This window comes from Epinephelus moara, chromosome 4 (assembly GCF_006386435.1).
Source record: "Epinephelus moara isolate mb chromosome 4, YSFRI_EMoa_1.0, whole genome shotgun sequence".
Lineage (NCBI taxonomy): Eukaryota > Metazoa > Chordata > Actinopteri > Perciformes > Serranidae > Epinephelus > Epinephelus moara.
The window spans coordinates 26,499,011-26,720,765 of NC_065509.1; the positions used below are offsets into that span (position 1 = coordinate 26,499,011).

The window sequence follows — 221,755 nt, forward strand, 5'->3', positions numbered from 1 at the left end:
TACATTATTACTATCTAAAAATAAAGGCATGCATTACTCCCCAGTGAAACTGATAATGTCTTTACTGATTGCAACAAGCTGAAAAGCATGCATTGCATAATTTTGTTCAATTAAAATTTACTTTAATTAAGTAAATAGGGGGTGCTGTAATGGATCCTCTACGTAGGAATGTCCCTACGTAATGAGATACTTTATGTAAAAATCCTTTATTATTACATCATCATGGCACAAAGGACTTTTATACCCCGATGAAGATTGTTCAAGTCGAAACATGTTTAAGGCTCTTATGCCCGAAAGTGTTTGTAGGGTATAAATGGCTTTTACTGTGTACCCTGATAAAAGCTGTTTAAGTTGAAATGGAGGGACAACTACGCAGGTTGATTTTAGCGCTGCTCTTCGTGGACTATATTGCTGTCATTGTTCATTTTAGTCAAACCATACAGTTTGAAAACGAGGCGCGGCTCCAACTAGAAAACAATGTTTTGATGCATTGGATGTGCTGAATGTGCATATTAAGGCAGTACAGGAGGAGGTGCACATTAATAATCCTCCAGGACTGTAACATGCTCATGTTTAACCCAAACAATGTGTCATGTGACTGCAGTTGGTTCAGATCGAGGTCGGAACATGTTCTCATCACAAACGAACCGCACCAGAGTTCGTTTGTAACCAGACCGAGACCACCTCTTCAAGAAGGTCTTGGTCCGGTTGTTTTGGTGTGGACCTGAATGCGATGGCTGTGTTCACACCTGTCCAAAAGAACCGCACTTTACAAATGACATAGTCCGCTCCTTCACTAAGAGAGTGACCGCTTATGCTGTTGGAGCACCAATATACACATCTTTCACAGAGAGAGGGAAATTTGGGCTTCAAAAAAGAAAAGGAAGAGAAAAATGAAAGGGAAAGAAGCAAACTGACATTGTCAATAAAAATTCAAAAAGTGGGTGAGAGAGACGTGGATCAAGAGAGGAGTGGCAGGGGGCCCACAGAGACCGCTTATGCATAAGGCCCAGAATTTGGTGCTATGCTGCTGTTTATACCCGAGAGTATAAATGTCTTTTGTAGGGTATAAAAGGCTTTAATTCCCCATTGAGGACTGTTTAAGTCAAATGTGTTTAAGGCTTTTGTCCCCAAGAGTATAAAAGGCTTTTATACCATGATAAAGACTGTTTAAGTCGAAAAGTGTTTAGCCCTTCGACCCAAGGGTATAAAAGGCTTATATAGGGTACAAACAGGATGAATACTGTTTAAGCTGAAACATGTTGGTCATAAAAAAGGAGTTTTACCTACAATCAAAGTCACTGGGATGGATTTCAGACTGTCAACCAACAGCATGGACTTCTACGTTAAGGAAGCTGGACAGTCACTGTTTTTCACTCTTACAGGATCTACTTTACTCCTATTTGAGCATCCTCCACTACAAGTGAAGTAGGAGCATGTTGGAGGCTGGAACACACATCAGAGTCACAGAGGAGAGAGGAACAGTGCGCAGGAATACTGCATGCTTTTAAACCTAAATTATTAACAGAGGAACACAGGAGTGCACTTTAGAATCATAAAAGGAACAAAAAGATCAATTGGTGAACCTGGACCGACGCCTGCTGCAAGCAAAACGAGATGTGTCATTAGTGATGTTACGCCCATGTAGGAGAAGTGAACCTTCGAGTTACTGGGAGCAAAGGAGGAATGAGCAGACAGGCAGAGGATGTGATTGGCTGCTGCCTCAGGTGATTCGACCTGCAGGTATGGTATGGACTGAGCGATAACATCCAGTAGGCTCTCTGATCTCCTCTCACTCCTACTGGTACCCGCATCCTCCGGCTGACAGGAACCAGCACGCTCAGACCACAAGTATGCCCCCATCTATTTACTTGCTAGACCCTCAACCACAAAAAAGCCCTCCACACTCCCCCTATGCCCTGCACCACCCCTCATCCACCTCATCTACGCTCCCATTCTCCTTTTATACCTCACTATAATCCACTGAACTTATCTCTGCCTCTGAAACATTTCCCTTTATGCTTTCACACATTATTTTATGTCCATCTGTTTTGCTGAACATCAGTACAGAAGATAGATTCTCCCTCAAAATCGTCCTTTTCTTCTTGATTTGATCTCCTCTCTTCTACACATTACATTCAGTTGTTAAACCACACCTCATTTTGTCATATATATTCTTATAATGTTTGTATTTTAAGTCAGGCTGGCAGCATGGGTTTGTGAATGACAGTGACAGTGCTGATGGTTGGACGGTCCACCACATGGATTACCGTGAATTTTGTTCAGACGTTCATGTTCCCTACAGGATGAATCATACTTATTTTTGTGATCCCCTGACCCTTTCTCTCGCGTCACCATGAGGTTGACATTTGCATTGTTGAGTGATATGTCTCAACAACTCTTGGATGGCCTGCCATGAAATCTGGTACACACCAGAGACAGAGCAGGAGGGGTAGCTTCTGGGGCTCCGGCCATAAATGTTTCTGTTGGCCTATCATATTAATCCAGAGTACCGAAGACCACACTTACTTGGTTCTGCTGGGGATCCTTGACTTTTTCTTGATCCATCCATCCATCCATCCATCCATCCATTTTCATCCACTTATCCGGGGTGCAGGTGGCAGCAGGCCAAGTAAAGCACCCCAGACATCCTTCTCCTTTTTCTGGGGGACCCCAAGACCTTCCCAGGCCAGATAAGATATGTAATCCATCCAGCATGTTCTGGGTCTGCCCTGGGGCCTCCTACCTGTGGGACGTGCCAGAAACACCTCCAGCAGGAGGTGCCCAGGAGGCATCCTGATCAGATGCCCGAACCACCTCAAATGACCCCTTTTGACGCGAAGCAGCAGCGGCTCTACTCCGAGCTCCCTCTGGATGTCCGAGCTCCCTCTGGATGTCCGAGCTCCTCACCCTATCTCTAAGGCTGATCCCAGCCACCCCACGGAAGAAACTCATTTTGGCCACGTGTATCCGTGATCTCATTGTTGTGGTCAACACCCAGAGCTCATGACCATAGGTGAGGATTGGGACGTAGATGGACCAGTAAATCGAAAGCTTAACCTTCTGGCTCAGCTCCCTCTTCACCAGGACAGTCTGGTGCATTGCCCACATCATCGCGGACGCCGCACCGAACTGCCGATCGATCTCATGCTCCATTTAACCCTCACTTGTGAACAAGACCCCGAGATGCTTGAGCTCCCTTGAGGCAGCAACTCTCTCCCAACCTGGAGGGGGCATCCACTGGTAGTTGTTGATGTTCATGACTATATAAGCTACCTGCAAAACTAAAAACATTCCCATCAGTCTCAGCTGTACCTTGTGTTTAGTGCCAATGAATTTAATACCAAATGTTAGCATGCTAACATGCTAATCTACTTGTATGTTTGTGAACATGGTGAACATTTTACCTGCTAAATTTCTGCGTTATGGCACTGTCATTACCCCCTTTCAAACTGCACAAAACCTACCAACACCCACTAAAATTAGTTTTTTTTATGCAATGGAAAGGTTTTAATTGGCCTTCACACCTGGGTCAAATGACTGTGCAGCATTACAGGGTATTTATTGCCTCTGGCTCCCAATGGCATTGATGGGAACAGAACACCGAGGTGAATGATCTTATTTTAGCTCCTTTACTGGCGAGATGCAATGATGAGTCACAACAAAATACCGTCCATCTCTTTTCAAGCAGCGCTAAAACATTGATCCAAATTAGTCAATAAAGTTTTCACAGGCCGCCACGCTCCTCTCTACTGTTTACCTGTTCTCCAGCCTGTCCGCATTGTTGAACGTGACACAATGACAAAACCCTCGAGCTAGAGAGTGAATGAAGAGGGGAAGCAAGGGGGGAGTTAAAGATAACAAAGCAGTGATTCAAAGAATAAAATGTTATTTTCTGATTGTTTTACAGCAGTTATGTTCTATATCAATGGTTCCCAACTGGTCCAGCCACAGGGTCCAGATTTCTCCTCAGTCATTAGTTTAAGGTCCACACAGTTTAATGCATTCAGTGTCACTGCGTTTGGCCATGTCGTTGAGCTAGTTTGCTGTCTCTGTCAAGTGGCTCACTCTACAGCAAGAGACAGCACTTCAAAATAAAAACTCTGTGCCAGAAGTTCACTGTACTCTAAAATAAAGTGTGTTATTTGCAAACTTGACACGTTTGAGTCACCTGTGGTCCATTTAGAATGAATCCTAGACCCACTTTTGGACCGTGGCCCACCAGTTGAGAACCACCGTTCTAAAGCACAAATAAACACACCAACACCTCTGCACAGCCCTTCAGGAGGTGCTGCATCGTTCAGTTTTGTGGGGATTCAACTGAAGCACACGCTTCATCCTGTCCGCTTAGCTCCTCTGCTCTGCGTGTGTTTGTGGTTTAACCTCGTTGTCGATCAAACAGACACACAGACCTGCAGCTCACATCCACAGACCGGAGGAGAGAGACGGAAACAGCGGTGTAACCTGGTCGCTATGTTTTGATAGCATCCTGACCTCACGCTGCTATACACCACTACCTGAAGGCTGACATCCAGAAACATCTTGAAAACCAAAGCAAAAAGAAAATAAAAAAATACAGGCAGAGGGATTTTTAGGAAAATCCTCCATCGTGTGCCTTTAATGATTAGCTTTATACAATGTAGTATAGTGTGTGTTTGTGTATCCATGTAAAAGCATTTGTTATCTCAATTTTCACAGTCTGAATGATTACATTTATATTGTGAACACTGTAAAACAAGCAAAACTTTGGTCATGCCAATAGAGCAAAACATTTAAATTTGGATAGTTATTTTATTTAGTTATTTATTTTACAAATGAGGGACATTAAACGTCCTCATGAAGGCAGCTGTGTTCACACTAAATTCTCAACCTGTTGACTTTACAGATATTGTTTCCCATGTAGTAACAAGAACAGTAAATCTTTTATCAAGGTTGATGTCCTTCAGTGGACTGAGACAGACGAGGCCTGTGGATCCATGTTTCTGGTACAGATAACACTGTTTGTTTGCTCTGTGAAATAAAATAAAAAGTTCTTTGTATTCACAAGAGATGTTAAAAAACACTCACTTTCCTGTGAGTTTAACAGAAACCAGCACAACACATGATTCTTCTGTATGCTGCACATATTGAACTCAATCTCTCCCAGTCTTTTATCTCTCTCTCTCTCTCTCTCTCTCTCTCTCTCTCAAACACACACACATACACACACACATACACACATACAGGAGTGCTGATACCATCAAACAAAACACACTTGCAGGCCAGATAGCGTCCAGTACCTGCTTCAACACAGCTGCTGCTACAAAAGCAGGGAGGACACCGTGGCTGGAGTTATTAGAAAAACACGACTCTGAACGCAGAGAGAGCAAGGTGGAAAAATACAGGAAGTCCTGATACAAGTGCAAAGACTGAGAGGTGCAGAGGGAGATGATGGAGTGAGGGGGTGCTGAGGGACCGAGGGAGGCAGACGTGTGAGCTACTGGTTGAACATAGGGAGTCAAATTAATGTACAAAATGTATAGGAGCATACAGAGAAATGATCAATGAGCCACATGAATGCCTGAACAGTGTTTCTGCCTCTCCATTGATATTCACCAGTATGATGACATGTTTCTGGGGTTTCTGACGTGCGCAGAGCTGTAAAAAGCAGATTTTGGAGTAAAGGCATCTTTTCTGTTTCGTGATGGATGACTCACTGTGTCCTTTTCTCTTTCTCTCCCGCTCTGTCTCCCTAATCTTGCAGCTATATTTAGTACTGGCATAATGCCCTTCCAGACAGATAGGTTGGCAGCAGCATTTAGCTCATCTTTCCTCTCCTCTCCTCTTTCATCCTCTCCTCTCTTCTTCACGCTCTGCAAGGAGTAATGAGGGCCAAATTAAACTGCTGCTAATACACACGCCATCAATCATTATAATACCATAATACTGTCATGCAAGCTTATCAATTTATAGCCTGTATCTGTGACACAAATGGGCGCAAGTCATTAACTAATCACTCCTACTTTGGTCTAAAGTCTGTCCCGTAATGTGTGAGATGTAATTAGGGAACACATGAGGGCTGAGCATCATGTTACCAGCAACCTTCGTCATCATCATCGTCATATTCATCATAATCCATAGCAAATGGATAAAAGGCACAGTGTTCAGCAATAAACAGACACTATCTTCCTTTCCATACTCCTGTCACTCAAAAACACAGACTACACTGTCACTTTTGTTAAGAAGCAGCCGCAATTGACAATTTGGGGCAATTGCTGAAAAGTGCAACAGTAGCACGAGATGAGACTGAATGACCTCACAGTAAGTGTGTATTTAAAGTTTGGTAACAGTACTGCCATGGGCTTGTCACACCAGCCTGAACAGGCTGCAGCAGCAAAACCTCTGAGAGTAATGAACGGAGCAAGAGTGTGTTTCGTGTCTGATGAGTCGACTCTTCATTTGTAAAAGAAAAAATTGGTTATTTTGTCCTTTTTAAATGAAGATAACCTCGCTTTAATTAAAAGAAGTAACACCATCCATCCATCCATTTTCTAACCGCTTATCCTCTTGGGGGTCGCGGGTGGGTTGGAGCCTATCCCAGCTGACATTGGGCGAGAGGCAGGGTACACCCTGGACAGGTCGTCAGACTATTACCAGGCTGACACATAGAGACAGACAACCATTCACACTCACATTCACACCTACGGACAATTTGGAGTCACCAATTAACCTGCATGTCTTTGGACTGTGGGAGGAAGCCGGAGTACCCTGAGAAAACCCACGCTGACACGGGGAGAACATGCAAACTCCACACAGAAGGGCCCCAGCCAGCTGGCATGTTCGAACCCTAAACCCTCTTGCTGTGAGGTGACAGTGTTAAGGCATTATTTACTATATCACTATGACTGGTGCGTTCATTTTCTATTTAATGTTGCAGCTGGTTGAGGTTGAATCTATTTATCTATAGAAAGGCATTATTGCCAACCCTGAAAATGTTGCGATGGCTGGCAATGTTTTCAGCTTGTGAGTCTGTGTGTGTGTGTGTGTCATTATGGCAAAACATGGTCCAGGTGACACAAATTGTAGTAGCCGCTACCAAAAGAAGCAGTTTTGAGTATTTTGCCAGGTGTTTTTATGTCTGTCCGACTATGGAAAGATTCTGTCAACGTGATAGCATCACAATCATGCAAGATAGAGTCACAAAACCTTACAGCTGTGTACAATCAACGCTCTGTGCGCCTGTAAAATTATCACTTTGATCAGGTCCAGTACACACTTGTGTCAGTTACAGGCTTGCAGGACCTTGGCACTGCCATCCCTGAACACAAAAAACAGTTACGGTATTTTGTTCTCATCAACCGCAGGGCAAATGTCGACATCTGTGACCTGTAGATGTAATCAGTGTCTACAATGACACACAGCTAAAGCTACTAATCAAACAGGATGACGACCTTGGTGTGACCTCATACGATGATATCTTTTGAGATGAGATAAATTAAAGAGATGAATTAAAAACAAAACATCTACAAGCCAAATTTAAATTAAAATGATCACTCAGAGGTTCGTTATAAAGAGCAAAGATTAACATGCAGTATAATGTGTAGTTAAGATCAAAATGAAGGTCAAGTTCAAAGATGGGTGTGATCCAATCAGGGGCTGGAGGTGAGGGAGTTGGAAGTAGGGAAGGAGCCATTGCCCCCCCCCACACACACACATACATTTTATGCCCCTGGCCCAAATTTATTTTAAGTTGCAGATCACTGTATTTCGTCTGGAGTGACGCCATCAAGAGATGGTCTCCAGTATTTTATTTATGAGTGATGATGGCTGGATGTTTTATCCATTGTTGTTATACGATGTATTTTTGATGTGAGCTGGGTTTTAGCATTTGTTTTACAGAGATTTATTATATCTTTTTTATGTATTTTCTTTTAAGTATTGTATATTCAAGCCTGTGTGTGCCTTCATTTCACCTGGCTGCAGGATAAATTTAAAGTTAAAGCTGATTTAGTCACATGTTTTGTATGTAAAATCTCAGTTTGCAAAGTAAAAATGCAGCTGTTAAATTTATAAAAAGTACAATATTTGTCTCTGAATTTTTTTGGAGTAGAAGAATAACGTAACATAAAGGGAACTGCTGGTGCCTCATCACTGTACTTGCGTAAATGAGCTTAGTAATTTTCCTCCACACGTGTGGGGCTGCACACTTTTGTACCAGACCAGCTTCTGACTCAGCAGAACCAACGAGAGGAGGAGAGGGAACAATATTATGTCTCATAACAGCACGTCACATCACATCACATCACATCACACACACACCTTCTCTGTACCCAACTCCCAGGGTGTGACTGTAATCAAAAGCGTCTGTTTACCTTTCATTACCATCAAATGACACATTAAAACAAAGAGATCGGGGGGGAGATGAGGTCATAGCAGAGGGACGTTACAGTGGATAAACAGCGACAGGAAGAAGACGAGAGGTTTATATGAAAAATAAGACATTTCCTTTAATAACATCTGTAACATCACGATAGTATCCTGGTATCATTTTCGATATATTTGACGATGCAGTATACACTTTTATGTGGACATTGAATCGATTAATTGGTATTTATATACTAATACAACATAAAACTGCATTGTTTTCTACAAAGACATCATAATAGGGCACAAATGGTGTAGCAGCAAAAAAAGAGTGTTTTCTTTATACATAGGCTACAGTAGTACAATGTATTTGCAGAGAAGAGGTTCATTGCAAAGTATAGATAAAATGAACATGTTACATACATCTCTAAAGTATGCACTACATCATACACAAGGTCATGGCATATTAGAGATTATAAAATGTTATATAGTTTAGTAAGGGGTCTCTACAGGCTAAGACACTGGAGGCTAGAGCAGGGCTACCTTTACAGTACAATGTGGACTGTGCAGATACAAAGCACACTGATGTTGATACTGACACATGATCAGAGTATTTGAGTAGGATATTAATATGTCATAGCTGTATATCATGAAGAGTTGTGATTTTAAAATGATGGAAGGCAACAGCAGATTCTAATGCTATCTGACGGAGTTCACTATTGGTGATTTTGTTGCTCAGAATTTGTACTTAGAAAATAAGATTTGGTCACAAGAAGTACAAACTGAAGGCCTTTATAAGCTGATGTCAGTTCTCAATCTAAATCTGTGTGCTCCATCAGTTTTTTTTTTGCCCCTCAGGGGACTACTGTACAGTATGTGCTTTGCAATCTCCAACACAAGTGCAATCTGTACTCAGGTTCAGGGACTTTTAGGTTTCCCAAAACATTTGTCCACAAAAAGCAACATTATCAAGAAAGGAAGGCGGAAAAATTGGAAAAAATAAATAAATAAAATGTGCAGAAAAAAGCCAAAAGTGAGTGAGAAATATTTAAAGGAACAGTTAAAATTTTAGGGAATATGCGGAGAAGATGGAAACCACTCTCTGTGCAGTAAACATATGGTTGGACCAGCAGTCGATAACTGAGCTTAGCATGTAGACTGGGGACATGGGGAAACACCTCACCTGGTTCCGTCCAAAACTAACAAAATATGCCTACAAGCACCTCTAATGATCACTAATATGTTATATTTGTTGTTAAATCCCTATAAAATTTTTAAAAACTACAATTTGCTTTTTCACAGCTTGACTATACTTTGCCAGGAGTTGTGATTTGCTGGAGTCTCTGCTGGTTTCAAAAGTTCAAAGCCGTCAAACAGTTTGGCTCATAACTCCTCTTAAAACCATTATTTGTATCTGTAGGTGACAGGACAAGATTTTGGTATCAGAAGCAGTCTGGTTTCCATTTGTAGTCCGAGTAGTATTGACCAATCATGATTCAACAGCTGGTAAACAGTCTGTGTGGACAGATGGAGACCATTGGCTAAAATGCAATCATGGAACCCATTGCCTATCATATAACAACAAGTTAGCTTTATATTAGCTCTTTTGAAATTTATCTGCGTTCACATACAGATATCTGGTAATATAGATTAACTGAAATGACCAGCACAAAGAAGAATAAGCCCTTGGCTTGGATATCAGCTGGCTGCAACGAATCAACCGGAAATATTGGCTCTCGCCCCCTGAGGCTTACAGCAGTCAGACCAATAGTTGATGGGTTCAGAGGTTGGTAAAACCATAAGTTTTGGTTTTTATACAGGTTAAACAAAAGAGATTAGCGTGTTAACTGGTCAGTTTTAGAGCTGCTGTGACATGGACAAAGCTAGACCAGCTGTTTTCCTCTGTTTCCAGTTTTTATGCTACGCTAAGCTAACTGACCACTGGCTCCATCTTCATATTTACTATACAGACATTACAGTGGTATCGATCTTCTCATCTAATGCTGTGTCTCAAATTTGTGTTCTTGCATACTTAAACTTGCTATTTTGAGTGCACCCTAACACGTGTGGCAAAATGCAGTGCACTATGGGTACCTGGAAGGTTTGTTCATAACCAGGGTCTGACATTAGCACCTGCCACCCACCAAATGTGAGTCAATTGTTGGCAGTGGGAGTACCTGGCAAACATGAAAAATTCACAATAAAAGACACTTTTAGTAAGGTTAGCGTACGATTGCATAAAACTATACACCCATCCGTTACTGTATTAACTTCACTAGCTCATGCATCAATTTCATCTGAGGGAGTAGCTCAGCACAGTGTGTGGCAGTCGAGAAAGAAAGAGTGACGTTGGAAGCACTCAGAGCAGACAGGTGCTTCCCAACCATGACGAGTGATTAAAAAAACATTACAGTGGTGGAAGTTTCTGTTTCCCACGCTGAATATTCTCTGTATGAATTGAAATGTAATATACTTTTGCACATAGGTGGGCGCATGCACGAAGACAGTACATTCCCACTCTCCATTCCCCAAAAACAAGGCTTCTCCGAAAGCCACGGTGTAATTTAAACACTGGAATGTGATGTTTTTTGTGTAAATATATATCGAACATTTAACAAGCTCATTCTTTACATTAAATTATGCACTAAAAGATATCAAATTCTTTCATTCTTTTAGCGCATAAATTGCAAAAGTAGCAGATAAAAAATTTTGAGAGGCAGACATAAAAAATACCACAGTGGCAGGCAGTGAAAAATGTTAACGTCAGACCCTGTTCATAACGGTCAAAAGGGTGGAATGCTGGACACTTTTCACCCTAATGGTCGCCATCTTGGCCACATAGTGGAAGGGGAGGGACTACTGCAGAAGAAGAAGAAGCAGAAGAAGAAGAAGAAGGAGAAGAAGAAGAAGCAGAAGAAGAAGCAGCAGCAGAAGAAGAAGAAGAAAATGTCAGATGTTGACATTTCCGGTAAGCGCATAACAGGCGTGTTTGATTTGACACAATACTACACTGTTAAAATTCACGCACTCCACAAGTAAGTACAGTGATCACAGTAGACTACATTGAAGTTTACTGACGGAAGTATCCAAATTGAGACACAGCATAACCCACAGCAAAAAAGGGAAGTTAGTGTATTTCCAAAATGTCAAATTATTCCTTTAAAGCCAAAGATCACGAATAGTTTGAGGCTACAAACGCTTTGGGAAACCATGTCCTGTTCCACTTTATCACACAGTGTCTGGTCTGTACTTAGAGGACCAGTTCAGTTCTCCTCATTTGAAAAACGCCTCCCCTCAGAGACCCTCACAAAAAAACTTCTTAAGGTTCCTCTAAACCAGTGATAATCACTAAAGGATCTGCTGCAGCTCCACATCTCTACACTGCTTATTGCTAAATGTAAATAAAAATATTACCTTAGGAGGTCTGAAATAACACAGAGAAAGTAACAACAACGCTCTAATACTTGGTCATTAATATTTTGCGATATAGAGGTAGTGATTGAAGCATTGATTGACAATATTAGCAAACACTGAACAATGGACTCGAGCATGGAAAAAAATAATCTCATCTCAGGAGAGTATAAATACAGAGCTTATCACACAAGCCACTGAAACAAAGTTCTTGAGCTCAAGGCTGAGACACAAATAATTCAGACTCTGGACTGTTTCAATCAGCAGGATCATATGAATCCTGGGGAGAGTACGGACATGAATCATGGAGTTTCAAAGCTACTGTTTGTCATCTAGACGGGACGTCACTGGCAAAATGTTCTTAGTAAAATTTAGCGCAGGAGAGAAGCTCTGAATGAGTGTCAAAAATAGGTTTAAACTCCATGACCCGCCATTATGGGTCCTCTGAGCTCTGGCTTTCGCCCGTCATGCTGACTGACAAGCTGCTCAAGACCTCGTCCTTTCTGAAACAGTCACAGTTCAAATCTCTGTTCCCACCCAGCGGCCAGGCAGTCATGAACTAACATGGAGCTAAACCGTGAGATTCGGTCAGAATATAAACAAGTTATGTTCCAAATGAATAATACGCTTTCCATCACGGCTCCAACATGCAACAAAAACAGCCATGTTTTCCTTTCACTGCACTGGGAACAGCTATTTGCTTGGTTTCTGTGTGCTGCGGACAACACTGCCCTGCTGATTGTTTGAATAACACATTATAATGTATATAGTCTCCCATTTGTGGCCAGTGTGAGCTGCGTCTGTTTAAATTCAATACATTTGCGTATCGGTTTAGATGCTCAGTGTATACACAGCCGGCCACCCAGCGTGACTCTTTATGCAGACGGATTAAAGATGAACAAACAAAACAAAGACACATTCTGCAATATAGAATATCTTTTCAATCAATGTGACAGAATTATAATAAAATATAAAACAGAGGCATATAATACAATATTAAATGAAGACTTTGCAGTAAATTGCAAATATAAACAACTGTCATATATCTGCACACTTGGTGTGGCACAAACAAATGCTTCTGGCTACCTGCATTCATTTCACATTGCGTGTAAATGTGTGTATGTGTGTGTGTGTGTGTGTGTGTGTGTGTGTGTGTGTAAATATGAATGTGTGCCTGCTATAGCACAGAGTGAGTGAGACTGTGTGTGTCTACATTTGCAGTGTTGTCTGTGTTCCTGGTATTATAAGTGTGAATGTTCGTGTGTGAAGCAGTGGAGAGCCGCCAGGCCTCATTATTGTCATTCTCCTCACTGCCTAAAAGAGAGGCAAAGAGAGGCAAAGAGAGGCAAAGCGGCTGCTTTCAATCGAGGAGCCGAGGAAAGATGGAGACAAAAGGCCCAAATTAAACAAATGCCGGAAAGCGGCTTGGAGAGCCAGCCCGTGGTCATGCGCTTTGAATGAGAGGGAACGGCTGCAGGGATATCCCATCTGGGGCTTTCAGTTGGGAGACCACACAGATACTCTCCATCCCAGCATTCAGCTCAACTATAGGTCCACGCACACTGGGGTGCCAGTTTATGTGCATGTCCTATGTCCTTCTGGTATGTCTAAGTGTGGATGTGTCCATCTATAATCTGTCGCCGTTGTTTTTCAAAACCTCTGCACAAAAACTGGCCTTGGCTTCAGCCTGGAATTTGTCTCCATGTGCAGTTTTCCTGCGAACAACAAATCACAGCTTCCACTGAAGCGTCAACAAATAGGACAACTGTGTCAGTCCACTTCATATTTATAATGTTCTTGTGTTCATGTGTTCGCACTATTCTCTTGTTTTTATAACGTCAACTGCAGATTTAAAGCACCTCTAAACCACAGCAGAGCAGGAGCATGTGTGACTGTGTCCACCATGGAATGTTTTGTCTAAAATCCACCACTCTCTCAAAGTCGCCTTAAGCTGCCACGTCATCCCTCCACTCATGGGATGTGTTTTGTGACTCTACATGTCTGTACATGTGGACTGACAGAGGACTTGCCACAGAAGCAGAGGAGAGCAGATGTACACACGCACACACGTAGATCTATATTCAGGCTGTAATGCTGCACTTGTTGCTTAACTAAGAGCCCCACTACAGGATCTTGTGTATGCTTCGGCTAGTATTTCCTTCAGTCAGAGGGATGTCCAAGCGCCTGTATGCTCCATGGCACTGATGCTGAGAGTGGTAGATGAATCGACAAGGGTTGGTGGAAAGAAGGAGGTGAAAAGGAAGTGAGGAGACACATCAAGTCCTCATGGCCTCACACCTGGAACATTAAACAACAAAGAGAGAAAGGAAATCAATTATGGATTCTACAATTGTGCACAATGTGAGTCTGGTGATAAAGTGAGCGTGTACGTTTACTTTGTCTTGACATTCTCGTTCAAAACGACTTACATTTAAATCCAGCAAATGTGCCTACTCTGGAAGCAATTTGGGGTCCAGTGTCTTGTTCAAGGACACTTCGACATGTGGAATCGACCCTGTAACTAATAAGTCAACCTACTCTACCACTTGAGTTACAGTCCCTGCCAAAAAAGCTTTCTCATGCATCCAAAACTCAAGCAACTGAGTAACTGTCCAACTTGCAGAACCTCTGAAGAGATACAGTATATTTAAATCTGTATAGGAGATAGCTCGTGGATCGGCTCTAACAAGAAGCAATATGAAGATGCTCTAGAGTGAGACAACATACAGTTTCATTTTGTACTAGAAACACTCTGATGCAGCTCAAGCTTCTTCACTGATGCATTTTGCTATTCATTTTTGATAGGTTACTTTTTGGAACTCTGTTTTCAATACTCTAGACCACAATCTATGTGTTATTGTTTTTTAGTTATATATTGTTCGAAAATAAATAAACTGATTTGTGTTTTGGTTGCGTGTGGACTGACTTGCAGCGGCGAGGGTTGAGCCTCCGATCTTTCCGGCTGCAGTTCTCAGGTTTAATGGTGCAGTGGCACTGACAAGACGTCGCATCCAGTGCCCACTTCCTCCCTCTGCAGGGGCGGCAACGTGGCCTCAGAGATGGCGACGGAGAGGGAGAGAGGCTGGTGGGTGGAGGTGTTGGAGGAGGTGATGGAGGAGGAGGAGGAGAGGATGGGGGAGGAAGAGATGGGGGTGCATGGGTCCTGGATGGAAGAGGGGAGCAAGAACAGCATTCAGAATTTATTAATTCATTGATTATGAGTCACAACAATGATTTGAGCTAAATGCTAATGTCAACATGCTAACATGCTCGCAATGACAATTGCTAACATGTTTAGCAGGTGTAATGTTTCACATGGTCACCATATTAGTTTAGCATGCTAACATTTGCTGATTAGCTTAGATGTCAGTAGTTTACCAAATAGAGATAGATGAAAAGTTAAGGGGTAGGTTAAGGGTTTTTAATTCATCCTGAGGGAATCATGAATATCTGCACCAGGTCCACAGCAAGTGTGCAGGGCTTTGAAGCCAATTTTCGTAGTAGCCAAACAGTGTAATTACAGCTTTGGAGCCAGTTATATGATGCCATTGGGCCCAAGAAGACTTTTCTCATAGACTTATATTGTAAAAGAGACGTCTGTAAATCAGTGGATACATTTTTTGAGCATCACAGCCCCTGTAAAATGACTCATTTCACTATCAGGATTTGATCCATTTGGCCTGGTAATATTTGGAAAGTCTGGAAGAGCTGCAAAATTAAATCAATTCATTCCCATTCAAGCTAGCGGAGCACCAAACCGGAAGCAGCCAGCTTGACTGGCAGAGGTCTCCAGTGTGCCTGCTCTGTCTGGCCACAGAGCAACTTCCATAGGAATGAACAGGGTCCTCCACCAACACTGTATCCCATCTCTTTATACATCAGTGGTCTGAACCAAATTTCATGACAGTCCATCCAGTAATTATTGAGACAGTTGTTACGACCACGGTCAACTTTCGTATTGCTGTTGTGTCTTTGAGGGAATGTGAATGTGTATAAGGTGTCTGAGTATGTAAGCCAAAAAAGTTTGACTTCCCAAGTATAAAATTACACAGATCTTCCACATCCATGAGCCCATAGAACATGTGCAACAGGCTTTCCTTTATCCCTGCCTCTCAGGCTTGTTCACATGAATGACAGAATGAAAAGAACTCCAGATTTTAATGAATCTCACAGCTTCAAGACATGATGATTTGATTAAGGACTGTTTGAGTGTTTGTACTAGGAAGTTGATATACCTCAAAAATTATCTGCTGATTTACAGATGTCTCTTTCACAAAGTAAGTCTATGAGGAAGTCTTTTTGGGCCCTTTACCATCATGTGACAGACCTGGAAGTTGTGATTACATGGTTTGGCCACCATGTCAAATTAGCTTTAAAACCTTGCTTCATTCCTGAGGTCTTGCGAGGAGAAAGCACATCTTCCTCATCTTCCAGCCAGCCATAATAGCATTCACACAAGTTGAATGTAGCATCTGCCATACTGATAGTTTTGTTCTGCTGGAGGTAGAAGGGGTGAACCACCTATTATGTAAACCTTATTTTCTCTTGTGTTCTTAATTTAGGGAGGTTAGTGATTGTATTGTGGTTTCTTTGGGTTAGACTGATTGCTTCTTCATTTAAGAGGTATTTAAGTTTGTTTGACTTCTCAAGTCTGTGTGGCTGCTTGGGACTTTAGGAAGATGGGGGCTTGTTTCATGGTGTATCTCCTTCTCCTCTAGATGAGGCATAACATACATATTTTAAAAACTACAAGCTGCAGGAATGGGATCATCTAAGTCTGTAGGCTTCTTCCGAAGGGGATCACAAATGTCTGTAAAACACTTCATGACAATCCATCCAATAGTTGTTGAGATGTTTGGGGTCTGAATCAAAGCCGAAGCTAGAGCCACACTATGGGACCAATACACGGTCTACTTTTCTACTGATCCCACATCACGCTGCTGTCACGACTAAAAATGATATGCAAGGCTTGTTAAAATCAATCCCAGTCTGACACAAACCCACACAATACAGTGTGTGGGGGAGATGTGTGACTAATGTGGGATACTGTTTTCTTAGCTGCTGACAAACTTTCTGCTCTTCCTGCTGGTCTGTGTTTCTGTCTGTTACCATGGCTATAGTCACTTAGTTGCCTCTGAGACTTTCAGTTTCTCCTCTAGACGCTCAGTACTTTCTGTGAGTCTGAGAAATTTGCCTGCGTCAGTTGGTCCATTAACTGGAGCTGGTTCTGCCTCCGTCTTCCCAGGAGGCTAGCGGCTTTAATGAAGTTACTTAATGAGGCAGAGAGGGGCCATCTTTGTTCAGACCCCGATAACCACGCCTGCCGCTGGCATGGATAGAGGGGGTGGCATTTGGGAGCAAATTACACAGATTTCACCCCTGCCAGAGTCTGAATAAAGCCTGTTCTGAGTGATGGATGGGTGCTGAGGCACATCACACCCAAACCAAGTCACCTCTGCCCACCCCCGGAGCCCGGAAATGACTGACAGCAAAGGGAAGGGGAAGCAGATGGGGAAAAAAGAGTTAACTCTTATCCTTCACTGCTCGGGACTGAATCATGGGAATCATGTGGCAGAAAAACACACACATACACACACCTGTCCCTCTCAGATCACAGTGTAACAGGTTAATAATTTCAAAATGTCGTTATTGTCCTTGGATGTTTCTAACTGACCTTTGGAACAGCCTGAGTGTGGAATACATAACATGCCACATACCTCATCACAGTTAATATTAAATATGAATGAACAGTTGTAATATACAGTGTTGGTGTTGTTACGCTTGCTAGTCTTATGTGTTTAGTGCACAGAGGTCAGTCCCAGGCCTGTGTGTGTGTGTGTTTGTGTGCACATGTGTGTGTGTGTGTGTGTGTGTGTATGCGTGTGTGTGTGAGACCTTGACTGCCGTGGCTGTAAAACAAATTGTCCTTCAGTAATAATGTAGACCAGATAACCTACTTTTTGTTCTAATCCAAACATTCATACTGAGGCCGACAGTATCTGCAGAGCACAGACTAACAGAAGTGAAAACATCAACTTAAGGCTTGTAAGATAAGCCAAAAAAAAAGGAAAAAATTCAGTGTGTGTGCTGAATATTCAACGTACGCAGCTCTTATGGCTCCAATTGTTTTCTGTCTGGACTTTCCTCTCTCCTTTTTCTTGTCTGTTGTTGGCGGCTTCAGATAGGGCCTGAGAATATCAGACAAACACAATGTTTCACACATTAAACAGTCAGAGGTTGTATGTTTAACTTCTGTCATTATGTAAGCAACAACAAGATGAAATTAGTCTCCCTGCACCTGCCGGATGAATATATTGAATATAATAGATGAATAAATTGTACTGCATGTCCCAGTTAAAGGGACAGTTCACCCCCAAATCAAAACTTGTTCCATTATATCTCTACGGCTGATATCTCCAACACTCGGCAACTCAAACTAAAACAATCTAGACTGGTAAATAACCCGGGTAAGAAAAAAAATATGTATTTTGATTTTGGGTAAACTGTCCCTTTAAGTTGTTAATTAACATTTGAGAAGTTTGGGTTCTTTTTGTCTGACAACAAAACAAGTTTATATTTCTTGGTATCAAACGACGGTATTATTCTATCACTGTTACCAAAAGTCAGGTTCCTTATCTGCACTAAGTTATCAGGAAATGTCAAATAACATCCAGCCCCCATATATTTCATCTCCAAATGTTATTTTCACAAAACGGATAGCTTCTAAGTTATACCCTAATATAAATATTTAGGCCTTAAAAAAACACAATAAATCTCCTTTTCAAAACAGGAAGCTCACAGTAGAGACTTTTCAAATGAGGTTCACATACTGTACATTCTCTTGTGTATAATTTATATCACCAATATATTTATTGAAATATTCCTAAAATATCGTTTGTTATCTGTATATTATTCTCTGTCCAACTTTGTATTACTTTTCATTTGTCATATCATACAGTAACAAAGGTCCTGCTGCAGCTACTCAACAGTGAGTTTTTAATATTTTTCTCATGTATACTTATTGAAATTACTTACAATCAGGGCATAAAATTAGCACCCGCCAAGCACCAGTGGCGGGTATAAAATGAGTTTGGCATGTAAAATAAAAACACACACCCACCAGTGGCCGATGAAAAATTTTGAATTGCATGTGGGTTTTTTATATGCTTTGACCATTATTGCCAGCTGTGTCAGACTATTTTGACTCTCGCGGCTTATTGTACGTGTGCCGGGAATGCATGACGTCAGCTACTGGAACCCTGGGCATTCTATGGTAACTTCTGAGCAAGATGTGGCGAAACAATCCTGCCGTGAAGCCACCGCCAGAAAAGAGGAAAAAACGAAGATGAACATGTTGGACTCGGACGAGAAGAACAGACAGTTCAACAGAGTACAAATGTCGCACAGCGTTTTATTGAAAAACGGAAACTAGACGAGGCTGGCCAGCCGCAATCATGGCTGACCTACGACCCCCACACCAACACGATGAGCTGCAGCCTTTGCCACAAGCACGCCAAAGAAACACAGAGGACAGGGTTGGATTTTCCTTAAGTTGGATTTTCATACTAAAAATGGAAGGTAATTATTTTTAGTCAAACAAGGCATGATTTTTTTATTTGACTGGTGAAAAATATGTTTGGCCGGTAAATTTTTGGAGATCACTAGACAATGGCAGATGAGGTAAAAAGTTAATTTTACGCCCTGCTTACAATAATTTAAAAGTGCATTATGCAGGGGTTTCTTAGATTCATACAAAAATAATCCCTCTCAATCATCACAATGACTCACTAAAAATGTGTGGCTGTGTATTTATCTGCAAAGACTCTGCAATGGTGTCTGCTTTCACTTTCACTTTAACTGGTGATTCTGTTAACAAGCAGTAACAGACAATTACTGCATAGTATACCTTTACATAGGCTACATATATCCTTTAATTAACCAGGTGAAAGCCTCATTGAGGTTAAAAATCTCTTTTTCAAGAGTGGCCTGGCCAAGAGGGCAGCATAAAACACTGTTACACATAATAGCATAATTTCTAAAATGATTCAGGAACAGTCACATTGACTAAAAGAGCTAATTTCTCGATCCTTTAATATCGACTTGAAATTCCCCCACAGTGATCAACTCTGCCAGTTTCAGATCCTTCTGTAGATTATTCCAGGATGAAGGAGGAGCATACTTAAAAGCCTTTTTTGCCGAGTTCTGTTCTCAACCTTGGAGCCTGCATTTGTAGAATATTTTAAGAGTGAAGGCATTATTGATTTTGGTTTCTACACATGTATGTAGACAGATAAGAGGGAGCCAGGCCAGGAATAGCTTTATATATAAAAACCAACCGATGAGAGAGCCTACGGACATACAAAGATGGCCGTTTAGCAGTGTCAAACAGAGGACAGTGGTGTATGCGATTTCCACAACCAGTAATAAGTACATTTAAAGGATCACAGACGGAGAAGATTTTTTTTTTAAAAAAGGATAACTGAACGCTTCTCATAGCAGTATGTATATTTTAAAGGTTTTAGGAAAAGTGGTAGAAAGTACATTTACTCAAGTACAGACTTTAGTACCATTCTAAGGTACTGATTATTTTCATTTCATGCTGCTTTACTTCAACTCCACAACATTTAAGAGGGAAATATTGCACTTTTCACTTCACTACAACTATTTGTCAGCTTGAGTTGCAAGTAATTTTGCAGGAAAAGGTTTTCAAAACCTGCAATGAACACATAAAATGCGACTTATTTTTCAAAATCAAGTCAAATCAAACCACCTAGCACTTTCTAAAATAGCTAGAAACAGCTCCACTCTGACCACCGAGAAACATTACAATGCTGCTTTCATGTTAATGGACCAGCACAAATTATCCAGTGCTATAATACATAATATATGACAATATAAGTCAAACAGGAGCCAAATGAGAGTCAACCATTTATTATACAGTCTATGGACTCAACAATCCCAATATCTTTTTCAGAGTTACATGCAGCACGTTAAAGTATATTTTGTTGATATTGCTTGTACTTTTATTTAAGCATAGTTTTGAAAGCCGACCTTTTACTTGTATTAGTATTTTCACAGACTGGCATTGCTACTTTTATTCATGTACAAGATGGGAATACTCGATACAGAGCACTGACCAGGAGGCTTCAATAAACTTTTTACTATTACTATGTATCACATTCCCTGACATTAACATAAATCAATGACGAAGACAAAACAATGACGTAAACATAGGTTGTCAGGAGGAGAGGAGAGACACTCCCCAACAGACATGGAGAAAATGTTTTGAAGACTTAAAATCATTACTGTAGCTTTGTATTTTTGGGCCATGTCCTCATTGCCTGTAGTTCATCTCCCTATCCTCCTTTTATTTTGAGTGTCCAGCCTTTATTGAGCACAATCTGTTTTACTTTTATGTGTGCTGGTGCCCTAAATAGCAAACTGCATCTGCTCACAACTTTGGTTTTTGGCTTTTTGGTTTAACTTCCCTGCCTCAGCTGTAAATTATATTAAACATTATTTATGGGGACAGTGTTTTTTAGCTCTGGCAGTATTGACTGATTGTGCTGCTGCTGCTGCTGCTGCTGCTGCTGCTGCTGCTGCTGTTGTCTTTGGAGCTCTAAATTACTATCATGGATGCGTGACTCTGCTTCGTCAGTCTGTGAGAGAGCACATGGCAGGGGAGATAAAATCATCGCTATGGTGACAACAGGATGCGGGCTGTCCCAGGGGATGCTGGGAGAGAGTCACACAGATGCTAACTCACCGTGGGGCACACACAAACACACAGAAACACAGAGAAACACACAGAAACAAATATTCTCACACACTCACACACGGAAACTTTCACACACATTTAGACTAACCTATACAGAACATACACTTGTGCCAATGTATTCAGCAAACAGTCACACAGACACATGAAACCTAAACAGGGTAACAAAAATCATATACACACATACACACACATACATTGGAATCCTTTATTTATGTCCACATCCTAACAGGAAGCAGGAGCACATAAACATTAAAGATGCAATCATATGATTGTGTGGTTGGACCTGCCAGTGCGAGGTGCACAAACAAACATCAGGGATGCAACAGAAATGTTCCTTTCACTGTGTACAGCTGTCAGCCCCATCTGAACCTGAACAGTGTGTACCCCCTGAACAGAAGGGTTTCTTTACTTTCAGTATTATATCAGCCTAAAGCTATCAAACTTTAATGAACCATGTCAGTTTTCTATCATGTTTTAGTCCACTGACAACAATTCTGAAGCTCTAAATTCAACCTGCAGAAATACATATCTGCTTGCCTTCAGACACGTGAACCATCAGTCAACAGTTTGTCACCTTGAATCTCTTTGACAAAGTCTCATTATGATTAGTTATCCAAGTAGTTCAGCTCTTTAAAGCCCATATTATGTAAATAAATGTGCCTGGATCAATTTCACCTTCACATTATCTCTTCATGTTGCATGCCATTTTCTTGCCACCATGTTATAAAAGCAAAAAAGTTCACAGAAGTTCAAAAGTTTGTTGTGGATGACAAGTGACTGTTTAGAAACTCTGGTCATGCTTCATTAAAGTGGAGACAGATTACTTTTCAAGTTTTCACCCCCTCAGCATTTCCAAGTGGTAGTATTGTTGGCGCCGCTGTCGCAAATAAAAGCGGACTGCTTTCCGTTTTCCCCAGAGCCTATCAACTACCACATTTTCCACAGTTACTTTGGCTGCTCCACTGTCTGCCTTTTCCTCTACTGGGCATAATAACAGCAAAGAACTACATTGATTCATTTTAATAATTGGGTATAGCTACTCATAGCTACTGGGAAAAACAAAGAATATTCTTCTACCTGCTTTGTTTGCGCAATGGTTGATGCACTTCCTTTGTACCCTAAATTGAGCCTTCATTTTCCTGGGTGATCGTACCCGCAGACAGACACTGATGATGTTAATTTGGTTATGTCTTGCTTTTGTGAGGTGAAATATCACCCTGAGATGTTTGACTTTTGCAGCAGGGAATCACAAAATGTTTGAAATAGACTGAAGCCTTCTAATTTTGGATAATGAATTAGGAGTATTTGGTGGCGGTGATTGCAACCAACTCAAACTTGTGTGTGCCAAGCGTATAGAAGAACTACGGTGGTTTAAAGGAATAGGCGAAAAAAGACATGTCCCTACTCTAATTAAGAATCAGTGTTTGGTTTGTCCGTTCTGGGCTACTGTAGAAACAATGTTGTGGACTCCGTGGAAGAGGACCCGCTCCCTGTATAGATATAAATGGCTCATTCTAAAGTAACGGAAACGTAATGATTCTTATTTTCAGGTGTTTATACACTAATGACAACATAATTAGATTCTATCTCTGCTAATAAATGCCCCTTAATCCTACACAGTAGACCTTTAAGCCCCTTATGGCTACCAGTGCTTTATCAGAACAGTTTTTGACTGACACACTGGCTGCCTCCTCCTCATTATTAACATCAGCAGCAGCACTATTAGAGCATCATTAGTGGACATGTCAGGGTTAAGTCATTAGAGATGATAGAACATGACATTTAATAACAACAGCCCAGTCACACACAATTAAACAGGTAGGACAGAAGAAGGATAAAAAACTATGAAGAACAAAGAGTGTTACCTTATTGTCGGTGTTGGCTGGAATTGTTCTTTTAATCTGCACACAGATAAAACAGACAACATCAGTATAAAGGTACAGTGAGGTCGAACAACAATGCACCTCTGAGCACACTGTGGTTTCTTACCTGCACTCACACTGGCTGTGCTCGACGAACGGCAGCTCAATGAGCTCGTGTTTCATGAAGGAGGTTCTCATCAGCTGCACACAGATCAGAAAATATTCAAACCTCATCTCACTGTTACCTACATTAATCATTTACACCGAGGGGTTTTAGTGTGTGTCTGTGTGTTTACCTCCATGGTGAGTGTGTGCGTGAGCGAGGGAACACACTCCAGGGCCTCGTCAGCACAGCAGCCACCACATCGCCTCACTGACACGCAGGATGGGACGAAGAGATGGTGCGTCTCCCCTGGCAACTCCCGCCAAACCTCCACCAGAGTGTCCCGAGGCTCACAGCCGCTCCGGGAATAAACCTCCAACCACCTCCGCACTGGTGGAAATAAATCATCAAAGTCACAATTTTATTTCTCTCTATCAGCTCCATGAATAAGTGCAGGATTCTAGTAGAAATAGGGAGCATACCTTCTCGACCTTCCCTTGATTTTGGGGAGTCTGCTGGCCGCCAGTGAGCAAGCTGGAGGGAGAAATAAAATTAATGAGCTCATGTGAAAAGCACTGTTACAATAGGTTTAGGGTTTCCTGGTCAGGTTGACCTGTTAGATAGCATTCAGCATTGCACTTTGGAGTCATGACAAGTGCTTTGAGTTTAGTCCAGAAAAAAAGATGTATAGTAGTCAGTCCAAAGTCATCGTCAAAGAAAAATAACATTTTTCTATACTTAAAATACATGGAATACATATAATACATTAAATATAATATATCTGCTGCTACTGATAATCAGACTTTGTATTTATGAACTAACCATCATATATGGTTAATCTAACAACTGAGCTATTGTCTGCAACTTCTTGTTTTTGTTGTAGAAAGGCTGCTGATGCATATCAACCGATCAAAGTATTTCCTGTCAATGAACACCACAGTATTTCACACCTGGCATCTGTATATGACAGGCTCAATAATGCAGGGAGAAAGTGAAAACTCTGAACTTTGATACACAAAAGTAGGAGGGTAAGTGCAGGCTGACAGTAGTACGACAACTCAAACATGCCTCATTTTGGACTCTGTTATCAAATATTTCCTACAGGAATGGAGTCCATTGGTGCACTTGAGCACGTAATTGAAAGTGTCTACATGCAAGACTAAAATCCAACCATATTTCCAACAATATAAATGTCTGAGCCAGGGAGCTGGTGGATTTAGTTTTGAATGAACTGTACCTGCTACCTTTGCCCTGCTCAAGTCTATCACCTGATAATGGTGTTTGAAACACTTTCAGTAGCCCTGCAGTGGTAGATAGTGAAAGTTCCTGCCACTGGATTTCTCAGAAATGAACTGTTACAGTTGGTGTGTAGGGAGTTGACAAGCAAGACTCCTAATGCTATCTTATAAAATGAGCCAAAGGGAGACAACCTACTGCAGCTTGTATAGAACAGATGATTTGTTCTGACAGTAATATCAATACTAATATATACTTCTATTGACCATATCGTACTTTCATATTGCCAACATGTAGTTCACTCACATACAGTTTCCTCTAGTCACTTCTTGGAGGCAACATAACCATTCTTATTCTTCTACTCCACTACATTTCTGTGGCAAATGTTGTACTTTTTACTGCACAATGTTTACTTTACAGCTACTCATTACTTAGCAGACTAAGATTTTACATTCAAAAACAAATAATAACCTTAAAATACCTGGTGTAATGAATCATTAAACCAGTGGTTCCCAACTTATTTGGCTTGTGTCCCTTTACAAAAACAAAAGCAGTTGGTAGGGCTGAGTATCATTTTAAAAAATGATGATACCAGCACCAACATTTGTACCCTTCAAGCGGTAACCATACCAATAGAGTACCTCATTTGATATCCATAATGTGAATGGAGTGGTGTGTAGTATAGCCATACTTTCAAACATTTTGTTGGCATCTCTGCATGCTGAGCTGCCAACTCTGTCACATACACTGTGCTTGACTTCACCACGTCACAGAATGTGTGGGTTGTAGCTGCATCTACTGGATTGTGAGCTCCAGGCTGGGAACAGATGTGAGAGTCCACTCGGCAGCACACACACAGTGAGTGACAGGGCTAACTGTTAGCATCACAGCTAACGCTACCTAACTCTTAACAGGTTGAACAACAGAGTCAAGCCATTCTGGTGTAAGTTCGAGTTTGTTGAGACTGTGTTGGATGTTAGCCGCTGCTGCTGTGTTAGCATGTGCTAACCGGGCAGACGTTGAACTGACTGTTCATTGGGAAGTTTGCTATTCCAGGGGGAGTTGGGATGGTCCAGGATCAGACTCCTGGCGCAAAAAGGATTGAATGCAGGTATCATTTGACTGGAGACATTTTAATACTTCCTTGTACTAGGTTATTAGTGGTACCGATATCCAGCCCTTATAGTTGGGGCCTCTTGTCATGTTTCAGCTGTCTATGAGTTGTTAGCAGCTCCACTAAATAGGGATTTGGGATCTAAACTTCTCAGATGGTTTCTTTAAATAACTTTGAGGCCCAAATTTCACAAATAACAACATCAATTTGAGAAAAATCCAAAAATGATAACAGATTATTGTAGCAGAATGTATTTTTCCTTCTGTCCTCTTCCAACCATCATCTCATGACTCCTCAGATTATCTTGTGATTCCTTGTAGTGCTTTTCCATTGGTACTTTTGGCTGCGCCCAGCCAAACCATGCCTTATTGATTTCCGTTTCCATTACCAGTGTAAGTCGCACCGAGAAATACCATCTCAGGAGTCATTTCAAAGCATGCCGGACCACCTCTGAGCAGGATGTGGTGAATTCAAATGGGCTTCATCATCATTCAGGGAAGATTCTTGCAGTGTTGTCATCAAGACCTACTAAATCAAGACCAAGTAATTACCAAGGCCAAGTCAGGGCGGGACAGAGTCAAGATCATACCAGTGCGAGTCCACCATTGCATGACACACTTACAATGAAATGTGGAACATGCAAACCATAGACATTCCTCAAGTTGATCTGAAAGATTCAAATTCTCATAAAAACACCCACAGAAAACAAATGCAGATTCCTTTTCATTCACATGTTTTTAATTGCCATATACTGTATGTGTGAATGAATAAGTGTATCATGAAAATTGTCTTGAAAAAATTATCAAAAGGCACTCAAAGGTGAATGCTATATGTTGGAAGTTTACTTTGTTATCTATGAGCAAACAAATTCAAACACTAAGGATCTGAAATCAACTTCATTCAGCACTTCGTTATTGCATAGGTAATTTAGTGATATCCCCACAGTGATGATCTCACCCAGTCTTGAAAAAAATACAAAGTCCTCTTTGTCCAGGACCAAGACAAGACAGAGTAAAAATGTGGTCGAGTCTGAGATGAGACCTTCAAAAAGTGGTCTTGAGACCAGTCTAGAGACCAAGCCATAGTACTACAATACTGGAATGTTCGTTTTCCAGATCCATTTCATCATCCTGTCTCTGATTGTCAAGCAATAAATGGCGGATGCCGAGCAAAACTGTGACAAAAGCCTGAAAATCCATGATGCTAGGTAGCTGGCTATCAACAACCGTTGCAAAGTGCAATAGTAAACAACACTGAAGAGGGCACTGCTTTTAAACGTCATGACTTATGACAAGTGTGTCATCAGTTAAAGAGACACCTTCAAGAGGGTAACCCTTGGTGATGTAATCTCTGCCACACTGAAATGATGCACTAGGTAAAGCCAAGTCAAGCTGAGTCAAGCCAAACCAGCAAAAGTGTATTGAAAAGGGCTATTGCATTGGCCCAACTCCTAGCTAAGGAACGACTGAACTACATAACTTTGTATAAAGTTCTTAAATTAAGCTCCATCTTGACCTACAATGACAGTTAAAACTGCTTAAACATTGATCAGTATGAACAGTCTAACAATGTAATACAGTAATTAATAATATACCAGACAGAGTTGACATTTAACTGCAGAACAACTACTTTTACTTTGAAATTTTGGGTACTGATAGTACTTATGTACTTTTACGTCGGATTATAATACAGGGCATTTTCTTGTAATAGAGTATTTTTGCATTGTTAAATTGTTAATTTTAGCTAACTAAATGATCTGAATCCTTCTTACACTACTGAAAAAACATAGAAAGAGAATTTGAATTTTACAGCTCTCTAAAACACAAACATAGCCAATAGTGGACCGATGTGTGTGTTAAGACCAAGGCCACTTCTAAGGGAATGTAGACTTTGTCCAGTTGCCCCTCTTTAACTGCTCCACCCCCTTCTACCCACCCACTTGCACACACACACACACACACACACACACACTTGTTTGGCCCACATTGATCCTGTGTTAAGCTGGGACTGAGGCCATTTTGTGACTGGTAGGATGTGAGCTTAAGTAAGTGTGTCTTTTCTGTATCAGTCTTTGAGACGGGGATAAGATTACCTCCTTTTGGCAGCCAAACATACACACACACACTCCCAAGTGCCAGCCCCGTGCCATCTGCACTGGTATTGTTGCCTGTCTATTGTCTAACAGGTCCAACTCCCAGCCACTCCCATAACAGTGTCCTACAGCTGTACACCATCTCCCCCACACTGAGCTTCATCACCACAGGAGGAAAATAATATGTCAGAAAAGCAGACAGTATGACAGTACAGAATCTCAGCTGAGAGACAGCGGCTGTGAGCAGGTGAAGAGTCATGCTGCTGTGTGTCATGTAGCGTCTAGGATGATGCATCGTTAAAACATACAGCAGCACATAGTCAGGGCTGGATCCCACACTGCTGCAGAGCACTGTCTGTTCCTGATACAAGTCCTCCAGACATAAATAAAGAAACAGCACATGCAGGTCTCCCCATGTATGTGCACGCTGCTGTGCGAGCAAAATGTCAGCATGAACAGTTATTATCAATGATAACTATCAGTAATAATAATAACTTTTTTTAAAATTGCACAAAGCTAATTTTCGACTCCATGAAGAACTATTTGTACCACTGTCTGATGAGGCACCCATTATATTTATAAGAGCTGATTCATGGCTTTAGAGCTAAAATAATTAGTTGATTAAGCAATCAGTCAACTGCCAGAACATAAATTGCCAACATATTTGATTTTGGAATAATCACCAAAGTAATTTATCAAGCAAAAATATCAATCACTCTCTGATTCCAGCTTTTCTAATGTGAGGATTTGCTTTTCTCTGTTTTATTTCACTGCTAACTGAATATCTTTGGATTTAAGACTGTTGGTCAGATACAAGTGCAATCTAAAGACTTCCTACTACTTTCCAGTTGTGGAAGAACTACTCAGATCTTTTACAAAGCAAAGGTAGCAATACTACGGTGTAAAAATACTCTATCACAAGTAAAAATCCTGTATTCAAAATCTTACTTAAGTACAAAAGTATCCGCATCCAAATGTACATTTTTGTACCTAAAGTTAAAGTGCTTACTATGCAGAATAATCTATATTATTTTATGGAATTATGATTGTTGATCCATTAATGTTGCTTCACTTTAATGTTGCAGCTGGTAAACATAGGGGTAATTTTCATTATTTACCTATAGTAATATATCATAACTTCTTGGTTTGTTTATATTTCATAGGCCTATTAATAATCTAAGTCTGCAAAGTAAGTATTGTTAAGTACTGGAGTAAAAAGTACAATATTTCCCTTTGAAATGTAGTGGAATAATAGTATAAAGTGTCATAAAATGGCTTTAAGTACCTAAAAATTTTACTTCAGCACAGTACTTGAGTAAAGGTACTTTCCACCACCATTTTCGGATATTTTCCAGATGAATAAACAAATCTATTCATTGAAAGAATAATCCACAAATGAATCAATAATGAAAATAATGGTTAGTTAGAGCCCTAAATAGTTCTACTAGCGTACGTTATAGGTTCACAGTTACTTTGTCTTTTTAGCTAACAAACGGTAGCTCTTTATTTCACCAGGAGACCTATCAAATATACTGGTCATCAGTGTTAATAACTCATAATAATAGTTGACATATTGATAAATACACTTTTTGGCTTTCTTACCCAGAGTTAGATGAAAAGATCGACACCTCTCTCTTGATGCCAGTTCAGTGAATATGACGCATTAGCTAGCAGCTAGTTAGCTTAGCTTATCTTAGCACAAAGACTAGAAACTACTAGCCTTCCTCCGTCCCGCTGCTAAAAAGTCTAACTACAAACGCCGCTACAGACCACTTATTAACATATTATATTATATTTTTTTTAATACATACCAAAAAAACGTTGTGTAAACAAAAATTCGCCGTTTTATGAACGTTATGTTACCTGCCAGACAATTTCCTGTCCTGAACAGTTGCTAGGAAACCACCATGGATTCCAGGAAGTTACCGGTCCCAAGCAAACAAAAACCGTTTTAACACTTTGCCTATTTCTTGTACATATTTAAACAAGATAAAATATGTTAATAAGTGAGTTTAAGGGGAGCTGCTAGGCAGATTTTGTTACTTTAGGACGGAGCAGGCTAGCTGTTTCCTCATGTTTCCAGTCTGGAGGCTCAACTATGCTATCCGGAGTGGTATCTGCTCATTAAACTCCCGGTAAGAATGGCAATACGCAGATTATATATCTATTAATTTATTTCTATTTCATTTCCATTCATTAACAGCATTACGTAAATTAACAGATTTAAGTCCAGGCCCTGCCTTCCTGATGCATTAAGATAGCTAAAAATGACAAAGTGCCATACTGGAGTGGGATTTTCCGCAATCTGATAACTCAGATGTTGTTCTTAACTGATCTACAAGGCTTCGTTAATTTTTTTATTGCAGTGTATAAATCCTCTGTATAAAGTTGCTGAACTAGAAGGTGGTACTGAATTTATGATAGTGAGACAATAAATACCACAGTGTCACTAAATAAATCACAGCGTCCCACAGTAACACTACAGTGAATTTTCCTGTCATTGGGCCGGAGGTGACAGGTGTCATTGACCTGGGGGATAACTTCCACAAGGCTAAAAATTCCACATGCTCTCCACCAAACCAAATTACAAACAGGGTCTTACTTTTATACCAATCAAGTGATGATCAATAAATAACCTGGGAATAAGCCGCACAAGCTGACCACATCATCACACATGCACTAAGGGTCAAATATATACATACCTTGGCATGGGAAGTCGGTATTCTGGTGAGCAGCAGGAATTGAAACATTCCTAGAATAACTTGAAGCATAATCCCCATTGTGTAGGAGTCCAAGGGGCACGCAAAAAATATTTTGGACCAATCCAAAAAAAGATGGCTTGTCCTCTGTCCTCTGTGTCCGATTAGAGACGCAGAAATATGTCTTTCATTCTCCAGTCTCCCTTCCCTGAAAGGACACCCAGGGTGGCATCCTCATTGCTGGAGGAATATTTTCAGCCTGGTCTGAAGTATAGCAGGAGTCAGTTCCCAACCTACACTCTGACAGTGACAGTTCGTAGGCTACTATTACTTTAATTAGTCAGACACTGGAGTAGGCTGATGTCTAAAATAACCATCCCACCACTAATTTTAACAGGCACTCTCAAGTAATTATTCAATATCTGATTGTGGCACCACTAACTTAAAATCCAGATTTATTCCAATGAGACTTGTTTAAAGTTTCACAGATGCCTGCCTATATTTATTTTAGGTCAGGTCCTGAGCTCATTAAACCGGTGTGGGGGTCCGGTGTGACGTGACTGGAGGATCATCCAGATTCCCGCTGAAACGTGGTGCGATCATAAAATCCTCAATGTGGCTGTAAACAAATACCCATCACGTTTATCCACGTTTATCCGGTAAAGATCCGACGATTCAGCCCGACGTGCAGAGCTGGACAGTGCCGCATATTCCGCTCCCTGGCTCGGTCACAGTCTCTCCACAGTGTCGCTCCCTCTGAAAATGTGACGTTTCCCCCTCTAGGCGCATCTTCCCATTTTTTATCCTCTTGTGAATATGACTAGAATAACACCATCCACTGACACGGCAGCACAGCTAGAACAGAACCGGTGGAGAAGCAGGGTAGTCCGTGGACAGACACTGAGAGAGGAGAGGCAGGAGTCTTCATTAGTTTCCTCATTTCCTCTGCCCTTGAGACGCACGCAGCGTAACCATTGCGCTGCCAACTTTTTCCAAACGGGACAGGCGCACTGGATACAGGTGCAGCGTCTCTACTGGTCCCAGAGTGGGCGGTCAGGGGGCCTCCAGGGGCCCCCTGCAAGTGGGGAGCAGGGCTGTAGCTGAGGACGCTGAGGTCATGTCCTCTGGAGTAAATCTGGAAATTCTGGGGGTGTTACTTGAGCTATCTCTGAGGACTTACGTTCTATTATTCTGTAAACCTGAGATGCCTAGTTGATTAATCAATAAGTGCATTCACAGAAAATTTTGACTTGATCTGATTTGTAATCTTTAAAAAAAACAGGTTCCTGCTGCTCAAATGTAAATATTCACCATCCATCCATCCATTTCCATTATCCGCTTATCTGGAGCTGGGTCGCGGGGAGGCAGCAGGCCAAGCAAAGCACCCCAGACGTCCCTCTCCCAAGCAACACTTTCCAGCTCCTCCTGAGGGACCCCAAGGCGTTCCAAATCCAGATGAGAAATGTAATCCCTCCATTCACTGTTTTTGTTATTCATCTATGACAGTAATCCAATAAATTTGGACATAATAATCAACCCGAAGATGTCACCTTGAAAACCGTGGTAGGGATTTTCCCCTATATGGACATTTTATACACCAAGACGATTAATCTGGAAAATGTTTAGCAGGTTAATCAATAATGAAAAGAACTGCCCTGACACACTGTGGCAACACTTGGCTGTCGGTCAATGTCCGGCTGTCAGTGAGTGTCTGTCCCCCTAGTTTTTGCCGTGTGTCCCACACTGTTGGCACTGGTCAGCCCTTGTAGGCTTTTTTTTTTTAGCTGATTCAACATGTTGAATTGGCGTCAGAGACGGCGGAGCCTGTTGAAGAATGACATCACAGTGATTGGCAGTTTAGCTCAGTCGCAAGAAGAGAAACGGAAGTGAGGAAAGTAAACATATGGCTTCAGACAAGAAGAAGAAGAAAAAAACTTCTTGTATTGGGTAAATTAATCTTTTAACCATTGATCTCCTCAACAGAAATGGTTTGTAACTGTCAAATATTAATCCTTTCAACATTGTGTTGTGTTCTTAATGTGCTAACAGGCTAACAAGGGTCTTGAATCCATCCTGTCATTCTTCTAGTTTCCCTTTTTGAATGACAATTACAGACTATTAATTATTTAATCTTCCGCTCCATATCACTGTCTATTATTCTCCAAATAATACATCAGAGGGGATGTCAGATACACAGCATTATTTCAGAGCATGATCTGACACACTTTTCCTCTGCAGCTCATTAAACTGAAGATAAGCTGCATTCATAGCTGGTTTTCTTTTGTGTGTGTGTGTGTGTGTGTGTGTGTGTGGAGGCATGCCAACACCAGAATCTCAGTCATTATAGTGTGTTTGGGTTATGACAGGGCACTCACACGCCACATGAGGGTGAGGGTGTCTGTAAGCTATGCAGGGAAACCTTATCTCCAGCTGAAGTCTCCACACAGGGGCCACTGGTGACAAGAACACAAGAGAATGTAAAGAGCGATATCGCTTCTCTTCAGTTCACACAGTAGTTTTGGGATTTCATAAGTTCAGTAGTGCAAATATTCTTTAAGAAACAACCAGAAACAAAGCCTCTTTTCCATGATGTCACAAGTAAACAGATGTCGCATACCCAGGATGTGCAGATGAACTGTTTTATAACCAAAATGAAATAGAGCTTTCATGTGAGTATAAATATGCAAATAAACATGCCGTGTACTGTATCTGTACAGTCAGTTCTCAGTTAATCACATTACATCTGCAGCTCTGAATGTGAGGTTAGAGGGTTAGGAGAGCAGTTAAAATTCACTTTCATTGAGATAATGGAAAATGAACTTGTAAATTCTCAGCCAGGGCAGATCAATAATTATCTAATTATCCAACAGTGCTGACTCTTCTGTGTGGTTGCTCATTAAAAGGCATCTGGACGTCTCAGCCAATGAGTAGAATTAAATTTAACTTTTGAAAGATTTCTCTGATGTGGTTCAATAACTTTTACTAGACCGCCTGTGGCTCAGGAGGTAGTGCAGGTCATCCTGTGATCGGTAGATCGGCAACTCGATCCCTGGCTCCTCCACCCTACATGTTGTTGAGCAAAATGCTGAATTGCAAATTGCACCCAATGGCTAAGTGTGAATGTTCAACTGAGCAGCAGGTGACACATTGTATGGTAGCGTCGGCCACCAGTGTGTGAATGGATGAATGTGATATGTAGTGTTAAAGTGCTTTGAGTGTTCGCAAGTCTAGAGGGTGCTATACAAGTGCAAGTCCATCTACCATTGTCCAAAGTAATCTTAAATTCATTGGTTGGAAGTAAGAAAAATCATGCAGTGTCTGTAGTCTGTTCTGTATTACAAATCCAGGACCAACACATACATGAATGAGAGACAAACAAAAAGGAAAAGTAATGATTGATGAGAAAACGTTGATCTTTTAATCATTTCCCTCTGACATCCCCTCAGGGAATAGGTAAGGCAGTCAAAAACAGAATGACATCAAAAATCTCTAAAATCTAAAAAATGAGAGGCAAAGTGGTAAATGTTGAAATAACCAGTGAACTTCTTTCCATTCATTCAATGTGAACATTTTCATAGTCTCATAGTCTAAATAAATTACTCAGTGTCACTTTTTTCAAGCCATAATATTGATCTTCTTCTTCTCTGACTCTATTTCTAACAAATGGAGGTCCATTTATTATGCATGATGTTGCATTTTTACAGTAACACAGAAGGTCAACAGAGGGAACAATGAGGAGTTTGACAGTGATGTCCCAAGATCCATACCTGTGATTACTGAAGAGGCATAGTCGCATTTTTCAATCACTTTGTTTCAACCACTTATTGCCGAAACTTTCGACTTTGCACAGTCATACTTCAATTTCAATTCAATTTTATTTACTTCACCCTCCTCAATCATCCCCCAACAGTCTCATCAAACCTAAGAGAACATTAGTGTTCAGCCCAAGATATGATTTTAATCAATCAGTTAGTCAGTCCTGTCTTGACCTGACTCAACTCATCTGGCATTGATTTGCTTTTATTTGTGAGCCCTGTATGCTGTGTACCACTAACAGCAATGAGTCAGGGGACAATAAATAACAGGTTCCTGTGAGTTCATCTGGATCAGGGCTGGGTATTGGTACCCTGAAACAAGCCGTTGCCAAGTAGTATCAAAACTTCTCTGATCAAACAATACCTGAATTTGATCCTTTATGTACATAGATCTAAAAAAAAGTGACTACTCGTATGGATTTCCTTGCAGCCAAACACCTGGAGCGTTCTTCATTTTAAGTACAGTTCAGTATGAAGTTGAGTGTGGTGTGTTTGACAGAGTTGGCAGTTCAGTGTGCTGAGGTGCCACCACAACATTCAAAAGTAGGGCTATACTACATGTCTGTCGCCTGATATCGGACAGAATTGTCAACTTGTAACAGTCTGTTTCCATCTTTAGTGTGACATTGCCACCTCTCTAATTAATTTCTGTGAGGGAGGAGAATTCAATTTTCCCTAACCAATCACTAGAGAGCAATGTGGCTGCCTGAATCTAACGTCACTTTAAGTCCACACACTGTTTTGCCGGGCTTTTAAGATTGGAGCTAAGCAAAGTAACACAAACTACGACACTGGGCAATGTTGAGAAGTTATGACGACTAAAAGCATCCTCAATAGCAGCATCTATCTTGTCTATAGCACTCACCATTGTTATTATTACTCCTCTTTGGTTCTGGCACATCGCTTGATAACACTTGACAATGGCGTTCGTACCACCCGTGGTGCTGACTGGCTAATTGATTCCCTCTGTGATACTCACTAGTAGGTTTTCATTTTAACAGAGAAGCTGCTCTTTCATGTCGCAATGCCAGATGACCAGTCTGGACCCAGGCACACACACCTATGGCATCTGGTGACAATTTTTTAAATAATACCCAGCCCTAATTAGAAGCAGCTTATACAGTTTTCTTTGTGGCTCAGAGAGGTTTGAGCTGAAGCTGGATCCTTTTGACCATCACATCACTTCAAATAATCCACACTAAGTACAAATGGTTCAACAGATCAGTCCAGTCTGATGTGCAGTTTAGCACGGTAATGAAGACACACATGTATGACCAGATGAAACCCAACATCACACCCGCGTTCTGTGTCTTCAAGTCCTCAGGATCACAGCTGAGAACAAACACGGGTGCATCAATCTGTTTCGTTTAAATAAAAAAAACTTTAAAATCCTAAAACAGGTACCACAATCAGTCTTGCGTCCACCTTCGACCTGCTGGCAGCTCAAACTCCATCATTACTGAGCACAGTTGGAGACTCTCCTACTTGTCCTCTCCATCGTTGCGGATTTTGAACTTCTCTACAAACTCAGCATGTTTCTGCCGCAGGATTTCTGTCTGCTTCTTAAAACCGTTGACCCTGAAAAACAGCAGAGAAGAAAAATTCACACTCAGCTCTTTATTCAAGCATCACAGAACCCAAACAAAATAACTGCTACCACTCAAATGTGTCATCAAAAAGAAGTTTGTGCACTCACCTGGCTCTCTCTTTGGATTCATTGTAAATTTCTGTGATGATTCGATCTTTCTCATCCATGAAGTTATTGTGAACTTGTTCAAGTTTCCTAAAAGAGTCAAGAAACACTCGAGTTAAGCCGTTTGCAGAAAAACTTTGCTTAACCTAGAAAACGTGTCACTCAGCGGGCTCTCTGTATGCTCAGTTGCCTTTATGAGTTTGTACAGCTGTTATACAGCTCTACAGACCACAGAGAGGTGAATCTCCACAAATAGAAGTGACACACAATCAGTTTGTGAAAACAAATCCTGCAACAAGGTTGTGTCGACACCACATGGCACGGTTGTGTCCACAAACAGTCCCATTCATCTGGATGTGAGTGGGCAGCAAAGAAAACTCAGCGCAGTGAGGGAAGTTATTTCTACTTTTGTAATATTCAACTTTTCAAAGTGTCTTCATCGTGTGCCTGTTTTGTACCTAAAGAAGACTAAGTGGGCTCCGATGCTGAGCACCATCGTGACGACGCAGTAGCAAACCAGGCGGAAGTTCCTCTTCCGTCTCTTCTGCCACTCCTCTGCCGGCATCTCCTGTGCTCGATGAAACTGCTCCCAATAACGAAAGTTGTTCTGGGCCTCCGTACTGGTGGTAAAGAAGTTGAAGAAGAAATATGATTGGTGACTTAAAAAACGGGAGGTTGGACATCTGGTACAAATGTTTGATACAGTCTTAACTAACGCGTTAATGGGGCGAGTCTAAGGGACTATTAAGTAGTACATTTTCAATCAGTTTGTGAAGGACAAGACAGTAAACTCAGTGATTGTCTGTCTTTTCTTGGACTGTACCAAATAGTTTAAAAAGATTTAAAGCTTTATTCATAACATTGACATTTGCATTCTAAATCAATATTTGAATGCTGAGCTTTTTTTGTATGTCTATTCATTCTGTTTAAACCTGATATTTCTGCACAGTTGCAGAGAGAGCGAGACTTACTCGCAAGGACTCCATAATGTGAGCCCATAGCAGAAAGAAGACAGCCCTAGTCTTTTCTCAAAAAATAGGACAACACAATTTGCTTGAAGACTGGCCTCTGGCAGAAACAATGTCAAAAGAACAGTTTCTAGACTTGTGCAAAACTTGAACAAACCTTGAAATATCAAACTATGCAGCACCTCCATCAAATAAATGAACATTTCTGATAAATAAATGCAGGGTTAGTGTTCCTTCTATGGCAAAGTACAGAGCACCTGAGCTTTTAGTTGTTTAGTCTTTACAAGAACAGCATGACTAATGAGAGTGCTATAGCAAAACACTAACCCACAAGTCCATTGTTAAAGCTACATGTCTTCTTGCCGCAGAAGAACATAAGCCAATGTCTGCCTATCCCACATTAGTAGGGTTAAAGAGTGAGGAGGAAGGTCAAGTTATGTAACACTTAAACAAGTACAAACTTGACAGATTGTCTGTATCTTCACCTGGCTCTGTAGGTGGTGTGACTGGAGGTAGATCTGAAGGCCTGGCCCCCGCTGTATGGAGGTCGGATTTTGAAGTCATATTCCTTCCTGCTCAGCTCTTTGCTCAGCACTCGGTAGGCCTCGTTCAGCTCCACAAATTGGCTGTGCAGCGCTGGGTTGGATGGGTCACTGTCTGGGTGTAACTGTAGGATGAGTGAGTCAGTTTCAGTAATGAGGTCTACTGACCAAACCAGCCTATGAATCAAGACATATTCTGGTGCAGGCATGTGCTAATCTGAGCATGTATACTAATGTGTGGACATGTGTGCTAATATAAACATGCATTATCACACAAAAATGTTCTTACTTTATCTGTTTAACAAATGCACGAACATGTGCGGTTTGCACTTGTGACTGTGCTTTTTCCTCTAAAAGGGGGGAGTTTTCTCATCCCTCAGTTATGCCAAAACCATAAGGTAAATACACATGCACATCCTTATTTATACTAGGAGCCACAACATGAAAACAAACAGTCAGGACGCTCACTGTGGGAACAGTTGAAAAGTGGAAACCATGCTGTGAAAGGCTGCCCTCCTGTGGCCGGACATTTTGTCTAAATGCACAACTTGTTAAAAAAATTAGGACTCTACCTTCTTAGATTTGTTGAAAAATGCATTTTTAATTTCGTCCAAGGATGCATCAGATTTGACTCCAAGGAGGTCGTAGTAGTTCACAGCTTTTCTGTGGTGAGAAAGCAAAGAAGTCAAAACTAAACACACATTAAGACCTGTATAAAGTATAAAGCATAATACCGAAACACAATCACCAAGTTGTTTTTAATCATTCTAAAACACACACACACACACACACACATATATATGCAGAGTCTACCTGTGTGCATAGCTCTGTGAGAGCAGACGCAGACCGCTCTTGCAGCACCAAAGACAACTCTGACATAAACGTAGCTGAGCCTCCAGTTGCATGATGGAAAGTTTTTGAGGTTCCACACAGACGACCTGTGCGATTAAAGCAGATGGTGACATTAACAGTGAGACAAAGAGTCTTACTGGGGAAGCAGGAAGATATTTAAAACCAAAATATAAACTATTAAGTAAACAGACCCCAGCCTGACAGCATTTTAAATATATTTATGTTGCACTTTGCATAAATACATCTTATTAATGTTCTGTAGGAGGAACATAATCTGGTGTTTTATACCGCTGAAGTTTACATTCATACAAAGGAGTTGGAAGCAGTGTGCTTTAAACATGGCAGATGATTTTTTTTTTTTTAATTTTCTGTACTTGTTTAATTACATTGTACTGATAGGAGATTGGCAACAACTTATAAGGAATATCAGTTGATTGTTCTTTTGTTACATTATGGAAGGCTCATATCACATCATGAATGTCTGTTGTAACAATTTTGACAGCTAAAAACAAAATCATAACTTGAACAACTATGGAACACGATGTCCCCAACCATGGACAACTGGATTTCAGTTGTCAGTGATTTATTTTCCTAATTTCATAGACTATCTGACTTTAAATTTTAGGATAACCATTTGAGCAATGTGTGACATACTTGAAAGAAATGACCCTGACATGTAACGTACTGCATTAGTCATTGAAAGATCATAGTCCTGAGTAAGTGTTGTATCCCATGTCAATGCAAGCATTAAGCTTGAAAACATATTGATTAAATAGAGTGTAAAATAAAGATATTATAATACTCTGCTGGTAGAAATAGTTATTAACTTGCTGTTAGACAGTTTTCCTGTCTTTACCTTTCAGTGTGTTTCCATTGAAAATAATGCTGACAGCAACTTTTCTCTTGTCTGTTTACACGTGATGTGACTAAGAACAACAACATGAGACAAGGTGAGGGATTTATCTTTAATTTAGGACTTTACCACTGAACAAACAACAGTTGCAGCGGTCTTATTATCAGCTGAAACAATAAACACAACGTGTCATTTACTTTGTCACCGTGCAGCTTTGTGCTTGGGGGTGTGTTGATCCAATAATGTTACAATAGAAGTTAGTTTTATACTTTGAATTACAAATATCTACTTTGATTACTTTCATCAGCTGCAGACAGCAGCTGTGTGCACGTTTATCATTGTGAAATGAACTGTCAAATAACTAACATACAGTAACAATTAGTTTCCAGTGGGTACACTTTGTTCTGCTACCTGAACAGCAGAGCTAACGCTAGCCGGGAGTTAGCTTCAAGTGCCTGGCAGCTATTCTGTGCTACTGTTAGCATGCTAATGATGAGCTAACTTAGCTAGCTGTGTTGTGTAATAAAAGAAGCACAAAAGTTAAACAGTGTTACAAAACTGGAGCGAGTGGAAAGGCAGACTTTAAACAAAGAAAAGTGACATACCAGCGGGAATCCGTTTCATAACAGTACCAGTACTGTGGGCCCGTTGCATAAACTCAACTGCATCATGCTAGCTACAATAAAACCGGAAGACTGGAGATTGGCCCTTCAAAATAAAGGCCCCGTTTTCTCTTTCTTTTCTTTTTTTGTTTGTTTTTTGTTGTTTTTTCCCCCTACCACTTCAAAGGGTTTTTGGGCGACCATGTGTCATATAAAGAGTAAGGACATATTGTACTGTTTTTTTTGTTTTTGTTTGTTTTTTTAAATATAATATTCATTAGACCAGACAACAAAACAAATAATGAATGTTATTCTTCTACTTAATATTACTACTACTATTTATTTATTGCTATGGCCTATAGAGTGTGCCAGGGCTGACGTCAAAACCCGGAAGTTTAGCATCGCGCTGGTTCCCGGAAGAGAAAGTGAATGTGATTTTTGCATTGCGTTTTGGATTATGTCAGAAAATAAGCTCTGTGGCTAACACAAGTTTATGATACTTACAGGTTTTGTTCAGCGAGATAATCTTCACATATGAACACCTTTCATACCGCATTTGAAGCTTAAATGCGATCGCCAGAAGTAAAAAGCTAACGTTAGGCTTTAACGGACTACATGACTACTCCACGGTCGCATGACTCTTGACGTCACCGCCACTAAGCTTTCAACTGATTTCGGCCGCTTTATTTTAAAAACATTGTATAATGGGGAAATCGGACTGTTTAAGCTAAATAAGAAGCTGTAATGGCGGACTGCCAGCACTCTCACCTATTCGGGGGTGATGACGTTTACTGTCCCCGACAGGGTTTGTAGTCGTATTGAGCAACTTGTTAGCAACCGCCTTTTTACGACACGTAAAAGCTTCAAAATTCACAAGTAGGGTATTTACTGACGTGTTTTATGTCGTAGAACAAAACCTGAAAACCGCTTTTGTTAACCACAGACCTTATTTGAGGCATTTCACCAAAATCCCATTCAAAAAACGTATTGACTTTTAGACGAGAGAACCGGAAGTGCTAAAAGATTAACATAAATTCTATTCTAGTATTTATCTATGCGCATAAACAATAGCTGCACTTGTACTTTATTTGTATTACAGTCACCGTTGGGAAGGTTGCTTTTGAGAGGTAATGCATTACAGATTACTAGTTACCCTGTTACAATGTAATACGTTGTACAACTATTGTAATTACTTCATCAAAGTGTGTAACCTATGACATTTGATTACTTTTCGATTACTTCTCTGATAGATGTTTTAAACTGGGCAGTGAAACTAAAAATGTCAGATTTAGGCTATGCCAAAAGAACAGTGAAAAAGATGCAAAGCAAAAGAAGGAATGTCGTATTCTACATATAACATTTTACTACAAAGAATATATTTAGATATAACCCCTTTGTACACACCAACATTCTGATTATTAACTGTAATTCAATTAACTTTTTTTTCAGTAACTGTATCTGATGACTTTTACATTTATTTTGCAATTTAATTACTGTAACTAGTTACTACCCAACACTGATTACTGTTTGTAACTTGTAACAAAGTGCCCAGTATTTTAAGTTTGATTATGACCGGAAGTTACTGTTGATTCCCGGGATCTTGACACAACACAACCCCGCCCCCTGCACGTGTTTGTTTTGCCAGGATTTTAACCCTTCTGTTGCCGTGTTCACCTGCAGAGGTGAAATAAAGGATTTATCTATATTATCTATACATTTTTAATGCTACACAACGTATAATATCACATGTTTTATATTAAAAAAACAACTACCAGCAGTCAGTAAAATATTTCTGATGATGTCACACATACATGTAGTTCCAACGCTTGGCCACTGGGTGGTGATAATGAACAAATTTCGCCGTCTGTTCAAAAACGAGGAAGAACCTACTCTACAGAAGCTTCCACCTCGGAAGGTAAGACTAATCAACTACAATGTTTTACTCAGATTTAACACATGTTCAGGCCTCTGCAGTAACCTTTACACGGTACTAAATACTGGCGGCGTTATGGTTTAACATGTGAGACTGACTGGCACTCAGTCTGTGGTCTCTCTGTGTGTTCTCAGCTGCAGGATGAAATAAAAGTAAGTTAGTTCATCTCTGAAGTTGTCAGGTTTCAGTCGGAACAGTTCACAACATCGAGTAAATCCAACGAAGAATAACATTAATGTAGCCACATATGTGATCCATAACAAACTGTACAATGCTGTGCAGACGGAAAAATATGATTTTTGTCTCATTTTTGGCTCCTTTCACATCTCCAGCTCGCAGTTATCAGCTGTTTATCAATGCCTGGGCTAGTGTCCTGACACCTACACAGACACAGTTACTTTTAAAGGTGTTTCCAATCACTCAGTTATTTCAGGAGCTATCCTGGGAGTTACATGCATATACAAATCACACTGATAAAGGTGTGAGTTGATGCATCATTACAGATGATATGGTGACCTGCACAGATGATGACTTTATGATGATGATTTCATACCTAATATTTATTTATGATCTATGGATAGGCCTACATTGCTGCTTTTTTTTTACTGTGGCTTGTAAAGTGTCCTTGAGTGCTTTGAAAGGCGTTATTAACATTATTATTTATTATTATAACAAGCAGGAGAGTGGAGGAGATGTCAGTAAAGTACAGCTAGTTCTGACAAGAGTCTAACAGATGACGTGGAAACACTTGTGTGGGTGGACTGTGAGTTTGTGGGGGAGTACTTTGTTATACACAAGAAGGCTCAAAATGTGACTGCACTTTAACTTCTTCATATTTGCTTTCCTTAATCACTTGAGAAGAAAATATATTTATTCAACAAATGTTACACTGTTAAACATTTCAGGAGTTATTTGATTTCACTGATAAAACTTACACTTGTAATTAAATTCAACGCTTAAATAACTGCAGGCTTGTTAGAAATGAACCAAATGATCTGTGCTGCCCCTGACTGTGTGTTCATGGCGTGTCTGTTTGTGTATAAGGAGTGGACATACTTCCTGACCAGGACACAGTTATTTACTGCATTTAGATGGTTTGCCAGATTCAGCTCTTTACAACATGTTTACAGCCTCTTTTTTCTTTCATTTTGTTTCCTCAGTAGAAATATTAACAGTTAAAAACCCTCACAGAGCTGCAGCCGTGTGAGTGAAGAGACGTCAATGAGAATCCACAGTGAGAGATGATGGACTCTGAGGTGTCTCTGCTGCTGCACTGTGCAGCCTGGAGGGGGCTGCTGGAGTCTCAAGTACAAGTGGAGCTCTCTGAAAGGTAGGATCATTAATCAGGCCTCTGGAATGTGTAAATATCACATAAGACCTTTCTACTTAACAAAACAATGGCACAAAACTTACATAGATATTGGGCTTTATTTTTAAAAACCCCTCAAGTGAAAATCAAGTTATTACCTTGTTAGCATGTCCATGTGGTGTTATATACGCTACACGTAGGGCTGGGCAATATATCCATATCATATCAATACCGTGATATGTCTTAGATTTTGGCATCTGAGTGTTGTCTTTTCCCGTTTTAAAGGCTGCATTACAGTAAAGTGATGTTATTTTCTAAACTTACTTTATGCAACGACAGTGACATGTATGCCTACCTCCACCACGTGGCCCATACAGACGCAACAGTTATTCAATATTACAATTACAGTCGAAACCCTAAATACGGAGTACAATACATTTTGCTATAACAACTGAATGAGAGCAGCCAGCAGGTGATTGCTGGTATTTTTCTTTCCTCTGTGGCATTGGTATCTCATCAAAGATTAGTGCCACAATAAACTTTGATCGCTCTAATGTATTCCAAAGTCTGCTCCCACCAGCAAACTTTTCCCCTACATTTAAGGGATATGCTCCTCCCTCGCAGCTCAGCAGAGTATGACATGAGAAGGAGGTGTGGCTATGTGTCAGCATTTTGCAGGTTGACTAACTTTCACTTCAGCTTGTCAGAGCTGGCGATCAGGGTTAAGGTTCATTTAACATTAACAACACACAATCAGCTGTTTGATCACGTTGGCAAGCTGAAGGCTCATTCACAAGCAGATGTTTGTGTGTTTGATAAGCAGAGGTAAAGGTGAGCAGGTAGATGCACGCATACAAAATGGGGCAAAGGTGTAGAGTTAGATCTCAGCCATGTTAAGGCATGACGGGAACAGAGATGAGTTTTTAGGGGTGAATGCCCACAGAGGAACTTTAAAGAATGACATGACATGGTAGGAAGGGATTTTTATGAGATTTGATGATAAGAAAATATAGAATAACACCAGCCTTATCCTTTAATGCAGTAGTTTGACACTGTGCAAACTGTAACCGTAGTAATCTGAAGAGTTTGTTTGCTTCCTGTCCCTCCTCAGATTCAACAGGCAGACAGATCCGGCTCTAGAGCGTCTGATAGATGAGGTGTGGACAGAGCGGGTGTCCAAGGAGCCGTGGCTTTTCAATGGGTCCAAATTCAGACTGCACTCTTTCTGCTTGGCCTCGTCACCCTCTGTTCCTCCTAAACACCCTTCATGCTCTCAGCCAACCCTCATCTCCTTCTCAGACTGTGCAGAGGAGCAGGAGGGAGAGTTACAACACAGCAGACAAACAGTGAAGGAGGATCTGTGTATCACTGATGGTCTGCATGACGCTGCTCAGAGCAGTTTGGACAGAAACGGACCTGTGAAGACAGAAAGTGTAGACCGTGTCAGTGAGAGCATCACAGCTGAACCCTCTTCCAAAAACACAGATGATCAAAACACCACTCCGCTCCTCACTCTGAGACTAGGCCTCACATGCTATAAGGACTACCTGGGAACAAACTGGTCATGTCAAGTGGCAGAGCTTCGTCAGCGAGGGGAGGAGGAGTTCAGTGATCCTCTGGTGCTGCTGGCTCAGCCTCTGGGTGTAGGTGGCATCCTGTGTACGGACGACAGTCAGGTGGTGTTCATCAGGAGGAGCCAGAGGGTGGCGGAGGCAGGGGGGCTCCTGGACATCCCCGGAGGTCACCCAGAGCCAAAGGTGAGGTCAATAAAGAAAATGAAGTGTCATTCAAATATGCGTCATGTTTTATTGAACTGTCGCTGCACCTCCTCAGGTGGTGTGTGAGCGTCTGGGCCACGCAGTGTGTGAGGAGCAGATCAGTGTGGACATGATGCAGCAGAGGCTCGTCGTCTCGGAGCTGTTTTCGTCTGTGTGCGCCGAGATCAGAGACGAGGTGAGAGAAGTGTCCACTGTAGACTTGTTATTTCATGTTGAGGTGACGTTGAATTACACAGTTACGTCATAGGTATGATTTAAGATTACTTACACTTGTGCCCAAAGGATCTATTTAGTATGAGGAGTCACTGCCTTGCATGTGCAGTGGCTGGTTGTATGCAGCTGTTTCCAGTCACTACTCAGGGCCTGCAGGATACGAGTCTTGGACAGGTCGACCAGGTTCATCCTGCTGATGATCCTGTGGTCATGTCCCTTGTCCTCCACAAACTCAGTGGGTCATAACGAGAGTAAAGATGGATTGAGATCTGGAGCTCCTGTCATTCACTCCTAATGCTGCTGCGGCTCTGCTTGTTGCCCAGCTTCAACCAATCCTGAATGTCACTGTGACATCACACCGTCTTCCCTCTGTTCGTCTGCAGGTGAATATTCCCCTGAGCTCCCTCGGAGAGCCGGTCCTGATGGGTGTCGCTCTGAATCACACCAGCGCCGGGAGACCAAGTGCTGAGTTCTACGTCAGGTACTCATTCAGTTTTGGTTTGATATGAAGGGAGTTTGTCTTGAATCACTTTTTATAAAGATATAGTGTAGAGTAGAGCTGCAACAATTAGTCAGTTAATCAACTGGCACAAAATGAATTGGCACCTATTTTGATGATTTTTTTTGCAATTAACAGTTTAATTTAACAATTAAAATGAAGTGGAGCAGAAGTAAAGAGTAGCATAAATGGAAATACTCAAGTAATACTCAATTATACAGTACTATAGTACCCCCACTGGGAATGGGGAAAAAAAGGTTGTATAAGACTTAAATAAAATCTAAAACAACACTATACATACTGTATACATGGTGAGATACACACTTCAATCATACATAAGCCAAAATGTAAACATAAGTACACACACGCAATCATACAAATATATTTATACATCAGTCACAGTTGTCTACAGCCAGCCTACATTGTCGTTTGCTCTAAGGAAGAATCAATTTTGAAAAATCTCAGTTTAGTGTTTTCATATCTGTCAGAAATGGTTGCCATGTCCTGTAAAATGTACGTGTAGAGCCACCCAGCATGCACCCTTTTTCTCCAAGTGTAGAAAACACATAAGATCACCAGCCCACTGGACATGTGTGGGAGACACCTTCTGCTTCCACTTAGTAAGTATAAGGCATCGAGCAATTAAGGAGGCAAAGGCAACAGCATTTATGTAGCGTCTAGGAAGAGGTATGTTCTCTGCAACTACTCTGAAATTGCAATTAGTGGGGAAGGGGTACATTTGACTCCAAAAACTACAGAAAATGAGAATGAATGAGGGATCATGTTACTGTTCTACACCTGTTGCATAAGGAATGTGACCCTGGATAAATCTTGGCTAACTTTTCTTTGGATAGATGAAGGCGGTGCAAGACCTTGAACTGTAGGAGGCCGTGTCTGGCACAAATTGAGGAGTGAATTCTTTGAAGACTGCCAATTGAGATCTGTGATTTTAGGAGCCACATCATCCTCCCACTGGAATCTAATAGTGGAGAGAGAGGCAGAGTGTAGAGTTTATAATGTAGTATATATCACCTTTTAGTAATTTTTTAAGCAAAAAAAGCCAAACCTTAACTGGTTTCATGCTTCTTAAATGTGAGAATTTGGTGCTTTTCTGTGTCACACATAAACGTTTCCCAAACTTCTCCTGGAGTATTTCTTGTCCTGCATCAAATGATCAACTTGTTATGCACTCCTAAAGCTGCTTGATAATTAGCTGATAATTTAAATCATCTCTTTTGGAGCAGGGAGAGATCTAAGACATGCAGGACAAGAGTTACTACAGGAGAGGTTTGAGGAACACTGCTACACATGATAATAAACCAAATACCTTTTGATTTCTGGACTGTTGGTCGGAGGAAATGTACCATTTGAAGATGTAACCCTGAGCTCTCAGAAACTACACAGGGCATTTTTCACTATGTTGTGAAATCTAATTGAAAAATGATTTGGGAAAATAGTGGACAGCCCTAATGAAGAGTCTGTTTTCGGTGTGTCCTTAGTTGCTCGTTGACATCTGATGAGGTCAGAAAGTTGTACTGGAAAGGAGGAGCAGAGGCCCATGAGTCCACAGATATCGTGTTCCTCAGCAGAACAGTGAGTAATCTAAAGTTACAGAAGGGCTGCACCAATATGGAGAAAATAATAAATAATAATAATTATCAGTAATGTGGATATACTGACTAAATGGGTAAAGGGAATTAATACAAAAGCTACAACAGTCTGTTAAGTTTAGAAATTTACATCACCTTACTGTAATGCAGCCTTTAAAACCAGGAAAAAACAACACTTACAGTATCAATTTATTGCCCAGCCCTAAGCTACATATTGTCTGAACAGCAACTCATGAATGAGCTTCCTTGTTTTGACAGTTGCATTAGAAAGAAAGCACAGTGATCATAACACGATGTTGATACACAAGTCTGCATTTTGTTGTCCCTGACATTTGTAGGAGGTGTTGCAGCTGGACAGGAACAGCCCTCTGTGGTCGGAGCTGTGTCCTTCAGCTAAAGGAGCCGTGCTGCTGTATCAGACAGTGAAGCCTGACGGAGAGCGAGGACACGACACTCAGCTGGTCGCATCAGGAGATGTGTCCAGATGATCAAAAATACACAAAGAAACCTTTTCATTTACTGTAATCACTCCCTGACCAATACTGGTGTTAACACTGTGCAAAACACTGTATTTTTCATTATTTGTACACTGTGCAGTAAAAACATGTTTAAAATTTAAAAATATTTTTTAGAATAAAAACCCTCAAAGTGACCTGGTTAAAATTATTAAATACTACAACTCTGATTTTCTTTGATTCGTCAAAGCAGCAAGTGCAACACATCCTGTGGTCTGTAATTCTCTGTCTCTAGTAGGGCTGGACGATTATGGCAAAAATAGTAATCACGATTATTTTTGATTGATATTGAAATCGCGATTAATAAACACGATTATAAGTTGGTGGTGTTGCCTTGGGGGGCGGACACCACAGCGTGACAAACATTGCAAACAATTTCTTTTTCCTCGACGTCCGTCAACTTGAAGCCAAAATGTTTCCAGATGACTGAAGTTGTCCTACCTTTCTCCTCAACCAAAGGCTGCCTTTCTGCCATGTTCTTAATCGCTCGCTCCACATAGTATTGATCCACACACGTCACACGCTTGCTGCTGCTGCACGTAACACAGGCGCATTCACGGTGCTTTTCCAGCACAGGAACTTACATACACGCCGTGCGGCGCATTAATCGCTTTTCTTCGATTATGTTTTTACGATCATGAGAAGCCAAAATTGAAATCATGATTAAAATTCGATTAATCGTCCAGCCCTAGTCTCTAGTCTATTATATCACTTGCTGATGTAATTATCTTTTTTTTTTAAGACATCATTAGAATGATTGTCCTTGTAAACAAACACAGTGCAGCGGCATCTCTTTCTTCTTCCTCCATGTTTCTTCAGCAGTAACCTTCGTATCCGCTGTAACCGACGTCTCTGTAGTAGTAGCCCTGGTCCTGATAAGGCACACTCCACTGAAATGTAAATGACACAAAAGGACAATGAGGTTTGGCTTACTCTGGCTACGTGGCTGTAGCTGTGTTAGTTATGATCTGTGAGCGGTTTAAAAAGCAGACAAGTGCTGAATGTGGATGTGACAGCTCTGTCGAAACAAGCTCAGGTTCATCCCAAACACAGTTGGTGTATAATGAAGAGGAAATGGTAATTAAGATTATTAGTGTGTTAGATTGAGACAGCAGTGAGAATTGGTCCGACAATACATCTATAATTTATTTTTCTTCTGACCTAATTATAGCCTCAGATGAGTGAGCAGTTTCTCTGCCAACATCACAAACTGATCTCATGTCCTCCCCACTGGTATATTGATTAAACCAGTGGTTCTCAAATGGTGCGCTGTAGCACACTGGTGTGCTGTGATGCCAATTCAGGTGTGCCGTGGGATTTTGTGATAATAAGCACACATTATTATTGCAGTATTCAACTGGGCCTGATAAAGAGGCAAACTAGCTAAAAAAAAAAGTAATTTTAATTAATTAACATTTACGGGGAACCTATTTGTCGCCATTCAAGCGTGGGAATTGTGTGTGACACATCAAAAGCCCTGACTGGCATACTTGTTCACTGTCACTCTCACTGGAGCACCTGAATAGAACAGTCATCATTAGCATTATTAGTAACACCTGTGCCTTCTCTGTGAGAGAGGCCTGTATGAGACTGAATGTGCTGTAATTGTTAGTGCAATCACTCTGCTGATGGAAGGTTGAGACAGACTCAAGTCATCACTGCTGCACTGTTGCATTTTTTCTAGTTACCAAATATCTTAGTGTTGTGATCGCTGTCATTTCCTGTGTCACAGTGTTAGTGTGATTGCATCTCTAATAAGATCGACCACAAACATCATCCCTGCACCATCGAATCTGAAGCATTTTATTTACTCACTGTCATCCAGCGTTTGGAGAATACTTGTCTTACCATCATTATTTCTCTGCTTAAGAACCTCTTCAGCCTCTTGAGAGTCCTCCTTCCCACTCCTAACAGTTTTTCACCTTGAGAGCTCTCTTCAGGGCTGAGATGCTTTGTGAATAACTTATATCAACTTTACCAGGATCTAGTCTTAAAGGGATAGTCTGGTCTTTTTGAAATAGGGTTGCAGGGTGTCTACAGGTGTCAAATACCTAAATTCCATGCTTTTTAAGACCTTTTCATAGTCTTTTTTAAAAATCAAATTTAAGACTGATTTTTGGACAAATCATCCTTTTCTTTTTCAAGCATTGAAGGTAAGTATAAAAATAAGAAAATATATTTGGTCCGGTGCAGAGATAGCTTTAAGGTATATGGTTATTAGACGAGAGTTGCTAACAGGTAAATGCAAGTATAAAGTGCAAGTTTTTATACCATCAGTGATGTGTACTTTCAGAGAGGAGCTTGACTCATTTTGACCAAAAAAAAAAAAAATATATATATATAAAATAATATAAAAATATAATATAAAAATCCTTGAAATTAGATATTTATTAGAATTTTTTTGTGGCAATTAAGACCTAACAAATTCAAATTTAAGTCTATTTAATGACATTTAAGACATTTATAAAATTGAATTTAAGACATTTTAAGACCTTTTAGGGACCTGCAGACACCCTGGGTTGTATAGCGTACTCATCCATAGTCAGTCTTTTACATACAGTAGATGTCAGTCAGCACAGCCCAGTTCGGAGAAGCAGGCTGAAGTACGACATGAGAGCTAGTCAATTTATTGCTGTGGAGGGGTCAGCAACAAAACATATTTTAGCCTCCTAAAAATACCTACCAGAGTTATATTTTTAGGAACTTTATAGAGAGTTGTCATTAAGAGCAACTCTTCATACTAGGAGGCTTTATGAATACAGCCCCAGGCGATTTTGTTGAACACAAACCTTTTAACCTTAAAGTGCATTTAAGATAAGGACAAAGCTAAAGCCCTAATAATGTCACAATGAGGTTTGTTGTGTGAGACTTAACAGCCGCATAACACTCACATATCTTGGCTGCTGCCTCCATGGCTGCACGTTGAATCTTGTGTCGCTCCATCCTACAAAGACCAAAAAGAAATCAACTAACATCTTAAAACATCAAGTCTTCCGACATGCTGCCCATCAGTTCTCTTTCTGACCGTTATGTCCACTCCACTGGATCCTATGTGAGGGTGGAGGGCCGTAAGGGTAGGGTCTTTTCTTGTGTAGTCTGGGTTTCTTCTTCTCCTGTTTGGGGACCGGGGGCAGCAGTCTGCGAGCCTCATCTTTAAACTCCTGTAGGAGCATCTGTGCCTGTTCCTGAGGCAGCTCGACATACTGCAGCTCCTCCAGCACGTCGCTCTGCTGCTCTGGAAGAGTGTAGCTCACTGGAGACAAGAAGGGAAGTTTAAGTTGTAGAGGCATGACAGAATTTATGTGCAAGTGCCTCAGAGCACTAAGGTTTCCTCTTATCAATCATTACATGTTATACTTCCTGTAAAATGTGCACATGTCTGACCTTGGAGTTTGAGCAGGGCAGTCTCAGGGATCTGCTCCCCGTCACTGGTTTGGTGCTGGGACAATCGTCTTTTCCACACGTCCGCTGAGGGGAAGACCACCACCACCTGGCGCCTGAAGCCTGTGAACAGCTGCAGCTTGTAACGCCGTGCAGAGAAGAGGATGTTGCACTGGAAACAGAGAAATGACAAAGAGGACATGGCAGAGAGGAGGTGGAATAAAACATCCAAGTGCTGTAACACCCCAGCATGTTTCAGCCTAAAGCCTAAAGCCTTTTGAGATGACACGCTATGATTCAAGCCTCTAGCTAATGTTAGCTACATAAACATAAACTTGAAGTAAGCTGTGAGCCTTAGGCTTTGCTAAACAGAAGGCTTAAATATTAGCTAAAAATTGATGTGTTACCTGGTCGAGGATATAGTTGCCAGGACTCTGAGCAGCAATCTTAATCAAATCAGTGAGACACTGAGAGGCCTGCTGCAGCCGGCTGTCCCTCTGTCCACCACTCTGCGCACACACACACACAGGTTGAACATTTTGGATCAGTTGGTCAGAAAACTGAACATCATCTTTGAATGTGAAAATAAAACATGAGAGTGGAGACTGGAGGTTTGACTGACAATCATACATGCGAGCAGCTCCTCTGTGCCCAGCAGCCTGTACTGTTTCTCAGGATGCTTCTTCATCTGAGTCCTGGCCCAGTGACTCTTCCCAGAACCAGGAAGACCAACCATCAACAACACCTGGAGGGAAAAACATACAGATTAAAATGTAACAGCTACTTTTATATTCAGTCTGAAAATAACCAAATTAGCATATTACCATTACCAGGCAAATTCAGCTTTTCCATCACACACATTCCAATACTCTGGAAGGAAACCCAGCTGCTGACTCTCACCTCACACTGTGCTCTGGAGGTAGGAGGCGATGTTGTGCGCACCCTCTGCCCCGCAGGAAGAGCTGCCAGCGGTGTAAACCCTGGAGGGCCGGGGTACCAGGGAGAATTGTGAGCTGTGGGGTCCAGGAGGATTCTGACTGAGCAGCTCTTACAGAGGACGTGAGGGAACAAAGCACAACCGGAGGAGCTCAGTGAAAAAGCTTCACCCATGAAACGACCATTCTTATAGAAAGAGAGCTGAACAGCACCGTCTGTGGAGAAAGACTGTAGATGTGCAAACACAAGCACACAGTTGGGATTATAAAAAGAAATGAAAAAGTTAAGATTCAACAGTTTCAATGACTGTGATAAGAGGAAGAATTGAAGATAACATATCACTCACAGCATAACAGCCAATGATATCCCCCTCTGAGAACGGTTCTCCAAACTCTTCCTCCTTCCCACCTGAGACTTTTTTACCGCGTCCATCATATGCAAAAGAAAATTCATCTTCACCTGGTATGAGACAGACAGAGAGCCAGAGGGAGAAAGACGACAATGATCGTAACAGGACTGAACACATCTCCAGAGAAGGTGCTTCTGTTCTGATCACTTCTCCTAAAATGAATCTAATCCTCACCCAGCAGCAGAGAGGCATCGGCCAAAGACCAGCCGACTCTCAGACCATGATGATCATCTTGTCCCTCCAGCTGTGTAGTCAACAACGTCCTCTCCAGCCTCACTTCAAAGCCCACCCTGCCCTGCAGCACCCCGTGGGTGAGCCTGCAGCCTGACCACAGCAAGGGGAACCGAGCCCAGAACCGTGGCTGGCCACATGCACCATCAGGACCCACCTCAAAGTGGAGGTGACTGTCATCTGTGCAACAACAAGGAACAACAGGGATACAAAAATGCTTCTGCACTGCTCTCATGACTTGTGACAGAATTAACCAATCATAGTTTAAAACACTGTAACTACATGAGGTTTGTTTCTACAGAGAGGTGATGCGTGTTGTCCAAAGACTTACATGGATTGAGTCTGACTTTATCTTCATCTTCCTCTTCTGCCTCCACTCTGTCCACTGGAGGTTCTGGTGATTTGGCTCTGGTTCAGAAGAGATAGAGACGCATGCTGCTTAATAAAACCCTCTCCATTAAAGAGCTTCCTCTTGTAGCCTCAGTCACCTGTTTTTCTTTTGTTCTAGACTATGTAAATTCTGTGATTATGTGATTTATGATCTTGACAAAAGGTCTGAGAACTGATATAAACATTTGCCATAGCAATATTTAGGGTCTCTTGATTTTTCATAATTTCATTCTTCACAGTCAGACATATTGGTTTTTATCTCTCTTTTAGCAAGCACTTTACTTCTATTGAAGTTTCCTGAGGCTTCATCTATTTTCCTGCGGCTTAGAGATGTTACATCTTTTGTGAAGTTAGAAATGATAAGACTATGCTTAAAGGATTCTTATTTTTCTCTCTTTAACTTTTTACACTTTCAATTTTCATACACGTTACAATAACAACTAGTACAAATGATATTTTCTATACAGAGACAATGTTTTGTTGTACTTGTCTGGTGGGTAGGGTCCCCCTGTGAGGCCATCTCAACATAAAAATGAGAGACTTACAATTTTATACTTATGCTTTTATTTAGTATTAATTTATTTAGTATTTCCAACAAAAACGTTTATAAAATAGTACAGTACAAGTACCGCAACATTAGGGCTGCAATTGGGGATTATTTTCATTGTTGAATAATCTGTATATTATTTTCTCGATAAATCAATAAATTTTTTGGTCTCTCAAATGTCAGAAAATGGTGAAAAACTTCAATCCGTGCTTATGCCAAAGTCTCAGATGACGTCCTAAAATGACTTGTTTTGTCCACATCCAAAGATAATCAATTTACTTGCATAGAGGAGTCGAGAAACCAGAAAATATGCACATTTAAGAAGCTGGCATCAAAGAATTTTGACTACCGATTTATCAATTATCAATTTAGTTGGTGATTAATTTAATGGTTGAAAATTAATCAATTAATCATTGCAGCTCTACTCCAAATTGTACTTTCTACTTCTGCCCCACATAAAACTGATGAAAACACTTGACTAACAGTCTACCACCTGTTATAAATGTTTATTCCTAACATATAGGCCTACTTTAGGTTTATTAGTACTCTTAAAGTGTACTTTAAAGGGGAACACCACTTAAAGTTAGAATTCCAATATGTTATCCTAATGGTCTAGGAAAGTTCAATCATATTTATGAACATGAGCGAACCTCTGTCTCAAAGCCAGAAACCAGAGAATTAAGTCTCAAATTTGTGACGTCACTGGGCACTGGACCTGAGGGCCAGGGCCAGCTCCTTCTCACATCATATGGTTTTTTTTAAAAGAAAGTCATAAAAATGAGACAAACAACTGTTTCAACTTTCAGTGAAACGTTTTCAACTCTCTACTGTTCTTCAGTTCAAGTTGGGGCCCATGCTGTTGAGTTTACACGTCTTTGCTGTGGCCATTTTTTCTCACTGGCAGGAAATGTGCGCTGTAAGGTAACTGTTTGTGGTTTGCTTGTTAACCATCTGTTTATGATAACACATTAGTTCCCCCTGTGTAGTTCCTACTAAGCGAAATAATGTCTACAAAGTTTGTAGACATTCGCTTAGTAGGACCTCTGCAGGAGGAACTAAGTGGCAGCATTATCATACAGTCTGTAGTGCAAACTGTATGATAATGCTGCCACTGTAAGGTGAACAGAAATAAATTAAAAGTGATCTTGATTGACTGACCAATACTGCATGGCAGGCCACATAAACATAGTATATTTTGAAATTATTATTATTATTTTTGGCATTTAAAATGAAAATGCACAGGCCACAATTGGCCCTCGAGCCAGACTTTGACATGCCTGTCATAGGGTATAAAGTCTGGAGCTGCTCCATAGACAATTAATGGGAGACTGACTTTGTTTGTTTTCATTTTATACCCAAATGAGCTTTACTATATTATACTTATCATACTGTTACACTTAAGAAAATCTCTATGGATGCTATCAGTAATTTATAACATCTTTTTCAATTAACTGTCCCTGGAGCAGCTCCAGATTTTATTGTTTACTACACTTTTTGACTGTCTTAGACCACAGGAATAACATGTATGAGTTTTGAAAATGGGCGTTATTCCTCCTTTAAGTGTGAATGAATCTGAAGCTAAATGTCTCTTTGCAACACCACTAACTAAACTACTACCTCTTGTATCGTATCTCCTCTTTGAACTCGTAGAAAGCTCTTCCTCTGCCCATCTCCTCTGATGACACAGCCCTCCTGTCCTCTCCAGGATCCTCTGCACCTCCCTGCTGCACTATACCCTCTCCCTCCTCCTCTTGGTACACTGGTACAGTCTCTGAAACACACTCAGAAACCTGTTGTAGTGTTGAAACAAACTCAGAGCTGTGTTGTAGTGTTGTCAGACCGGGGTCAGTCTGTGTGGAGGTGTCTGTGTACTCTCGGGTACAGTCCGGTTTACATTGCTCAGTAACACCGTCTCGTGTTGGAGGTGAAGAGGGTGGAGCACAGACCTCCACTGTCTCCGTCGCTATTGAAGGTGTCAGTGAGCTGTCACTTTGTAGTTTCACCTCTTCATCATCACCGTCTTTCCCGTTTTGCTCAGCCTCTAACGCGGACCACAGCCTGCCCAGCAGCTCAGCCTTCAGACCCTTACTGTCCAACCCCAGTTCTTTCAGTCTGGACCGCAGCTCCGCTACTTTGAGCTTTTTAATGTCCGTTAGCTTCATTGTTACCGTGTGAGGACAGATTTAAGTGTCTTATTACTCGAGTTGTGACAAAAAGCAAACTTAAAGTAAACTGTTGAAAAAGAGCAGCGGTTGGGATCAAAACATCGGTTCAATATGGAGCCCTGGTTTCTGATTGGCTGTTTTCTTCTTCGTCCTTCAAATATTCGGCAGATGCGACACTCAAATTTACTCTCTGCTGCCACCACATGCTTAGAAACGGCACTACACTTGGTGGTCTAACATGGGTGATCCACATTGTTTATGCTTTATCCATCTTTTCTCTGCTATCCACAACAACCAATTACACTGTTCAACAGTGGTGGAAATATTTAGATCCCTTACTTAAGTAAAATTACTAATACCACTCCACTACAAGTAAAACACCACTTCAAAACCCTACTTAAGTAAGTAAGTACTGCTGCAGATGCTTTATGTTGTTCTCATGTTGACTCCTTTACATACTGTCGGGTAATTTAATCTATAGCAATGCATCATATTCTTTTATATCATCGTATGTTTGTAGCATCACTGTCCTGTGAGAACCATGTATCTCTGAAACGTCAACTTTTCATCGAGTTGCCCTGTTTTCTGCTTCATGATGATGCATTTTCCAGCTAATTCAAGAAGAGTTTTAAATACTTTATTTAGCTTAAGAAGGAAGTAGGAGAATGTTCTCAACACATAAGGGGACACTTCATCCTTCAGTGAATCACAAAGACTCAAAATCAACACATCTGGAGATAGATGGCTCTCACTGGACAGGAAAACTTACACTCTGAAGAGTAACTAAAGATGTCAGACAAATGTGGTGCAGTAGACAATAGTTACCTCTGAGATGTAGTTGAGCAGAAGTATAAAGTTGCATAAAATGGAAATACTCAAGTAAAGTATAAGTACCCTGACTCTGTACTTAAGTACAAAACTTGAGTAATGTACTCATTTACATCCCACCAATGCTGTTCATCTTGCAGTGTTAAAGCCACTGTAATATGCTGTGAATAGATCAAGACTGATCATGTAATAAAGCAATTGTTTTTGTCAGTCAGTGACAGCAGTGGGAGGAATAATTTAAGTCCTTTACTAAATAACCATACATTTACAAAAGTACCCTTCCTGCAGAAGAATTGCACCATGTCTATCTGTGTAGTAAGAAAATTAAACTTCTGTGTTTCTATGAGGAGGTGGAGGTCTTATTAATGACATGTTAAGAAATTCTGTGAGCATTAACAAAGTAAACCTGCTCTTATTATGTATGAACTTTCATATCCCCCTGGTTGACCAAATCTGCTCCATTTATTTGATCCCTTTTGTATGTTCTAGTCATGTTCCTTTTTTAAAAAAAAGATGAGAGAAATAAAGTATGACACAGCCCACCTTTAGTGGGATGAAATTCTCAACTTCAAAACAAACAAACGCATCAGTCAGTACTGGTGTACATATGGATGTACCTTGTTAGGATTTATCAGTTGACACAACAGTCTTTCAGAATGGGAAACTTTTTATTTGACAAACAAGACAAATGCAAAAAACATGAATGCCAATGAGCACAAACAGATATAAGAGGTAAAAAGGAAGAACATTGTCAGTTATAGTACAAAAACATTTTATATGTTACAATTCATTTTAAGTGACATCACTGACTCATCGCTCTTTACTTCAGATTTCCTGCTCCGCTGCCTGTGTGTCATTACAACCACTTGGGTTTGTGATAACAGGAGAGAAGTTTAAACACAACTTTGAATCATTTGTTTTAGAAACTCAGCAAAGTTAACTTCTTTCCTCTTCACTGACCCCTCTGGGCTCTGCATGAAATCTCTCTCAATATAAAAAATATCACAGATCCTGTGTCTCTTCATTACACTCTAAAGACTCTGTAAGTATCACTTGAGGAGATCTGACTGCTTCATTAACGCCCCGAGAGCGGCTGCGTCCAGACAGACAGCATCATGATAAAAATCGTCACAAGAAGAGAGACGGCCAGCAGTGATTTTTTTCTCCGTTACACAACAGAACATTTGGGTCATGCTCACACAGTGAGCCTGTTATTCAGTGGCTCGGTCACACTCTCACCACATGCTTCACAATAAAAGCGCCTCAGTGCTACATCTGAATATCTGAATATTATACTCAGAACAGTCCACAAAGTGTATTCTCCCTGACGAGGACACGACTGTGCAAAATGTCAGACTCCAGCAGAAATGTAAACAACCATGCATATTAAATATATATTCAAACAGACTGTAAGAAAAACACCATCAGTGATGAGCATAAATTATAATGCATTAATTCATAAAGTCACAGTCAAATGAGGAGGATCATTATTAGCTTCTAAATGACACAGTGGTCATTAGATCACTGAACACATCTGTTTTCAACTATTCTGATGAGTGTGTCTTTTTATTCTGTAAGATCCCTTTTTGTCCCAAGACAGTGGAGGTTAGTCCCAGTTTGTAGCTCTCGTGTATCACCATTACACTGGAGCTAAAAATCAACTAATTCCAGCACAGCTTTAAAAAACGCAGAAGCTTGCTTAACAACACTTTGTGCTGTTGGAGGCGTTTCCAGAATAATTTAACCATATAGATGAAAACATATTCAGTCTGCTGCTTGATAAAAAGATGATGTTAAAAGTTAAAAAGACGACTGTTTGATTTGTTCTGTACATCTATAAAAAGTGTCATATGTGTAACTGTATGTTGAACCTGTGTGCAGCTGCCTGAGGATGCAAAATAAATTCCAGTGTAAGTTGTATCGTATCTTTAAGTATTTGGAGCAGCTTGTTAACAAGTAAGATACAAACACACTGTTGTCTGAAGTGAGCAGTTTTATCAATTTGGTTACGCATCATTGTGCTTTAAACGATAAGATCTTTTTTATCGTGCAGTGGACTGAATATGTTTTCACCCACATGGTTAGAAAAGACTTTGGGGATTTTAAATCAACTGGTATTTATCATCTAGAAAAACAGATGCCTAGTTCTGTGGCTCAAATGTAATTAATACATAAGAGGCAACAAACTGGAGCTAAGTTCTGGTATCAGGGCCGACTGAACCGCCAGCGTCCTGTAATGTAAGTGATGCTATCCCTGCTCAAACATCATATCATTATATAATACAGCCTGACTGATACTGGAAAGTATAAATAAACTTGTCAGTGCTCTCTGGAGGACAAACTCTATAATAGAAACACTGTTTCTTAATGAACTGAAACAAATCTGTCATTTCTATATGTATCAGCTGACATGTACACCCATATGATTCATCAGTCAGTCTCTATTCTACAAGATGATGAATTATGAATTATATTTCAATACAAACGTACACTTTCATGCCCATATTCTACATGCAGTAGCGAGAACTAAAGTGGACATTACTATTAGAGATAAGGAGAAAAAAAGATGAAGTGTATTATCTTTTGTCACTACCTCATACACTCTCAGTTAGACAAAGATGGTGGGTGTTGCTGGAGGATGTGGAGGTGTGGGCGAGCCGCTGTCAGACGGACTGTAACCCAGCAGCAGCTCCTTCTCTCGGGGACGACACGGCCCGCTGATGTGCTGGCTGTGAGAGTGGTAGAGCCGCAGGAAAGCCAGGATGGACTGGGCCAGCCACAGAGCCGTCACACCCCACAGAGACGCCTGAGGACACGGGGTGTGATTCATTAAGCTCACGGCCACACTTATATAATGAAAGCATCAAGGCTGTGGATGCTGGTGTGTTAGCTGTGTTTCTGTGTGGTTTGGAAAAACTACAGAGCTGAGCATTGCTTTGTAAAAGGGAGTAAAATAGGCACATTATCTTTGTTCGCAATATTCAAGGTTCAAGAAAATCCACTATTATAGAGACAAGTTTTTTAGTAAAATAATTGCATGATGTTACCACTGAGTAATCGTACTGAACAACTGCCATAACTGAGCAGCACCAGGTTATATGTTAAAACAAGAGCCGTTCATAACAGGAGATTTTTGTTCGACAAACAAGACAAATGCAAAATCAGTCACATAAATAAGCATAAATTCTGTTGATAGTTGCTGTGCTGAATCATATTCACTATTTGCTGTATTTTACAGTCATTGAAAGCTTTCACAGTTTCACAAAAGCTTCCAGTAAAAACTTAAAAAGGTCACTGCTGTCTTCAGCCTTTACTGGAAATGTGTTTAGTATAAATAGCATCTGCTGTTTCACACACAGTGAAGGCAGAACATCTGTTGAATGCTAACAAAATAACAATACTGCAGTGCAGCAGTCGACTCCTGTGCAGCTCAGAATATTCCAGAAACATGTCTCAGCAGTTTGGATCTAAATATAAAAGAAATCCTCTGTGGAAAAATACAAAGAGGCTATGCTGAAAACTGGGCTTGACTTTAGCTATCTATTGTACACTCTGTGTGTGTGTGTGTGTGTGTGTGTGTGTGTGTGTCCTACCTGTGCCAGACTGAGCTCTGTGTAGAAGGAAGAAGTGTTCACATCCAGGTACAGCGGCACAGACTGGGACTCTGCACAGCTAAACACAAACATGAAGGGATGAGAAATGATCCTCAACAACATTCACAGTCCACAACTATCAGCCCCCCACTGCTGACGTAGTTACATAAAAGACCACCACTCTGCTGTAATATTTTATCAACACTGCATTAAAAGTTGTGAATATGTATGAAGATACAAACCATGAGATGTCACATATTTAATGTTCCACCACCAGACAGCGTACCTGTATGGCCGTTTGTTGTGATCAGTCACAGTGTCACACCAGGAGGAGAATCCCAGAGACAGGATAACACTGGCCCCTCCAGACAGGAAGAGAACGCACACACTCAGCAGCACCGTCAGGAAGGACGAGAACAGGGTGCTGAACAGAAACACACACACACAGCCATCAGACATTTGGTACTATTGATATAGATTAAAGTGAATTAACATGGATATATAGGCAGACACATCCACTAGAGCTGAAATGATTAGTCAGGTAATCAATTAATAACTCGCCATGAAATCAACTGAATTTAATAATAATATATGCAAATTTTCTCTGGTTTCTGTTTCTCAGATGTGAGGATGTGTTGCTTTTCTTCACATATCTGACAGCTCGGTTGTTGGTTTTAGACTATTGGTCAGATAAAACAAGGAAGCTAAAGACAGTGAGGTTTGAGAAATACTGACATGCACTTTATCACAATTTATTCTCATTTCATAGAAAAAACAATTAATCACACCCACTAAAGCTGTGATGAAGAAATGGCTAATGCGTATTGTCAGCTTCTTTGTTTGCATGTCTACATACCGTTTTAAACTACTTTACATACTTAAGACTACTTTAGGCATGTCCACAAACATAATAATGGAAATGTTGCATATATAAATAGATAGATAAAAATATGTACATGCTTACAAGTATTGTTATGACAGTAAAGAGAGAGAAGTTATTTCCTGTCTGCAAATATATATTTAAAATAGCACTTTATACCTAAACAATTACACTACTACTACTGCAATGATATTACTGCTGTATTACCAGTGGTGGAAGAAGTACTCAGATTGACCTCTTACAGAGGTAACAGTTGCAATAATACAGTGTAAAAAATACTCTGTTACAAGCAAAAGTCTTGCATTCAAAATCCTACTCAAGTAACCGTACATGAGTATTAGCATTTAAATACTTAGAGTACCAAAAGTAAAAGTACTCATTATTGCAGAATCGTCCATTCCATCGTAATATATATTACTGGATTATAATTAGTGATGCAGCGGGTGGGGGTGGTGCTGTCTTATTTATACTGCTGGGTAGATTAACCTATATTAATATAACATTAATGCATCAACCGATTAATATCTAGTGTTAATAATTTAAATGTGCAAAGTAACTAAGCTGTAAAATAAATATTATTGGAGTAGTACAATATCTGCTTCCAACATGTGGTGAAGAAATATATGATTGTACTTGAGTAACTGTACTTAGTTACATTCCACCACTGTGCACTCCTATAAGTATTACTGCTGCAGTAGTGTAACCAGGTCAGCCCTGCGGTTATCTGTCAGACTCACTCATCATGTCGTCCGTGCAGATAGAAGAGGCACCTCCAGCCCTGCGCTGCACCGTACAGCACCGTGAAGATACCCACAAATGTGGCGCACTGGCAGGCAGCCGGTGGGCCCCACTGCTGCACCACCAGGTGGGAGACGTCTCCGGGCTGCCCCGTCAGCTCCTCCCGGTCCTCTGTCCTCCAGTAGCCGGTGGAGAAGAGTGCGCAGCGGCCTTTGAACGCGGAGCCGTTGAGAGCCATGGGGACGACCACCAGCAGACCCGCCACGATGGACAGGGCGTGAGCCGTGCAGTGAGCCAGCAGCAGCCGCCGGTCCAGCTCCATGTTACCGCTCAGACAAAGACTAGACGGTGAAGGTGTTCACGTTGTTAAAGTATATCTCGATTAATGTCAGCACATCCCTGGTTATTTCCCATGTAACGGTGCACCGTGGTGGAGGGTATTTAAAGAAACCAGGGCGGGGACCGACTCGTCCCGGAGCAGCACAGCCGTTACACAACGCCCCTCACAGAGAGGAGGAGGTCACACAGAGGTCTCACTCCGCCACGACTTCCTGAAACCAGAGGAAAAACACCCATCGTTATAATCACTGACAAAATAGTAACAACTAATAGTTATAGCATACCTTATAAAAAGAACTAATATCTAGAAACATTAGCCTATTTAACATTTATTGCTGAAGATAAATTTAGTACCACCAGGGATTTTGGAGAGTTTTGAATTGACAACTCCCCTTTTTGTAGACTGAGGTCGCCTAAATATTGAGTGGAGTGATACATCTTTAACACTAACGATCTTTGATGCTTGAAATGCCTCCAGCTGTGACGTAGTTGAGGCGGTTTGACGTATGTTTTGACCAACTGGCCCCTTTTTACGAGCTCTAGCAAAAAAGATTTAATCACTCTGCAGACAGACTTATTGATCATATACCAATGATCTTATTGATGAAGGGCCTGATCAATGAATCAATGACACTAATCAGCTGACATCTCATGCTCTGTTCAGTGAGGGCTGGGGACTTGTTATTTTTCTCCTGATTATGAACTAAGTTATGAACTAATCATTTAGATTTATCTTTCCTTTAGCTCATATCAATGTTATGTTTTATAATCCATATTACAAATAGATGATCAGCTGTTATAAGAGCAGTGTTTCCCCACAGAGTCATGCTGCTTTCATTACAAACACCGGGGCCATCGTATGAGTCAAATGTCCTGCAGTTAAAGCTGTTATAGAAAAGCAGATTAAGAGGACCAGGGCTGATAACTAAGGCACTAGGGTGAATTTGGGACCACACTGCAGTTTAGATATGTGTTTTCAGTTGAATTCAGAGGGGTCTAAAGTGGATGGCACAGTTTGGTAGAGAGGAATGTGGGTGGAGTTGGGGTTAAATTCTTCTCTGTGTGACAGACAAAGGCATCCAGACTACTATCCCCCACCCTGCTGATAAACTATCATCCATCAGTGAAGCTGTGACACATGTTTTACTTAAATCAGGTTGAAATGTGCACTTACAAAAAACAGGTATCACAAGAAATGTGTCAACACCCATATGTGTACAATAAAGGTGGTGGACTAAAGGGTTTGCGAAACTAATAAATCCCAATTTACCACAACATTTGTATTGGGCAGGGATGATTCAAATAAGTGCAACATTATAAACAGGTTACAAATAAACAGCAACCAGAATTAACTGGTAAGAGGCCTGTTATCGGCTCTAATACAGAGCCTTGTTAACTTAATCACATTTAGTGTGAAAGTTATTGAACTCATGACCATATCAGTAATGAAATGTGCAAAACAAGGATAAATCAACGTGCCATCGATTCAAAGGTCACCTTCAGGTTAATGAGCATTTAATTAAAATCATGACCATATCAATCATGAAATGTGCAAAAAGAGAACAAATCCATGAACCATCAATTCAAAGGTCACCTTCAGGTTGATGAGCATTCAATGAAACACTTGCCGAAAGGCTCAATTTTCCAAATTGAATTACCACAGAATTGAATGAACATGATGCCTGTGACAAAAGTGGACCATTATGAGTCTCATCAGGTTGTTATATAGGTCAGGTCAGGCTGCCGTTCTAGAAACAAGGTCAATACACACACAGGTCAGCTGTATGAGAATCAGGAAATTGACTAAATTGATTTTATTACTTAATAATGGTTAATATTACATTAGTTGCATAACAATATCATTTATGTTTATAATTCATTTTTCATATTAGCAAGAATATGTAATATTAAACACAAGTGGTGTGCAACTGTAGCTTTGTTCAGCATATTTACTATTCTTAACTCGCATACAGTGACAGACAGTATGTGGTGTTACATAGCATTTTCATTATTCTTAACTTTGGGCTCTATAATTCTGTATTTTATGCTCTAACTTTCTAACTCAATCTTTTATCTTTATTGTTTCACAGTGCCGTATCACCAAGTCAAACTCTTGTCTACGCAGTATATTTGACGGATAAAGAGATTTTGATGATATAACACAATAATGAGATGTGCTGTTTGTATGACGTCAAGAGGAGCACCAGCTTAAACTAGAGACTGGCACGCACATGCATATGGTGTGTTCTTGCCCTGAGCTTAGACAGTGGTGTCTTGAAATTGAGAATATCCTTGGAAATGTATTGTTACCGGATATTTCTTTTACACCTGAGATAACAATGGGGGTCATCTTTGTCATAAATGCATAACTGCATAATTCTGAATGAGATTTTTTTTTTTTTTTTTTCAAAACAAAAAAGGGGAGCATCAGCTGAATTATTCCCCATCACACCTTTTTTTAACATTACAAGCTTCTTGCTCCTATTATCACAATTTCTTAGACAGGATTGATAAAACCCTTAATGTAGTGGTAGCCTACAAGTTGCAGTCATGTTGCAGTACTGTTACTACTGAAGCCAGGATGTAATACAGGGATCAGAAGTCAAAGCAAGCCCTATTTCTGCTAGAGAATGTTTATTTTAATGTTTAATTAATTCAGCTGTCCAATTATGTCTTTGTAGTATTTATATTTTAAAAGACCTATATGTCTAAGAGTATGAAAATGGTGTGTTTATTCGGTTATATAGGCCTATTTTTTCATTTTTTGTTGGCCCCCTGACTGTTGAGCCAATCAGAGGCAGAGTATGGCAGAATAGGGCGGGTCATGCCTTCCGATGAATTCGCTATCCATCCGGATAGAGCTACTTTGGAACAACGTGACCAACGCTCCAACCAACGTCCCTACTACTGATCTTGTTAGGATGGGTCTTCACTAGGGAATGTCGGAATATATCTTCATAGCAAAATGCCGAAACCCGGGATCGAACCAGGGACCTTTAGATCTTCAGTCTAACGCTCTCCCAACTGAGCTATTTCGGCGGTGAGTACAATTTATGGAACATGTCCAATTTACACGCAAACAAAAGGACATATACTGTCTTTTACATACTACAAACTAAGAAATACACATAAAGAAAACGTATACACACCTCAGCCGACTGTTAGGTTAACTTTGTGTCTCTACGGCTCTGGATTCATAGAACGTTCCACGCGGTGACGTCATTTAGACGCCCACATTAAGCGCAGAGGCTGCTGGGAGGAAAGGTCAAGAATCGACGACTGTGGACGCCACGAATTTACGTTACCGTTGTAAGAAAGATTATCGCTTCGTTAAACTACTTAATGATACTGGAAAAACTATTTAACTGTTTGAAATGAGCCATGTGAGCTCCGCTGCCTGTAAGACAGGAAACATTAAAATACGCTATTGTCCGTTTTTTTAAAGACTCCTTCGGGCTAGCTGCCGTTAGCAAGCTAGCAGCTGCACTGTTATTGTTTTCGCCTCATTAGGCGGCCATAAAAACACTGTTCCCCGAGGTACCCCAGCCGAGGCAGGGGTCCGGACTGCCTGAGTGATGTGTTTCTGTCCGTCCCGGGAAGATGGATGAGAAGTCCAGCAGCAGCAGCCATCACCGGCTCCTGATCGTCCTGCTCATGGTGTTGCTCTTTGGCGTCATTATGGTCCAGTACGTGTGCCCGAGCAGGTCCGAGTGCCAGATGCTACACCAGCTGGGGTCCTGGTTTAAGGACGGCGGTGCAACTGGTTCCCGGAGCGGTGGCAACGAAATCCAAGACGGGCTGCAGAAAGATCCGTACATCGCAGAAGACGGCGCTCTTGTCCGCTTTGTCCCTCGCTTTAATTTCACCAAAGCAGATTTAAATCGTGTTGTAGACTTCAACATCAAAGGAGATGATGTTATAGTGTTTCTGCACATTCAGAAAACTGGTGGCACGACGTTTGGGCGCCACCTGGTGCGGAATATTCAGCTGGAGAGGCCCTGCGAGTGTCACGCAGGTCAGAAGAAATGTACCTGTTACAGGCCAGGTAAAAAGGAAACCTGGCTGTTCTCCCGGTTCTCCACCGGCTGGAGCTGCGGGCTTCATGCCGACTGGACTGAGCTGACCAGCTGCGTCCCGTCACGGATGGATTCACGGGAGGCTCCTGATAATCTGCCCAGGTAGGTGTAAGAGGATGCTGGGGATGGGGATCTTAGGGTGTTACAAAACCTTACGACTGGACATAACTATGTACATACTGACAGGTAAAGAAAGTCAAGCTATCTCCTGTCTGTAAAATATACTTAAAACAGTACTTTATACTTTTACAGTTGCACTACTACTGCTGCAGCAACTGCTTTGATACTACTACTATATTACCAGTGGTGGAAGAAGTACTCAGTTTGACCTTTTACTCAAGTAACAGTTGCAATAACGTAGTGTAAAAGCAAAGGTCTTGTGTTCAAAGTCTTACTCAAGTGTGTATATGAGCATTAGTATTTAAAAATACTTACAGTGCCAGTTAAGTTAACACTGCAAGCAGATTCAAAATGTGGTTCTAATATTATATTTGCTTTTTCACAATCTATGTACTTTTGACAAAGCCTTAATAAAAACATTATTTAGTGGTTACTTGTCTTAAACCTAATGCAAAGCACTTCTAGTGCACACAAAAGCCAATTATTGCATGAGCGTCTTGCCAAACTAATGCAACCAGTCTATTCTCCAAGCATTATTATGAGTGCATTAAACACTCACTGAATAGTTTAAAAAATAATAGACAGATTTACAGTAGATAATGAATAAGAAACATTATTTGCAGCACTAATTCAAATAGATAAATTAAACGCAGTGCCATCTTGAATCTATTTTTGTTGGACCTAATGTTTCTTTTTCCTCTCCAGTAGGAACTATTATTATATAACCATCCTAAGAGACCCCGTATCACGCTACCTGAGCGAGTGGCGTCACGTGCAACGTGGTGCTACATGGAGGGCCTCCTTACATGTGTGTGATGGACGTTCACCAACGCTGTCTGAGCTGCCAAGCTGTTACTCAGGAGACGACTGGTCAGGTTGCACCCTGCAGGAGTTCATGGACTGCCCCTACAACCTGGCGAACAACCGGCAGACCCGTATGCTTGCTGATCTCAGTCTGGTGGGTTGCTACAATGTCTCCACCATGAGTGAGGAAGAGCGCTGGGCAGTCCTTCTGGAGAGCGCCAAGCGCAACCTACGCGGCATGGCCTTCTTTGGGCTGACCGAGTACCAGCGCAAGACCCAGTATCTATTTGAGCGTACCTTCAACCTGGAGTTCATCGCACCCTTCACACAGCTCAACGGCACACGCGCCTCCAGTGTTGAGGTCCCTCCTGAGACACAATACAGAATCCTGCAGCTGAACCGATGGGACGTAGAGCTGTACGAGTATGCCCGCGACCTTTTCCTGCAGCGTTTCCAGGTGGCGAGGCAGCAGGAGCGCAGGCAGGCCAGGGCAAGGCGGCAGCAGGAGAGGAGGCGGCTCCGTGGAAGGCTCACAACAAAGCAAGGGAGGCAGCTGAAGCCCACAGAAGCACCCCGTCAGCCTGTGAGCCACTCTGTAGTAACTGAGGAGCAGCTGAAGGGTAAAGCTGGTGGAGACAGTGTGGAGTCAGAGATGCTGCTCCCAGACTGGTGGGATATGGATGAGAATAGCACCATGGAGGATTACATGGACAATGTGGAGCAGTGGTAGTGACGGGAACGAGCAGTAGGGTGTCTTAATACTAAGTGTGCCAAGTTCTGCCTTGTCTGTTGTTACTCAATCAAAGTTATTTTTAGTATATGCCTTCCACTAAATTTTCTTTTTCTCACCATGAACAAATGACACCATTTATTTATTTATTGATACTGATTGTATTTCTTTGTCACAACTGACATTCATAATAAATAGATTTCCTTGATAGAAAAAAAGGCTAGTCTAGGTACCTGCAATCCTTTACCTTCAGTGATCACACAAGCCTTCAAGACAGTTATCTTGGCTTTTAAACACATCTGAACTCCTGTGAAGTAACTTGGAATGAGGGGGTGTTTGTTTTTCCTTGTTAAAAAGAACAATGTAATAATTTGTTTCTATAAATAATATGCTACTGTTTGTGATTTACAATCTGTATGTTTGCCAAATTGTTGTCTTGTCTGAAATGTGTACATTTTAAAATGTACCTGTTTTTAAGTGTCTTTTAAGTAACAGAAAAGGACAGTTTTCATAGATACCTCATTGTGTAGCATTAACTGCTAATATTGTAAAATTACTGAATGTGTCCCATGTCTCGATTTTTATATAAAAATGATTTTACATTCACTGAACTACTGTTTTATTCTTGCCATATTTTGATATCTCCTTTATGTCTTTGTCTGACCATGTGCACAAAAGACTGCAAGCTTTTGTGTTGCACTTGCAAACCTCTGTTACACCAGCAGGGGGCGCTGAAATTACTTTAATGAAATCAGAGCTTCCTGGGTGGAGATACTGAGGTGGCGGTTGACATCACGGCTTATTCTTAAATTTAGTAGGATAGGATTTTAAACCTTTTTTCAGTGTGATCCTCACAGGATTTAATAGAGGGATCAGCTGTGACAGCTGTTCGTAAATTTTGAAGAATTATTCAGCAGTTTACTGAAAATGGTCAAGACTATATGGAGGTCATAGGATTGTTAAAAAAGGGGGGGGTTTGTTTTTTTTATCAGTACAGAGATAGCTGGGGGTAAGAACAGTGTTATGCTGTTGATTGTTTATGAACAACACCTAAATATAGAAACTCAGTGTTGGGGAGTAATTGACTACATGTAGTTAAATTACTATTTTAACTACAATTTGCAGTAGTTGGATCGCAGCTTAGCTACATTGAAATCTCAGTAGCTTTTTTTCTGTAGTTAACTACATTTTAGTTTATTTAGTTAATTACAAACTACATGTTTACTGTATTCTCATGAAGATTTATGCCATACAATATGGCACAATGCTACAGCTCACTGGCCACGGTTGTTATTAAATGACAGTCACCTGCTATTTGACTAAAATCACCTGTGGTTTGCATCCAAGATGTCTGTGTTTGAACATTACGAATTAGAAGTTTAGCATTTTCCTGAACACATCCTCAGACTGCTTAAGTGAGGATTGACCTGCCCTAGTCCCTAAATCAGACACAGGTACACTTTATTCAGTGTCACTGCAGTACAGCATGAGATTTCAGCTTCAAATTGTGACCATTTTCTGTGATGTATTTTGGATGTAGCTGAACTACTTTTTTGACAAGCTAAAAATTCTGTGATTCGTTAAGATGTAAGTCAATTACTTTTCATTGTGAAGTAGCAAGTAGTAAATTTGCGTGGATATTTAAATTTGGTTTAGACTATGAAATATCTGGATCCTGTCTTCAGTTTTTTGGCTCTGTCAGATTTAAAAGCTCATGCCAAAAAACTGAAAGCCAAAAAAATTACAGACAGACATATAAAACCATTATTACACTCAAGTATGTTATAATATAATGCTGCTCTGCTATCATAACTCAAAGGGGCACGCCACCTTAATAAAGAATTGCATTATGTTATTCTAATGAGGTACTCTCTCTCGAAGCAAGAGAAGTAAGTCTCAAATTTGTATTGTCATTGAGTATAAAATCTGAGCTGCTCTATAGACCAGGCGTGTCAAACATACGGCCCGGGAGCCAGAAGCAGCCCGCCAATGTGGGCCTACTAGATGACTTTGCTCATCTCATATTTCGCACCTGTGAAGACTAAGCAGTGTCAGGTTTAAACAGTGAGCAGATACTTGATGTAAAATGCTGCCTCAGAGACTTTTCACCCTGACCAAAATATAGCTCTCTGATATAACAATGACTACTTCCTGTGGTCATATTTAAAGATATTGAACAATTGTACATAATATTCATATATCAGCCAGCAGCTTCACTACAAAAGAATCTGTATCAGACTTCTATCTTAAAACAATATGGGTGGAACCCTGTTGATAAGGCACTGACAAAACTTCAGATTGTAAATGGTTTATAAGGCAGGAGATGACTTTACCTGCTTCCTCAATGGCCTCCACTTTAGGGGAAAATTATGAAAAAAAAAAATGCACATGTAGTAAAAGTGAGTAGCAGATTGGCTCATAAAAAACAACCACACTTCCCTTCATTAACGATAATACAGTGGTATTAAAATAGTCACAGAATAAAATACGTTTAAATAGGTGCATAAATAGAAATGTAAAATTTAATTAAAATTGCCCATTCCACAGTCCAATCCAGTTGTGGCTAAAGTGATGTTTGTGTGTGTGTGTGTGTGTGTGTGTGTGTGTCGGTGGGTGTCGGTGGGTGTTCTGGGTTTTATTGTGAAAACCACCGAATTTTGGGTATCACCTAAATGTACAAGCAAAACACATAATGTAACGTTTGTAATGTTATACGCAATAAATTAACACACAGAGTTAAATGTTAATTGTAAAATCTTAAATGAGTATGATACCCCTGGTCCAGGTTTTATTGTGAAAACCATTAGGCACGTGCTGTTGCTAGCATTGTTGCTAGCATCAGGTCCAAGAAAACGGCTCTGCTAGCTTACTTACATATTTTGGCATATCACCTAAATGTACAAGGTAAACAATATAATGTAACTTTACTAATGTTATACGCAATAAATTAACACTTTAAGAATTAAATGTAATTAATATTTTACTGCTTTTAATTGTTTTAAAATGGCCGTTTATAATTTTCGACCGTTATGTTTAAATTTTGACCGTTGATGTTGCTATATTAGCCCAACTGCTAATTATATGCGAATACAGTTAGCCTTTAAATGATGCCAATAAAATAACGCTGTCGGGCTATATGGGTGTGTTTTTTGGCTAATTAATTTGCCCAGGTTTACAGGGCCACATACCTTTGTAACTGTCATGAGTCATGTCGTTACCTGGGAAGTCTTTCACCCGCCGTTTATGAGTGTAATCTTAAACACACACATACCTGTCGAATTAGCCATTCCCACCTGCGCAGTGTTTATGGCAGCCTACCTTGACAACCTGCTTTCGTCGTGACTTTGATTCTCCCCCATGCTAATTACGTTATCTTATAAACGAAAGCACACACTCCCAACTCCTCCCTCTCCATTTCTGCCCTCCCTCTGATTTTTTTTTTCAAATGTGTTATTCTGCTGTGTGTTCAGTCACTGTTGCAGCCGAGCAAATTTAGTTGCAGCAAACATTTCAGCTGCCAGCAGCCACCGCTTCTTTCTTTCCCTCACTCCGCGGCCGTAACACGTTTTTTTCTACTTGCTTCGGTTTTATTATTCCCAGCTAGCGACAACGCGCTTTTATTTCTTCCTCTGCTTTCACTTACAGCCTGTACTGACTGTATATCAGCGTCTGTGTGGAAAATAACCATCAGATAAACATTTTAACCGACGTTAATTCAGGAGGAGAGGACGTCTGAATCCGTCTGGACTACACACAGGTAAGAAGCTGAGCACGTCTGGCGCAGTAATAATATAATGCTGTTTAGTTTTATGTTTAATCCATGCTGCAGTCATTAAAAACGCCTCTGTCACTCTGCCTGTTGCGTGGAAGCTCAGAGCCCTTTGTCATTGTTAATTACGGGCGTAATTGCGGTGTTACACATAGGCACTACAGTAATAACATCTCCATTTGACATGCTTGTTGTAGGTCTGCTGAGGGCTATCCTCTGTGTAGATTATAACAATGCCTGTCATGTTTGAGTGCAGGATCTGCACATGAGGGTTTGGTTGAATGCAGCATGCAGGGATTTTATTGGGTGTATTAACAGTCACAGTGTTTCAAGTGCAAGTTGTCATGCCAGAGTGAAAGGCAAAAAAATCAATGTGAAATTACTTTCTGAGTCTCTGTTCACTGTATTATTATATTTAATTCAATTACAGTTGGCAGGAATGAAGAGCACCTGCAGTTCCTGGTTATCTATCTAGCTGTGTGTCTGCAGGATTCTGCATCCAGCCTCCATGCATGCACGCAGCACAGGGAGGTTGACTCCCTGTCCTTGTTTACCCTTAGGGGTCAGACATTCAAGCCACCGTAGCATACTGTGTTGTCACTACTTGCCTACAGTACATATAATACTGTACGCACTTGCAATAGGCGTATCGCCATCATCTTGGCTCATTATACAATACAGCCAGTCAAGACAAGTTCACGCTCCCTCCAGGCTGTGGACTCTGCACCAGTCTAGCTAGTTTTTCTTTACTTAATATAAACACTGATAAACTGACAGATACACATGGGCATGCAGCCACATTTCCCACATAACCTATTTTCATTTCCCCTGTCACAGAGACACATTAACTGCCTGGGAAGCTCCATCTTTTATGGTGCAAATAAAACCATTCGCCAACCAATAACAAATCAAAGATGTTATGCTGATGATAGCTATAACATCTACAGTTTTTCCACACAGTTAACTTTCATGATCTCACTATAGGGATGTGAAACTCCCAGCCCCAAAACCAGCAGGGTAACATGAAAGCTCCAGGGCTTACACTTTATTCTCTATCCTGTTTTCTAGATTAAAACTTTTTAAAAGTGCAACAGGCAAGTTAAGTTGCAAGTAGTTCGTGTTTTGTGCAGGCTGTGTTGTCCTGTATGATTGGATAGGCTTGTCATATGTTTGCCTGAATGGGAACTGTGGTGCTTTAACAAGCTGAAAGGATTACTGATACTTAACCTAATTACTTTGCACCCTCCCTCCAGGCTGCTAGCTTTCACTCTCATTGTGATTTATGGATCTTCCACCTGCTTTTTAATCAATCACCTTGTCACTGACGAGATCCTGTTTTGCTCTTGTCCTTGTCGTTGCTCTCAAAAGAGTTGATTGTCAAGTGAACTGTAACAATCATACTGGGGGATCAGAGTTTGTTCGTTGCACAACTACCTGTGCCTCTAAAAAAAGAATTTACCAAACCTTTGGGAATGGGGAAACTCCCGATTATTAAAAAAACAAAACAAAAAAACCTCCCACAGGAAATTCACAGATTCTCGTGTGAAACTAAACTGACACACAAATATGGGCCAATTTTTTTTCCCCAGCATGTGTATACTAAAATTACTTACTGCACTAAACTATGTGATGTTTTTATTTCTCTGTCAACTTGCTGTATCAGCCTTAAAATGCTTTTGTTCCCATTTTACATGTTTAGCCAATGCCCTTTTTTTCCTTTAAAAAATTCAGCATATTCAAGGTCTTGGTCTAATTCTTTTATCTCTGTCAACCTGCTGTTTGCTTCAACTGCAATCAGCCCTTTAGTTCTAACTTTCACTCCGTTTAGTGTCTCAGCCATTTCAAATTTAGCTAAAGATACATTATATTCTTATTTTTCACATTTATCAAATGCTTTTAATCGAGCAATTCACAGTGAATCAGCAATCCTAAATTTCTACATGACTGTTGAACTCCTCTCAAGTTCATTTGAATCTTAAACTCTTCTCAGCACTTTCACTTCATCTGATAGCTCAACCAGTGCTCACACTTAAAGGGAAACTTCAGTATGTTTGAACTTGATTGTTATTTCCCAATATCTTTTTGTTTAAGTGACTCATGGCGACAATTTTTGAAATTTGTCTAAAATTAAGAGAGAACGCTGCAGCCAGCAGCAGCGAAACAGGCTGCAGTGTAATCCCTACGGCAACTGTGTGCCGTCAATTTACGTCCATTAGAAGCGCTTGTTTTTGCTACTGACAGGCTCAGATTGTTATTATAAATGTCTAAGAACATTATGGAAAGGATCTCTACAATAAAAAGCAGTAATCTCTAGGGCTGAAAACTGAAGTAACACTGAAGTGTTACTGTGTGTAACCAAGTCTCACTCTTGTTCTGAAATCTCATAGAGTTAGTTAAATACTCAGCCATGACACTGATTTTTTTTTTAGCTAACACTAAGCTACGCTTTCTGTACTCCAACACAACAAACTCTTCCCAGCACTCTTGTCTCTTATCTCAACTCTCAGTAACATTTTCACTGTTGTTTTCCCCGCAATAAGTCACGTCTCGCGAGATTTTAGAACAAGACTTCTCCTTGAGTGAGACTTTGTCACAATAACAGAGACCAGCAAAAGGTAAGGAACAAAGTTTCATTTCTCTGTAGGGTTTTTCCTGTAATGTTGTCAGACACTAAAATAACAATCTGAGCCTGTAAGTGGCAAAAACAAGCACTTCATGGATGTAGACTGACGGAGCAGATTTGACCGTAGTGATTACATTGCAGCTCTTTTTGCTGCTGCGGCTGCAGCACTCTCTCTTAATACTGGACCGCTTTCAAAAATTGTTCACCATTAGTCACGTAGACACAAAAACATGGGAAAATAGGGTCCAGGTTGAAAGACACAGATGTTTTGCTTTAAATGTACACTTGAACTACATTAAGTGTTCAACTTTTATCAAAAATTTCAACCTCATTCTTCTCTAGTTTTGAGTCGTGTCAACTTCTTTACAAGCAGTTATTGTATTTTGACAGTTTTATGATTATTTTGTTCTCTCAGTCAGCCTACTGTATTAATTCAATTTAATTTTATTTATGAAGCCCAATATCACAAATTACAATTTGACTCAGAGGACTTTACATCCCTTTGTCCATGGACCCTCACAGTGGAGAAGGAAAAATCCCCCCAAAAATACCCTTAAATTTAACTTCCCAGGCAGTTAAATTTACCCAATACTCTTAATTTAGAGGAAACAGTGGAGCAATGTTAAAATTTCTCCTGGCAAGCAATTAAAGTGACAGACACTTAAAATATCCTCCTGCCTGTACCATGATTGTGCAAAAGAAAAGAGCAAAGCAAATAAATTAAGAGGAGAAATAAAAGGTGTTAATAAGTGTTAATATGTCGCCCTATCTCTCACTGAATGTATGCCTAACACTTTACAGTGTTATTGATATAAGGCTATCTATTAGCGTGAGCAGATAAGGTGCAGCACTGTCTGTCTGAGGTGGCACCCAGCCTACACACCAGCCATAATGCAGACGTCAGAGCTCCAGTGAAGGTTACACTGCCGGTAGCCCTTTGGTGCACTGTGTTTGATGATGGACGCAGTGCGCCGGAGTCAACGGCAGCCACCCCCATCTGCCCTCCTTATACTTTCCCCCATCGCTTCCCACCTACATGCTGACCCCCACCTACTGACTGCTGGAGCCCCTTGTCTCACTGCAGACACCTGGAGGACCGGCAGCAGCATAATGACTGTTATAACTGGGGCACTCTATATTTATTCTCCGTGCCGCATCCCTGCAAATGACTGTTTATGCTGCATTGTAAAGGTCGAACAAGTTCAGTAGGCCAAGAGTGATTCGGTACAAAATGTACACTCTTTATCACAGTTGTCTTACAACAAAATTAATAGTTTTAATTTAATTATGTTTTAAATGTTTAGTTCATGTGTTTATCAGAGCTGAAACTACCAGTCTATTTATAGATTAGTTGATTGACAGAAAATTAATCTGCAGCTATTTTGAGAACAGTTTCAGCTTCTCAAATGTGAGGTTTGCTGCATTTCTTTGTCGTATATGATATAAAATATATTTAAAGATGTTTCCATCGGCACTGAAAAAATGTTGTTATTTTTTTTTACTATTTCTTGACACGGTTAATCAAGAAAATAAAATGCATTTAAGTAGATAAAAAAAACAATCATTAGTTGCACTCGAGAATAAATGGCACATTTTAGTCTATTTACATATAGATAAAGGCTATTGTCATGCTGTCTTGTTTTTATTTAAGAGCTTTAACCCATTCATCAGTGTTGTAGGGACAACACTGAGACAGTTATGGTGTGTGGGCTGAAACTGCACGATAATTCAGCCTCCAGCATGCAGCATCAATCCTCTCTTTAACTGAGCTCTTTATCAATGTTTAGCTATAAGATTACTTCTCACCTGTATCTTTTCGCTTCAGCTGCCTCTTAACTATTTGCTCCTCGGCCGTTTGTTGTTTTCGTGTACTTTTTGGCCTCCTCATGATTTATCTCTGCCGTGGTAGGAACAGTACTGTGTTGTGCAATATTGCATCTTGGCAGTCAGTGTGTTTCTTTCCAAACTGAAGGATCTGTATTTCTAAGAGTGTTATCTCTTAAAAAAGACTGCTGATTAACTTCTACATCTTTGTAAAGACAGCCAGCCCAGTCGCCAGAATTAATGTTGGTACTGTATTTTTCTGGAAACCATGGATATGTTATCTTATATGTTTCACATATATCATATCAACGTAGTTCAGATTACATGTTTATGAGCTGAGTTTCTCATCGGGGGCAGATGGTGTGAGACCTATGCAAGACGGCTGCCAAGAAGTAGACCACTGTTTGAGACCAACAAACAACACAAGTGGGTATTTTTAACAAGACGTCGGGACATTTCCAGCCGTGTCTGTGGCAGAAAAAAGACAGTGTTTTTAATGATACATCGGGACATTTCCAGCCAGGATCAGTCTGGGAACAAAATTTGGCCTTGGCAATTTCCCTCTGGCCCGGCAAGTGCAAGCCTGTTTCCAGCTGTGTTTGTGGCGACAAAAACGGGTATTCTTAACAATGCATTGGAAAGTGAGACAGGTGCCAAACAGGCTGACAAGTAGTAGGCTATCGTTCAAGACCAACAAACAATAAAGTGGGTATTTTTACAAGATGTAGGGACATGTCCAGCAGTGTTTGTGGTGACAGAACAGGGTTTTTTTTTAACAAGACCTCAGGAAATTTCCAACTGTATTTTTTGGCGATAAAATCAGGTACTTTTAACAATACACCAGGACATTAGACAGCTTCCGAGCAGGCTGCCAAGTAGTAGACCACTGTTTGAGACCAACAAATAACAAAAGCAGGTATTATTAATGACATGTTAGGACCTTTTCAGCCATGTTTCTGGCGACAGAAGCAGGCATTTTTAATGACATGCTGGGACATTCCCGGTGTTTTTTTTTTTTAGACGACACGGGAAATTTCCATTTGTGTTTGTGGGGACAAAAGCAGGCATTTTTAATGCCATGTTGGGACATTTCCAGCCATGTTTGTGGTGACAAAATCTGGTATTTTTTTAATGATACTTCAGGATGTTTCAAGCTGTGTTTGTGGCAACAAAAGCGGGGATATTTGGTGGTTGTACCAGCCAGCTGTTGTTGGTAAATTATTCATTGACTGATGTGCAGATAAGTACAGTGGAGTCAATCAATCTGTTAGTGGGGTGACTTCTTTTTACCCATGCTAGAGGTGTGTCGTTGCAAAAGGTGGATGTATTGGTCTGTCAGTTCGCTTAAGTCTAGACTTAAGTATCTCAACAGCTGTTGAATGAATTGCCATTCATTTTTTAACAAACATTAATGGTGAGTCAGAGTGACTTTGACAAACTTTCACTTATCCTGTGACACATCCAGTTGATGGATTGACACACAGTTTTTTTCACATTAATGGTTATTAGATATTGAATCCTAACGACTTTGGTGAACGCCTGACTTTTCCTGCAGTGCTAACATGAGGTGGACATTTTGGATTTTTAGTCAAATACCTTATATTGGTTAGACTGTCATTAAATTTGATACACACACCCATATATCCCCAACATTGAATTGTATATCTTTGGTGATACACTGAGATTTCCTCAAGAGTCATCATCATTTGTCTAATACTTTGATTAATGACCAAATACCTGCACAAACCAATGACAGCCCTATCAGCCCCAGCTTTACTTTGTGTTTAGTCGGGATGGCCATTTTAAGTGATAAATTCCTATTCAAGTACTCGCAATAAATTATTACAGAGTACTTGCCAAAAATTAAAAAATAAACATAAGAATAGGGTCTGAAATGAACACCCAAGTGAATGGATGAGGTTAGGGTTAGCGTACCTTTCTGTGCTGCACAGACTGAAGAGATATAGCTATGAATTTAACCTAACATAGCTTGCACGAAACATTCATTTTGTTTATTTCGCTGAAATGCTTGCAAACACCCCTCTTATGCTTGGTCACCATTTTGCCTGTAACATTAGATGATGTCTGACTGAAAACACTGAATGTTATTTGCAGCTTTGTAGATCTGTCATTTTTGCTTTATGGATCTGTGCAGATAACAGTTACATCACTGCATCCCATCCAAAGAAATATAAACTTAACTTAATATACAGGGTCAATTTATGTATATGTATATGTGTAACGAATGTTATTACTCTAAAACTGACGTGCAAATTGAGTACCTGAGTACCCATGCCTATGCCTTGTGTTTAGTGCTAATTATTAAATGCTAGCATGCTAACACTTTAACTAAGATGCTGATCATGGTGAACAACATACCAGCTAATTATCAGCATGTTAGCATGCGGACATTAGTAGTTAGCCTAAAGCCCTAATGCAGCCTCGCAGAGCTGCTAGCACAGCTGCAGATGGCGTTTTGTTTGTGTGATAGTCGAGGTTACACCCACTCCTGAGAAACTAACTCATAAAACATCCTCACTATTTTTCTTGAATGTCAGATCTATTATCTTATTAATAGCTCTCACGGGTCGTTCTGGCTGTTCACAAACATGTTGTTAACAAACACAACCCCCAAGTGAGCATGTCACACTTTACCAACACACACATTATGCATGATTTGGCATGATTTCTCTATTTTTATCTGCCTCTATTGTCTTCCAGTAGCCATAAAGGCCTTGGTAGAGGCCAAAGGTAAAGCTAACAAGGAAAGGCTTGGTTAAACAGTTGGTGAAATTGTCCTCCTGGAAAGAGACCCACAAGCAGCATATATCAGCAAGTGAAAGGTCATTACTGTGTATATGCAAAGGTACAGGGTGCTGTATAAACTAGTCTGGCACTGGAGGACAGCCAGTGTTGCTGCGTAGCTTTCCAAGAATGGTCGTAATGGCAACTGTGCGCCATTTGGTGTCTGGCGTGGCGATAGCGAGGCGAGGAAATGAGGAGTGTTGCTGAGGAGCATTTTGACGATGCGGGTTGCATATTGCTGAGCTGCGTCGTCAGGGTGTGCGTAAGCAAGGGCGCTTGACACTGATGTGGACCTGAATGCAGGACAGGCAAAGCTGCAGGAGGAGTGCTTGTTTTGTCCCCCTGAGAAAAGTTTCTATCGATCTGTAGGTAGGCTGGGAGGAGGAGGAGGCACAGACAAGCATAATGGTTAAGCAAGCAAAGCAGTTGCTGTACCTGCTCATCTCTCATTCCCGTCTGTCTCTTTTTTTGGGCTGGGATGTGTCTTTGTTCTTGTGTTTGAAGGTGGGTGTATCAATTCAGCTCCCACCTCCCCCTTATATCCCTCCTTCTCCCTCTCCACTGCGGTGTTCTCCTTCTGGGCTGTCTATCTGCATGCACACACACACACACACACACACACACACTCTTCGTTCCCTCACACTCTCCCCCCCGTCGGTTCCTCCGTCTGTGTCTGCCGCCATCAGACGCAGGGACTGATAATATCTGCTCCAGCCCCCCTCTCCTCCTTCTATTTTTTGTACTCCTCCTCTCCTGCATCTCGCCCATTGTTTATTCACTTTGTGCATTAATTTACTCCTGTGTCTCGTACAGGACAGCCTTCCTTTCTCCTCAGTTTTAACCAACTCTAAAATCCAGGTTGGACTTTGCCTCCTCCTGTGGAGCTAAATTGTAGTTTCTCCTCTGAGTGTATCTTTATTGAGCCACCTCACTGATTGTTATCTGTATTCAGTTAGTGTCCAGACACGTCGCTCTGCTCCCTGCACAGCAGGCTGCATGCATCCTCCCTCCTTGCATCACACTGCAGTGTAGTCCACTGTCTGAATTAGACATGACCTCCTGAGAAGCTGTGTGGAGTCAGAGTTGTTGTACAGTTTGAATATTAGCATGTGGCTCAGCCATGACTGTGAAAAAATCCTGGGAGGAACAAGGACGGGCTCTGTGAAGGGAGGAGTTGCTGTGGAAACCGCCCTGTCATTGGTAGCCTGTGTGCTCTGCGTGCCTGCAAAAGTCTGTCTGATTGGCTGGAGCCTTGCATTGAGCACAGCAGCTGCAGTTGTGAAGCACTACCCTCCCTCTCTCCCTCTCTTTCTGCCCTGTCTCTCCTTTTTCCTACTTCTTCCCTTCACATTAATAACTGTCTGGGAATCATCAGTGTCGACCACACACGTGCCAGTCGGTGCGACTTCAAGGACACGGCTTTTCACAGTATATTGCAGCATGATTCATGTCAAGTTAGTCAATTACTTTCTGCTCCATGCAGCTCAGGGGAGCTGAAGTGACGTCTCTGTCCTGCCTGCAATCTCCCTCCATCCCCTCTCCCTCTTTCTCTCTCTCTCTCTTGTATCACTTAATCAAGACATAGCTTGCCCTTTCCTGTTCATTGCTGCTTCCCTCCCTCCCTGCTCTGCTCCCCTATTTGTTTGTCCTCGCTTTATTCTCTTTGGCTCTCTCCCTTCCACCCTCCTGCCTCGTGGTCCTCATCGCCCTCCGTTTAAACAAGCTCCGCACGAGGTTGTAGCTCCACATTAACAGCATTTTTCTCCTTCAACAGGCTGCTGTATTTTTGTCAACGCTTTGAATTAACGTTCTGTTTTTTTTTCGTCCACAGCGAGACAGCAAGCAAGGACATGCAGAAGAGAGGTCAGTGAGGAGGATGACAACAGAAGAATAGATGACGGCGAAGGAGGGATGAGAAAGAGACTGAAATAAGAGGAGGAAGTGGAACTCCAAAGTGCCTACTGCGAGGGGTCGTCTGCTGCTGTTTAGCTGCTGGATGAGAGCAGGACGGGGCTCAATGTGTGTTTGGCCTTGAATGGAGGCTATATTTTATCCTGACAGCCACAGAGTCATCCATCCCACGTTGCTGAGCTGCAGTCCCCACATACTGAGCTGAGCCTCCACCTCATCTCATCACTGCGAGAACGCCATTCCTATAAGGTTTTGAAATCTTCTCTCTCAGGCCGTTCAAACACAACTACAGCGACTGCCCCAGCCTCGGCCATGTTGACGTGAATGTAACCGTGACTTATGGTGGGCGTCAGACGATTCAGGTGAAGGCACAGACTCTCAGTGACACATGCCAGAGTGATGTCCTCAGAGTAGCTTCTGTTTTTTCTTTTTTTTTTTCTCTCTGCGAGACAGAGCTGGCCTCTGCTCACAGTCTACTCCCTCTATCTCAAACTTCAGCTGCCACTTTTCCCAGGAAGAACTAATAAACAACCCCAAAAATACACCAACCGAAAGGACCTGCTGCCTATTAGGAAAAACTGAAAATATTTTTGCTTCTGTTTCTGTTTCGCTGGGGATTTTTTTTTTCTTGCATCACTATTAGTCACCCTTGCTCTCACCGGACAGTTTTCCGTCCATCTGCCCTCGCCACCGCTCAGTGCTTGTGAGCGACTCTGATGGCTGTCAGCATGACCATGGGACGGGACACCAAATGGCTGACCCTGGAAGTGTGTCGTGAGTTTCAGAGAGGCACCTGCTCGCGGTCTGATGCCGAGTGCAAGTTTGCTCACCCCTCCCGGAGCTGCCATGTGGAGAATGGCCGAGTCATCGCCTGCTTTGACTCGCTCAAGGTAACAGCGCAACTGACATTACACGTCTTGTTTGTTTAGACACACGCATTGTGATCCGTGTCAGGTTAGCTGATGCTTTTGGTCATGTTGACACACAACACACACAGATACACACAGACCAGGGTTTCCTGTTGTGGTTTATAGCAGAGTGTTTCAGGAGAAGTGGCCCATCTCTGCTATAAATATATTTAATGAGTGTGACTATCGTTAAGGGTGTCATCTACAAACTCAATTGTCTGAGAGAGGAGATGCGTCAGGATGCGGGTGGCTCACCACCTCAGCTAAACAATTTCCTGGAAACGTTGCAAACTATGTCAGTTGGTCAACTGATCCACCCTTTTAACCCACACTTAGATTTTTAATTTTTTTTGTCAGAATTTCCCGTATTTTATCAATAATTCTGTGGTTTTTGATATTGTGAAATATGATGAACAAGTTTGTTGTCTTTATTAACAATTTAGAAAGTCACTCAGCAAATGATATTTTAATGAACTTGACTGTCATGCAGTCTTAAGTGATTTTAACTCAGGATATGGATATGGATATGGATTAAGTCTTATTTTGTGATAGCAGTATATTATGATACAGAACATTTAAGACTAATGCTGAAATATCTACATGTGACTTGTTTTGGTACTTATTTTCCTCTAAAGGTGCAGTAACGGATTATAATCCAATACACTTTGTTAAAATATGGGAATATCTACTCATAGTCCACTAGCTGTCCATTTATACACAGCCCTGGCTCCGTAAAGCTCCTTTCCCACTGGACAAAAACCCGCAAACACCCACGGAAAAGAAAATTATTGCCATTCATTCCAGGTACAAATGACTCTGCAGTAGTCACAGGTATTTATCGGCTCCAGCTCTGATCGGCCCAGATCGGCAGTGATGGAAATACGCCACCTAGATAAATGCATTAATTTTGGCCCATTTGACGGCACTACGCAGTGCAACCCTACACGCTGCCACAAAATATCGTCCATCTCTGTCCAGGCAGCCTCAAGCATTGTTCAGAATTAGTTGGCACGGAGTTTAAGAGAGACTGAATAAGCAAGAAAAATGAAAAAGATGTAACCACCGTAACATTTTCACTGGCATCCATTTCATCTGGTAACTAACCTGTCCGTGATGTTGAATGTGACACACCAGAAAAGAAAAAAATAGAAGGCATACTTGTCTATCTACTGGCAATGGGAAAGCAGCCTATCGCCTACTTTTACGGGTTTTCTTGCGTTTAAAACCTGAATACACGCAATAATTTTGGTGTTGAAAGAATATAAATGTGGAAAAAAAGAAAGTGGCTGGAACTGAGCTACACAAAGCTAATCCAGCCGGTCAGCAACAGAGGGCGTTGATGCACACAACAGGGTAAAGGCCATGGATATGGCTGTATAAAGAGAATGCCAGTGGGAGCGAGAGGGACCGTAAATGCTGTAAATGACTGGAGGGGTGTATTTGTTTAGGTGTTGAGTTCAAATATCAACAGTCTTTCTCCAGAATGGCCGACTCCACCTTTAAAGGTTATTTTTGCCTTTAGTAGACAGCGTATTTTTGAGAGACAGACAGAGAAGGGGGAGAGAAAAGGGGAGGAGAGGGGGAGTGCAGCCTTTAAGCAGTTTTACTCATTGATTTGCGACATTGTCTGCAATGATGTAATACATTCAGATATATTAAAGGAATAGTTACCACAGTATAAATGGTATTGAAAGGTCTCTGGTGGTGGACAAATTTTGTCTCATGGTATATGTAAGGGATAACACCCGACAAGTTACATGTTCCATGACTGTCATGAATGTAGAATAGCTAATGTTATTTCAGAAGTTCTCACTTTCCTCCAAATGTGGACCTTCAGACTCAAAAATATCAAACTAAACTAAATTTAAGTGATTCTTACTGTGTAGCTTTTTAGCTCTTTCTTAATTGGTTACACAAATAACCCCAGCTCCAAGCTCTTTCTCTTAACCTCATTGTTGCTTCTAATAAAAACCCTGCGTCACAGATGTCCAGTTATCATGTCAGGTCATTAAAAGTTAATTTACACCTTCAAGCCAATCAGAATTCAGGATTTTATTGTCATATTGCCCAACCCTAATTTTAAATAGGCAAGTTCTCTAAAAATAAACACATATACATACGTATAACACTGTCAGAGTCTGTCTTCTGGTTATCAAGATATTTATTGTTTCCATTTTGCCCGGGCGTGATGGAAATTTCCCGTAAAGCCACATTGCCGACAGTCTGTCCGTCCATCAGTGATGCGGGCTCGTCGATGGTGCTGCTTCAACATCACTTCAGCTGCTCTCCTGACTCTCGTCTCCTCCACAGAACCACAACACTAGCTCCACTCATACACAGCGGGAAAAAAAACTAATAGTCTGAGAAGTGACGATGCTTCACTGTATTTCAAAAGAGCTCCGTCTATCGATGGCCGATTGCGCTAAAATCGAGAATAGGCTGCTGCTGTTGTCGACGGCGTGTGTGTTTTTGCTCGACCAGCTTTCATGCAGAGAAAAAAGTGAGACCCAGACAAGGAGCTTTCTGTCTGAGTGCAGCTGCTGTCTCCTCATTTATTGAGTTAGAATTTATTATTCAGCCATTTTTCTGTGTTATGTCCTCTAGAGCAGGAGGGAGATGGAGAGGGAGAGAGAGGGAGAGAATCAGAGAGGGGGGCCTAGCAACAGCACAGGAGTGCGTACCCATTGGATAGTTTGATCTTCCTGAGTGGCACGGCTGTTTTTAGCACAGAGCAACAGCCTGGCTCTGTACTGGTTGCATTGATGGGAGAAAGGGACAAGCAGCTTTGTACCAAAGGCAGTGAACAAGCATTAAAGGCCATGTTCGGTTGTTTGAAGCCCTGGGGTCATGTCGTTAGAGAAAGAACTGAAGTTGATGACAGTTGAAGGTCAAAGCGGCTTTCTTTATCAGGAGCTGCAGTGGGGCTTTAATACCAGTGCAGTATGTCAACAACCACCTCTTTACAGCAGCGTTTCTGTCCCCATTGTTGTTCAGGATTATTCTCAGCTGACAGCCGTTGTTTTTGGTCGACTGACTGGAAAAACAAAGAAGCACCACGTTCGAGCCGCTCTAGAGCATCACTCCTTCCTCCCGCTCTCCGCCCACCCCTCCCTTCTTTGTTAATTTTATGGATTTATCTGCTAATGGCCTCCCTCCTCACCGTCCCTCCCATATCTGGCATCTCCGGCCTGGTCCGAGCAGCGATCGCTGTTGCTCCTCCATTAGCTCCGTCTAAACCTGCTCCAGGGGAGGGAGGGGAGGAGAGGGGGGGGGGGTTTATCACCGCCTAGTTCTTTTTACCTTGTTAACTGGAGTGCTGTTGTCATTTCAAATGATTAGTGTGGACATCACATCTGCCCCACGTACAGCAGATTCAACAGCAGTGTCACTTTTGGATGACATCATGGTAGAGCTGCAACTAACACTTATTTTCATTGTTGATTAATCTGTAAAATACTTTGTCGATTAATAGATTAAGACAGAAAATAGAGAAAAATGCGCAACACAAGTACTTAGAGACAAAGACAATGACTTTAAAAAGCTGCTTTTGTCAAACAACAGACCCAAAGATGCTCAGATTATTATCACATGAAGGCTCAAAAACACCAAACTGACATCAAAGAAGTAGTGGCGATGAAGGCCGACTGTTGCATCATCTGTGTCTTGGCCAAAAAGTTGCACCCGAACACGCTGACAAGACTACAGCTAACGGCCAGCTAGCGCATATGTTGTGCACCTGCATGAGTGGAAATAACTCTCCACACCAGCAGACAGTGGTAGTCTGTATTTATCATTCAAAAAGGGAAACCAGAAGACCGACAGCATGAATTCATAACACTAGTTAGCCACTTAGCACATTAGCAACACAACCAGATGTTGAAAGAACAAATTATATTTACTGTGCGCTACTGAACAATAACAGAAATAGTTGCAAACAGTTTCTGCTGAAGAACTCAGTAGCTAAAAAAAATAATCTTGCCAGGGGTGCTGAGTAACTCACCTGTTTAGCCATTTGTTTGCTTTCCTCATTGACGGGCTCTGCCAGGCCCAAAAAAGGCAGACAAGGGCCTAGTGGCACCAACGGTGTGGGACATACCGTAAATACTAAGGTGATAGATGCTCACCTACGGCATAACAGTGGCTGACAGCCAACCGTCGGCTTGCTGTTGGGCCCTAAGACAAAGAAAAACAGGAAATCTTTGCATTAAACCACAATATATATATATATATATATATATATTATATATATATATATTTTTTTTTTTTACACAAACAAGACCTAATGGCCACCCACACCAAGAATAAAAAAATCATTCTATCTCAAGTGGATGGCAGAGTTCACACTGACACTGGCAGATTATATCATTGGGATCACTTTCAGGGTGATTTAATTAATGACAGAAACACTGACAGCCAATTAAAATCCATCTTAATTTACCAAGCATTGCGTTTAACAGGGAAGAGACTCGTCATTGGGGTTCAGTCGTTCATCAGTGTGAATCCTCACATTGTCATTGTTATAGTAATCGTTCTGGGTGTGAACAGCCCGTAAGAGTTGCTAGAATCTCTGTGAGGCTCTTCAAAAGGTCAGGGGATCACCAAAGTGATTATGAGTCATTGGCTGAGTACGGTAGATGACTGTACCAAATTTAATGGCAGCTCATCAAATTTTTATGGAGACATTTCACTAAAACCCTAAAATGTCAGCCTTGTGGTGAAGCTAGATAAAACCTCACCAAAATGAGGAGGATTCATCTTCTGAAGACAACGAATGTTGGAACGAAAATACATCTAAAGCCATCCAGTAGTAGTGACGAGATTAGGACATTCAGGACTGCTGCTTTTTAGAAGTCATCACCTACTCCTAAAAGTAGAGCGGAGCTGGAGAGACTGTTTCACTGCAGTAGCAACACAACTGCTTTCTTGCCACTGCATTGTTACTGCACCATGCTAAAACCAGATGAATAATTTTTTTGGATTGTTTTATTGTTTGGATATTTCAGATTGAAAGTGTTTGACAGATTGATGTTGCCATCTCTAAAATCAAACATTAATATCATAGCATTGCTTTCTGTTTTCTTTAGAGCGCACAAGCTACCAAATACAATGGACACCTTCTTTTTTTATACTGTTACTTCAGTTGAACCGCCATTATTTCATCTACTGAGGACAGTAACTGCAGAGAACTTTCACTGATACTCTTTGGTAACTGGGGCTAGCTACCAATAGCTGATGGAAAAAGCGCAAACGCTCCCCTCTTCCTGTTTTGGCTGTGCAATGGTTAACTCACCTCCTTTGTACTGTTAATCAAGCCTTCATTTTCCCGGGAGATCTTATCCAGTGGCGGAAGGAATTGCATAGTGAAAACGAGGCTTATGGGAGCCAATCTAAACAATGATGGGGTCATTATGGTACAGCCATTACACTGTGCAATTAACATTTACTTCATGATGATAAGTTAAAGCAAAAAAAGCTTGTGTAATGTCACTATCACGAATAGAGTCATGTTTTTAACCAATCAAAATACCAGTGGTGTCATTTTTGTATATGTCCAATTAACATTTACTTCATAATAAGTTAAAGTAAAAATCTCTGTTTCTGCTTTAAGTTGTGAACTCTGCAGATCTGTTTGTTTATTGTTTGATTGATTAATATCTCCTCTATCTTTCTCTCTTCTCTCTGAATGCATCAACAACACACTACTGTACTAACAGGGACTTTCTCTGTGTTGCGTAGTGTGTTGCTATGGCAACCAAAGGGAGATTCCTGACCCACTACTCTCCTCAATGCCACGTTTTATTTGCCTCCTTCTCCACCACAGATTTCATAGCTTTTGAAAAGCTTTTGTGTCCGTGTCCATGTTTTCGGAGCACACAATGCATAAAGTGCACCATTGGACTCATTAATAGGTACTTCTGATTCCCTGTGAGTTTGAGCAGGCCTTGCTGGGCTCATGGGACTCGCTCCTCATTACAGACTCATCCCTAAACACACAGCCCGCTGACGCAAAGCTTGCTCACATCTCCAGTGTAGGCGAGAGTGTTTGTGTAAGCCTTGTGTGCCGTCCTGACCGTTTTTCAGGCTGCTGCATGTTTTGCTTGTACGCTTTTCGTCTGGTGTGTGAGGTCCTGTGAATCTCTGCTGGATGCTGGTATAGGAGACACTGCAGTTTGTCCTATATAGCTCTCCTGCTGCTTTTTTGTTGCGCCCTCATCTCAGCGCGACATCATCCATCACCGTCAGAGTCTCTGCACCATGACGTCAGTTTGTCTTCGGAGTTTTTTAGCCGTGCGGCACTCTCGCGATCACCTAATGAGAGCTGGTTTTGTGTGGGTGTGGTTTGATGACAGAGCATGAGGCTGACGCTCAGCGGAGGTAGTTTAGCGGGTTAACAGCTCATCTGCAGGGCTAGACAGCTGCTGTCGGCCCAGGGGTTTAATGGAGACTGCAGTTTTTTCCTCAGAGTGTGTGTGTTGACCTGCAGTGTTCCTGCAGCACCATCTTCACCTTCCCCACTGACTCCGGCAGGGAGGAAGGACACGACTTTAATGACGTTCTGGGGCAAAATGAATTGCTTTTAGATAAGTGCCTCAAAATCTGATTTAGGGTTTGACAAGAAGCCAAAAGTGACAAGTAGAAAAATGAGCATAAAGAATTGCTTCTGATCAAAAATGGTGTCTGCTGAATCGAGATGAGCCTCCACTGATGAAAATACAGAATTATAGCAACTTAAGTTGGTCGATCTTGTTTTTTATCCGTAGTTTCAAAACACATTGCATTGATCACAAGATTGATCTCTGATACTGACAATTTTTAGGGAGTTATGCCCTCATCAGAGGCACTACACCTGCAGCCACATGGTTTAACTTTTATCCAATATCCAGTTTAATTCATAATTCATAATTCTACTGAGCAATGTGACCTCTGGTAATATTGTTTTTATAACCATTTCTTGCTGTGTCATTCACTTTTATTATAAAGGGAATCTGTTTTGCGCACTCTGGTTCCAGTCACACAAACTGTCTGCCGTCGTTGTTGAAGCCTGCATGTGATGAATGAAGCTTTGCATACAAGACAAATAGAAATGCTTTGACTATGCACATAAGCCCGACAGCAGACGATGGCTGCTCCGCCAACATACCGTATTTGTTGATGAATAGTCATGAATAGTTCTCTGTGTTCATCAGATCAGCATGTTTAATTTTTTAAATTATTCATTGTTTTTAATGGGACACATTGTTACAGTAGAAAAGTACAACACTTGATAACAATCACCTTCACTTGAGTTTAAACCTCGTGTTTAACCCGACCCTGTCCTGACCTTCTGAAGGTGAGGAGTAAAGATCATGAAGTAACCAATGATTAGAGATTAGCTTCTCAACTATACTTGATAAAATGGATTTACATATATAAAGTCCAGTAGTGGAAGTACATTTACTCAAATACTGTTGTTAAGTACAGATTTGGTACTTAATATTTTTGCTAGCTGCAGTGATAAACTGCATTTATGGATCAAAAACTTGGGACAGAATCATTCCAATACAAATGCTGTATAAATAATTTGCTCATAGTAATCAAGTAGTCTGCTTACAGTGTTAATATTAAGTCTTTTTATACATGACAACACATGGAAAAACATTTTAAAACTACAGCAATTCTTTTTTTAACTTAATTCTCCTGATACTTTGGCTGGTAGGACAGTAAAACATAATCTAATTGAGGCTTATGACAAACTGCCTAAAAGGACCAACGAGATGCAACAGTGAAACTTCCTCAGGCTACCTCGTGTGATGTACTGAAACAATGAGAAACGGTCACGGCTACTGATGGAGACATTAAATGAATGAGGAAGGGAAAAGCACCTACGGTTGAAGCTGTCCTCGTCATGTGGATTGATAATGCCGGGTCACTTAATGCCTCCATGTGATGCCCCCCATAACTGTATATTCATGTAATCAATATATAAATGTCAGTTAGATGGTAATCTGCATGAGGATTAAAGAAAAAGAAAGCACATGTAGTTATAATAATCATCTGCTTATAGTGGTCAATTGGACTTGGACAGACGTGATCAGTATAAAAAGTTTCTCCTCAGAGTTGCAAATTGTAAGCACTTCCCTTATTCCATGGTTACATTAACGATCAATTAATTAAAGCTCACAGCAAAATACTGCATATTCTCTGATAGCATTTCATAGCCTATGAAACATAAAAAGTATGTACAGCCCTAGAAATATGCAACACATTGAATATAACTTAATAATGCCTCGCTGTACCTGCTTTATTTTCCATTGTCACCGCAGCACTCTTCTTCCAGACCCCAAGATGGCCGCCTTGTCATAAAATAGTTACACTGCGGCCATTTTTTTGCTAATGCTAGTCATTGAAATGTACTTTCAAAACACACCATTCTTCTGATATAATAGGAGACTACACATTGTTTATAGTAAAAATCAGACCTCTATTTGAATGATTAAATTTCATCATGTTCAATCAAATCGTTAACAAACGATCAATTGATCGTCGCTTAATCGTTATCATCCCTGATTCCACTGTATTAGATATTTTACTTTATTAGTATTTTATATATAAAACATAGGATGAGCTCATCTAATAATATAATATATAATTGTGTAAAAATGACAGGGACTATTTTTCTGCATCAAGTAACTTTACTTTTAATAAAGGGTCAGTTCACCCTGAAATTAAAAATATATATATTTTTCCTCTTACCTGTAGTGCTATTTATCAGTCTAGATTGTTCTGGTGTGAGTTGCTGAGTGTTGGAGATAAAGCCGTAGAGATGTCTGCCTTCTCTTGAATATAATGGAACTAGATGGCACTCAGCTTGTGGTGCTCAAAACGCCAAAAAGTACATTTAAAAAACTCAGTGTCTCTTTCCAGAAATCATGACCTGGTTACTCAAAGTAATCCACAGACCTTGTTGTGAGCAGATTTTGTAGAAACTATTTTCTTTCCACTGAACTACACCAACTGTCCCTGCTACCACTACCCCTAATAGGGAGACCTTTGAAAATGCTGCTGATTCCATTTTAGTTTGAACACTGCAGGGTTGCATTTTGGTCTGGACGGGTAGAAACGTACCCTTTTAAAAATGATGACACAGACATCCTCATTTGATTCAGTCAGTCACAGCTTGTCAAGTCAAAACATTATAGCCAGGCCTACATACCTTTTGTGATTTCATCCTTCTTGTGAGGGTACTCAAGTAATATTGCCTCAGCTTCCTCCGGTAATGGATAATGCGTCCTGCCAGCACCCCTCTAATAAGTCACTATATTTGCTTTAGTTTCACCTCTTCCTCAGTCCAGCAGAGAGCTCTCTGGTCTTACTTTTCCCCATCTCTGTAGTATTTTCTATAATTAAGCAACAAAACTACAGAGTAGACAATCTGCTTTATGTTTACACCTGTGCATGCTAGGGTTGGGTACCAAAACTCTGTACTTTTTGTACTTGGTACCGATTCACGTCGGTACTACCGAGTACCGATTCACTTAAAATTAATCGGTGCCAAATTTCGGTACCTGAGGTGGAGGCGGAGCAAGAGCGCATGACTCGCACCTCGGACTCAGCAACAATGGCGACAAAAAAAATGTGCAGACAAAAGTTAACGTGCAGCAGTGTTCCTAAATGTTCTCAATAAAATGTTGAAACTGAGAAGTTTAGACTATGGGCCCGAACGACGCATAGTGTGTCCAAATTCACACGCGTTCTTCTCTGTGGATTTTCTCCGCGACCATGTGTCATAGCGAGAAGCCACGCATATCAGCGGAAACAGCAGAACTGTAGCTTTCCGACAAGACCAAGCACTTGTCGGTAATCCGAAAAAAATTGATAAATTTACAATAAAATGATGTATAACAGAGCTTTCATACAGCTCTGCACACACATTACTGTTGGATGGATTACTCACGAATGCAGGGTCGCACAGAAATGCCACGCATATCTCATGAAAGTGCAGGACCACACACATCATTGTGCTGTCATCCCATCACGCTATAAATACAGATCAATTGTCTACCAAATAAAAACCTGACAAATTTCTTTACAATCCATTATACAGATCTTGTTATCAGTCACTTCATATAGTGAGGAATATNNNNCCAGATTCCAGAGAGTCTCCCCTCTTCATATATGGCAGAATATGTCAACTTCCAACTTGCTATAGTGAGATACATGCAAAAATGTAAGAATTTAGGCACACAGATTTGTTTTTTTCATTGATATAAAAATTAATATAAAATACAGGCACATAGAAGGACATGGAATGATGGCAAATCTGGTTAGCCCAGATTGTCCTGAAAAAAACAATGTGTATGTAGCCTTTATAATGACTGTGATATGAGCTTAAAAGTAAAGGCAGTAAAAATACCCCAAAAAGGCCTAGGGCCCATAGGGTTAAAAAGTACCGAAATAAGGTACCGTTTGGTACCGTTTGGTACCGGTACCGAATTCCAGATACCGGTACCGGTACTGTATCGGTTCAATTATGAACGGTACCCAACCCTAGTGCATGCCCAGTGTACGTAAATGGTCATGTGATATACGTTTTGAGGCGTGTTAGTATGGATGGAGATTATTCTGAAACAATGCTAAAATGCTCATGTGTAGGGGGATTGTATAAGGGTGGATGTGACCTGAGCTAGCTAATGTTCCAGCTCAGCTAAGAAGAACACCATTTATGTCTACAGCTCACACTGTCATTAGCACTAGAGAGAAAATAGTTCCTACATGAAACTGCTCACAACAAGGTCTGTGGATTAGCTCTAGTAACCAGGTCATGATTTCTGGAAAGAGACATTACTGTTGAGTTTCTCAAATGAACATTTTTGCCGCTCTGAGTACCACAAGCCGAGTGCCATCTAGTTCCATTATATTGGAGAGAAGGCAGACATCTCTAGGGCTGATATCTCCAACACTCTGCAACTCACACCAAATCAACCTAGACTGATTAAATGCACAACAGGTAAGAGGAAAAATATGTTTTATTGATTTGGGGTTGAACTGTCCCTTTAAGTACATTTTGCTGATAATTCTTGCGTACCTTTGCTTGTTACTTACAGTAAGTAAAGGATCTGAATACTTCCACCATCACTAACAGTATTTTGCACATTTTAAAATGAATGCAAGTAAAAAAAAAAGGTCTCTGTTCTCCATCTAATCCTATTTTAGCTCTCCCCTGAACAAAACAAATGCCTGTGCTGCAGTCACAGTCACATACTTATTATATTACTTATTGTATATATGTGCATAAATATATATACACATGTATTAGGGATGTTTTTTCTCTCTCTGTAAAGTATCTTATTTGTTGACTGATAACGACCAGGTGGGGATTCAGACGGATTGGTACAGGACGGTGAGAGTCGAGCATGTGTTTTCACTCTGCAGCTTTATCTCTTGTAATGTCAGCGAGGTTTATCTGACGTCTGCTGTGCCTCTGTGGAAAAATCCAAAGCTGGCTCAAACACTCCACCTGTCAGTTCACATTGCTGTAAAAAAATGACTCGTTAATGCTATGAAATGAAAAATAAAGTCTCATTAATGACTCAAAGCAATTAGCTTGTAGAAAGGAGAAACACCTTTGAATGACGGCCAGTTAAATTTCTATATTTCTGTTTTGCTCGTGGATTCCAGTGTAACATGCTTTAATGATGAACATTTTTAGAAAGTGGTTGCACATCTCTCATGAATTATCCAGTACGCTGTCTTCCGGGACTTCATTAGTGCTTTAGTTCACCAGACTTTACCGTACGTAGCTCTGCTCCGTAAACAAGCTTGATTCTTGATGTTTAGTTTTACAAATTGTACTTGATTATCTGGATGAGTGCAGTGCAGCTCAGCTGTTGCAATAAGGTGAGCTTTCTACGTCAAGGCACACTCCTGATTGATGTATCGTCACATTGTTTTCAGAGTTTCCCCGTCTGTCTGCTCTCACACTCACCTTCCCTCCCTCCTCTCTCCTCCTCAGGGGCGCTGCACCCGTGAGAACTGTAAATACCTGCATCCACCGCCGCACCTGAAAACCCAGCTGGAGATTAACGGGAGGAACAACCTGATCCAGCAGAAGGCCGCCGCGGCCATGTTGGCTCAACAGATGCAGTTCATGCTGCCCGGAGCACAGTTGCAGCCCATAGTGAGCAGCCTACACTAAAACTACGACTCTTTAATCAATACATTGTGTTTGAAAATGTTAAAACACTAACTGCACTCTGTATACTGTGAGTGATGTTTTAACCTGCAGCAGAGTGGCAGTTATTTTATGATAATAGAATAATATTTGACTCTCTGTTGGAGCTGGCATCAAGTTGCAGTTAAATTTCTTCTATCTTCTGTCCTCTGAGTAGAGCTTGTCGATATGGAGAAAGTCAAATATCAATATTGATATTATGACAATATTTTAGTGTTGACTATATTTAATTTCATATCACAGTGTCAGATTCAGATTCAGACAATTTTATCAATCCCACCAGGGGCAATTTGTTTCAACAGCTTGCCTTGCACTCATGCTATAGCATATGGTAAAATGTAGACACATAAATAGATGAGCAATAAATGAAAATAAAAAATATGCCAAGGAGTTCAGTGGAATAAAGAAATCTTTAATTAATTTAAAATCATTAATAGACTGATTATCAATAAAAGAGATTAAAAACAATTAAAAAAAATACAGAGAATTGTTGACCAGTCCTAAATTTAATAAAGATCAAAAGGGAAATAAAGAAGTAAATATATTTAAACTCTCCCTGCCCATTTACGGTCAGAACTATGTGCAGAAATTACTGCCAAATATAACAAATTGGGTGAAGAATCACACTTTGGAGAATGAGGTAGTGGTGTGCTCGAGGACTGTCTTTATCAAATGAGACCCAAGAAAAAACAGAGGTGCTCTTGAAGAAAAGGGTCAGTACATGGAGAGAAAAAATGAACTTCAGGCACTCATGCGTGGAGCAGGAACAAATGCATTGGAATTCAGTTAAAAAATCCTTTATTCAGGGCGACGTTGGCTTAGTGGATAGAGCAGGCACCCCATGTACTGTACAAAGCTGTTGCCGCAGCGGCCCGGGTTCAACTCCAGCCTGTGGCCCTTTACTGCATGTCATCCCCTCTCTCTCCCCCTTTCACGCTTGTCTGTCCTATTGATTAAAGGCTAAAATGCCCCAAAAAATATCTTTAAAAAAACAAACAAAAAAAACCTTTATTCAAAAAACATGGCTGCTTGCATTAAAACAGATTGGTTTCGATCCTAAGGTCTTAATCAGGGTGCAAGACATTTCGCCCGTAACTTATCAGGTGCTTTTAAATGATGTTAAATATTTCAGATGAATTTTTATTAAATGACGCATTAGTGTCATGTTAGTTTTGATATATTATAATTTTTGTTTGTCTTAAGTCAATGCATCCTCATACAAGGGTTTGTTTGATATCTTATATAAATGCACATGCAACAGTTTGTATGATATCTAATGAATTAGCAACCCACAAAATGACGTTACATACTTAACGTAAAGTTACGTAGGTTAGGTTCAGGAAAAGAAACATGTTGACAGTTTACTCTAAAATAACTTTAAGTTCAATTGGTTTCACACAGGGCGCAGGCACCAGTCTTCTTGGGGACATTCCTGTGTTGTTTAATCCATCCACCGCCCCAGCCTGTGTCCTGAGGCAGACTTTCACTCTTTATATTACTGCCTTCTTCACTCCTGTCAGCACATTGGTCATGTGATCGCAACCTTTCCAATGATGTGGCATATATACTTACTACTGACTCATGATTACTTTTCATAGGTATACATACGAACAGTGCAAGAGAACAGCCTGCTTTGGTTAAAACTTTTACTTACAATAGATTATGAAGCAGAGAAGTTTTGCAGGCTGTGAAATTTGCTGAATCATAAGTGACAAAGTCCAAAATCTTACATATATTATTCATACAGAGGTTTTTTAATGTTGAAAGCAGTAGTGGCATAGCAGTGAAACCCACAGTACTGGTTATGTTACCTCCAAATCCATTTCCTGATGCCAGAGAAAGCTCTGCCATAACTTGTTTTGCCTCTCTCGTCTCTGCCCTTCTCTCCCTGCCTCAGACAACATTCCCAGTGACGCCCTCCCTGGCAACGAGTCCCAGTATGGCGTTCAGTCCATATCTAAGCCACATGGGCCCAGGCATGGGCTTGATGCCTGAGCTGCTGCCCAGTACTCCCCTGCTGGTCCCTGGGAGTCCCACCGGCCTAGCAGCCATGGGCAACGGCACCTCCGCACAAAAACATGTGCGCACAGACAAGCTGGAGGTATGCAGCCTGCGCGCAGTTGTTGTGTTTCTATGTTTGGCCCAAGTATGATGAAAGGTAAATGTTGACCAGTGCCCCCGCTGGCCCTCCCAGGTCTGTCGAGAATTCCAGCGCGGTAACTGCACGCGGGGCGAGAGCGACTGCCGCTACGCTCACCCTCTGGAGGCCGGCATGGTGGACTGCAGCGAAAACTCCGTCATTGTGTGCATGGACTACATTAAGGGCCGCTGCAGCCGAGACAAGTGCAAGTACTTCCATCCCCCGGCTCACCTGCAGGCCAGGATCAAGGCTGCACAGCACCAAGCCAGTCACAACACAGCGTCCGCAGGCCTGGTGAGTCCAAACACTGAGAACTCTTTGTTCTTTTCACCAAAAATAAACACAGGATGCTTCTCTATGATACACACACAGGTGTAAGCCAATACTCCCCTCCTTAAAGTTATAAATCAACATTCACCATATCACCTCAACGCGGCAGGAAAAACAGTAGAAGATTTTCTTGTTCTTTACTTGGATGTTGTTTACTGGTGCAATGAAGGATCAGGGTATCACAGTATCCCTCAGCCAGCTTGAAATTTGATAATGTAGTCTAGGGATTATGTTTTTTCATGAATGTCTGCTACTGTGCATGTGTCTGAGTCTGTACTCTCAGCTACAGGGGCTAAAGTTAGCATTGAGAGCAGCTGTAACATAATCAGGTCAATCTGCAGTGCTGATGCAGAAAAACAAGAAAGGCAGTATCAGAAAAAGATGCAAAAATAGTATAATTAGAAACACAAGTATCCAAGTTTATACATGCTGGCATTCATTTAGTTTTTTTTTTTTTTTGCTGTTTCTATTCATATATTTAATCTTAAATTAATCAGGAAAATTAAAAACATTCATTTTTGAAATGACAGCTTGGCACCACGTCCTAAAATGTTATATATAAGTGTGTTTTCATGTTATAATTGAATCTCCCTTCTGTGAGTCAAAAGTTCTCGTGGTTATCATCCACTGCAGTTTGATGTTTCAGCACTGGCCCCATTAGTGAATGAAATCATAGCAATCCCATTTTGCTCTTGGCCTGACCTCTGGGCTGTCCTACATCACTTCAGCTAATCTGAGATACTGCAGTGTCCTCTTGTGGCGGTAAACAGAAATATCCACGGCGACTGGATGTTGACTCTAAGGCTGAATCCAAATGTCCAGATTTCAATGCACTGGTAGACTTGCAGACTTTGCGGGCGTGTTCCCATCAAGTCTGGGAGTACCACAATTCATCTAGGCCACAAGGGGCCTCAAGCAGACAATCTGCAGACTTCGAGGGTTAGAGTTCATGGTGCAATATTATGACAATGTTATGCATAGTACATCCTTTGTAAGGGCAGCTACAGTACGTACCAATAGCAAAAATAAAAAGTATGCGATTCAGAATACAGGGTTATACTGAGTTAATGCCAGATAGTAGATAACTTCTCTTCTCCTGGCCAGGCTCTGGGTCCCGGTGCCATGCAGCAGCTACCAAAGAGGCCAATCTTAGAGAAGAGCAACGGAGCAGCTGCCGCCGTCTTTAACCCCAGCATGTTCCACTACCAGCAAGCCCTGGCTAACATGCAGCTCCAGCAGCCAGCCTTCATCCCCACTGGTGAGTCTCCACACACACTGAATACACACAGGTATCACACATGTACACTGGAATCATGGCACTTGGTTCTGGGCAGACAGTGCACGGGTTATGACTTGAGGTGATGAGGTAATATTGCAGGATACAGAGAGTTACAGGTGTAGTTGCAACGGAATGCATGCTGTGTTACTGCTTGCTATTATTCCTTCGATCATGCTGCCTGTTGTGTTGCTTGCATTTGCTTCACTCTGGCTCGACGTGTGATGAGTTGTTGGAGCCATAACCAAAGTTACATTACAGTACGCAGTCCAAACAAACAAGTAATACACACGTCAGAGTCGAGCCATGTGGGACTGTTTGTCAGTGCTGTAATGTTTGTAAGAACATTTACTCAAGGACTATACTTGATACTATACTATACCGCATTTTCTGATGCCCACTACCGCAGACACAGAAAGTAAAGAGGTGTATCGAGAGAGAGACCTGCCCCTCTCTGTCTCACTCTTGCAAACATAGACCAAACTCCAAACTGTAAAAGAAATATGAAGATTCAGTTACAGAGTTGCTTTTTGCTGCAAAGTGAGCACTTTTGACATTCACACTACTCTCGGGTACCAACAGCTGCGGACGTGACGTAGCAGCACACAGGAGGAGGAGAAACTCTAATATAACATAACCTTCTCTCTTCTTCTTGGACGTGGTGAATTTACAGCTTTCTTAATACAGCACTGTCTCTGGCTTTTGTTTGATATCTAGTGATGGCAAAAAAATGTTGTTGCACATTTCTGGTCCGTCATTAGTGCCCTTAGCTTGTTTACTATAATACAAGAATGGATGTAGCAGGCATCTCATGTGCAGGGGCAGTGCCCTTGTGGGTTCAGCTCTGTGTGTTGTCCTTTCTCTCTCATCCCATTTCCCTCTTAATCTGATCCATTAAATAAAGGCATAAAAGTAAAAAAAAAAAATCTTTAAAGAAATACATATTTTTCTAAAGCCTAACATCAATAATCACAATTTGCCTTTAGAGGACTTAACAGCACACAACATCCCTCTGTCCTTGGACCCTCAAAGGTGATAAGGAAAAACTCCCCTAAAAATCCTTTATGGGGTAAAAAAAAAAATGGATATCTGGTGGTTGTTACTGAAAGGGGAACTCTGGTATTTTTTGAAACTGGACCTTATTTTCCCATGTTTTTGTGTCTAAGTGACTCATAGGAAAAACAATGTTTGAAATTGGTCCAGCATTGAGCAAAATGGCTGCAGCAAAACAAACTACAATGGAACCACTTGAAGCATGTGCACCTCTTTAATGTACGTTCTCTTGAAGTGCTTGTTTTTACCACTGACAGGCTCAGGTCCTTATCCCGAGTGTCTAACAACATTATGGAAAGGACTCTACAGAGAACTGAAATATTTTTCTATACCTTTCATTTTTTATGGTCCGCTTTGTGTCTAAGTCTCATAACGAGAGGTCTCATCATGAAATTTCACAAGAGGTGACTTCCAGCAGTAAGAAAATGGTGGAGCCTCCAGTGTGAGTTGAAGAGAGGAGTGCTGGTATTAGTTTGTTGTGGCAAAGTACTCTTCTAAGAGATTTTCAAGTCATGGCTGAATGTTAAGCTGATTTCGACAAAGTGAAAATGACTTCTCCTGAAGCGAGACTTGGTCACAAAACAGACCAGAACAAAGAAAACGTATGGATTAACGTTTCATTTCTCTGTCAGACACTCGTAACAACTATCTCAGCCTGTCGGTGGCAGAAACAAGCACTTTTAGAGGACGTACACTGAAGGTGCACACTTTCCCTGAGTGGTTACTTATTAGCCTGTTTCACCACTGCTGGCTGCAGCGCTCTCGCTCAATACTGGAACAATTTAAAAAATTGTTGTTCCCATGAGTCACTCAGACACAAGATCATAGAAAAATAGGGTCCAGGTTAAAAAATACCGGAGTTTCCCTTTAACCATCAGCAGAGACTCGTCTACACAAACAAACATTACATCATAGTGTAAGACAAATACATGAAATTGATTAGTCATTTGATATAGAATTCATTTCCAACAATTATTAAATTCTCTTAATTATTAAACTTATTTATCGAACAAAAATACCAAATATTTGCTGGCTCTAGCCTCAAAAATGTGAAGATTTGCTGCCTTTTGTGTTTTATATACTAATAAGTGTGATTGAAGAAAAGAGATATAAACAGACATGAGAATGCATTTTATTGACGTGTTTGGCACATAGTGATACCAGGGACGTCAGCAGGTATCAGCACTGAAGAGACATTTTTCATGTCATGTTAGCTGTGAAGAAACAGTGAGTCGTGAAATGCTCGAAGGCTGTCAGACATGAATAATTGATATACCACATTCCTAAATTATACAACATAGAGGCCAAAACACCCACATACTGTACTACCTGGTCTGTGCGCACTGAATAATACTTCTGCATTCATTTGTCATACACAGCTTCTATCTTGGATACATCTCTCCTACAACATACTGATACTGATCAAAGCCTCAGTGTCTGCTCATCAGCTGAAAGCAGTTTGCTTTTCACTGATCAGCTTGTTTGTGTGTCTTTGTGTGTTGGTTCACGTGTGTGCACTAACTGCGACACTGTCGACTGCACTAACCTGAACCTGTCGACTTGGCTCAACCTGCTGTTGATGATTACCCCTTTTTCTCGTTGTCTTTGTCTTTGACTCTTCGTCTGCTCTCATCCATCTCTTGTTTTGTGTCTTCACATAATGCGACAGGCTCTGTTGTGTACACGATGCTGCCCTCAGGAGACATTGGTAGGTCAGCTGTATCATAGCTGGAGATCAGTAACTTCACTGTGTGTGGCAGTGGACAGGAGTCTGTAATACATGACTGAATGATTAACTGCAACATGACCGTACTCTTTAGCATGTTGTCAACCAGTGAAAGATATAATATGTGACTTCTCCTCATTAAAATATCAAAAAACGATTGGACCAATGTTTTTTTTTTTTTTTGAGCTGTGTTCTTACATCATCCCAAATGTTTCCAACAATGTTCAAACCCAGAGAAATCTTTCATTTTAAACAAGGATAAGGTCCTTGTTATTTGGTCACCGTCACCTGTCAATGGCGTCATTTTCTCTTTGCACATGAATCAGTGTTGTAGTTGTCTGCTTGGGGCTGTCATAAATGGCCTTTCAATTGAAACACTTTTGTAGATCTTGGTCGTCTTAGGGCTGCAAAGGTATGAGATTTTCACAATAGGATAACCGCCATAACCGTCTCAGAAAATGCCATGGTTTCATGGTATCACGGTATTAAAGAATTTCTCTTCTCATCAGTCAGAATGACCCTTAAATGAATGAAAACGTAAGGCTTATTGATGGTTAAACAAACGTTTTATAACTGGGTATAAAGTCTCCCTTAGAAAATAACTGAAATAAAGGGGAGATTCAACGTCCAGTTGGGTTTTTTTTTCTTTAATATTGCAGATAAGAAAATGCACATAGTACTGTCAACTTATACATTATACCTTGAAATTGGTATATCGCTGCAAACCCTAGTTGTTTTTAACGATATGTTTTAACCAGATGAAGGATTTTAGTCATTTGATTAGTCGTCTGGATCTTAAGTTATCAGAGAAACAAGTTGAACAAACATTGTCAGCAGCTCGGATCCAGCCCTTGCTGTGCCAAACAGGTTCAGAAAAACACTGATTTTTAATGTGAAACTGCTTCATTCAGTGTTTTTACCAGTTTAAATTACCTGGTCCGGTTTCTTTTTTTTGGAGAGGAGACCTCTGCGAATAACTCAGCTCCCAGTAAGAAATTCTTGAACAATGAACACTGAAGGAATCCTAAACTGACGGCATTGCTCTGTCTGTTGTCATTGTTTTGATTAAGAGACCCCTACAGGCTGTACATTTAAACACAAAGCATGCAGCATGTTTTACAGTGCTGCCAACAACCTCCCAAAGCCATATTAGATTATGATTTCAAAGCACTTTTTTAAATTCATACCTGTACAGTATAAATAACTTAAATAAGTTCCCTGTCGTAGGTAATGCATTTCAGTTAATCTTTAGTTTCCCTGTTTTGTTTTTTTTTAGTATTTGTTTGAAATTCTAATGTTTTGAGAGAAAGTAGACAGAAAATGTCCCTGGCCAAACGTAAACAGGGGATGTTGCAATTACATGAACAGAGCCTTAAATTCCTTGATCACCAGGGCCCTGAAAAGAACAGATAATGTTTTAAAAACTCTTAAAAAGCAAAGAAAGCTCTGATATTAACAATCTGAGTTTTGACTGCTGTATATCCAGAATATGGACTAGACTGAAATGCAGGTGCAGCTGTGGTCATATAGCTTTTGTATCTTTAATGTCACAAGTATCTGTATTTTATGACAGTAGTGTTACTGTGATGTAGAGTAAAGGGGACTAAATGTTATTGTGATGGAGCTCTACTCTCCAACAAGCTTCAAGTTTCTGTAGTTGGATTTTGACGTCACCCTGTACTGGACAGTAATCGGTAGAAGTTCAGCAGTAACGTTCAGTAAAATAAAATTGCAGTTAATGAGCTCAAACTGCGATGATCCCTCAAGGTTGTTATTATAGAGGCACGTACTGCACATTATTGTGTCAGCTACTGAAGACCATATGATAGGTCTCAGCCTGTCGTCTTTGTCATTGCATCATGTCTGTGTGTCATCATGTCTGCCTGTCTGCAGTCACATTAACGTCCTGTTTGAGTCATGCTTTGTGTAAGCAAGTCATCCATCATTTTTTCTGTGCGAGCATGTCTGGTGTGTGTTCATGTCTGCATGCATGTGTGTATGCTGTATGAAAACCCTCAGTGCCTGAACCCAACCTGCACCAGCCCCCTTAAACCTCCCAGAAATTTAACTCTTATTTGAGCCAAGTATAGAGAAGTGTTTCCCAGTTTTATGGTGGCTGTGCAATGAAATTTTTCAGAAAACTGATACTGAAAATATCAGAATAAATTGTAGGTTAATCATAGAAAACAGAATGATCGTCACTGCAGCTACGTTTTTAACAATTTACTTAGGTTACATGTTTATTTCAGTTTATTCAGTACATTTAATACTGTATGTGTGGAGTTGAACAGAATCCAGACCGGTGAGCTAGGCATCTCACCTGTGACAATCCAGTGCTGAGGTGTTAACAAGGATTACAAAAAAATACTATATATTGCTGAAATATTAAAGATCCATCAGAATCACAACACACACACACACACACACACAAAAGGGAGATGCACTATCATTTGTGGCGATGCTGATCTTAATCTCAGTCACAAATCTGGTAGATAGCATCATAAAAGGTTTCCCTAAAGACATGTTGTTGTGTGTGTGTGTGTGTGTGTATTTGTGTTCTCCATTCATATCACATTACCACTGATGCTGTTTTAAAATCATGATGAAATTAAGTTTCCAGGATGTGTTGCTGTGCTGCAGTTGTAGTCCAGCTCTCTGATTTTTGTTCTATTTGATCCAGTTGGAAACTCTACAGAAGTTCTCTGGTTGTTTAGCATTGTACACTGAAAAACAAATTCAAACACAACACATTTGTTTTTGCTCCCATTATCCCCAGGGTTAAGTTAAAGATCTGAGGCTGTTTTAATGCACTCAGTAGATACATGTCTCGCACATTTTGGTCACCAATTAGCTAAAATCCTGAGTGAGCACTTCTCCTTTTCCAAGATAATCCTTCCACCTGACAGGTGTGACATATCAAGATTAAACAGCATCATTACTGCACAGGTGTGCCTTGGGATGGTCACAATAAAAGGCCACTCTAAAATGTGCTTATGTATCGCACAACACAATGCCACAGATGTCGCAATTTTTCAGGGGGTGTGCCACTGGCAAGCTGACCGCAGGAATGTCCACCAGAGCTGTTGCCTGCGAACTGAATGTTCATTCCACAACCATGAACTGTCTCCAATGTGGTTTCCATAAATTTGGCAGTAAATCCAGCTTGCCTAACAGCACTTCATTATGTTGAAGGACTCGCAAGAGGTTGATTAAAATAAAGCTAGAAATACTGCCCCGTTGTTGTATGCATCTGCAACTCTAATGAATAACACTGACTGTTCTTCAGCCCCGACAAACAATACCATCAGCAGTGTGAGTGAGATTTCTATCAAACACATTAGTACTCACCCACATATTCCTGACTGAGAACAGATTTAAATATGCAACATAAAAGAAAACACCTCTGTGGGTGCACAGGGGCTTTAAAAATATATGGGCTGTATCTGAAACCACCTACTACATACTACCAATAAATGCAGTATGTGCGTTAGTAGTATGCAATATGAAACTGTTAAATGGATTTGTTTTGCAGTACGCTCGGCCAGGCTTTGCCAATTTCCGGTTTTGGAAAGTAGAAGTTAACAATAGCACGGATAATAGCAACCCACCACTACTGTATAGTGGCAGTTTGCCAGTGGATATAGGCCTCTATGTTCTGCTCTGTCCCTAACAACAAAAAATAGAACTGACCATTAGATTTAAGTTCTGCATGTTGTGTTTTGTGTTTTTATTAACAGCTTGCTAAGGTTAACGTTTCAGTCTTTGGGATATCGAGTGTTAGCTTAGCAGGCTTAACTTAAATGTTACAGATATGTTTAGAATACAGTAGTTGGACAAATTTAGTTATACGTTTGTTACAGATGTAGCTTTGTCATAATTGTGAATGGTTCTCCTCACATGAGATTAAATGTTAGTTGTTAGTTGTTCCAGCGCTTTGCAATGTGGTATACATCAGGCGAGGTCGACTGAAGATTTTTTGCTGAACCACTTCGACATTCGGGTCTTTTGCTTTCTTTTGCATACTGCCTACTAGATTTTGGGCTGTAATCAACCGCAGAAAGTCTTGGTCAACCAAAACCCTACCTACTCTTCAACCAATTGATTAGTTGATGGGGAAACAATTCTGCACATTATCTCTAGATTAACTAAATCGACTGCAGTGCACTGAGGGTGAACTCAACAAAGCTTTTTTTGTCTGTCACAGAGCTCGACATCAACACGTGCTTAGGGCAAGTAAATTCTGTGTTCGGGCAATTACAGTGCCTTAAGTGAAAAATAAATGGGATTTTCACTGTAGTATTATGTGAGCATAAACTGAACACTGTATTATTGGAAGCACCCAGCTGCATGCATGCTCAAGTCCGCCTTGCCACTAAAGGTTGAACAGGACTGATGAGAAAAATCTGACATACTGGACACTACAGAAGGTAACTCTGAGGTTAACAATGTTATATACTATATAACACAGTGGCCCCCCCTCGTGGCCCAATTGTTGAAAAACGCGTGCTAAAGTGCCCTCTTGGGAGCCAAAACGTGCGCTAAAGTGCCCTCCTGGGAGCCAAAATGCTCTCCTGGGAGCCAAAAGGCACGCTAAAGTGCCCTCTTGGCAGCCAAAATGCCCTCCTGGGAGCCAAAATGTACGCTAAAGTGCCCTCTTGGGAGCCAAAACGCACGCTAAACTGCCCTCTGGGGAGCCAGAACGTGCACTAAAGTGCCCTCTTGGCAGCCAAAATGGCCTCCTGGGAGCCAAAACGCATGCTAAAGTGCCCTCTTGGCAGCCAAAGTGCCCTCCTGGGAGCCAAAATGCACGCTAAAGTGCCCTCTTGGGAGCCAAAACGCACGCTAAACTGCCCTCCTGGGAGCCAGAACGTGCACTAAAGTGCCCTCTTGGCAGCCAAAATGGCCTCCTGGGAGCCAAAACGCATGCTAAAGTGCCCTCTTGGCAGCCAAAGTGCCCTCCTGGGAGCCAAAATGCACGCTAAAGTGCCCTCTTGGCAGCCAAAGTGTCCTCCTGGGAGCCAAAATGCGCACTAAAGTGCCCTCTTGGCAGCCAAAGTGCCCTCCTGGGAGCCAAAACGCATGCTAAAGTGCCCTCTTTGGAGCCAAAAAACACACTAAACGTTTTTTTTCTTTTCGCCCCTGCCCTTCAAAAAGTCTGTGCACGCCACTGCTCATTAAAGTAAAACCAGTGATTGTTCTACCAATGAGAATTTGGTTGAACAAGAGCATATTGACCAACTGACCAGAAAGTGACAGCCCCAGTATGTACTGGTAATATAATAGGCCGTTTTGAATACAGCCAAGGTCTCTGAAGTCCAGTTCAGACCAAAGATTTGCGACGAGACGAGTTGAAACGTGCAGCTAGCATTTGTAGTAGTGATGAAATGGCGAAAAACAAACAAAACAAACATCAAATAGACTGTATTCATAATAAATACACCATAATAATATAAGTAAGCAGCACCAATTAGTTAGTCAATGAATATGTTTGTGGGTGAAGGGGCATAAGCACATACAGTGAGGAACAGCAGCAGTGACCGTCCTCATGACACCAGCACACCATGAGGACGGAAACAGAAGGCTCGGCAGGGACAGAGCAAGCAAACACGCCGTCTGTGGCCATTTTGACTCGGCCATCGGACTTCCCCACAAGCTGATTGGCTGTAGAAACATTTGACATGCTTTATGCTCTAAAACCAGCCCAGCTGATTTGACCAGCTGAGTTTCAGGTGACATCATCCCCCGGCTTGAGTCGAGCTTAGACCGGCCAGTTCACACCACTGCAGCTTTTCTCTGCAACGTTCTAGAACTGTTTTGTCTCGTCGTGAATCTCTGGTCTTAACTGGGCTTAAGCTGACATACCCTCTGCTGAATTCATTATGGGTTATTTTATCAAGCTTAACAAAACTCCTACAGTCACAGAAGACATAAACAACTGTCAGGACTACTGTAGTTGTACTTACATTGACTTGTAATCTTACCTGAGTTTTCCTTGAAGTCAAATGATTTTTGTTATCCCGTTTACCTACTTGAAAGAAAGCAGATCAAATGTGTGTGATATCATACAAATATCTTATTTTGTAGTTCATGTGTCAGTGCTGTGTTTGTCCAAAGCACCTTCATCACAGGACATTTATGAGTTGAATAGAAAGTGAGATGTTGAAATTGATCTTGCGAAGACAGTCAGTCACTAAATTACAGATATATTATGATTATCAACTCACAGGACTCTTTCATCAAAAGATATAAACCACTGTCACATTAAAGCTGTGACATTATTGAAGAAGTTTTTTGTCTGTTACGGATCATTTGCTCGCTCCATACACATGCCTTGTCCATTTGAATACAATATATCAGATACTCCAGTCTGATCAGATTGTATGACTGTGTATTGTTTGTTTAACGACCATTTGTTGGTGAAACAGTGCATTTTCTTTTGTTTTGTAACTGGTTGGCTAATTAAATATGTGATTTCCTTTATCTCTTATTTCGTTTGCATGTGTCTTGATTGTTTATTCATCCTGGCAATATCACTTGACTTGTGCCATGACTTTTGATCCGACACATTTTGCCATGGTAACCATATCATTCCTGTCCCTCCCTCCCTCCCTCCCTCCCCCTCCTCCTCCTCCTCCTCCTCCTTCCCGCCCACATCCTCGTCCTCTGTGTTTCGTCTGACTCGCCTGAATAAAAGTTCCCATGATGCACGGTGCCACCACCTCCACTGTTTCGTCGGCTTCGACCCCAGTCACCAATGTTCCTTTCGCTGAATCTGCCGCCTCGAATCAGGTTTGCTCTTTCGTTTCAGTTCTTTTATTTTTAGCTGAGTAGGTCCTGAGTCCTGTTCGTAGTCCACTCTCATCAGGTGCCTGTAGTGTCACATGTGTTATGTTCACATTTCATCTGTCCTCATTCTCCAGTCTGTTGTGGTGTGAGCAAATGAAAACAGTTCAGATACCTAACTGTTTTCATCTGAATGTTGTAGTTTGGTGTGTCATGCCTCACTGTCTTGTCTCAGTGTTTTATGTAATCTATGGACACACAGTATGTGGTCTGGCATCAGTAGCAAAACCGCTGTAATTTAAAAGCTTCTGCTTTTCTCTTTCCTTTAACATCCAGTGTTAATTTGCCTTCTGTCGTACAGATGGGACAGATTTCATGGCAAAAATGTCCAAACAGCAAGGGGGTTTAGTACCTGCCTGTGGCAGAGCAATACAGCAAATATACCTTTTTATATTATATTTTCCAATATACAGTGTGATATGCTTATGTTATATGTATTTACTTTAAGGAGTTTTCACCACCAATCTTTAGTGCTGCTTTTTAGGGGAATACTTCACACACAAAATCAATATTTGTATATCTGTTTTTCACCCTGTGGTACGTTGAATTTGTTAAGAGAACTTTGTTTTTCGCGCCTCCATGGTGAACGAAGAATCCAAAAACTGAGAAAATTCTTGACGAATTGAAGTAAAGTGTTTAACAACAGCAAAACTCTATCAAAACATGTGTTTACAGACTCTCAAACAACTTGTGCACTATAATCCAAGTCTCATTCATCCAGTCTTGTGCTCAGTACTCCCCAAATACATGCATTTTCACTTAAACCTAACTATTTTAAACCTGCCATCTCATGTATGGACAAGTAGTGCACCAGGGAAAGCATGTGTGTTTGACCTCTGCTCAATGAAATGCAGGAGCTGAGTTCAAACGCACATTTGTGTACTTGGATTTTGCTGCATGAGTTGTGTGTGGTTAAACGTGGCCCCCTTTTACTCCAATTCATCAAAAATATTCTCTATGTAACACGGGGTGAGTAACTGATGCACACAAGATCATGTTGTGGGTCAAGTATTCCAATTCTCCAGTCCAACTTCTCCTTCATGGCCTGAATGTGCTTATGTATCTGAAATGAAGAACAAAATGTAGAAGGAAAAATATTAATACACACAATTCAGCAGATTTTTAAACTATAATATGATGGCTGGTAGGCAGTTTCCTTTCCAACAATGATAGTAACAGTTATTCAGAAATACATGCTTTCATTGCACCTTGACCACTTGCTGTTAAAAACCAAATCCTGTCATGTTCTGGCTAAAGTCCTGGCTCTACATTATTAGTATAAACTTACTGAATCATGGCAGGCTGCTGTTTTTAACTGTGATTTCACTGCTCCTCCTCACACCCCTGCCTTTCTCTCTTCCAGTAGACCCGTCTGAGCTCCTGACCCCTGATCCAGTGGAGCTCCAGTGCGTTCCCATGGAAACCCATTTCTGTCCCGTCCCCAAACTGCTGGTGGCGGCTCCAGTGGCGCTAAACTCAGTAAGCCTTTCCCGAAACCCCAGTTAAAGTCCCTGACACCTGCGCACTACCAGGGCGGTCATCTTTTCTGAATGCAGCAAACATGTGCCTCGCCTACAGTGCACACTGACTGAGTGTGAAACCTCTTTTACGAGATATTACGAACGTTAACGAAGCTGCGATGACGCAATACAAGCCTGGACGTATTACTGTTGCTTTAAAGCAGCCATCCTGATGCATTCTGACTTGATCAGGCTGAGCAATAGAGCTCCCTCGTTCTTACAGCCATACATGCCCACACCTTAAAAGTGCAGCAGACATGTGCACACACACACACACACACACACACACACACACTCACACACACACACACACACACACACACACACACACACACACACACACACACACACACATTTAAGACTACACGCCCTTTATGGGTTGGAGCCATCACATGAGGCGACCCAACACTTTTGACTGTTCCAAAGTCAGAAATTCTGGAAATTGAGACCATTTGAGCGGCGAACGGACCTGCTGCTGGTCTACAACCAGTACGTGTTGTCGAAACGAAAGAGTGTTTCATATCATGTCATGTTTACGTTTCAAAGATGGCTACAAATGTAACATTTGTGTTGTACCATGTGTACCATTAAGTTTGTTCTCATGGTCTCATCTTGCCTGATGAAACGCCAACGAGTCGTTTTTAATTTGTTTGTGCCTTTGATTTATCTGCTCAGCTGCAGAGGAGACTTAGTTTCCCGACGTAATTCAAAACACTTGACAGCATACACTGAGAGATGTTGTTATTTTTGCAATTAAAGGCAATACCTGTTGTCACATACATACTGTGTGTCAACCTGTCGAAGAAAATCTAGGATTAACAGTGATCGCCAATTAAAATTTATAGCGTTTCATGAATGTTTAGTTAGATTTGAATCAGTTTTTTAGCCCCTGGTTTCACAGTCAGTATCTGGTACTTAAATAAAAGCAGCAAATGAGACTTTACTTTTTGTTTAGCGCAGCAACCTTAAAGAGCTACAAATTGACAGTGTCATAAAATTAGGATACAATCAGTTCTATACTAAAGAGGCTGAGTTGAGAGATTTCTAAGAACATGGCTCTTGATTTAAGAAACAAACTGCCTTAAAGCAGGTGAGATCGTGTCATTAAAACGGTTGAATATGAGTGATGCAGTATCTTTATCAGTGGTTGTTTCTTGGCTGTGATGGGTAAGGTTTGTTTGTCCTGTTTCCTCCATGATTTGAAATCCAAATATGGTGTAAAAGAAAGACAATCTACAGGCGACGAGTCAGATGTCCCGTGTGAAATCGTAGTAAAGACAAAGCGATGATTCTGGGAGTCAGATCTAAGCTAAAAGACTTATAATTGGCACCTCTTAAACTTCTACACCTGATGTCAGAGTTATTGCACAAGATGGGAGCTGGATTTGTTTCCTGATGTTGTGCCTAAAGTCTGTGTGTGCCAAGCAGTGGTTGGTATATGCAAGGAGTTTCCCCCCATTCGATGCAATACCTGAATAATTCCTCTAACGCAGAGTTGTGTTTTAAAAAGGCAGTTTGTGTAATTGTCTCCTTTTATGCGGCTTTTGGATTGAATACGTGGCACAAGATTTTTATGTTTTTTTTGGCTCTTCAGGGAGAAAGCTTAGAACTTGAAAATGTCCTGTCTGACTTTATAATGTGTCGTCTTTTCTACTGATGTGTCCTTTTTGTCAAAAGCAGTCAGACTCTGAATATTGCAGCCACAGCTGTTATAACCAGAATTGAGTTATGGCAAAGTCGGGAGATGGAGGAATAAATTACTCGTTTGATGTCTGATGGTTAAAAAAAAACGGCAAACCAGTTGGGTTTTTGGTTTTCAAATGTCTAAAGAATTTCTTTGTAGGCGCGAAAAATTGAACGTAACGGCTCTGGAAAGCGAGCTGAAATCACTTTTATCCAAATTCAAATGTGCCTCTTTCAAGTCTCCTCAAACCACCACTCTCAATACACTGTAAGAACAGACCAGTGCTCAAAGATAGGTGTGTTATTTGGTACATTATTATAACAGTAAATCACATCTGTACTAGTTTCTTCTCTGAGACAGCTGTGCTGTCTTATCGTTTATGTAAAGAACTAAATTAGTGACTTGTGTGCATACTTAAGTGTGTTGAAAAAGACAATGAATCACATATTTGGTTAGTTGTAAATGCTGCAGATATTACGGCATTTCCCACTGAACATTATTCATTTTAAATAATGTTATTGTGTCGTGAATGTATCTAATGCAAAAACTCTACACATGCCCTTCTAAAAGACCGGCATGTTGAAATGTAATGATTCACTATATATAGACTATTTCTGAGGTCACATAGGTACCATGCTGATACTGTGTTAAGACATATTAAAGTATGTGTATTGTTATATAGATTTATATTTAATGTCAATGGATGGTGTGACTACTTTTAGAAATATCTTTCACTCTCGGAAAAGGTAGAGCAGAATTGTACTCTTTGAAGTACAAATGTACACCGTACAGGTACATTGAAGTACCATTTCTTGCCAGTCAGTTGTTGTACCCCTCCCTTCAAAAGTACCCAAAGTGCCCAAAATGCACCTATAAACATGTTATATTCGCTGGGCAAAAGAAAATTAGCATTCAGACCTTTTTTGGCATTTTATTTGAATAATGTGGATTGGTCAGTACTCCTTGTACTACAGTTCTTGGTTGTGTAGGTTCCCACTGGGGAGGCTGTACACAGAAGTAACAGTGTAGACAGGCTATCCACTGGGAGCTGCTAGCGCTGTGACAGGGACGTAATCCCTCACTGGCTTCCCACCCATTAACACTGTCAACTGTGTTTAATGGAAACAGCTTGGGAGCACTGCTCCCTGGGACTGATCCTGGGTTTGGGTGGGTGAATGCTTTTCCCCCTTTACCACCTGAGCAACCTCATTAGTGAATGTTCATGTTGAATTGGTATAAATGTGTCCCTTAAAGGAACAGAGCGCTTTCTTTCCATGTTAAATGAGAGGATTATAACCACTCTCCTGTTTGTGTGTTTAATATGAAGCTAGAACCTGCTGCCACTTAGTTTAGCATAAAGGCTGGAAACGGGAAAGTCGTGAACATACCATGGACAATATAGTGAATGATTTACACACTACACAGTCAATAGGAAGTGATTCGATCAATGAATGCATTTACATGAATAAGGAGGAATGAATAACCCATCCAATTCAACATCGTATTACATTAGGAGAAACCTGAACATGCTAGCTGCAGTACTCCGAAAGAAACTGGGATGAATTCAGGGAATATGAATAACTGGATTTCTCTGTGCTCATGTAAACATCATATCCCAAATGTGATCATAACCAAGATAAGCCTGATTAACAGGTTATTCATGTTCATGTAATTGCACTCAATGTCAGTGACATTCTAGAATATTCCCACTGCCGCTACTTTAGCTAGGCTACTGTCTGCTGTCACGACAAAAACAGAAAAGCACATTTTTTGGGAACAGATGGATGGCGGACACTGTATGTTGCTGGTGAGTGTAGTGCTTTTATCACCATTGGCTTTGTTAGCTTGTTGTTGACTGTGTAGTCAACCCTCTGTTGATGTAGTGTTTTGTCAGCTACCTAGCTGTTGTTAGTGTCAAGATATTATTGTCATAGAAACATACCCATAGGGAGCACATCATTTTAAAAAAGCGCTTTTATGAAGCGCTCCCTGGTGCCCTGCCACCGCTTTTCTGCTGAAGAAAAATGCTTTGTGGACACAGGCCCTTAGGAGTTTAAAACATTAGTTATTAGCAGGCTAGTTTAATAGCAGATAGGCTATTAATTTTTTCAGCATAAAATCTAACCATAAAAAGTCTTGATATGGATGGTTGTTGGTTTTTAAATTGACTATTCCAAGTCCCGCCCACTTAGTTACTGTTGCTAGGTCGGGCAAGCTTGACAAAAGGAGACATGGCGATGCTGGTGCAGCTTAGCTAGGTGCAGCAGTGTGTATAGCAGGCAATTTAGTTTACAGAAACTAACAGCAAGTGCTACAGTATGCAATGGGACCATTTATTTATGATGATGTTGTGTCTATACAAAATAATAACCACAAAAGTTACTTAAGGGAGGAACATAGCCCCACAGAGATAATATTAACAAAGGAGCGTCAGCCTTTATTTTCTGGCTAACGACAATTCTTGTCATTCTTAAAAATACGTCACCAGCCTTTTTCAAATCCTTAATATTACCACAGAAATCATGAGGAAGCAAACAAGGCTGATACCGGTGATCTGACATCAGGCTAACTCCTTTTAGCAATATGTTAGCTAGCTAGCTTGTGTTTTGCCAACATTAGCTAACTTAGATGTGACTATATATATAATGTAATGTGTCTGTAAAGATTGTGACAGTCCCCAGCCACATCTTTTAACCATCTTCAAAACTTGGTTGTCTTTTCAACATTTATAATCTTAGCATGTAGCATAGCTAGCTAAGTATAGCAGAACAGAGGAAAGTCGACCGAGGTTCTGCCAAAGCTTGCTCAACTGTTATTGGAGCACAGAATGAAAAGGGGCGGGACTTAGAAAGTACTGATGTGACATACCTTATCTTCTCAGTGCTCTCTGGTGAACAAACTATGTACTATTGACACTATTTCAAAATTACCCCAAGCTTAATTTGGCATTTTGACTGCAGTTTCTACTACAACATATCTACAATAAGCTAATATTGGTTGATTTATTGGTCTCACTCTACTTTCTACAGAGCTAGGCTAACGTGTTCCCCCTGTTTCCAGTCTTTATGCTAAGCTAAGCTAACTGTCTCCTGGTTCAAGCTTCATATTTATGGCACAGATGTGAGTGTGATATCAATCTTCTGATCTAACCCCTTTAAAGAAAACAAATAGGCTAAACTAATTTCCCAAAATGCTGAAGTATATATTCAACCTATCATACATTTTTATCTACATGGTGGATCAAACATCTCGTAGCCTGCTATATACCAGTTATCGAACATCTTTTAAAGAAATGTACTTTGTGGTACAGAAACGTACTTCTCCTTTACCCCTGTTTTTGAGTGTGTTGAGCAGCTATGTTCTCTCGAGTCCTTGAAATATTTCTCTCCTATTTGATGAAATTGATGATTCGAATGTCCAGACAATTAAGTTTGTCTAAATCTTACAGCTTTTAAAGACTAGCTTTGTCCAGCCAAGAAAACCCCTCCCTCTAGCCTTCGCCTCCTCCTTCACATCATTATGCCTTCACTAACTGCTGTCCAGCTGGGAAAAAAAACCAGAATACTTGATTAATAAATTGTGCCTCTTGAGGGCATTTGAATTTTGAAGTACATATATTGACATATGTATGCACAAGAGCGTGGTCGGGGAACTGCGGAGTGGCATGAGAAAAATTAGTTTTTACCTCTTTCCCTTTCTCATTCTCTTGTACTTGATTTCCTTTGGGCCTCACTGTATTTCTCCCATACAGTCATGAATCATTGCTCTGGAATATGCAAAATGCTCTGATCATTGCGTCCAGTGACCAGATCCTTTAGCATGCGGACAGTCAACTCGGTCCTGAGCATACTTGTGTTGCCCGGGGCACAAACAAAGGGCCTTATTTCTCGATCACTGTATAAAGATGTGATAGCTGTGTATGAAAGTGACATGTATTAATGGTAAGTTAAGCTTTTTTTTTTAAACTGACATAAAAAACACAGCATGGAAATAAAAAACTCATTTATACATAGTTAATAGTTTGTGTAGACCAAGAAAAAAAGATATAATATGAAAATCATTTGTATACAATGATGGAGTCATTGTTAATGGTAATAGTTGCTGTTGCTGTGGCAACAAAATGACAACATGGCTACCTTTCTATTACCCTAATTGTGATTTTTTTCACATTAATTGAAATAACATACATCACTAACTTATTCAAAAAGGGAATGTCTAATTAGTTTGTCTTGTTATTGCGACGTGATTAAATATTTTGTATGGAAAACTTAAATCCTTGTAATATCCAAAGGTCCTTAGGGGAGATCAGGTGTTTATTTTGTTTTGTTTATTTGACCTTAATTGTTTGGTTTTTTTTGTTCTTGTACATGGTGTTTTTGAGAAATAAGAATGGACTTTGGCTTTTAAAGCAAACACCTATCTGTCAGGAAGGTTAAAGAGGCTTTTGGACTAATGGAAAGATCTTCATCCTTTTCTGTAAAATCGAACACTCCTCACTGTTCACCTCCTGCAGACTGACCGGCCCTCGCTCAGTTTCCTCTGCACGGAGCTTCATTAGTGGGTTCTGTTTTTAGTTTTTTGGCCAAGAAGGTGGTCCAGAAGTCTCTTTGTGCCCAGCTGTGCTGGGTGATGTCGATCCTTGCTGAGGTGTATACGAATGTGTGATGTTCACCTTGTTTGCACTTATGTACATAACTATGTCAAAATACTCAAAATTTATTTTGAATAAATATAGATAAAAGAGTTGATTAAAAATCAAATCAATGTATTGTTAATGATATGAGTATGTCTATCATTTTATTACAGTATCAAAAGATTGCTCTGAGGGATCTGTCCTTTTCTTTGTTTGTTTGTTTGTTTGCTAGAGCCCTGTTCTTTGCCAAGCATGACATTGCCTAGCTGTAAACCACAAATGGTTTGCTTTATAAAAGCTTTTTTTTGTTCATTTACAGGGATATTTTTGTTTCTATCATATCTGACCCTGACATCAAACACAAATGGTGGATTAGAAGATTATAGACAGTCTGAAATATATTTAATAAACCAGTACTAACCTCGTCCTTTAAAGGGGGACTACACCCATTTTCAAAATTCATACATGTTATTCCTGTGGTCTAAGACAGTCCAGAAATATAACAAGAACAACTCTCTCCCAAATTCCAAAATTAAAGTGCACAAACTCAAATTTGTGATGTCATCAAGAATAAAGTCTGGAGCTGCTCTATAAGCAATGAACTGTGAAAGATGTCCAGATCAGTGGTTCCAGGAGCATCACGGGGGGTCGCAGGGTCCTCTTGGTTTTAAGGGGTGTAAAAAACATCGTTTCAAATACACAGGCCTATATGTCAGCATTTAAATTATGTCTGTTAAGAAAACTAAATGAAATTGTTAGTTGTATAATTTAGATTATAATTAAAGGTATAAACTTGTAATCTCCCAGGATCAGGGCACGGTGAACACCTCGACGAAAGCTTCATTCATTTAGTCTTCACTCTCTGACAGAAAGCCACGCTCAGCTGTTAAAACAACCAAAGAGCTAAAAGAACAATTGCATAACACAGACAGAACTGTGTTAAAAGTTCATGAAATATCAGGAAAACTAAAATAAAATGGGTCACTTAGTCAGGGATCGCCAGTTTACTCAATGATAGAAAAGTGGTTCCCTGAAGGGAAAAGGTTTGGAACCACTGGGGAATGATCTGAGTATATGGGAACGTTAGTATGTTTCACAACTAAGAAGACTACAACAGAATAAAGCTCATTTGGGTATAAAAAAAAAAGACCAAAAAAAGACAAAACAAACAGTGTGGGTCCACAAAATAAGTCTCCTATTAATGTCTTTAGAGCAGACTTTATACCTGATGACATCACAAGGTTGAAACTTACTTCTCTGGTTTGAGAGAGAGTAGCTCATGTTCACAAGTATTGATTGAACTTTCTCAGGCCATGGGATGAACATATTGGACATCTTAATTTAGGTGGTGTTCCCCTTTAAACGCAGGTGCATTCTTCTCTCAGTAATGCACCAAAATAAAGCACAGAGCAGCTCCACCTGCAGGCTGAAAAGCAGTCAGGAATAAAAGAGGAGCAGATATAAGAATCAGACTGTGGAGGGACATGGATGTGAGATGTCTTCACAGGGTTTTAAACTCACTTTACTTTTGTCATTTTGTGAAATGGGTTCTTCTTTGCTCCCTTGGTGTCATTATCCAAAACAACAATAAATCTGAATTCTCCTCAGGATTTTAGTCAAAAATTGCAAACAACCTGGTTTTCCAATGTTATCCTTGCAGCAGCAGCAACATCCTTACGCAACTATGTTCCTGCAGATTTGGACATGTGATGCTCCTCAATTGCTATTAAAGCCAACGATTTTGTTGCCATGGCACTTGTCCTAGCGGTGGATTGACTGAGTCATCCTGGTGAATCGGTTCACAGCCCTCTGACTCCACACGTGGAGTGGACTTAACATACTGTGGGTTTCCAGTCACCAACAAGTGAATAAGACTGTGATTTTGTTTTGGAATTGATTTGTTGTTGTCATTATTTTAAAACAATTTAGTTGTAATCGTGCCTTTATCATGCAGGATGTAGTTGTCCTCTTTTACTTTCTACATTTGAATTGACTTAAAACAGCACATGTACCAAGTGTGTGTAAAATACATCCCTTTATTTAAACTCCTTCGTTGGTGAGTCGTTATTAAATTGGGTACAATCGCAGACTGAATGGCAACAACCCGTGGAAGATGATGAGGGCCAAAGACTGTTCAGGACTAAGCCATATGAAAAACTCTCTCTGACACTCTAGGACAGACTTGAAAGTGACTGCTGTTTCTTAGTCATCTATCGTTTCACTCTGTTTTCTGCTTGTGGTGCTTGTATGTGCTGCTGTGCTACATGCCAATTTATTTTGCAGTGTAAAGCTATTAAGAGTAAGTTACTGTGCCTATGATGAGTTCTGCGATTTCTGTTTGACCTTTAATAAAACACATAATTGTGATCCTCTTGTGGTGTGTTTTGTTGATTGTCATCTTTTTGTGTCACCTTTAAAGGGACTGTTTATCTCCTGGATTGTGAGGTTTTGTCCTGTGTATGACATGATGATATTTATATGAATAAAGGTTACATTTTCAGTTAAAGTCATGGATATCTCATGAACTTAGTCTTACAGTATATTGAAATGTTAAAACTGCAATTCCACTGGGTTAAAGCTAGTGTTTGATCAATACTTGGGGGAAAAAAGATGTAGGCCATTACCTCTGCCTTCAATGATCTTCCAGGCGACAATGTTTACTTAAGCTTAAGCCCTTTGCAAATGCACATATTAGACCAAACAAAACAACTTGTTTTTTGACAAAATAATTGTAGTTTTGGAGGAACTTTTCCAAGAATCATGCAGAAAATAATAAAAAAAAAAACATGAATAATACCAACCTTAGAATTTATTTTTCATACATTTTGAGTAACTTAATAACCGGTTGAAAATCAGTATTTCACTGGCCTCTCTGGTTCAAAGTTTTATGTCTGTTGCATCTGTAACCACATGGCACAGTGATGTCACAGTGTACTCACACACCCTGGAGTACATTTAAACATCATCATAGCAAGGTGAGAGAAGGTGATCCATTGGAGGACAAAATTTACTCACTTCCTTTGACACATCTGCTGACTTTAATTTACACCATTTAAGCTTTCATAAATGAAATATGGGTTGATTCATAATTATTGTTTTGCAACAGTAATACATTTGACATTTATCTTTCAGTTATATAATACTTTTTTTTTAATTATCGCTGTGTCTTTATTTTTTAGTGATTGTAGAGATACAGTAAGGAAACATGGAGAGAAAAAGATGATTAATATTGCCATGGAAGAATTACTGAACAGACCCACTGGACACAGGCTTAGGGGCCCAAAGTGTAAGGGTGGTCTCCCTCTCTGTCACCTGCAAAATGTCACTCAAATGAACACATACTGACCAAGAAGAAATTAAAATGACCAGAGAGATGCAAAGGAACTGCAAAGAGACACAAAATACCTACAAAATGTGCAAAAGAACCAGGAAGAGACGCAAAATGACCAAAAAGGAGACATAATTACCCAAAGACACATAAAACAACACAAAAAGAGGCTCAACAACTATAAACCATGTGTGTTGTCTTCTTATGTAGGAGAGGTGGGGAGGCCTTTTGCAGATCTGTGCCCAGGGGCCCATTGTCTGATAATCTGTCCATGGGTATGGCATACAACAAACTTTCCTCAGCCAAAATCAAACCAGGGACATTGCAGTTACATGGAATGTGTTTTCACCACTAGCCACATAAGATGCTGCTTATTGACATTTATCAATATGAAAAGCAAATGGATAACTTCACAACTGTTAGCCTGTCATCTAGTATTATTTTCATTTCTCTCCAGTGGTATTTTATTGCTTGACTTTAAATCAATCAAAGTATCTGACTTGTGAATGATTAAACACACAGGATGTACTTAAAATAAAGGGTTTTCTTACAGTTTCTGGCATTCTGAAGTAACTGATTAACTTTTGCAATGGGGTCAAATTAAACATGGTTATTAGGATTCAAGTGGAACTATGCCCATTCTGTGGGTCCACAAAATCACTCTCCCATTTACCATCTATGGAGCAGCTCCAGACTTTACACTTGACATCACAAGTTTGAGACTTACTTCTCTGGTTTCTGGCTTTGAAAGACAGTTTGTCAAATTATAGGCCACCGAAATAATACATTTGAATTCTTAATTTAGGTGGTGGTCGCCTTTTATGTTTGCAGCAACTGTAAAGCTTTTTTCATTCCGGTAGAGGCTTTTATTGTGAAAACAGTCACACAGGAAGTCTTGTCGTCGCTAACGGAAACCAGACTGTTAGCTTCAGGAAATCAGTTGGTGGAAAAAGCTTTCCTTTCTGTAATCAAACCTCTGCAGCGCAGAGTCAAACATACACTGGAGCAGCTACAAACTGTAGCCAATGGACCCTCGGATTATAATACTGAATCTGCGGTGTGTCCGTCGATAGCACGCCCGGGTGCCAAGGCGCCGGGCCGGGCCGGAACCAGAACCAGGCCCGGACGGACGGACATCTCCAGCGCTGCGTTTTGCGACACCGGCGGGCTGCTGTGTGTGTGTGCAGGAATTGGCATGCTGTGTTTAGGGGAAGTGTAGTGTGTATCAGTGTGACTTGCTGTCAGTAGCTAGACAGCAAGTTCGTGAATGAGTCCTCGGTACTTGTGATTTATCAGATCGGATGTGAAGGCTTGAGGCTCGAGCATGGGACAGCGTGAATTTAGCCAGAAGCGAGCTAGCTTAAATGCTAGCTAACACCAGAGTTAACGTTAACGGACGTCAACTTTTACTCGTTAATTAGCGAGGCAGCGCAAGAAAAACAACGAGCATGAGCGCTACACTCGGGTTTATGTGATTGAAGAAGAGTTATTATACATCGCCTAACATTTGTCAGTACGCTTGTTAGCTTTTTAAAAGGCCTGATAAATGTTTCTGGAGCGAGTATAGCAGTGTAGCTAAGTCGTTAGCTGCTAAGTTAGCCTGCCTCGACCGCCCCAATGAAAGAATACAAAGTGGTCGTGCTGGGCAGCGGCGGCGTCGGCAAGTCCGCGCTGACCGTCCAGTTTGTCACCGGCACCTTCATCGAGAAATACGACCCCACCATCGAGGACTTTTACCGAAAGGAGATCGAGGTGGACTCGTCTCCCTCCGTGCTGGAGATCCTCGACACGGCGGGGACGGAGCAGTTCGCCTCCATGAGAGATCTGTACATAAAGAACGGACAGGGGTTCATCCTGGTCTACAGCCTGGTCAACCAGCAGTCATTCCAGGTACCTGGTGTCACCTCACGTACCTGAAACCACACACCTTAAACCCTGCATAGCAATGTAGTTACTCACAGCATTTATGTGCTATATTTGGGTGTGATTCACACTTCTATTTCCAGAGCTCTGCACCATTCAAATGTTACTTTATTATTAGAAAATGGAAATAAATTTGAAGCAAAAATTTAATCCAGTGCTTTGAATGCAACCATTTTTAGCCAGTGGTGCTGTAGTCATGGTGAATTTGCATCATTATATGGGCTATATGGATCTGTGGGTGTATTGCAACACGATCATTGACTGTATGGCACAATGTATTTGTAATTGTGGAGCAAAATTGTAAAATAATCCCCAAAATCAGGAACTTGTGCTACATTTATTTACTGGACAATTGTTCATCTTTAAGCTATTATGTAGAAACACAGAGACCCTGGGTAAATAAGTACATTGACACTTTTTAACAAAACATGGAAGTGTGTCATCATTCAAATGTAAAACAGGTGTAAACTGAGTGTCAGCTTGAGTTACCAAGCGTGCAAAACAGGTTCATATTAAAATGTATGCAGGAAAAGGAGGGTGCATTTTCACGTCAGAGTAAAGAAAACCTTTGAATTAGGTCAAACTGTGTTTAACAGAAACAGCAAAGTAGTGAATGCCCACAAAAAGCTAAAAATAACCACACAAATAACTTACAGGTTTAAAAAGGACTGTAGTACCTGTGTAATAATGAAGCTATACAGGGAATGTATTATGATTTACGCTGTGTCCCAATTTCTGTACTTGTGCTAATTACAGACTGTAATATATTCTTCTTCACATTGTATACTGTTTCGCAGTTGGTGTACAAAAAACTAGTGCACTGAAGTCTTTTATACAAACAGGAAATGATGCAATACCAAAACTCAAATTGCAACTTTGGAAAACCTGTTGCCAACTTTACAAAGAGAAAGGAAGATGTTTGATATTATTCTCTATTTGTCGTCTAAAATCTTTATGTAGCTGTTTCACCACCATGCTCAGTTATTGGCAGCTGTGTGTGTGTGTGTGTGTGTGTGTGTGTGTGTGTGTGTGTTTACATCAACAGGACACTCTAAAGTCAACAGTTTGAAGTATGTACACAGACATTTTAAAGTATGCCTTATTTTCTCTCTTTTCCATTGTGACCTGCATTTTGGAAATCTGAAAAGAATACGTTTGTAGTTTGGAATTGGAAAACAACTTCACTGACATACTGATTATTTGTTCCAATGCTACACACAGTTTTCCAGAGAAACCACACACTCATGTCCTCTCCCTCTTCATCTTTCAGGATATCAGACCAATGCGAGACCAAATAGTGCGAGTGAAGCGCTTCGAGAAGGTGCCGTTGATCCTGGTCGGTAACAAAGTCGACCTGGAGTCTGAGCGCGAGGTGGCCGGGTCAGACGGGCGAGCTCTGGCTCAAGAGTGGGGCTGCCCTTTTATTGAAACTTCTGCCAAGAGCAAGACCATGGTGGACGAGCTGTTCGCAGAGATAGTCCGACAGATGAATTATTCCACGCTGCCGGAGAAGCAGGAACAGTGCTGCACAGCCTGTGTGGTACAGTGAGGAAGAGGTATAAGCACCACCATTCCTGTCTTCCCTTGCATGGTTGCATTCATATTTGGGCTACCCCAAAGAGCTCATGAGCACAGCACAGTTGGCCACTCACTAATTTTACAAAACGTGATAAAATGTCCCTGCGGTGCCCGGTGTAAAATGGTTCACAAGCTGTCGGGAAATGTGACAAATGGATGACTGTGTGGCATTTCAGTGCAGTGTGAGGGAGAGGAGAGGTTCGGCTGGAAGTGAGAAAGACGAGTGGGTGGTGCTGCTCTGTGCAAACCGTTGGTTTAGCTTGTTATCATAAGATTGCAGAAAGTATGTGGCATGAAGAACACAACTGTATGAGCAGCTCAGGGCCGTAATGAAGCAGACAGTCCTGTGAGCCGAGCCGGAGAAAGAGGAAAATGTGACATCCTGAAAAAGAAATTATGTTCCAAAACAGGAAGTTCACTTTAGATTCTGTGACAGATGTTGCCTGTTGTAACCACACAGATGCACAATGAGAATGCCAGTTTTAGCCCTTTAAACTTGTATTCATGAGCTGTTTTTTCCTCCCTTTTTTTTTATAGATGCATCATTTGTGTCGATCACCGCAAGGATTTTGATGAACCATGAACCCGGGGACAAACTGACAAAACCTTACCACAGCTGGTAAAGTTTCTGCTCAATGTGGTTTCTGACTGTCTCTCACAGAGCATCTGACAGGAAAGACGTCGGTCCTATTTTTGATATCATAACTGTTAGAAGACGTTTCTGCTGCAACCTTAATGGCCTTTGCGATGATGACCCAGGATGGAGTCAGACAGACAGACTTGTAATGAGCGAGAACGGCCATCTGTGAATTTCAGTCTTTTTTTTTCTCTCTCTCTCTCCTTTTAGTCGGCAGTATCCCTGAAATAATAAGCAGGAGTGTTTGTGAGGTTGCAGCTTCTTTTTAAAGCTGCTTTAATCACTATTATATACTTTATTATTACTTGTATTATGTCTCAAGTTTGGAATTTGACAAAGTATTTCATAATATTGAAGCATTTTGACTTTTAAGCATGCATACTTCGACCAGTTTGCTGCCCAGGTATGCTGCTCGCTTTATTTTGAAAATCTTGTATAAATTAGTTCTTCTAACTGACACAAACTACAGTGGCGAGTTTTTTAGCTTCAGGAAACGTAAACAGGATGTACGCCTTTGTGGATTAAACCTGTAACATCAAGGATTTACCTTTTTAGTATTGCAGTAGCCCGAAGCAGCTAAACTCATCTGAAAACATGCATGCTCAAAATTGAAAATGTTCTACTAAATCAACTTGAAGTGATAAGGAAGAGCCATTTTACTGTTTTTAGCCTGAATTCTGTCAAAGTCTCTACAAGGCATGAATTGTGTGGACGCAGGTCTTCCATTTTCAGTTTTCTCGTGGAGTCTCTGTGGGAGAATGATTTTGGAACGACCAAAGGAAGCTCACAGTGCATATTTGTGTTTTGACTACATGACGTGTGTTGCTTTAAATCCAGGAGACGCTGATTTCTTGTCATCAAATAACTCCCGCTGCAATGTGGTTTGATAAAAGTTCTGGCACAGTTAATCAGATTTAACTTTGTATTTTTTTTCTTTTTCTTATAGTAACCTATTTATTAAAAACTAACGACATGGGTAGCCAGTTTTAAACTTTTAATTTTATACTAGTTCTTGCTTTCTGTGACTTTTCAGGATACATGGTACATTTTTTTGTTTTCGAAGCTGAGGATTTAACAGAGCCTTAAATAATTTCTGTTGCACCCTGGTCTCATGTTTCTTTTGTTTTTTTCTTCTCAAAGATATAAAAAGCTGTCGTCATTTGGTAATAAACATGCTGGCCTTTCTGCTTTTGTCACTGGGCACAGTTACAGTATCATCTTTGATCCAATACACCGCGATACATCGATAAACAATATTAGACTACGGGGGCTTTCAAATTAGGGACAGGGCCATGATGTGAGTACACGTGACCCTGTCCATTTGAAAGGGTGGCTTTGAGTAGTGTTCATGTGTACTCAGGTACGGTACGCATCAGGTGTGAACATCAACTGTACCAAAACATGAAAGTGGACTACTATTTAACACAACTATGACGCGTTTTTACCTGGTTATAAAAATGGTCTCAATGTAAAACTGATGCCTCATATCAGACAGCAGTGCAACCTGCAGCAGACAGACCCAGACCTGCCTTTGCTGCCACCTTTGACCTGCAGTCGGAGCTCCTGTGGGAGGCAGAGAGCTCCATGCACAACAGCAGTGGCTTCTCCTCCGGCTAGGAGCAGAGCTTCACTTCGCTGCTCCGTCAATCTTTTCTGATAACGGTCTTGAGGGCAGCAGTGTCCATCTGTGGCACCCTTTTTTAAACTGTAGCACAACAAAAATGTCATGTTAATAATGGCGCAAGTGTATTCGAATGTAGTACTTATTTGAAAGCTGAATGGCAGAGGAGAAGAGAGGAGAGACAATCGCACCTAATATGAAAATGCCCTGACATTTTTCACAGAAATATGTCCACAAATAAATAGTGTTGCTCCTTAACTAGTAGGTTAAGTGGAAAATGACAACTTTTCAACCCCCCTACCCCACCCAGCCTTTTTCATTTGGTATGGTTGGCACTGCTGTCGCAAAGACAACTGGATCGCTTTCCATTCTCCTCAGACCAGGCAACGACTTGGGTTTTCACAGTTACTACGATGGTTTCACTGTCTGCCATTTCTGCTACTGCTGATAATAACTGCAGAGAACTTGCACTGATACTCTTTGGTATCTGGGGATAGCTACCATCACCTACCGGGGAAACAGAAGCGCTGTCCTCTTCCTGTTTTGGTTGCACAATGGTTGAAGCACTTCCTCTGTGCTGTAAGTTAACCTTTCATTTTCCCAAGACATCGTACCAGGTGGCAGGCAGAATTGCATGCTGAAAGTGAGGCTTATAGGGAACCTGTCTGAACAGTGATGTTGTCACTGCTCTACAGCCATTACATTGTGCAGTCATGCTCACACATGTCCTTATGGGGCAAAAAACCCAACTACAGTTAAGTGCAGGAGAAGTGCACCTGTTTCCTCTTATTAACCCAATAGTTACACATGTTTATCAGAAGAGATTTTGATGACTGTGTTTGTTCCTCCTGACCACAAATAGATTAGTTCATAATGCCAGTCCAGTGATGAGTGATGAGTGACAGAAGAGAAAACAAGGAGTTAAAACTTAGTCTGAAGCTGCATCATCTAAAAATACCAACTCACAGAAACAGGCTACACTTTCCACTTCCCGTTGCAGACTGGCAGAGTGCAGCGGAGTTGGTGTGCGCTTTGCAAGTTTTTTTTCTTCTTCGTGCATTTGTCACACATGGTGCTGCTGTAGTTTTCACATCCCACAGAGCACAAAGCTGGCTCTTCTTCTTCTCGCTCTGCGGTTGTCAGGTGGAGCTGCTGGGTGCTCGCTGAGCCTCTGCATCCCTCACCGAGCTGGCAGCTGCTGTGTGATGTCTCTGAAGCAGCGGGGTCACCACAGCTCCTCCAAGCTCCTTAAGAGGAGAAAAACTCATTTTGAGTGTCTTGTCCTGGTTCCTGCTGGGTTGATCTCTGGCCACACCACAAGGGAGTTGTAGGCAGAGAACGGTGTCGCTGTGTTGTCAGCTGCAACAAAACAAACTCACCTCAAACAGAAACACGACTAAAAATTAAGTGTAGCTCAGGAGACTGGAGCCTTAAAGAGAGCAGCTCCAGCTTGTTCCTTCACTCTGTCCATGTTCAGGTTTCCACTACAAGTGTCATGGAAACATTTATAAAGCATTTCATTCATTTATATCTAGTTGGACAATGAAATAGTTACAATTATTACACAGTAATTTTGCCTGTTTATTGGCTGACTCATTGATTCAGTTGTAAAATATTTGATATATGCCTCTTTTATGGTCTCCATAACTTTTCTATCACACCTATGGTTCTCCATAAGTAAGCGAGACTTTGGTGAACTGCAGTCATTTAGCCTATTACATTAACAAAAAGGAAAACTGGCTGAGAGTAATCGCTTGGTGTCACACTGTAGGGACTCAGCTAATAGATGGGAAGATTAAGATGCCTAATTGATGGGTCCCTAGTGCTAAATTGATCCTGCAAACCGAGTGCACTGTTTCAAAGTCTCTCAAGATGTATCCCCAAGACTGGTCGCTCAAGTCATCTACAGTTCTGGTAGCCTTCCATTCTTAAAGAATTGTCCTCTTTCTTTCCTACTTACCAACATGCCGACCATCAGGGTCCTCTGTTCAGTATGTGGCAATGTAAGAGAAGCTTCAGAACAGCCACACAGGGCAATTAATGATTAAATTCAAATTGAATATCATAAATTTTATGTTACCAAGAGACGATGTCTGACCAAAAAGAGACAATCTTAGGACGAAACCATAATATATGACCTTGAGCATTTAAATGTACTTAAAGTATGGACAGTAAGAGCAGCAGAGTTAAACAACTACCCATAGTGTCGTATTATTACTGGTAATTGATGATTAGTGATTGTTATTATTGGTTTTATATTATTAGTGATAATTTGGAAGCAGAATTTCATGCAGCTGGTTGAGTTGGAGCTAATTGTGACTTATATACTTGGTCAGGTTGACAGACAGCAGCACATTTTATATTAAAGCTTTATCTGACAAGTAATAGGAAACTGCAGCTCCGTTCAGGTCTTTATTGTCCTACAAGAGGACAATGGCAGCAAGATGGTGTAAATCATAAACACAATAAGAACAATAAGACAGCTGCGACATTAAAAGTGCTGGTCTGGTACAATACATGCAGCACAGTGTAAAAAGTTAATGGGATAAAGGCAAAGACAACTGTGACAGTGACGAAAAAGTGTTAAGAAGCCATGGTTTATAAGTAAGGCTGTTTATTGCACATGAGATAAATAATAACATGAACCTGTTTAAGAAAAGAGGATGGTCCAGATTTGCTGTGATGTGTGTGATGTTCTCACTGAAATCTCTTGACAAAGAAGGATGTTCCTCACTGATTTTACAGCTTTTAAGTACACTTCATGGACTGTAAAGAAGTAAAATATCTCCCTTTGAAATACAGAGGAATGTTAAGTACCAGAAAAGGGTATTTCTCAAGAAAAATGCAAGTTTCTCAGAATAGTGCTGCTTCACATCAAAATTTAGATATTCAGATTCAGACAACTTAACTGATCCTACCAGGGGCCTACCAGAGCTTGCTTTGCACACATGATATAAAATACAGCAACATGTAGACACATAAACAGATGAGTAATAAACAAAATGTATAAAATGAATAAATTAAAAACAAATGAAAACATGTTAAGGAATCCCGTGGAATAAAGAACAGAACAAAAATAAAATCAATTAAAAAAACATTTACAGGAAATTTAAAAGACAAATCACAGAGGGAATGAAGGATTATAGAGATGCAAGCAGGTAAAACATAACGATGCCCTGATGGCAACAAAGAAAATTCACCTTTAAGAACATGTCCAGAGGAAGTTAAGATTCTCGTCACTTTCTGGAGGATTTGTTGATTGCAAAAACATGTCAAGTCCCTTTGTGTCACTCCTGTGATCTTAGAGCAGATTTAAACAGCACTGTTTAGACTGTTTGTGTCTTTCAGTGTGAGGCTGTGAAACCAGCAGATGAATGAAAAACACAGGTGGCTACACATAAGGTACCCTAAACATGTAAAGAAAACTCACATGTAAACACATTTAGCCCAGTTGAACTCTAGTGACCTCTGTTGACCTACAGGTTCCCACGGGGACCATATGAGACAGCTCGTAACTCAGGTCATATGAAGTGAGCCTATCAGCCACAGTGATAATGCACGCAGCTGTCGGTGTCATGTACAAACATAAATGCCCTGATTCCTCTGTGCCGAGCTCTGTCAGCAGGTTTGCTGGTGTACACCTGCATGTTCCACATACAGGAAGTCTGAAGTTTTCACATCACACACTGCCCAGATTTATATGCTCTGTTTTACAGGCATGCTTACATGTCATAAATTGAAAGGACAGCAACTCTTTGAAGACTCGGACATGATATGAGACATCTGCAGCAAAATAAATATTTATATATTAATAAATATTTTTAGCTGTCACTGCTTTTGCTTTTTGCAGTTAAAGTTTCCCTTCTCCAACCTGAATCTCTTTCATATCAGGTGAATGATTCTCCTTAAATTCTGTATAATGTGGATGACCTTCAGTATGGTCCTGGACTTACCTTCTTATGTCTTTCAGCTTCTTGTCGGCTCTGTGTTGGGTAGTTTGTGGCTGTTTGATTAAAATACACATGAGTACAATATCACCTGGAATACACAAGTGTAGAATATAACACATGCTTTTGGAAGGCCGCAGAACCCCTTTCATTTCTTACCATAGTTAAGAGGTCACAACTCTTGCAGCACTTGTACAGTTCAGGCCACAAGCCAAAATGTGTTGGTCTTTCTATAGAGATGTTCTATATACCACAAGTGTTTTGACCTCTTTAGACTTCTTTCCCTTCTTCCTGCACCTTGGCAGTCGGTGAAGTTGTGCCAGAAACCTCCACTGTGTCTTATCTTACTGCCAAAAACCAGCCCTAAGTCTTACAGTAGGTATAACTCATAGTGTCATTGCAATGCTGCAGAAAGTCAGTACTTTGCTTACAAGTGTGGTGCAAACTGGGGACGAAACCACAAGAGGAGTTCTGCTGGTGTTTGTGGCCAACTGCTTCTATAATTTTATGCAGTGACATACTGTAATGTTCCCATAACATGGTGCAAAGTGTATTTGAAAATTTGACAACATTAACCAGTATGATCTCAGTTCTGTTGCATTTCTGACCATGAATAAAAAAAGTTTTTTGCAAAGATCTTTAGTTTATGTTTTTGCATTTTGATCTTTAAATGGTTTAACCACATTGGGTTCTTTCTTTTTGTACCTTGTGGCTCTGTTGTTAGGAGCACTAATGAGACAGTGGGCCTTTCCCTGGCTGATAATCCAACCTTACCTTCAGCTGAATGTCTCATGTTTAAGTCACACTGTCATTATTATGCTGCAGATAGTCAGTACTTTTTATACAAGTGTGGTGCGAACTGGGGGCAACACCACAAGAGGAGCTCTGCAGGTGTGTGTAACCAACTGTTACTATAATCTTTCTGCAGTGACATACTGATATTTTCCCATAACACAAAGTGTAATTAAAGATTTGACATTTTACAGTATGACCTGAGTTCTGTTAAATCTTTGACCATGACTAAAATAAAGTCATCTTATAAGGCCAGAACACAGTGGCAGAGAATCCATTAATCCATCAATCCAGGTAAATTAGGCTCTTAAATTGTAGGATGTATGCATTTTTAACCTTACATTAAATCATATTGGGTTCTTTCTAATTCTTCTAATTCTAATTCTCTGTACTGACAACCAATGCAGAAATCAAATCTCTTGAAACAAATGTGTGACATTTCATTTTTTTCTATTATTATTTATTTACTTTACTGTCATATTTCATGTATGACTGTGCAGAAAATAAACCCAGAGGCGTTAAAACTGGGCTTTAAACTGGTATTTTTCCATAGTGCAGCCTGCCTGATTGAAGCAGTTACAGCTCCAGGCCTCGAGGTGGCAGCATCACGTGTTCTAGGGCTGTGACGTCACTGCGTAAGGCGGAAGTAGCTGTCAGCTGTGTAGCTGCAGGATAAAGATGAGCAGTACGAGGAGTCTGAAAAGTGTTTAAAATACCGAGAAACCTTGAAAACTAACAGTTTTAGTTGAGCAGCCATGAAGACGGTGTTTGTGACTGTCGGCACCACAAGCTTTGACGAGCTCATTGAAACCGTCACGTGTCCAGAGGCCGTGCAGGTGAGTAACGATGGTTATTATTAAGCTAACAGAGGTGTAACGTCACTGCTACACTGCTACTCAGTGGTCCAAGAAGTATTAAAATCACTTACGTAAGTAAAATTTGCCTGGGTAGACAATACGCCTATATGATGTGTATATACTTAGTTTTTGATAGGCTACTTTTCTTAATTGCTCTGTATGATTTAAAGGAAACTGATAAAAATGATCAATGTTAAAAGGGTAGGTGTAATAAGCTAAGGCTTCAACCTACATCTTTTCAATCCAAATAAACTAAACTAGGGCTGCAACTAACGATTTTCATTGTCGCCTAATCTGTCGATTATTTCTTCGATTAGTCGACTAATCATTTTATCGAAAAATGTGTTAAAATGTTGAAGAATGTCGGTCTGTCTCTCCCAAACCAAAATTATGTCATCTAATGTCTTGTGACGTACTCACGCCAAAGGGTTTTAGTTCACCGTCATGGGAGAGTGTTTAAAGCTGCCAATATTTGAACGTAAGAAGCTGTTATAACAATATTTTGGGGTACTTTTATAGAACTTTTCTATTCTATGACTCAAACCGCTTAGTCGACTACTAAAATAGTCACCAATTATTTTAATAGTTGATTAGTCATCGATTAGTCGACTAATCATGGCAGCTCTAAACTAAACTAAAGTTGTGTAAAAGTATACAGTAGCACAAGCATGGCCATACTGAAGTATCTAGAATTTTCACTTCAGCACAGCAATTGAGCAAATTTACTAAGTCAAAGGTTCCCAACTGGTTCAGCCACGGGGTCCTGATTTCTCCTTCGTCACTGGTTCAAGGTCCACACAGTTTAATGTATTCAGCGTCATACTTGCGTTAGCCATGGCCTTGAGCTAGTTTGCTGTCTCTGTTACGTAGCTGTCTGTTATTCGCTAACTCTACAGCAGGAAATCGCACTTTAAAATAAAAGCTCTGTGCCAGAAATTCACTCTACTTCAAAATAAAGGGTGGTTGTTGTTGTTGTTGTTGTTGTTGTTGTTTTTTATAAACTTGACACATTTGTGAGTCACTTGAGGTCCATTCAGAATGGGACCGCGACCCACCAGTTGGGAACCACTGTACTAAGTTACTTTCCACCAATGTGTAAACTATGAACTTTATTTTGAGTACAGTCAGTGTAGGAAATGAGCACCAGCCACCAGCCAGATGCTGTAAAATGGCTGCTAGATTTGCCTCACTCACCACTCAGAAACAGTGGTAACCTAATTTCCATCCCTGGTGCAGTATGTAGGAAATTCATAACTATCAAATTAGAAGTACCCTTTTCACAGCAGATCTTTTGTCATAGCACTTCTAACATCATAGGTGTAGATTTCAGCGGGGACGCAGGGGATGCATCTCCCCCTAATTAAACATGAAAGTAGCAGAGGACTTTTATTTTGATAAATTAAAGACATTAACATAGAAGAGACACAGACTGATGCATAAATACTCATCAGAATGCAGGAAATAAATGTTTGATGCTCAAAAATGTGTGGCAGAGCACTCCCAAACCCCTCATTTCATAGATATCCATCCCAGTGTTGAAATGAAATCTACGCCCTTGTGTCACATTAATAGTAGTTTGGCTTAGTTCTGGAACTGCAGCACCTGAATGTAGCTTGGCCAGTTGTAATGTTATTAATAACAACAGCCACAAAATAAGAAACATGAAACCAAAATTGTGATGCTGCCATGCCATTGGGTCAGGTGCACCACTCCCTTCCCCCGGCTTATCACCCTTCAGGTGGGCAACAGAAGGTTTTGTTTATCTAGGTATTTTTATAACTCCTCTGCTGCAAAGGATGTTTAAAGCAAATTTTCAGCCTCTTTTTAAACGCATCCACGATGACCTAGAGAGGTGGTCTTCCTTACCACTCTCGATGCTGGGAAGAATCTCTTTGATTAAGATGAATATTTTACCTCGACTGCTCTACAAATTTCAAATGATCCCGGTCCTACTAAATAATAATACTACCAAGACGGTGAATGGTTGGTTTAGGTCATTTATATGGAACTGCAAAAGACCACGACTTAAATTAGCCAAATTGCAATGGCCATTGGGTCAGGGAGGATTGGCAATTCCCAACATTAGACTGTATCAAGTGGCTTCTCAATTTCGATATATAGTAGATTGGGTACGGAATGATCCAGACTCTGTTTGGCTTGATATTGAAGCATACAACTTAGGTAAACCGTTACAATTAGCTAGTCTCCCATTTATCCTGAATCGGAATAAACTAGAGATTGCAGATGGTAATTTCATTGTGAAATCCACACTAAAAGCTTGGGACATGATTAAGAAATGGGAAAAAAGAACTGATGTTTTATCTCCAATTACTCCAATACAAAGAAATACAGATTTTCTCCCAGGGATGACAGATAATGGGTTTGCTCTGTGGGAAAGTGCTGGTATCACAACTTTGAAAGACTTATTTGAAGGGGACAGAATGATGTCATTTGACCAATTAATATTGAAATACAAACTATCACACACACATTTTTTTAGATTCCTACAAGTCAGGAGCTTTATACAGAATCCAATTCGGCATAAATTTACTCTGGAAATGTCACCAACTGAACAACTACTGTACAAAATACATAGCAATAAGGCTATAGTAAGACGATGCTATGAGGCCTTTTATAAGTCCAATAAGGCTAACATTACAATTATGCAAACACGGGCTCAGGACCTTGAGGTGATAATAGACGAAGCTATGGAGACGTACATATGGGAGCATGCTAACAACATATCCATATGTAATAGAGCAAAGGAATCACAATTTAAACTACTGCATCGCCTTCAGATATCACCTGAACTCAGACATAAGATGGACCCAAAGAAATCAGCTCTGTGTATGAAGTGTAATAAGGAAGTTGGTAGCTTTATACATACTGTGTGGACCTGTGTGCATATCCAGGATTTCTGGGTAGAAGTGGCTTTGAAATTAGATTTGGTTTTTAATAAGGAGGTGGACCTGGACCCAGTATATTTGTTGTTGGGATTACCACACCCACGAATAAAAGGATCTCATTGTCAGAAACTGTGGAATGTTTTAACATATGCTGCACGTAAAACTATATCGCTGAAATGGATTTCAGATAAGCCACCTACAGTTTTAGATTGGCATAAGGTAATATTTGACCTTTTACCCATGGAATATCTGACATACTGGTCCAGAGGGAAAATTGGTTTATTTTACCATATATGGACCCCATTTCTCGATTATGTAGGACCTAGAATATCTAATATATTTTGGAGGGTGCTTCCCAGACCAGGAAATAACAGTTGAATGTTAAAGGAGAGGTGTTGCTGTCTGTTTTACTATTTTTATTTGTTAGTTTATTTTTTATATCATTTCTTAATTATTGTAATGTATACTTATTTCTCCATTTTATATTATTATTAATTTTTGTCGTTACTTTTGCCATATGATATTCTACCATGCTTGTGACTGACTGACTGCTGTGCTGAATGTTCAACTTTGGAGGGGGGGCGGGGGGAGGGGGTTTTCTCGAAGGGGCGGATAAATGTAAAAAAAAAAAAATGTGTTTGTATATGTGAATAAGATGTGACACATAATTAATAATAAAGATATTCTTTAAAAAAAAAAAATTTGTGATGCTGCCAGGTGTCAGGTTTTTAAGCTGGTTCTTAGGAAACTGATTTAGAGAATCAATTCAGACCTGCTCTTTCTCATGGTTAGTGGGGGAACTTCAGAAAAGAAATCACCTGTTCAAGACTTAACAATGGATCTAAAATGTGAAATACATTTTCTAGTAACAGCAGAAACATAAATTTGTGAATTTGTCAACTTGTGACCAGTGTTATAGTAACTTTTTTTTTTTCTCTTCACAGGCTTTAAAGGCTCATGGCTATGAGCGTTTTGTTCTTCAGGTTGGAAGAGGATCTCTTCTTCCAGATGCCGACAGCTGTCCACACGTCAGACTGGAGGCTTATCGATTCAAAGACTCTATAGCTGAAGACATGAAGCAGGCTGACCTCGTCATCAGCCATGCAGGTGAGTTAAATATCGAAAACCTCCTGCTGCCTGACCACTCGCTCCCTCCATTAATCCTGGTCACACTTCAATTCAACATTCTTCTTATTCCAACAAATCCTCCTGAAGCTGTTTCATAAACCAAACTACTGTTTGTTTTTTGTTGTTTTTTTAAAGCACATTTAAAGTTATTAAAATGTCAGCCAGATCAGATAGTTTTCATTTCCTGTGCAGAGGACATCAATGACTCTGCGGAATTCAAAGCAAAAACAAATACAGGTATGACCGCACTGTGCAAACATTGAACAGAAAACTGATGGTTGATACTGCAGAGTGTCGGCAGCGGACAAATACGACATTAGGACATCGAGCAAACTACTTGAAACAGGATGATGCTGAGCAAATATTGAATATTGGATAGGATTGTGGTCGGGGCCTGTTTGCATTTGGGCAACTGTGCTGCTTTGCTCCTTTTTTTCTCAATTCCCAACAACTGTATTTGTTTGTTTATGAGGTAAGATCTTACCCGAAGAGAAGACTAGTGTGTACTAAAGGATCATAATCTTGTTTTTGCAATTTGATCCAGTTTATCACTAATTTGTTCACCACACATTATCGCTGCCGACCATTTTCAAAAGCATATTAAAGTTTTCACAACATGCTTGTGTCACACTGTCCCTGTTCATGTGTGCTATCGCTTGTCATTGTGATGTTGAGCGATAGTATTACTACCAGTCTGTGATGGCTGGGAGAGAGTTGCTGCCCCAAGCAAAGGAGTTCAAGTATCTCAGGGTCTTGATCAGATGGATAGGTGGTTTGGTGTTGTATTGGCAGTGATGTGGGTGTTGCACAGGAAAGTCGTGGTGAAGAATGGGCTGAGCCGAAAGGCAGAGCTCTTGGTTTACTGGTCCATCTACTTTCTGACCCTCACCTATGATCATGAGCTGTGGGTAGTGACCGAAAGAATGAGATGGTGGAAACAAGCAGCTGAAATTAGTTTCCCCCATGGGGTGGCTGGGCTCAGCCTTAGAGGTAGGGTAAGGAGCTCAGACATCTGGAGGGAGCTCGGAGTAGAACCGCTACTCCTTCATGTTGAAAGGGTTCAAGTTGAGGAGGGTGGGTATCTGATTAGTATGCCTCCAGTGAGAGGTGCTCAGGACATGTCCAACTGTTCGGAGGCCTCGGGGCAGACCCAGAACACACTGGAGGGATTACATATCCCATCTGGCCTGGGAATGCCTCGGGATCCTCCAGGAGGAGCTGGAAAACATTCCTGGGGAGAGGGATGTCTGGAGTGCATTGCTCAGCCTGCTGCCCCTATGACCCGGCCTTGGATAAGCGGATGAAAATGGATGGATGGATAAACTATTACTAACAAAAAAATGATGGTGATACTAATAAAAATGTTTTGTTTTGTCTCCACCATGTTCAGTACTTCTATATACAGACACCTCCGGTTCCCAAGCGAAGTCTCCTATGGACTGAGCTACTGCTGTAAAATGAATAGAAACCAACAGTTGGACAAACACAGACTGACTCTGAACATCAGTAATGAACTTGATCTTGTTTTTGTCCTCAGGTGCAGGGAGTTGTTTGGAGGCGCTCGGAGCAGGAAAGCCTCTGCTGGTCGTCGTCAATGACAAGCTGATGAACAACCACCAACTGGAGATGGCCAAACAGCTGCACATGGACTCCCACCTGTTGTACTGCACATGCAGGTATGACTTTCTCACATGCACAGTTTGTATGTATGACGTTATGTAGCAAATCTAAAGTAACAAACCCTTGTGTTTTTTAACTAAATCTTTCAGCACCCTGACAGAAACACTGAGGACGATGGACCTCTCTGTCCTTCAGCCCTTCTTACCCGGACAGCCAAAGATGTTTGCAAACTTTTTAGACAAAGCTCTGGGTGTTAAGTAAAAATATTACTATTTATCTGTTACATTAAAGTTTGATGAATTTAAGAATATCATGCTGTAGTTTATCACGCTCAGTGACATTATGCTTGCACAGCACAAGACAGTTGTATTGTTTTCTATTTTTGTATGCCATAATATAATAATATATGAGTGATTCCAAATCCTAATGTGTGCTGTGAGTTATTTGTGTTTATTCAAAGGTTTTATGAAAGTGAAAGTAAAACAAAACGTTACCAGGTGTTTCAGTCAAATAATAGACATCCGCTGCGGTTTGAGATGGAACAAAGGCTGCATCGCCTCAGTGCTCATCCTGATCAGACAGCAGTGTAAACGAGTGTGCTGTTGATGAGTTTTATGAGTTATCTCACTTGTAACTTGTTAATTTTCATGTAATCAAGTTTGAAGTGATGACTTCAACAGACAATTCGATTGTACTTGCTGATTTGGAAATCTAGAGAGACAGTATGGAAAAGCTTATGCTTCATGCTAACTCCTAGTTTTAGACAAAACAATATATGGCATTTTTATGAAGATGTGTGCCGTTTAGTCCTCATGGCATCAGTGGAAAGCGGCAACAATCATAGAGAGTAGCCCTTAAATATTTTGTTAAAAGAAATTATCTATAATAATTCCATTACAGGGTGTCTGCAGGTCAATTTTGTAAATATTAGGCCTTAAAAGTCATTAAATGATCATTTTATTTACCATTTATCTGTCGTTTACAGGGTTGGAAGTTAGCACCAGCCGCCTAGCTGCTAGATTTGCTTCACTTACCAGCCAAAAAAACAATAGTAATCTATCGGGTGGCAGGTGGACATAAAAATTAATTTCAAACCCTGATTGTTTAATGTCTTTTTGCCAAAAAATGTCAAGCTCTTCTGCGTCAAAGTCAACAGTTCTGATGTTACAAATCTTTAAACAAGAGATTAAACTCACTCTAATAACCATATTCCAACATAAAATCTACCTCTTAATGGGTCTACAACTTTGCTTCATACTTACGTGCAGTGCTTGAATAAGAAAAAGATGATTTGTCCAAAATATTGTCTGAAATTCAGTTTAAAATTGTCTTAAAAAGCGTTACATTTAAGTTTCTTAGTAGTTTGTCCAGACAGTATACTTCACTTCTCATTGGTGTTTTTGTTTTGTTGTCTTTGTTTTTTAAATGTGTATTTTTTGGCTTGTACGTGGCCTGTTTGACTTATCTACAGTCTGCTATGTTTTTATATGTCTGGAGAAGACTCGTCAGTGATTCCTCTCAAGAGGACAGACATCTGGACTCAGACCAAACTCTGCCTTTAGGTCTGTTTGTGATTCTGCGATGCTCGAACTCTTTTGTTTCCCTCTATGTTTGTGTAATCTCAGCGCTACAGTCGGGTCTTTATTTATAGACCAAGGGGCTGTAGCCAAGCAGATGCTGGAGGAAACAAACAAAACATAAAAATGTAAATTGTATACTGAATATTCACTCATGGGGTCTTTAATCAAATAAATATTTCGCATCACTTCCTTCTAATTTCCACTTGTATTAAAAGGCAGAGAAAAGCCAGTTTTCTGCTTCACAAAGACACTGAGGATATTTGCTGCATTACAGAGAAACAAGTCGTACCAGTTCTTGCCACAAGGGTGAGATGATGTTTAAAAACTGTGACCTTGCGGGTTGATTATCATTTGTCCTCCCAGCACGTACACTCCAACTTCTCCTGCTCCAAATTGGCAGGAACAGATGCAGACATTAAACTCTGAGTCATTTCTGTGGCAACGTTTGTGATGTAGTGTCAGGTCATGTTAGTTATGATGTTAATGCAGAGTTCCTCTTAATATGCCATGACTGTGCAACTATGTGGACTCAGGGCATTTCTGTAGAAGGGCTCAAAGCTCAGTCAATTTTCCCTGGATAAACAATGGTTTGAATAAATGACCACCTTGATCTGTAACTGCTTCATTGATCAGTGTGTGAGAAGCTGTCTGCGTACTGTGTGCACACCAACAGCCTGGAAACTGACATTTAAATACAACTCTGGGCTTTTTCTGTTGTGACTTTTAAGAGACAGGTCATTTGTTCAGCCGGTGCGGAGTCACCACTTTTGTGCAATTAAGAGACTTACAGTACAATTTCAGGAAACGTGTTGATGTTGGTCAAACGCTGCTGATTCATCATTTGTCCGGGGTATAGTTTCTTCACCAGGAGAGACTTTGTTGAACAGGAAATGATGGGTGAGAGGCAGCACGTAGGCTTGTTTGGCTGCTCAACCTCTCAACAGTGTTTAGAGTCGAAGCAGGAAACATTTTTGTCCACTTTTCGGCTACAGAGGCAGAACATTTCTGCAGCAATGTTTATTAAATTCACCAACCACATGTGTTTACCTCTTAAAAACCAGCTGAACAGGTTAACAGCCTGGTTTACCAGAATTTAGCTCTGATACTCTAGGTGTTAATTTCCTAAATCCCCTGAGGTGTAGCTGGCATTTCAGGGAGCTTTAAAGAAAACATTGTCCTACTGTACATCAGTGTGGTGCAGGAGGAATACACAAGAACAGTGGCACACTTCCTTCTTAGGAAAGTCCCTCCTGTAGGAGAAGTTCTGTGGAAACTGTGCAATAACTGAGGCATAGCAGCTCTCTGATGCTGCGGTTACACCAGACAGCTGTTCTATCACATCAAGCTGATAAAGGAAATGGTAACTTTAAACAGCAGAAAAAAAGAGAGTAGGGGGCCAAACCACACAACACAGCTTGGTTTTAATAGATGCAGGGCACTTAAGAAATACCCTACTGACGTCATTAAGTGCTGCTTCTGAAAGGTTGGCATTATAATTAGTTTGGCAGACTTATAACAACTATATTGATCCAGCCACTTCACTAGGGACGCAAGTTACACTGAATTTATTGGTACTTTCTGACATTCACAGCCAGTTTTTCAGACAAGTATTAAGCCTGGTCTTAGACTAGGTGTTTTTGGTCGATATCTCAACTTAATACTATAGATCTGCAACTATTTTGATTAACTGTTTAATTCCTAAAATGGCAAGCACTGTTCCTTCAGCTCCAAAAAGATTTTTTAAATCTTTATTTGTACAGGAAAGGAATTAAAAGTAACATTGCGTGTTACAGTTAAAACTAGCCTGACTTCAGCAGGTTCCTTTATTACAATACAAAATAAAATACAAACGAAAAACAGAAACAATCAACTAGCAGGGGGCTTAAATGGAGTGAGCAAAATGAGATATAATATTTAAATCAGTGGTTGCAGGTATGTCCTTCCATCAGATAGTGGTTATATGCGTGTTTGAAATGTGTAATAGAGGGTATTGCTCTAATGTAGTGTGGGATCTCGTCCCAGATTTTAGCACAAGTGTGACAAAATGATCACTGACCATGACTTTTTGTAAGGTGGTACAGAAATAAGTGCATGTGAGATTGATCTAGTGATGTGTTTGTCTTGTGTTGTGACTTGGAAGTAGAGCAGTAAGCGTAGAATTGGAGTTGCTGTTTAGGATCTGAAAGTAAAATATAATGGCTGGATTGTTTGTGTGTGGTTTTGAAAAGTCAGGGCTTTTGAGTGTGAGATTGCGGTGCAGTGATGAGTCCAAAGGGGGAAGTTACCATGGATTTCAGTAACATGGAATATCTTTTGGTTTTGGACTGTGGGTTGGTTAAAAGACGAGCTTTGAAGATGTCACCTTGACTTTCAGGGTGCTTTTGATAAATAAAAAAAAAACACAGTCATCAGTCATTAGAATCCAAAAACAGAGAAAACTCTTGATGAATTTAATTTAAGAGGGGTACAAACTCTCACACAACTGGTGTATTATCATCAAAGTCTCATTTATCCAGTCATATGCTCAGTTCTTCTCAAACAGACAGCCCTTTTGATGGGGAACTGAACTGAAAGTAAATCTTATCTATGCTCTCTTCAAAGCCAGGCTCCTTTGACAAATACAGTATTTTACCTCAACATGGGAGCTACTGTTCCATCACTGCCTTGCTCAATTAGTTTGTGTGACTTTGGTGTTTTAAAGAGTTAGTTCAAACTCACCATGTCACACAATAACACAACCAAACTAACTGACTGAGGCAGTGGTAGACCAACAGCTCCCGTGTTCAACAAGGTAAAATAAATTACTGGTTTTGTTAACTGAGTCTGGCTTTGAAGAGAGCATCGATGAGTATCACTTTCACTTTAGTTCCCCAATGGACCTAAACTGAAAGTTCAGTACTTCCCCATTTTTAGGAAGTGCTGATCATCCAACTGGATAAATGAGACTTGGATAATACTGCAGGAGCTGTGTGAGAGTTTGTTAACAGATGTTTTCATAGTTTTGCCTTTGTTGTTCGCAGGCCCCAGTGACTTCAATTTGTCAAGAATTTTCTGTGTTTTTTTATTCTTTGTTTACCAGTGGCATCATGAAAAACACTCCGCAAATTCAGTGTAACGCAGGATGAGTAATTGATATACAAATGGTCATTTGGCAGGGTAGAGGTATGCCTTTGATCTTTATCTGAGAAACTCCCTTATTGCAGATATTCAAAACGAGGTCACAACCTTTTTGGTATTTTTCCCCCTGAATCCATTAAAACTGTGGCTAACTGGTTTGGACTGGTTCTGCCTGCCACTTCAGTATGATTCACATGATGTTTGTGCAAACTGCATGTTAATCTAATAGAGATGGGCAGTGGAGTCTAGTGTGACTTGTTTTCCCAACCAGAGCTTCTCTGTCAGCTTTATTTTACTCAAACTTGTACTGTTTAACATGTTAGGATAGTTACTAATGCACAAGGCCTCAGCACACATGGATCATTTTAGACATTAGATCTGGTTTAATAATAATTTTATCAGTGTGAGAGTGATCAAAATTTTAATCTGAATTTTAACCACATTTGTTTCATTTTAACTTTCACAAAACAGAAGTTACCACAGAACGAACAAAACCTCAAAAAGGGAAAAAGTTCCATGAAGCAATGCTAATTTCTGAGAATGAATAGCTGGTAACACTGGAAGTGGTATTTATGCATGATGTTGCAGAGATATTTTATGTCACGCTCAACATGTGATCTGATTATTTGAAGCAACGAGTTCACGAGACGGTACAAAAACACAGAAACTAACTGATCTGAAAGTCATGATTCTCAGACAGAAAAACAACCTGATTTGAATCAATTCAATTCCAAGATGTCTTATAAAGAACAAACGTCCTATTCATTTAGAGAGGACTGAATAAGTCCATACAAGAGTAACAAATGGGTCACAGCAGAGGGTCAATCAAACAGGCCTGAATGCAGTGGTCAGTTGTGGACATCTCATGTAATCAGTGTTCAGTTTACACCAGGATACAAGCATGAACGATGCCTGTTGTCTTTGCCTTTGAGATGTTTAAAAGACCCAGAGGTGTTGCATGGGGTTGAGGTAAGATCATCTGTGCAAACCAAACATGGAAAACCATATCTTTATGGCTTTGCATACAGAGGCACTGTCATGTTGAAACAGGAAAGGGCCTTCCCCAAACTTCTGACTGATCATTGTGCGCTCTAGCATTAAATGAGAACTCACCTGAAGGTCAGATTACTTCTCACTTTACCACTCAGCCCATGAAAGGGAAATGTTTGTTATGTGTTGCTGAAGGAGCTTTAGCAAGTCTGAAAAAATCTCAGCATTGCATCATGGGGAGTGAAGGATCCAGTGTTTCTACTCTGAATCCTCTGCTGTATCAAATTTGTGAACAAGTGCTCTTAAAGATTTCCCTTAAAGGCCCCATATTGTAAAAAGTCAAATTTCCGTTTTTTAACATAAAACACTGAAGGTAACAAAAATGTTCAGTCCACAGAGAACTGCACACAGTCTGAAGAAGAAGAAGATTTACTTATCGAACTTCAAGGGGAAATTGCATTTTTTTTTCACCCTGTTGTCATATACACGAAAGCCCAAAGTACACACACATGCACAAACAGGACCTATACATGCATTATATGGAGAGATATCAGAGTGAGGGGGCTCCCTTGGACAGGCCTCCTGAACAGTTGGGGATTCAGTCCCCAGGAGGTAAACTGGCACCTCTCCAGCTACCAGTCCATGCTCAGTACTCCGTCCGAACAGGGACTTGGGCTGGTGACCCTCCGGTTCTTAAGCCAAGTCCCTACAGACTGAGCTACTGCCGCCCCTGTATTTAGAAACTGTGCCTTTAAACAAGCCGTCAGGACTTTTGTAAAGTTGTGATGTACAATTATACTATATGAACCGTTTCAAACTTGAGTCATAAACATCCGAAATAGGTCCCTTTGAATTACCTTTTGGCAAATGTATGTTTCCTAGAATTGAGAAGGCATGAGCCTCCCTACTCTTCCTCTGACTGGCCAGTACTTGCTGCCGTCATTGTTTGGGCAGGTTGAATTGGTTAGGTTGGTTGGGTTTAGGCGAGAGGTGTGGGATTAGTTTGGTTAGGGTAAGAATGTCAGGATAAGCCATTCAGAGCAGGGTGAGTCATACCTTTGGTATCCTAAGAAACGCAAATTTAATTCCTGTTGGACTATTTTGCAGTGTTTCTGAATGACATCAGCTGACAGGAAGTGAACATGGACCCAACCTGTTGCTTAGAAATGCAATTCCAGTGGAATGGTCCGTAGATCGGATGAGATGATGTTGCGTTAACAACAACAACAATCACTTCTGGGGAAACAACTGGCAATTGTTTTTAATTGCAGAGTTATGTGAAACTTGTTTATTTTTTGTTGTCAGTTGTAACTGTAACATTTAATGATATATTGTTAAACACACTAGTCCAACCAGACATTTCTGCTGTGCTTATTTTACGTACAGCGTCAAATCTACCAGCATGAAAGCTAAAATGAAATGTACTGCTGCACTGTGAACAGGGGCTGCAACAACACATATTTTTGCCGTCTAAACAAATCGATATCAGTTATAGTGTACACACTATTTGGAATATGTTTTTTACCACTTTACCTTACACACACTAACCGATTGAGGCAGTGGTAGTCCGGCACCTCCCATGTTTTGAAATTACTGGGGGGGTTTTCAATGGAGCCTCAGCTCCCCATCAGAAAGGGCTGTCTGACAGCAAGGTAAAATATTCTAAATTGTACACTTAAATTGATATTGATGTTTTTTAGGTACTGTAGGTAGGCCCTTTGTGGGTTGCTAAAACCTAACCAACTGAGGCAGCATTTGCTCCACACTGTTAAATTTTATGTACATGATGCAGGATTTTCTACTCTGAAGTTATTGTAAACAAACACTGTGATTCGGGCTATAAAGATAGAAAGTGCTGCTGCAGTGATATTACAGTCATTCCTTAGCAATGACAATGCAGACTCTCCGCACTATTAGTCCACTACGAAGTCCCTTCTTTATGCTACCTTGGCATTTTTACACAGAACAAAACAACGGCAGCATCGTTCCACTCCAGTGTGTGATTATATACTGCGTCTTGGTTTAAAGGAGTCAAAACAGGCATGACAGGCATGATATGACATACAACAGCGTCACCCTCTGGTGTGACATCTAACAAACGCATCGTCAGCGATTTCTAAACAACAACAATGGCATTAACGTCTCAATAACAATCATTTACTGTCCCTGTTACATGGCAGCTGATCTTGTCCTCTGCTCAGAGAGTAAGGAGCTCCTGAATCTCATTGTTTTCCCAATTTGCAGGAATTTACAGCTGCTGTTCTTCTTCTTCTTTGAGTTAGCTGCTAACTGCTAACAGCTACTCTTTAAATCTCCCATGCATAACACTTTGTCAAAACGTCAAACCCATGCCGCTCATGATCTCGTAGGCTGTCCAGTTTATACAGACATGGCTATGACTATGTCCTGTGGTGGCTAAAAGGTGAGACCACTCTGTCCCCCACTCCATGATAGTACCTTATATAGGCTACAGAACAGCGAGGCAGCATAACAATGTGATAATCACGTTCTGAACAGGCAGTATAAAAGGGGCTACTGAGATTGCAGATGTGTAAGACCCAGATATGAGAGCAGACTTGGCTTTTTTTAGGGAGTGGGCTCAAAGAGACAGGCACTAAAATGGAGTGTTTCAGACAGACAGGTATATTCAGGCAGACTGTGTGAGAAAACAAATGCGTCATTCTGAACATTAAGTCATGTAAACATGTTCTAGTAGAGACCAAAACTACAAGTATGAAACTAGAAAATAGTCTAATATGGGACCTTTAATTGGAAATATGGGGCCTCACCCACCCACACCCTGGAAAACAGTCCAAGAAAAAACATACACAACTTTGACCAAGTCACTTATCATTATATCTCTGCACCTACAAACCTGTGTTTGTCCCCCAGATTATTTTTAGTCCAGTTTGCAGATTTCAAGAACTGCTTTGTGACATTGTGTTAAGGTTGTCTGACACATTTACTTTATTCCAGTGTACATTGTTCCTAAAACAGCCCAGCTATCATTATACAGGCTGTACACAACATCATAATGCTGCCTCTTGACAACAGTCCCGTCCCATGAATTGATATAAAGTTGTTAGTCTGACCCTGTGAGTGTCTTCTGGTCTGTTTTCTCCTCTCTGCGCTGTTGTTTGCAGATGTTCATTAGCATTTAGATATTACCCTCTGTGAGCCAGCCCCGCCTCCTGCGCTTTGATTGGGTACACTGTTACTGGAGCTGTCAGCTCGGCTCCGGGAAGGTTTCCTCTGCTCTCCCAGCAGCACAGTCTTCAGCCACAGACCCACCGACCGACTGCAGCTAGCGGCAGGCTCGTCTTGCCTTTTGTTAGCTAGCTTGTGGAGAGCACCAAGAAAAAGACAGAGCCGCATCCATGCAGTAGCACACTTTTTTTGTAAAATGATCATCTGTACGAGTAAAATGGAGTACCCCCTGAGAACCCAGTGTCAGCGAGTCCACAAACAGGTAGGTTAAAGCTGACGAGAGACGAAGCTGTTGAAAAGAAGTTAAGTTAGTTTTGACACAATTTAAGCTAACGGCTAACTGGGTAGCCCGAGTAACGTTCATTCATTTGCTGAAGGGATTATGTTGTATCAAAGAAAAAAATATATATCTAAACTAAGTTACCTCTATTAGTGCTGTCTTTTATAGCTTTAAACGACACATATTGGCAGCTAACTTCGAGAAAATAAAGATTAATTTGATAGTTTATAATATCTGTAAACTTTAAAACTTCGAGTAACGTTACAGTGGCTGTGAGTTAGCTAGCGAAGATAGCAGTACCAAACTTCTCATCTAACGTTTGCTAGCTAGCTAACGGTATATCGAGTAAAAATGCTGGAATTAAATCACAACTTGAAAAGCAAATAAAATAAGTTTTATATTATTTTATGATTCAGTCCCGGGTTATGAACTGCCACCTTTCATGATAACCGAAAAACATTTTGTAGTTCCCACCTCCAGCCGTTAAAATGTCACGTTAAAGATCACAATCTCGTCAACGGTTAAAAAGCTAACGTTAAATGTACGTTTAATGTGATGTGAATTAGCCGTTTGCTGTCATATCTGCGTTTGTACAGTCACTGTGATGTTAAGCCTTACAGACAATGTACCGAAGACTCTTCCTTTGTTCCAGTGATGATTAAGTACTTTATTTTATATATGTGGTTATTAACTTTCACACTGGTTTAGTTAGATACTAAGGTTTAAATGCAGTAACTGTTGGGAGCGTTGCAGCATGAGGAGAAATCTGTAGGTGACGATGACATCATCTGAGGATTTGGGAGAAAAGTGTCTGTCAGTTAGGTGGCTGTGAAGTAATGCAGTGCCATTTATTCACCATAAATAAAATATAAGGGTTACTCGAAAGGACACAGCGGGGTGAATGCTTTGAATGCATGAGGACAGATGAGGATTGTTCAGTCTTTTCTCGCTCGCAGTCGCCTCTAAATGTTGGCGACTTGTATTGTGCTGTTTTTTGCTGGCTGAACTGGACTGCCAATCAAAGTTGTTTTTCTCCTCTGTCGCTGTTTTTCCATTGTGCAACAGAAGGGGGGCGCTGTCTCAAGTGCAGTCCAGAAAGACATGTTTGCTGCAGATTAGAGTCCAGAAATGGAGCAAAACAGGGAGGAATGTGAGCAGCGAGGGATTCAAAGCCCTTTACTCTGGTTTCAAGTTCAAATTTGGGTTACATTTCGGGATCTCTTTCACTGTTTTGCTGCTCATGTTCATTATCATTCAGCTGGCATATTTTTTTTGCATATGCCATTTGACTACCTAATTGAATATGGGGCCTCACAATCAGTATTTGCATTGAGACATTTTGCAAAGCAGAATAACCCTGTGAGTTTTAAAGCACTTGCACCTCAAAGCAGCCTGTTAAAAAAAACAAGTATTTGGCAGGCATCTGAGCACCTTCCTTTGATATGATAACCTGCTCCCCTAGCTTGTTTGTGAATGAGACTAGTAATGAATTACCTTGTTATCAGTAGAAGTCTTTTGTAAATGCGTCTCCCTATTGCTCTACCTGCCTGCTGTGTTTTCTGACAGGTCCAATCACTCATCTGCTTTATGTGGGCTCGGCTCTCTTTTTTTTTCATCCTGCAGCACCGTGTTTTGTTTGTCTTGGTCGTGTTGTATGTGCTGTCCTATCCAGCAGCTCCTTTCCCTCCCCTCTTCTCCTCCCCTCTCCAAACATCTTTGGGCTGCAGCTGGTTTGTTTTGCGCTACTCCCTGAGTTCAGGTTGCAGAGCCAAAATCGGCCCCGGCTGCTTGTGTTTCCGGTGATTTTTTTTTTTTTGGAAGGGGGGGTGGTTATTGCCATCAGGACGCCGGCGCATGATAAGGATGGACCCCCTCCAGGCTCAATTGGAATGCAGATTGAATGTCCTTCTCCTGTATCTGCAGCAGCCCCCCTCCTGCAGCCCTCCAACACCACACACACACATACAGACACTACATGCACACATGCACGTCTCATCTCAAGCTGACACATTTACCCTTGACAGACTGCTGGCATCATTTTCCCACTTCTTTGTGTGTCATGTTAGTCCTTCATATTCCTGCCCGTACAGTGCTGCTGTTTTGTTTGTCAGCCTGCTATCAAAGCCTGTCTTTGTCTCCATTTACCTTTCCTCCCCTCAGTGACGTCACCCCTGTTTTTCATTTCATCCCTGCCTCTTGCTCCTCTCTGATCAATAAACAAATGACCTCTCCTGTGTTGGGAAGGGAAGTTTTTGTTTTCTCTGAATGCCAAACGATCTGCTCCTGTGAATATTTGCCCACAACACGCCCTCTTTGAGTTGTTTATGACTTCTATCTTTTGCAGCCAGGCCACAAGTTTAAATTCATCTTGTGATTTGAATACAGCAATGCTCTAATATCAACATCGCCATCTCGCTTCTGTCAACCCCCAAGCTAGTTTTTGAACAGGGAAAAAATGGCTTTGTTTCAAAAACAGTAGCTGCTGGGTGTACTGTAAGCAGAATTAATAGGTTTGTGTGCACAGAGCCCTAATGTGCTTCTCTATCAGACTGTTTGCATCTATGTGAAACCAAAATACGCTTTGTAATACCATACACAGTCTCCCAAATGATGATGTGTGTCTTTTTGCATTATATATCCACCCACACACGCTTGTTAACAGCTTTTTCTCCCTTTTCATGCGGGTGTGTTTTTCATGTGGGTGGACAATAAGGAGCGTATCGCCGTATCAAAAGTACTGCTGTGTGCAGCATTTGTGGCTTGTTTTCAGGCAATAAAGATGAAGCAGTGTGGACGGGTGTCTGGACACAGCTTTGACAAAGATGTCTGTCTAAACCTTCCCCTAGTGTATATTAATCACACAAGTATTGATTAGAAAGTGTTTGTTTTAATGATGTGGGATGGATCACTTATGAAGGGAAACACTGAAATATTAATTACTTGTTCAGTCTGGCAAGGAAAAAGATGTCAATCAAGATGGACGTGACCTTTTTTTTATGTAGTTTCATAATCAGGATTATTTGTAAAGTTTACACTAAACACCATCTTAAATTTACTGCATGTTGTCTTGAGCTACAGAGTTAGCTGAGTTTTAATTTTGCTTTGATGTTAAGGTGTCAGCAGACTCCGTTAACGCTGTAGGCTGTGTTATTTCCTGATGTGCGTCTGCTCACGTCGACTGTAGTTCCTGTTTCAATTTGACTCTTTCAGTCGTATTTGTCCAGACATGTTTATGAAATTTCACAGAATGACAATTTCCTTTTTGATTGTGTGATACCAGTGAGGATAGATCCCATCTCCTCGGTCTGTGCAAGAGTAAGTGTTGTCACTTATTTTACTGTTATTTTGACTGTGGGCTAAGAGTAAACAGATGACAGAACCAGCCAGTTAAATGGTCCTTGTCATGTAGAGATTTGAGGTGTTTTCTCCTTCCTCTCTTGTCATTCCTTCTGGTTTCTACCGTTTTTTTCCCCCCGTTAAAGGGTTTTTTTGGGGAGTTTTTCCTCATCCGCTGTGAAGGTCCTAAGGACAGAGGGATGTCGTATGCTGTAAAGCCCTGTGAGGCAAATTGTGATTTGTGATATTGGGCTTTATAAATAAAATTGATTGATTGATTGATTGATTGTACTGGTTGTATTTTGGTGAGATTGGGTTCAGTACCCGGCTGTGCTGCCCAGTAAAGCCTAACTTGGAGTCAGGGACTGTGTCCTGTGTGGGCACAGGGTTCCCTGTATGATACAGAAGTCTGTCATTTCAGCTTTAACTGGTCTAACAACAACAGTAACCTTTTCCTGAATCAGCCCTCTCATAAAAATTTAGTTTTCCTTCACACTCTGACCAAGGATGTAAAGCACAGCCCCCGCTGGAGCAAGTAAAAGCCGAACGCCTATGTTGTGCCCACACTCATTGCGTCAACTGGTCGCTCATGATGTCCCACTTTGATAAGCTTTTGTTGTATCAGTGGGATCTTGGAGGGTGTTTTTCATAACCAACTGGCATGTGTCCAATTTGGATTGTTTCCATACAGTGTTGGTATTTGGGAAGTCTGGTACAGTGAATTTGAATTTGTTGTTTTGGATTCAGACTGTTTCTGTGCGGTTACATCTTGATTCTGTAAAACACAGAAAAGGCATGCTAATAGTAGAACCACACATCAGCTATACCATGTAAGTAGTTTTCCCTAAAGACCACATTTTAAAACTGTAAAAATAGTATGTGCTTTAGGGCTAGGAAATACGTTGATGTTATATAATACATAACATTGTAAGTGTTGGCTTTTCCTGGTTTTAAAGGCTGTAATACAGTAAAGTGATGTAACTTTATGAAGTTACCAGACTGTCTTAGCTGTTCTGTTATTTGTCTTTGCCCGCTTGTCATCATATTCCTTTGTGATTTATTTATTTATTTATTTTTTTTTATTTTTAAATCTTACTGTGTAAATATTTTGTGAAAGGAATAATAATCAACCTTACAATGTGGTCACCATATTGATATGGAGGTATTTGATCAAACAATATTTAGATTTTCTCCCTATCACCCAGCCCCAATTTGCATTGTGTACATCTTGGTCACTATTCTTCAGTAACTAAATTTGCATTACTGTTAACTTTAAATTTTAACAGTATTAGTAAAATAAAAACTCTCAGGTACAGATACTGGTTTCAAAAACAAGTATCAGTCAGGCTGTAGGAAGTACACATTGACCACAATTTCTTACTCATCTTATTCCAGGAAAGTTGCAAGATAATATTGCATTTGTAGCTTATTCTATGGTAACAATATGGAGTGAATAAACTAAGTAGTCTTCTTACACAAGTCCTTGACAGGTCAAACTCAAGGCATGTTTTCTGCACGGTGTAGACCTTGGAGATACCTTTTCCTTTCAGTAACCAAGCCAGTGAGTGCTTGATGGAGCAGTAACATAGATTCTGTCCCTCGGCATACTGATCAGTAGCTCTTGCGTTTGCAGAGAGATACTTGTGTGAATGTGTTCTTGTCAAGAGGTCTTTCATTGGCATGCACCTGTGCGCTCTACGGACCCTCCGGCCTATTTCCCATGATCGTTGACAGACAGGAGTGGGTCAGGGTTTGTGTCCGAGCTTGTTTCATTTAGTGCCAGTCTGCCTTGTTCACTTACACTGTCCTCTGTTCCTGTTAGATCTTTGTATGTATTGCTTTATAAAAACTATGAGATTAGGGAAGTACATTATAATGAGATTGATTTGATTAATGTATAGTATGTCAGCAATATGTAGTGTGTCTTTTAAGGTCTGAGCGCATGTAGGTCAAGAGGTGGAGCCTCTTGCAGGATCACAAGGAAACTCTCGTCCACCACAGGGAGAAGTGAAATATCACATGGAGCTACCAGCCAGATAAACATGGTGATGAATGCCAAAGAGCGGTACGGGGTTATGTAACAAGGCCCGCTAGTCGACATTTGCTCCGACTATCTGTGACATAAGTTGAGGTGTCCATGATAGAAATAATCCTAGAGAGCAGTTTGTGCTGTGAAAAGGAGAACTCTTTGCCAACATTCATACAGTTCAAACTGCAGTGAAGCATTTGGCTTTGATCAGAGCTGTGCACTCAGGTTTCACGTACAGGGGAACTGAGTCCTCGCCCGAGGCCGAGCTCCCAAACACCTTTTCCTAGAGGCCATTGTATGATGGTGAGAGAGGTAATAAATGGCTGTGCCTGTGAGGGCAGGCCAGCTTCCCTCTCCGCATGGGTCTGTTTCTCTTGGCTTCGGTTTCTCAGGCTCCTCAGCCCAGTCGCACCGATGTTTGTGTGTTTGGTCTCATCCACTTCTTTGCTGCTGCACAGCTTCCCTCTTTAAGGCCTCCTAAGCCCAACTTTCACATTAGTTTCTTCATCTGTGGTTTCTCTGCGTATAAATCCCCCTTTCAAAGGACAACTTTGGGTGGTTTTTTTCCTGGTTTCATTGTTGTACAAGGCTGTTTATTGTTTTCGATCACAGCATCCACTTTCAATTCACAGAAGTGGAAACCTGTAAATTCACCGTGCCTCATCTACATTTAATAATATCATGGTGGAACGTCAGACCCTGCTGCAGCCAACACCAGCTGGCGTTTGTGTGCCTGTCGAGTCCCCAGCTGAGCGCTGTTGTTTGCTTGTTTTATTTGCAGAAAGAATAATGTAAGGAATGCACTCACTTGCCACTGGCGCCTGTATCACAGCATCGCGACTGCCGTTCTTCCAAGACTGCCTCTCTTCAGATGATTTAAGGTGTGGAACATGACTCCAGTCCAAAGCACAGTCCGAGCCCATCGTCACATGGTGTGGACGCTGAAGTCCAACCTCATCTTGAGCCAACCTGCTTTGGCTACAAGATGAGTTCTAATAATTCACCCAAAGGACAGTCACCCCTACGTTGCAGGTTTTTATATAATGTTATTTAAGGAGCATCTGTGTATGCACAGTATTTTTGGGGACACTTTTCACATGGAGTACATGTTTGTAATCATTATACACGATCTATTAAATCATTGAAGACATTTATCACTGTCACTGTGGGACCTTTGACGATATCGATGGCTGCTGGGGCTGGAGCTACCTTTTTTTTGGTCGATACTTTCGTGATTAACTGATAAAAAATTTTTGTCTATAAAATGTCACAGCACACATTACTTCTTGTTTTGTCTAACCAACAGTGCAAAACCCAAAGTTAGTCAATCTTCAGTGATATAATACCGAGGAAAGCAGCTGGAACCTGCATATTTTGAGTATTTATGCTTATGGAAACGATTAATAGATTATCAAAAGTTATGCCAGTTGATTTCCTGTTGCTCGAAATGAGTTATCTTTTCAGCTCCAACGACTTAAACCAACCTTCTCCCTCCACTCTGTCCTTGTTTTTGTAGGTGATGGTAAACGGTGAGAAGGAGCGGGTGTCACTGTTGTTCATGAAGGCTCTGGTCAGCAGGGGGAGTGTGGATGCCGTGTCCCAGCAGATGGCCTCTCACCCTCAGTACTTGGAGAGCTTCCTGCGCACACAGCACTACATCCTGCACATGGACGGCCCCTTGCCTCTGCCGTACCGCCATTACATTGCCATCATGGTCAGTAACCAGGCTGTTCTCCTTCATACGTTCCCAGGAACTACTGTGCATGTAGCTAAACAAACACAGAGTAGTCCAAGAAGCTGTTTATTTTTTTTTTCCAGGGATCATGCTGGTATTATCCAAAATTAAAGAATAACAAGCTGTAATGTTGAAGTCAGTTCCCTGAATCTGTGTGCTCAGCTTCCTCTTCCTATGATTTTCAGGCTGCGGCAAGGCATCATTGTAACTACCTGGTGTACCTGCACTCAGCGCAGTTCCTGAGGGTGGGCGGGGACCCTCTGTGGTTGCAGGGTTTGGAGGCAGCGCCCCATCGCCTTCGTCTTCTTGACCATATCAACAAGGTGCTGGCCCACCAACCGTGGCTCACTGCCTGCTCACACATCCAGGTACAGCAAAGCAAAACACAGTCAAACAAATCAAAGTGTTCATAAACCGCCACAAGATAGTATTAAATTATTATCACTTAAAGAAATACAGTATATCTTTAGAGCCCCCAGGATTCAGATTATCGAGTATGATTAAAGCCTTAAAATGATGTCTGACCCTGAGCTCTTGTCTCCGTTCCCCCCAGACGCTGCTGAAGTCGGGCGAGCAGTGTTGGTCTCTGGCTGAGCTGGTGCAGGCTGTGGTGATCCTGGCCCACTGCCACTCCCTCTGCAGCTTTGTGTTTGGATGCGACACAGACTCAGACTTTGTCCCTCTTTCCAAATCTCCTAACGGTACCCCGCCGACCTTCTGCCCCTTTGATGCTGCCAACGGCAACACCAATGTGCCTCAGTCACTCGCCACTCCCTCCGAACACATAACACGAAGACGGGTAATGAATCAGACTTGTATTTTCTTTAACTAAAAGTCACAGAGAATTGTAGAGCGAACTACAGTCTGTTTTAAAAAATATTCCTGCCTGAGAAGACAATACACAATGTCTTACATAAGATTAAATTTAACCATAATTCATAGTGTGAAATAGTTGGTTCAGTCGGTCAAAGCACGTGTTTTGCAGCATTAAATTCTAACTGATAAAGCACCACTTTGAATTAAAAGAGCTCTTTGTGTAAATATGAGATTAAAGTGGGAGAGGGCATTTTCTGATAATAAATGTACGATTGGATTATGTCTTATCACGGTAGCCGTAGGTTATATCTGTCCATGTAAGACACTTAAAGGTTAATTTAACTTCCTTTTTTTCTGGCATTTGTGTTGTCGACAGTCTCTGGACTCCAGTTGCGACATGGTGTGTCTAAAGGAAAGGATCCAGAAGTCCCAGGAGGAGCGAGAGAAAAGAGAAGAGCGTCTGCTACACACACAAACACTCCAGCAAACAGGTAACTGACATCTGCAGACAAACCCAGAAACACATAAACAAGCTAACGCTGTCAGATGTTTCCCCTCACATCTGATGGTTATCTTGAGCGTTAACATTTTAGGTCGCATGGTGTGAAACTTGAGCAATCGTTACTCATCATCAGCCGCTTATTGACGCACTCTCTCCGCCTCCCCTCCATCTCCTTGTCTTTCATCATCTCTTTTTTTAGATATGGAAGAAGAGGAGGAGATGATTTGCTTTGCAGACCCAACGCGTTTTATCACGGACCCCGACTTATGCTATCAGGAGTTCGCTCGTAGGGAGGAGGACCACTTCCAAGTATTTAGGGTTCAGGTGAGGACGCAACATTTGTGAATGTGTGTTACTGCCACAGTGAATACTTGTGTCTGATTGGCTGGCAGGTTACTGTGTAAGAGGACGCATCGAACATCCAGTGGCTTAACACAGTTTTAAATCAGTGCACTTGATGTCTGCAACGTTTAACCAAACCAATGCTTTATAATACATGGTGTGCTTTATGATGTAACTTTAACAGCAGTTTATCTACAAACACTTATCAGGTTTGGTATTTGAATGGCCCACTTTCAATTGTATCACAGTCATAGAGAGAGGTTGAGTCGACTTCCAGGTGGTCAGTGACAAAATCAAGATGTAAATTTGGTGACAGATCATGTGTATCTATACCGGATTTGACATTTTAACACATTAGTTTGTCGAGAGAAAATTACAAATAATGGCGAGAGCTGGTTTCCCTATTCCCTCATGTATTTGCAAATGTGTGTGTGTGTTTAGCAATGTTTGGAGTAGTGCGTTATTGTAATTCCAATACTTTTGGCAGCAACTGGAAATCAAATTAACTTTTCAAATTAAATAACGCAATTAAAATCACTAGAATTTACATGACCTCATTACTTTTGTCTTGATCACAGCAGACAAATGCCGCCCACCTCCTGTTTTTTCCTGGTTTATGCTTTAACGTCACCCGACCTTACAGTGGCACAATGAATTATGTGAACCAATAATCAGTGTTCGATTGTAGCTGCACAATATGACCAACAGTTCAGGCACTTTAGCGTGCTGTTATGGAAATATAGACATTATTTTTCCCTCCTTGAGATCAAGGACAAAAATATAGCGGTGAGTTGTCGTCTGTGTGCAGGTTTGAGATCTTCAGCCACATCAATCAAACAAACAAACAGCAGATGTATAAGGAGGGTAGAGAAGCATTGCTGTACTTAAATATTTGATGATTTAAGCTAATCAAAGCTTTGCTGACTTTGAGAATGTGTTGTGTTTGTGCTGCAGGACTACTCATGGGAGGACCACGGCTTCTCCTTAGTCAACAGGCTGTATTCGGACATCGGGCACCTCTTAGACGACAGATTCAGGAGTGTGACCACCCTCCCCTCGATGCACAGCCCCGACCTGAAGAGGGCGATCTGGAATTACATCCACTGTGTGTTAGGAATACGGTGAGACTCCCACTAAAACTTCCATTTTTACTTCTACAAAAAAATTCTTTATGTTTAGTAGATAAGTAGCTGTTTGTTTGTGGTTACAGGTATGACGATTATGATTACGGAGAAGTGAACCAGTTGTTGGGGCGAGATTTGAAGCTCTACATCAAGGCCGTGGCCTGTTTTCCTGATGCCACCAAAACTCCAGTTTGTCCACTGAGTTTGGCGCCACTTAAAACTTCAGAACGGGTAAGAAGACCTTCACTTTTTGTTTTCTGTTTCTACTCTAACTTTCCAGCAGTCCACGCTCTTTTTGCACTCTATGCTAATCTTTTTTCACTTTTAATTTTCTTTTCCCTCAGATACACATTAATTTACTAATCATGGAGGCGCGGCTGCAAGCTGAGCTGCTATACGCTCTGAGAGCCATCACCCAGTACATGATCGCCTAAGTGCTTGGAGAGGCACGAAGCTAAAACTCTCCGCCGGTACAGAGAGACCCAGAGACACGAGGACGAAAAATTCTTAACAGCAGACGGTGACGTGGGACGAGAGCGGCACTTTTAAGGACACAGAGCTCCATCGTTTCGTAGCTGTGCCTCATGAATGTGCTTTTCTTTCTCTCAGATTTAATGTATTTATACCATAGTGTGCCACGCCCCCCTCCTCCTGCAGATTCTCCTGTTGTGAAGTCCTCTTGTCAGACATCTCGGCTCTCAAACGTTATGTGCAATTATTACTAGAGTTGTTTTAATTTTTACCTGTTGTTTTGTGTTCCAGCTCAGTCTGAGAGAAACTGCTTGGTTGTAGCAGTGTGTTACAGTGGCTAACACTCTCCTTCTTAGTTTGACCAGTCTCCTTTTTGTATTAACTATGCTTTCCCCCAAAATATCTTTTTGTACATTTTGAATGTCAGTGGGAGACCAGGGCCTCCGTTATTTTTTTGGACAATCCTTGTCAGTGTTGGAGGATGACATGAAGTGGACCGTGAAGGATGACAGTTTTGCTCTCCTAAACATTTCGTATTAATGCTGGTCAAAAAGAACAAACACAACAGTGACACTGCTGGAAGTTATCACATCACTATAGTTTCTTTTAATAAGCACTTTTTTAAACTTTATATATTTATAATGCAAGGTAGCTCATTAGTAGACATGGGGGATGCACAGTGTGTGGGTCTGACGCCTTTCCTCTCCACTGTACGACGTGTAACGAAGATTTTAAGACTGTCCTCGAACTTTCACTTTGCTTTTGTTCTCAACCCCAGATTTTCTGAGTGAAGAATCTTGATCCGAGATATTTCAGAGAATTATCGCTCCTCTCGTTATGTTCAGTTCAGTGCTGATACGCAGAAGGATTTTGAAGGTAATGATGTTTTCAGAGCACACAATTTAAACCTGATAGGAACATTTGTAACTAAACTTAAGAAGTCAGTGAGCTGTTTCCTTCAGTGAAGATGAAGCTGAGCCATTCTCTCGATGATTGTTGTGTTTATTTGTGCTTCAGAAGTGATCAAATTAGAGACTGAATTTCAGACCAAAGGTCATTCTTAAAAAGGAACAGTAAAGTGATTAATTGGAAAGATGAAAATTGTAGATCTGCACTGGTCATGAGTTAATGTTGAGTTCAGAGTTTTGCTCAAAGTTTTCTTTTTCTTTTGTGAGCTGTATCAAAGCTGATTATTGAGTCAAAATCCGCAGTACAACTCGCAAAGCAGAACAATGTGCAAACTGGTTAAACACTTGCAGCTTTTTCTCCTGTCTTTTTTTATTTTTATAGTTTTTTTTTGTAAACTATAGAGTACTCGTTTGTTTTGTTTTTGGGTGTGACGGTAGGACCTGCTTGTTGTGCTGCAGCCTGGGTAGATGTAGAGGTGTGACAGACTGTTTAGAGTTAGTAGCTGCAGGATGTAGAAAAGAAACAAGTGCATATCGAGCATATAAAGCAAAAGCGCTGTTAACACAGGTGCCTTCAGGCTAAAACTGGAGTGCTGCTGAAATGGAGGGATGTGACTACTGGAGGCTGAATGAGGGCTTTGGTTGCAGCTGGGAAACTCCCCCCGACTGACAAGTTTCAAACTTGTGGCTTTTCCCGCACGAATGGGAACTGTTCTTTCTTGGTGTTGGTCAGCAGCGTTTCTGATAAATATTACGGCTGTGAACGTCCGTGTTTTCTATCAGACACCTTCTACGAGCCCCAGCAACTCAGCAAAGAGCCTTTGACACAGATGGATGTTAAAAATGTTCAACTTGAGCAGATTAAAAAAAAACAAAAACGGACAGTTACCTAAAAAAATAAATAAAATGAAATAAAAAAAGAGAACAAGTGAAAAGGCAAAAAATGTTTTTTGAAAATGTGAAGAAATGTTTTCTATAAAGACGGTCTATGAAAATAACTGCTGTCTACTGTTTTACTTTCTTCTGACTTAAACAACCATACAGTGATTTTGCATGTTTGTCCATTTACCAAATCACATAGAGTTTTTAGACTTACTTTGTACCTTCCAGGAAGCCATTTTCTATCATTTGACTACATGAAAATCCACCATTGGATTTGATTGAACCAGCTAATCCATCACAGTGCAACACTTAAACTGTTGTCAATTTTGGTGGAATACAGTGACAGAAGTGCTTTTTGATACATTAAACATTGGTTGACAGTAAAATACATGTGATTTATCATAAAGCCAAAACTAGACAGAAGAATGTATAAGGGGAGACACGGCAGATGAATAGGGGAACTTTATTAACTAACAGATATCACCATGAGACTTCCCCAGATGAATACTTACATAAAGGCAAATTTTTTTTTTAACAAGTTTTGTGAAATTTTAGGTTTAAATGTGCAGATGAGGCATTATCTGATTAAATATGCATACATTTGCATATTCATTTCCAGAGTATAAATCTGGAGATTGGATAAAACCAGGTTCAAAATTCTTGTTTCTTTTTGTTGTTGTTGACATATTAGAGTCAAATGTTTTTATAAAAGGAATTTTGGATATCTCTTTCAATCACTCCATAAATCAGAAACTAATGCCAATATTATCTTACCATATTTTAAGGAACAAACGTTTTATAAATCAGGCTCTGAATGAATAAATTCCTCTGTAAAAGCCTTCAGAATATAGATAAGAATAAATCAGGAAAGTTTGGTGTCTGTAAATGATACTGATGAGATATTTTGGCTCAGAATATCCGAGAAAAAAAAAGGCCTTTTAAGATGTGCATTGTAAAATCACATACATTTTTGGTGGAAAATAAGAGATTACAGGTGAACAGAATTAAATCACGGTTGATTACATACACTATACTATTTTTTGTATTCAATAAAGTTCAAAAAGCGAAATCTGAATTAAATAAACACCTAAATGTGTATTTTGGAAGACCAAAATAACCCAAACCCTCAAAATGTCTTCGACTGGGGTGCCTCCCATAACTGGTATTGCCCTCGTAACACATTCAGGAAGGAAAGATAATTTTTTTTCTTTAGTGCAGTTCACGTTTCTTTGCTCAAACTACTTTTTCAAGATGCAGACTGAACTTTGCTATTCCACCTTTATATCATTTAATTATTATTATGTATTTTTTAACCAGCAGTATATTGTACAGTATATTTATATTCGCCGCCATGTAGTTACAGTATTTGTACAACTGGACAACGGCGCTCCCTGGTGGCAGACCTGCAGAACTGAACACAGTCTGACTTAAAGGAAACGTTACTGGTCCCATTTGCCTGAACACCTTTGTCCATTCAGAAGTTCACACACAGGCCTAAACTCCAAGTCGTAATCCCAAATGACTCATTTTGTTTACAAAACACTCCAACACTCAGAAAACATAAAACATATATAATATAAAATATATTGTTTCAATCAATCATTACACAATGGGCAACAAAATACACACTACAGCTATCACTATGAACCAGTTCAACTTTAGATGGTGTTGTGTGCCTTTGCCATTCGTTAATACGTTATAGTATATTTTTCATAAAAGGCAAGCAANTATATATATATATATATATATATATATATATATATATATATATATATATATATTTATATATATATATATATATAATTAAAGAACATTTTCTTCTATCATTTTACGTTAATTTATGTACAGCAGGTTCCCATCAAGTAGTTTGCCTGGACAAGTGACATAAGCATGAGTGCTTTAATATCACTGTGTGGGTGAATACTCGATTCTAATTGGCTGCAGAGTGTCCGTTAAAAACTAATGATGTACACTAAGTAGTTCCGGTGAAACTGTTTGTTCACCGTTCTAAATTAATGCGCGGGTAACATAATAGTATTAGGCTGACTCTAATGTGAGTAATGGACGCATTAAAGCCTCTGTTAACAATTTATTTCCAACACTGAGTCGTCTTCAGTGCCTCATCCTCTGAACACCACAGGAGGGAGCCTGTAACACACACCGCAGGTACCACACTGCTTCTCTGAAACAGCTATCATCTTACACCCCACTCGCCGTTAAACTTGTTACTTCAGGCTGCGGCCGACAGCTTCTCTTCACATAGCGTAAAGGTTGTTCGTGAAAATCTTGCCATTGATTTTGGGGCAATGACATGGCGGGATAGCTAGATAGTCTTGTTGTTAAACATACTGTCAACTTAAATTTACTGTTCGTCATCCGTACGCAACGTAATTGACTTTGAATCGTGCTAGCATAACGTTAGCTTTCTGGCTAATAGCAACTCTCAATAGGGGACTAGAAATATCTCCCGTTGCCACTGTGTCTAAGGTTCGTCCTATTTACTGGAGTAACGTTAGTGAATAACGTTTCTGTTGCATAAGAATCTTATGGGGCGGTAATAATTGTTCCAGGTATTAGTTCAACCCTGGGGAAACCGAGTTATGACTTGTTAAAAACTTTACATTTTTATTGCTATAAGCACAAAAATAGAAATGATTATTCCTACGTTTTATTTCTTTAGTAAGTGACCGTGGTATAAACGGGATAATGCCTTTCAAGGTGTCGTTGATACTTTTTAATGGCCTTCGCGGAGGTACCAGCATTATGTCTTACTTAACTATGCATGTATCACTCCGCCTCACAGGTGTTCTGAATCGTTAATTACGGGGACTGTTGATTAGCCTCGTCCCAACAAACTACTGAAAAAAGGAGCATATTTTCACAAGATTGGAGTTAAATCTAAAATGCTCGACAGAGAAGGACACAGGGAAGTAAAAAAAGCCTGGGTACTTAATGCGAATCTCCAGGTGAGCTCATATGACATTAGAAGATGTAGTTATGTAGGCTACTGTCTGAGCAAATTTAACCCAAAGGCATCACACATATGCTGCCAAAGCAACTGTCAGTAGACTTTTATTTCACAATATATGGAAACACACAGATAAATGTACATGATATAAAGTAGCTGACCTGCAGTTAAGTGTAGATCTGCACAATGTAGCCAGCTATTGTGCATGAATGTCAGTTTGTTGCTAGGTAACAGTCCAGTCCCAGTACAGTTGCGAAACCTTTTGTGTTAGTGGAGCCAAATAAATCAGGGGGACCCATGTGGTGAAAAGCAGGTGTAGGTGCTATATAAATACAGCGAAAGTATCAAAACATGCAGTTCACACAGAAATGCACACAATTCGTATTCAGAAATATGCCTTTAAACAAACCGTCATGATTTCTGTGAATTTGTGATGTCACAAGTATACTATATAGACTGTTTGAAATATAAGCATTCAAAATGGGTCCTTTTGCATTTCTTGTTGCAGTAGTTTCAGTGTATGTGAAGGACATCAGCTGACAGGAAATAAACATGGACACAAGCTGTTGCCTAGCAATGAAATTCCAGTGAAACAGCCTATGAAGATGGACAATATGGAGCATTTCAGACAGAGGGTGATTACAGGTATGTTGAGGCAGACAGTGAGAGAAAAATAATGTGTTTTTTTTAACATTAGCATGTGAACATATAGAAACCAAGATGCAAGTATGAACCTGAAAATGAGTGTAATGTGGGACCTTTAAATAAACAAACAAATCATAATCTGTCCTCACATTTTACTGTAACTTATAAATGGCGCATGCAGAACTGTTGCATAAGGGCGTGTGGCCTCATGCCTGTGACCGAATCACAGCTGTGCCGATATTCAGTACAACAGCACTTCCTCTCATGTGATATTGCGTAATTATGTGCCTCTTTGATCCATGCTTGCAAATATCAACACAGAGGGAGCATCTTTTATAGATAGATAAGAACTGATGCACAGGAGGAGTTTCCCACAGGTGCATTAGGGACTGTTCTTTGCCCGTCAGAGGAGGAGGGGGGTTGGTGTCATTAATTTTTTTTTTTTTTTTTTTAATTGTCCCTCCCTGAAGCAACAAATTTTTTCCTTGAGCCTCCCTGAGGGACTGGCAGAAAATGCATGACTGTCCCTCCACCATTAATTAGATTTTTAAAACTTACCCTCTGATGTTTGAAAGTTAAAAGTTGACAATGAAATTCTGGAGTTGAATAAAGCCTCAGTTTTCACTCTTGGGGTGCACACTGGTTTATTTTTGGCCAAATGAGGCGTAGAATTAAGTGATTTTGATGAAATATCACTATTGTAAGCTCTGATTTGGTTACGTTTTTTTTCTTTTTTCTTTTTTTCCTGACACAAGCGTTTGTCACACATAATGTGTCCAAGGACCATTGGAAGCATGGCAATTTCTATTCTTAATGTTTCTGGCTATGAGAAATGGTGTAAGTTTGGCAATTTTTAAAGAAAACTGAAAAAACAAAGACAAAATACAACCATTTATGTTTGTATGCCCCTCCCCTTAGCCAAAATAATAAACATTGAACATTCCTTAGAGATTCATAATTATGCAAGTAGTTCTAGCTGTGAATAGATGTTTTTATTTTGTTGAACACAGTTAATCCAATAGAGTTTTGGGTCTTTCTGTGAGATCTGTGTTAAAATAAAGTGTGAAGAGTGTGTGATAGAAACGGAAAAAGTGTCAACACATTTGCAAGAGGAGACTGTTGAGCAGTTTGTCTGCCGTGCTAAGAAGGTGATGATGAAGATCAAGTAGATCCCAGTTTCATTAAAGGAGCTATATGTAAGAAATCTTAAGCAAATAGTCATAAAATCCTCCTAATATGTCACAGAGACTAAGGAATAATGTTCATATAACATACTGATCTCACCGACAACAATAGTACAGCCAGAATATTCGCATTTAAAAAACATTTTTGCAGTCCGCAAATCATGTTTATGTTTTGAATTTGTGTTTTGGCCTGTTGCACCACCCACTGCCGTCTACCAGTCACGCAGTCAGAGTAGAGTCTCAGCATCAGTTACAGTTACGATTGAGCTACAGCAACATGGCAAGCAGCATTAGCAGTGTCCCGGTACATAACATTAGCAGCCGGCTCCTCTTCAGCTGTATCCCGGCAGCAGCATTAGCAGTGTCACGGTACATAACATTAGCAGCCGGCTCCTCATGAGCTGTATCCCGGCAGCAGCGTTAGCAGCAGAGAAACCGGACTTGCTCGAACGGTCCACTGGAAAACCGAAGATCAAGGACGCGGTGACGCGGCCCTGCCACGGCAGCCGCCCGTGGGCAAACAAATCAGTCTCCAGTGTGCCGCTGTCCAGCAACCTCGAATCTGTAGGGGAGGGGGGGCGGACACGACTCGCGGCAGTATTTTGAATTTGAGTGCCGTAACCGTTTTGGCCACATTCTTACATACAGCGCCTTTTAAGCATGTATAGTCAGTAGCTCAGTAACTTTGAACCAAAGACTCAGACAAAATGGGTTAAACAGTTTATTGAATTTATTTCTGCTGTTTGGAACTGTTTGTCATCTCAGGCTCACTTTACAATGTGTAATGAAAGAAAAAGACTGAGGTGGTGGTGGGGGGAGAAGAACTATCAACATTAATCAAAAATCATTAACATAATTGGCTTATGCACAACTCATCATTCCCTGTCCACCCCCTTCCTCCCCTCCCCTATGGAAGAAAAACCCTTGCCGAATGCTAAAATACTGTATCAAATGGGGCGATTTTTAAATTGTCAAAACAAACATACAGGGACTAGCTGCTACTTAAAGAAAACAGAAAAAATATGTAGATAATTATTACATAAAGGGGGAGATACAAGGGAAGTAATAACACCACACCTGCCCTTTTTTTAAGGAGGCAACAGTAAACTAGAGACATCAAGCTGACCACCGCTCCTTTTACATGCTGCAGTCCGTCCTTTCAACTGTCATTAACATTTCCAACACCTGGACATTATTAGTTTAGAAAAAACTGGGGGAGTTGTTTCATATTATACAACTTTCTAAAATAATTATGTTATGATTTAAAATAACAAGAAAATCATGCAGTTTGAACAAGCTGGTCTTCGGTTTACAGATCTATTTAATGACCAATTAAGGGGGGGTTATCATATATATATATATATATATATATATGTGTGTGTGTATAACAAGAGAAAAACAAAGAGGGAGAAGGACTGTTGATCGTGTGCTAACTTCTACTATAACACCAAATCAAGATCCTTGTGCTGTATACAGAAAATCCAAAAGGCCCTGATATGCACCCTTTGCATCATGGCGTACTGCAGGATACGTCACATATGACATCTAGCACCATTCAAAAAGTAAAAAAAAACAAAACAAAACAAAAAAAAAAGCATTTGTGGAACAAAAAAGAGAGTGCTTTATACAAATCAGAGGCTAACATATTCACATAGCTACAGTGAAATGATGGATATTAAGAGTTTAAACTGCAGGGATGTTATTTCTGATCACAAAAACATTATCAACAATTAAATACAAACACAAAACACAAAATTTTAAGGGGGAAGATGACGAAATCAATCTCGCTACAGAGTAAAGTCATGCTATAGTGTTTTAAATATTGGCAGTCAAAATAAAATAAAAAACCCCAAGGGATAGGCTAGTACTGATATACATGGCTGGAGAGCTAGAATACATTTCTCTCTAAAAATAAAAAAGGGAAGTCAAATTTGAGGTCAGCTCTTTTTAAGACAGAAACTCCTCCAGGAAAACAAAACAAAGACGTGGTGTGTTGGTTTCCAGTCTGTTGTAACAGAGACAATCTGTAGAATAAATATACGTTTGTTTGCCATTGTCATGTTATCGGATGACGTCTGTGCAGAGTTGTTTTCCTGTTGTTTTTCTTCAGAGCGACCCTGAGAGGTAACGGTTGTATTAGTCTCGTTTTGAGATGAGAATTCGGCAGCGTGTTGAAAAGCAGGACAATAAATGTTTTTCTTTGCCTCGCACCACATTTCAGCGCAGATTTTTTTCTTTTTACTTGGATACACAATTAATGCAGAAAAAAATGAGACAGGTTATCGGGAATTTTAGTTAAAGTGTGTAGGATTTAGTGGCAAGCATGTAGGAGAACTATGGTGGCCAACATGAAAATGCGATTGACCCTATCTAGAGCCGGTGGTTGATTTGTCCGTTCTGGGCTACTGTTAAACAAAATAGAGTGCGCCATGGAAGAGGACCCGCTCCGTATGTAGATGAAGTCCCCAGGAACAGCGCGGGCTTTGAAGCCAAGTTTACATAGTGGCCAAAAGTGGAACTACAACTACAGGGTCAGTCAAGTGATTCCACTGGGCCCAAAGACTTACCCATAGACTTGCATTGGGAACGAGAGGTTTTAAATCAGTGGATGTATTTTTTTGAGTGCCACAACCCCTGCGAAACGACTCGTTTAACTATCACTTCACTACATTTCAACGGTCTAAAAGAGCTACAAGATAAAATCATTTTATCCCCATTAGCGCTAAGCGCTCAGTCAGCCGCTCAGTCATGCTCGGATACCCTATGTCTCTAGTGCGTTTACTCGATGGGCCCGGCAATACAGAAGATTCAGGTAAGTTCATACCGCCAAAATAAGAGCTTTTTTGGCTTCATGTGCCAATGAGCAACTTTAATAAGAATTAACGGGGTCCCGTCTGCAATGCTGTATCCAGGTCTCCTAATACATCCATGATGAAGATATAAATGGCTCATTCTAAGGTACCAAACAACCATTCTTAGTTTCAGGTGATTATTAACTCACAGGGGCACACCACCTACATTAAGGAGTCCAATATGTTATTCCCATGGCCTTGGAAAATTCAATCAATACTTGTGAACATGAGCTACCCCCTCTCTAAGCCAGGGGCAAGAGAAGGAAGTCTCAAACTTGTAATGTCAAGTATTAAGTCTGGAGCTGCTCTATAGACAGTGAATGGGAGACTAATTTTTTGGACCCACACAATATTTTAACTTTTTTTTTTATACCCAATTGAGCATTATTATGTTGTAATGTTCTCAGTTCTGAAACAGAAAATGTACCCATGTACTCAGAACAACTCCCTGGGTGTTCTTGGTGTTGTCTATAACATCTTTCTCAATTCATTGTCTATGAAGCAACTCCAGACTTTACAACCTATGACATCACAAATTTGAGTTATAGCACTCCAGTTTTTTGGATTTGGGAAAGAGTTGTTAATTTTCACTAAGACCACAGAAATGACATGAATGGATTTTGAAAATGGGTGTAGTTGCCCATTAAAGTCTGTGTCCACATTGTGTTTTTCTTTGGCAGAAAAGCCGTGGCAGGGCGCAGGAGAACAGTGGGTTTTGTTTCTATGAAAACAATATCATGACATTAATGGTAGCTAGCACTCAGAGCGGCAACACAAAAAAGCCGGAGTGCTGTAAAAAGGAAAAAAGACACGAGGCATGGAACAACTGAAATGGATGCCAGTGCTGAGAAAAACCAATATGTGGACACAGGCCTTAATGAAAGCATAGTTCTGAATATTATATACAAATTCCACCATTAGATGCCCTTAAACCCTACACACTGGACTTTTAAAATGGTCAAGTATTGATGCATTTTGCCTCACTCGACTCTCAAAGTCAGATTTCATGTTACAGGCATGTTTTGCAAAGCTTATGTACACCGAGATACTGTGTCAGGCCCAAGCGCTCCCTAAATGCCATGCAAATGCAAATATTAGTGTTCCTTTGGTTATGTAAAAAACAAATCTACATGCATCTCATCCTTTACAAAAATAAAAGTATAGAAAATTACCGTTAAAAATGATCTGAGAATGCTTCCTCCAATGTAAAAAAAACCTTGTCATTAGTAATATATTCATATGTATTAATATCTCATTTATTACCTCCATCTAAATTGTATATTAAAACTATAATCAAATATATTCTTTTTTTGTACTTCTCACACTGAGAATTAATTTCTTGAATTAAAATGTGAGAGATTTTTCTCTCATTTTTCTGACATGAAGCACCCTCCTCAACACCCCCTCAACAAAATATCAGGAAAATGTTAAATAACAAAACCCTTCAAGAAGTGATTATTCAAATTTCCTTCAAGATTTCATTTAGTTCTCCTGATAAATCTGCATAGTGTGTCATCGTGTACATGTGCAGTGTACATGTGCAACGTGTAGTTTACATGTTTTTTTTTTTGTTTTGTTTTTTTTGAAAGGATTTAAACTCTTTTTGATGAAATGTAATAACCTAATGTGTCTCCTAGTTTGGGGTCCCTGTGTTGCAGGAACCTAAGTGCTTTGAAAATGCACAGACTCGATGAAAACAGAGAAAGAAGAAATAATCAGGTAGACCATGTGACAGTGGAGGCATACTGCTGTCTAAAACAATATAATACTTGGCCAACCAATCACATGTTGGCAAATAAATTTACCCTTGAATGCCCCGTGTATAAATTCACAAATCACATTTCTTCATTTTGTTAGTTCAACTGCACATCAGGGATTTTAAAAAAAAACAACAAAAAAACACCCTCTAACAGACATCTACCATAACACACTGGATTGAAGTCAAAATGCCAAACTGCAAATACAGACCCTCTTAACTGTTGAATCACCAAATTTCATTGGAGGAAAAAAAAAGCATCTGCTTTTCTCTAAAGTGAGAAATTTAAATCGTACAAATAATCTTAGTCCACAAATGGGCGAGATGTGTAGCCAAACATTTTATACCTCCAGTCATCCAGTCTTGTATCTTCCACCTGTTCACAACACAATCCGACTCCTGTGATGAAACCTTTCCACGGTGCAGCAGCGTGACTGCACTTCAAACAGCATTTGGTCTGGCAGTTCATGCAAGTGTCAATGGAAAACTGGCCATTTCTCCAAAAAAACGCACAGTCCATTGAGTCTTCAATACCAAAGCCATCGTGTACCGTATCCACCCTAAAGCTATTATGGTGTAACATAACTGAAATACAGACTCCCAGCTGAGGGGAGTTAATGATTTGTCTTTTCACTCCTAAAAACATCATGTCACACGTCTTTTAAAAATCATCAGTTCGGATTAGAAGAAAAAAAAAAAAACGGCTAGCAGCCAAGTGTTATTTTTTAAAAAAAGGGAGAAATATTGTGCATAGTAGCCTGAATCTCCTCTCTGTCCCCCGCATGTCTTCTTGGCACATGACATGGCTGAGGTCTGGTCTTTTAAGTCCGAGAGAAGTGTTGTGTTTGAAAATACTATCTTCAGCCAGCAGGGAGGAGGAATGCACCAGTCGTTTTGTTGTTTTGTGAGGTTATCCTGATTGGAAATCAGTTCCTGCAAGACAAGACCATAAAACGGTCACTTGTGTAATAATAAATGATAAATGTAATAATTAGGAAATACAAATTATGTGAAGAGATGTACTAAAAGTCATCTACTGACTGAATCACTGTAAATCAAATCTTAAAAATGAGTTGATCAGCAGAAAACTAATTTGCAACAGTTTTGATTATCTGCATACAGATTTACATCTCATTTTCACATAGCTCTTTGTGCTTATGCGAGTCAACCGGAAGTCTATTCATTCCTTTTAAAATGGTCAAGTATTGATGCAGTTTGCCTAACTTGACTCTCAGTCCAATTTCATGTTACAGGCGTCTTTAGCAAAGCTTATGTCGCTTTATGTCAGGCCCAAGCGCTCTCTAAATGCCATGCAAATGCAAATATTAGTTTTCTTTGGTTATGTAGAAAAACATATCTATGTGCATCTCATCCTTTTCAAAAATAAAAGTATAAAAAAATAGTGTTTGTTAAAACTCCGCCTTCCGTTTATTTTGCTCTGTAATTTGCCTCGAATATGTTGAAGAAAAAAAACTTTTTCAGCAGATTTCTGACAGACTGTATGCACTGTTTTCCAGGAAATTGGCATGAAAAATTAGCTAACAGATTGGTGAATGTAAAACAGCTCTATAAGTTAAAAGTTTGACAGCATTGTTAGTTGTGTAACTAATAGAGTGCATGCATGGTGGATCATTTGTGTTTTAACAAAATATTACACAAAACTGGCCACACAACCGCAGGCCAACCTTTCACTTATTTGTTGCCATGGTATCATTGGTCCTGTTTTTGTCTCTGTACTGCGCGATGCCTATATTCCACAAGACTGGATGACAAATAACACTCAAAATTAACTTTTCTTAATATCTGCGGTGGCATCTCCATCTATCCATAAAGAGATGCATTTCCCTGCATTCAACACTGGGGGCGCACTACGTAAACGACACGGAAATACGGAAACAAAACTGTGGAAATGAGGTGTAAGTGCTGCAACTACAAACAATTATTTTCAGCATCAACTTTTTCTTGGTCTAGAAAATGTCAGAAAACTGAAATGCTCAACATTTCTTTTCAAATGTCTTGTTTTGTCTGACAAATAGTCCAAATTGAAAATATATTTAGTTTATAATGCTATAAGACGGAGAAAACAAGCAAATCCTCATTTGAGATTAAACACAGCTCCATCAACTGTCAAAGTAACTGTTAGTTGCACCCTGATGGTCTGAAAGAGGAGAGATCAGTGTACCTGGCTAACTCCATGTGGTCAGCTAAGAGATTAGCTGGGCACCCAGCTGTGAGCGGAGCCCTGTGTAGTGGCCGGTCCGGCGTAGCCTTGGCCTCCAGGCAGTATGGGGTCAAAGTTGAAGTCGATGCCATCTCCGTCCATGAGGTCACTGTTGATGATGTAGTCCACATCACAATCCAGGTTTTCGGTGAACATGTCAATGTCCAAGTCTGTGGGCAGTCGGTCTTGACCGGGCGGGAAACAGGACGCTGCTCCGAAGTGACTCATCCCCTGCAAGCTCACACCAGGATTGGCTGAGGTGACAGGCCCTCCATGATGAGAGCCCACCGCTGGCACCGTGGCATGCTGGGCTTTGAGGGCAGACAGCTGTGATGGGTCCTGAGACATACCTGAGAGGATCATCCCCAGCCCCATCTGAGAGTGATGCTGGTGTTGTTGCTGTGGTTGTTGTTGATGCTGCTGCTGGTGCGGCGGCTGCTGCTGCTGCTGGTGGTGGTGAAGGTGACGCTGCTGCATCTGAGCCTGCAGCGCCATGGGGGCCACTGTGTTCGGTTCCAGCCCTTTACCCAACAGCAGCTGGTTGGGTTTGGACCTCACACTTACTACTGGTGTGCCAAGGCCCATCAGGCCCACTCCTCCAGGACTGGGCATGAGGGGATCCACCTGGGTCATTAGGACATCACTGGGCGGAGGGGAGTCAGAGGTGAGCAGTGCCTCCAGGCTGGAAGGCACGTGGGTGCTGTAATGGCCGCCCCCACGAGAGCTGGGGGTGGGTATGGGGTTGAAAAGGGAGTTGCTGAAGGTTGTTGGCTCTTTGCTACTCGGTCCACACTGAGAGACGGAGGCCTGGGTCCCGGTGTGGGTGGGGGCCTGTGGGAGGCTGGATGGCTGCAGCTGATGGGGGAAGGAGGAGAAGCTGGAACCACGAGGCAGCAGGGTGGAGGCGGAGGGCAGTGGAGTGGGAGGTGCTGGTGGGGCTGTGCTGGGACTGGCCCCTCCCTGCTGCCCAGTCATCAATGTGAGGCCGTCGATCAGATCCAGCTCCTCCATGAGGGTCTCTGTGAGGGTGGGGGTCAAGCTGCTGGCGGTGTATCTTCCCAACAGTCCGTCCTCAGGCAGGTTATCGTCGTCCTCCTGTCCAGGAGCAATGGGGGACAGACGTCCACTCAGGGTGCTGGCGTTAGAGCCTGTGCGTGAGCGGAAGGTGGTCCACATGTCAGCGTCATCCAGGCTGCCGCGAGATGAGGGGCTGCTGCTGTTGACACCCCATTTGGGAAACTGCTGGGACGAATTAGGGCTGTCTGCGCCCGCTGAACCTGTGCTGCCGTCGCCCTGCACCCCTCCAGCACCACCCAGGCCAGCTGCTCCCGCCTGCTTCTTGGTCTGCTTGGCCCTCATGCGGCTCTTCAGCAGTTTGCTGCTGTTGTCCATGGAGGCGGCCCGGCGGCGAGGAGCCTTCCCAGTCTTACCTCCCTCAGGGTTAAGCATCCACCAGGAACTCTTACCTGTCGATTCATTGTGTACCCTCAAGAACTTGTTGTGGAGTGATAAATTGTGGCGAATTGAATTCTGAAACAGGAGAAAAAGAAACAGGGAAATTACATGAGATGGGAGGTTTTTCAAATTAAGAGTCGGCTTCTTTCATTTAACACTGTTCAATTTGCAATTATAACTATTGGTGTATATACTTAAGCCCTGCCAATGTTTAAATTATCCTATTATTAAATCATCTTATTCACTATCCAACTCAATTCAGTTTAAATAAACTGTCTTGCCTTGTTTCATTATTTCATCGAGAATTACCGGCTTGCAGCTGTACGCCTCCGCGAACCACTCAAGTTGCAGTTACAGTTTTCTTTTATGTCTGTCTAGACTCACAAGTAGCCATGACAGTCGACAATGCTTCAAATATGGATGTTGCTGCAAAGATGCTACATATCCTTAAATGTGGAGGCTTCACACACATCTTCCCTCTGGCAGCACAGAAGATCTGTACAGTCAGCACAGCTTCAAGGTGGACACCCAAGATTATAGTCTCCAATTCAGTATCTGACCAAACGTCTCCCCCTCTGTTCCTGAGATATGACATTGAGTAATGGCCAGAAAAGTGTCACAGTGAAGTTGACCTTTGACCTTATGGATATAGAAAGTTATCACTTCATCATTTTATTCTATTAGACATTGTATAAAATGTTATGTCATAAATAGCGTATGAATTCTTAAATAAATGCCAAAAACATGTTTTTTGAGGTCACAGTGACCACCAAAATCTAATCACTTCATCGCTGAGTCTAAGTGGAAGTTTGTGCAAAATTGCAGAAATTCCCTCAAGGCATTAATGAGGTATTGTGTTAACGAGAACAGGCCAAACAGGCGGACATGGACAGATGGACAACCCGAAAACATAATGCCTCCTACCACCGCTACTGTTGGCATAAACTAAAATTACTGCCCTGCGATTGTATGCCTCCATGCACCAATCAAGTTTCTCTTACAGTTTACACCCATGTCTGTAAAAACAAGGATGCTTCACACACATCGTCCCTCCAGCAGCACAGGAGAGCTGTACAATCGGCACAGTTACAAGGTGGACACCCAAGATTAGTGTCACCAATTCAGTATCAGACCAAATGTTTCTCCTTCTGTTCCTGAGATATGACATTGGATAATGGCCAGAAAAGTGTTTAATGCAGATCGTTATGATGTCACAGTGAAGTTGACCTTTGACCTTTTGGATATAAAATGTCATCCCTTAATTGTTATATCCTATTAGACATTTGTCGGAAAAAGCCGTAATTAACGTATGAATTCTTAAATTATACAAAAAAAAATTTGTGAATTCACACTGACTTTAACCCTTGACCTTCAACTCCCAAATTTTAATCAGTTTAATCTTCAGTCCAAATGGACGTTTATGTCAAATTTGAAGAAAGTACTCTTGACATATAGTCACAAGAATTAAACGAATGCAAGGTCACACTGGCTTTGACTTTTGACCACCAAAATCAGTTCATTGTTGTGTCCAAGTGAACATTTGTGCCAAATTTGAAGAAATTCCCTTAAGGCGTTCGTGAGATATCGTGCTCACAAGAATGAGACAGATGTAAGGCCACACTGAACTTGACTTTTGACCTATGACCACCAAAATCTTATGAGTTCATCGTTGAGCCTAAGTGAACATGTAAAATTTGAAAAAATTCCCTCAAGGTGTTCTTGAGATATCGGGTTTACAAGAATGGGATGGACGTGTGTTATAGTAGTTATTTCTTTGTTTCGAAGGGTTGCAAGCCAAAACGGGTTGGGAACCACTGGTCTGAACTACAACAGTACTTACGAAGTCAGAGTTATCTCAGGTTGGTATACTTAAAAACTTTTTTGTTCCACAAAAGGAAATTATGTTTGCAGTAAGGCGGAAAAAAGACATGAAGATTTAAATACATAAACACACACACACACACACACACACACACACACAAAATACAATAAGCCAACTGAAAACAGATTAAGAATGATAACGATGAATCGACAACTGATTAATTTAATTAATTTAAAACTTAATCGATCAAATAAAGATCTCATTCAGTTATAAAAACAATGTGTAGTCCCCTATTGTGTTAGCTACGTTTATTTTGAAAGCATGTTTTAATGACTAGCAGTAGCAAACAAAGGGCGCATTATCACTACTTTATGATAAGGTGGCCATCATGGGGTCTGGAAGAAAAGCGCAGCGGTGACACATGTTTCATAGAGTATGCAATGCTGTCAGAGAATATGCAGTATGTTGCTGGGAGTTTTGATTGAGGAAAGAAAAAACACATTTGGTATTGTTTAGTACGAGCAAAGTTTTTTTTAAAATCAATTAATTGATTAATTGATAGTTAATGCTACCTGTGATCGATTAAGTGCTTACAATTTTCAACCCTAAGACAGATAAATACTGCTAGTAGAGTACATAAATTAATATAAATATACGATGTAAAGGAACAGTAAGACATGTCTCCATCATCTAGTCAAATATGAAAAACATCAATTAAGGGAGGCCATCTGCAAACCAGTACTTGTGTGTGATGTAACATTAATTGCAAAGCTATAAATCTATGGCTTAAAGTAAAACATTGGAGTCCACCTTGTAAAATGATGCAGTGAAGATGTGCGCCACCCTCATACTCACCTTCCAGCCGGCTGAGCTGTTGCTGTCTCCTTTGTCTCTGAAGTAAGGCACTGTTTTCACCATCCACTCATAGATCTGAGCCAGGGTCAGCCTCTTCTCAGGTGAATTCTCGATGGCCTGACTAATCAGATCAGCGTAGCTCTGGTTCCCCCACGCGTTGCGCCGGGATGATCCTTTGCGGGGCGTCGCGGCGGCTCCGCCCACGCCAGCCACGGCCCCTCCCTCGGCCGCTGCTGCCGCCTTCTCCGGCTCGGACGTGATTTGCTGTGGCTCGGGTTTGTCCTCGTCGGCGGGCGGGGTCCCAGCGGCGGACTCAGAGCCATCCGCCCCCTCCGGTTTGACAACCGAGATGTCGGGTCTTGGCAGCGGCCACGTGCAGGAGCGGGGTCTGCTCTGTGGCTCGAAATCTGGGTCAATCGGGGGCACCGACGACTCCTCCATGGCGGTCCTCTGAACTTCCTCTCAACAAAAAAGATGGGACCACTTAAAGCATCTACCTTTAAAAATTGAAGTTTCAGGGGATGATGCGTTAAAAAACTTCCTGACACAAAAACAATATGCCTCAGCCCCTGCGGGGGTGTAAACAGAGGGGCCTGCAGAGGAGACGTAATAATCTGGACACACCAATAGCCTCGGTTAATCCTCAGATTGGAGATTAGGGAACCCAAATAATCTCCTTAATAGTAACTATCATAAACCTTCCGATTTATAAAGAATGAAGAAGGGCTGGGATGAGAGTCCCTTTGTTTGAATGAAATAAAAACAAAAGTGGCAGAGCGGCAATGAGCACCAAAACATCTGGATCTACAGAGGTTTGGGCTCACCTGAAAATGAACACCAAAATATTAAAGGTATATGGATACAAGATAATGCCATTCCTGTTAATAAACAATTTAAATATGTGTCAGTTGGTAATGTTGTAAAAAGAATACTTTATACTTTGTCAAACTAATATTTTAAGAGTAGATCAAAATGGATTATTTCGTGCCAAATTTGTATAATGGTGCATATATTTTCTCATTCAACCGTAGGATTATTACTGCAAAGCTATGAAGAGTACAAACAGGGATTAGCTGGCTACTGTTACAAAGGATCCTCTCAGGAGAGCCCCTGTCTGTCTCCACTTGTAAACAACGTGATGTCTGGACTCTCCACAAGCCAAATACAAACTCAACACAAACTTTAAAAAAATATGCAAAGTCACAAATCGGTCCGGTACATCAAAGTCAAGTGAAAAAACATAGACCGGCCGATTATCCCAGCAATGGTTGTGTTAGCCAACTGCCAAAAAGTGTAAAAACCAGTAAAGAGACTGGCCGCCGTCTCTTTGGCCTGTATGTTAAAGCCGCTGTAATTTAACAACCAAAGAAATGTCGACTGAGGGAAGAGGAAATGGGAGAGCAGATTTTGATGGCGGTTTAGTAGTGTTTTTGAAAGATAGTAAAAATGGGAAAATGAGAGAAATGTCCGTAGGAAAAGTCCGTGCTTCAGGTCTGCATGATCCACCACATTGCGGCCAGGCGCATGTCACCATCTGCCATGTTTCTCCATACTCCTGCCGCGGCACACGATGCTCGAAGAAGCGGTTATAAAACCCTCTCGACCGAGGCCCGGAGCTCCGCCGATCTTCGCCCCGCGGTCTCGGTGAACGAACTACAAAGCGAATTCCCGGCTGTTGGGTGAAGTTGGGTCGCCTCGGAAGTCTGTCGGCTCCCACTCGCCTCACTTTGAAAACAGCACGATAGCCACCGTAACGTTAGCTGGTTAAGCTCCTGCTACTCCAGAGTTTACAATCCGTGGAAAACTCCGCGAAAAGCCCCCGATAACTTCCTCCAAGTGACCGCTTTTCATCAGCGATGAGTTTTGTAACACTTCCAGTCGCTGTGGCTGTCCAAATATTCACTCCTTCTGTATCTTTTTGACTTGTTTTGTTTTGTTTTGACTCGAGGCGAAGACTCCCTTCTGACGTCTGTTTACCACTGTCAGGCAACGCGATGTGCGCCTGCGCGAAGTGGATTTCTGGGAAACTGAGTCATTCATGTGACAGCACAAGCGTAAACAGCCGCTAAGGGAGGCAACATGTACCTGGCCTTGATAGTGCGTTATGTAACAGTTTCTCAAAGTGTGCTAAGTCTCAGGTACACTTAATGCAGTTGAGCTATTACAGGTAATTAGAGTACTGATGCTACTAATTGACTAATACAACTGAAACTACAAAACAACATATTAAATAATAATGAAATATAAATAAAATATATAATAATGAGAATAATGTGTGGCTGGATTAATGTGGTAATGTCAACGACAGCTGTTGGCCTCCTATCGAACCCCCTTCTAGTGTCACAATACCAAAATCTTTGTTTCGGTACCCATACCAATATGAATTTCGATACTTTTCAGTACTTTTCCTAAGGAAAAGTCCTTTTGGCTACAAACCTTTAGAACAATAAATAGTAGGGGTGTAACGGTACCAAAAAATCATGGTTCTGTAAGTACCTCGGTACAGACGTCACGGTTTGGTTGCTCAAATGTTTCACCAAGTTGGTGTTGTCTCCCTTTGCGAGGCAGACTTTCTCTTGTCTTTTTTCACGTGCACCAGCTGCGAATGTTGATACAGGTGTTGTCATACACACCACTTGTGCAATCTGTGCTCCAATAGGAACAAGAAATGCGTTTGTGTGCATAAATGAGTAAAATAAATTAACTAAATTAATGAATTGAATCAATTTCAAAGTAAGTACCGGTATTTTCCAAATGCAGTATAGTACCGTTTGGAATACTCTAGTACCACAGTACTATTTAAGTACCGGCATACCGTGTAACACTACCCCCTTCCGTCACAAAAAATAACCTTGTGCATTGTGTAAGTACCCTCTCCTCTATGCACTGTCCACACTTCAGACAATAAAATAGTCTAGAGACCCCAGCTTCAGAAACCAACCCCATATTCCTATGTCTATATGACCTGGTTTTCATTTAGCCTTTAGTAATTTAATTAGCCCATTAGCATGGCTGTATTTAGGAACATGCACCATGTGAGCTGTATAATAACTAAAATAATAACCACTACTACTACTTTTGACACAGGGCTCTAAAAGACAGACAAAAGATTGGTAAATAATGCAATGGATGTACCTTAGTGCTACAGATTATTAAAAAAATACAATTAATTAAATTATGTGCGGTCAGAATGTGTGGACAGTTAAAATATTCCACACCCAGAAAACACAGATTACCAGAACCATCCAGAAACATGGATAAAGCGGCAGCCAACAATGAAAGAAGATGCAAAAAGGACTGCAGTGCACAAGTTAAAAGAACTGATGGTATCACATTTTACTGGAGTTGTTCCTTGTATAATTCCATGCGACGAATAAATCATTGAATTGAATTTAACTGAATTTGTGCACTGTATTTTAGCCCTTTTTTGCATCTTCTGGATCTGGTTATCCATAGTTTCTGGTTGTTAAATGATTTACCTGACCACACATCCCAACCTCAACAAGACGGCAGCATGGTCGCTCCTTCTGAACACGCCCAGCAACTCTGAACGATGTATAGCAGTAATCCACCGCAGTAACTGGACAGCACCTCACATTCCCACTGTCACACCAGTCTTTATTCACTGTAAAGCACACTCCTCCCCTCCTTCTCTCGCCAGCATCCTTATGTTCCATCAGATTGGCAAATAGAAAAAGACCCTCCTGGTTGAATGGCGCTGTCCAGGATTTAGCCAAGTTGCGGTGAATCAAAGGATATTACAGCTCCTGATATCCTGTTGGAAACTGATGCGGCACAGAGGTCATCCAGTTTATTTCCAATGCCTGTACAGTGGCTAGCAGGATGCTTGTTCAGCTGGTGGCCATTGTTCTCCATCTTTTCCTTGATGCTTACTAATGTTCAGATTTGAAAACCCCGACCTTGCTAGCTAGCAGAAGTCAGCAGAAGGAGAGTTCACTGACTGATGAGTTGATTTTCTCAACAGAATGAGTGACTCTCAGCCACATGCCACCACCGTCCAAGCCAACCACAAAAAGCACCACCAACACTTGTGAAATAGACATAAGAGCCTAAATTAGGCCCAAGTTGGGCACAAATTTAGCAGAGCTGACAGAGAGGCAACCCCAAGCATACATGCCTACGTTACTACTATTATACTATTACAAATGTAGTCATTATCACAAATAAACTTAACAATTTACCATTATTAATATTACTATCAGTTCTAGTGTAATGGTGTGCTGCAGTTCTACGTGTGCTTTGTCCAAGTGGTGTTGTTGTGCCCCAGCAGAACACAGTCTACAGTGTAGATGCTGCAGGCATATGTCTTAACTACCAGATACTCTGTGGTGAATGACTTTTGTCTTATCTCTATTTTAAATCCAAGTGGGAGATATATCTTAGTTTTACAGTCAGTCATGTGTGTTAAACATTTGCATGGTTTCTTTTTTAGTGTGAATGTAAGTCTGCTGCCTAAATGAGAGGTTCTCAACTTCTTTTTCAGCCAAGGAACGCTTATAAGATAAACTTTTGGAATAATTTGACAGCCTATTTTTTTTTTTTTTTTTTTAACATATCTTTAATCTTAGTTATAGTGTCTGAGTCACTGGCCTCGTTTAAGTCTCTTCTAAAAACATATTTCTATCATAAAGCATATCCTGACTTTATCTTAGCTGTCTGTCTATTTTATTGCGATCTTACTGACTTAAATGACCTTTCATTATCTTGATTTTAACTTTGGCCTTAATTTATCTTTTACTAGATGACATTTTATGACATGTTATTTGTTTTACTCTTCTTGTGTTTTAATTGTTTAGTTTTATTGTACAGCACTTTGTAACTGTGTTTTGAAAGATGCTATATAAATAAAGTTTATTATTATTATTATTATTATTATTTGGAAGAAAAACCCAAGAAAAAAGTATTAGAAAGACATTAGACGTGTTTTAAAAAATATTTTCACTGCCTCAACTCAGAATACTCAAAAATTCAATTAGCTGCAAAATATTCAAGGCATATCAAGAAAAAGGGCATATTTGAAGTGCATTTCTAAAGACGCATCAAGAAAAATTGTTTCTTTGTTAGTGCATACATAGGCCAAATAAAACCTGCTTATGGTTATGATAGATTATTAAAATATGATAAAATATAATAATTTAAAGGACCCCCTGATAGAGTTCCACAGAGCCCACTTAGAGAATCATTGGTCTAAATGTCACATCATCCTGTGGTTTGAACTGGTTTGTCATAATCCACCACTAAGTAATTATATTCAGTAATGAGTATATGTTAGCTTTGGCTGTACAGTTACACCAGCAGGCTGTCTGTTCCCACTCTGTGCATTACTTTAGAAATGATCTTACTTGAATTATTTAACTTCTTGGAGTAAATAAGCTTCAAACACTTGGTTCCACCGTTGACTTTTTGTGTCTACTCTCTTTTTTCACAGCCTTTCACCTCTGTCAGTTGGGGTCCTGCAATAAATAAAAAAATAGATAACAAAAATGCTCTGTAAGACATAAAGTAAACTGATGGTCTTCATTACAACTCAGCAAACTCGATCTGCTGATGAAAATTGTATGAAGTGGTTCTGGACAAAAGCTAGTAAATGTTTTTGAATGAAGATTTATGATCAGTCCTGGGACTAATTATTATGGGCAGATTTTTGCATCACCACCTCTCCTACAAACACAGACTGTTTGTTGTGAGTCTCTGTACAGCTATTTTGCATCTTTTGTGTGTGTGTGTGTGTGTGTGTGTGTGTGTGTGTTTGTGGTCATTTTATTGGTCATAGTCTCTTCCTGGTTGGTATGTGAGGGACACTTTGCAGGTGAAGGCCAGAGGGGCCCCTGACATTTTGGGCCCGTGGGCCCGTGGGCCCGTGGGCCTGTGCGCATAGACCCATTCAGTAACCCATTTGTGCTAATTAGGTCTGTTACAATGATGTTGTTGATAAAGGAAATGATATTTTCTTGAAAGACACACTTTGAATTTCTTCTTCTTACCTGATGACACGACATGATTTTGGGCAGTTGTATTGAAATGTACCTGTACTTTCTTTATAAACCGTCCAAATACATGATGAATATATCAAATTGGTATACATGTTTCTTAATGCAGTAGCCTACACCAAGCAGCAGAAGGGGGTCTAGAACTGCGATAATGTCTTCGCGCTGGACTTCAACTCCCAGAAGCGTTTGCGGTCGTTCTCTGTGTTTACAACCAGCTGACATCCGGCGTCTTCCCGTCCATTAGCCACCGATACCACAGTCAACGATATCCATCTACACTCGATATTTTCCTTCTGAAAAGCGCTCCCCGCTGATTCGTCAACCCAACTGAATGCAAAATTCCATCAAAGTCATCAGATGCAGGTGAGCTAGACGAGACAAAACTTGCTGTTGCACATTTAGCCAGCCAGCTAACCCGCAGCTAGCCAGCGATAGCAGGACAGGTATCATAAGCTAATAGGAGCTAGTGCTAATGTTAGCGGAAGCCTTGATATTTGCAGTGATCAGTTCCGACATCTGTCAGGACGAAACTCGGTGCTAGTTGTTGTCCTCGGGCGACATGCATTTTCTAGCTGATTAACAGAATCAGCTGTTTTATTACTACGAGGCAGCTAATTAGCAACGATGGTGGAATCCAGCTAATATGAGAAACATTAGCCCGCTAGCTCAACTAGCTTAACGCTAACTGTTGGATAGATTGCTAAACTCGTCGCTGCCGTAGCCTGACAAGCTAAGTCTGTTATTTTAATTAGCTAAAATATAGTGAAGTGAGTCTGATTTGCTTATTACGTATACGATTGAAGGTAACTTAATCAATCATGCAATATTGACGTTTGATTGGCAGTGTTGTGATGTTAGCTGTGACATTAGCGACATGTTAGCACGGTGGATAATGGATTATGTGCAGTGCAGTTATGGTGCCAGGCTGTGGGAAGCAGCTTCACAGTGTTTGTGTTGTTTGTGTCAGGGCTCAGGCCCCGTCTCCAGCAGCTGAAGCACACCAGCCCTTGCCTCTGATCCACGTCCACGGCCTTCCTCCACACTGAGCCATGACCACCCAGAGGGATCTTGATATGGTGAGTGAGTTAGGGTCTGCCACCTTTCTCCTGTGAGTTTCTTAAGCAACACAGAGCCAAGGTGATAATCTGTGTTTGCTGATACCTTGTGCTCTCTGCACTGTAGTCTGTCACACCTACTGCTGCTGCATGATATACAGACATAGTATATTTGATTATTATGGTGCTAACATTACAAAAACGTGTCCCCAAGTTAAAGTAATTCAGAATTTGGGGGGTGGAGTTGGAAGGAGGGGGGGGGGGGGTCACGGATTAGCCAGCGTCCACAAACACTTAGCTGGGACAGTGACTGCTGTTACTGTGAACACCATCTGTCTAATCTCGGTTAAAACGTTGCCCTACTTTCCTTTCAAGGTTTAGACTAATTGATTGTACCCTCTTACTAAATCCTGGCCACAGCCCCCCACTATAGGAATGGGCAGCACTCATTTAGAGACAGATCAGAAATGATAGTAGAAGTTAATACAATTTTTTTGTTAATTATGACACCTCGCTTTCTCACCTGCAAGTATTCACTTCATAGTAATATTTCAGAAAGAAAAGCATTTAAGTTTTTGTGTTTGTGGAGCTGTAATCAGCTGAATTTTGTGTCTTTGCTTTTCATGTCTTAACACATTTAATTGATTATCAAAGTCGAAAGTTATAATTTTATGATGATCAGTCGGTCGATTAGACAATCAGTTGCTCTCGGGCTTATGTGAGTAATAGGGAAGCATTTAGTGCTGGAACAGTTAGTCGATTAGTCACACTTAATCCAGTGACAGAAGATTAATCTTCAACAATTTTGATTTTTGATTGATAATTTATTAAGAAAATAAATAAAATCCAAATTTTCTGGTTATGGCTTCCTATTGTAAAGATTTGTTTTGGGCCATTAGGCAGACAAAACCACACATCTGAAGATGTCACCTCGGGCTTATGGAAATTGTAATGGGAGTTTTATTTATTTTATGTCAGAACGTTTTTAAAAGGTTTTTTTTTCTTGGAAATCTCAGATCCTAAAAATGTTTTATTGTCAAAGAACTTTTCACTTACAAGGAATTTTATGTTATGATTTTGAGAGAGAAAAAAAAATATTTTATGTAGGACACCTACATCAGGTAAAAACCCACAGTGAGCAGAGTAGGATTTAATGGATCATCTCTCTTGGCAGCAGCTTTGGATGATTTTGTTTTTAGGACACCTGACCAACATCAAGAATGGATAAGCCTTTGGCAGCTCTGTTAACCCTCAGAAAAAGTAATTCATAACAGTGTTGGAAGGATTTAATGTCCTTCTTTGGATTGGAGAACCTCGAGAACATTTGTGATGCGCGGTGTTGCCATGGGTAACCAGGCAGATTTGACTTTGTTTTTACTTTGCTGCGGATGAAAGGGATAGGAACGAGGACGGGGACAAAGCTTGTTAATGATGACATGGGTATGTAACCCCATATTGAGGTTATTCAGTTCAAAGGGGGGAGGGGAGGGCAGAGGACCACCGAGTGAGGATTGTATTTGTAAACAGATCAGAGAGTGGGGTTGTCCCTCCCTGACGTCACACCTCGTGGTTAAGTCTCTTTGTTCTCGCCTCTGTGATTTGTGAACCCAAAGAAAGTTCATGTCCCACCTTTTGAAGAAGGGCAAACGTCAGGGAAAATTAAACCCCTGTCGATTCTGACACTTGAGTAGAGACGTCTCAGTCGAAGGACTCAGCTGATGGGATGCTTTTTTTTCCCCCAAGTAATTTTTTGGAGTAGCAGCATGATTGATTGGAGATGATGGATTAATGGATTAATAAGGAGCAGTACTTGCTACAGCATAAATTAGATGACTGATGTTCAGAGTGGATCAATAATTCAGGTCAGAGTGATGTTTCAATCCTGACCATGAGCTGATTGCATATACAGTATAAAATGAGTGGGCAAATTGATATAAACGTAAAATCATGACTGCAAATCCTTTGCTATTGATGAGTGACTGACTCTGTGAGAAGGAGCTGGAAGGACTCCAAATCCCAATCTATTCAAATGGACAACATCTATTACTATTTCTAAAAGATCTCATATATATCCAAAACAGTTGTATGAAAGGAAACGTCAAAATATTGTGCATGATTATAAACAAAACATATTTAACCAGAAAAACTCTCTGTTATCATACACTAACAATCATGATGTTTATCATCTTGGGCAGGTTCGATTGTTCATCACAGCAGCCATCACAGAACCAATCAGCTTGTTGGTACAATATATATATTTGAGTGTGATGTCCATTTGTAGACACTTTGCCTTGAAAACAATCCCATGTTGTCTATTTAAATACATTCATGGTTTGGAGTTCGTGTGCAGGTGTTAGTGTTTTCATCAGTGCCTGAAGTCAGTGACCCATAGACATCCACTTTGTGTCTTTCCTGATGATGCTCCACCATCTTCAGTTGAAGCTGTTCTCACTTCTTGCACGTTTCAGGCCGGTCCTTAGCTCGATTGGACTAAGATCAGGTGATTGATCGGGTTGGGCAAGAGTGTTGGGTGGTCCAACAAATCCTTGGTTGTTTTCCTTAATGTTTACGATCATTGTCCTAAAATTGTGACTAAAATCTTTGTGCAAAATCTTGCATACTGTTCACCAAACACAGATGTGACCACCCTCACTTCAGCCTATTCATTCTTTCGTTTTAACACAAAGAAACAAGTTGTTGTCATGTAAGTAATCATTAATGGTTACACATGTATGATTGTTGATTGTACTACAATACAGGGCTGCAACGCTTAATCAATTAATCGTTTAGTTGTGGACTAATAAATTTAAAGGCAAAATTATTTGATCTTCACTTTGAGTATTTTTTAAAGTAAAAAGTCTGTTTCCAGTTTTTAAATGTGAACATTTTCTGATGTCTTTACTCCTCTATGTTAGTAAATAGAATGTCTTTGGGTCGTGGACGAAACGAGACATTTGAGGACGTCATCTTGGGCTTGGAAAATACTAATCAACAATTTCAAACACTTTTCTGGCATTTTATAGACCAAACAACCAATGGATTAATCAAGAAAATAATTGACAAGAGTTATTGACTGTAAATACTCACTAGTTGAAGTCTTACTATAAGACAGAGCTGTGACTAATGTTAATTTTGAGTATCAGTTAACCTGCCGATAATTTTCTCTAAATATTTCAGCTATAATATATCAGAAAATGCCCATCACAATGTCCTGAAGCCAATTTCATATTTTTTTCATATTGCTTTTTTTGTCCACATAACACAGTTCATTTAAGACAAAGAAAAGCAGCTTAACATCACAATTAAGAGGGTGGACCTCGAAAAATTAATGATTAATGAGTTGAATATCAAAACAGTTGCATTTTATGTTTTAATCAATTAATCATGTCAGCTTTACTACAGTGTGTATATTGTTTTTGTGCCTTGCATGCAGAATCAGTGTGATGATTTAAATCTTGTAGTAGAATAACTGTGGATTTCCTGATGTTAGTGTAATATTTAGGCCTTCAAGGCATGTTAGACAAGCAGCTCCTTTTTATATTTAGTTTTTTTTTTATTTAACCAATTGGTTTGTGTAGTTTGCCCGAGGATAAAATTTGAAGGAAGCCCCGCTGTTAAAGACCCTCCCACACATATGCACAGTCCCCCTCGGGGCTACGCACTGGCCATGTAAATTTAATAACATGGCCCAGAGCTGTCTGGGACACCTGGGGTTATCGCATTAGGCCGACAGCCCGGAGAGGAGCTCGCAGCACCCTGGAACTAAAGGGCCAGTGTTCCCCCGTCAGCCCCACCCTTATCTGTTGTCGTCTCTGGCAACAGGGGCTCACTTCAGTGTAAGCCCTCAGTGAATAAAGTCGCCCAGTCAAAGGGTGGAGATCTGGTGTGGATAAATCTAATTAGACTGGAATGCCCGTCTCTTCACAGCCTTCTGGAGGTCATCTCATGTCTAAAGAGGTTAGAGGAAGTGGAGGGATTCCACCACAACTAATTAAGAAGAACGTTAACGGAAGTTGGTGTTTTGTTTTGGCTGATTCAACGTTTCTGCGGACTAAGATTAAGCTGTTTTTGTTTTTTTGGTTTAGGTGCACCTCCGCCTTATCCTGGTCAGTGGGAAGACGCAAGACTTCACTTTCTCCCCAAATGACTCGGCTACAGACATCGCCAAGCATGTATTTGAGAACTGGCCTGCAGGTACGTTTTTATAGGATTCAGATTGCAGTATTTTTCTCTGTGTATCTCAGTTTCTGTATTTCACAAATTTGATTACTTTGCACTGAGCAGTTCTTCTGATTCAGTCACAGTCTGTGCTGACCCATTAATTGTCAGATTCTGCAAGCAATTGATAATAATAATATTAGTAATAACATTATATATAATATTTTGAAATAATATTTAACTGGTTTGGGCTAATTGTTCCAATTCCTTTGCTGTGGCATATTTCTTGCCATTGTGGCTTACCAATGCCTGAAATTAAAACCTTGTTAGCAAAATAAACACCTTATCACACATTTAAAAAGTCAAAACTGAACAGATAATACCAGTAATAGGGTGTAGAATACTGAGAGCAAAAAGTAGAGCTAGACAGATAAATAAACCAGGCCAGAATATTGGCCGATTTTAGCCTCTTGTTGATATATTGTTGTTGATATACATGTTGGCTGATAGGTCACAGCAGCACAAGGATGCCAAACTGTGTTTTAGACAATTTGAAAACAGTGTCACAAGTCACAAGCTAATTTTTACTTTAAAATATTTGCTCAGTATATACCTTTGTCACCATTTTGAAAACAAACAAATCTAAGTGATCTGTATCAAGGTTATTATTTATTTATGTGTTTATGTAAAAGAAAAACACTATGGGCTCTTAAATTGTTACCATCTTTTATAAACATCCATAAATCAATATCAGTATCATTTGGGCCGTAGTAATAGATGCACTTGTTTCTCTTCTCGACAGGATGGGAGGAGGAGAGGGTGAGCAGTCCCAGTATACTGCGCCTCATTTTCCAGGGACGCTTCCTTCATGGCAACGTTACCCTGGGGGGTAAGACCATCTCTGCACAAAGACACCATCACTACAATAATTCTGACCACAGGGAAAGCCACTGTTATCTGTATATCTTACTAAAATCAGTCCTGGAAATTGACAACAAAATGACTCATTAAGTTGTAGCTGAGGCTTCACAAAGCCCTCCTGAGACCCACAGGCAAATGGTCGTTCTGAGTGTATTTATTTCCTGTGTAATATGATCATGCTCAGCAATAGAGATGAAAAGCGTCGGGTACAACTGCAGGATTTTGTAAAATGATATAATCAATAAAAAACAAAGTTAATTTTGCATTTGATGAATACATGCACTGGAGCACTAACGTCAAATAGCAGTACTGGCTGATTCAGTATCACAGATGCAGGATGTGACTAAATTAACACATCTGTTGTCATTGTGACAGATGCTAGTGGAGTCTAATTATTTATTTTCACCTCACCTTCTTCTAAGATTGCCAGACTTGATTTGGCTGAAGTATTTTCCTTTAAATAACACCACGATGTTTGTTTGAAAACTTTACCATACACATGAATCTTTCATTGTATAAGTACAATGTTCACAATGTATGCCACTGTACGATCATACTGTAAAATGTAGCTAAAAAATAATGAGGTTTATGTTTTGTTAAAAGCTCTGAAGCTGCCACCAGGCCGAACAACCGTCATGCACTTGGTTGCCAGAGAGACTCTTCCAGAGCCCAACTCTCATGGTAAGGAGCTTTTCTTTGACTCTGTTTTTTTAGATAGAATTGCAGACAGAATTATCAGTGTAATATTGTCATCATCACACAGGACTAAATATAGGGGCGGCAGTAGCTCAGTCCATAGGGACTTGGGTTGGGAACCGGAGGGTCGCCTGTTCAAGTCCCCGTCCGGACCAAAATATGGAGCGTGGACTGGTAGCTGGAGAGGTGCCAGTTCACCTCCTGGGCACTGCCGAGGTCCCCCTGAGCAAGGCACTGAACCCCCCAACCGCTCAGAGCGCCTGTCATGGGCAGCCCACTCTGACATCTCTCCACTTAGTGCATGTATAGGTCCTGTTTGTGCATGTGTGTGTTCGGACCTGTGTGTAATTGACAAACAGAGTGAAAAATTGAATTTCCCCTCGGGGATTAATAAAGTATATAAAACTAAAACTAAAAACTAAAACTATCAAGTGGGATTTTGGTAGCGGAAAACTGCAGTGGGATGAAAAAGGTGACAGTTGTTGGAATAGGGCCGAACTTCGCTGGGCTTTAAGCAGTTAAGCTCACTAATGTTACTGAAGTTCATTTAAACAGAAACCTTTAAAGCTACAGCAACTAAATATAGTTTCACTGCAAACGTGCAGCAGGGTCCTGACTGTAGCCCCACTCAAACCTCATTTCCACTGCATGCTAGTGGCAGAGACAAAGCCGCAACAAACAGCAGAGCTAAGGCAGTGTACTGTACAGCTCCTACAGTCAACAGTCTGTCACTCCTCTGTAGCAATATTTAGGTATTTGGAACTGAATTTGAAGGTATAATACTAGAGATCGGCCACTAGTGGAATTTTAAAGGCCGATATTATGGCGATAGTTTGGAACAGCAAAAAACAGATAGCCGATTATTCATCAGAAGTCATCATTTATTTTTGGAGCTTTAAATTGTCCTCAAAGTCAACCTGAGATTCTTTGGTACACCATGACATTACCTTGACTTTGTGTATGAAGCCTCCGTGCAAAACAGTGATCAGAGATGGGCAGTTTTTCTGTTACTTATATTTGAAAAAATGTATTTCAATTTCTTCTGAGTATTTTGTGATTGGTCTTTCACAGGGCTGAAAAAAACTCAGATGTAATTTGAAAGAAGATACTTTAGACTGGATGAATTTTGTGTTTTCAATGTACTTAAAATATTTTCTTCATGATTCATAAAACATAAACCTCATATATGGCTGGACTGTGTATGAAACACACGGGGCTTTTAACTTGAAATAGGAAGTGGCAACATTCATCCAGTGCTAATAGTGTTGTAGTGTTCATCTAAATACATGTTAAGATGAAGAACAATGTAATTAGACACAGTCACACAGCAGGAGGGACCTGCTTTCTTTGCAGCTGTACCAGCTGATCATTTAACACAAACCCTCCCCTCTTGAGCTCTGGTCGGTGATGTACACCCCCATGTGACTGGTGGAGGCTGCACAGCCATCAACCACTATCGGAGCCAAGTTCCACTGATAAAAATAGTTTGTAAAACGTCCTATCGCTGCCGATTAATTAGCCAAACCAATAAATCAGTCAACCTCTAGTAGTTGCCATTGAAGTGCAATATGTCTGCCCAAGTGAAGCACAGACACAAATCACTATGCTGTCGTATTTTTCTTCAAAATGGTGATGAGTTTGCAGCTACGTAGCTAATTAACTAATGCTTAAATTCTGTATCTGTGGTCTTTATTTGTGTTTGTTTGATTAGTCAGAGTAAAATGAACTTGTGAATATTAATGCATAAGTTGCTTTTTCAGGGTCCACTTTGTTTGGCCTTTCACATACAACATGCAGTGGGCTTTTTGTTGCTACTGCAGGCAACGTCAGCCCACGCAGAAAGTCTGTAGAGCAATTTGTACTTAATTCCAGTTTCAGCTGGTGGTTTTGTTCTCACCTCATGTCTCTGCTGTCCTGTCTTTGTAGGTCAAAGGAACAGAGAAAAAACCACAGAGAGCAACTGCTGTCTCCTCTTGTAAAGCAACAGAAACGACCCCCTACCCCACCACACAGAACCACACACACATACTCACACACACACACACACACACACACACACACACACACACACACACACATAAACATACATACACCCTGTTCTCTCCTGCCTGTCATCCTGTCAGCTGTGGATTTGGAATAAATCACAGGAAGTCTGGTTGGGGTTGTTGCCCGCTTTGGTTGAACGCTTGTCCAATCTGAGGCTTTCTTTTTTTTTTTGTGCCAATATATTCACTTTTTGCCCCCCAACCTTTTACTGTGTCGGCAGAATTTGCTGTTGTTATTCCTTTTTATTTGAAGATCATGACATGAACGATACCCCACGCTCCCTCACGGACCCATTCGCTGCTGGACACGTTTTAAAGAGCTGTCATATGTAGTGGAAAAAGACCCGGGAAGTCTTCGCTCTTCATGGACACTCAGTTTCTATAAGGATGTGTGGTCTGTTACCCCTCCCTATTAGTCACATGGATGTTTCCCCAGGTCTTACTGAATGGTGTTAACCCTCTCATTGCACTTAACCAGTTTGTTAATTCAGAAATAATTATCGTGTTTTATCATCTTTTCCCACAATGGCTTTTTTTTTTATTGGTCAGAGGAACAGACCTTAATTCCCCATGTGGTAGAAAATGTGCCATCTTCCTCATGAGACTGTTTCTCACTAACTGAACCAGTCGGTCTGTATCAGCACCAGTGGCGTCTGTGCCATTACCTTACACCTGCTTGTTCCTGGAAATGGACCAACGGAGAAAAGACTTATTATTTGGAAGAGTAAACACCTGAGGGGACATACAGGTCCACGAGAAACGGGATCAGACTCAAGGCTTGTGAAAGATGGAGTCTGACGATTTGGCGGGTTGCTTATGTGCCATCAGGTGTCGTGTTCGCACCTCTGGCTTTGACTTTATTGACTAGGCTGTCAATGCTCCCTTGCAGTGGGAGCCGTCACGGCGGGCCAGTTAAACGCAGACAGAAGAAGCAGTTGAAGATGGGAGGGAGGAGTGTCGTCGGTGCGAGCCCCACCTCTACTGGACACTGAGAACGAGGCACGGGGAGAGTTTCTCCCGCTTGGATAAAGAGAGTTAAAAGGAAATTTTTTGGCGGTGCTTCACCTCCTTTTCATTTGGATGCTGTCTTTACTTCTTGTTTGCCTTTTATCGTGGAATTCAGTAATATCATTAATATTGAAATTTAAATATATCGATTTTTATCTTGTGTATAGGTATTTGTTCAATTTTAGTGTGGGTGAGTTTGTGTATGAGTGTGTCTGAGGGTGTGTGATGCACGTGGCATACTGTATGAGGACTAGTGAGGGCATGTGGTCTTAAAAAAAAGGGTGGTGCACTGGGAGTGTTGATGGGCTGCAGTTTCTTCAGAAACAGTCGGAAACCTTTTGATTCCTTCCATTGAGTGTCCTTTGGTTTGTGTTTTTGTCAATCAATGTCACTGCTATGAAGTTTAGCTCAGTATGAATAAATGTAAAAACTAAAATGCAATGTGGTCTACATAAAAGCTTGTATTATAAATTAATAAATCTTTAAATAAGGTAACTTGTCTTGATTTGTTTTTCAATATTTCTTGAATGGCAACTAAAAGAAAAAGGCTGTGGCTATGGTTATTTTTATTGTCAATTAGTCCATTGAGGTGTTGTCGTATACTGGTATTGATGATAAACATGATATTTCACAAAGGAAATACTGATATTGTATTAATTTTACACAGGGTTGGGAAGGTTACTTTTAAAATATAATAGGTTACAGGTTACTTCTTACCATGTTAAAAATGTAATTAATAATTTTTGATTATTTCATCAAAGCAATGCAACTCATTACATTTGATTACTTTTTTAACAAATCTGTCACACTGGGCAATAAAGCTGAAAAAAAATGTCCAGAAATAGGCCAAAAGAGGACATTCCTGCACAGCAACAGGATGCAAAGCAACAGAATGAATGTTTTATGCAATATATAAACTTTTTACTAAAAAGATTATATACAGATGTAACCCCTATGTGATTTAATTATATTTTTTTCTCAGTAACTGATAACAATTACATTTATTTTGCAATTTTCTTATGTTTAACTAGTTACTACCCAACACTGACTATACACATGATTATATCGTGGAAAATTTCCTGTGCCTCTAAATAATATTTATTTATTTATTTATTCTCACTTTGTCTTTCTCTCTCGCTACAATTGGATTTTGAATGTAATTCATAAACCAAAAAAAACCCCCCGAATGCTGGTGCTTTTTTTTTTAAAAAAATGTGTGGAGAACTGTGATGGACATTTTGCAGTATTTCCAGAGTCAAAGGTAACATCAGATATCTTGTTTGCCTGATTAAGAGCTGCAACAATTGGTCAATTAACCTATTAGACAATCAACAGAAAATTAATGGGCAACTTGTTTGATCATGGAATAATCATTTGTCATTTATGTAAAAAAACAACAACAATCATTTACTGGTTTAATATTCCTTAAATTGAGAATTTGATGATTTTCTTTGTTCATGATAATTAAGTAGCTTTGGATTTTTGTATTGACGGTCAAATAAAACCTACGTTATTTGATTAATCTACTTACAGATAGCTCATAGAGTATTTGTAACATAACAGGTTATTAGTTCAGATTTAACAATCCGACTGATTTGTCTGATTTTGTAGATGTTAAACACATCATCTATAGGCTATATGTGACAGCTCAAGAACATACCTACATATTCTCACAATAATTTAGTTTTACTGTATAGTTCAAGTTCAGCTAAATTATTTTGAGAATATGAAGGTATGTTCTTGAATTCTCACATATACTTCATATATAAACATCTGCAAACAAAGCGAATCAGTCAAAGTGTTGAATCTAATCAACAAATAAGTTGTTGAAATGCACCATAAATACTACTTACAAATATTCTATTAACTATCTGTAGGTGAGCTATCCAAGTAAAGTGCTGTCAAACATACTGTTGGAAGATGTCACCGTGGATTAATCAAGAAAACAAGTGGCAGAGAAATCAATAATGAAAGTAATTGTTAGTTGCAGCCCTAGTTTGATCAATGTATTTATTATCTTTGAGTTATGGGCTGTCATAGAGGATTAGGAAAACCAGCAAATCACAACTAAGAGACCAACACTGGAATTTCAATCACCTGACAGCAGGTGGTCATATAGTGGGGAGGGGGATCATAACACTTGTCACTAGTCAAGGATCCTTGAATGGATTACTGAACTGTCAGGGGCCTCCCTGGACTTTACCTGGAAAATGTCACTCCAATTGACATGTACCATCCAGGGAGACTCAAAAAAGACCACAAAGAGATGCAAAGGAACTGCAAAGAGACAGAAAACTACTACAAAGAGACACAAATATACCCCAAAGAGACATAAATATACACCAAAGAGACACTAATATACCCCAGAGACACAAAACTACTACAGGGAGACACAATTATACCCTCAAGAGACACAAAATGACTACAAAGAGATACAAATATACCACAAAGAGACACAAATATACCCAAAAGAGACACAAAACTACTGCAAAGAGACATAAATATACCCCAAAGAGACACAAATATACCCAAAAGAGACATAAATATACCCCAAAGAGATACACAACTACTACAAGGAGACACAAAATGACTACAAAGAGACACAAATATACTACACAGACACACATATACCCCAAAGAGACACAAAATGACTACAAAGAGACACAAATATACCCCAAAGACACAAATATACCACACAGAGACACACAAATACCCCAAAGAGACACAAATATACTACTAACAGACACAAATATACCACAAAGACACCCAAATATACCACAAAGAGACACAAAGCTACTACAAAGAGACACACAACAAAAAAGTGGAAAACTACCACAAAGTCTGTGTGTCTTGCTCCTATGAAGGAAAGGTGGTGGGGCCTTTTGCATATCTGCTCCCAGACGCCTATTTTCTGGTAATCCACCCGGAAGGATCAGTAAGAAATCAGTAGCAATTACACCCCTGTGCTGAGAACTTTTTTTGTTTTATCAGTCTCCTTCTTTAATGATCAAACAACATGCAGTTTTATTTACTTACCTCTAGGTGGCAATAGCTCTCTGTGGGCCTAATGAGTGGGGGTCATAATGGGCTGATGGATGGAAGTATATACCTTTTTTATTTTGCACATACCGTCTGCACTGATAAAAGTTTAAGTAGCAGAATAAGGCAATAATTTGTGAGCTACTGTTTATAAATGGGTCACTAAGTATTTATGAAGCACCTGACAGAAACTTAACACTCTGTACAAGCTTAGAGGAATTAAAGCTATATCTGTGGACAGCTTCCTGATACATGACGAGGTACCAGTGGATTTCTGTTGTTCTAATTGGGTCATAACTTTATGTTGAGCTGACTTTTCAGCACTTTCTTCCTGTCTGCCTCAGGAATCTGCTCCTGACGTGTAGCTGCAAGACGTCCAGGTTTCCAGTTGACACTGGCAGTGTACCTTAGGAAAAGTGCAGTCAACCCACATCTTTCTCAACATACTGCACTCCCAAAACCTGCTATTGTGTTGAAATGACTTGTCATTCTACGTCTCTTCACATTTTCCACTTGCTCTTATCTAAGCCGCCTTTGACACCACGGCTTAGTGGAAAGTGTAAACAGGAGCGTCCAGCAGACCACAGAGGTGATCAGCAGTGTTTAAATGAGAGTCCGCGGAGGCAGTCTGTCGAGGTCTTTGCTACTTAAGTCCACCACATTGAGAGCTGCTGCAGGATGAATTGCTTACTGCAGTCGACATGAGTCAAAGCATGCGTGCAGCCAGTGTCTTGGGTGTGCTGCGGTGGGCTGTGGTCCAACCAATACTCACTGTCTGTCCCCGGAGGGCTGTCTGCACTCTCAGCTGCCTCCCTGTAGTCCTGATATGGAGGGCTTAACTCCCACTTTGGCAGCAGTACCTCCTCCAGTTTGGAGTGAGGAATCCTGCTCAAGTAGAAGTACATGTAAATTAGTTAAACAGTGCTTAAGTAAGATTGTTTGTGTTGAGAACAGCTCAAGTACGGCACAAAAGTGCTCTTATGTGGACTAATGCGAGGAGGGGTCCTGTCTTTACTGAGGTAAAAGTAAAAAGTACACATTACAAACCATTACAAGTAAAATTCCTTTATTTAACAGTTCACTTTAGTAAAAGTATTACCTGCAAAATACACTTGATTATCAAAAGTAAACACTGATTATTAGAACAACCCCTTTAGTGTTGTAAATTATTGACATACTGACTTATGAGCACAATTTTAACGTTGAAGATGCTCAAGATTCAAGATTCAAGATTAACTTTATTGTCTCACAAAGTGAGAAATTTGTTCTGGGCCGTTCGCCCATGCTGCAGCCACAACACAGAACATACAATATGATACAACACAATACCAAATATACAATAGATATGCGCATTCCATATCATACAAGGTGCCAAAAAGTGCAAGAAACATGGTGAATTAAGAAATGAATAAATAAAAGAATGAATAAATAACACCTAATAGGGCTAATAAAATGCTAAAATTATAATAAGTAAAAAATACTAACCTGTGCAAAACAAACAAATGCAAGTCATCTGAGCTCTGGTCTTATCTGACCTTGTTTACCAGCTTTATTGACACAGGAACAAACGAGTTTTTAAATCTGTTCAGTCTGCAGTGAGGGACTCTAAATCTTCTCCCAGATGATAGCAGCTCATACTCGCCATGCATGATGTGTGATGGATCGCAGATAATTTTATTTGCTTGTTGCAGAGTGGCCTGTTCATAAATACTCTGAATGGAGAAGTGCTCTTTAACACCAATAATTTTTCCAGCAGCATGAATTAGCCGAGACAGTTTGTTCTTTAGCTGCACAGAGAGGTTGCCAAACCAAGCTGTGATACTATACCTGATCAGACTTTCTAAGACTGCCTTATAAAAAATCAACATAAATCTTTGATCAACACCATGAATTCTCAGACGACGTAGAAAATGCAACTGTAGCTGTAGTCTGCAACAGAGGCCGTCGACGTGTGTGCTCCAGGTGAGTGCGTTGTCAATAAAGACACCCAGATATTTGTATGACTGCACCTGGGCAATGGCTTGGTTGTGGATGACCACGGGCCTGTGGTCACCCACTCCTCGAGGGTCGAACACCATTTCTTCAGTCTTATTCACATTCAGAATAAGGTGGTTATCGTCGCACCACTCAACAAACCTCTGAATTTCCAAAAAGTAGTGTGCTGCATGAAACTGCTTTACTACTGCACTACAGACTATAATTAAACATTTACTAATACATCATATAATGTTCATCATGTATCTGAACCTAAAAAAGACTAGTTACAATAGTTTTGAAATAAATGTAGTTAACTAAAAAACAAAATCCCTCTTAAATGTGATGATTTAAAAGCATGAAATTGAGTAAAATGAAAAAACTGTGTTACAAGTGACTAAATCTAGTACATGTAGGCTGCTTAGTTACATATCAGGTCTACTGTTTGATCACATTTTATTTCTCTGCCCTTTTAATCCATTTTGACACAATAACTTTATTGATTTAAGCTTTATTATTGACTCTGAAAACAGCAGCTGATAAACAATTTCTTCTGGAGGTCCATTTTTGATGATGAAGTCCATGTGGATATGATCAAAAGCTCCAGGGCAGCTACTAAACAGACATTTAAATAAGGGTTTTTTGATTATCCACTGCTGTTTTCAAGGTCGAGAGTGAACTATATAGCTCAATGTTAAAGGAGCAGTTTGTCATTTTAGTGAATACGTTTGTGGAGCGTTAGATGAGAAGATTTATATCACTCTCCTACTTTTGTGTGTGCTGTAGTCTAAGTTTCTCTGTTCTTAGTAGAGTACCCCTGGAATGAGTCCTAAAACCCAGAAATGACTAAGTGTTTTACCACTACCGGTTCCCTCGTCTCGAAGTCAGTGAGGTTTTGAATGGGGTTTTGGTTAGATGCCTGAAATAAGGTCTGTGGTTAAGCTTAAGAGGCCTCCATGTTTCGTTCTATGACATAGAATACCTCAGTAAATAGACCACTCGTGAACTTTAATGCTTCTATGTGTCTTAAAAAAGACAGTGCTAACAAGTGGCTAAATGAGACTACAGAACGTCATCACACAGAACATGGCTCTACAGCCTCGTTCTGGTGGCGATGTTAAGTCATGCGGCCGTAGTTTTTTTTATAGCCCAACGTTAGCTTTTTACTCCTGGCGATTTCATTTAGGCCTTAATAATCATAAAAGTGGTGTTCATCTGTGAAGATTATTTTGCTACAGAAGGTGTATCATAAACGTTTGTTTATGATTTGTCCATAATCCAGTGGAAAAATCCCACAACAATGCAACCAGTGTGATGCTAACTTCCACATTGGCCTTCAGACAAACATCATCTCTGGGGCACTCTGTGGTAGACAGTCTCGCTGTGCGTGCATGTGAGTCCCTGCGTTTGTAGCTGGCTAGTTAATCGCTGCTGCTCTGCGCTGTACTCATGCGACGGTTACAGGTGATAACTGCTGATAATGGTGATGGCTTCATTGCGAAAGGGTAGTGCTCACAGGAACTGCCCATTGGTTCGACAGCCTATTGGTTCAACATCCCATTGGTCCGACCACATTAAACTCATTGTTCCGAAGTCCGTTCCGAAATCATCATGATGCCCTGTGGTTAAGGTCTGGTTAGGTTTAGGCACAAAAAACACTTGGTTAGGGTCAGGAAAAGATCATGGTGTGGGTTAAAATGAAAAAGAAAGTGACAAACACATAAGCCGTGAGCCTGCTCCGCCTCAAGCCGGTCGCGGCGCACCATACGCCCGCCACGAGCCGTTCAGCACCGCGGACAGTCGGACTAATGGGATGTCAAACCAATGGGCTGTCGAACCAATGACATGGACCCGTGCTCACCCTCTGGTTCCTCCCCAGATTAACACCATTAACTTTGTCAGCACTGTTTGCGCTGTAGCACCCTCAGCTGTTAGCTCTAGGCTCAGCCACCCCCATGTTGAGAACCGTGTGCAGACAATCCCACCCCAGACTAGATTAAGATTAATATTACTCTCATGTCTGTATGCTAAACATGCAGCTAGAGTCAGCAGCTGGTTAGCTTAGCTTAGCATAAACACGGGGAAAAGGGGGAAACAGTTAGAATGGCTTTGCTCACTAATTAGCAAGTTTTATCTCATTGGTTTGTACCAGACTAGCTGTTTCCAAGTGCTTTCAGTTGTCATGCTAAAATAAGCTTGACAGCATGACTCAGAAGGCCATTACTCCACCATATCTTTACATAGCAAATACCTGTTTGTATGTCGATCTTAATGTAATGAATGCCGTATACAGAACCTAATGAGCAAAGCCTTGGTATCATATTTTAAAGTCTTCATAGCTCCCCTGCTCTCTGTTTAACCTCAGGCTTAAGGATAGATTGACTATAGAAAGCAAGTGAATGCCTGAGTCAAGAGGGGGTTGTGATATATGGGTTATTTTCTATTATGGCTTTTAGCTCCAAATCTCTTTTTCCCCTTTCACTGCTTCTGACTATTTTCATATCTGCCAGTTACTCCTATATTAAATCCAGCTGTGAGCACACACACATAAAGCCCAGCACGTACAGTAGACGGAGGAGGCACTACTGATACCACTGACTCCTGACTTGACATTTTGAATTACAGGAATTTCACATCAGAGCCAAACTAAAAACAGAGCAGTTATTACAAAAGGAGCGTCTTCACTCAGCAATAGAGTGTGAATGTGCGGTCATGACTCTGCATGTGTATTATCATGTGTGCATTCCTTTGAGTCTATTTATCCACACCAGAGGTCCTCTGATGGCACGAAATGAAAGAGTTCAGTAGGCCAGTGTGAAAACATACACACTCATGCAGGGGTTGAATTAACCCAGCAGGCTGTTAGCAAATGAGCAGCTTTCATGCTGACTCCAGAAGCTGCCGCTGTCTCTCTTCATCTCAGGACCTCATCTCTGCTCCTAATTGGGAGAGTGACACTTGTTTATGTGGCTCTTTGTTTCCAGACGAAAGGGATCGTAACCAGGACGTGGACTTTTGACCAGGTGTGTGTCGAGGAGGAGGAGGAGGAGGTGTTATAGCTTTATTGTTTCCATAACAAGCTGTAACAGAGGGACTGAGGGCGCGGCCAGTTAACCTCCTTTTATTTGACCGTTTATGTTACCAGATGGGCCCTCAGTTCCTTTCAATGTGCCACTGTAAAGAGCCACAGCTTTGACAACAATATCAGCTTTGTGTTCAAGAGAGGGAGAAACGGAAAGAAACGTCCAGAGCTCATACAAAAATATTTCTCAGCATTATTGTGCAGCAGGGATGGAAATTTAAGGTCAACAAAATTTACTGCTATCAGAGTTGCAGTCTGTGAACAAGAAATGACCAGACCTTATGGCTCATGAAGAATTATTTATTTGTATTACCTCACAATCGCAGTAATAGTCCCTTCCAGCTTCCAGCAGTGTATCTGTCACCACATGTCTGACACAGATGGCCCTTTTCCATCAAATTAGCCCCAGTTCTTGAATTGGTTCCGTTCAGAACAACACATTCTCACTCCGACCTCGTCACATATCCAGATACGACGTGAAAGGTACCCTGGGTGAGTTGGTTGTTGACGTTCTGGGATGCTGTGTCAAGTTCTGCCTGTTGTATGCATTGTCTCACTTCAAAATACACTTTCAAATTAAACGCACTACTTCAGTACAACAACGCAAATTGATATTTTGTTTTCCTCCAACAACTAACATGGTTAGGTTTAGGAAAAAAGAACAGGGTTTGGCTTTATAGTCTTACGGCATGCGAAAACCGCTCTCCCAGGTAAAAGTCTGTGTTTGTTGGACCCATCAACCACACCTCCTGCCCAACCTAGTTGGACTTTCGCCGCCTTAACTTTCGATCTTATCCCGCCAGGTTTCCCCCTGACACCGTCAAGCGCCGTCAAACTACACAGCGACCGGCCTCGTATCATGCTGATGTTAAAGTATGGCTTTTTTTGTCAGTGTCTGACGCTGCAAATCACTGCCCAAGTGCCGGATTACGACAATTTTGGGGATCGGGTTGTTAAGAATTCTTGGATCCTTAATGCTATCTACTGAATCAGCCCACGTGTCAATTAGTTTTGTGCATTTTTTTTTATCCTTTTTTTTTCACACTCTAAGCACAACCTTCGGAGAACACGGTATTAGATTTTACTACTCACACCTTTAAATCCTTAAATATTATCTTTCAGACCCTTGCAAAAGAGTTTCAAATGTCCAAAACAAAAGAACATCATCTTGGGTTTGTTACTAAGGTGCAGTTAAAAAAACTTTTTTTTCCCCAAAGAAATCATTCAAAAGTCATTGAACAAAGTTTTTCCAGAAAGAACAATGTGAAATTTTTCTCACATCCCAAGTTTGCATTCTTGATCATAAAACATCAAACAAATAAAAGAAGTAGTATACATTAGTTTCATTTTATCAATATGACAAATTGACCCACTCCAATGTGCAAAATTTAAGAAAAGCACTTTTTTGTGTGTCTGCATTCACAACTCATACCTATCTTTAAAGTGCATTATCTTGAGTGCCATTTTTGGCATTGGTCCTGTCTTGGCTTTGCATAGGGCAAAACTAAACGTGTTGGCTTTCACCTCCCTATTAGCCCGACGAGCTATCTTACCTAGATGGAAGGATCCAGCCTTAATTTAGTCAGTTTATTTATTTAATTTATCTATTTTCCCTTCCTAGTACTACCATTTTATGCAGATGTCTCTACTGTATTGACAATTTTTTTTATTCCATGCCTGAGAATAGACTTTGTCAGTTATGGTGAGTTGTGGTTGGCTGTATGTCTGATGTTGCATGAGAAGATGAATGTGTTGGGATTTGGGTGAATGTTGTTTGGGGAAAAAGGGAAAAAATTCTTTCCGTGTACACTTACTGTTTTGTCCATTATTGAAAAGTTAAAAAAAGACCATTGAAAGAAAAATAGAGTGCATTATTATCGCTTTATATGAGCAATAGCAGTGCCTTAATGCACTGTAGACACTGGAGAGGAAAACAGGAGGAGTCAGCATTTGGGACTTTTGTTTGCAGCCAAAAATGACCTTTAGTTTTATAAAACTGCAAAGAATAAACTCTTAGGTGTAGCCTGTTTTCTGTTGCAAAAAAAAGCATTCAAGGTTTCACACATTTTCCATAAGAGTTTTCTTATCTTTTATATGCTTTTATCTGTTGTCCCTTTCTGTCTCACTTAAATCAGGAATTTTAAAATAAGATGACACTTTAGAAGATAGCCCATAAATGACATATTACGCTATACATACAAATCAAATTAAAAGGTCCTTGTGAAATACTCAGTGGTATCCAGTAAGTACAAGGGTAAAATACAGGTAAGACTTTTTGTATGAACTTTTGAAATGACCCAATACATTTTAAATCAGATAGGCAATGTCTCTTTGCCATAGTAAGGTTATGAAAAGCTAATATGTTGTAGATTTAAATTGCCTTTGTAGTAATATAAATTGCTCTTAACACAAAGTTGTAACCTCCTTATTGCCTAATCTCTTGTCTTCTTCCCCTGTGTCTACACATTTTGTCCCAGCGTGAACCCAGTAAGTTTTTAATGGAATTGATTACACAGAAATTTGCAGGCTGTAAATTAAAGTGTTACTGAAAATAATTATCCAAGTCAAAGCTCCACATGAGCAGAAATGTTTGAGGTGTCAGATGACCACATTGTGAAGCGCATATAGATCCATATGTTATAGTAAAACAAAAACGATTAGGCTATTAAAGTATTCTCAGTTTATGCACATAGCTCACAGATGATGCATAAACATTCACATATCGTTTCTTTTACCTCAACATTTCTCTGTGATTTCTTGGCTCAGAAAAACTGTGTCCTCATTGTTTTGGTTGGGACGAGCGCTGACTTGAGGGCACTGGCTTCTGACCAAACCTTCTTCCTCCAGTTTCACTTAAAATGAAACACAAAATAAACTATGAAGGAAAACATACTAAAGTAATTACACACAGAACTGCGGCCAGAGTGTGGAACAAATGCGATCCAGAAAGTCAGACTCACTCATCACAAACAAGTGATCACAGACCTGTTTTGTTTGTGTACCTGTGATGATGTAACAACTTGGATCTTAAACCTGATTTGTGCTTATTTACAGTCATCACTATATTTTATGTAATCAGTGTTTTTCTGCTGCTCGGCCCCGGGTTGTTTCCCCTCGTATGTTGATTAATGTAACTCTGCCATCATTTACATTTTGGCAGTCATGACGATTGATCATTCACCGACTCCATTTGCTTCATCTTTTTACAACGTGTGATCTCTCCTTCTCTTTTCATCCCTGTTTACATTTAGGATGAACGTTTGCGTTTATGTTCAGGTGTCTCTGATTTGTTCTGATTTTACGCTCCAACGCCTGCTCTGATCGCTCTCCAGACATCATTAAAATGAATAAATTTCCTGATCTCCGGATATAGTCGTTGAATTACTTCACATGTTCACATTGTTGTGTGATTATTGCTCAGTGACACCAGATGCTGACCCAGGGCTATGTGATGTACTCATGGGCGGATAACGAGACAAACGGCCCCTGGGCACAAACACACAAAGGGCCCCACCACATCTCCTGTATAGGATCATGACAAACAGTCTCTGTGCTGGTTTTGTGTCTTTTTGTAGTTGTCAGCATATTTTTGTGGTTTTCTGTCTCTTTGTGGTGTTTTTGAATGTCCTTGTTGTTGCTTTGTGTTTCTTTATAATTAATTTGTGTCTCTTTGAGGCCATTTTGTGTCTATCAGGGGTATATTTGGGCCCTTTTTGTTGTTTTGTGTCTCCTTTTGGTATATTTGTGACTTTTTGGTAATTTTGTGTCTCTCTGTATAGTAACTTTGCATGTCTTTGTTATCATTTTGTGTCTCTTTAAAGGTCTGTGTCTGTCTGTTTTTGGTATATTTGTGGGGGGGTTTGGTCATTTTTGTCTTTTTGTAGTAGTTTTATGTTTCTTTGTAGTCATTTTGTGTCTCTTTGTAGTTCCTTTGCATCTCTTTGTAGCCATTTTGTGTCTCTTTGTAGTTCCTTTGCATATATTTATTTTCATTTTGTGTCTCTTTGTGGTAATTTTGCATGCCCTTGTGGTTGCTTTGTTTTTCTTTGTAATTATTTTGTGTGCCTTAGGGGTATATTTGTGCCTTTTTGGTCACTTTGTGTCTCCTTGTAGTTCCTTTGCATGTCTTTGTTGTAGTTTTGTATCTCTTTAAAGGTCAATTCATGTATTTTTGGGTATATTTGTGTCTTTTTTGGTCATTTTGTCTCTCTTTGTAGCTGTTCTGAGTTTCTTTGTAGTTGTTATGTGTCTCTGAAGTCATTTTGTGTCTTTTTAAAGAGATTGCATATTTGTGTTCCTTTTGGTCGTTTTGCATCTCTTTGTCGCTGCTTTGTGTCTCTCTGAAATCATTTGTGTCTCTTCTGTGTAGTTCCTTTGCATCTCTTTGTAGCACATGTTGTGTCACATGCCCCTGTCGTTGCTTTGTGTTTCTTTGTAATTATTTTGTGTTCCTTAGGGATATATTTGTGTCTTTGTTGTTGTATTGTGTCTCTTTAAAGTCATTTTGTGTCTCCTTGAGGGATATTTGTGCCTTTTTGTTCTCCCTTTGTCTCCTTGTAGTTCCTTTGTATGTCTTGGTTTTCATTTTGTGTCTCTTTAAAGACGTTTATGGGGTTTTTATTCATTTTGTGTCTTTTGGTATTAGTTTTATGTTTATTTATAGTCATTTTGTATCTCTTTGTAGTTCCTTTGCATATCTTTGTAGCCATTTTGTTTGTCTTTGTAGTTCTTTTTCATGTCTTTGATGTTGTTTTGTGTTTCTGTACTCATTTTTTGTTTTTAAGAGGTAATTTTGGGTAATCTTTTAGTCACTTTGGGTCTCTTTGGAGTTATTTGTGTCTCTGTGTAGTTCCTTTGCATGCCCTTGTTGTTGTTTTATGTTTATTAAAGGTTAGTTTTTGTTTCTTTTGGGTATAGTTTTGTATTTTTAGTTGTTTTGTGTCTCTTTGTAGTCGTTTTGTGTCTCTTTGTGGTAACTTTGAGTCTCCTCCTGGTTGGTACATCTTAATTTGAGTGTTAATTTTCTTGGGCCCCTCCGCCCTTGCCCTTTAGGCCCCTTCAGTAATCCATCCACGGCTGTACTGTCCATCTGAGAAAAATATGGTGTTCTCTCTTCAGATTCCTTCGTATCAATGTGTAGTTTTTCTCTCTTAGAAACACATGTAGACAAACAGAGCTACTATTTCTGCCATGTTATAACATCATGGCCTCATGCTGCATCATTCCAAACAATTATCTTGTTTTTGAAGTGTTAAAGTCCGTCCTCTACCCTCCCACTCTGCAAGCCTTCAAGTGTTTGAAGTGGTTTCTACGGCATCTGCAAATAGTGCTGCTCCTTTCAAATTTATAGGTGCCCTTTATTAGACTGTGTGTATGTTGTTCATTAAGACATCCAAATGCTTTACAGTTCATTGCTCTTTTACACTGCCTGCTGGAGCCGGAGCTGTAATTCCAGTTAGTGAGGGATCAGATGGAGGTCAGTGCTGGCCTGTGGGGGTTGCAGCGCACCACAAGTCCACCAGTCCTCTCCGGACTACATTACAGCTTTTATCCTCACTAATGGGATCTCTTGGTGGGGAATCCCAAGGGTGATGGGGATTAAGATACCTGGCCTCACTTCCACGCGCCATTTAGCATGTGGGGCGCAGCAAATATGTTGCACATGCTGCTGCAGCAACCCCTACATTTCTAGCTTTGCAAAGAAACCAGCGTTTGGAGGTTGATTAATGTGTACTCACACCCAGACTGTCAGGGATCTGTCTTTATGTTCACCCTCTCCGTACACAGTTGCGTCTCCTCGCCTTGACCCAGTTGAATCTGACACCGTTTGCAACCCAACGAGAGAGTATCGGATGATGGAGAGCTGGGAGCTGCTCAGGCCGCAGAGACAACCCTGAATGTTAACTCTCTACCCTGCTCCACTTGAATGACATTGTTGGATATGTTTTGGAGTTTCCCGGTGTTACAGCCAAAGTTAAAAGAAAGAGAATGGAGGGGGAAAAACCTTGGAGGGTGAATAAAGAAATGAGGGTGGAATAAGTCCCATGTCTCTTTGTGAGGAGAAGCTGTGAAGGAGGGGTCTGGCTGCAAAAATCCGTCTTTCTGTCAAGATTTTATAACAGATAAGATGGTGCAGGGTCTTAAATTTGTTCTTCCTAGCTTGTCTTTGTACTTTTGTCTTTATTTCATGCTTGGTCACGACAGTGCTAAAGCAAGTGTCCGTGAGTCACTCCATCTGTGTGTCACATGGCGTCTGGGCGACTCTTTAAAAGAAACACGGCTCAGTAACCACATGAAATCAACTCCACCGCCAACACCACCTCCTCTGCTGCTCTCACACGCCTCCAAAGTGTTTGTGTGTTGTTTATTTCCATGTTCTTCATCAAGCTTTTTGATCCTCTCTGTGATAATGACAGATTAAAACAACCAGATGTGATAAACCATGCCCTGACACATACTCAGAATTGATTGCTATTTGTTTTGCCTTTTGTTTTGTGTTGAAACAGCGGTGCTCTTTTCTGCCACCCTGCTGGGGACTCACACGACCTGGCAGCAGAAACAGCGGCGGCAGCCATGGTGCTGAGAGCAGCAACAAGGAAAGGTCAGGTGGAGTCCATTGTTATAGAGCTGTCAGGTGCCTGATTTATGGGCAGCAGGTTCACTCTGTTTGTGGTGCTTTAACTCGCTCACTGTTTCCATATTTTTGTTTCATACGCAGGAAGAGAAAGATATGATTTAGATGGGAAAGAGCTCACAGACAGAGTCCTGAACAATCTGCACCACTTTTGCTTTTGTTCCTGGTGCGAATGTAAGCTGACACTGCGTTCTACAAGTAGAGCAAAAAATATGTTGGAAAATGGTGAAAAATAATCTTTATAATGTCTTTAAGTCACTAACAATCCAAAACTAAAAATATTCAGTTTACAATAAAATAAAGCAAATCATCACAGCAGAAAAGTTGCAGCCAGAAATGCATGAAAAGTTGCCCAATCATCAAAATAGTTGATAATTTTCTGTTGAACAAGTAATCAATTAATCACCTCATTATTACGTCTTTGTATCACTTGATAGACATGACATGACTTTGAGCAAGGCACTTATCCCTCAGACTGTTCCTGTGAAGCTTCCTGTGAAGCTCGGGAGCTGCAGTGGGCAGCTGTCAACCGCGAATACTGTGAAACACGGAGCTGGAAAAGAACACACATTCTTAGGTTTTTACGAGGTGCTTTCATGCAAAGTTCGATAATGTTTTTTGGGTGCAAAGTAAAAATAATGTAAATATTAGGGGGACCTGATGCACATGACAGCTGGTGTTAAACCCTCTGATGTTTTCATGTGTCCTCGGGGTGTTTGTTGTGGGTGACTAGAGGGCATCTGGGACTTGGCGGCAGGGCGGAGTTCCTTTGGTTCTGCGGTGGAGTTGGTGAACCAGCGATCTTTAAGCTGACAGTCATTCAACACCCTGCCAAGTCACAGGCTCGTAATTCAACAGCACCTTCTGGATACATGGCCCCTGCATGAGAGGGGAGAGTGACAGCAACACACACTGTATGCGGGGAAGAAGCATGTAGAGAGACATTAAATTGGCCTTGACATGATGGGCAATATAAAAAGAAAACAGACTACATTAAAGGTTCCCTGGATGGTTTTCTTAGCCTGGCAACACCAGACCATTTCGCAAATGGCATCTGTCAGAGCAAATAAAGCCTGAGCCTGCAGATTTGTGGTTCCCAGGGTATAGTTTTCTGTCTGATGCACCTGTAACCACACCCAACAGTGATGTCACCAGTCGCCAGAATAAAATGTTGACATTATTCATTTCTGCAAACCGTGGATACGTTAAAACTTAATTTTTTAACAACACTGTGGTTAATGTGTGGTAAAGTTTAGGCACAAAAACCACTTGGTCATGGTTAGAAAAATATCATGTTTGGCTTAAGACACCCAGTTTGAGGGGCACATTTCTGGCGGGAAAAAGTAGTGGTGTCACAGTAAAAGACAACCACTTTTCCGCCGCTGGAAACACATCAATAACTCGCTACATCACACCCAGTTTTGTTATTTGTTGGTTCTCAAACATGAATAGATATCACGCCATCCATCATACCCTCCACCTCCAGATGACAAAGTCAGCTTATAGGTAACTTTACAAGTGTTTATATAAGACATGAAACATGGTTTGCAGAAATCAAGCAGCAAGCCCCAGAGCTGAAAAATGATGCCAAGGCAGAAGTGCAAAAAACTTCAGTTCCTCTAATGGCCTCTTGAGGCTCTGGAAGTCTGTCAATTCCCAGACACCCGTGTTAAAATGCCCAACTCAACAGCAGAAGTAAATATGTTTACAGCCTCGTACAAAAAACAAAACAAAGAAAAAAAACAAAAACATTTTGGTTTCTCAACTAATTTCAACATTTATGACAACTGTACCAGGCTCAATTTCTTAACTCACCCCTTGACTTTTTATCAGCCCTTTTTTACACTGAGATCAGTGTGTGATCATAGACTGCATGCCTGCATCATGGAATCAAAAGATGGTCATGACATTTAACACAACAGCGTCAGCCTCTAGTATGACATAAAACATACAAGTCGGCAGTGCTATATAAATGATAACAATCATTTACCATCCCTGTTATGTGGCGGCTGATCCCGTCCTCTGCTTGGAGGTCAAAAAGCTCCAGATTGTCATTGTTTTCCCAATTTGTGAACATTTACAGCCGCTGTTCTTTTTTGAGTTAGCTGCTAACTGCAAACAGTTACTTTTTAAATCTCCTATGGTGAGTCACAAGCATAACATGTCATCAAAACATCACACCCACCTATGGTCCTGTCCTGCAGACTGTCCTGTTTATACAGACATTATTTCTGCGCTGTTACTACCTCCCATGGTAACTTAAAGGTGTGACCACTCAATTTTCCCATTCCACAATTGTACCTTATACACAGCACAGGACAGAACAGGCAAGGGGCCAGTAAGGCTTACAGGTCCGCATATTTAAGGTTGAGGCTGCTTGAGTGACAGGTTGTCCGCAAGGCATCTCTAGTCTTTGAATCAGACCCACCCCTCATTCCTCCACAGCTCCAGTACTCGAACAAATATGGTCACTTTGGCTCCAAAAAACGAAGATGAAAATGGCCGAAATGTCAAACTCACGGCTTCAAACTAGTTGTCCAGAAACCAGTGGGTGCCATCATGGTAGCTTCGTCCATTACTTTATACAGCCTGTGGCACAAACGTAGGTCAACAAAGACAAGATTTTCATCTGGTTTTTATTTTTTGTGGGCAAACTGAATGAGTTTCCCTCCTCATAAAACATTTGCAAAACCTGCGGTTCACTGTTCTCAAGCCAGCTTTGTTTACACTAGTTTTAGGGTGCGGTTACATTCAATACTATGATGAAAGTTTTATAGATTTTTTTGATATAAATACTTACCAAATTTCAAATCAAACTGATTTTGACAACAACTCAACGCGACACCAAGTCCACTTCTCTTTTTTCTGATGCTTTCAGCTGTATTTTATTGAAAGAAAATGAGATGCGTTAAGATTATTTGAATTAATCAAACTGATGTACATTGCAGTGATGTATTACATTGTAATGAATAACATAAAACAAAACCATTTACACATTTAAAAAACTAATCAGGGTACTTTTTAGTTACAATTTAACTGAAATCATTTCGTTCATCAAATCTATTGACACTGCGAAGGGGTGTAAGTTCAGTGAATGCAGCTGTTTATGAATAGTGAATAGATACAAAGATAGAGGTGATGGATGTATCGATAAGGAGCTCGACCCTGAGTGTATATCCCAGTGTAGTAATGTCCGAGTGTCAGTGGGAGCAGGTCTTGGCTGAGTGATGGTGTTACTAATCTGGATCTAGATGGGAGTTGAGCTTGAGGACACACAGCTGCAGCCCAGCCTTGTCTGTACTGAGATCAGGCTTTGGCCACCACAGCCGCCTCTCTCTCCCTCTCATAACAGGCTGTTGTCACTGGTCCCAGTGCCTGCGCCGAGCCACCAGACGTTTACGCTGCCTTGCATGCTTCTGGGAAAAATGGGAACAATTGGTGCAATTGGATCAGTGTGTCTGTGGGAGGAATAGCTCCAGTATTATAACAGGTTGTAATTTTTTATCAGGGTTACATAATCATTATTTTCATAAACAAGTTTATGAGTGAGATAGAAGAGAAGAGTGGAGGCAGAATTGGTTTGAAAAACATATTTTTATTCAATATTTAGGGAGTGAAGAGAAGTATGGCAGGTGGAGGGAGACATTTATGAACTGTTTTTACTGGTTTTGCTGGAACAGGACGTCTCTTTCAAAGTCTCCTCCAACTGGATCCCTGTTGTCAGACACAGTTGAGGTTTTTCTCCAAGTTTTCCTTGGCTTTGCATGGGGTGTTTTGGATTCTGCCGCTTATTATAAACAGACATGCATTCGCAAAGCTTTTGTGATCATCCCAGATTCTCAGGCACTCACGTCCTCTGGGCTTTTTGTTCATCTGGCTGCGGATAACCTTTAGATAAGTTTACAATTAAACAGTTGTCGCTGGAACGTTTTGTCACAGCCCTGAAGCTGTAAATCCCTGTGCCATCTCCTGTCTATTGAATTTATGGACCCCAATCAGCCGCGGATTAAATGCTGGTCAAAAACAATAAGCTCCAGCTGAGCACAGAGCAGAGATGTGCCATGCTGGAATCCAATTATGAGCGTCATTGCTTCATCAATCTGTCCACAGCTGAAAAGAGAACCAGTCAGGGGGACAAAACCCTGAGCCGAGCTTGTGGCCGATCTGCATAGAGAGCATTATTCTCAGGAAAATGAGCTCCACAGCTTCCAGGGGTCTGTTTCGGACACTGGGAGAGGGGGCTCGCTTTGTTTCTGTGTGATATGCGGTGTTTAAAGGATTAAACCATGGGTGTGGAGCTGCCCTGAGCGCTTGGACAGCTCTGAAACACAGTCTGCGGCTCCTCTGTTCAAAGCGCACAGGGACAAGAAAGGGACGGCCTTGTTACTCCCAGGCGTACAGGAAAGAGGCTCCAGTAAAAAGTGCATGGCCAAACCTCAGTGAATTCCTGATGAAGGAAAGAATGCAGCGAGAGAAGCCACGTTCTCTTCCTTCTTAGGTTTTTTTTCTCATAACCATGAAAACCTCCCAGTGCAGTCTTTTGGCTTGCTCAGCTCCTCATTCACTTGCAAAGCTCTGGCACAATTAGAATCATAAAAACAGCCCCGTAGTAGATATCTGGGGGAAAGAGGTGAGCAGTGGAAAAATGGGGGAAAGCAATAATGGCTCAACACACACTCACACACACACACACACACACACTGATAATTAGCCCTTATTAGGAACTTTAAATTGTTGTTGGAGACAGTGGCAGGGTGTGTCTGCGTAAAAAGAAGGCCTTGTTTGTCTTTATTCACTGACAAGCTGTTTTAATGTATTGCCTAGGATGTGTCTGCTTAAGCGAGCCTGACAGTGATTATGTATACTGCTGTTGTGTAATGTTGGAGAACGGTGTCACCAAATTGTTATTGCATGTAAGTGCAAGGATTAGCAGCTGCAGATAACAGCCCAGTGAAGAGATCTGGCAGCCTCACCGCCCTGTTTGTTACAGAGATGCATCTGGATCATCTTCTGTTGCTTCATACAAGATGAAAACCACAAGTGCCCCAAATTATGCGGTTAATTAAGAAATGAAATGACAGAGTAAAATAAGAAACATCAACTCATCATCATCTTATAGACTGTTTTCAAGGCTGGTTGTTACTCTGAAGCATGACAGGCTTTAACACTCAAAGGTGCTTTCTGTTGCGTTCGGGGGCTGGGGTTAATGTACACACACACACACACTCTGCCTGGATCCCACTCCTCAGTGAACAGACCGCACTGTAGCCGATATCAGGGCTTCTTTGTTACCTGGCAACTCGTTGTTCCTGTGGGCGGATCCTTTGTGAGCTCTCCGGAGCAAAGAACTGTGGCGATAACATTCCAGAACATTCCACTCAGGACTCAGGTGCCCCCTCCGCCTGGATTTAGTGGACTGTAGAGCTGTTTATTCTGATACTAAAAAGGATTACCAAGGTAGCCCGGCTTACATTTTTATCATATTTTCAGGAAAAAATGTAGTTTGCTGTAGGGGGGGTGTATTTAAACCTGTTATTGGAAGTAAAATTTGAGCATAAAAAAATAGTCATCGTTGAGTAAACTTACCATAACTAAGTGCTAAAAAAACAAAACAAAATACATAAACTAGATCTCTCAAAGCACTCATCTTTGCTTCTATATTAACAAGCTGTATCAGCCAAAGTGCTCCAGACAAACAGTCAGTGACTTGGTGGTAAACAGTATACAGCAGCTACATAGCCACAGAGACAGGAGCTGGTTGAGATCTAAAGGAGAGTTAAAGGTCCAGTGTGTAGGATTTCGGGGCATGTAGCTGTGACAGGGGTAGGATCAAGTCACTGTTTTGTCATAAGTAAGACTCAAGTCTTTGCACTCAAATCCTAAATCAAGTCCTGAGTCAAGATTGACAAGTCCCATGTCTTAAACTTTGCGTTAAGAGTCCTAAACAAGTCATAATTTGTCTTTACCAAATGCAGTGCCATTTTAACGACTAAAATTTTATATTAAATCTACAAAAATCATGAATGCTTTTTTTAAAAAAAAAAGTATTTACTTGTTAAAACACATTTGCTGGACGTTGTGTATCCTTCTCTAATTTTCAACCTGGACGTTTTGCATACTGCAATTTGGTTTTTGTTGACCACAAAGTTTTTGTACGCTAACAAGATTATCTTTGTAATAATTTTTCCCCACTAGTGCTTAGTAACCTAACGTTAGCTATTTAAGGTTCTATCCTTGAACTTGACTGGATGCTGTTAGATTGGTTCAAACAAACTGGAACCTGGGAATTAAGTGTTGATTTGCAGTGAATAAATAGTGTTATTGATAGTTTGGATCAGGAACTGGAGGGATATGAATTGATTCTTGACACACTTTTTAGATTTAAAATTAAAACTCTTAGTCTTTGGGCTTAGAGGATAAGGTATTTTTAATTCCAAAGGCTCAAGCCCAAGCGAAGTCACGAGTCATTGGTGTAAAAGTCCAGGTTGAATGATAAGTCTGTTTTGATTTTGTCAGTCGCGTCTAAAGTCATCAGATTTGTGACTTGAGGGGTGACCTCTAGCTCATCTGGTAAGTTATCCGCCTCATATAGTCCTTTGCAGCGGCCCGGGCTCAATTATGCAAAAACAAAAAAATGCGAATGTCCCTGTCTTGGGCCAGTGTTTGATTTGTCTGTTCTGGGCAGCTGTAGAGCAACATGGTGGTCTCCTTGGAAGACCCGCTCTGTATGTAGATATAAACAGCTCATTCTAAGGTAACGAAAATACAACAATGTGTTTTTTCAAGTGATGATAAACAAATTAAAACATAGTTATGAATATTATATACCATTCCTGCAAATGGATGCTCCTAAATCCTACACATCCTGGACCTTTAAAAGGAGAGTGAATATTGACTTACATTCCTGAGTTGGCCAGAAACACAACTACAAATGGATGCTAATGTGGCTCAGTTGTCAGCAATGTGGCCTCTGGAACAGAACCAGTCGGTACTGTTCAGAGGCCAAAAACTAAAAGGGGACAGAGTGTTTGCAGTCGGGGCCCCAAGGCTCTGGAACAATCTGCCTGAGGAAATCAGGTTGGCTAAGTCAGTAATCTTTTTTTAAAGTCCCTTCTAACAGCATGCTTTTATCAGGATTTTATTTGACTTTTAATTTCCTTTTAACTGTCTTTTATTTCCTCAGTTTCGATGCAACAAATTGTTTATTTTAATGTGTTTTCTCTTAAAAACCTGTTGTTTTTGTGACGTGTCTGTGTTATTTTCCTGCCTTGCAAAGCACTTTGTAATGCTGTTTAAAATATGTGTCTGTGGCTTGTTGTGTTTCCCCGAAGAGGTCAAAGAAATCATTAAATACAACTTTAAATAATGCGATTTTAAACTAGTACACGTTTCGTTGAGGAGTATCCAGGAGTACCATTGAACGTCTGCTTATTCTGTTCAGGAAACCAACTTAATAAACGCAGAATTGGTCAGTGATGGAGTACAGGTACGGTTTAATATTATGAATATTTAAAAAGAATTAGGCCATTTCCCCCAAGATCGATCACATGATTGGAGAAACTTGTTAAAAATACCTTTATACCTGAAACTTACCAAACGGGGTTGGAATACTTTCGATTTTTATAGAAATGTTTAACCAAAGTTCGTAAAAGAATAAGTAAAATAGGCTATGTTTGGAGTTTCCTGAGTGAAAGAAAAGTTCAAACCAACATTTCAGTGCAGGTAGACTGGAGCCTCAGAGGGTCGTACTCACAGGGGTCGAACAGGGATATGCAGATGGGAGGTAAGAATATCTTTTCAGAAACAAACTCATCAACTGTCTCTGTGCATGAAGCAGAGACTCATGCAGAAGACTGTCAGTGGGAATGTTCGCTCTGAGGCTGTAAATATTTGGGTCTGTTTACAGAGCCCTTTACAGCAGATTTGTTCCCCCACTCAAATGACCTGAATGCTTTTTGTCTCCGTCTCCTCCATGGAAACGACTTCAGGAAGTTCCGTCTCATGTGGTCAGATGGTTTGCAGTCACCCGTGTTGTGTTGCTATCAAAGCCTTGTTTGATGATTTCACAATATTCAAACCATATTGGTGCGATGAAGGCTTCTCTCTGACTCGGCCTGTCGCTCTGCTCGTGGCTCATACGTTTGCATTTTCCACAATGTATAACAGCTGCGTGGACATCTCCACTCCAGACTCTTTTACTTCGGTTGTCACTGTTGATCACAGATTGAACGACAGACACTTCTGCATTATATCTGTTCTCACCAAGCAACTCGCATATCACAAGATTTCCAACATTCCCTTAGTAATTTCTCCCCTCTGGTATCAGTTAAAATTACCCAAATACTCAACCCACACTTGAGTTCCTATCAAATATTCTGGCGCTGAGCTTCTCATCGTACTGGGAGGTTTTGTGCTTTTTTCATGAGGAATTGAAGCATAAAAAATATTTTCTTTTGTTAATTTCCCCGTTGGGCAGCATTGTTTTCAGGGTCAGAGTTTGTTCAGGGTCATGATACACATAACAAGAATAATATTAGTGATAAAGAATGAAACGCGACACTTTTAGAGTCAAAGATCGAAGGGTTTGGTTCTCAGTTGTGTCAGGTTCAAATAATCACATATTACACGCCACTTTACATCCATTTTTGTACTGTTTTTCCTCAGTATCACTTGACTGAAAAACAATATTTGCAAGTGCAGTTGTTATCTTAATAGCACAACATATCTGCAGCCAACATTCTTCTACAGAGAGCTGGCATTAATTTGACAACAATCTGCAAAGTGACTCAATAGCGATATGTGGATTTATTTTGCCTTTTGGGACCATAATTCCTGTTGTAACCATTATACCGCTTGATTACGCCAACAGATGCCCTTCTCCTTTCCATGTATCCAGGCCAGAGAAATGTTTTAAGGTTGTTATGGGAGGCCAGAGGTTGCAGTGACTAAATACCTTTTGGGATGACTTCCAGTCTCAGCGGCAGACTCTCTCCTGTACACTTTGCCCAGACTGGTTAACGATATGAGGAGACACACTCTCCACCTCTCCTGATGGATTTCATCGCAGTTTGCATTCCTTAGTTCTGTTTTTGCTAACTGTGTTTTTCCCTTTTTTTTCTTTTCCTCATACAGCTCATGCAGCCAAACTGAAATGACATCATGCCGAGGGGAAGTTGGGCTGAATACGTACCCACAAGGCCCTGCAGGAGAACCAGGCACTGACGGCAGGAGGGGTTTCTGCTCAACAGGAGGATGAGATATTTATCAGGGAGGAAAATATGATGTCTGAAAAGGTAATTCCTGGCACAGATGAAGGTATTTATCAAGTGCTGCGAAAACACGTGGACTGGAAATGTGGAAAATGTCCTCTGTGTTTTGACCTGATGATGAGGAGAGATAGAGGATGGACAGATGGGATGGAAGGGCTTTGATGAAAAGGAACGGGGTGAAGAAGCAATAAATATATCCGGATGGAAAAAAAGAGGACATAAAACACTGTGGCTGGAGAGGAGAAAGGGGACATTCTTTGTGTTCACAGTTCCCCTCTTTAAAGAACCGCTCTGGCTCCAGTCCCTGCGGTTCCTTAGTGACAAGAGGGTCTGGCCGAGTCAAGAGCTACAGGATTGTTATAAAAGGTTCACTCTACTGTTTTAAGGCTCAGATGGCTTGTTTGAATCTAAAGCCAATTATCAGCTTAAAGACCCCAGAGAAAACCCTGTGATCCAGTTAATAAATCCCCATTTGCTTACAGAAACTGTCGCGGGGCCCTCACAGCATGTCAGCTTAACGGTCACACATGTCTTGATCCCCTGGCCCACCGTGGCATTCATCTTTGATCACCACCTTAAAGGTCCAGTGTGTATGATTTAGGGGGATATATTGGCAGAAATGGAATATCATATAATAGGTATGTTTTCTTTAGTGTATAATCACCTGAAAATAAGAACTGTTGTGTTTTTGTTACCTTAGAATGAACCGTTTATATCTACATAGGGAGCAGGTCCACAGAGTCCACCGTGTTGCACCGCCATGTTCCTACAACAGCCCAGAACAAACAAACCAAATACTGGCTCTAGATAGGGCCATTCTTATTTTCGTGCTGGCAGCCTTGGAGAAACACAGTTTTTTTTAACGTGAGACTGCTTTATTCAGTGTTTTTGCCAGTTCAAATCACCGGCCTCTTTTGTTTTGGAAAGGAAGAGACCTCTGTGGATAATTCAGCCCCCGATAAAAACCTCATGGAGTTCAGCTTTGACACATGGGAAAAGTTTCTGCTGGTTGCAATCTGCAATTGCTAGATGCTGGATGCTGCCAAATCCTACACACTGCTCCTTTAAAACAGTGGGTGCTGGGCTAGCGGCCCATCTGTGATGTGTCTAACAGCTTCGGAGAAACGCTGCTTTGTAACGTAAACTGCTTTTACCGGTTTTAATCTATGGGTCCGATTGTTTTTGTGGATAATTAGGCTCCTGGTAAAAACCTCCTGAACAATGAACAGTGAGGGAACTCTAACCCTGAGAAGTTTCAGCTGGTTACAATCTGCAGTCTTCACTGTTAGATGCCACCAAATCCCCCTAAATCTTACAAACTGGACTAATAATGTAGAATTGTATTTACCTCAGTCTAATTTGTGCTTGAGGAAACATATATAAGGGATGAACTCTGCACAACATGGAGCTATTACAGGCTTTGACTTGTGCTCAGCGCCACAGCACCATTTCCATGGAAATTTAAGGTATGCCTACTCTACACAAACTCAGTGTGAACTCACTCATCTGGAATTCTCCACGCCGCTCTCCTCCAGGTTGAACAAGCTCAGCCCCCGACAGCTAATGACACATATTAGGGAATCCTGCACAAACACTGAATAATTAGAAAGAAAGTCAAACAGAAGTGACAAAGACAAACCAGTGGCTTTCTTTTTCAGTTTCCCTCATTTGTTTTCCACTCTCCACCTTCACACAGTGACAGACTAATAACGCACTTCCCTGAAAAGTGGTCAGATGTTAATGAACATGACAGTCATTTCTCTTGAGGGGGAAAAAGTGGGTCTCTGAGGCGTATTTTCTTTGTTTTCTTAAATGAATCATCTTGGAAAGTGAGAGTGTGGGTCAGACAAAATGACTGAGTGATGAAGATTTGGGGGTCGGGGGTTTAGGAGAAAGGTCGCAGACCTTCAGGACCTCAGTGTGAAAGTGACAGAAAATACACCTCTAACTCTGTTAAATAGCTTCTGTGTTGCTTTGTGAAAGGGAAATTCTTTTTTTATTTATGACCCTCATCAGAAACAGTAGTGAGGTGCAGTAGTACAATGGAAATATGTGAACAAACGATCATGCCATTTATATGAGGCCAGTACATACAGTAAGTCTTAGTAAAAGATTCAGGCCCCGTTTACACAACAACGATTTCAACTGAAAACGGTAAACTTTAGTTGCGTTTTGGCCGATCGTTTACACGACAGCTGCGTTTTGGGTGCCCGAAAACGATTCGAAAACGGGTTCCAGAGTGCAACTTTTTGGAAACGGCAGCGTCTCTGTTGTCATGTAAACTTGCAATATGCAGTTACTCTGAAAACGGAGAGTTTTCGCACATGCACATTACGGTTCCAGTCACTACGCATGCCGACTGTCACAACAACAATGCCGAGCTCTGTTTGTGCCGTGGTGTTGCTTTGCAAATTTACACTGCCACCCGTTGGCCTGGCGTGCATACTACAGCGTTTCCAGTAGATTTTGTGGCTACGTGTGAACGGGGATCGTTTCAATAACGTCGTCATATAAACTCAGAAGTTTTTTAAAACGCAAAGGACAGACTTTTCCGTTTTTAGAGAAACCGTTGTCGTCTAAACAGGGCCTTAGACCCACAGGGCACCTGTGCTGTAGTCTAGTGGTTCTCAGACTTTTTGGCTTTTGACACTTTAAAATAAAGTAAGACTTACTTGTGACACCACAGTGAATGACATCAGTGTGAACAGGAAGTAAGATTTCCTTCTCAGATTAATTTGAAGGGTTTTAAGAGACCAGTATTTCACAAGAAAAGGTATGAATATATACATCTCATCTATCTATCTATCTCAGGATGAGTTAAACCACAAACACAAGAATCATAATGGTTCAGATGTGGCCTGGGTCAACAAGGTCCGCATCAGCTGTTGAGGAACCGAGCAACCTGATGTAAAATGGGCAACTGGAACAAGACGAAGATGAACTAGAGCAGTTTCGAGAGAGAGTTTCTTTTCAATTATCTTGTGAGTTCTCAGATTTACAGTGGATTGGGCAACCTCTACTTTGGGAAACACTGCTATGCTGTAGCCTGGTAGCTTACAGGCTGAATGTACTAGCATATTAATGCTGAACCAATAGGATGACTAAGAGACATAGTGAACTACTTGGGGCGTCGGTGGCTTAGTGGATAGAGCAGGGGCCCTATGTAGAAAGGCATCGCCATCGCCCCCCACCGCCCTGCCCACCAAAGGTACAAAAAGCCCAAAGAAATAATCTTTAAATAAAATTTGTTTTTAGCCACACTAGAGTGCTGAAGGAATAAACCCTAAAGCTCGAAATTGAGTTAGCATTTTAGCACTCTTGGTTCTCCCTTCTTGATGTCAATGGGTTTTTTGAATGGGTTTTTAGTTAGATGCCTAAAATAAAGTCTTTTAACTTTTGTTTAGAGAACCAGGGTGATGCTAACTTCTGGGTTGTTCTACAAAAACAACGTCATCCCTACAGCACTCTCTAGCAGCATGGCTCCAGGGATGGCGATGTTGGTCCTTGACAATAACATTGAGCATTAACAGCCTCACAAAGCTGCAAACATGGCGGTAGACTGCAAGTCTTGTTGTTTCTCACATATGCCCGTCATGTAGACTGTAAAAGTTTATTCTTACATCGTTCAAGGAAAGCAGAGTTTTTAAAAGAAGTAGCCATTTAATCCCAGTAATATATAAAAATGAAAGTTCTCATGCAGTAAAATTAGTTTTTGGCAGCATGTATTTTCTATAAATCACTTGTGCAGAATACTCTCATGTTGGTCTGCTCCCTGACCAGAGGGCCTGTTCAGTCACAATTAGTGACTGATCTGATGCTGCATAGCCAAAGGGTGACCATTAACGTGGCCGTCCCACCTGGTGTCCATGTCTAAATGAGCAGAATGTGTGACGTGGAGCTCATGGTCTGCAGTGCAGCGGGGAAAGAATGACACCATTAAACAGAGGCGGCTGTGTGTCAGTGACACAGGGTCGGGTCTCAGTCCAGGAATTTTCTTTCATCTGGAGTCGACAAGTTCTCCCTGCTTTTAAATGCCAGACATGCAAGTCAGGCGAATTTATAGTCTAAAATGTGACCTGTGACTGTCTGTATTAGACCCGTCCACAGTGTTTATTTACACTTTTCCACCACCCAAAGCATGCTGGGAGCCTCAAGGCTGCAGCTTCTTGTGACTCCTGACAGTAATAAGCAGGTAAAGCCTGAACAATTGAATGAACATGTCAAACAAAGCAAATGGATTCAGAAATGAAAGATATACGACCAACAGCCGTTTTTAACTGTTTGAAGGCGGGTTTTTCCTTTACTGCAGGTCCTCGTCTGAAAACTGAACCATGAATGAACCTAAAAACACGTGTTAGACAGGGAACTGCTAATCTACCGTACAACAGACAGCAGACAGGTGGGACACTTGACCCTGAAAGTTTTTCTTTGTTTAATCTTCAGCAGACTTCTTAGCACACACATTAATCTACACAGGTTGACGTATGAAGAAATATGTACTGGAGACTTAATCATGTGGAAAAAGCTTTGATACAGTTTTCCAAAATAAAGGCTTAAAAGGAATAGTTTCACTTTTTGGAAAATGTGCTTATTTGCTTTCTTGGTGAGACTTAGACTTTATATATGCTCTAATACTTTAAAGAGAAACAGACAAAGAGGAGAGGAAAAAAGAAAGTGGAACTGCCAAAAATTGCAGTTATATATTTAATCCATATGTTTCCTTTCTATTTTTGTTTTACTGAAAATTAATAACATAGATTTTCTAAATGAAGGGAATAGTTTAACCTTCTGCGAAACTGTTATACTTGCTTGCTTGCTGAGAGTTAGATGATTAGATTAAAGCCATTCTCATGTCTGTATACTAAATATGAAACTACTGCCAGCAGCTGGTTAGCTTAGCTTAGCATAAAGACTGGAAACCGGTGGAAACAGCTAGCCTGCATACCAGCCCCTCCAAAGCTCACACATTTTTATCTAGTTTGTTTAATTTGTACAGCAGTGGAAGTGTAAAGACAAACAATTCATGGTTTTGCAGGAAGTTATGTGTGGGACTATTTCTCAACCAGGTGCCATCCCCCAATAAACGCCTGAGCAACCAAGCAAGTGGAGCAAATGCATCCCCATTATTTAAGAATAAACTTACCATCATACGATCAGCATAACCAACCTGTTTTCATCCCCACGTTGTAAAATACTGACACTTTGTCACAACCCTTGGCATGTGATGTCGACACCAAAGGCTTCGTTTGGTATCTTCATGAGACGCACTGGGCTTTCAACTAACTCCAATGTAAATATATCCATGGCAATACTTGACACCGAGAGCAAGTGATGTGGCATAAAGAGCAAGACAGTCTGTGTAGGGTGGGAGGGAGGGAGAGAGGGAGGACATGATGGGTTAAACACTTTCACTCAGGAGACCACAGTTTGTGTCCAATGTGAAACCAAAAGTCAATGTTGTTTAAACACAATGTTATGTAATTTACATACAGTGCTTGTGCACTGATATCACTCATGTTATGTATTTATGTCACGGTACATTGTTGTAATTTAACACATAGGGGTGTCGCAATATTCCGGTAATCATTCAGTCATTACTCCATAAAAAGTAATTGCTCTTTCTGCATGATTTTATACAGTTATGGTTACAGTCTCTCTCCACCTTCATACACTTGTATTTATGGTGTAATTCATTTGCCAAAAAAGAGAGAAAAAATCTGATATTGTGCCAGCCCCAGTAAGAAATTCACTTATTTTAAGCCTAAACATGACTTTTTTTCTTAATCAGTCCTGTTACCTGAAATGTAACCACAACCGTTTCACAACATTAACCATGTGTTACAATGTGTTTCCACTGTGCGTCAAATACAGACCCTAAAGGATGGCCTGTGCATTGCAGAGAGGCCTGACAAAGTGTCAGTGTGTGACGACCTGGGAATGAGAATGGGTTAGCATAACAAAACAAAACAATTATAATTAAACAAAACAAAATATAATGCCCTAATTAGTGAGCTTTAGAAGTGCTTGTAGGCTGATATTATCACCTTTGCACAGAACCAGGCTAACTGTTTCCCCTTGTTTTCCATCTTTATGCTAAGCTAAGCTAATCAGCTGCTAGCTTGGCTCTAGCTACATATCTACTGTATAAACATCAAAGTTTCATCTCACTGGTCAAGAAAGCAAATAGGCATATTTCTCAAAATGGCGAACTATTCCTTTAATAAGGAGCATCTGCCCTGTATAATTTAACAGAGCTGGAAAAAGAACATGAGCAGAGCTATTTTGTGAGGAAGAGCAAACGGAAAGAGAGGAATCCACAGAGGAACGGAAGCCAAGATGCTCATTGCCAAACACGCATACACACACACATACACACACACACACACACACACACACACAAAGGAAACCTCTTGTGCCGCGCTGTGTAGCAGACAGACAGGCAGACAGACAGGCAGTGATACCATCATCACACACAGCATGCTTACAGAGTTACACATTTACACCTCTCTGGCCTTCTGCCTGCTACCTTTCTTCCCATCCACTATGATATCGCTCCATATTTCTCAGGGAATATACGTTACACTTAATCTGTCAGCACTACACTGTTCACGCCGCAGGAATGGCACCAGCTAAAGATTTTATTACACAGGACAAGGAGCAGGTTTGGTAGGTGTCTCCTCTGGGGTGACATGTCCTCCAAGGACAACAGCAGCAGCATTGTGCGGAGAGCCTGACTTGTGTCCTTGTTGGGAGATTCCTCAGCATTCCTGAAAGCACTGTCGCTGTGACTGGGAGCTCTGTTTCGGCACCCCCGAAGCTTACAACAAACCCCATGGGAGCGTCGGTGCACAGCTTCCCAAATTCCACATGTTCACAGAGACCCTGAATGAGACATGAAAGACCTTTTGGAGATCAAGGTCAGGCAGCAGAGGCTGAGGTGAGCACTGCTGCCAACATGCCCCAACAGTCCTCTGTCTGCCAGCTGCGATCTCTGAGCGTAGAGGAGTTGGTCTTCACTTCTATCGTTGCTCCTGGCACAGATGATAATTAGAGTACAGTGATGCCAGAAACAAGACTTTTCTTGCTTGGGTGTAGCTGTGGGCTACCTATAAAAGTGCCAAATGCCTGATAATTCACTCATGATCTGAGTCATAAAGGGAAAAATAAACATCAATCATGCTGATTCAGTGCATTAAATATTAAATCTAAATGCCATTAAGACCTACAATGACAAAATTGAACAATATAACAGTATAATGCCTTAAAAACTGCATCAGTATCATACTTTTCTATAAAACACCAATTTTCCTGCAGCCTTGAATTTACAGTTTGACTTGACTTGGCATTATTAATCATTTACTAATGATTTCTAGATCACTTATAAGACATAAATGAGAACAAATTTTGAGCTGGCAAGCTTTGAAACAACCCCATCAGGCTGGTGTTCATCTTCTCTATATAGCACTAATACAATATAAATGGCAATCCATTAATAAATGGGGGTTTCATAGGTTTCTCATATGAGCCATTAAGTCTGCTGTTATAAATGTTAATAAGTTGTTAAAGGTCCCATAATTTTTAGATTCATACTTATTTCTACTAGAACTATAATTCCCTCATAAAAAAAATTCTCATACTGTCTGCCTGAATATACCTACATTCATCCTCCATTTTAGTGCTAATCGGTTGGTCCACCACTTTGGTCCAAACTGAAATACTTTCAGATGGATCGCTGTGAAATCTTCTTTAGACGTTCATGTTCCTCAGAGGATGAATCCTGCTGATTTTGGTGATCCCCTCATGCTTCTTCTAACTCAACTTGCAAATCAAATATTTAACATATCCTATAAAATATTTTAATATGTACATGAGGAATTGGCATAACTTTTTAACTGACATTCATAATTCCCAAAGGATGAATCAAACTTAGTGATTCCTTGACATTTTGTCTAGCGTCCACCATGAGGTTGAAGTGATTATAAGTGACATGAACACACAGGAAGAATCGTAATAACTTTGGCGATCCCATAACTTTCCATCTCCATTTTTATTTCTCCAATATTTTTTTTATCATGATTGAAAACCTGCAAAACTAATGACATTCCAATCAACCCTATCTGTACTTTGTTAGTGTCAATAGCCAATGTTAGCATGCTAATGACCTTGTTAGCCTTTTCACTGTGAGCACGTTACCTTGTTGAAATTGACTTTTTGACCAAATTATTAATCTCCTGATATTCACCTCAGACTAAACTGTAGGCCTACTTAGTGTTTAGTGCTTACTAGCAAATGTTACCGTGCTAATGAGCCTTTTCACTGTGAGCATGTTACCTTGTTGAAATTGACTTTTTGACCAAATTATTAATCTCCTGATATTCACCTCAGACTAAACTGTAGGCCTACTTAGTGTTTAGTGCTTACTAGCAAATGTTACCGTGCTAATGAGCTTGTTAGCACTGTCATTGTGAGCCTGTTAGCTTGTCGACATTGACCTTTTGACCAAATTATTAATCTACTGACATTCACTTCAGACTCCACTGTAGGCCTACTTTGTGTTTAGCGCTAATTAACAAATGTTAGCATGCTAATGAGCTTGTTCATACTGTTGTGGTGAGCCTGTTAGCTTGTCGACATCTACCTTGCGGCCAAATGATTAAACTAATGACATTCACTTCAGAGTCAACTGCAGTTTGGTAAGTGCTAATCAACAAACATAAGCATGCTAATGAGCTTGTTAGCACTGTCATTGTGAGCCTGTTAGCTTGTCGACATTGACCTTATGACTGAATGAATGAACTCATGACATTGACTTCAGACTCAACTGTAGGTCTACTTTGTGTTTAGTGCTATTTAACAAATGTTAGCATGCTAACAAACATTTAGCTTTGTCAGTGTGAGCATATTAGCTTGTCAACATTGGCCTTTTGACCAAATTATTAAACTACTGACATTCACTTCAGACTCCACTGTAGGTCTACTTTGTGTTTAGCACTAATTAACAAATATTAGCATGCTAATGAGCTTGTTCATACTGTTGTGGTGAGCCTGTTAGCTTGTCGACATCTACCTTGCGGCCAAATGTTTAAACTAATGACATTCACTTCAGAGTCAACTGCAGTTTGGTAAGTGCTAATCAACAAACATTAGCATGCTAATGAGCTTGTTAGCACTGTCATTGTGAGCCTGTTAGCTTGTCGACATTGACC

At 40.6% G+C, this 221,755-nt stretch overlaps 12 protein-coding genes and 1 non-coding gene across 22 annotated transcripts; 7 read left to right on the forward strand and 6 right to left on the reverse strand.

The window, feature by feature from the left end:
- Positions 1-8,460: 8,460 nt before the first annotated feature.
- vegfba (vascular endothelial growth factor Ba) lies at positions 8,461-31,603 on the reverse strand. The gene is made up of 8 exons (XM_050042838.1): positions 30,642-31,603; positions 23,980-24,031; positions 23,691-23,887; positions 23,522-23,595; positions 23,398-23,433; positions 17,859-17,942; positions 14,681-14,917; positions 8,461-14,052 (listed from the first exon to the last, which is right to left on the reverse strand). The coding sequence occupies exons 1-8, from the start codon at positions 30,717-30,719 to the stop codon at positions 14,031-14,033; spliced, it is 780 nt and encodes a 259-aa protein (XP_049898795.1). The 5' UTR covers positions 30,720-31,603; the 3' UTR covers positions 8,461-14,030.
- Positions 31,604-34,033: 2,430 nt separating this feature from the next.
- dnajc4 (DnaJ (Hsp40) homolog, subfamily C, member 4) lies at positions 34,034-40,904 on the reverse strand. 2 transcript variants are annotated; one of them, XM_050041987.1, is made up of 7 exons: positions 40,468-40,904; positions 38,470-38,594; positions 38,229-38,319; positions 37,600-37,781; positions 36,605-36,766; positions 36,150-36,236; positions 34,034-36,031 (listed from the first exon to the last, which is right to left on the reverse strand). In XM_050041987.1, exons 2-7 carry the CDS (start codon positions 38,559-38,561, stop codon positions 35,935-35,937), a joined length of 711 nt encoding a protein of 236 aa, XP_049897944.1. In that variant the 5' UTR covers positions 38,562-38,594; positions 40,468-40,904; the 3' UTR covers positions 34,034-35,934. The 2 variants fall into 2 exon arrangements, with proteins under 2 accessions (XP_049897944.1, XP_049897943.1); XM_050041986.1 differs by lacking the exon at positions 40,468-40,904 and adding an exon at positions 39,967-40,077.
- Positions 40,905-41,796: 892 nt separating this feature from the next.
- nudt22 (nudix (nucleoside diphosphate linked moiety X)-type motif 22) lies at positions 41,797-48,559 on the forward strand. Of its 4 annotated transcripts, none has more exons than XM_050041982.1 (7): positions 41,798-41,878; positions 43,057-43,226; positions 44,317-44,962; positions 45,039-45,158; positions 45,580-45,677; positions 47,195-47,288; positions 47,644-48,559. In XM_050041982.1, the coding sequence occupies exons 2-7, from the start codon at positions 43,138-43,140 to the stop codon at positions 47,791-47,793; spliced, it is 1,197 nt and encodes a 398-aa protein (XP_049897939.1). In that variant the 5' UTR covers positions 41,798-41,878; positions 43,057-43,137; the 3' UTR covers positions 47,794-48,559. The 4 variants fall into 4 exon arrangements, with proteins under 4 accessions (XP_049897942.1, XP_049897939.1, XP_049897941.1 ...); XM_050041984.1 differs by having other exon boundaries at positions 41,850-41,878; positions 43,060-43,226; XM_050041983.1 differs by lacking the exon at positions 41,798-41,878 and adding an exon at positions 41,915-42,048.
- Positions 48,093-56,006, reverse strand: si:ch211-107m4.1 (heterogeneous nuclear ribonucleoprotein U-like protein 2). Its single transcript, XM_050041981.1, has 11 exons — positions 55,332-56,006; positions 53,109-53,185; positions 52,721-52,957; positions 52,484-52,596; positions 52,102-52,365; positions 51,824-51,946; positions 51,609-51,710; positions 51,205-51,373; positions 50,846-51,073; positions 50,712-50,764; positions 48,093-48,710 (listed from the first exon to the last, which is right to left on the reverse strand). Exons 1-11 carry the CDS (start codon positions 55,874-55,876, stop codon positions 48,636-48,638), a joined length of 1,986 nt encoding a protein of 661 aa, XP_049897938.1. The 5' UTR covers positions 55,877-56,006; the 3' UTR covers positions 48,093-48,635.
- A 1,356-nt stretch (positions 56,007-57,362) lies between these two features.
- On the reverse strand, positions 57,363-62,436 carry zgc:153018 (Transmembrane protein 179-like). Its single transcript, XM_050041629.1, has 4 exons — positions 61,918-62,436; positions 60,587-60,724; positions 60,301-60,379; positions 57,363-59,513 (listed from the first exon to the last, which is right to left on the reverse strand). The coding sequence occupies exons 1-4, from the start codon at positions 62,238-62,240 to the stop codon at positions 59,316-59,318; spliced, it is 738 nt and encodes a 245-aa protein (XP_049897586.1). The 5' UTR covers positions 62,241-62,436; the 3' UTR covers positions 57,363-59,315.
- A 2,787-nt stretch (positions 62,437-65,223) lies between these two features.
- trnaf-gaa (transfer RNA phenylalanine (anticodon GAA)) lies at positions 65,224-65,296 on the reverse strand. Its single transcript has one exon. It is a non-coding gene; the product is annotated as a tRNA-Phe (tRNA).
- Positions 65,293-68,593, forward strand: hs6st2 (heparan sulfate 6-O-sulfotransferase 2). Of its 2 annotated transcripts, none has more exons than XM_050041626.1 (2): positions 65,293-66,435; positions 67,159-68,593. In XM_050041626.1, the coding sequence occupies exons 1-2, from the start codon at positions 65,858-65,860 to the stop codon at positions 67,985-67,987; spliced, it is 1,407 nt and encodes a 468-aa protein (XP_049897583.1). In that variant the 5' UTR covers positions 65,293-65,857; the 3' UTR covers positions 67,988-68,593. The 2 variants fall into 2 exon arrangements, with proteins under 2 accessions (XP_049897583.1, XP_049897584.1); XM_050041627.1 differs by having other exon boundaries at positions 67,162-68,593.
- A 2,880-nt stretch (positions 68,594-71,473) lies between these two features.
- On the forward strand, positions 71,474-108,898 carry mbnl3 (muscleblind-like splicing regulator 3). Its single transcript, XM_050041628.1, has 8 exons — positions 71,474-71,744; positions 80,840-81,809; positions 93,820-93,984; positions 95,936-96,139; positions 96,233-96,472; positions 97,613-97,766; positions 107,258-107,352; positions 108,770-108,898. Exons 2-8 carry the CDS (start codon positions 81,636-81,638, stop codon positions 108,770-108,772), a joined length of 1,035 nt encoding a protein of 344 aa, XP_049897585.1. The 5' UTR covers positions 71,474-71,744; positions 80,840-81,635; the 3' UTR covers positions 108,773-108,898.
- A 10,565-nt stretch (positions 108,899-119,463) lies between these two features.
- rap2c (RAP2C, member of RAS oncogene family) lies at positions 119,464-123,910 on the forward strand. Its single transcript, XM_050042051.1, has 3 exons — positions 119,464-120,461; positions 121,765-122,050; positions 122,610-123,910. Exons 1-2 carry the CDS (start codon positions 120,189-120,191, stop codon positions 122,041-122,043), a joined length of 552 nt encoding a protein of 183 aa, XP_049898008.1. The 5' UTR covers positions 119,464-120,188; the 3' UTR covers positions 122,044-122,050; positions 122,610-123,910.
- A 5,776-nt stretch (positions 123,911-129,686) lies between these two features.
- Positions 129,687-136,001, forward strand: zgc:92907 (uncharacterized protein LOC436733 homolog). Its single transcript, XM_050043163.1, has 4 exons — positions 129,687-129,905; positions 133,777-133,939; positions 135,498-135,636; positions 135,730-136,001. Exons 1-4 carry the CDS (start codon positions 129,825-129,827, stop codon positions 135,839-135,841), a joined length of 495 nt encoding a protein of 164 aa, XP_049899120.1. The 5' UTR covers positions 129,687-129,824; the 3' UTR covers positions 135,842-136,001.
- An 8,513-nt stretch (positions 136,002-144,514) lies between these two features.
- sesn4 (sestrin 4) lies at positions 144,515-157,015 on the forward strand. Of its 3 annotated transcripts, XM_050042402.1 has the most exons (10): positions 144,607-144,736; positions 150,901-151,000; positions 151,636-151,833; positions 152,040-152,222; positions 152,408-152,653; positions 153,047-153,161; positions 153,372-153,496; positions 154,469-154,635; positions 154,725-154,869; positions 154,983-157,015. In XM_050042402.1, exons 3-10 carry the CDS (start codon positions 151,639-151,641, stop codon positions 155,070-155,072), a joined length of 1,266 nt encoding a protein of 421 aa, XP_049898359.1. In that variant the 5' UTR covers positions 144,607-144,736; positions 150,901-151,000; positions 151,636-151,638; the 3' UTR covers positions 155,073-157,015. The 3 variants fall into 3 exon arrangements, with proteins under 3 accessions (XP_049898356.1, XP_049898359.1, XP_049898360.1); XM_050042399.1 differs by lacking the exon at positions 150,901-151,000 and having other exon boundaries at positions 144,515-144,736; XM_050042403.1 differs by lacking the exons at positions 144,607-144,736; positions 150,901-151,000 and adding an exon at positions 151,042-151,151.
- Positions 157,016-162,404: 5,389 nt separating this feature from the next.
- foxo4 (forkhead box O4) lies at positions 162,405-174,635 on the reverse strand. The gene is made up of 3 exons (XM_050041589.1): positions 172,658-174,635; positions 168,487-170,055; positions 162,405-167,237 (listed from the first exon to the last, which is right to left on the reverse strand). The coding sequence occupies exons 1-2, from the start codon at positions 173,096-173,098 to the stop codon at positions 168,517-168,519; spliced, it is 1,980 nt and encodes a 659-aa protein (XP_049897546.1). The 5' UTR covers positions 173,099-174,635; the 3' UTR covers positions 162,405-167,237; positions 168,487-168,516.
- Positions 174,636-178,875: 4,240 nt separating this feature from the next.
- ubl3b (ubiquitin-like 3b) lies at positions 178,876-189,042 on the forward strand. Of its 3 annotated transcripts, none has more exons than XM_050041591.1 (6): positions 178,876-179,031; positions 179,636-179,744; positions 183,809-183,917; positions 184,684-184,770; positions 185,406-185,483; positions 187,425-189,042. In XM_050041591.1, the coding sequence occupies exons 2-6, from the start codon at positions 179,718-179,720 to the stop codon at positions 187,475-187,477; spliced, it is 354 nt and encodes a 117-aa protein (XP_049897548.1). In that variant the 5' UTR covers positions 178,876-179,031; positions 179,636-179,717; the 3' UTR covers positions 187,478-189,042. The 3 variants fall into 3 exon arrangements, with proteins under 3 accessions (XP_049897548.1, XP_049897549.1, XP_049897547.1); XM_050041592.1 differs by lacking the exon at positions 178,876-179,031 and adding an exon at positions 179,183-179,471; XM_050041590.1 differs by lacking the exons at positions 178,876-179,031; positions 179,636-179,744 and adding an exon at positions 183,528-183,680.
- The last annotated feature ends 32,713 nt before the right edge of the window (positions 189,043-221,755 follow it).

Bases quoted from the DNA above. Each gene is read 5' to 3' on its own strand.
- vegfba (XM_050042838.1), bottom strand. From the start codon at position 30,719: ATGGGGATTATGCTTCAAGTTATTCTAGGAATGTTTCAATTCCTGCTG. The intron at 24,032-30,641 runs GTATGTATATAT...TTCTCCCTCCAG, and splicing joins TACCGACTTCCCATGCCAAG to CTTGCTCACTGGCGGCCAGC. The intron at 14,918-17,858 runs GTACGTTGAATA...TCTTCCATCCAG, and splicing joins ATTGGAGCCATAAGAGCTGC to GACCCATGCACCCCCATCTC.
- dnajc4 (XM_050041987.1), bottom strand. From the start codon at position 38,561: ATGCAACTGGAGGCTCAGCTACGTTTATGTCAGAGTTGTCTTTGGTGC. The intron at 36,767-37,599 runs GTGAAGATACAG...CTTTACCACCAG, and splicing joins CACACCACCTACAGAGCCAG to TACGGAGGCCCAGAACAACT. The intron at 36,032-36,149 runs GTGAGTGCACAA...GCTGTTTTTCAG, and splicing joins GAATCCAAAGAGAGAGCCAG to GGTCAACGGTTTTAAGAAGC.
- nudt22 (XM_050041982.1), top strand. From the start codon at position 43,138: ATGATGGACTCTGAGGTGTCTCTGCTGCTGCACTGTGCAGCCTGGAGG. The intron at 45,159-45,579 runs GTGAGAGAAGTG...GTTCGTCTGCAG, and splicing joins GCGCCGAGATCAGAGACGAG to GTGAATATTCCCCTGAGCTC. The intron at 47,289-47,643 runs GTGAGTAATCTA...TGACATTTGTAG, and splicing joins TCGTGTTCCTCAGCAGAACA to GAGGTGTTGCAGCTGGACAG.
- si:ch211-107m4.1 (XM_050041981.1), bottom strand. From the start codon at position 55,876: ATGAAGCTAACGGACATTAAAAAGCTCAAAGTAGCGGAGCTGCGGTCC. The intron at 52,597-52,720 runs GTGAGGATTAGA...GTCTCATACCAG, and splicing joins CGATGCCTCTCTGCTGCTGG to GTGAAGATGAATTTTCTTTT. The intron at 51,074-51,204 runs GTCAGACATGTG...TCTTGTCTCCAG, and splicing joins TGCCCTGCTCAAACTCCAAG to TGAGCTACACTCTTCCAGAG.
- zgc:153018 (XM_050041629.1), bottom strand. From the start codon at position 62,240: ATGGAGCTGGACCGGCGGCTGCTGCTGGCTCACTGCACGGCTCACGCC. The intron at 60,380-60,586 runs GTACGCTGTCTG...GTTTGTGTTTAG, and splicing joins CACAACAAACGGCCATACAG to CTGTGCAGAGTCCCAGTCTG. The intron at 59,514-60,300 runs GTAGGACACACA...CCGTGTCCTCAG, and splicing joins CAGAGCTCAGTCTGGCACAG to GCGTCTCTGTGGGGTGTGAC.
- hs6st2 (XM_050041626.1), top strand. From the start codon at position 65,858: ATGGATGAGAAGTCCAGCAGCAGCAGCCATCACCGGCTCCTGATCGTC. The intron at 66,436-67,158 runs GTAGGTGTAAGA...TTTCCTCTCCAG, and splicing joins GCTCCTGATAATCTGCCCAG to TAGGAACTATTATTATATAA.
- mbnl3 (XM_050041628.1), top strand. From the start codon at position 81,636: ATGGCTGTCAGCATGACCATGGGACGGGACACCAAATGGCTGACCCTG. The intron at 81,810-93,819 runs GTAACAGCGCAA...TCTCCTCCTCAG, and splicing joins CCTGCTTTGACTCGCTCAAG to GGGCGCTGCACCCGTGAGAA. The intron at 93,985-95,935 runs GTGAGCAGCCTA...TCCCTGCCTCAG, and splicing joins GAGCACAGTTGCAGCCCATA to ACAACATTCCCAGTGACGCC.
- rap2c (XM_050042051.1), top strand. From the start codon at position 120,189: ATGAAAGAATACAAAGTGGTCGTGCTGGGCAGCGGCGGCGTCGGCAAG. The intron at 120,462-121,764 runs GTACCTGGTGTC...TTCATCTTTCAG, and splicing joins TCAACCAGCAGTCATTCCAG to GATATCAGACCAATGCGAGA.
- zgc:92907 (XM_050043163.1), top strand. From the start codon at position 129,825: ATGAAGACGGTGTTTGTGACTGTCGGCACCACAAGCTTTGACGAGCTC. The intron at 129,906-133,776 runs GTGAGTAACGAT...TTCTCTTCACAG, and splicing joins CGTGTCCAGAGGCCGTGCAG to GCTTTAAAGGCTCATGGCTA. The intron at 133,940-135,497 runs GTGAGTTAAATA...TTTTGTCCTCAG, and splicing joins CCTCGTCATCAGCCATGCAG to GTGCAGGGAGTTGTTTGGAG.
- sesn4 (XM_050042399.1), top strand. From the start codon at position 144,671: ATGATCATCTGTACGAGTAAAATGGAGTACCCCCTGAGAACCCAGTGT. The intron at 151,834-152,039 runs GTCAGTAACCAG...TATGATTTTCAG, and splicing joins GCCATTACATTGCCATCATG to GCTGCGGCAAGGCATCATTG. The intron at 154,636-154,724 runs GTGAGACTCCCA...TTGTGGTTACAG, and splicing joins CACTGTGTGTTAGGAATACG to GTATGACGATTATGATTACG.
- foxo4 (XM_050041589.1), bottom strand. From the start codon at position 173,098: ATGGAGGAGTCGTCGGTGCCCCCGATTGACCCAGATTTCGAGCCACAG. The intron at 170,056-172,657 runs GTGAGTATGAGG...CTCCTGTTTCAG, and splicing joins ACAGCTCAGCCGGCTGGAAG to AATTCAATTCGCCACAATTT.
- ubl3b (XM_050041590.1), top strand. From the start codon at position 183,633: ATGCCCGTCTCTTCACAGCCTTCTGGAGGTCATCTCATGTCTAAAGAG. The intron at 183,918-184,683 runs GTACGTTTTTAT...TCTTCTCGACAG, and splicing joins ATTTGAGAACTGGCCTGCAG to GATGGGAGGAGGAGAGGGTG. The intron at 185,484-187,424 runs GTAAGGAGCTTT...CTGTCTTTGTAG, and splicing joins TCCAGAGCCCAACTCTCATG to GTCAAAGGAACAGAGAAAAA.